The sequence below is a fragment of the Bombyx mandarina genome, chromosome 22, assembly GCF_030267445.1.
Source record: "Bombyx mandarina strain Sakado chromosome 22, ASM3026744v2".
In the NCBI taxonomy this organism is placed as follows: Eukaryota; Metazoa; Arthropoda; class Insecta; order Lepidoptera; family Bombycidae; genus Bombyx; species Bombyx mandarina.
The window spans coordinates 765355-1024164 of record NC_143228.1 but is presented as its reverse complement, the minus strand read 5'-3'; the positions used below and the strand labels follow the sequence as shown (position 1 = coordinate 1024164).

Genomic DNA, 258810 nt, shown 5'->3' with positions numbered 1-258810 from the left:
AACATTACACACACTACATACCATGTATTTGACGCGCACACAGATGCATACTATTTATTGTCAAACTTTTGTTCTTGACGTCTGTTGTCAAATTGAGATTAAATATTGTTTGTCTTTGTTAATATTTTTTATAGTGTAGTCTTGGCGAAATTTGTGATTATAGAAGTATAAAATACAATCATAATAGTGTACAAACTTACAATTCCAATTAATTATAGTCGAATTTCGACTACTGCGGGATTTCTAGTTAATTTTAAAATAGATTAAGGGTTTCAAGTGTTGTTTTCTTTATTCACAGAAAATACAATTAAGTCTTTTATTGTTTATTCATTCTGAAGTGTTCCATATCATTATATGCAGTAGATGATGACTTGTGTCTTTAAAGTGGTTAGTTGCGCTCAATTAAGAAAAATAGTATTATTATTCGCCAATACATGTCGGGAAGAGTTGATTATTGAAAACACGAATAAAAAAAACATTTTCTGAAAATAAATCGTAGCTAGATCGATTTATCGCCCCCGAAATCTCCTGTATACTAAATTTTATGAAAATCGTTAGAGCCGTTTCCGAGATTCTGATTATGTATATGACGGCGTTAACGATATTTATGTTATATAGCACGTGCAATAGGAGTGACTCACACAAGCCAGGTGCGCCGGCCGTGTCGTTCGACTCATAAACAACAGGTGCAACAGAAGTGACTCATAAATAAGCCAGCTGCGCCGGCCAGTATAAAAAGGCGGTACGTGCCTCGCAATGAACAGCCCGGGACACCAGTGCGCAGAGGATCCAAATTGGTTGTGCTGTACAATTTGTCGAACCCAAACCGTGAGAGTGTTCAATCTAGTGTAGTTGTTACGGCGCGGAGACGTTCCGGACAACAGTACACAGGACCCGGGAACAGGTAAGTGGATTGACACTTTTTATTCCTAGACATTAGTCTAATACGGGTAGGTGTCGTCCAGCCTGTATAGATGCGTCACCATTTTATTTAATAATAAAATTGGCGGACGTTAGCGCCATCAGAGTCTGGCCTCCTGTGTTTATTCCCAGTCCTTTCCTGCCCCTCGGGGTTAGGCGGGACTGAAGCCAAACCCGATTGGCTAATTATTAGCCCCGCAAGGGAATTGTGGTGTCGGGACCTAGTCGGGACCAATGTGTAGTCGTGGATTACTTGTAAATACATTATAATAGATTATTAAATAAGTTGTTAAAGTAGTGTAAGTCCATAGATCCCCACATAAGAAATTGTTTAGATTAGAGTAACAGTCCACCAACCAATAGGAAACGTTGTTCTTTATACTAAAATTTTTACACAGTGCAGACAAACTTTTTCATAACTACCCCCAATATCATTAATTTTTTCTCTGATTTTTATTTTTCAATTAAAATTTGCCCATAGTTTATCTAACATTATTTGCAGTGCCGGCAGACGGCACCCATATTTGTAAGCCTCCATCCCATTACTTTTTAGTTATAATAGCCTAGTAATAGTTGTATTTGTCCATAGTTTTAGCTACAAAGTGTTTATTAGATTTATTGTAGTTCAGTAACTTAAATCTTTCTTTCCCCTTGGTCCCAACGGCTGTCCTGACTGGACTTAGTGGTTCCGCACCAATATTTTTCATTTTTTTTTAATTTATTTTGTTTACTTAGGTATTTTTAGATTTGTATCATACTGAAATTCTTGTTTTATTAATACAAAGCGGTTAGGTGTCCGAACCCTGTCCGCTGGGCGGTTGGGGGTAGCTGGTACGGGGGCCAGGTTAATTTGCGGACCTGAAACTTTTCTTTTAGACCCCCAAAGTTCAGGGCACCCTGTCCGGTCGCCGCCGGCCTGTCTGCATTGATATTGATGTCACTATCAATATTAATGCTTCTTGCTGAAGGGTGTCACACCTCATAGTTGTCTGTATATATTAGTTTAGATGCTTATTTAGTTCAGTTTAGTATATTTTCTTATTATTCCATTTACCTAGCTCAGTTAATAAAATTTTAGAAGTGAGTTAACCACTTGTAGGTCATTGATGGTGGCGGGCCAGGAGATGGTTGGGTTATCGGTTTAATTAAATAAAACAATTAGATTATTACATTTATTCTAAATTATTAAACATAGATACATTAATTAATTTCTTTTACTTTTTTCTTTATTCTGATTTTATTTTACTTTTGTTTTATTTAGTCGTTGTATTCAGTGGTCTTCAACCGTAGTTGCCGTAGTCAACACTGCATTATCCCCGTCCTATTACTCATTTTTCTTTCTTCTTCTCGCATTGGGGCCGAGAGGGACCTGATGACCACAAAAAAATAATAAGATAGCAACATCATGTCTGGGGGGTCACCTCCCCCCACCATCAGCACACCCGGTCCGTCCCGAAAGGGACATGAGGCAATAGTGGGTTCACCCGCCTATTGCTCCCTACCTGCTCGCCCGGAACAAGGCACCGGAACGGACGACCGGCCCGGTCCTTCGGGCGCGGCCCGGGGGTCACCGAGGATCGGTCCGGGGGAAAGTTTCTTTCCCTTACCGGCAGATTGCTCGGGGTCCCTTCGGCCGCGCAAGAAGGCGAGGTCCGAGTCCGACCGAAGTTCTGCAGAGGGTGTAGATAAACGACCCCGTATTGGACCTTCGTCCAAATCCTTAGTCGAGGACGACGAGGACGACGACAGCGAGGCGACGACTTCCTCTTATGAAACGTCCGAAATAGAGGCAGACACCGACACAGAACACAAGACATCCAACCCCTCGCGTACCTCCTCTTCGAGGGTGGAGTCCTCTCCCCCCTCCAAACCAATTCCCAAGCCGAGGAAGTGTTTAGGGACAGTGGAGAGCCCACCAGCCAAGCAGCTGCGAACGCCTCCTCGGTCTCCTTCTCCTACCATCTCCCCCATTCCAACGGATAGGCCAAGAGGTGCCCCCACCACAGGCTGCATGGTGGGCAACCTAGAATCGACTAGGTACATGGACCTTGAACCCTCCGTCTCCAATTCTAAACCAATCCCTATCCCAAACCCCTCGCCAGTCCCCTCCACCTCATACGCGACTGTAGCAGCCACGCGACCCGTACCCACCCAACAACACCAACAACACACCCACCAGAGTTCCACTGCCCCAAATAGGTCGCGCACTAAAGAGGAGCCCCGCCGTCATCCACCTATTATGGTGGAAGTGCTCCCAAATTGGTCCCGCCATATGGCGGCCATTAGGGAGCGCTTGGGGAGGGCACCCTCCGTGCGCCCTTACGGAACAGGGTTCAGATTTCTGCCAGCGTCGGCAGAGGAATATAGAGTGGTCCAGGCCTACCTTGCCGGGGCCTCCTCAGCGGACAGTGCCATCAAATGGTATTGCTACGCGTTGGAGGAGGACATCCCGACAAGGGTGGCTATTCGCGGACTACCTGCCGACACCGACGCGGCAGAAATCACAAATTCCTTGAAGGAGCTGGGGTTTCCGGCTCGCTATGCCCGATGCATACGGGCTAAGAGAGGGAGGCCGGGGTGCGTATTTTACGTTACCCTCGACCACCTCTCTAAGGAAGGCCTCGCCCGCTTGTACGCAGTTGAAGAACTGCTGTACCTGCCGGGGGTGTCAGTTGAGGGATGGTGGCCAAGCCGTGGGCCGGCGCAGTGTCACCGCTGCCAGGCCTTCGGTCACGCCTCCACCAATTGCCACCGAGCGGTCCGCTGTGTGCGTTGTGCGGGTGAGCACATCGTGGCGGACTGCCCGAGGCCGAGGGAGGGGCCCTTCACCTGCGCCAACTGCGGAAAGGACCACGCAGCCGTTGACAAACGGTGCGTGGCCTACCGCAGGAGGGCGAGGATGTTGGGTGTTACCGTCCCCCCTCCCGTACCACCGGTGCCGCGCGCCCGGAGGCCTCCAGCTCCTGCAGTACCAACACCATCTCAAGCAACTTCGACTCAAGTTCCGGCCGCTAGAGTCGTATCAAGTAAGGGCAAGGGCAAAGGGAAATCGTCCCAAGCCCCAATTCTCGCCCCAACTCCCACCTTACACTCACGGCAGCCCAACCTAGTGGAGTCGAATCCAGCAGCCTCCACACTGATGGCACCGGCTAACGCTGCCCGACCGGCCGTTAGACCTCAACCGGCACCAAGAATTCTATTAAAAAAAAATAAAAAAAAGAAAAAAAGAAAGAGAAAGCCAAAGAGAGAAAGTGAGCGCAAAGACTAGCCACCAATATCCCACCCACCCCAGTAGAGAGAATGACTCCAACTCCAATTTCTGTGCCAATGGAGGTCACAGAAGCAACGCCCCCCCCTACAACCAATACAACACGAACACCAATCGCAATCCACGCTCAGCCCCAAGAAAATTCGGTCGACGTGGGTATGACTCAGCCCCCACTACCACCCCGCCCGCAGAGGGAGCGGCGCCGGGGCCGACAGGACACGCAGCCTGCCGGCTTCGCTGCCTGGCTCCTCTCCCTGTGGGAGAAACTGTCCGAGGTGATCTCCGGAGTGATCCGAGAGATCGCCTCGGGAGCCAGTCCCTTCGGGGCCTTGCTCGCGGGGTTCTACCGGATGATTGCGCAGCTCAATGGCTAGCCAGGAGCTGCGCATCATCTACTGGAACCCCGACGGGATAGGGTCCCGGAGGTCGGAGCTCATCCGACTCGCCCAGGAGTATGACCCGCAGGTTATCCTCCTGGGCGAGACCAAGCTCAAACCTCGACAAGATTTTAGGATGCCCAACTACTTCGTGTACCGACGGGACGAACTGACCTCCAACGGGCGCCCGTTCAGGGGCACTGCGGCGCTCGTCAGGAGGGACGTGGTGCACGAGGAGCTTGAGCTACTGACCTTCGCCTCTACCAGAACGGTCGGGGTGAGGGTCCACGTACCGGGGGTCGAATTGCGGATTTATGCCGCGTATCGACCCCCGGGTCCTGATTTTGTCGAGGACGATATTAGACGGGCCTTGAACCATGATCGCCATCCGGCCTTGGTGGTCGGGGACCTCAATGCGAAACATGTCGCTTGGGGCTCCCGAATCATCACGAGGCCCGGAAGGCGATTGTACGAGGATGCCGAAAGGGGGGACTACTGCGTGGTCGGCCCCAACGAACCCACACACGTTCCAACGTTGGCCCGGTACCAACCGGACGTTTTGGACGTGTGTGTTCACAAGGGGCTACGGTGCCCTCTAGCGATAGAGGCACTGTACGACCTGAGTACCCCTCACCTACCGATCTTGGTGGGTTTGGGGCTCACTCGGGTCGCGACATCCCCTCTCAGGCCTAGGGTCGACTGGCAGTCCTTTACGGGACTGCTGGCCGACCAATCCTTGTTTCAAGACCCGTCTACCCCTGATGAGGTCGACACGGCGGCTTCCCGTCTCGTCGACACCATCAGGGGAGCACTCGACCAAGCGACGACTCTGGTACCCAGCGGGGGGCCCAGAGCGGAACTCCCGGTGCACCTCAAGACGTTAATTCGTCGGAAGAGGGCACTGAGGAGGCTCTGGGCGACATCTAGGTGTCCCAGGATTAAGCGCGAGCTTAACCGACTTGAGGGTGAGCTGGCGACTAAGATGCGGACTTACCGGGGTGATTCCTGGGAGGGGGGACTGTTGGACGCGTCCGACGACCGTACCATGGCCCCCCTTCACCGCATCTGTCGCCGGCTCACCAACAAGCCTTCCCCCACTTGTCCCTTGGAGGACGAGGGGGGAAGACGGTGTTTTACACCGTTGGCTCGTGCTGAAGTCCTGGCCAACTCGCTGGAGCGGCAGTTCACTCCGAATGACTCTGCACCCTCGATGGCTGCATTCCATCGCGAGGTGTCAGAGGGCGTAATCCAATTCCTCAAACCGGAATCGCCGGGAGTCGAGCTGGGAGATGACGACTTAGTCACTCCCAGCGAGGTGCGCCTCCTCATCAAGTTGATGAAGAGGCGCAAAGCCCCCGGCGAGGACGGTATTCCTCCCCTCGCCCTGCAAAACCTCCCTCCCTCAATCGTGTCAGCAATGACACGATTGTCTAATTCCATTCTCCGGGTAGGACACTTCCCTGGAACTTGGAAATTGGGCAAGATTATCGTCTTGCCCAAACCCGGCAAGGACAGGAGAAAGCCCTCCAGTTACCGACCGATTACCTTGCTCTCGCACGTGGGCAAGTTGTTCGAGCGGCTGCTCCTGAGGAGAATATCGCCGTATATTCTCCTCAGGCCGGAGCAATTCGGCTTTAGAAGCGGCCACTCGACGACTCTGCAACTGACCCGTGTCCTGCATCACTTGGCGGACCGGCGAAACTCGGGCCAATACACGGTCGCGGTCCTTCTCGATATCGAGAAGGCCTTCGACCGTGTGTGGCACGAGGGGCTGGTCCACAAGCTGCGGGACGCGGGCCTACCGCACGCTCACGTGCGACTGCTCGGGTCGTACCTGGAGGGCAGAACCTTCTTTGTCGCGGTCGAGGGCGCACGGTCTTCCGTGCGTCCCATTACGGCCGGAGTTCCCCAGGGTAGTGTCCTATCTTCTATCCTATACGCCCTCTATACCAATGACATCCCCACCCTGGAGGGTCACCTTCGGGCGTGGGAGGAGGACGTGAAGTTGGCCTTGTTCGCTGACGACTCGGCCTACTTCTCGTCCTCTCCGTTCCCCTCTGTAGCCATTATGAGGATGCAGAGGCTGTTAGATTTACTGCCCCAGTGGCTGGACCGTTGGAGAGTCGCGGTCAATGTGGGAAAGACCGCGGCCTTACTCTACGGTCCGGTCCGTATCAGAGTCGTCCCAAAGAAACTCAGCCTCCGAGGTGTGAATGTCGAGTTCAGGACCACGGTCCGGTATCTCGGATGCGACATCGACCGCTCTTTGAGCATGGTCGCGCACGTCAACCGAGTCATCGGTCAGGCTCGCGCGGCCATGTTCTTGTTGCGGCCGGTGTTTGCGTCCGGGCTTCCGACCAGGACCAGACTCGCCATTTACAAGACATACGTCCGTTCCCGCCTCACATACGCTGCTGAGGCCTGGTATCACCTGTTGTCGCCGTCCCAGCGATCTAGGTTGCAGGCCCAGCAGAGTCTTTCCCTCCGCATTATCGTCGGGGCCGGGCAGTACGTCAGAAATGACGTTATTGCCCGGGACCTAGGTGTGGAGTCGCTCGTGGAGTTTGTGACTAGGCTCGCCCGTAATATGTACGAGCAAGCCGAAAACGGGCCCCATGAGCATCTCCACAGCATAGCCCCGCTGCACGCCAGACCACCGGATGGTACGGCGTTGCCGCGGGAGCTATTGGTACCCCCGACGATCGTTCGGAGATAAAGCTCCTCGCCGGCTGTGAGGCCGGGGAGGACCTATGAGCGCCCCTCTCGGAGCTGAGTTTCATCAGCCTCTAGCCCCACGTCTCTTGCCCGTTTGGCGGGTCCCCCGTATGGGGACCGCGGCTGCACCCCGTAGGTGCAGCCTCATTTCCATGAGGGGCTTTGACCCCCCCCCCCACCCCCTTTTGGGATGGGGTGTTCTTACCCGCTACAATCCTCCCCCCATCAATATTGTATAACGATGGGGAGAGGGGGAGAGGACTGTAGCGTGGAGTGCGGATTCGCTCTCTCCCCCATATTAGGTTAGCTAGGTTATGTTAGGTTAAGTTAGATTAGGATTAGTTTAGGTGTGACGGCGCGCGCTGTCCCGGCACTCCACGGAGTGTAGGAACGGCGCGCTGCCGTCACTTAGATGTAAGTTAGATTAAGTTAGGTTTACTTTAGGCTAAGTTAGGATAAGATTTACATATATAAAAAAAAAAAAACAAATAAAAAAAATAAAAAAAAGGAGGAGTGAGGCAGCCGCCCCAGAAGAAAGAAGATGAAGAAGGAAGAAAGAAGAGATGAAGAAGATGAAGAGAAGAGAAGAGTGATGAAGAAAGAAGCCGACCCCACACATATCATCACGCCTGCCTGATAGCCCATCCAGCAGCGCATCACCCCTGTCTCATTAGGCAGGGAGTCACATGTCCGGGCAGAGGGGTTTCCCCGAGGCCCGCTCCGTGCCCCTGCAAAGGGATACGACGACCCTCCGTCCGCAATGAACATTCGTTGGACTACGTTTGCCCGGTGCACTTACTATATCCTTGTTACGTTGTGTGATTCAGTGACTGTTGTACGTACTGGTTAAAGTTGGACAAGTGTTAAAGTGAATTGTTAAGATAACATATTGTTGATTAAATCAGGAATCAAAAAGTGACTTCGTTTTACTTGGTGTTCAACAAGATAATGTCTACCCTCAAGCTTATATATATATATATAGTAGAATGGCTCGTTTAAAGGTATAATATACATCTATGGAGGTTCTTAGATGTAATAACAGTTTACTTATATTCAGATTACAAAAAAACGCAATTCCATTTTAAATATAACAGTTTAAACTTTATCTGGTGTTTTTTTTCAAACAATCTGCATTTATTCTAATGCTAGTATTAGCATTTAGCTAGTCCTCCATTATGCACGCTAAATGTTAAGCCGCGTGTTGAATACGCGATGTACATCTCCTGAGGTCACCCCCCCTTCGCACGAACGCTCATCTAAGATATTTGACGGCTTAGATACGTCGCAGCGAGCTTATAAGCTGTCTCTGAGCTATACCGGCTTGAATTCGCTGTGAATTACTGGTGGTAGGACCTCTTGGGAGTCCGCACGGGTAGGTATAACCACCCTACCTATTTCTGCCGTGAAGCAGTAATGCGTTTCGGTTTGAAGGGTGGGCCATCCGTTGTAACTATATTGAGACCATGTTAGAACTCATATCTCAAGCTAGGTGGCGGTGTTTACGTTGTAGATGTCTATGGGCTTCGGTAACCACTTAACACAAGGTGGGCTGTGCACTCGTTCACCGATCTATGCAATAAAAAATAAAAAGAAACGCAATGCATTTTAGAGGAATAAAAAAAACACAGTTATTTTCATCCGTCTTTAGAATACATCTTAAAAGCATTTTTTCTCGGTCATAGCCAGTTCGTTCCTACTGACAGTGATAATAAATTTGTCAAACCGCTAAAGCTCGAAGTTTCGTTGTAGATGCTCAATTCGATCAAATCAAATCAAATCAAATCAAAAAAAATTTATTCAACATAAATGAAAGTACATACTTGTTGAACGTCAAAAGAACTACTAAAGATCCTATGACTTTACGATTGTGAGGAACACGTCCATCATTGGGCTTCGTAACTAATGCGGTAAAATACGGATATCATAAACTTCGATTTCCCCAACAAATACCCGCCCACACTACTTCGACTCGGCTACATTAATAACTGAGAAAATATTCGAGGGATCGTAAAGATATCGTAAAAACCAAACAATTGACTGTATCAAACGTGAAACAACTGTGGGATAGTCTTCATCATCATAAAACTGTACTGATTACATTTGCTTACTTAACAATACGATCGGTAAATGTTGTGTCGCAAGATACGATTTATTGCGATGCTCTGTTATAAGCTTAATTTACTGGGAATTTTGCTGAATTGTGAAGTCGAATGGCCTGTCAAAGTCTTGATGGAGCTTAGTAAAAAGTGTAACAGAGTATAATTTAAGTGTACTCAAAACCTTATTTCTTGTTAGAAATAGTTTAAGCTAATTAAATATAAGTTTGTTTCTTCTATCCCTTTCCTATAAAACAAATGTTGTGCGCGTCTGAACGATGACGTCATTGTGTAATGGTCTCTCTGCCCAAACAAGTGTGTTTAATGTTGTTTTTTGTGTTTTTTGATGATAAAAATTATGATCAGCAGACGGATTGTTATAACTCATATGATGTCAAAGGATACAAATAATTGGAGCAATTGTTTGAGATGATCCCATCATCTTGTTTTTACCATCGCACCGCCCGCCGCCGGAGTAGAGTTCATCCATATTGTCTGGAGCCACTGCGTTCAACCTCAGTTTGGAATGAACTTCCCTCCACGGTGTTTCCCAAGCATTAGTCCTTCTTCAAACGAGGCTTGTGAATAGCTAAGTACTATTACGATATACGGTATACGGTAGGCAGCGGCTTGGCTCTGCCCCTGGCACAGTGCTGACGTCCATGGGCGATGGTAACCACTCACCATAAGATGGACCGTATGCTTGTCTGCCTCTAAGGACAATAAAAAAAAAATAGGTGATTTCTTAAATTAACTAATTCAAAGCTGTTTCAATAACAGTGCAATAGTTATTTCAATGACAAAATTGAAATTGTGGTTCAATTGTATCCCAGCATTTCACGTATTTTAGGTAAATAGTATAAGACTGCCAAAGCTATTCTCATTTTGTAATAAATCTATAAGATTGATTACCGTGAGCCCAATATATCACAAAACATCAGGTCTAATGGAAGAGCATTGAATTCGCACGTTGAAAAATGTTTTAAGCTAGATTTACAAATGGCGCCGCGCTTTTAACGGCACACTTTTGTATTTTCATATCACGTGAATGTTAAATAAAAATGTATATCTCTTATTGGCATTAGATTTGATTATTCTTTTTAATAATAATAATAATGTTTTTATTGCAAGTAACCATGACTCATATAAATTGTTAATAAGACCTATGTTAGTAGTTATATTTACATCACAATGAATTACTGTCGTAACATCCCATGGGAGATGGCACCACAGCGACCCATGTATTCGCAGTTCAGCCTGCTTGCGATCATGCTCAGGATACTGTTGGAGCTGGCCCTGCTTACCAGAGATGCACACCTCTTACGCATGGTAGCGTAAAAACAATCTATGTGCGCGTCTGTAAACATCCCAGCTACAAAAACGGGGCAGCACCACCAGCACCCTAAACGCGTTATTATATTGAAATTTATTATTAATGTGTGTCCTGATAAAAAAACTGATAACTTCAGATGATTTTTAGAGTTCGCTTCTAAACTCCAAATCTCGTGGGAAGTTATCACCTATGTTACTACGCGTAACATCAAAACGGTTCAGTTCATTAACTTTTCTCTGCTTTCTTTGTTTTCGAAACATATTTTATTGGATTGATCAAAAATAATTGACGAAATGTTTTCGTGTGGTCGAATTCCTACTTTAAGCCTATGGTTTTAATGGTGTATTGGAAAGCTCACGTGATCAGACCTGAAAGCACAGATTTTCAAATTACCTTTAGGTTAAGGTAGTTTTCATGTTAATTCTGAGTTTTTGTTTTATTATTATTATTATTTGATTTTTTGTTTTTATTATTATTATTATTGCTTTTGTTTTAGTCCGAGATTGTAGTTATTATTTTTCTTTAATTCTAGTATAAATGAAATGTTAATGCAGTGTAATGAGTGTAATATCGATGCAAAATCTGAAGTAAATGAAATAAATAAATAAAATAGCAGGAGCTCTGTAAAATTGCTCCATCTTGAACATGCGTCGGTAGGTCACAAGTTCAAGACTGAGGGCGCATCAGTATTGTTTTTATTCTTATGAATACGTATGCAGGTAATGTGAAGTACGAGTATGTTCAAGGGCGCTCACGTTTTTTGTTTTGCTATAATTGTTTCATGGAAACTCCTTAAGAGATTTACTTTGCGACGAAAAAAATGGTTAGCTTTGGATGTAATTATTAATATTACATAATACGCTTCCTTTACAAATAAACTCGTCAAAGTTGAAGGTTAAAGCTCTATTTTATGAACTAATTGATGGATCTTTTCATACAATCAAAAGCGTAAATATAATGTTTTTGTGCTTCGTAACATTACCTTCGGAAAGGCATTTCATTGAGAATAATGCGGTATCATTTTGTATTGATGTAGATGGACAAACGAATTAACGGCCCACCGGATGTTAAGTGATTGCCGAAACCCGATGTAATGTCTACAGTACAATGAGAATGCTCCATTTAGAAGCTCACATCGAGATAGAATTGTATTGTGTTTAAATATGTTCTTGTTTTAGGAGCTCTACGCGTAGTTGTTATGTGGCAGAGATCGAACAGGAACACCCACGCAGGCTGACAATCTCAGTAATTAAGAAGCTTTGATTTCATTTTTATTATACGATATAACTACATATATATTTTAAGCTATTGCATAGCTTTTATCGCAGGCTTTGAGCGCGGCGATCGAATCAAGAAATTCCGTAACTAAAATAAAACCTAACACTCCCCACTCCGCCTACCATGTAGCACGCGTTCAACACATTCACACGTTGCGCTTGTGTAGTGTTTGTGAATAAGCGCGCGGCGTGACGTCGCACTGCATGCGCATCATGAAAAGTCTGCCCATCTCTCTCTCGCGCGGTCTAGGTTATGAGTGTGAGGAGACAGTTAATGTTTTACTTTTGTTAATGTTTACAAATATAGCGTGGGCTTATTTTATTATTGCTTTAATATGAAATTATTATTGTCTAATTATAATTGCATACGTTGATAAAAAATGCTATGCAATAGCTTTACCGCGGCAGTCCCAGAGTGCCACACGACTTTTTTTGTTAATGATGCAATTTGTCGCAAAGGCCGTTCGTAAACATAAGGTACGCATAGTAGGAAAATTTCAAAATTAGAATTCAGAATTAGAATTAGAAATATTTTAGAACAAAAAAAACTTTTTCACAACGAAGGCACTGGCGGTCTTCTAGTTGTAACATGCTGTGAGCCCACGCGGGTTCTTATCACACTTATTTCTGCCAAGAATAAGTAACCAGATATTTCACTAGTCAATTAGTTGAATGGCGTCTTTAACAAAAATTACCACATTCTTATCATGCTTGTTTAGTAGCAATAGCCTTTATCTATTTTCAAGCCATAGTCCGTAATTCTGAAACCCAAACTGTCCTAGCTATGCATGTTTCTCCTAGTAAGCAACCGTGCGATCTTGGTTGACGAAAAGCAAAGCGATTATAGCGCTTTCATCGGTTTGTGATAGCGTCCATTAAATATAATTAAACTACTTTTCCCGCTTAATCTCTCGTTTGATTTATTATTTTGTGATCCTAGACTACTAAGATGCTATTCGTCGACGTTAGTATTTCGACTTACATCTAATTTAACCCTTTAATTGTATACAAAAGTATTGTTTAATTTATTTCATTTCTTCATAAGATTACCTTCTTAAGGTCTGGCAGTTTCTTTGGATCTTCATCTTCACGATAAGAGGACCCCAGGATAAACGCCAATGGTAGGTATGTCTTAATGAGTTGGGGTATTAAGTATTTTATGTCAATGTCCTCGTGTATGATGTCGGATTGGGTTGGCTCGGGACGCGTTTTACATCATCATCATCATCATCAGCTTTTATATGCACACTGCTGGACATAGGCTTCCCCAATGTCTTCGACTTTCACGGTGAAGGGATAGCATCGTGTGATAAAAATCTAACCCGCAAAATTATAATTTGCGTAATTACTGGTGGTAGGACCTCTTGTGAGTTCGCACGGGTAGGTAGCCACCCTGCCTATTTCTGCCGTGAAACAGTAATGCGTTTCGGTTTGAATTATACTGAGACCTTAGAACTCATATCTCAAGGTGGGTGGCGGCATTTACGTTGTAGATGTTTATGAGCTCCAGTAACCACTTAACACCAGGTGGGCTGTGAGTTCGTCCACCCATCTAAGCAACAAAAAAAAAACAGTTTGCTTAAAGAGTTCATTCATGCCACTTACCATCCGGTTTTTAAACGCTCCATAGTACCTACTAAGAAGTGTGATCAGTGGCGGATTAAAGATCCAGAGGGCCCTTGGCAATCACTTTATCGGCGCCCCTATACCGGCCATAATGACCACCATAATACTATAGATTTTAACTAGTTGTTTTTGCAATTACGATGTCGTTGTCTCATCAAACCTTAGACTTTAGTAGACCAAGACCCTCGTACTTACGCGTTGAAATATGACGTTATAACTGTGAAGAAATCAAGAGGGACGACAGAAGATTTAGATTATAGATCAGCATTTAATTCTTAATCGTCGATATGTTATTTTCTTTATTTATTTGAAAACTAGACGATGACCGGTATTTTTTTTTGTTGATAAATATTTAATTAACGAATTACATATTGATAAAATGATCAAATATTCCAAGATCGCTTAGGCATTGTTAAGTGAACACGTGAGTTAAAATGACACAAATAATATAAATAAACAATTCATTTTCTTGGTCTAACCTTAAACCAAACACTGATGGCCAGCGCCCAGTCTTCAGATCTAATAAAGTCAAAAGCGTTCCCTTATAGCCACGCTCGCCTTCATCGAGTTCTATGATCCGGTACTACACCAGGTGGGCTGTGAACTCGTCCAGCCATCTAAGCAATAAAAAAAAGATAAGCTGTGAGTTTTCCAATCTCAGCTGCTAAGAGAAAATGTTTTTCAATTTCCTTAAAACAATTGTACTCCATGATAAAATCCATTGTAAACACTTCTGTTTAAGATTTTAACCGTATTCATATTTTCTGATATCTGAGATCAATCAAACGAGTGTGTGGGTGTTGGATGTGCTAGTGAGTGATGCGATTGCGCTAAAGACCAGGTGGGGAGTGATTCGTCTTTGGAAATTTAAGATACGGTTAAATATAAAAATAATAGTAAATGAAGCTTTTGGGCTTAACTGTACAAGGATTAGGAATTTTTCATTCGTTAAGTTTTTCAGTAGCTTAAGCGAGCCGGAAAATAAGTTCACTTTAAAAGCTTCCCCTCCATCGGATAACAATGCCCACACAAAATTCCAACTGTTGTTATCTATGGGAATTTCTCAACAAAATATAATCAAATAAAGTAGGTAGTAGAAGAATAGAAGAAGAGAATATTAATGGATCATGAGTTGTTTTGTCGACTAATAATAAATTAATCAAATAAAAAAAAAAAAGCCTCTATTTCTTTATCCTTAATTTCCTTTTCAAATATGATATTTTTTTGTTAATGTTTAGTTAGTTATTAATGTTTTGCTTATTGTCTAAATGTTAATAAGAGTTAGTTTTTGTTATTGAATGGATGTCGTCTATAATTAATGTTGAATGTGAGTCTGCATAAAAAATAAGCGTGCCTGGTCTAATAGATAAGACACCTGGTCTAATATTATTAAGTGAAGGGTTTATGCTAATATTCAAATTTTAAGCATTTTTAATAATTTCTTCAGAATATTACCAGTGCTTGAATTAAAGTATCTCGAATCTGCCCGAATTTGTACCATATTCCTTCTCGTTACTGTCGCGAAGCATTTGTTTCGGTTTGTGGGGGGCGCAGTTGTTATACGACACAAAAGGAAGTCAAACGTTCAAAATAATTTTAACTTCTACAGTATTGAGAACGAACGAGTCCATTCTAAGGGAGCTAAGCATCCAAAAATAAATAATAGTTTAAAAAAACTAAAAAACACGCTTTATATAAAATTCAACTAAAAAATAGAAAATAAATTTTAATAAATTTAAATTGACTGAAAAATATTTATAACTAATAACACCACGCTTTTTTTAACAATAAAATATATTTCATTTTACACTATTTTCGACTTAAATTTATTTTTCATTTTTTTGTTGAATTTAAATTTTTTCAATTTGTTTTTTAATATTGAATTGTCATCGGTCGTTGATAAATCTACAAAGTTTTAATGAAATATGGCCGTTTAAAGTGGGTCAAAATCGCGTCTAAAAGAGTCAGTTACAAACATACAAACTTGCGTACAAGTGAAGCTAATATAAAGCGTGTAAAAAAGGCTCTCTTCCATCTTCCGGGAACGTGTTATGAGTTTCTTCGGACACATCATGCGGTCTCCCAGACATGAATTCTGAGAAGCTCATAATTGCGGGTCGCATAGAGGGCAAGCGCGCCGCGGGCAGAACATTAGCCGGACGGTCAGATCTAGTAAGAGAAGCACTTAGTGGTAGTCTATACCATACGGTCCATGCCACCCATGACCGAACACAGTGGAGGAGCGTCACATGCGGTCGCGATCCTCAGCAGTGAGGGAACCATATAGAAGAAGACAGTAAGTATTTGAGGACTGGCATTGTAGCACCATTCAGAGCATACCAAACGTCTAACCCATTAGGCCACGGACGTTCGTGTGATTCCGCTGGGCAACATTCACAACGCTATGAATGGCAACTAAAAATAAAACACAGTAGGCATGAATGAAACATTCCTCGCGTGTTCTCAACACAGAGTAAACAAAATAGAATCGACAGTGTATTTAATGTTTTGTGTATATTGTATTTCTAAACACGTGTCAAGTGCAAAGTTCTCGTGACCGGATGGTCAGCTAATAATAGGGACCGCTGTATTTTCAGTCTGGTCTAGTACTAGTTGGATGTTCATGAGTGATTACAACGTGAATGAGGTCATCCACTTTAAGTGAGCAAATTTGACATCATATTCGCATAACAAAAAAGAGGAGAGGAAAACTTAGAGGAAAGTGGCACCTGTGACAGAGAAGTTGAGAAGTGCGCGTTTGGGATGGTATGGACATGTGATGAGACGAAATGAAAATGAGGTTGGCAAGAGAGTGTTAACTATGTGGAAGGATATAGATGAAAAGGTAGACCTAAGAAGAAATGAGTGGATTGCGTGAAAGAAGATATGTGTAAGAGGGGAGAGAGCGATGAAATGATATATGGTAGAGGAGTATGGAAGGAGAAAAGATGTTGGGCCGACTCCAGGTGACTGGGAGAAGGGCAGGAGAATGATGATGATGATTGCCATAAAAAAGACAAAATTTAGTCAATAAAAGGAAATTGCAACGATACTTCCTACTAAAACACCACTCATTGCTATAAAAAGTTGTACACGTCCAGAAAACGTCTTGTCGCATAGTGTATGGGACTGCGCGGGAGCTTTTTACTGGTGTTAGGACCTCTTGTGACGTGGATAGGTACCATCACCCTGCCTATTGGAAGGATGGGGCAGCTGTTGTATGGTAAAAACTTTTTTTATTGCTTAGATGGGTGGACGAGCTCACAGCCCACCTGGTGTAGTACCGGATCATAGAACTCGATGAAGGCGAGCGTGGCTATAAGGGAACGCTTTTGACTTTATTAGATCTGAAGACTGGGCGCTGGCCATCACCTAACCCCTCTTGTAGCGAGTCTGATATGTCTTGAACGCCATGGTGATGATTTTCTCGTAGACCAAATGCGCGTTTCCTTCGAAAACTATCAACAACATTTATATAATTGTAATATGATATTTATTTTTTTAATTTTTCTTTATTGCATAGTTGGGTGGACGAGCTCACGGCTCACCTGATGTTAAATGGTTACCGGAGCCCATAGACATTTGCAACGTGAATGTTGAGATATCTATCTTGCGATACGAGTTCTAAGGTCTCAGTTGATGTAGATCTCAGTAGATGTCTATGGGCTCCAGTAACCACTTAACACCAGGTGGGCTGTGAGCTCGTCCACCCATCTCAGCAATAAACAAAAACACATTTTTTTAAGTTTTCCGTATATGGATTAATTTGTATAGCGGGCTATGCAGCCATTTCAATCGAAAGAATTGATTGCTTTGGAGCAGAATTATAGTGACATCTATTCGTGCGCGCTCACAACATACCCTGCTACCAGTCATTTGCTCCTTCGAGGTGAGTTTACAGTGCCGTTGGACACAGACATTGATATGTTTCCGTAAATGTACTTCATTTATTCTTCAGGGAAGAATTTTTTAGAAATGAAAAAGAGACCACAGAATGCGTTTCTATGCGTGTGTAATAAAACGACTTAGAATGAATAGGCAAAAAACGTCTCCATAAAATGATCATTTCAGTATTTTCATATTCAGCGGATTCATTCATACGAATTTGAGTTTACTTATGCACTGAAACAGGGCTCAATGTCGCTTGAAACAAATTTCAATACGTTCGGAGTTTCATGCCGCGAGCAACATAGAAGTAATAAGTCATATAACACACTGACATAGCAACCAAAAATAGCTTTACATAAAACGAACTCAATAATATTTTTGGCATATGTTAAAGTTGTAGGAAATAAAATATTTCTTTTAGTCAACTCATAAATTCAATTAAATTTGATGCGTCTAACCAAATTGAAATGGTTGAAATTGACATAAGTACTTCATACATTTATTACATTTATTTATTAACAAGCGTCTCTAATACATAATAAAGCGTCATACATTTATTTACAAGCGTCTCTAATTCGTAAGAAACAAAACATCGTAAATCAGTTTCTGATAAAAGAGAAAATATTTTATTGTCAGTAGGAAGTGAAAAAGTTTTGGAAAATTCGATAAAAACATGTGTATCTTTACTCAGATAGGTTTTAATTATATTTGTGTTGTTTGCACATTCACATTACTACGGTTTAGTTCATTTCGTATTAGTTCGATATGATTCTTGGTTGTCAATAATTGTAAATAGACATGCTTTAACAAAAATGGACTTTAAATAGAAAAAAAAAGATATTCCGAAACAAATCAATATTTTTTTTTTATGGCTTATATGGGTGGACGAGCTCACAGTCCACCTGGTGTTAAGTCGTTACTGGAGCCCATAAACATCTACAACGTAAATGCGCCACCCACCTTGAGATACAAGTTCTAAGGTCTCAGTATAGTTACAACGGCTGCCCCACCCTTCAAACCGAAACGCATTACTGCTTCACGGCAGAAATAGGCAGGGCGGTGGTACCTATCCGCGCGGACTCACAAGTGGTCCTACCACCAGTAATTACGCAAATTATAATTTTGCGGGTTTGATTTTTACTACACGATGTTATTCCTTCACCATGCAAGTCAATTGTGAACATTTGTTGAGTACGTATTTCATTAGAAAAATTGGTACCCGCCTGCGGGATTCGAACACCGGTGCATCGCTTCAACACGAATGCACCAGACGTCTTATCCTTTAGACCACGACGACTTCTATACACTAAAACAATAATCATCGAAATCGGTTGGCGTGATATTGTGTTATTGAGTTATTTATCTATTTGTCGCGCATGTACTTAATACAAATTTAAGACTTATATTTCTCATGGATACCATTATCAGAACTGGACTAATGGGACCACACGGGAAGCGTCAGCTTTCTAATAAAAAAAGAATCATCAAAATCGATCCACCCAGTCAAAAGCTATGAGGTAACAAACATAAAAAAATATAGAGTCGAATTGAGGACCTCCTCCTTTTTTGAAGTTGGTTAAAAATAGAAGCCGCTATGTCTGATTAAAGCACTTATACGATTAATATCGAAATTATTTATGTTTATGTAATGAACTGCTAAATATTAGATAAGCTACGCATTACTCTACAAGGGCGTACACAAATCAATTGGTTATACATACATACTACTTTCATTCTACTTCTTTACCTTGTTATTCTTCTGTCCCTAGAAAAAAAGTGTAGGTACACACTTTTTTTCTGTTTTTAAGACTAATCTAAACAATAGGTTTACCTATGAAGTTGATATTTTAAAATATTGCTATATCGTCATTTAAAATATTATATATCATAAGACTGGCAATAAATCCTATATCCAAATGAATATTGTGTAATATATATGGAAATTTATTTTCAAATTCAGTCATTGGTTTATTGATTAGTGTTTTGTTTTTATTACATTTTTGTGTTCTTTTCATTAATGTGGAAACGATAATAATTCCGTCGCGCTAATAATGCCGCATAAACGGCTCGTTAACGATAATGACGTGTACGGAGTGTATACTGCACACGAACGCGCGAATCTTTGTTTGTTTAAACTCTTTCGTCATCGAAATGAATGATGAATAAAATGAAAAATGAATTATTTTTATAATCGAAAGCGGTTATCTTGTTGGTTAGAGCATAGCCAATGCCCCAAACGAAAACTTAGCCCTAAAAATATCATGGTCACTGTTTGGTGGTCTAGTGCCGGAATAAGTCGTCGTGGCCTAAAGGATACGATGTCCGGTGCATTCGTGTTGAGCGATGCACGGATGTTCGAATCTCAGGCGGGTACCGATTTTTCTAATGAAATACGTACTCAACACATGATCACGATTGACTTCCACGGTGAAGGAATAACATCGTGTAATAAAAATCAAACACGCAAAACTATAATTTGCGTAATTACTGGTGGTAGGACCTCTTGTGAGTCCGCACGGGTAGCTACCACCACGCTGCCTATTCACTTTACACTAGATGGAACGTTAGCTCGTTCATCTGTCTACGGAGCAAAAAATCTTAAGAATACACATTTGAAAATTCCGGAACAAATTATAGGGTCAAAAGCCGATAGCATGTAAATGCAATTCAGGCAACTGAACCCTTGGCTTAGTGCGTGGTGCCACATTAAGGTTGTTCCGCATTTAACGGTTCTAAGATTTTTCAAAAATAAACATACATGAGTCACCTATCTAGGCCAAATTATTCAGCTGGGCAGGGCCAACTTTGAGAAGGAAGCTGATAGGCGCATACAGTTGGGCTGGGCTGCGTATGGAAAACTCCGTCACATCTTGAACTCAGCAATCCCGCAATGCTTAAAGACAAAAGTTTTCAACGCTTGTGTGCTGCCGGTCATGACATATGGCGCTGAAACATGGACATTAACCGTAGGTTTGGTCCGTAAGCTCAAAGTCGCTCAGCGTGCTATGGAAAGATGTATGCTCGGAGTTTCTTTGATGGATCGAGTCAGAAATGATGAAATTCGTCAAAGAACCAAAGTAACCGACATAGTCCTAAAGGTTAGCAAGCTGAAGTGGCAATGGGCCGGACATACGTGTCGCAGAACCGATGGCCGATGGAGCAGACGTGTTCTGGACTGGAGACCGCGTACCGGTAAACGCAGCGTTGGGCGTCCCCCTGCCTGTTGGACCGATGACTTGCGGCGATATGCTGGGAGAGATTGGATGCGGAAGGCGGAGGATCGTTCATTGTGGCGGACTATGGGAGAGGCCTACATCCAGCAATGGAGAGATACAGGTTGATGATGATGATGATGATGAGTTACCGTGGTCTAAAGGATAAGATGCCTGATGTACTCGTATCTAGCCATGCGACTGTGCCGCCGTTGAAATTCTGAGGGATGTAGGTACACATTTTTCTCTTGAAATATGTATGTAAGTAGCTCGTATTCCCAAATGACTTCCTCAATGATGGAATGTCATAGCGCTAAATTTTTATACCTATTCCTACTCCATTTTAATATCGCAAAATATTGTACAATGTAGTGGCGCCAAAATGAGAAAACTCAATGAGCAATCATATAAAAATGACAGATTCCAAATTCAAATGTAATATTTTGTTTATTTTTAATTGTAACAGTATTTATGGCCAGATTAAGTATTATAAATTCGATTTTAGTCAGTCAAAACAGAAAGGGAAAACGGTTACTTAAACGAAAAATTGGGTAAAGGTTCGATTAAAGTTTTGTAAGCGATTAAGCTCCGTATCCGAAGCTTCCGTTCGAAATAATTTATTCGAATCCTTTTATAACCAAAAGTCAAACTAATTTTAAGAGTGGAATGGCGAACGTGAATAGCTATTATTAAATGCTGACCCCGGATCTTCATGAATAAAGTTTGTTACGATTCCTTCATCTCACCAGGAACAGAGTTCAACTTTACAACCTCAATACCGCTGCGTTCAATCACAAAATGATAATTTGCGTAATTACTGGTGGTAGGACCTCTTGTGAGTCCGCACGGGTAGGTACCACCACCCTGCCTATTTCTGCCGTGAAGCAGTAATGCGTTTCGGCTTGAAGGGTGGGGCAGCCGTTGTAACTATACTGAGACTTTAGAACTTATATCACAAGGTGGGTGGCGCATTTACGTTGTAGATGTATATGGGCTCCAGTAACCACTTAACACCAGGTGGGCTGTGAGCTTGTCCACCCATCTAAGCAACGAAAAAAATAGAGTGTGCTTAAAGAGTTCATTCATGCCACTTACCATCCGGTTTTTAAACGCTCCATAGTACCTACTAAGAAGTGTGACCAGTGGCGGATTAAAGATCCAGAGGGCCCTTGGCAATCACTTTATCGGCGCCCCTATACCGGCCATAATGACCACCATAATACTATAGATTTTAACTAGTTGTTTTTGCAATTACGATGACGTTGTGTCATCAAGCCCTAGACTTTAGTAGACCAAGACCCTTGTAGTTACGCTAATGCGGGAATGAAATATGACGTTATAACTGTGAAGAAATCAAGAGGGATGACATAATATTTAGATTATAGATCAGCATTTAGTTCTTAATCGTCGATATGTTATTTTCTTTATTTATTTGAAAACTAGACGATGACCGGTATTTTTTTTGTTGATAAATATTTAAATACGAATTACATATTGATAAAATGATGAAATATTCCAAGACCGCTTAGGCATTGTTAAGTGAACACCTGAGTTAAAATGACACAAATAATATAAATAAACAATTCATTTTCTTGGTCTAACCTTAAACCAAACACTCATTGGCTTCGGGTGGCTTAACAATGCCATCTGCTGAAATAGCTTTAGTGTTATTGTGTGTTTAAAGCAGTTCTCAATTATTATAAATAGTATTATTATTCGCTAATAGATGTCGGGAAGAGTCATAGAGTCGATTATCGATAAATTTGATTATTGAAAACACGAATAAAACGACATTTTCTGAAAATAAATCGTAGCTAGATCGATTTATGGCCCCCGAAATCCCCTGTATACTAAATTTTATAAAAATCGTTGGAGCGGTTTCCGCGAGACAGATTATATATATATATATATATATATATACAAGAATTGCTCGTTTAAAGGTATAAGATTCTGAGCTCGCGCGCCCCTTGTAACTACACGCCCCTAGGTATGTGCCTAGTTTGCCTTACGGATAATCCGCCTCTGAGTATGACATGTTTACCTTAGAATGAGGTTTGAAAGAGAAACTGAAGTGGTAAACACCGGCTCAGCTATTCCCGTGGCCTTCGATTTGAGAATCCGAACAGACATTACGCAATACACTTGAGACTTGACCCTGGTGTCTCAAGATGAACAGCGGCATTAACAGTGTCCATAGGCTCTAGCAACTCTAAGCGATATACCGCAGTGAAAACACATGCTTCTTTTAATGATCGACTAATAATACTTTGACAAATACTGTAGTTGTAATGCAGCGTAAAAAAATCTTATTTACATGCACGCTACTTAAATCGAGTTGGATCTGTAAAATCAAACCCAAAATTAATAGTTATTATTAAATCGTTGGAGCGGTTTCCGAGATACAGATTATATATATATATATATATATATACAAGAATTGCTCGTTTAAAGGTATAAGATTCTGAGCTCGCGCGCCCCTTGTAACTACACGCCCCTAGGTATGTGCCTAGTTTGCCTTACGGATAATCCGGCGTCCTCCAACCAGGTGGACTGACGACTTAGTGCGCACGGCGGGAAGTCGTTGGATGCGGAAGGCGGAGGACCGCATTATGTGGAAGGCATTAGGGAAGGCCTATGTCCAGCAGTGGGCAGATAAAGGCTGATGATGATGATGATGATTATAATTTTTTTTTATTGCTTAGATCGGTGGACGAGCTCACAGCCCACCTGGTGTTAAGTGGTTACAGGAGCCCATAGACATCTACAACGTATATGCGCCACCCACCTTGAGATATAAGTTTTAAGGTATAGTTACAAAGGCTGCCCCACCCTTCAAACCGAAACGCATTACTGCTTCACGACAGAAATAGACAGGGTGGTGATACCTACCCGTGCGGACTCACAAGAAGTCCTACCACCAGTATTAAGACACAAAACGCCCACAGTGCGACTTTAGAAGTTCAAATTGTAATAAACAATACAATAAACATCAGATTATTCACGTAAATACAAAACTATGTAGTTACGATTACTTGTTTTTAACTAATAGTAGATATATTTGGTAGATAGGAAAAGGTTGCAGATGTTTAGGTTACAAATCCTTCTCTAATAATGCTCTGTTCGATTTAAGACGATACGTACCTATAAGCGACCGGCCACCTCTAACTTCTGCTGTATGCTACATTTTCATAAGTTTTCAAATTCTGCCTCTAATTTGTTTTTTTTTTTTATGATTGAAAGTTTACTGGTGGCCCGAAGGCCTTTCCAGTTTCACCAGAACAGGTGGGCGAGCAAAGGCTCAGCCAAGAGGGGTGGGATTTGCTAACAACTGCCCGAGCGCCTCCGAAGGAGACCTAACAACTCAAGAGCAACTGTTTCGCGAATGAATCTACTACCGGATCGGAATCGCGACCCGCTGAGAAGATCCGGTGAGAAACTCAGCGGGCTGATGCATGGGTTAGGTTGCACGTCGACCTCTTTGTCGAGTTCGACGAGTACGGTTACCGGGGTCCCTAAGCCTGCCCCTAGTATTAGAGCTGAAGGCATCTAATGCAAAGGTTATTAGATCTGATGGATCCGTAAGGACGTGTCTAGGGCGTCGACGGTGACTGGCTCCTGCATGATCAGGATTCGGGGAGTAGTCAGCGGCGACAACGATAAGGCGATTATCATGACGCATAGCCTTATCGAAGTATCGTTCCGACGCTGATTTCATGTATTTCCGAATTGATTCGAGGCCCAGGTCGTCGTGTAGGTCAACGTTCCTCACGAACCACGGAGCCCCGACAGCTAACCTGCAAAAGCGGGATTGTAGGGATTGGAGGGTGTCTATGTGTGTGCGGGCCGCGTGAGCGAACACTACACTCGCGTAAGTCATGACGGGCCTTATGCAAGTTTTGTAAAGTGTCACCTTGTTCCGAAGGGACATTTTACTCCGCTTACAGATCATGGGGTAGAGTCTACCGAGAATAAACGCGGCACGGTCACGGACTGATTTTATATGCGGGCGGAATGTCATCGATGCATCCAGGGTAACGCCCAGGTACTTGACCTTCCTGGCCCAGGGTATGGGTTGTCTAAAGAGAGTAATCGGGGGTGTGAGATCCCTCCTCCTAATCCGGGAGGAAATCCGTGTGGAGCTTCCCCTCTGAAATAGCACCGCAGTACTTTTCGCTGGGTTGATGTCTATGCGCCATTTTCGGAACCACTGTCCTAGGGCTAGGGCTGCGCTCTGAAGCTTCTTCGCGATTAGGGACTTATTTCTACTAGAATAGTAAACAGTCGTGTCGTCGGCGAATAAAGCTAAATGGGCCGGCGGCGACCGGGGAATATCGTTGACGAATAAGCTAAATAGGAGGGGTGAGAGGACAGAGCCTTGCGGGACTCCAGCTGTGAGAGGTCGTGGGGAGGAGCGGGTTCCCTCGACTCGATATCGAAAAGAGCGGTTCGACAAGAAGTCCAGTATGATGAGCACGAGACTATCCGGCACGCCCATGTTGAATAGTTTGAAAATCAAACCGTTGTGCCAGACTTTGTCGAACGCTTTTGCGACGTCGAAGAAGAGAGCTCCCGTGTATAACGGTTTTGGTCGATTAAGCCCCACAAGAATGTGCTCCGTGAGGCGGTGCACCTGTTGAACGCATGAGTGATTTGTACGGAATCCGAATTGTTCATCGATGAGAATGCCCTTGGATGAGACGAAGTCTCTGAGGCGTTTGTAGAGCAGACGCTCATACAGTTTGCCTAGAGACATGAGGAGGCTAATCGGGCGGTAGCTCGTCGGATGTTTTTTTGGTTTACCGGGTTTATGTATGCCGATAACGTCCGCTTCTTTCCACACCGCGGGAAAGATACAGTTCGCCATAGCGGCATTGAAAATAGATGCCAACATCACGATGAGTTGGACGGGTAGAAGTTTAATAACGCGGTTAGATATACCGTCGGAACCGGGAGCCTTGCGAGGACGTAGGTCTTTGATCAAGTCTTTAACTTCCATCGGGGTGACGGGTGGTAACGCATCCGAGGGTGGCAAGGAGGCTCTGCGTTCTACCTCACTGTCTACTAATTCTACATGAACAGGGTCCACGGATTGAGTGCTGGGCGTGCACTGGGTTTGCAATGTATCGGCCAGCAGCTCTGCTTTTTCATCATCATCGAACGCTGCGAGTCAGCCTGAGGGGCCTACGAGGGGGGGCATAGTTACTACCGTATCCGATTTGAGAGTACGAGCTAAGCGGTAGTAAGACCTTTGGGAGGGTGCGAGTCTTTCTAAGAAATCAGACCATCTGGCATCTCGGACTTCGGCGATGCGAGACTTTACGTCGCGTTGTAGGGCACGCATTCGAATACGATTATCCACGGTAGGATACCTATCGTAGGCGCGTATCGAGGCGTTCTTAGCTCTAAGGAGTTCCCTAATATCGTCGGGCAATTTGAAGCGGTGAAGGAAGTCCTCCGCTACAACTTGCTTCGATGACCTATCTAATGTCGAGGTGATGTGTGACGTTAAGATGTCTATGGCTTCAGCGGTATCCTGAGGAGACGGGGTAGAGTCCGGGCTAAACGGGAGCGATGGTGGATCAGATTCAGCCAAGCTGATGCCCAGCGTGTGCCAATCCACTACAGTCCTCGTGACGGGAACGGAATCGGGAGCGCTCTAATTTGTGTGAAGGGATCTGGTATATTGTAAACCTGATGATAGGGTGACAGTAAATATTTATGGGTGTGTAATACTACATTTTAGCGCGAAACGGTAATTCATTCCGGCTTGAAGATCCCCAGCCGTAATTTTCTTTCATAAGAAGCCCGTGACAATAATATGTTTGTGATATCGCTAAGTTCTGATCACCACTTAACACATACTGAACTTTCTAGGTATATTTTGTGTCTTCTACAAACAATTTTTAGAGCGTGCTTTATATTTTTTCCTTTGGTTTGTCTACGTTTTACATTTAGTCAGTACGTTGTCGTGGCTTGTTCGGGTAAGACGTGTGCTCCGGATTTAGAAAGTTTCACGTTCGTAATCCGACCGACGTTTCAATGAGTGTGTTGTGCCGTGGACGTTGTGAATGATATATAAAAATTAAATAATAATAGATAATCCTTTTTGCAATACATTCAAAATAAATTGAGAGTTTTTGTGTAAGACATTTAGTGACAATTTATTTATTTATTTTGACTTTAGTGTTTTTGATATTAAAACCTTTTAGCAATGTAACGACAGGGGTATAGTTGTATTTACGCAGGTGATATAACATAATATTATATGAGACATGGCCTTAAAATGTAAGACAAAAAATTATAACAGTATTAAAATCATTGAGATCATTCATATATTTTGATCTTGATTCGCACTGGCCGCGCTAAATATATATAAAGATATTATTACAAAAACGTTCACATGCGAATAAAAACGAATATTTTACAAAGAATGTGAAATTTTAATTCAGGCCTCGATTTTACTGCTTTCCATACGATGAGCGCAGTGCAAAATATATCCCTGAGTGTTTGATGGCTGAATTTGATGCGGTTTTAAATTTAAACTCTAGTTTAATGGGTTCTTGGCCGGGTATCACGACTATCTGGGCGACCTTTGAAGATCATCGGCTCATTTTCCGGTTTCGGTAGAAATGTTTGATATATACACCGTGATAGAAAAAATATTTATGAAATTTACAAAACCTAATATATTTCTGCTTCAGTTCATAGAATGTAAAATCATATGATTGGTAGTTAATACAATTCACTATTATAGTATGTTATTTTGTAGGTATTCTTAAATGATAAAACGAAAAAAAAACCTTTTTTAATATCACATGCGTTTTTGATAAAAATCCGTCATTGGGATTAATATTCGAATCGTGACGAATATCTCTGCCCGTTTATTAAAAAATAGCGTGAATATTTTTTGCTTAGTTGGGCAGACCAGTGCACGGCCTATTTGGTGTTAAGTGGTTACCGCAGTCTATAGTCAGCACAGCTGTCGCTAAGTAACGATGTTGCAGTACAATTTATTCGGTACAATGGCTTTCCTACCCTCTCTAAAAGAGGTGGCGTTTGGGCGTTAAAAGTTGAGTAGGAAATTATATGACGGATAACAGTAAATCAGTAGGAATAGTATTTTGAGAATGTCGCTGCTGTATCTTCGGATTGGTAATCAAACGGTTTAAATTTTAACGGTAGGCAGGGGCTTGGTTCTGCCCTTGGCATTGCTGAAGTAACCACTCACCATCAGGTAGGCCGTAAGCTCGTTTGACTACAAGGGCAATAAAAAAAAACTACGAATAAATACAGATCAGGATGGTAGTGAATTTCCACAAGGCTTAAACTCGTTTATCTGCTAATTTTTAATAGTTAATTCTAAACGGCAATAATAATTAAACACACAATAAGATACCTGTATACTTGACTACTGTTTAGAGTAATAGAGTGTAGAGAGAAGTGTACCTTCTTATATAAAATATAAACTTAATTTTTTTTTATTGCCCTTGTAGGCAGACGAGCATACGGCCCACCTGATGGTGAGTGGTTACCGTCGCTCATGGACTTCAGCAATGCCAGGGGCAGAGCCAAGCCGCTGCCTAGTTTGAATACAACGGAGAATCATAATAAAATGATGTGATATCTCTAACAGGGGTGTAATTTTATATATATATATATATATATATATATATATATATATATATATATATGTATATATATATATGTATATATATGTATATTTATCATACAAATATCTTCCCTTGGCGGGATTCGAACCCGCGACCCCCTTGTGTAGTGACCATGTCACTTACCACTACACCAGGCGGCCGTTAACAATTAAAATATAGCAAGCGAGACACTCTCTCAAATTATAATGAACTAGTGGTCCGCCCCGGCTTCGTTTGGGAAGTAGCGCACGCGATGTAAAGAATTTTAGGTAATTTTTTTACACGTTGGGTTACATTATTGGAGTTTCAGTAAGGATACCAATTTTTTTTTAAATATAATAAATATAGCCTATGTCACCCGGGGATAGCGTAGCTTTCCAATAGAGAAATAATTTTTTAAATCGGTTCAGTTGTTTCGGAGCCAATTCAATACAAACTAACAAACCTTTCCTCTTTATAATATTAAGTATAGATTAACTGAATCTCCCATCCTAATTATTATGCCTGTTTTGTTATTTTAATTAAACTCGAAAGTATATCTATCCACACGTAAGCATTAAGCATTCTGTGACATAAAATAAACTGTGATTAATCAAAAAGAAAACGATAAGATTAAAATTTGGCTGGGTGTAAACGTAACATTTTTTGATACACGTTAAATTTGATTGGTTAAAAAGTTTGATTGATTTAACATATTTTAATGATCCAATGCTTTATCGTATAAACCGATCTGCAGAGAAAAGAGATTATTTAGGTAGGCGGTTTTTCAATCACGAATAATACAAGTATTTGCAATTTAGATAAGAATACTTATGCACATAGATGGAGCTCTTGTGTTGTGTTATCTTACATAGAATACTTTCATAACTGTATGGTGTAGAATATGAACACACAATCGATACATTAATATATACCATGTGTATATGATATGTCTATATTTATAAAATGTTTTTTTTTTAATTATTGTTTACGCATTATATTGTTAAGGAAAGGGTGGCATTCATTGGATAAGATCTATTCTCTGGTAATCATTTAAAACAAAGAGAGCCGCGATCTGACCTCTCTGATCCACAAGAGCTTCAGTTTATTGGCATGAGCAACCGGGTGAACCTAGAGTTTATTAATTGGTTAGTAACAAAGTATTCCTCATATAAATTTTATCTATTTTAATGTTAAAATTATGTATGGGGGGCATAAAAATTTTAGAAATGTTACAGTTGGGCATGGCACAAAAAAGTTTTGGAAACACTGATATAGAGCATATATTTCCGGTTTATCTGTTTAATTATATTTTATCAATTCAAGCAATCGTGTCGATACATAACAAACATGTTTTATTTAACATATTCCAGATATATTTGTTACCTCATTGGCTTTGTGGTATCGAGGATGTGCAGTTGCGAAGATCGGTGGTTCAAAAACGAACAGAAAATACATTTAAGGTTGCAAAGATACTGTGACTCGTGTTTTCTAGGGTTCTTTTCTCTTATTGCTCGCCTTGGTTCGTTTATAAGTCATTCTGGGTACACGTATTTTTTTTTTTTTTTTTAATTGCTTAGATGGTTGGACGAGCTCACAGCCCACCTGGTATTAAGTGGTTACTGGAGCCCATACACATCTATAACGTAAATACGCCACCCACCTTGAGATATAAGTTCTAAGGTCTCAGTATAGTTACAACGGCTGCCCCACCCTTCAAACCGAAACGCATTACTGCTTCACGGCAGTAATAGGCGGGGTGGTGATACCTACCCGTGCGGACTCACAAGAGGTCCTACCACCAGTCTGGTTAGGCTTATATTTCTGTAGACTGATGCTCACGGCTGACTTAATTGTAAAGTGGTTAAGATATTGTGACAACGTAAATGCCACCACCCGTCTTGAGGCTCGCCAAGGTGACCTAAATATCGTTTGAAACTAAATTACACGGATAAGACATTTCTAGGGTGGGTTCTATATTTATTATTTTATTTTTTATTTATTTATACTTATTGTACACAAAAAGAAAATACAATAAAAACAGATTTAAAGAATGTCTAAATACTATGTACAAAGGCGAGCTTAACTCATTCATGAGTTTTCTTCCAGCATATATATATCTTCTATATTTAGTATTTTTGCAAGGAAAAAAGTATTACGTTTTTATCGTTTCAGAATTTCGGTTTTTGTGACGGCGAGAAAGCCTATCTCGTTTACGAAAGTTGTTAGGGAGTCTCCGTTGATAGCTTCTATATTTGTATTGAACATTTGCTTAGGATGTTTTTGGCATTTTTTTTACTATTTCGCATATTATTTGTCATTCTTTTTATAATCGTTCCGGTGGTTAGTAGCCCCGTCTGCTGAGCCTCTGGGATCGAGATTCGATTTCCGGTTGGTTTCTTTGTTGAAGAGATACGGTACTCATTGATGTCCGACCTTTCGTGATTACGTGATGGTTTCCGTTAGTGCGAACGAATGAGTGTTTTTTTCAAATACCTCGACGAGATCTCACCAATTTTTTTTCATTGTTTGGATAAGCAGACGACTTCACGGGTCATTCAGTCATAGACATTACAACACGAATGTCAGCTTCCTTATTCAGATATGACATTTAAGTTACATTTTATTAGTTCTGGATTTTCCTTGAAGCCGAAGTACTAAGCTGCTCTGTGGCAGAAACACTTCACTCTACTACCAGTATACAGGCTGTAAAGAGACTGTTATCGAAGACAGAAGAGAGACTATTGGACAGAAGAGAGACAACCCGATGTTGAGGTTCTTGGGGTAAGCCCCGGATCTGGTTGTATTGATGACCGCGGTGTCTCCTCTATTTACTGATGGTAGGACCTCTTGTGAGTTCGCACGGGTAGGTACCACCACCTATTTCTGCCGTGAAGCAGTAATGCGTTTCGGTTTGAAGGGTGGCGCAACCGTTGTAACTATACTGAGACCTTAAAACTTATATCTCAAGGTGGGTGGCGCATTTGCATTGTAGATGTCCATGGGCTCCAGTAACTACTTAACAACCAGGTGGGCTGTGAGCTCGTCAACCCATCTAAGAAATAAAAAAATAAAAAATAAAACTTCTCCTAGGTTCTGTCTTGGTTTCCCCCGGTGAAGGTCATAGGACGACCTGAGGGGGTCGAGACCGCGCTGCGCGCTACCAGCACTCTAGTGCGCCGCCAAGGAGTATCCAGGTGATAAAAGAGCAACCGGTTGGCGGTGTATCGCGTCCAGACCCGACAGGCTGGTTCTAGTCCAGCAGGGTATTACGGGACACCAGCGGCACCGTCTGGGTGGCCTGACGGGCTGCCATACCGAGACGGCCGACGTTTCAGAGCCTTCGATTCGCCTCGAAGACTCCGTCGACCGGGCGTCTTTGGGGTGAGCTGCGCCGTCTGGTTATAGTGTTGACCGCGGTAACCCCCTTACCTCATCCGGGTTCTGACCTCAGAGGGGATCGGATGCTTGGGCGAAGAGTGCAGGGGAGTCGCTTAGTGAGCAGGGTTCTGAAAACATCCTTGGGCCCGCGGTCTCGCAGTCGCGGACCAGTCTCACATACCCCACGCGCCCTCTAGGCACGGGGACCTCGTAGGTGGTTTGGCCCTTGGCCCGAAAAAAAAAAGGTTCTGTCTTGGCCGAGATCGGACGTTTGGGAGAGAGTGCAGGAGAGTTGTGCAGTGGATTGCTTTTAACATCTTGGCAGCCCTGCATATCAGGGACCCCTGCTCGACGCGGGGACTATGAGTTGAGTAATTTATCGGCCGGTCAAGTCGTCAATGCAGTGCCACTGGTGTTCCGGAGTACTTCACGGGACGAGAACCAGCCTTCCGAGTCGGAGAGCAATACATCGCCAAGTGGTGACTCATTGTTGTTGATATCAGCACGGCGGCGCGCGGCCTCAACACTTCCCGTGAGAGAGATAGAGCATAAAGATGTCAAATTTGTAAAACAAAACTGATCCATACAAGACGGCAGGCCTTATTAAGGTCTTATATATCTTCCCTTTTAGGGGAACTATGACTATTGTCGCACAATACATTCCTGCTCGAGTAACCGAACGGAGCGGAGCTCTCTGTTGTTACTGTTGTACCTACACATGGATTTTTTTGCAAAAGTGACATCCTCCATCTCCACTAATCTTCCTACTCCATTCATATACTTTCTGCGGATTTGACTTTTATTACACGATGCTTTTACCAAATTGTCGCAGTTATTTGTGATACCGTATTTCATTTAAGAAAAAATACCTACCAGCGCAATTTGAGCACAGTCGCATCGCTTGGCACGAGTGCACTGGTCGTCTAATCATTTAGGCCACGACTTCTATTCTTTATCTACGTTTCAGACGCCTAGCTGCCTTTGCTTTTTTGATGCCGATACATTCACTGCCGATTTTGCCGATACATTCAGTGTAGAGTTGAACTTCTGAATCTGTACACTGCAAAGAAAGAGAAACGCAGCAACTTGGCTCTGCCCCTGGCATTGCTGAAGTCCATGGGCGACGGCAACCACCCACCATCAGGTCGGCCGTATGCTCGTCTGCCTAGAAGGGTAATACAAAAAAAAATAAAAAATAAAAATATTGTTCGGTGCTAAGTATTAGTTGAATAAAAAAAACGTACATCCAAAGTTCAGAGCGGCTCACGTTTATTTGGCGTCGAGTCGCTAATACCGAGAGCTCCCGGCCCTTCGTCGTAAAGCGTTCGATCTAATTACGACAAAGCCGCCGTCTAATTAGGAAACACTCTCGGAAGAAGAAAAGTCTTTCGCTTTTCTACGAAACGGAAAATCGTAATTTCCTCCGTTAATGTTACTAGAAATGTATCGAACTTCAAACGGACTTGTTGAATGCAGTAATAAAATAAATAAATAAATTAAAAAAGGGTGCGTGTACTTATGTACGCGCGTAAGAAGTTATTTTTTATTTTTATTTAATTTATTACTTTTTTTTTTAAATAATAAATAATTAATAATAAATATTTAACGTTAATAATTTAATAATATTTAGTATGAATTATATTCAATGATGATTTTGTCATTTATATTACTAAAAAATTAATGTTAATAACACTTTATTTTACGAGTGTACATGCGCGAAAGTTCACCTGCGGCTATATTCAAACTCACCAAGTTACGTCGGTCGTATTGTAATGAGCGATTTAGTGGGCAGCTTCATTCTGTTAATTTTGTGTCACGGTGCGCGCCCCTCTTAAAATTTCACTCTCATAAATTTTTCATAACGTGCCTAAAAAAGTATAACTTCAAAAAGCCCTTAATTCCATGCAATTACATTTTTTTAAGTATAATTATTTTATATGTATGGACCCCTCTCAGGTAAAGGCCTCCTCCAAAGATTTCCATTTTGTTTTGTCTCTGGCGACATAAATTCAGCAACTTTTCTAATGTCGTCCTCCTAACGCGTGTACGGTCTACCGACGCGCCGCTTACCCTGTGGACCGTGAATGCAGTACCGTCATTTAACACACACCGTAGTAACGGGTAAATAAAATAAAACACTATTTCGGAAACTAAGTTCTTTTTAAACTTAACTTCTCTCCTCCTCGCGTCATTTCCTCACGGCTGAGGGTCGTGAGCATCATATTTTGACAGGATTCTACTTCTCGCAATGTCCCTCCAGCGCCTCCGATCATTGGCCACATGAAGAACTTCGTGGAATGGGATCCCTAGTGTGGTGTGGATTTGACCGAACTACCTAGTCGGACTGCGCCCGTGCGGTCTCTTTGCCTCGATCTACCCTATCACGAATAGTCTCTCTAGGCTATCAGGCGTTTTCGAGCAATATGACCGAAGTACACAAGTGCGCGGCGAAGGCAGAGTGTAGACAGTCTTGTCCTTATCTTAACTTCTAATTGGGAACAAGTCACATACGATCATCGGGTTCCAAATTAGGATGTACCAGAGACTGACATTCGCTTTCGTCTCGTGTCCGTCGAATGGAATATTTTTTATGATTTGGAACTGACATTAGAAACTCAAACTTTTGAAAATAACGTACAGCTTATTAGAATAAAATGACAATAGAATTAAATTAAATTGCAAAAAAAAAAATTATCATTACTTATGACATTTTGACTGACTCGATGGTCCAGTAGTCAGGTGGTTGAGTATTGCGCCGAGGGTCGTGGGTTCGATAATCACATCAGGCGAACATTCCTGTGATGAAAAGGTTTGTTTGCTCTTTATCTGGGTGTTTATTATCTATATATGTACATATTATTTAAACGTATATAAGTATTTACATACGAATTAATAACGTGGTAAAATGAAAGGCGTCGATGAAGGTTTTGGTAGATAGTAGTAGCATTCACTCACAATGTGCGATGTGCGAATCTTTTCCAACAATTAGACGCATTCCATGGATAGTTAGGTCGTAGAGTGGCCAAGGCTTTCAAACACAATGTAAAAGGTTTGAACAGAGTACGTATTCCGCAAGGTCAATGTAATTAATTTTAATCATGTCAAACCATGACACCTGGTTTCACGCGCATTATATTCGGAGTTAATTATCATTCAGAAGACACATTAGGAATAGCTCATAGGTTTTTAATACCAAATTTTTTTTTATCGAAATCGGATTAGAATTTTTGTGTGCGCTCGAAAGAATAACCAAAGAACAATGTAAATAAACAGGGGAAGATAACAAACAAACATCACAGCGTAACTTGTTTGTAAGCAATTTCAGATTACAAATATACTTGTTATTCTTATGTTAGTTAGTAATTCTTTTGTGAATGAATACCAAATGTAAATCAAAACCAATATCAACCTATGATCTTGTTATATAAGCTGTAATGAAACAATTTAAAAAAATCGGTTTAGGTATTTGATAAATAGGAATCTTTGATAAATAGCCCCGCTCAACTGTTTTTAGCGTGTTTGTAAGCTCTGAATAGAATCTGATTACAATAGGACTGCCAACGTTTTTAAGGCCAGTAATAGTAGTTTCACGATAGCACATATAAAATGTAAATTGTAAAATGAAGAATCGTGCCGTTCAAAAATAGACAGAATTGTGTTTTTCTTTATTGCCCGAGCAGGCAGACTGGCACACGGCCCACCTGATGGTAAGTAGTTACCATCGCTCATGCACGTCAGCAATGCCGCTGCCTAATACTCTCTAAGAGCTGCTTAATACTCTCCATAAGCCTCGTTTGAAGAAGGACATGTCATAAAAATGTAATAGGGTTTGATATGTGATTTAATTGAAGTATAGTCACACGTTGATAACATCACAAATCAATATTTTAAATATGATTGTTGTTTTTTATTAAATGAAAATAATTCTCTTGTTACAGTTGAACAATTTTCTATTTTGCTGATGGTAATGCATAGCATAAGCCTACGCGGGTAGGCGCCATTTATTCTATTGCTATTATCGGGCTCTGACCTCGGGTGGAGTTCGGACGTCGGGTGTAAGAGTGCAGGGGAGTCGTTTAGTGAGGAGGGTCCTAAATTTCGTTTCTTGTCCCGCGGTCCGCTGCCATCTGTGGACCGTCTTGTCCCAAATACCCCGCGCGCCCTCTAGGCGTGGGGACATCGAAGGAGGTTTGAACCCCAAAAAAAATCGGTTGTCTGTAAAGTCGGTTTACTGACGATAGTTGAACGTGACAACGTCATAAGAAAATACTGATGGAATGGTTTCATTTTTCAATTATCGCAATTATCGTTACTATAAACAATTGACACCACATTCACTTTTCACTGAACTTCATACTTGACGAAAACATGTAAATGTATTATTGTATAGCAGCTCGTTCACTTAAGTAGGAGAGAGACAGATGTCGAACGCTGTCGAACGCGGAGGCCGATTGTGCCTCTTTGTCGCTCGTTACGCGCTCTCGCTTGCACTTCAAGCCTTAAATGGAACGCCTCAGAGTGAGGTAACCCCGTATGAGTCATGTTTTTTCGTGCGTGCAGCCGGCTCCATCGAATTATAAGACGTTGTCACGTCAAAATAGCTTTTGCGAGGCTACGTGGATGGTGGCATTTGGGCCAATAACTATTTAGACACAACAGTCCATGTTATAGTTACTTTAATCATTTTGGCAAATAAAAAATGAATAAACAATCACTAATTAAGCACCACGTGGTAATCGATACAGACTCCAGTGACCATTTAACATCAGCTCGTTTGCCCATTTAGAATTATAAGAAGTAACAAATTGAAAGTTAGCAGATGACAAGTGACTCAGCGTCACTATCAATAGAAATAAACCATAGCTAGTCTGCCGAGTTAGAGCGCCAGTCATCATTCTTCAAATTACGCACGTTTGACTTCTAATAAAATTTAAAACGTCGTTTTGTAGACAAGTCTGAAGTCGTCGTGACCTAAAGGATAAGACGTCCGGTGCATTCATATGTTGCAATGCAACAGTGTTCGATTCCCGCAGGTGGGTACCAATTTTTCTAATGAAATACGTACTCAACCAATGTTCACGATTGACTTCCACGGTGACGGAATAACATCGTGTAATAAAATCAAACCCGCAAAATTATAATTTGCATAATTACTGGTGGTAGGACCTCTTGGGAGTCCGCACGGGTACGTACCACCACCCCGCCTATTTCCGTCGTGAAGCAGTAATGCGTTTCGGTTCGAAGGGTAGGGTAGCCGTTGTAACTAAACTGAGACCTTAGAACTTATATCTCGAGGTGGGTGGCGCACTTACGTTGTAGATGTCTATGGGCTTCAGTAACCACTTAACAGCAGGTGGGCTGTGAGCTCGTCCATCCATGTAAGCAATAAAAAAAAAAAAAAACGGCTCTGTTCCGAACCTGCCAGCTTTGATGGGGAAGGCGAATCTGAAAATGCTACGTAATGAGTACGGGCACAGTTAATCGGTTACGTAATTGTTTTTTTAATTGGCCCAAGCACGCTGACGTGCTGACGACGAGAGGGATTTGTCTGATCGAACCTTCTCGTGCCGAGCCTCGTTTAGCTTCGGATTAACATGGCTGCGATCTGTCTTATGTTCATTCATTAGATCACAGAGATGAGACATCTTTAATATGGTCATTTTATCGCCAAAAGTGGGCACCTCAACACAAAACAGTGGTAGGCGATGAATATCGCCCATGGAACGTGACAATACCAGAAGCAGTGTTAATTTAGTGCCTGACGAGAAAAACTCTATTTATAATTGATCGATCCCTATATCGACTTTCCTTGCTTCCTGCTAACTTTAATAAAGAAAGTTTTAGTCTTCATTTGTAATTTAATAGCTCTTTTATTATTTAAGCCATGGCATTAATAAGGCATAAAGATTCTGCTACCAATCTGTATGGCACCAACGCACTACCGCCCACTATTAATCTAAGTAAATCCAAACTATGTAAGAAAATATGATGATAAATACTGTAACAACTCATACCGATAACGAGGATTGGATCATCATAATAATGATAATCGATCGGCCTATTAGATGTGTCAGATATTCTGGTCGTCCACTTCTGCAAACTATCACATTATAATCTCGAATTTATTGCGGTTTTTAACAACTTCCTCACAGAACAAATAGATGACGTACTGATTTTCGCAGCCGACAAAACCACGAATAAACAATGTAAAGTAGGCGAAAATAATATTCTTTGATGTATGCATGTGCGTTGTACAGGTACACCATAGTATTTAAGACGGCCAATTAACAGCTGATCCCCGGTACGGTCTGAATAAAAAAATGATGGATCTTCAAAAGTCTTTTTACGATCGGATTAACGCAATTCTGGTGCACATCAAAGCATATTTATTGAGCGTAAAAACAGTTGCTGTAAATATACTACAATTATCTCATGAATAACGACTCTGTTAAGTAAGTTAGCTTCTTCGAAATACGTTTGAGAAACGTTTTTGAAAAATTTGTGAAGTGATGTGAGTTTGTCTTTATTTTTTTTCATATATGAACCGACTACCTAAAAGCTTATCTTGAGAAGTGTGAGGTAGAAACCGCAATGGCACTGAATGAATGGTTTCCTTGCCGTTGATAAAATTTACGCATAAATGCTTTGTGCTAGAGCTTGTGGTTGCAATGTGGTGCTTAAGAACGTAATCCGCGTAGGAAAAACATGATTTAGTGCCAGAAAGAATTTAAGGAAGGGCGAGAGCTACGTAAATGGACATACATATATGTATAGGCTACATTTCTAGTGTTACAAATCCGTTCAAATGACATACCACCGATATGTGTACAAATTAAAGGTTAGATCATATTCAATGGTTTTAAGCTATTGCATAGTTTTTATCGCGGGCTTTGAGCGTGACGACCGAATCAAGAAATTCCGTAACGAAAATATAACCTAACACCCCCATTCTGCAAACCATGTAGCTCGCGTTCAACACATTCACACTTGCGCTTGGGTAGTGTTTGTGAATAAGCGCGCGGCGTGACGTCGCACTGCTTGCGCATTATGCAAGGTCTGCCCATCTCTCTCTCGCGCGGTCTAGCATATGAGTGTGAGGGAGACAGTTAATGTTTTGCTTTTGTTAATGTTTATAATATAGCGTAGTCTTTTTTTATTATTGTTTTAATATTAAATTATTATTGTCTAATTATAATAGCATAAGTTGATAAAAAATACTATGCAATAGCTTTACCGCGGCAGTGCCACACGTTTTTTTTTTTATTGCATTGTTTAATCTAGTTTCAAAATCCATTGAAGGGCTTTTACAATCGTTGCTTTTTAATATATTATACTGACTTTATAGTTCGATGTCAGTCACGAGCATTTGTGACCAAACGTTTCCAGTTAAGGACTGCGACAGGATCCGGGTTTATTTGCAGTTTGAATTTATTGCCATTTCCACTTTATATGACTTTTGCATTGTAGTATGGCGGTAACAACTACACTTATGTTTTTGTAAATGAATTTATTGTAGAGAGAAGTTTTAATTAAAAACGATTCCGCACTATCATTATGAGTCCGTTGAGTAGTAACTTAACATCACTTTTTTATTGCCCCTGTATATAAGCATATGGCCCACCTGATGGTAAGTGATTACCGTCGCTCATGGACGTCGGCAATACCAGGGACAGAGCCGAACCTACCGTTTAATTCTTTAATTCGTTTTTTTTACAACGTAAATACCGCCATCCACCTCGATATATGAGTTCTAAGGTCTCAGTATAGTTACAACGGCTGCCCTGCCCTTCAGATCGAAACGCATTACTGCTTCACGGCAGAAATAGACGGGGTGGTGGTACCTACCCGTGCGGACTCACAAGAGGTCCTACCACCAGTAATTACGCAAATTATAATTTTACGGATTCGATTTTTATTACACGATGTTATTCCTTCACTGTGGAAGTCAATCGTGAACATTTGTTAAGTACGTATTTCATTAGAAAATTGGTACCGCCTGCGGGATTCGAATACCGTTGTATCGCAAGATAAGATGCACAGGACGTCTTATCCTTTAGGCCATGGCGACGACTCGTTTAATTGTTTTTCGTATTATTCTAGTTTGTCAATATTTTAAAGGATATTCAAGATTTTACGTTACAAATATATCATTGTAATCAATAAATCAATCTTCACAGCATATTTTATGGTATGATTCTTAAGTAACCCCTTTTTGAGAGAGCATCTCGTTATGTAGAAATAAAATGAACTCGATATCCGTAGATGCGTGTCGTGAACTCACGCAGATCGATGGCACAGTTTTGCTCAATTGTGCTCGTATTAAATGGTGGTAAACGAGCACAGCAGAGAGAAGTTTACTGGTGATAGGACCACTTCGGGACGTGAGTCCGCGCGGTTAGGTACCACCGCCCTACCTATTTCTGCCGTGAAGCAGTAATGCGTTTCGGTTTGAAGGTGGGGCAGCCGTTGTAACTTTACTGAGACCTTAGAACTTGCATCTCAAGGTGGGTGGCACGTTTGCGTTGTAAATGTCTGTGGGCTCCAGTAACCACTTAACACCAGGTGGCCTGTGAGCACGTCCATACATCTAAGCAAAAAAAAAAAAAAAGAAGCTATGAAGCCATTTCTATAGACAGTGTTTAAGTGACTCGATGCGTCTTATTGCCAGTATTCCGTCGAGCATGACCGATATAGAGACTCAACAACATAATAACTGAAACCAATGGTCCATCGTAAAGTTTGATTATGCAAATCTACAGTTTAGCGTTTAGATGCTGATTTTTCATACATTCTTTTACGACTGATCGTTAAATATTGTAGTTTACTCTTTTATTTAAAAAATATATAATAGTTTGAAAAAAACTAACAAAATACGCTTTATAGAAATCCAACTAAAAATAGAAAATAAATTTGAAATAAAAATAGTGTAAGAAAAAATGATTTTATTGTAATGAAGCTAATAAAAGCGTATTAAAATAGATTTATAATATATGACTGTGCCATGGATGGTTGAGCAGTAGCACGTTCCTGAATTGGATATTCGTGGGGGAAATTGTTCCCTAAGAAATATCGTTGAGTGTAGGTCTATCGCAGTGGGTGCTGTGCAATGGTAGCAACACTGGTGGAGCCAAGTCAAGGATATGACGGGATTTAAGTCCTTAAGCAGTGGTTTTGAATAGTGGGGAAGCCGTTACCTTCCATTATCGAGGTTTCGGTGTCAGAACACTCATATTGTGTGTTCTATGGGCTGCAATAGCTGCTTAATACCGGATGAGATAATAACCATGAAAACATCAATAAATACAATCAGATAGTAGAAACCGGTGTGTCGTATATTAAAAAAAAGTAATAAAATCAGAAATAGTATTGTGGCGATAGCCATCATATAATACAAGATATTTGACAAACACTTGAATCTCATTTCCGACATTTTGTTTATAACAAGATTCGCGCGCCGATTTAAGTTCAACATAAAATCTAAATTTTAGCTTAATTTGTATCGTCCAGTGCCTAGCGTCGTTTATTTCTTTTTGTTTATATTTTAATATTGTACACATACAATATAAACATTATAAATATTATTGAAATAGTGCGTTTGACTTTTATCAACTACGATATATATTTTTTATTGCCCTTGTAGACAGACGAGCATACGGCCCACCTGATGGTGAGTGGTTACCGTCGCCCATGGACTTCAGCAATGCCAGCGACAGAGCCAAGCCGCTGCCTACCGCAAAATAATTCCCGCTAATACGGAGAGCAAATAGCAAATCACAGCTTAACGAAGAGTAATACAATTTAATTAGAATTATTTTATTTTGTCAATCTATCTGTTTGTCGATAAATCTTACCAATCAAAAATTCTAGTTCAACTTAAGTACATCGAATGCTATTAATTAACGAAGTTAATTGTGATTGTTACAAATACTTTGTCAATGTGTACATTGAATATTATCACTAATAGTGATACCAATTAAGATATTCGGTATAGGATTAACAAAAAGCTCAATGGAAATCCCTTGAACTGTGTAAGGCGTCACGTTCTTTGGGAGCTTACAAGCTTCGATCCGAACAGTTTCGTTTATACATACTAACACGAAGCTATTTTCATTCCTTTTTCAATTGCGTTGTTTTATCCATGTAATGAAATAGCAGTTGTTGTGGTTGTCGTAGATGACTCGTGATACGTTGCCAGGAGTGCCCGTAAATTGCTTTGTTACAGTTGCTAATGTTACTTTCGATACTAACCGTTTCTTACTCTACTAATTTTACTTACAATCACCAATCGACTGCAGCTACTGACGCGTAAATAATATTTAGGTTTATCGTTACACGTTTTTCTTTGTTTTATAATTGACATATTATGAAAAATAGCTGACTATCCCAAAACGTTCATTTGATATTAATATTTATAGATCATCAATAACTACTGAATAAACAAAGTTCGATGATGAATTCGATTACCTAGGAGCAAATAGGAACAACAATTATGTACTATTTAAACGCAAAAAAACTGAAAATTTGAAGAAAAAATTAATGCCAATCAAAAAGTCGCCAGTAGCTAATAAAAAAAGGAAAATCCGTTTTCAAATAGAAAGAAAGAGGCACTAAAAAGCCTTTTTAAACCCGTTCTATTATGGCAAAGCTTTGATAAAGTTTATCAAGTTGACAATAGACTAAACAAAATAAAAATGGCCGATAAACACCAGGGAAAATGATGTTTAACTGTTTTGTTTGCCTATTAGATACACATAAGCTATGAGTCTATTAGCCAGCACGACTATTTCTTAATGTTAATAGTTGGACTATATATCAGTCAATAAGTAACTTTCAAGCAATGTTTTTTTTTTTATTGCTTAGATGGTTGGACGAGCTCACAGCCCACCTGGTGTTAAGTGGTTACTGGAGCCATTGGCATCTACAACGTAAATGTGCCACACATATAGTTACAACGGCTGCCCCGCCCTTCAAACCGAAACGCATTCCTGCTTCACGGCAGAAATAGGCAGGGCGGTGGTACCTACCCGCGCGGACTCACAAGAGGTCCTACCACCAGTAAAATGTTTTCAAATCAGTGTTATATCAAACATTTCTCTGTACGTTTCTCTTAAGACAAGTTTGTGTACGCCAGGAAAAAGTAAAGCAAAAAATAAAATGAACATAGCGTTCCGGACTGTTTGAAATTACTTTGATAAACACCTCCCAGCGATCGCATTAATGTATCGTTTCTGGTACTTTCCAATATCCTCTTCAACGATTCTTTGGGCAATAAATTTTTCAAACTGACGTTTGTTAAGATGGCATATCCGTACTCATAAATATTCTTGTCGGAAAATAGTTGAGGGCTATTAGCTATAAATTTCGTATGTGTTGTTATTATAGCCAATTCCGAGATTCGTTGAATTAGAATTCACTGAGTTTAAATAGCTGCTTTTGTTCCTTTGTTCCTGCTTAACTTTTTTTCTTTTTGCTTTTGTTCTTTTTTTTTAAAAGAAATAATAAAATTAAATTTAACAAAATCATTAAATGAAATTTACAATTTTACTTACAGTGCTTTTCAAATAAAAGACATTAAAGAACAAACAAAGAGTTTGAAACCAAACAAAATAAAGCGGATGAAAAAGTTATTTAAATTTAAATTAAAATGTAATAAAAAAATAGTCTCACTACAACTTACCGATCTTATAAAAACAATAATATTCACGAATAAAAACCCTTAAGTGCAGTGAGAATGTTCTAAAATCAAATAAAAATGGATCGAAGTGAAATTTCGTTTGAAAATATGACTTTCCTTGAGTGGAATGGCTCAATGGGAGATGAACTAAACATGCCCCATTTGGACTTAGAGGTGTTCTATAGACCCGACATAGTGATCATCGCGCTGTACGTCGGTGTGCTGACCGCATCCCTATCTGCCAACACGCTGCTAATATTCGTCGTCATCAAGTTCCAATACATGCGAAAGTGAGTGATTTGCGCTTTGTTTTTAAGTGTTTTATTTCACTGATTATGCTAACGTGTTGATACATAGCTAACAGATCAGCTATGCCCTTCGTATTGCTGACGTGTGAATGATCTGCTTTCGAGGCCAGTAAAGATAAATATTGTATTTAATTATGTGGGTAAATGTAGAGCCGTCTTTGTTGGTTGAACTAGTGATTCATAGATATTACACGTTCACCAAGCGTTATTATCATTTCAGCCTTGATAGCGATCTCTGGTATTGTTCATTTTGAAATGTGTTTTAGTCGTCTTAACGTTTAAACAGCCCGATTTCTATTTGGACATAAGAAAACTATGCAAATATTTCTTGTTAACAAAAATTTATTTGTGAGAATCCAAAGAATCCGTTTTTTAACTGAAGAAATTTAGCCGGAAAAGGTCGCCTAATGGTGTACAGGTGAGTGAAGTCATAGTTCGCTTAGAGTAAGTAGAGTACCTTCTGAAAGTGAGCATTAATGCATTAAGATAAAGTGTCAATTTCAATGACATCGTAAGTTTGATTTTTGGTTTATAAGCTTAAAGGGTTTACAAAAACTACTGCAATTCCACATAGTTTTTTTAGCTTATGTGGTTGGACGAGCTCACGGCCCACCTGGTGCTAAGTGGTAACCAGAGCCCATATACATCTACAACGTAAATGCCACCATCAACCTCGAGACATGAGTTATAAGGTCTCAGTTTTAACAGTAAAACGGCTGCCCCACCCTTCAAACCGAAACGCATTACTGCTTCACGGCAGAAATAGGCAGAGTGGTGGTACCTACCCGCGCGGACTCACAAGATGTTCTACTACCAGTTTATGAATGTGACTGACATTTTTTTTTGTTTAGTTGGATGACCGTTTTATTGGTTACCGAAGGCCATAGATATCACTCACGTAAACGCTTCAGGTCATTGACTCAATCGTATTTTTTGTATACGATAATTGAAAACATTCTATTTTTAGTTTTGTTTGCATTAATTACACCCTTGGTTCCACATATTAAATCTTTTAAATCAAAGCGGTATTGTTCGAAACAATTGAACTTCAAAATCAGACGAGTTATGGCGGCGCGCATTCTCTTCTGTAACGGATAGCCGCTGATTGAAATGTTTTCCCTTTCAATACAAATCAATAGTCCGTTTCAAATCAATAGCGCGAGCTGATCTATCGTCAATCGTTAACGTTTCCTATGGAGGCTGATGTATATGAACGTCCCCTTTTATCTTAACAGCTATAATATTTTACAAAGTTCGTTGGTTTGTTTATTACCGTGTGTTCGTTATCTCGAAGAATTTAACAGCATTAGGTACGTAGCTGCCTAAATTTTATTTCGTATTGGATTCTGCAAGTTAAATTAGATGTATTCACAACAGGTAGTCTTGAGTGTTCGATTGAAAAACTTTTTAAATTATATGTTCTTAAATGCAGATAGAGCAGGCGATTTCACGGCATACAGATAGGGCCCATTAGTATCTATAGACTAAAAATACTATGATTATTTAAGTCTATAGATTTTACTGGTGGTAGGACCTCTTGTGAGTCCGCACGGGTAGGTACCACCACCCTGCCTTTTTCTGCCGTGAAGCAGTAGTGCGTTTCGGTTTGAAGGGTGGGGCAGCCGCTGTAACTATACTGAGATCTTAGAACTTATATCCCAAGGTGGGTGGCGCATTTTCGTTGTAAATGTCTATGGGCTCCAGTAACCACTTAACACCAGGTGGGCTGTGAGCTCGTTCAACCATCTAAGCAATAAAAAAAAAACCATTATTAATTACGTAAATGATTCCTTTAGTCATTTTTTAATCCGATATTGTTCCTTTAAGCTGTGAGTCGTTCGTAAGCTCTTAAAATGATGTAGAGTCCGTCGTTAAAAGCATTTTAATTCTTTTATTGTTTTCGTGAGAAATAGAGAGACACCTAAATATAATAGTTTATTCATTCAGCCTTCAGGAGCACTAGCGTCGGGACCCATAACTCGCGGCCAGAATACTAACAATACGAAATGTTACTGCCGCGAAAGTCATACGAAATTGACAGAATAAAATTGTACCTACAATTACTTTATATATTTTTTACCATAGCTAAATAGGTCAGTTTACCTGATGTGATTTTTTTTTATTGCTTAGATGGGTGAACTAGCTCACAGCCCACTTGGTGTTAAGTGGTTACTGGAGCCCATAGACATCTACAATGTAAATGCGCCACCCACCTTGAGATATAAGTTCTAAGGTCTCAGTATAGTTACAACGGCTACCCCACCCTTCAAACCGAAACGCATTACTGCTTCACGGCAGAAATAGGCAGGGTGGTGGTACCTACCCGTGCGGACTCACAAGAGGTCCTACCACCAGTGAAAAATTGTCAAAATAAATAGTGTAAATAGTCACTGGAGTCGATAGATAGCGAGCCTTCATTGAAACGTATTGCAAAACGTTCTTACTGTAATGTCACATTGAGGACGTTTTTACTTTTTGAAACTACTTTTCTGGATTTTCTAAAAAATATAGACTTCGCTTATGTGTCTTCGTAATGTCTCAAGGTGGGTGGTGGGTCGTGTTTGTCTATGGGCTCCAGTAGTCGTGTAACATGACGCGAGGCATGAGGTCGCTCTCTCAAGCAGTGCAAAAAAAAAAGAATAATGAAATAACAGCTTTTCAAAGCATAAAGCTTCGCCAGGACTAAGATTCTGCATTGGTCTTAAAACCAATTTTTCTGCCTTTCAACTTCTATGTTCAATTCAATTTCATACCCTGAAACCTAGAGATAAGATTGTATTAAGGCATATACAAATTGTATTAAGGCAATCCTAAGAATATCATCATTGAATATAGCTTAAAGGAGACATTCAACAGATTAATTTACATGATGGTAATAACACAACGTGAATATATACTAATCTTCTTATATCAGATTAACATGAAGCACATTATCCGAGTATTATATGTCTGATTATGATATAATTGGGAAATATAGATCTCGGCTTAGCGAAGGCAGCGCCGGCGATGTGAAGTGATCAAAGTGATTAGCGGTTTTCATCTTCCGAACGTCGACGCGAATTGGGAATTTAATTCGTTGTGCCTTCATCCTACCTATCTTAGCCGCTTGGTGCCTTGATTTAGGAATATATCTTTTGGAAAATATCTTTTGGAAGGTTTGGAAATGAGCAGAGCCACCACGTGGCCACTATCAGATTGAACCAAGAAGTGGGATGGAGTTGTGTAATACAATCTTAGGAAAATCCCAATGAACAGCTGCTCTTAAACGTCCCTCTATCTGATGAAACTGTGAGATGACAGCGATAGGCAGTGTTACCAGTGATATGGTTCTGCCATTCGTATACCGATGCCGGGAGATTGTCACTTTCCATCAAATCCCGAGTGCTATGACATGTCCTTTTTCAAACGAGGATAGTGGAGAGTACTTAACGGTAGGCAGCGGCATGGCATTGATGAAGTCCATGGGCGATGGCAACCACTCACCATCAGGTGGACCGTGTGCTCGTCCGCCTATAAGGGCAATAAAAAAATGGAATGCAAATTCACGGGGAAAAAGAAAATTAAAGCTCCATACCACTGTCCGTCTCCTTCGGTTCATGGTGCGTGAATGTTTTTACAATATTTGTACATGACAAAGAAATGACGGCACGTTGAAATAAAAAAAAAGAGAACGATTGAACTTTTGAATTATGATTTATTAGTCGTTTAGAATCACTGAAACTGCACCACTGCAGAAAAATAAAAATTACTTATTCGTAGTATTAGTTAATATCCACTATTTTACTGGGAAGTTATTTCATAATGTTATCTAACACATACGGTCAAATGTTATCTCATATAATTCCATTTCATTTCATAATCAATGATCAATCATGATTTCTTTTTTCATCATGGCTGCAGTTTATGTTCCTTTTTTTTTTTTTTTTTTATGGTTGAAAGTTTACTGGTGGCCCGAAGGCCTTTCCAGTTTCACCAGGACAGGTGGGCGAGCAAAGGCTCAGCCAAGAAGGGTGGGATTTGCTAACAACTGCCCGAGCGCTTCCGAAGGAGACCTAACAACTCAAGAGCAATTGTTTCGCGAATGAATCTACTACCGGATCGGAATCGCGACCCGCTGAGAAGATCCGGCGAGAAACTCAGCGGGCTGATGCATGGGTTAGGTTGCACGTCAACCTCTTTGTCGAGTTCGACGAGTACGGTTACCGGGGTCCCTAAGCCTGCCCCTAGTATTAGAGCTGAAGGCATCTAATGCAAAGGTTATTGGATCTGATGGATCCGTAAGGACGTGTCTAGGGCGTCGACGGTGACTGGCTCCTGCATGATCAGGATTCGGGGAGTAGTCAGCGGCGGCAACGATAAGGCGATTATCATGACGCATAGCCTTATCGAAGTATCGTTCCGACGCTGACTTCATAGTTTATGTTCCTTATAGTTGGGGTAACTATATGGGTATGGGTAACATTCCCTTTGCCTCGAAAATGGACGAATCAATAAGGCGTTTTTTATGAGAAAAAGAAATATCCTGAGGGTAATTTATTTCGTAATTACATATTCGCAAACCACCAATTACAATCTAAGTTATAACGTAATGAAACAAGTTAAGCCTGTTAGACAATGTAAATTGAAATCGCTCAGGTTTACGGCGCAATACAATAACAAATGCTAAAATCAATCAAAGCTCTTTCACACAAATCTTACTAACCTCAGACAAAATGATGCTTGACATTTAGATCAATAGTTATTTAATTAAAAACTCATCTATCTCAGTTCGTTTACAAAAAAAAACACTTTTAAAAAATTCGAGAGTCATCGGTTATCAATTAATAATCGTTAGTTTTTAACTTCAACTTAAAGTTCGAAGTTTTTAATCTGGAAAGGACGAAAAGTCAAAAGCCCTTGGTGTTGAATAGTCGATATTTTTATAGTATAGACACAACGATCGAGCTCAGACTTTCTTATCAAGCGTTTGCCGGAGCTCGTAGACATAACAATGCAGATGCCGCTACCTAGCTTGAGACATGAAGTCACTGAGTCACAAATGTTTAGTTTTTTTTTTTTTGCTTAGATGGGTGGACGAGCTCACAGCCCACATGGTGTTAAGTGGTTACTGGAGCCCATAGACATTTACGACGTAAATGCGCCACCCACCTTGAGATATAAGTTCTAAGGTTTCAAGTATAGTTACAACAGCTGCCCCACCCTTCAAGCCGAAACGCATTACTGCTTCACGGCAGAAATAGGCAGGGTGGTGGTACCTACCCGCGTGGATTCACAAGAGGTCCTACCACCAGTAACGGTTGTCCCATACTTTGAAATTATTCGGCAGAAATAGGCAGGGGATTCTTAGAAGCGCGGGCTCTACGCTCTACCACCTCTAAAGTAATTAATTAATTACTATGTTTTTATTTAAATTCGTATCATAGTATCGTACAATATACACATGTATTAAAGCCCATTCGAGGAGGACACGGAAGCTTTAATGAATCCGGGGCCCCTACTTTCAGAAGAGGAAGAGGTAGACTTAAGAAAAAAATGATGCTATGCGTGAAAGAGGGAAGTGAGCGAAGACACCGTATATGATAGAGGAGTATGGAAGGAGAAAACATGTTGCGCCGACCTCAGGTAACTGGGAGAAGGGCAGGAGAATGATGATGATGAATGACTCTCAGAAGGTTACTATATATCCACCCAAACTTGCATGTAAGCCATTTCGCTAAGTAATCTATGATCTCTAGGATTTTTCGTTCGATTGACTTACAGCTTTGCATAGTTGTTGTAAGAACTTCAGCTATTGATTTTGTTACGATACAGGACATTCAATTCACATTCACGCTCACGGTCAACCTGATGTTAAGTGGTTACCAGAGCCCATAGACATCTACAACGTAAATGCCACTGCCCACCCTGAGATACGAGTTCTAAGGTCTCAGTTTTTACAGTACCACGACTGCCCCACCCTTCAAACCGAAACGTATTACTGCTTCACGGCAGAAATAAGCAGGGTGGTGGTACCTACTCGTGTGGACTTAAAAGACGACACCAGATCTCACCTTTTTATTCACGAAAACCAAAGAAAATACTTTAGTGTTACTAAGTAATATTATTAACGCAAAATTCTATTATCTTAAATTGTGATACGTATCACCAGTAATACCAGTATACTTATATATATTCTAATACCGCCAGTAGTTTATTACATACGTTATAAACGCGTTTCATCAAAAACATTATTCACTGTATTTTCTCTGAGCCGTTGAAAATCCCCTCAAAGGGCTGTTGTTTTTATCGGCGTTCTATCGCACTCACTAACATCAAAAGTTGCTCTCTATCTGTCCCTATATTCACTCACAAACACTTACAACGTCCTTATCGTTCAGTTGAGGTCCTAATACGTTGGGAATAACTGATCTGCGCGCTCTGAAAATATAAATGTACAGAAAATATTTTACGTTATTTACGAAATAAGTACACGGAATACGCTTTATTCGAAATTGAGCTATGAAAGTACAATGGCACCGAGGTTCTCAAACTATTTTCAATAAAACAGATTGGTTCTCGTGATATATTATCAAGAACCCTTTGAATAATGAAAGTCTAAATAACTATATTCGAACATCTAAATATATTCGAAGTGCATAGTACATTATGTTTCTGATTGGACTTAAGAAATTTGAAGATAGTCCAAGATAGTTTTCGGATATTTCTAGTTAAGAATTGCCTTATTAAATAAGATGCAAGGAAAAGGAATATAAAACATTTGAGATTCCCAGAAATTTAGGCCATGATATTACGTTATATAGGTTATTTGTTTCCAGCTATTGTCGAGTGATTATCACACACGACATGAGGTCGAACCTTAAAGTATTATACAGCAGCCTTCCCACTGGCAGTACTAGAGGGGATGGCGCTACCTACCAATGAAGGGTACACGACCTAATCTCAGTGATTACGCATTTTTTAATTTGCCTAATCTCAGTCTTCTAAAACGACGTTTTTCCTTCATCATGTAAGTTGTACACGTCTGTTTGCGATAAAAAATATTGTTAGCGAAGTTTCGCGAAAAAAGACAAGTTGTAATGGCAAAGAAAAGTTTTGGAACTACGAAGCATCTAATCTCGGAAGACCGCTCGCTCGTTCTATCTAAATTATGTAATTGTTTCTTTTGTTCTTGTTCATGACGGTCTAAAACCAGCCACACAATTTATTTTTCAAATCAATGTTTTCATATAATTTAAATAGTATTTATTAGGTAGCATAAGCTGTTTTTGAACGAAGTTCCTTCTGGGACGATGCGGAGGGTTACCCTAATCGGGAAAAAAAGGTCCGTAACGTAAGATTTTTATTAGTAATGCACACAGTGTACGACTTAACTTTCTAATAACGTACAAAAACTAATATATTTTTTATCATTCATTGATCACGATCTCAGAGCGTTCGTTTGCGCAATACACTAAACTCTTATCTAACATCTTGAGTGGTTACTGTTGCTTATGGACGTCTGCAGTGACAAGGGTATAAAAATCTGATACTTACCTCTGAGTAATCTTCACAGGCCTCGTTTGAAGAAAAACATTTGTTAGCGCTCAGGAAAAACTGAGAAGGGAGGTTTATACTAATGTCAGATAGTATGTGTTAATACAGACCTCTAGAAGCACAGTTTGAGTAAATGCATTGGCTCTATGTAGCATGGGTGAACTCTGCTTCGGTGGAATTGTTTTTTTTTTTTATGTATGGTATGGTTGGGAGTTTCTTATTGGGGCTTAACAGAGGTACATTTTTGTGAGAAAGGTGTAAAAACGAATGCAGATGTGTATCAAAATACAGTCCTGACGAAACTTGTGGAACCTGTTTCTCATACCATGTTCAATAACAGATACTGGGTATTCCAACAAGATTCGGCGCCAGCTCATAGAGCGAAGAGCACACAAGACTGGCTGGCGGCGCGTGAAATCGACTTCATCCAGCACGAAGACTGGCCCTCCTCCAGTCCAGATTTGAATCCGTTAGATTACAAGATATGGCAACACTTGGAGGAAAAGGCGTGCTCAAAGCCTCATCCCAATTTGGAGTCACTCAAGACATCCTTGATTAAGGCAGCCGCCGATATTGACATGGACCTCGTTCGTGCTGCGATAGACGACTGGTCGCGCAGATTGAAGGCCTGTATTCAAAATCACGGAGGTCATTTTGAATAAACTTTAGTGTCATAAGAATCTATGTTTTGTTAAGTTCATTTTGGTATATGAATGGTTACATAATGAATTAACTTGTTTCAATTATATTACATTAAACATGTGACAGAATTTATGACCTGACTAGGTATATCTTATATAGAAATCTTACATATAAAATTCTTGTGTCTCAATGTTAGTTACCATACTCCTCTGAAACGGTTAGACCGATTTTTATGAAATTTTATATGCCTATTCAGTAAATCTGAGAATCGGCTACTATCTATTTTTCATACCCCTAAGTGATAAGGGTTGTCCACCCCTAACATAATTTTGTTTTATTTTTTGAATAATTTTTTTTGTTGTTATAATGTGGCATTATGTGGTTGAATGAGGTTTCGTTATTTTTATATTACCTTATCGTTCACAGCGCTACATGCCTCTTTCACTCATTTACCATATCCTTACACGCTTATAATAAGTTAGTTTTTTTTTCTACACTAGAAATCTTATATATGGCAAAACAACGTTTGCCGGGTCAGCTAGTGTTCATATAATAAAGTGTTCGTCCAAATAAGTTTATTTTTCAATAAGCCTTCACCCAAAGTACTCTTTGTTTTGTCCTAAGAATGTCTTTGACAAAGTCCATTGTTATGATATGATGTAAACGTCCGCTGAACTGTCCTTGCCCTCGTCTACTTATAATTCATAGTTCAATATCATAATCGTTTGTGAGTTGATTATAGTTTTGTAGTTGATATCTCTACAGTCCGTCGACGGATTTCGGATAAATTAATATTTTAATATAATAAATATTATATTAATTAACATTATGTTTGTTAATGAATTTGTTTATTTGTATCAAATTATTTATATCATTTACTGGTGGTAGGACGTCTTGTGAGTCCGCACGGGTAGGTACAGCCACCTTGCTTATTTCTGCCGTGAAGCAGTAATGCGTTTCGGTTTGAAGTGTGGGGCAGCTGTTGTAACTATACTGAGACCTTAGAACTTATATCTCGAGGTGGATGGTGCGTTTACGTCATAGATGTCCATGGGCTCCAGTAACCACTTAGCACCAGGTGGGCTGTGAGCTCGTCCAACCATATAATCAATAAAAAAAATCATTGCCTCAAGCCAGAATTGAGTTGCTTCAAACAGCTTTCAAAGCGGGCTACAAAATCTACGTACCATCTACCGTATCTGAAATTTATTAGGTAGAGTCAACAAATATTAGAATTCAATCGATAATCTTAATTTTATTAGTCAACGAATTAAGTGTACAGAGCCCAGGTAAGTGTCGAATGTTCGTATTCGTGTTTGTGTGTCCGTCCACTTTGAACATTAATAGCTGAAATTTAAATGATAGATTTTAATTAAACGCTTTGTTGATTGTCTTGTATTACATAAAGTAATCATCGTGCGTATTGTTCAAGTCAAGTTCCGCCCTTCTTGAGTTTTACGATCTCCAATTTTTTTAGAATTTTTCCTTCTGACAAAGGGAAAGTTTTCCAGACTTTTTACGGCTTTATAGGCGAATAAATCTCGTTAATTTTGGACAGAAAATTGCTAAGATATATATTTCTATAAATGCAGCTTTTATAGCGAATTTCACATAAAGTTCACATAAAGTTCACTCCTAAATAGTGAAATGTTAAAGCCCTTTGTATGACAATATGTATATTATTATACTACACGTATAAAATATTATTTATTACCATGTATCAATGTAAAAAAATTATGAATGAAAGTTTAAGCAGCCTGTAGTCGTCGTGGCCTAAAGAATAAGGCGTCCGGTGCATTCGTGTCAAGCAATGCATCGACGTTCGAATCCCGCAGGCAAGTACCAGTTTTTCTAATGAAATACGAACTTAACAAATGTCCTCGATTGCCTTTCAAGGTGAAGGAATAACATCCCGTAATAAAAGTCAAACCCGCAAAATTATAATTTCCATAATCACTGCGCACAGGGTATCTTGTGAGTCCGCGCGGGTAGATACCACCACCCTGCCTATTTCTGCCGTGAAGCAGTAATGCGTTTCGGTTTGAAGGGTGGGGCAGTCGTTGTACTGTAAAAACGGAGACCTTAGAACTCGTGTCTCAAAGTGGGTGGCGGTATTTACGTGGTAGCTGTCTATAAACCCCGGTGACCATATATCGGATTGTCGATAATCCCATTCTCATGGATCGCTTGGAACCTCTGGGTCTGCGGAGCGACTTCGGTTCCCTCTGTATTTTGTACCGTATGTTCCATGGGGAGTGCTCTGAGGAATTGTTTGAGATGATCCTTTATCTCCTTTTTATCATCGCACCTCCCGCCATCGGAGCGGAGTTCATCCATATTATGTGGAACCGCTGCGTTCATCGACAGTGCGTTTCCAAAGGTCTTTTTTGCCACGCACCATCCGGCTATGGAATGAGCTCCCCTCCACGGTGTTTCCCGAGCGATATGACATGTCCTTCTTCAAAAGAGGCTTGTGGAGAGTATTATTTTTTTTTTTTTTATTTATTTATTGCTTAGCTGTGTGGAAGAGCTCACAGCCCACCTGATGTTAAGTGGTTACTGGAGCCCATAGACATCTACAACGTAAATGCGCCACACACCTTGAGATATAGTTCTAAGGTCTCAGTATAGTCACAACGGCTGCCCCACCCTTCAAACCGAAACGCATTACTGCTTCACGGCAGAAATAGGCGGGGCGGTGGTACCTACCCGTGCGGACTCACAAGAGGTCCTACCACCAGTAATTACGCAAATTATAATTTTGCGGGTTTCATTTTTATTACACGATGTTATTCCTTCACCGTGGAAGTCAATCGTGAACATGTGTTGAGTATTAAGCGGTAGGCAGCGGCTTGGCTCTGCCCTTGGCATTGCTGAAGTCCATGGGCGATGGTAACCATTCACCATCAGGTGGGCCGTTTGTTTGTCTGCCTACAAGGGCAATAAAAAAAAAACATCAGATGGGCTCGTCCACCCATCTAAGCAATAAAAAATGCTTTTGGTATAGATCGAAATGCATCCTTTACCTGCTCTATTTTCAACAACAATCGCATTTAAGCTTGTACACTTCAGCCGCTCATTGAAACTGACACGTGCAAATTTTTGTCAACTTATTTCGTGAACTATATATTCACTATAATATATCAATTCAAAATTTACAAAATTTTGTTACACATAAAGAATATTTTGCATAAAAAAAACTAAATTTTTTATTTGCTTTCCTCTAAGCACTAAAATTTAATCTGACCTTAAAATAATACGAGAGCCTCTGAATTGTCTTTCTACAGTGATTCCACTGTGCAGCTGTGGTTAGTCTCATTTACATAGTGATCTGTGAACAAATTTTCATCGGACAGATTCCCAGTGAAGTTTCACGGCTCAGCTTAGACGATTATGTCAAATGCTCAAATCGAAAATCGTATTTTATGTGGCGTGAAAAGCTTCATGAAAAGGAAATTGTATGTTGTTGTTTATTTTCATTGTTGCTTCTGTTGAGAGGCTAATTTTAAGATGGTCCTGGAAACTATTTCACACCAGGTGGGTGATGAGCTTCGTTTTCTAAGAGACGTAAATAATAATTTACGTCTCGAGTCTACGAGGCAAGATAATTTCACTTAGTTACTGCAAGGCCAATTTAAACTGGTGTATATGAAAATTTAAACTAAATCCAACGAAGCGTTTAAAAGAACCGGGATGGATCGTAAAGAGTCCAGACGGGTCACCGGATTCTTACGTAAGAGGACGGAGAGGTTCGACTTAAGCCTGGTAAAGCTATTTACGTAATGCAGTAGCCGATGTGAGCTCGGATACATTTATAATTTTGTAAAACTCGACTTGAAACTTTCAAAGGAAAAAGGGTACACCTTTAATTAGAAGAATGTTGAAGTGATACACTGAATGATCTTATTACTATTACAGCTTACAGCCTACTGACTTTAGATGGTGACTATTGCCCACGGACATCAGCCTACTGACCTTAGATGGTGACTATTGCCCTCAGACATCAGCAAAGCCGCGAGTCAACTCCGTTTGAAGAGAGACATGTCATACAATCACGGAATATCGAGGCCAATCTCATGCCAGGGCCCGTCGGCTAGGAATGTAGGCGTTTACTGGTTCAATTACTGACGGTAGGGCCTCTTGAGTCCGCGCGGGCGGGTACTACCACCCTGCCTATTTCTGCCGTCAAGCAGTAATGCGTTTCGGTTTGAAGGGTGGGACAGCCATTGTTGAAACCTTAGACCTTAATCAAGGTGGGTGCATTTACGTTGTAGATATCTATGGGCTCCAATAACCACTTAACACCAGGTGGGCTGTGAGCTTGTCCACGCACCAATGCAATAAAAAATAAAAAAACGATTCTACGCAATTATTCTTATCGCTTGGTGCTTAGCTATTGGAGTTTATAGATTCTTGCGGCCTCTCCTGAAAGATGTGGTCCTTTAATTGAGGAATGTTTACCTTTTGGGGCACGCCGGAAGTAAAGAGCAGAGGTGTCAGTGCACGTAGGTTGAGTTCGTATTGATTTACAGTTATTTTGTTTAGTATTCGTGCCCGTCAGTCGGTACAAGCACGAACTATTTTAATTTGCTGATGGTGGTTTTACGATGTTTTTATAACCGAAGCTGCTTTCAAACATTTCGGTTCGATATTTAATTCGATTGGAAGATTTTGTTTTGCTTTTTTAGATTGTAAACAGTTCATCTTTCTTTTTCGATTTAATCTCGTGTTTTTTTATTGTCATTTCATCTTGTATCTAGTAATATCTAAAATTCAGATGTAGCCCCACGAAATCTGTAAAGTATTTGAAAAGTCAGAAATGGTATAATTATAATAAGAAAACGTCAAATTAAACCGTAAAAGTAATTTTAAAACAAATCGCACACATTTTTATATTAGTAAAATAGTGTTAATTATGATCTGGTTCAATTTTTTTTACAGTCTAATCGGAAGACTCAACCTCAACACAAATAACATTGTGCGTCCTGATTGTTTGTTTATCTCTAATAGAGCTTTTAGAATTTAGAGCTAATAATAAAATTACAATTAAACATAAAATAACCAAAGGATAAATACTATAGCGGTGATCAGACAATAAGACGAATCTGTCGCTAATTTGATGAGTTGGCAATAAACATAGGTATTCAGTTTTTATACAATATTGTACTATCAACGAATAGTGTTATAACAACAATAATTACAGCGATAAATATAATAATTTTTTTTTAAACTTAATAATTATATTTCATGGACTGAGTTTTTATTTGAATAATAATTTTAAGTAGAAGTGGTCGGCATATTATGTCGAGTGCGAAATGATGATATGACGCTAGTAATTGTTTAAATTCTTTAATTCAGTTTCGACTTCGGCAGTTGCCTGTTATAAATCTTTAATATAATCAACGGTAAGCTAATCGGTCGTTACGCGAGCTTGTCTGTCTATAAAAAAAAGCTCGAATAAGACAGAGTTTATAATAAAGTCGGCATCTAAAAGTTATCGCTCGAATACCTGCGCATCTACGGGCCTATCAAATTATATTTTACAGTCTTACGATCGTTTTATGTAATACCCGTGTTAGTAGAAGCTTTATTGCACACGTCAAAGATTTCATTTAGCGTTCTGAATGTATCGTAACTTCTATTACGAGCTAGATATGTGTCGGTCGTTCAATTTTAGAGATTCAGATCGATACTGACCTGTTGACAAAATGATCCGGTTCGTACGACCCGTTCAGTCGAATGTTTGGTTTACCGTTTATCACATCGATTTGTGACGTAATTAATATTAATATAAAGTTTAGTATTGAATAACAGTTTAAAGGAACTGTTATAGTTCTATTGTTTACGTGAGATCAAAACAATTGAAATGCGTTATGGGTCATTATGCGACAACGAACGACTAACCGAGTTCGCGAACGACACACATCTATTACGAGCGAATCATTTGAGATGTCTCAATCTACGCTGGCGTTTCGTCTTCATTGCCGATTCCCAAATCGACAATGCACTTAAAGATGTGTATGTTACGTCATAAGTAAATCCATAATTTAATACGATTTTAGACCCATGTATATTACGTCTAGACCTATATAAGCATATTATTATTTGCGTTTAGACGTAATCAAATGTACTCAAATTAAGTTTTCTTCAATGAAATTTAATTAGTTAGTAGATTTTATGAGGTAGTGTCCATTAGACGTGTTCCTGGTGTATATATAGTCAATCGAATATCTATATATTAATACGTGAAGCAAAAACTTTGTACCCCTTTTAACGAAAATTGCACCGTCGGAGAAGCATGAAATTGATAGACAATATCTCTCAATACTAACTGATCCATACTGATATGTGCAGAATGCTAGTATTATTTTTAAAGTAGGCATTCATAATACATTAAATAAATAAAAAAACTATGTACATCTTACCATATGGCATATATTTGACACACATACATATATGTATGTACTCTTTGTTTACTGTTAAACTTTAAAGCTAAACTGTAAAGTTTGTTAAAGTTTGTGGTCAAATTAAGAATAAACCAATATTGTTTGTCTTTAATATTATTTGTCTATAGTGTAGTCTTGGCAAAATCTGTGATTATAGAAGTATAATTCTTGTTATATATAGAATTAGAATTAGATTATAGAATTATAATAAGTTCTTTGAAAATAGAACTATAATAATGTTCAAACTTATAATTTCAATTAATTATATTCGAATTTTGACTACTGCGGGACCACTAGTTACAATAATGAACTCTAAAACCTACATAATAATATTTCAATATTTGTAGCACATTGTACCGAAGTGTGAGTGCTTTTTGATTGATCATTGATGCGGAACCACTTTCGAACTACCCCTAACTACCTCTGGTCTCCTCGGGGAGCCTTGCCTATGAAAGTTTCGTTATTACTGTGGTCAGTACAGCTATTATTACTTGGATAATAATCATTAATATTGGTTAAATGCCTTGTTTATTAGTTTTGGTTAGAATATATTTGTCATTATTGTATAATTTACAACAATTATATCATTAATTTGTTTATTGTGTGTTGGATATTATTTATGGTATGGTGACATATTCCACCAGCTAAATCGAGACAGTGCACTGGGTTATTCTTAATTTTATTAACCGAATTTTGATTACACTAGATGGATGTGTGAGCTTGTGTCACGCGTAGGCAGCGGCTAGGCTCTGTCTCTGGCATTGCTGAAGTCAATGGGCGACGGTATCCGCTCACCATCAGGTGGGCCATGTGCTCATCCCACTACAAGGCTAATAAAAAAAAAAAAGTGATTACTTGGAGCCCATTGACAGCATGATCTGAAGGCACCATGAGACATGGCGTATTTAATTGTTTACGACCTCAAATTTCAAGTTTCGCGTGCTACTGCTATACACACAGCATGGTGATATCGTCCCAAGTGGATTTGGAATATGTTTTACAGCTTTCTAAGTTTTGCTGGTTAAATTTTAATACCCAATACTATCAATTCATCATTGGTATTCCTTCGTGAAGCTGTGTTAGACACGCATTTACTTAAAAACATGTCATCTGTCGCCATATTTAAACCACATTAGGAGCGCATTATAGCATATATGTGTGTGTGTGTGTGTACACTGGAAGTTTTGCTTATTAAGCCCCAGATGATTCTTGACTCAAGTAACATTACACTAATACAATATAAACTTACTTTAATAACCAAAAACAGAGTACTTCAAAGTTCTTGTAAGCTTTTAAATTGAATTTCTAATGCTTGTTTTCATTAAGTTGCGTTCGGCTCAAGTTTAAAGTATGAGAGATATAATTTTGTTAATTAATAGCTTTAATAATGAATGTTCTTGTGATGGGTTTTTGATATAAATTTATTTGACATTTACGAGTCAAGAATAAATAGGCTTAAGCCCGAAAACCATCCACATCACCAAAAAAAAATAAGCCCCGTGGTCTATGGTTAGTAGTGATCGGAGTCAATAAACTATAACTAGTTCTACAGTTTTTACTGGTGATAGGACGTCTTGTAAGTCCGCACGGGTAGGTACCATCACCTTGCCAATTTGAGCCGTGAAGCAGTAATGCGTTTCGGTTTGAAGGGTGGGGCAGCCGTTTTACTGTTAAAACTGAGACCTTATAACTCTTATCTCAAGGCGGTTGGCCGCACGTTGTAAAGATGTCTATGGGCTCCGGTAATCACTTAACACCAGGTGGGCTGTGAGCTCCCCCCCATATGCGCATCCCTACCTATGTTATAATAAAAAAGTAGTTTTCAGTTTGACGAACGGTTGGTAGACCAATACCTGATATTTTTGATACCATTAAAATACTAAATATCAAAGCGCCTTGACCTACTGCGTTATGCGCCGTGTTCGTATGGTATGATGCGATATTCCCGTTTCAAATCCTACAGCCTCTCAAGAATCAAGAACAATGTTCTTAGTTGTAGCGCAGTCAAACTAACAGTCTACTAGGAGTTAAGTGACCTCGGACAGCAACGGTTACCAAAACTCGAATACCACCACCGACCATGATATTTTGATTCGAAGTTCGTATTAGCCAGGCGAGGGAGCGGGTTTGCATAATACTGACTTCTGAGCTATGCAAGAGGAAATATTAAAAACTTCTGACTTTGAAACTTTTTAATCTCCAATAAAGATTCACTTTGAAAAACATCAAACCTTGCGGCAGCTCATCTATTATACTTCAATTACGGTTGTTTTCACGGCACGGAATCTTCGAGTTGTTGAATAAAGCATGAGGGAATGTCCTGGAATATCTCAGTCGACGTGTGTAAACGAGTTTTCCGGTTACATGCAGACGTCAAGTTTCACCTACAAGTTTACACGTAATATGAATTTTCACGAGCAGTTCCTTGTGTTTTCCGAACTTAGTTGAGTTTGTTCGGATTAGAATTTATTTTCGGCTCGTGGCTTTAGATTAGTTACATTGATATTTGTACCACTGAATCTGTGTTATATTCGCGGTCGGAGTCAGTATGTTGGTTAAAGATAGGCATATTCGTACATATTATGTGAATGTTTTTGGTACTCGCATCACATAAGATATCTTAGTTTTTTGAAACGAAGTTCCTTATGGGACGATGCGGAGGGGTACACTAACCGGAAAAAAATGTCCGTAACGTAAGATTTTTTCTATTTAATTTGTTATCAACAGATGTCGCTGTAGGTAAATTCAACAATTCCTGAATCGCGGTGATGAGATGTTACACAGTTCATAGACATTCTCGTATTTCTCACGACTCTACCTAATGCTTTGTAGTCGAAGCAAATTGTTCCTCCGTAATAAGGTAACTCTCTACAAAACTTGCATACGTCCCATCATGACGTATGCAAGCGTAGTGTTCGCTCACGCAGCCCGCACCCACTTGAATTCCCTTCAGGTTATTCAATCCCGATTCTGCAGGATAGCCGTCGGAGCACCATGGTTCCTGAGGAACGTGGATCTCCACGATGACCTGGAGCTCGATTCCGTTAGTAAGTATCTACAGTCAGCATCGCTGCGCCACTTTGAGAAGGCGGCACGACATGACCTTTATTGCTCAGATGGGTGGACAAACTCACAGCTCACCTGGTGTTAAGTGGTTACTGGAGCCCATAGACATCCACAACGTAAATGCGCCACCCACCTTGAGATATAAGCTCTACGGTTTCAAGTAAGTTACAACGGCTGCCCCACCCTTCAAAACCGAAACGCATTACTGCTTCACGGCAGAAATAGGCAGGGTGGTGGTACTCACCCGCGCGGACTCACAAGAGGTCCTACCACCAGTACTGTAGTGACTGAAGGAGATGCAATAACAAAACTACATAGCGTAGTGATGGTTTCGTGTGGACATTCCTGTAATCAAGACCGGTCTCAGAATTTGTCATCCTTGAGTAAAATCGTAAAATAAATCGTATTTATAAATAATTAATCCAAAGCACCCTACATGCATTATCCGGTACGAAAATTCTGCGCTTAAATAAAAAGCGAACATTTCCTCTTAATTTACGAAAAAAGGTTGACTCGCCTTACGACCCAAGAAGCAATTTTATGCTTCGCACATTTTTAATTAACGCGTGATTACTGCCGAAGATTGTTCAATAGATTTTCTAAGATAAAACTTTCTTATTTTGTTGATTTCCATAAAATAGTTTTTTTTTTACCAGCTCAATGCTATTTTTTAGATTAATTCTGAAATTTCCAAAGCTAAATTCTAAAGCAGATTGCTAACTGTGAGCACTCGTGAACACATTCAAACTACTTTTACGATTCAATCTCAGGTTGACTATTTTAGTTTATTATTTTATTTATTTATTTATAACTTATATACTTGACAGTATAAACTTATGCTACTTAATTCCATAGGCATTCTCTGACAGTCCATTTTAGGGGAGTGCAGAGATGAGCCTTGGTTATGTTATGTTATTATGTTATTATTATTGTGATAATTATTAGGTACATAAACATATTTATATGTATAAATATGTATATATATTTATAATATACATAATATTTTCAACTTATTTAATATTTAATTTACACAAATCTGCCTTTTTGATAATATTTTTGACAAAATTCGTAACTCGCGTAAGAAGATAGATTATTAATTATAACTAAAGTAACGGTTTGATAATTTTTTTATTGCTACATGAGTGAACAAGTTCATAGCCCTCCTGGTGTTAAGTGGTTACCGGAGCCCATAGACATCTACAAGGTAAATGCCGCCACCCACCTTGAGGTATGAGTTCTAAGGTATCAGTATAGTTACAACGGCTACCTCAACCTTCAAAACAAAACGCATTACTGCTTCACGGCAGAAATAGGCAGGGTGGTGGTACCTACCCGTGCGGACTCACAAGAGATCCTACCACCAGATCTCACGTTTTTATTCATGAAAACCAAAGAAAATACTTTAGTGTTACTAAATAATATTTCCAACAAAAAATCTTATTATCTTAAATTATGATTCGTGCATTGACTTAAATATAAATGACAATACTTTAAAATTGGTTAAATTAAAATCGAGTTTCTAGTCAATGAAAACTCGGTCCCATTAATTAGCGTGAATCGCATGTAATATGTACTTAGATGTTTGTTATTAAAAGCCTTTGTCTTTGTGTTAATAAACTTATAAATGAGCTTTTTTGTTATTTCGTTCTTTAATACTATTAAATTCGTACAAAGAACCACAAAAAATATGTTAATTGAAGGAGTTCGGGGCCTTTGCTGGTAAATTGGGTTTTAATTGCCTTTGAAAAAAAAAAGTTTGTGTTTTCTCAAAACTCGAAACTTTTGTATTTTAATTTCATGTTAAAAATTATTTTGAATACAAATTTATTCTTATACGAGCTGACTCGGCAGACTTCGTAGTGCCTCAATCAATAAATAAAAAACCTAAACTTTTGTATAAAATAAGCTTAAAACAAACAAACGGGATCCGTCCGACGGGGGACACATCAAAGGAAAAACAAAATTGTTATTTTTATTTAATTCCGAACTTTTTCATATTTATCTACCTTTTAAACCTTCTATGGACTACCACAAATAATTCAAGACCAAAATTAGCCAAATCGGTCCAGCCGTTCTCGAGTTTTAGCGAGACTAACGAACAGCAATTCATTTTTATATATACGTCGGCGCGTGATTTTATAAACCATTAGTTCATGACTAATAAAGGTGGGACGACAAACAACACGTGCAAGCATTCATCGAAAACAACACGTGCAGGATAAGAGTCGTAAACAACATCGTCCCACCACGATACCTTGCTATGAAAACGCTCCGTTGTTGTCTCTCGAGCTCAGAAGCGAGCGAGTCGCCGTATCAGACGGAGCGCTCCTGCGTAATATGCGCTCTGAGTTAACATTTCTGGTTTTACTGACTTACGAAGACCACCCGCTTACCATGTCGCTACCCGAAAGTGGAAATACTCCAACATATAACTAGTCAGGTCATAAGTATTGTCACACAGTAAAAACTTTTCTTTTAGAATGCTGGTCACGAAAAAGTTTATTGAATTCGAATTTCGAATTGTTCATGAAAATAAAAATGTATACTTTTAGAATTTTACTCATTTTTAAATATGGAGTGGACGCTTAAAGAAGACCGTGTTACAGTTATTGCGTTGCATCGTTGCGGTTACGCGCCAATTCAAGTTTTTAACATACTGAAAAATTTAAATATAACCAAAAGATTCGTTTAAGATTCGTTTCAAACGATATAATGAAGACTCTAATGTAGATGACAGGTCAAGAAGTGGTCGCCCTCGGTCTGTTAGGACTCCAGCAGTGATAAAAGCTGTGAAGGCGCGAATTCAAAGAAATCCCAAACGTAAGCAGAAACTGTTGGCCCTTCAGATGGGGTTAAGCAGAACCACGGTGAAAAGGGTGTTAAATGAAGACTTAGGGCTTCGGGCATATCGAAGAAAAACAGGACATCGTTTGAAGGCTCGTCTAATGGACCTGAGACTGAAGAGATGCCGCGCTTTGTTGAAGCGGTACGCGGGAAAAAAAAATCGGGAAATTCTTTTTTCGGATAAAAATTTTTTTACCGTAGAAGAGAACTACAACAAACAAAATGATAAGGTGTACGCACACAGTAGTGAAGAAGCGAGCAACCGTATTCCGCGTGTCCAACGAGGTCATTTTCCATCCTCGCTCATGGTATGGTTGGGAGTTTCTTATTGGGGTTTAACAGAGGTACATTTTTGTGAGAAAGGTGTAAAAACGAATGCAGTTGTGTATCAAAATACAGTCCTGACGAACCTTGTGGAACCTGTTTCTCATACCATGTTCAATAACAGGCACTGGGTATTCCAACAAGATTCGGCGCCAGCTCATAGAGCGAAGAGCACACAAGACTGGCTGGCGGCGCGTGAAATCGACTTCATCCGGCACGAAGACTGGCCCTCTTCCAGTCCAGATTTGAATCCGTTAGATTACAAGATATGGCAACACTTGGAGGAAAAGGCGTGCTCAAAGCCTCATCCCAATTTGGAGTCACTCAAGACATCTTTGATTAAGGCAGCCGCTGATATTGACATGGACCTCGTTCGTGCTGCGATAGACGACTGGCCGCGCAGATTGAAGGCCTGTATTCAAAATCACGGAGGTCATTTTGAATAAACTTTAGTGTCATAAGAATCTATGTTTTGTTTAGTTCATTTTGGTATATGAATGGTTACATAATGAATAAACTTGTTTCAATTATTTTACATTAAACATGTGACAGAATTTATGACCTGACTAGGTATATATACATAAATTATCTAACTGATGATATTTGTTTGGGGGCGTTGTGTAGAGGCTTTGGAGGCGATTTGTAATTTCATCTAGGGAGACTCTTAGCAAGCGAATGAGCTCGCGCTATAGCGGTTTTTAAGTAGTTGAAAAAATGGGGGTGCTAAAAAATAAATTTGTTCTCGTAGTGGGTAGTAGACAAAATAAGCTTGGGAGCCCTTGTCCTAGACCGTAATACTACTTCTCTTAAATTTAGACATAAGCCTCAATTATGTCTTATAGTAGCTGACCCGTCATTCGAATTTGTATTTGATCGGTTTGTAGCATAAATAGGTAGGGCGACCTAGCCATGCGGACTTGCAATACATTCTACCCTATTTTGTATAGGCTATGATGAAGACGGAAAATATCAGAAATAAGTAATCGTCCTCCGGATATAAATGTGTGTCATCAAAAACTATCTTAATAGTTGTCTGAATGTATGGATACGAACGAACAAAGAAGTGATGAAGGAATCAGGATTTGGAGCTGAAATTAAGGTTAAATAGCATTGTAACTTCATTACCTTGTCGGAATGAGGAGAGCTGTAGTTAGGTTATATTTTTTAAGCTATTGCATACATTTTATCGCGAACTTTGAGCGCGGCGACTGAATCTCTCGCGCGGTCTAGCTTATGAGTGTGAAGGGGACAGTTAATGTTTTGCTTTTATTAATGTTTAATATAGCATGGTCTTGTTTTATTATTGTTTTAATATTAAATTATCATTCTCTAATTATAATTGCATAGCATTTTTTATCAACTTATGCAAAGTTGATAAAAAATGCTATGCAATAGCTTTACCGTGGCAGTTTTCGAGTGCCACACGTTTTTTTATTCTGGTTCAATAAGTCAATAAAATTTGGTATCAATGTCATTTTTGTCGTAACGTACTCGTAATATGGATTTCATTTTGAGAAATCCCAAAGCCTAGATAACCTAAGTTAATAAAAAGTGCAACACTAATTCATAGAAGGCAGATACGTTTTCTTGAATATTTTTTTAAGGCAAAATATGCTTGCTTTGCTCGGTATATAATTATTATTGGGAGAGCGTATGATTTTACCATGAAACAATGTATGTTCCTTTTTGAAGATCTGAAAGCTAATACTCTCCATCTCAAATTTCTAGGTAGGCATAAGTCTATCTAGAGCTAAAGTTAATTTCATAACAAAAAGACAGAAAACATTACTTTCTTTTCTGGCTGTCTGGTGTAGTGGTAAGTGACATGGTCACTACACAAGGGGGTCGCGGGTTCGAATCCCGCCAAGGGAAGATATTTGTATGATAAATATAAATGTCTTTCCAGGGTTATGGGTGTATATTAAATATATGTCGTAGGCGGCGCCAGGGATGGCTAAGCGGTAGTTTCCGTCATCACTCGTATTTGGTTGAACTCAGTTTATAAAAAGTCAATAAAACCTTTTGAATAATAATTATTGAAACTCAACACACACAACTTTCACAATGACAGGATAAACCGACAGTTTCGTTGCACATACCGACAGACTGACTGCCAGAGACTCACTGACTGAGACGGACGGAATCACTGTCTGACACGAATGCCACGACTCTGTCCACGTACCGCCATTTTATAACTTTGGCGTTACGGAGTCTACCCTTCATTTTGTGATATTTATCAAAACAACATTTCATCATTTAAAATAATAATCAAAACCACCGTCTTAATATTACTAAAAGTCGTCAACCACGACACGGCCATTCTGTCACTTTGACGTTTGTGTATCGTTGATATTCCGAACTATTGACCCGGATGCGACACGGCCATCCTGTGTTACACACGTCCTCGTGTGTTAATCTGAAACAAAAGCCAATACCGCACAGTATCATTCACGCTCGGCCATATCTGATCACTCTACTAAAATAAAAGTAGTGATTTACTACTGCTGCAAGTTCTCCCCGTACAATTCATGTACACAGTAACTAAGTCATCCCTGTGACTACAAGTGTTCAATGATAGTCATCCCTGTGACTACAAGTGTTCAATGATAGTCATCCCTGTGACTACAAGTGTTCAATGATAGTCATCCCTGTGACTACAAGTGTTCAATGATAGTCATCCCTGTGACTACAAGTGTTCAATGATAGTCATCCCTGTGACTACAAGTGTTCAATGATAGTCATCCCTGTGACTACAAGTGTTCAATGATAGTCATCCCTGTGACTACAAGTGTTCAATGATAGTCATCCCTGTGACTACAAGTGTTCAATGATAGTCATCCCTGTGACTACAAGTGTTCAATGATAGTCATCCCTGTGACTACAAGTGTTCAATGATAGTCATCCCTGTGACTACAAGTGTTCAATGATAGTCATCCCTGTGACTACAAGTGTTTAATGATAGTCATCCCTGTGACTACAAGTGTTCAATGATAGTCATCCCTGTGACTACAAGTGTTCAATGATAGTCATCCCTGAGACTCTAATCAACAGTCCTTTTATGAGAACCATCGCATATAGATTTCTCGACAAGAGAACATTCGGCACCAAAATCCAAATAAAAATAATACGACTCACCAGATTGTTCTCATTTACCAAAAATACTCGATATTACACAGCTACCGGCATGTCGCTCCGCTCGGCCGGTGAATAGTTGACCCATCGAGCGCCGACAGACGGAGCTTGCGTCCCATATCTCGTATTGGCTGCAGCAATCACGTGTTGATTGCGACACGGTCTTCCTGACTGTACACGTCCTCGTGTGATGGTTAACCTACAATCAAAAACATCTACGAGAACACTTGTTCCGCTCGATCACTCCTGACTACACTTTAAGACTTATCGGAAAATTTAAAGTCATTAAAGCTTTAAACTGTTTTAATACCATTTTAACCAAATAAAACAATAGGGTATACAAAGTTCACTATTCAGCAGCCAGAGCACGTACCACAGTCGTTCATCAAACTTCAAATTTACTCTGTACAAATCAGGCATAGCTTACAGGAACTCAGATCAAAGAAAACTTCCGAGTAAAAATATCTAACGCCACGGCTCTCCAGCCGACCAGCAATCGCAATTGCCCTCATGATGCGCATCCACAGCGTGGATCGCCCGTGTGCATCACCCGCTGACTACACACGATGGTCTTTACAGACCCCGACCTCCGCCAGAGCCAAACGCGCACCGCGCACCCACGGACTACTTGAGTTGCCTCAAGAGACACCGATTTCTACCGGGCTACGACTACGTAATAGCTACTGGTACGGTCGAACACAATACGGCCGATAGACTATCCTTACTCGAGTTTTCACCACAATTTAAGCTTGCTCTTCATCATCATTTACATCAACCTCGACTGGTATGTGACCTGCTGGCATTTTTCTTAGCCTATCGTGTGGGTATTTGTAAGTACGTCTTGAATTTAAAGCTTTCAATGTGTAACGGTCACCATCCAATACTTCAACTACTTTAAACGGCCCTTTAAACGTCGGATCTAATTTTGTTTGATTACGCTCTTCGTTTTAATGTGTGGACGAGCTCACACCCCACCTTGTGTTAAGTGGTTACTGGAACCCATAGACATCCACAACGTAAACGCACCACACACCTTGAGATAGAAGTTCTAAGGTCTCAGTATAGTTACAACCGCTGCCCCACCCTTCAAACCGAAATACACCACTGCTTCACGGCAGAAATAGGCAGGGTGATGGTACCCGTGCGGTCGATGGCACTATTCGGAGCACCCGTCTGGTGTCACGTCCTTACCCACGAGAACGTCACCGCGCTGTGACGCCGGCAGCGCGCGATCGCAATCAGAGTTATTCAAGAATACCTCACAGTCTCCTACGAGGCGGCGCGCCCTAGCGCAAGTGTAGCCGGAGCGCGGGGGCTCCAATCTCGGCAGTCCGTGCTGGAGGCGTGGTTTCGTCGTTTGGCGGACCCGTCGGCCGGCCTCCGTACCGTCGAGGCGATTTGCCTGGTTCTCGCGGACTGGATAGGCCGCGACCGCGGAAGACTCACCTCCGGCTACCTGTGCAGACTCACAAGACATTTTACCACCACGCAAACTTTTTACCACAGCAAATCTTACCAGCCACCACGAAAACTACAATTTTGCGGGTTCCACCTCTCCTACACGATGTTACTCCCATACTGCGGAAGCCAACCGCAAACACTTGTCAAGCACGCACAAGCACGCACTTCACCAGAAAAACTTGCATCCGCCAGCGGGACACGAACACCGCCGCATCGCCAGACACGAACGCACCGGACGTCTTATCTTACAGGTCACGACGACTTCAAATGTGTCAATTTTCTTCCCCACGGAAACTTGCTTGCTTTCTTGTTTGCTTGCTTGCTGGAGCCCGAAGTCATCGAACGTGTAGTGTTATTGGTATTGAATCTAGTAGATTCTAAAGTTTCAGCGACAATTCACCGTCTCATGTCTTGGTTTACTGCACTAGTGCCATGTAACTCTAGCAGTAGTCATTGGCTTAAAAACTATTCGTGTCGGAACTACCCACTCGTCATGACAGATCCATTATTGCGATCGAAGTTTCACTTGAGACTTGCACTTGCCTTAATTTCTTGCAATAGCTTGTTACGTGACGTATTTCCGCTAGTAAATGCCATGTGATAAATCGAGAGTCAACTGGGCAACATGAGCCAGAACGTAAGATGTGACGATTTCTTCGTGGCTCAGATCTTCCATCGAGGTAATAGAGCGTTATTACACGACTTACGTATGCTGCATTCACGCTCTTGTGGCGTACCACTACTAGTATTCTGATCTGCATCATGTTTTTTTTTTGCTGTACTTCGAACATGTTCAAACACGTCACGTCAGTCCTGATCCCACTTCTGATGTCGTAGGCGGCGCCAGGGATGGCTAAGCGGTAGTTTCCGTCATCACTCGTATTTGGTTGAACTCAGTTTATAAAAAGTCAATAAAACCTTTTGAATAATAATTATTGAAACTCAACACACACAACTTTCACAATGACAGGATAAACCGACAGTTTCGTTGCACATACCGACAGACTGACTGCCAGAGACTCACTGACTGAGACGGACGGAATCACTGTCTGACACGAATGCCACGACTCTGTCCACGTACCGCCATTTTATAACTTTGGCGTTACGGAGTCTACCCTTCATTTTGTGATATTTATCAAAACAACATTTCATCATTTAAAATAATAATCAAAACCACCGTCTTAATATTACTAAAAGTCGTCAACCACGACACGGCCATTCTGTCACTTTGACGTTTGTGTATCGTTGATATTCCGAACTATTGACCCGGATGCGACATATATGTATGTGTATAATAAAAATATTATATTTATTTCCGTTATCTGGTACTTGTAACACAAGTTCTTTACGAACTTAGCACGGGACCAGTTAACGTGGCGTGATTGTTAGTAAATATTTATATTTAATTTTATTTTAACTATTATGAAAAAGAAGCCCATATTTCAATGAATGCATACACAATGTGCCAATTTCCCTAGTTTCTCAGTCAGTTAAACATGTATTTCCATGATGATGACCAATTGTTGTAAGCACTTTACTACGTCTACAAAAGAACCTTTCTTGATATCGTTCAAGCAGAGGGAAGATCTTCAATCAAGTGCGGTGGGTGTCATTCCCCAATCGACTGACGGGCCGAATATTCAGAATTTGTGGGTAATTAATAAAATCGGTCACCAAATTTGCAAGGTGTTTGTTTATTGGTGCCACAATAATCTGTCCTAATAATATTCTACACTTTTATATTTGAATGGAATACTGATTGCTTTAAGATAAATGAAACTTCCAACCTCGTGGTGGGGGGTGACAATAGCGTTTTGGTTTCCAAAAGCTTTAAAAATCGGCCTAATACAAGGAGAGCTGAGGGCTCGTTTAATTGCACGTTTATTTATGGTATACGCCAATAAAAATATCAAGTGACCTTTGATACCAAAATAATACACAATTCAAACTGTTATACGAATTCAAATTATTCAACCGAGTGACCCGAGTGGTATCGATAATTGTGATAAAATTTCAATATAAATGCTAATTTCTGTATTGAATATTCGAGGTCTTTGAGTCCTCAGTGGCTTGTTTATGATGTAAATATTTAGACGTCTAGGTTTGATAGTGGTTGAGATTTATTTGAAAGTGTGGCGACTATGAGTGCCAAATGATCCATACTAATGTGACTGAAATGCTTTTGACTTAAATTCACAAAGACGATGAGTCTGTTGATTTTCGAATAGGGTTGTTATATTTTGGCTTAGGAGAGAGAGAGAGAGAGAGAATACACTTTATTGCACACCAACACAATTTACATTCAAAAACAAAAACAGTCAAAAAGCACATATGTACAATAGGCGGTCTTATCGCTAAAAGCGATCTCTTCCAGACAACCGTTTAATTTACAGAAATTCTGTAAAATAAGGCTTAAGGTTGGTACCATAACTTTTAAAACGTTTTCCTTTTTCTCTAATGACGGGATATAATACCTTAGTATGATAAGTAGTCTTTGTCGCTCACAGAGTTCGGTTAGAAAAACTTCATTTACTTAGGAAAGAGCGAGAAGGATTCATTGAAGAGCCGAAAGGTGCGTTGCTAAAAATCAAATGATTGAAACAATTTAAAACAAATCGTAAACGAAGAAGACGGAGATATATGAGATGATTCATTAAGGAGCTCCTTAGTGGAACAGCTATTTATAACGTAACAGTCTTTGTCACGAGATTCCTCAATGAAATACTCTTGTTTAATGGTACTTAACACAAAATAATAAAGTTCATATCCATTCGAAGCACGTGTTTCCATACAATCCATACATGTTTCGTCTCTATATATAGTTCCACAGGGATAGTAACTATTTCCAACTTCGTAAAAGTCAGTTAGAATTATTATGTGTTACTCTTGTATCCTAAAGGCTTAATTAGGTTTTAACGAAATAAGTAATATATTTACTTTTTAACAATCTTGACAAGCTTCGTTCCCCCAGTGGAAAATTTGGTGTTGAGAATATGAATGTACCACATATTTTATATATATATATTAAATATGGATGTGGCTCTTCTCATCAACTGAGATAAATATTTAAGTGAAAAAAAAAAACATTACGTGATAAATATGGGACCAAGCAAAAGAATAGAATAAATCCATGCTATATTCTTTGAAATCTATTACATATTTATGTATACTAGAGGTCCCACAGCAGTCGAAATTCGACTATAATTAATTGGAATTGTAGATTTGTACACTATTATGATTGTATTTATATACTTCTTATATACTTCTATAATCACAAATTTCGCCAAGACTACACTATAAAAAATATTAACAAAGACAAACCATATTCTATTCTCAATTTGACAACAGACGTCAAGAACAAAAGTTTGACAATAAATAGTATGCATGCGTGTGTGCGTCAAATACATGGTATGTAGTGTGTGTAATGTTTTCTTTATTGATTTAATGTATATTTTATGCATTATTTAAAAAAAAATTAGCATTGTGCACTTCTTCTCTATATTCTCTATAAGTGTGGATAATTTCAGCCTCCTCCGTCAGCGCAATTTTCTTAAAAAGGGATACAAAGTTTTTGCTTCACGTATTAATATCATTATTATGCAATAGTTACAATAATTCTTAGTATTCTTTAATAACTCGGTTTTTTTTTAAATTGCTTACACAAAAAATTTTAACTAGGCTATAGATAATGTTGTATCCCCATATCTGGGGCTAATGCTGCATGACATGATTCAGTTTACCATAAAATTCATTGTCTTTGAAACTAAAGTCTAAAAAATCAATTGCGCAGAATAATAATAAATTCCTTTGTAATTTGACCTAAATAAACATACACAAATATTGCATCTACAATAAAATATTGTAAAAAGTTTCATTACAATAAATATACTACGTCGTACGTTCGATTTGTGGAATATTAATTTGTTGAAAATATACGCTGTCTCTTCTCATGCATGGCCGGCATTTTCGTAAAAAACTTTTCTGGAAACAATGTAAAAAGTTGAAACCTAATCAGACAAACGATGTCCGAATATAAGGCAAATACTTTACTTATATTACATATTATAATTGTATATAAAGCAGAAGAGAAATTTGTAATGTGTGGTTTTGTTTCTTATTACAAAGGGTAAAATTTTCCTCAAAACAAATACCAAACCAAACGCTTACCTTCCTGAGGATTGTTTATGGTAATAAATGTACCTGTATTCTCATAGTCGTTTGACCGGCGAACCTTCATAATTTTCGGCTTAATTTGTTAGTTTAGCGAATTCCGCTGTGATAAATGCAGAATAAAAATTTGATTTGTATTGTCAAAAAAAAATTTCTGTGTTTTTATTAATTTTTCACGAATTTATAAGGAGTTAGTTGGAAACATCGACGGAACGGTAAGCGGAACAGTAAGAACCGACAATAAGAAATGATGAATTATCATCTCAGTCCAATTGATCTCCAGTGCGGCCGGTCCGAAATGATTCATGTAATATATTTTTTGTCCCTGCCTAATCGCTATTAGCCTAAGGGGCTATTTTAGCTACTCACGCACTTGTAAATGAGCCCGCGGGCTCACCCTGAGAGAATTTACCAACACTGGCCCTAGCAAGAGCAGTGCTTCGCAGAATCTACCACTCGAAATCGGACACGCGTCCACTGAGAGCATTCGGCAACAAATATATTCTGTCTGTAGGTTTGTGTATATTGCTTAGCTAGCTCGCAGGTATAGCTCTTCTACGTTGTAATCGACGAGTCCGACGAGGACGGTGACCGATACTTATTTTTTCAAAAGTCTAAAAATGAAAAGTCTTTGGTTTTTTCTGTTAATTTTACTTAGTAATAGTGCAGTCAGTTTGAATTGGTTAATCGGTGTAGCTTATGGACGATGACAATAACAGGGTTACAGCTCAGTTCTAAGTATCTCTCTGAAACAAGTATGTTTAAGGTTTAAGCTTCATAATTGAGACTTTAAGTTCTCTTGCATAGCTCAAAAAGAAATACTTTATACACAATAATTTAATACAAAATATGTTCGATTTGCTTTAAATTATTTTACCAAATAGTGTGCGATCGAGTTCGCAAAAAAAGGAAATTTGCGGGTAGGAGAAAAAAACATAGCGGACCGATATGCATTGGTTGAGGATATTTTTTTTTTTGGTTAGGAGGAAATTGCCAGACTTCCGCCCTCTACTGGGAATGGAGGGTGGGGTATGTCAGAGTCGAACTGACTAAAACCTCCTGTCGCTCAACAATCCACGTCCGAACCTCGTATAAGACAGAACTCATGGAAAGGCAAAGGGGGGAAAGTGAAGTGTTTAGTGCGGAGCACATCTCTCCCATCACCCTCCCCCTCGGGACGTCGGACCGGCGGCCGTCGGCGCCACGACCACCAGCCCTCTCGATAATATTTTTTCCTTAATGTGACCACGATTCCATTTGCGTGTGTGAGAGAGATGGCAAGATCTTTTCACTACGCACCCCTTTCCCTTATGATGAAACTATTCATTTCTACGTGTATTTTATAAATACAATACGGTTTTCACAACAAAAAACTGTTCTATTTACAAATTGCAATAAGATCAAATATTGAAAAATGTATAAAAACAATAAAATAAACTCAAGGTGAAATCCTGAAAGTGTTTTTAATGTTCTTCATTAATCAATTACAATAATAATATGTAATTTGAATGTTTATTTGAATTGAATTTCGGCATGGTGAGTTGGTATGCGGATCCAAATGTGAGTTACTATTTGTTAACGATACTGTGGGCTATTCTTGTCGTCTCTGTTGCAGTTTCAGTGCTGGCCATTGGTTAATGACCGTTTACTCGTTTTTTATTTGAGTTTCATCGCTATTTTGGGATCGTGAGAAAGTGGTTAATGCTCATTTTGTTGTTTTAGAACCGAACTAGTACCATTGAGATAGAGAGAGAGAGAAATAGAGAGAGAGAGTATACTTTATTGTACAGCAAAACACAAAAAAATAGTCAACAACAGTTGTAGTTGTAGAATATACGGTTTTATCGCTAAAACCTATCGCTTCCAGACAACCGTTTTATTTACATAAATTCTGAAAAGATAAAGATACAGCCGGTATGTTGCAGTGCACTATTAACAATACATTATTAGAGAAAATACATATTATTATATACAATAAATATATATATACCGTTTACATACTGTATGTAATTTAATCAGTATATGATATATATACCTAATATACTCACATACTAACTAACATAGACATAATAAACAGTATTAAAATAATAATTCAAATACAAACAAAAAACATTAAGCAGATAACTAATTTTCCTTCATCATTCTTCATCATTTAAAGCAGTTCAAAGTTGGAGCACTTCTCACTGCAACCGGCAGAATATTCCACATTCGAACTGCCTGGATGTTGAATGAATTTATCAGAGAATGATGATGAATGCGCAGGAATTTTCAGTCTCAGACTCTCGGATGACCTTCATTAAAATTGTGCGTATCAACTAGGAACTCTTGTTGTTCAATTTTTAAATATTTTTTTTTAAATAGCGTTATAGATTGCTTTTTACCATTTGCTAGATCAAGTGGCCAAGCGAGGTCTTTAGTGAGTTATTAAGCCGAAAGTGATTTCTAATTCAGTTGAAATTGTAATACCGTCGTAATATCCCGTTCTGTGAAATTGTTCGATAGCTCGAATGATGTTCCGACTTTGTAGATTAATATTCTAGAACATGAAACGTAGGAAACGTGCTTATTTTTCATACAACTTCTCCTTCAAATACGTACCATCCGGCTATTGCCACGTACCATCCGGCTATTGCCACATACCATCCGGCTACTGCCACGTACCATCCGGCTATTGTCACGTACCATCCGGCTATGGAATGAGCTCCCCTCCACGGTGTTTCCCGAGCGCTATGACATGTCCTTCTTCAAACGAGGCTCGTGGAGAGTATTAAGCGGTAGGCAGCGGCTTGGCTCTGCCCCTGGCATTACTGAAGTCCATGGGCGACGGTAATCACTCACCATCAGGTGGGCCGTATGCTTGTCTGCCTACAAGGGCAATAAAAAAAAATAAAAAAAGATGGATTGTGTTTTGAGTCTTTAGTGGTACGTAGCGGCTAAGCTATGCCAGTAATTACGAACAAATTACCAGACCTACAGTAGGTAGAACGAGCATACGGCCCATCTGCTGATGAGTACTCACCATCGCTCATGGCTGTTAGTAATGAGATATATAGAGGTACAGACCAGCTGTCGCTTACCTTTGAACATCATGCCGTAGTGCTCAGGAAGTACGGTGCAAGGAAATTCATGCCAAAGTTGGCGGGCAGTGCGATGTTAAAAAAGATGTGTGGTGTGGTGGGACACCGGATAGGAACGAAGATCCTTATTATAAAAATATTAGTTCTAAGTTCTATTCGAGGTATAAAGAAAATAAAACTGGAAGTTTCGCAACAACCCACCGTCATTCGATAACGTGCTAAAGTATTGTAGTACACTTCATTCACGCTTGTTTGCATAAAAGTTAGTGTATTGATTATTGATAATTAATTAATGATAAAAAAGATGTTATTTTTTGTACGTTATTACAAAGTTAAGTCATACACTGTGTGCATTACTAATTTGTACGTTATTACAAAGTTAAGTCGTACACTGTGTGCTTTACTAATAAAAATCTTACGTTACGGACTTTTTTTCCCGGCTAGGGTACCCACCCCTCCGCATCGTCCCATAAGGAACTTCGTTCCAAAAGGAGATGACGGATCGTCTCAAACAACTCCTGAGAGTACTCACCACAGAGGGTACGGCTTTAATACACGAAGCGAAACGAAGTTCCCTTTTAGATCTCGACGTTCGACAAACGATTGGATTTAAATTATTTGAGTAAATGAAATACGAAGTGAACGAATGATTTTAACTGAAAGACATAGTAAAGCCACCCACAATGTGGACCGTCGATCTGCTAAAGGTCTCGGGAATGCACGAAAAATATTAAAAAGAAGCCCAAGGACTTATATCTCAAGGTGGTGGTAGGACCTCTTGAGAGTCCGCACGGGTAGGTACGGTGGTACCCCTGCCTATTTCTGCCGTGAAACAGTAATGCGTTTCGGTTTGAAGGGTGGGGCAGCCGTTGTAACTATACTTGAGACCTTGGAACTTATATCTCAAAGTAAGTGGCGCATTTACGTTGTAGATATCTATCGGCTCCAGTAACCACTTAACACCAAGTGGGCTGTGAGCACGTCCACTCATATAACCAATAAAAAAACGTGGCGCATTTATTTACATGGTGACATTTACAGAAAATCTCAGCGGCACAAAGTTAACCTAAATTATACGAATACGCACATTCCACACGAGTGGACTTGTAGCTGAAGCTATCCGCAATTTCGTATTCCGTAAGCAATAAGGAAATGTCGCGGTAGAGAAACTCAATGAAATATTTCCCCTTCGGATTTACTTACCCTTTTAATGTTTCGATGTCGCGGACTGCCCCGACTGAATCAATGATCCGATCATAAATAGGCAATTTCAGAAGCCGAATATCGTTCGAATTTCGGTAACGGATGCCAATTTTCAGAAATGTTAATGATGAAAATTCAGTTTCGGGATTAGTGAAGGAAAATTGGAGTAATTTCCTTGTGTAATGCTCAATGTTTCTCGACGAGCTTTTGGATTCAGGGTTTAGATAGTTAGCTCTAGACCGTTAGATTGTTACATGTACACACTAAACTACTATTTGTCATCTGTCCTGCGTTAATAGCTCTAAGCCAGTTCATTCGAAGTGCCCTCAACAACTGTAATCATGTTGCGTTGTGAATTTTGAACACAAACGGACCCGTGAATTCATAGAAACATCAAAGCTATTAATTTTCCAAGGGACATCACAATTATGTTACAACTGTGTAGACGTAGATTGAAAGATAATTTGTTTTCACACCGTGGTACATGTTTCAAATAATTACCTAACCATTACACATAGCTTAACAACACATGACAAAATCTGACCAAATCCTAAGAAGGAAAGGAAAAGGTTCTTTGAACCTAGTACAAACTTCAGCTCTTTTAAAGGCTAACAAAATAAATCATAAGGTTAATTACAATTCGTACTATACCTTTAAGAGAGAAATAAATAAGTATTATTAATTATTTTTGGCAGAAAAATATGCTTTCTCAACCCTAAATTATACTGCATAGTCAAGGTCCAAAATTGCGAAACTAAATAAGTGTGCATGAAGTTCAATGGCACTAAAACAATTGCCTATTAAGAAAACAACAGTGTGATGTTTTAGTAATTATACTTCAAGCTACATGTACCAACAAAATGCACTTAGATATTCAAACAACCAACAATTAGTGCCAACTGAAGCCAACTGTGAAAAGCTCGCTCTGACTTTAGCTTTCAAAACGAGCTTTCGTATCGAGCTTAATGTAATTGCTTGTTATTCTGAACATGGAACATTTAATTCCAATGGAAAGTCGTTGGTTTTTTCTGCTAATTTTACTTAGTAATAGTGCAGTCAGTTTGAATTGGATAATCGGTGCAGCTTATGGACGATGACAATAACAAGATTACAGCTCAGTTCTAAGTATCTCCCTGAAACAAGTAAGTTTAAAGTTTTGAACTTCATAATTAAGACTTTAAGTTCTTTTGCATGCAAAAATGGAGCCTATTCAATACAAACATACAAACAAATCTTTCCTCTTTATAATATTAGTATAGATAAGCCAACATCTTTATTTACATTGGCTTTGGCGAAAACTGAAAATATTCTCAAACTCAGAATGTAGAAAATATGAATAGTTTTATCTCTCCTGAAATTTTACATATTTTGAAGATTTAAGCTTTCACAGTCAAGCTTTATTAGTTGGAAGAGTACTTCGAAATAGATAAAAGTTATCAAGCTTCAACTTTCGTAATATGCACTGAAGTTCATTTGCAATTATGCATGCACATAACTTGATTTTACGATTCTACTGCTATTCCATGAAACGTTTTCTCGTGCATACTATTTCGGATATTTCCCGAGGTAGCTGTTAGCTCAATCTATTTCTCAATGAAAATTTTCAAGCTCAACCGATAAGAGTATATTATAATATATGCATATAATATATGTGTGTATTGGGAGATGAAGGAGGATGAGGCGTGTGCTTTGGTTGTTTGTTGAGTGTTGTCCTCCATGAACCTCATCGGAGCGGTCAATAAAACACTACTTAATATCACATGTTTATTCACGTCAGCGACCGCGGTGGATCGCTGCACGTTAACCACTGACTGACTAACGTATGTTGTTCATTACTATAAATGCATAGTAAGCTAAGCGGGGTAGGGTATCATTCCCCTACATATGCATATTGTAATTTTATGTTGTCCTTTTTTGAAAATAGTTTATTTCTATAGTTTTTTTTTCGGTAAATCAGAGGCTTTAGAGATCCCTTAAGTGGGCAGTAGTCGAACTCGTTGCTACCTGGTACACTTATTACGTTTAGCGATAATACAGTAAGTTTATTGGGCCCTTTGAAGACTAGTATGGCTCATACCCCTAGTCCCACTTTTGGATAGAAGATGAGCACACAGTATAGTTATACTGTTTATGTTTATGTTTTTACTCGGGGTAGGAGCTCTGGTGAGTCCACGCGAGTAGATACTACTACCCCGCCTATTTCTGCTGTGAAGCAGTAACACGTTTCGGTTTGAAGAGTGGGGCAGCCGTTGTAACTATACTTGAGACCTCAGAACTTATATCTCAAGCTGGGTGACGCATTTACGTTGTAGATGTCTATGGGCTCCAGTGACCACTTAACACCAGGTGGGCTGTGAGCTCGTCCACCCATCTACGCAAAAAAAAAAGTGGCCTGTGGTAATCGTCGCTTATTGATATTAACAGTGCCAGAGCGACAGCCGAGCAGTTGTTTGACATCTGTCAGTATCTTCAAATCATTTCATTGAGAGAAGCTTGATGAATGTGTCCTGTCCTTTATAGGGTAGGTGACGATTATGATCAAGTCGATTGCTCTTCTGCCAAGGGTATTTAAAGCCCTAAACCGTCCTTAAGCCCTTTTCAAACAAAAAAAAAGTTTCCCAAAATTACTTTTTCGTTGTAAAAACTTTAACCTCGTATCTGTTAGTAAGCTACTGCTATCAGCGAGCGGAGAAGTTTTTATAGTGAACATATTATCTCTCTGCCGTCATCAATCTTTCGTCGAAAACTATGAATCTGATAAGTTTAAATTGATAGTGTTGCGAAAAATATTTTAGCTTCTAATATTGAAGATTTTAGGTGAAGACTTAGTTATTGTGAAATGTTTGCCTTATTTGATAAAATATTTTTTATCAATTTTTGAAGTGAAACTTCTTTATCGATATAGGGAGGAAAAAAACGTATGTAACGTTTTTCGGTTACGCGCCATCTTAATTTCTTCGCTATGTTTATTTTATTTCTATTTAGTTTCAAATTCAACAATTCCTGAATCGCGGTGACGAGATGTTACACAGTTGATAGACGTTCTCGTATTTCTCTTGCTAAATCATGCCTACCTGGCGTCGGAATACCGTGATCATGCAGGCGGTTCCCCCGGGGTGCGGTTGCGGAGTGGTTGACCCTTGCGATTATTTTTATATTTTATAAGTTTCACTTCTACTGTGTGTGACTTGCACACACACACATTTTTTATAATAATTCTAAGGATTCAGACTAGTCCAGAGACCACAAGGCCATAGTCAGGAGGGTATACGAATATTACAATCGCGTGGTTTTTTTTCCAAGTGTCCTATCATTATGGTGCCTGCCCTCTAAAGTTGCGTTCTGTACTCAACTAAACTGGTACTTCGCTGGATATTATTCTTTTTAGATATGCGCGGTATCAATGTGAATTCAATACTATTTTGTAAGCGAAATCTTTTGTAAGGTTCTGTTAAATCTTCGAGTGGTAAAAGTTTAGATCTTTCCTAGTTTCCGTACCGTGTTTTTCATAGGGACAGGGATTTCATAGGGGGACTGATTTGTTTGAAATGAACCCTTTGTCATCTTAACCACACCTCTTTTACTTGCATTTTACATCCATATCACTGAAATCACTGCACCTAACCAGAACGCATGTCCAGAGATTTTCTGTGACATACCCTACAACTCTGAATTGAATTTCTCGTGGTTACTGAGTGCTATCAAATTAAAATTTTAAACTGAGATCGTGAAGGGTCTAAGCAGCGTGGCTGGAACTTTGGTATAGCTAATGTACATGTAAGACAATGGCTACAAACCATTAAGACAACCCACTTGATGGCCTGTTGACCATGGGTGACTGTTTTTAAGCAGTCATGCGTGGAGTGATAAAAAACTTTTTTTTTTTATTGCTTAGAGGGATGGACGAGCTCACAGCCCACCTGGTGTTAAGTGGTTACTGGAGCCCATAGACATCTACAACGTAAATGCGCCACCCACCTTGAGATATAAGTTCTAAGGTCTCAGTATAGTTACAACGGCTACCCCACCCTTCGAACCGAAACGCATTACTGCTTCACGGCGGAAATAGGTGGGGTGGTGGTACCTACCCGTGCGGACTCACAATAGGTCCTACCACCAGTGATAAACTACGTACTTTCCGTATCGTTATTCGACCATACACTGACACCTTCTTAAAAATAAAATGGGTATTTTGATAGCACAACGCAGCATCCATAAACTACCTTGACCACAGGAGGTGTCACGTAAACTTTAACTGTTCCTAGACTGAAATCACCTAATTCTCCCGTTAAAGCACTGCAAATCGTAAAACGTAACAACATACATCGTCGGTGAGCACCCATTAACCTCCAAGGACAGATGCTGACACGGAGACCTTGTAATCCAAAGGGATTTACATCCTCAAGCTCTAATCTGAGCTTTACGTCGCCCTACACGTGTCTCTAATGAAATTAAGAAAAGCCTTTGAAGCATGGTGCGCCCCTGTCTAATTTTGAATTTATTATGATATTGCGATGCTTGTGGCTTCGTGCTATTTTGTGAGTTGTAAAAATATAAAATCGCAGGTTTGACTTCGGTTGGAATCAGTGAGTGATGATTGTACTGTGCCATTCTTCTTATTGTTCAGTTTCTTCATCTATGATATATAATTGCGAGGATTTTGATGAAATGTCATACAGGGATAGTTTATAACCTCGATTAGAACAGAAGGTAATTTACAGTATAGCTCCAGTAATTATGTCAGTATTATTATTTTTAAAGACCATTTGCATAATTTTGTAAAACGTATATATAATTTCCTGTTATGTAAATTATTTAATTTTATTATTATGCAAACTTTTTAATTTATAAAGCGGTAAGTACACTTATTTTCCACCTGAGAGTTTTTGTAATTTTTTTTATTGCCTTTGTAAGCAAACGAGCATACGGCCCACCTGATGGTAAGTGGTTACCGTCGCTCATGGACGTCAGCAATGCCAGGGGAAGAGCCAAGCCGCTGCCTACCAGTGTTGTGAAAGAGATCGCCGTTAGCGAGAAGACTGCTCATAATACAGTTTGTGTCTCGGTGATATATATTAGTGCACGAGTGCACGATAAAGAATCTAATGTAAGTACGATGGGGATTTTTTTTTTTTCGTGCAAGCTGCTCTGCACGCGTTTTACGCAAGAGCATCCGGGTGATGGAAGGCCGGCCATCCTCGATCCACGCTGGTTCTGACCCAGCGGGGTATTCCGTAGGATAGCTCACTCTAACCGGCGCCATCTAGGCGGGCTCCGGATAGCCTGCCGACCGAGAGGGCTGGTGGTCGTGGCGCCGACGACCGCCAGTCCGGCGTCCCGAGGGGGAGGGTGATGGGAGAGATCATACATATATCAACTCTCTATCAATTTGTTTCACGATTTCTTTATTCCAAAGCGAGTGCTACCGAGAGGTACGTCTAGTCAGCTGTATAGGTAAATAAATTAATTAATTAAAAAAAATCTTTAGCATTTCTTGAATTCAAGTCCCTATGTTCGAGTTTTCTTCGCAATGAAAACATCCGGATGCTTAAGGAAGTAATAAAGGAATACGTGTCTGACCGGAACGTGTATGGGAATGGCAAAAATAAACGGGCTACGATAATGTTCATTGAGTTCGGCTCCCGTTGTAATTGAGCTACGTTCGTTGTCTTAACAAGGCTAATTATATTTTATTTACGTAATTTTACTGATACTAATAAATGTTGAAAGATATAATAACAGTAATGTACCTAATGAGTACTGTCTTACATGAGAGGAAACAGGTTTTTTTATTTCCCTACCTATGCTGATAGCCTTGAGAGGCTATTTCAGCTTCTTCTTGACGTGTAGGTGAGCTCACGGGGCTCTAGCCGGGAGTGTTACTAGCACTGGTCCTAGCAAGAGCAGTGCTTCGCAGAATCTACCACCAGATCGGAAACACGACTCACTGAGAAAATCCGGCGGGAAACTCGGTGGGCGGTGTCTATGGGTTAATTCACTCGTCGAGCCCTACGTTGCAAGCGACCGGTGCTTGTACCGTTAATGGATCGGAAGGATCCGTAATGACGTGTTTGGGGCGACGTCGACTGTTTACCCTTCGGTCTACAGGATCGGGTAAGTAATTTCCGGCGGCCACGACAAGAGGGTTCTCATGTCGTGCCGCCTTTTCAAAGTGGTGCAATGATGCCGACTGTAGATACTTACCGACTGAAGGAAACAGGCAAGTCCAGTGGGGACTGTATCATCTATTGGAGACCTATGTAAGTGGTGTGATGTTTTAACGATGCAAAATAATCAATGAACTAAATTCTAGATTTATTTCCAAATTCGATTTTATTATTCTACGCGTGCTGTAGATGTAGTCAGTAACCCTGTGATACGAAAATAATTGCTTTTCAGTTTAATCTTAATATAATATTATAGCAAACCGACCTGTACGTCACTCTCGCGGCCGTATGCCCGCTCGCTATGCATAGTGTTTAGTATCTATGGTCGTCTTTTGACATACAAGTGTATAATCTATGTTCCGGGCGCTTCCGTTTTGAGTGCGAGTAGCGTGCGCTCGCGTCTTTTTATTTTTTTTGTTGCTTAGACGCGTGGACGAGCTCACAGCCCACCTGGTCTTAAGTGGTTACTGAAGCCCATAGACATCTACAACGTAAATGTGCCACACACCTTGAGATATAAGTTCTAAGATCTCAGTATAATCACAACGGCTGCCCCACCCTTCAAACCGAAACGCATTACTGCTTCACGGCAGAAATAAGCAGGGTGGTGGTACCTATCCGTGCGCACTCACAAGAGTTGTTGTAATTATCCTTTGTTGTAATTATCCTTTTAAATTGAAAATTGTTTGTGCTTAAGAAAGATTAGAATTCGAAATTCGACACTAGTGACTAACCCATAGTTTTATAGAATAAAAATACCCCTGATATCTACCCCTCACTATAATATGTAATTCTTCTGTCGATTTTTATGTTAGTGAGCCCCTCTTAAACAGCTGGACCGATTTTGATAACATTTATGATGTCAGTTCCAGTAGGTTCGAGAATGATTTAGATTAAATATTTTAATTATATTGTTACAACCTTTTTTTATTTTTTTCCCCTTTGAATTGAACCCTAAAAATTTGCCGTGAACAAATTGCAGAAGGTAAAGAAAATTTAAAATTTTATTTTCTCTTGTTCTAATGCATTTAACTGATAAACGCTGCTTGGAGTTAGTTATAGATAGGAGCAAAAAAGCTTTTACCAGTTGGAAACTTTTGTACAAACAATATTCTAATTTTATTTATCCGAAAAAAAAACCACGAAAAATTTAAATTTAGTTTATTTATTTAATTTATATACTAAAGCCAATTTTTAAATTTGCTTTGAGCAATTTCAGAGCACGTACACGTGTGGGTTCTAGTCATTTCCAAATTACTTCTGAAACTTTACTCGAATTAAGCGTTGAGGATTTTCTAGAGACATTTTTGTACTTTTTTGCTTGACAACGTAAACTAGAAAGTGATTCGAAACATTACAGTAAGAAATAAATTGAACAAGCCTCCAATTAAATAAATAAATAAATATTTACTAACAATCACGCCACGTTAACTGGTCCCGTGATAAGTTCGTAAAGAACTTGTGTTACAGGTACCAGATAACGGAAATAAATGTAAGATTTTTATTATGCACATACATATATTTAATATACATCCATAACCCTGGAAAATATATTTATATTTATCATACAAATATTTTCCCTTGGCGGGATTCGAACCCGCGACCTCCTTGTGTAGTGACCATGTCACTTACCACTACACCAGACGGCCGTACACCTTTGTTTAAAATAATATAATGGCTTATATAGGCTACAAGTGAGTTGATGACTTGGTGGACGTCTATCATCATTAAACAATCAAACTATTCATCTATAACAATAAAACATTCTCTCTTATCGAAAACACTCAAGACATCTTTAACCCTTCAGGCAGAGACAAAAGAATGAAAACAACAATCTTGTTGGTAATACGGGACCTAAACCAACACGCCGTCTCATATATTAGCAGGATCGGACAAAATGCGGCCCATCTAGGGTTGCCCTCGGCACACTTAGGGAAAATGTTTTATTCTCTGTTTAATATAATAACTCGATTGATGGCTTATTTATGTTATTTAGAAGTTCATAGTTTTTCATATTCTATTTTTTGCAGTATATAGGGTAATTAAGTCAGAAACAACTTGGTGCGGCTAAACCGTAATCTATGTGTTTAGAAAGTAAATGCTGCCTCGTAGTGCAGTTTTAAAATTTAAATTTATTTTTGTACAGGAACCTTTCGTAATTGTAGCAGCAATTGCACTTTTTTGTATTTCATGTTTTGCTTTGTTTATTTTTTTTTTGGTGTACAATAAAAATACTCTCTTTTTATCTTTCTCTATCTCTCTCTCTCTCTTCTCCAATCGATCACTCATTGCTGAGCATCGTGATGCGCCCGCCTAAGACCTTTCCTTGTGATCTGTAGCCACTTCTGTGGGTCAATGCACAGTGTAAATGATGAGTACAGTGAATGAATGACAAAATCCACCACCGACCTTGAAACTTGAGGTGGATGTCTCATGTTCAATTCGCTTGATAGCTTTGCGACAGAAATAGAATGGTTGTGTCTACCCGTGCGTGCTTAAAATATAGGGTGTTTTATTATTAGAGAAATCAGAACACATCACTCCCTACTGGTATATAATTTACTTCTGGTCGTTATTTAATTACAAAAGGTATCTTTGAAATATTACATTGTCTGTTTAATGTTTCTATGTTGGTAGTTACCCTAAAAACGATGGGACGTTTAACACAGGGACCATAAATTTGCAGATTCCTCACGTTACAGTTAGATTAATGTATTCCGTTGCATCTAGTTATTTTCTACGTAACCGTGTGTGCTAATTAAGATTTGATAGTAATACTTAATTATCGAATATTCACTGTTTGCTCGTATTTAATTGTCAATGGTGGAAATTTGGTTATGTTTATTACTATATTTAAATTAAAGTATTGTTTGTTTCGAAAAAAAGTATATAAATCAACGGGAATTTATTGTTAGCAGAAAATTTCAAGTGATCTTTTTGATTATAGTGAGTGGTTACTGGTGCCCATAGACTTCAGTAATGCCAGGGGCAGAGCCAAGCCGCTGCCAAGATTGGCAAGGTTGTCTGTGAAATTATTGACTAAATTATCACTATACATTTTAAATAAAAAGCGATCCTTACCCTTGTCACATCCCACGCGCATTACTGCGATAGCAACATAATAAATAGCCGTGAACTAACAATGATTACGTTAGCAAATAGAAAAAAAAACACGCGTGGCACTCGGGGACTGCCGCGGTAAAGCTATTGCATAGCATTTTTTATCAACTTATGCAATTATAATTAGACAATAATAATTTAATATTAAAACAATAATAAAATAAGACCCCGCTATATTTTTAAACATTAACAAAAGCAAAACATTAACTGTCCCCTTCATACTCATAAGCTAGACCGCGCGAGAGAGAGATGGGCAGACTCCTCATGATGCGCATGCAGTGCGACGTCACGCCGCGCGCTTATTCAGAAACACTACACGAACGCAACGTGTGAATGTATTGAATGCGAGCTACATGGTAGGCGGAGTGGGGATGTTAGGTTTTATTTTCGTTACGGAATTTCTTGATTCGGTCGCCGCGCTCAAGGTCCGCGATAAAAGCTATGCAATGGCTTAAAAGAACATCCTAAGTTTTAGAGCTCCGTAAGTGTAGCGGTCAGTTGTCCAAAATAAGATTCTATAGCTTTCAATTCTCGTTTAGTGAGTTTGTTTATTAAAGAAATATAGAAGTGCAAGAGTATGTCTGTTTCAGAACCCATAACGTCGGAGAAAATACTTGTTTGGGGCCGTGAATGTCGCTCGTTTGATTTCGATATATTACATATAACGCGGGCCAGTTTTATCACTACAAGCGAAGGCTTGCAGATTTTTATTGAGTAAAGTAAAACAGTCACAATGTATCTTGCTGAATGACTCCTACTTTATAGCAGTGGATTTAAATTCTGTATAAAAATAAACGCGAATTGAAGTCGTCGTGGCCTAAAAGATAAGATGTCCGGTGCATTCGTATCTAGCGATTCAAATCCCGCAGGCGGGTACTAATTTTTCTAATGAAATACGTACTTAGCAAATGTCCACGATTTTCCTCCACGGTGAAGGAATAACATCGTGTAATAAAAGTCAATCCCGCAAAATTATAATTTGCGTAATTACTAGTGGTAAGACTTATTGTGAGTCCGCACGGGTAGGTACCACCGCCCTGCCTATTTCTGCCGATGCGTTTCGCTTTGAAGGGTGGGGCAGCCGTTGTAACTATACTTGAAACCTTAGAACTTATATTTCAAGGTGGGTGGCGCATTTACGTTGTAGATGTCTATGGGCTCCAGTAACCATTTAGCACCGGGTGGGCTGAAAGTTCGTCCACCCATCTAAGCTTCAAAAAAATTATGGATGTAGTTTCAGTTCTTTTAATGTCCATTTCTATAATAAAATTCTCTACAGTTTTATTTTTGTAGTGTTATGGTACACGATTTGAACATTTACAATTAGCGCGTTGAACGAATGCAATCGTCTCAATCCTGAAAAACCTAATTCATCAAATTTGTATATCCGTATATTTATTAGTTTTATAATTTTCGTCACTACTGATGATAGGGTGAATTGTTACTCTGCATTCCTACCTAAGTACCATCCTGATCATGATAAACATAATTTTAGTTTGGAGTATTTCAACTTAACACCAGGTGGGCTGTGAACTCGTCCACCCATCTAAGCAATAAGTGAATTGAAGGGTAAATAAGCGTATGGGATTCCTACGAATAGTTACAGATACATTCGTAATTATGATAAAATGTTAACAGAAGCAAAGCTAAAATATTATTATCATAATTTATAACCTATATTTCATTAAACTCGATTTCAACACCTTTATGTTATTAGTAAAATAATATCGCAATAAAATAAATTGAAATCATGGCCCGAGAGATATAAACATAATTATAGTGAAAAATACATTTTTGGTTTAATCTCCTTTTAGATGAGTCTCTCGCGACTATGAAAACCGTAAAACATTCGAAACATCAGAAATAATAGAATAACAATAAAAAAAATGGGAGTTTTAAGCCGTAAAATTTGTTTTAATTAAACTGAAAATTAAAAATAACATCAAGATGACAACAGCACATGAGTGAATCAGATATTTGATTGGCAAAAACAAAAGAATTAAATTATAACCTTTATATAAAACTAAATGTAAAAGTGAAGTTTATTTATTTAGTTTTTATTGCTTAGATGGGTGGACGAGCTCACAGCCCACCTGGTGTCAAGTGGTTACTGGAGCCCATGGACATCTACTACGTAAATGCGCCACCCACCTTAAGATATAAGTTCTAAGATCTCGGTATAGTTACAACGGCTGCCCCACCCTTCAAACCGAAACGCATTACTGCTTCACGGCCGAAATAGGCAGGGCGGTGGTACCCACCCGCGCCAGTCCTATAACCAGTAAAAAGTATTTTATTTATACACAATTTTGATGTTCTGCTTGTATTGTTTTCAAGTGTGAGTAAATTTAAAGCAGCGCTCCCGAAACAAATTGATTCTATCAAATTGTACGATCATGATAAGTTTTAGCAAAACTTTGTAACTTGTCTAAATGTTTCAAGAAACGTCTCGTGTTTTAGAAAAGGTTTGTTTAATAAATCTCTTATAATATCTACAGCCTGTGGCGCTAAGTTTACTAAACAATTTACTTTCAATAGGGCTCTTCGAGCTATTAATTCACGAAGCCTGTTTAATCTGTCACCCAGATAATTTATTTAATATATATTTTAAGTAATAAATTTAATATCTTACTCACATATCTTCAAATATAGTTATTTTACAGCGTGCTTAGATTTTGAAGCTAATAATAGCTATATACTTTGTTTGACTAAACATTAACTAAGTGCAGGAATTCATGGGACCCATCTCTTTTTGTTATTTACTTTAATTTTTTTTTCTTTCTTTTTAGTCGAAAATATCGTTTTATGAGCTTATAAGTCGGATTAAAATTTCCTGTAGGCCGGCATTCATTGTTGTATGCTTAAATAACAAAACACATATTGTTGTAGTTTTCAACGTGAGCTAAAACTATTAGTTCTAGAACGTTCGGAAGCGACCAGTTTTTTAAGGTAATTTGGATTTAGTTACCACACACAGTCTATTCTAGATCAGCTTTGCTTCCGAGTCAAGCTCTTAACTTTTCTTTCATTTTAACTTCTGTACACGGACCGATAAACTGACCATTACCCTGGCGTTAATTGTGGAATCTATTAGTGTCAGAACATTAATTTTTTGAGACACGTCCAAGAAAACGGTTGCTCTTCCATTTGAATGGTGTCCATCCGAGCAGATTCCAAATGTAAGAATCTCTTCTCTTCTTAATCGTTCCCTCACTGCTGAGGATTGCGACCACATGTGACTTTCCTCCATAGTGTTCGGTCATGGGTGGCATGGCGGTAATTATGCCTCTTTATCTGGGGGAGTCAATTAATGCAATGTTATTTCTTCATGGTGGAAGATACTCCTGAGCACGTGCTAGTAACGTATTTTTTCTTCTAAGAATTGATGCATGTCGGCCCAAAGGTAATCACAATTATTCAGTACGAGTGCACCAGTCGTCTTACTCATTAGACCACGAACTTTACCATCAACTTTTAAGTAGTTTAACGGTCAAAGTTCCTAACATATTGAGTTGATTAATCCAAGAGATCTCCAACACGAGAAAATAATAAAGAAAACTCATTTCAACTTACATGCTTCTAGATACGTCTGTTCGGTCCCGGGGTAAATTTTAACCCTGGTTTCAATAAGAATCGCATTTTTAAAACGAACGGGCAAAACATTTTTTTTTTATTGCCTTTGTAGGCAGACGAACATACGACCCACCTGATGGTGAGTGGTTACCGTAGCCCATGGACTTCAGCAATGCCAGGGGCAGAGCCAAACCGCTGCCTACCGCTTAATACTCTCCACAAGCCTCGTTTGAAGAAGGACATGTCATAGCGCTAATTCAGCTGGGTTATCTTTTTCTTTAACTTAATCTGATATCATCCAGTCTTCATTGATGTCACGTCACAGCTTAGAAACAAAAGCAGTAGAAATGAGTTAACAAATCTATACGATAAAGATGTTGATGCAATCTACGTTATAATTAAGTAGACAGCGATTGATTAGAAGACGAATAGACTATTAGAATTTTCTGTAACTGTTTTATAGCTAATCAAGTGTTAAACTCATATGTTTATTTAAGTTAAAAGACCTATATCTTTAGGATTAACGAGTATTTGCTTACATAGACCACAAAAAAACCATCTGAAGATTTGAACCATTCTATCTAAATTGCTCCGTTGAAATAATTCCCTTCTGTATAGCCACTGAACTTTTTTTATTAACACAAACATTTTATTCTCAGCTTTGAGCCTTTTGTTCTGTAATTATCAAAAGCTTTGTTTTGTATCAAGTTAAGCCAGTGCTGTGTTTTATTTTTTCGAAGAAAATAATATTATAAGGTAAAATTGCTTTTTTTGTTGTACACATAAATACAATTGAATTGATCATTTTGTTTACGTTTTCTTCTTTTATACTATTTATATATAGTGATAATAAAATTTGCACACGTGTACTGAATTCTCACGCCCGTTTGAAATAATAACTAAGACTCCAAGGTTTTATTGACACTTATTTTATCAATATTAAATTAAAATTAACTTTAATTTAACATCGTTTTCTTTATAGTGAAGCTTTAGCGAAACAAATATATGTAATACACATGGTTTTAAATTGGTTTCTCATGACACTTGCTTTGCTTGTATTATCTAGAAGCCTTCCCTGGCGTTACAACAACATTTTCGGAAAATAACTCAAAGATAATATTATCTTTGTTTCAGCGTAACAAACATTTTCCTTGTGAACCTTTCGGTTGCTGATCTCCTGGTGACCTTGTTCTGCATGCCAGTGCAGATTGCCAAGTCAGTGACCCTGCTGTGGTACTTCGGTGAAGTAATGTGCAAAACCGTCAATTTCCTTCAAGGTACGTACTAATTTTTCATCCACGGCAATCTGATAAACACGAAATGTTTCAAGATGAACACAATCTTGTAATGAAGTCAGTTGGCTATTAGTTTATTCGCATTGATGCATTGAAATATGCTTGTAGCTGCTTAATAGTAGCCGTTGTCTGTTTGCGCAATAAAATATTCTAACCCGAACAGTTTCGAAGTCAATAATTGTATGCAAATACGAGAGGGCGTTCCACATCACCGTATTTACAGATTTGCAAAATAAGAATGCAGGGAAATTCAATAATGCTAACCTGCAATGAATAGACAAAGATAGGATAAAATTAAATTTGCATTTACAAATACTTTTGTGTGTAAAACAAGTGGTAGGGGCAGTGTGAATGCGCCTGGAATTCTACCATCTATTTATTTAAATTATTTACCAAGTATGTGTAGTTAGGGGGAGGGTGATGGAAGAGATGTGCTCCGCACTAAACGCTTCACTTTCCCCCCTTTGCCTCTTCATGAGCTCTGTCTCATGGGAGGTTTGGATGCTGGTTGTTGAGCGACAGGAGGTATTAGTCGGTTCGACTCCGACATGCCCCGCCTTCCATCCCCAGTGAAGGGCGGAAGTCCGGCGATTTCCTGCTGACAAAAAAAAAAGTATGTGTAGTTTTATTTATGAAATGTTTATTTGCCCGTGTGAATGCTGCGACTGCTCCTAAGTCTCAATATTAAATAACGGCTGTTCCTTCAAATTGAAAATTAGGACTTTTTTTTGGGAATATGTGAGCCTTTGCTTAATTACATCAACATACGTATTTTGATCAAAACTGAAAAAGGGACGTAACTGCAGATTGTTATTATCATATCATATCATATTTCTTTGGGTTTAAATTTTTTATTGCCTCTTATTCTAATTCTAAAAAAATCTATTCTAAAAAAGACACCCTGTATTCACAATTGTTCCTGGTATTTATTCCTAGCGACATCTTTACAGCGTTTAACTCGTCATCTAACGGATGTATTTTTTTAAGAACTTGTTTTATCAGGCAAAGTTTCCACTTTTTACTTATTTACGTCTCCAAGAGCCGTAACATCATATCGCCATCTGCAAAGACATGTTTTCCAAATAACTTTGTTTAATTTCAGAAAGATCTGTAACTCGACAGAATTCGGAGTTGTCATTTTCCTTAACAGAAGACGTTCACGGTCTACGGGGAGTCCGTAGACTGTGAACTTGTTTAAAAAAAACCTAAAAATTTATTGTTCACGTAATAAATTCGATTTTATTTAAACTTTTTAAGCAAAAACAAAAGTTTTAAGCAAAAATTGTAGGAACAATGAGAAACTAGAGAAGGCTTTTGGTCTAATTTGCAATAATATTTATTATCTTTTAAGGATCTGGTTATGATGTGATCAAAGATTCGAGATGGGTCCCGTACTATTTTTTCAAAATACCTGTTTTCCAAACCCGTCCTTGCGAACGATAGACCTATGAAAGAACGACATTAAAATTTATCTATCAACTATAGATACATTTTAATGTCGCAATTACATATTAAAAATTTTTAATATATTATTGCGCGTTATTGACACCATTGTCAAACGTCACAGGGGCGAAAAGCTAGGGTGATCGAGCAAAGAGAAACAGCGAGTACACAAAACACGTTTATTGTCTTTTTTTATTGCTTAGATGGGTAGACGCTCTCACAGCCCACCTGGTTTTAAGTGGTTACTGGAGCCCATAGACATCTACGACATAAATGTGTCACCCACCTTGAGATATAAGTTCTAAGATCTCAAGTATAGTTACAACGGCTGCCCCACCCTTCAAGCCGAAACGCGTTACTGCTTTACGGCAGAAATAGGCAGGGCGGTGGTACCTACCCGCGCGGACTCACAAGAGGTCCTACCATCAGTAAAAACAATTTAGCAGTCTTATCTTGGCGTTAGTAAACGAAACGAATGATAGTTCTTAGGATGGAAGCACCGCTCTTCAAGAAGGCTGGTTGGTAAGTGTGATGGCGTCTTCGCGCCTCCATCGGCTAGGTTTTGCTGTAGCACGAAGTTAGCCGAGCTCCAACGACATCACGATAGTGTTGTCACCTCTCGGGAATCTGCGCTTCGTTTTGCTACCAAACTTATTCGCGTTAGCGACATATTTTATGTATACATAATAATATATGTAATTAATTGTACTGACTGAGCGATTGTTACATATTTGAAATTTCAGCTTTTATACTTTTTATGTATTAAGGAACACAGAAAGGTTTTCGCCATAAGGGGGGCAAGATAACACACACAAGGTTGTATGGAAGTTTGTCATGCTAAAAGTAAGAATCATGGAATTTTACATAGATAATTTTGCTTGTGTTCAGAAATATAGGCAATTTTCAAATACATATTTAGCCCCAAGAGAATGAATTAGGGTTTAGGAAACTTTATCAAGAAATCTATGTTCTATATACCGAGTTCCACTGTTGTTCCAAATACACTGGTATTAATTTTGGAACTTAGTATTGTGAATTCAGACGAGTATTATTGACCCTCAATGCTATCTGATTAAGTGTCTTGTCTCTTACATCTGCAGATTAACAACGCATTCTGGTTCAAGGGTTTCTTAAAATTAAAGCAGCAGTTATTACAGCTCAACAAACTTACTTCTTCTTTTGCTCCCTTTATCTCAGGGGCGATTTTTTTTTGTGGTGTCGATAGGCATCAGTAACACTTAGTTTCACAGTTCTTGGCAGGTTAGAGTTAGCAACTTTAATAACATTACTATGGCGGAGGACAGAGAACACATTGTTAGGTAGCTTTTGGTTATGTTACGGAACCCTTATCCAAAAGTTGTTGTCGGAAACTTTGACAATTTCCCTACCGACTGCACCGTTTACGGAGTAACCGTGGTTAGCGTTTTCCTACTTCATGCTTATTAACTTAGATGAAAAGAAAAGCGCGCATCGAACCGGCTTATTTTTAACTAGCTTTTGCCCGTGACTTCGTCCGCGTGGAATATTTACTTTGGTATAACGCAAAATTTTACCCGCGACTTCATTTACGTAGAAGTAAGTATATTTTTGAATAATAGAATGTTAAGAAACTATTTAAAGTACCAAAATCATGCTTTTTTGCCGACTTCAAAAGAGGAGGTTTACGCTCGTATTGGTCTTAGCGTAATGTTATAAATAGCCTATAGCATTCCTCAATAAATGAGCTATCTGACACTGAAAGAATTTTTCAAATCGGACCAGTAGTTCCTGAGATTAGCGCGTTCAAAAAAAACAAACTCTTCAGCTTTATAATATAAAAAAAAAGTAAAAGTATAGATTGGTATAGATAAGTAAAAAATTAATAATGTGCTCTATTCAGCGGCAGTAAACTTTGATCATTTCTGTCTAGGAGTGCCAGAAATACAAATAAACTTATAACTTCAAGGATCCAGATAATCGTTCTAAGAAGCCCGGTGTACTCGTGTCGAATAATGCGACTATGCTGGTATTCAAATCCCGCAGACAGGTACTGATTTTCTAAGGAAATCCAATGACGCTATGATATTGTTTTTTTTAAAACGAGGCTTGTGGGGGTACTTTACGGTAGGCAGCGGCTTGACTCTGCCCGTGGCGTTGTTGACGTCCATGAGTGACGGTAACCACTCACCATCAGCTGGACCTTAAGCTCGTCTGCCTACTAGGGCAATAAAAAAAAGTTTGGCTTACTTATACGTTCACGTAGGGCGTCTTATGAACCAACACAGATCTCATCATGGACTAAATAAAAAAAAAAAAAAAATGGTTGGTTCGAAGTAAGTATCAGTTGAATGAAATATTTGCTGTGAGCTTAAAAAGGGTTATTGTTTGATCATAAGCAGAAAACAATATTAATGCGATGGCCGAAGTTTTATTATAGTGGTTGGAAATTTCGTGAGCGCGCAATGGTTATTGTACACATCTTGAGGTCAACAGCCGTCCTCGCGGCGGCATTCTCTGCTTAATACACTGCGTCGTTAGCCAGATTATGTTAGTGAAGCAAACTCAATAAATTGAAGTGCCGCAACGCATAGCGAGACGAAGGCAATAAGTCATAGCGCACATTGAAGCTGTGTTATTTCTCCTCGTAAACATTCCCATTACGTAACATTAATTCCTGTTTTCTATTAGCATTGTTTTTGCGTGAAGGACGCTTAAGTAGGGATGAAACGATGTCATTTTACGGACAAATGATAAAGCGAAGTCAGGATAAAGTTGTTTGTTGTTTGAGATTTTAAATGTATAGCGAAAAGTGTTCGTTAGGGTATTGTGAGTTTGGGATTTTAGAAAATTCCAATCATTAATTAAAGTAGAAAATTTACACTTGACCATTTGAACGGTCGGTTCGTTCATTTGTCGTCTGGTCCGTGTACGTCTTTTCTCGTATGTCGTATCACTCTTGTCAGAGCGGTCGTGGTCGTCATCCAGCATCATTGCTGTGGGCAGATGTTATGCGCCTCACGAGCAATCGCCACTCCTCCCGGTCTGTGGTGAGCCTGGTACACTTATGCTAACAGCCGCCAACTGCCGACTTGATCTGGTCGGTCCATCGCACGGGCACCCTTCCACGCGGTCTGGTGCCTTCTACTTTGCCCTGAACGACAAGGCGCTCTTTGGAGTCATTTCCTCGTCGGGAGACATGTCCAAAAAATGATAGTATGCGTCCATGCACGAGTGCCAAAAGACACTGCTTAATGCCGAGTTCTCGAAGAATGGAGATATTGGTGCGAAGTTCGGTCCATGAAATACCAAGCATTCGTCTCCAGCACCACATCTCCAAAGCATCAACCTTCTTTCTCTCGACCTGCCACAAAGTCCACGTCTCCGCAGCGTATAAGAATATGGGGAAAACAAGAGTTTGTACGAGCCGGATCTTTGTGGCTCTTGTAACGCTTCTGTTCTTCCATATCTTCTTCAGACTGTCCATTGCATTTCTTGTGATAGCCATAACGTTTTTTTGGAAGGCATTAAAAGTACTGCCTGCGGCCCATCATGTCCACTCTCGTTCCATTTCATTATTTTGTTTCTTTTCAAATTCTTGTCAAGTATCTGTCTTAGTCTATGTCCAATTGTTGTAGGTATTATGTCCTGTTAAAGAGGTTACACGCCCCAACAATATTAATTTATCCTGCGTTCATCCGAGTTCTGGTTATTGTAAACACTTCAGCGGAAATCTATTGGAAGTACCAGATTTTTTAACTAACACAATGAGATGCGCAGACAGGGTTCGCTTTAAGCTCGATTCGTACATATAAACTTTTAATAACATTTGGTTGGGTTTGCGACTTGTGGGCGATTTGGCTGTTCTCCTGGCATTACTGATGTCCATGAGTGACGATAACCTCTAATCATCAGCTGGGCCATAGATTCATCTGCCTCAAAAGCTAAAAAAAGCTACATAACCTAAAGATCCAAAGGACATTAAAAGATCAAAATCGAAAATATATATAGGTTCTCGTCTATTAAAATCTCTAATAATTCAAAATAATCAAACCAAACAGCTACAAACCGAAGGGGCGTGTTAATTTATAAAGTGATTTTCTGTATAAAAAAACGTACTTTCAAAGGTTTCTTTCCTTTGACAAAGCTTTCACTTTTCTAATTTCGTTTGATATTGTATTTTCGTGTGTCGAAAGCTCACCTTTACTGTTATTATATATTTGCAATAACCAAGGGAAATCTTGCAAACGATTACTGGGAAAAGTTATTTTTTAGATTCCCGATAAAAATTGTCCCAATACGTATAGTTCCTCCCTCCATTATGAAAAGATGTGTGGTGTAATAAATAATGGTTTAAAAAAACTAACAAAATACGCTTTTACATGTGCATGGTATAAATAGTTATAAATAATATTTTATGATCAGATTTGAGTAGAAGGATTATTTTGAACATATCCTGAAAAGCACGCCACGCTTATTTAATCATTTTTTCTCTCACTATTTTTAAAAATCAAATTTATTAAAATTTATTTCCTATTTTGTACTTGGATAAGTATGATTTAGCAAGAGAAATACGAGAACGTCTATCAATTGTGTAACTTTTCGTCACCGCGATTCAGGAATTGATGAATTTACGTGCAGCGACATCTGTTGATAAAAAACTAAATAGAAAAAATCATACGTTACGGACGTTTTTTCCCGGTTAGGATGGGTACCCGTCCGCATCGTCCCATAAGGAACTTCGTTCCAATGATAATAATCACTGAAAACAAATCCTATACGGTTATTGGGACTCAAATTAGGATTCCCTGTGTTATGGATACCAAAAACTCAAATTTATACTTATATGCGTTTAAATGTATACATATATAGGTAATAAACACCCATATAAAATGCAAAAAAAACCTATTCATTTTACGAATGTTTACCTGATGTGGGAATCGAACCCATGACCCCTCACCGCAACAGTCAGAGGCGCTAGCTGCTGCGCTATTAAGTCACTCAAAATTATCAAAATAATACCGTAAGGAATTTTATATAACGTTTCAATCCCTCTTAAATATTAAGCTATAAGTACATCACAGTTGGGGTTTTTCCTTTGATGATTCTTCTACATCTAAAGGTTGACCGGAAAAGCTCGCTTTTAGCTATAAAGTTCCCTCTTGTACTTTCGTGTTGTTTGCCATTTATGTGTATAATAATACATTTTCAATCAATCAAAGAGTATGAGGGAATCAGGTACTTAACTGAACCTGTTAGGTATTCACTTCGAGACAAAAGGGACTCCAGCAATCACAATAAAACTTTTTCCATTAAGCTGGGGGGGAAAACTTTGTTTCCGCAAATCAGAATGTATGTCAGATATTAATGATTTAATAAAGAATAATGAATGAAGCGGTTAATTTAATATTCGTGTTAGAAGAGTTTTGAATGCGTATATACAAAATACGTATTTGGGTTTACACTGAATATTATTTATTTATTTCTAACTTTATATACTAGATAGTATAAAGGCGGACTTAATGCTATAGGCATTCTCTGACAGTCTACATTAGGGGAGTGCAGAGATGAACCTAGGTAGGTGCAGTGTTATAGTGATATTACTTAAACATAATAATATGTGTATATATAATATACATCATATTTATAGACACAAATACTCGTACTTAAATAGATACATATACATATAAAAATAAATATATATTAACAAATATTACCAGTTAGATGAGTCAGATAACTCTCTGAGAAACAGTTCTGGAACATTCGTCTTAAACTTAATATTAGTGAGGTAGGAAATATTTTTGACTGTAGAGACACTATTATCGAGTATTAACGAATAACTTAAATAAAATGTATGATTAGATTTGACGTGCCCTGCGGTTTCAATGCCGTTAAATTTTGTAATTGAGATTTAATGAGACACTTTACGAAAAAAATTGTGTTATTCTCGGATTTATAAATTACCGGTCGATTTGTAAACCCTAAATCCTGATGCTAAAATTACGAACCAACAGATACAATGCCGTGTTAATTATAGCGGATATACCCGGCGTTGTACCATACGTTTACCATAGTAATAAATATTCCGAGTATCAATCTTGGTTATATGTTTTTGCACGAAAGAGTTACAAACAACAATCGATCCTTAAAAATTTTCGCTATGAACAGATAGATGTCGACAACTAGTTATTCAATTGGGTTACACTTAAGCATATAAATCATGTTTGGATATAAGAAAAAAAACATCATCAAACATCATGTATTTTGATATAAGAAAAAAACCAATCAAAGAGAAAACAAATCATATCGATGCAATACATACTTTCGTTGATACTGAATAGCGCCATAGTCATTTTTATGACAGAATGAAGTGTGATTTTGCGTCAGTAGAGACTACTATTCCATATATTTCTAACGCGAAGTATCCTATTATCCTACGTTCTATTTTGAAAGGTAAGACAGCCGGATGCTCAAGGAGATTGACAGGTGTTTATGGCCTTCGGTGATCCTTTCACCGACTTCGGTGATTCGGTGAGGCGATAGTTGATCTGTTCGTGTAGAGACAGAGAAGCTAGCAGAAATATAACATTAAAATAGTTAGTCGCGCATCTAATTTGTAATGCGTTATGTCTAAAAATATGGAATAAGCTCCCACGTTTATCCCATTAAAAGAACCCTTGCGATATTTAATTTTTACTTGATATTCCACCATTTCAAAATATAAAGCGTTGTTGGTATTGCTACGCTGGTAAGAGTAACGTCGAAAACGCTCGAGAAGTAGAACGCCATCTATTGTTAGATAGCAGGAACACACACCGAAGCTACTCGACTTGTCCAGAATGTTCTCGAGAAATCTAGGGATGTCGTATCGACTATAAAAGCATTGCAGAGATGGCATGAAGTCAGTTAGTAATTGGATCTACTCGAAGGAAGAAGTGTTTTAAGAATTTTAAAGTGTTCTAAGTGCTAATGCAGTTTTAATTTTTACGTCGGTAAAATTTTCATTTTTCCCTAACCCCACCAGGTCCAGGCGGCTGGCCGATCCTTCGGCTGGTCGTAGGACCGTCGAGGCGATTCGCCCAGTCCTTGTGGATTGGGTGAATCGTGACAGAGGACGCCTCACTTTCCGGCTCACGCAGGTTCTCACTGGGCATGGTTGCTTCGGTGAGTTCCTGCACCGGATCAGAGCCGAGCCGACGGCAGAGTGCCACCATTGTGATTGCGACTTGGACACGGCAGAGCATACGCTCGTCGCCTGCCCCGCATGGGAGGGGTGGCGCCGTGTCCTCGTCGCAAAAATAGGAAACGACTTGTCGTTGCCGAGTGTTGTGGCATCGATGCTCGGCGACGACGAGTCGTGGAAGGCGATGCTCGACTTCTGCGAGTGCACCATCTCGCAGAAGGACGCGGCGGGGCGCGTTAGAGACGCGCAAGCCCGCCGCCGTCGAGCGGGGGCCAGGGAGGCGGATATCGCCCAAGCCCTGGCCCTCTAAGTGTTTCGGGTCCCCCTCATATGTCGGTCTGGGGACCGGCGAGGGGGACCTAAGAAGACGTCGTGCAAGCTGCTCTGCACGCGTTTTACGCAAGAGCATCCGGGTGATGGAAGGCCGGCTATCCTCGACCCACGCTGGTTCTGACCCAGCGGGGTATTCCGTAGGATAGCTCACTCTAACCGGCGCCATCTAGGCGGGCTCCGGATAGCCTGCCGACCGAGAGGGCTGGTGGTCGTGGCGCCGACGACCGCCAGTCCGGCGTCCCGAGGGGGAGGGTGATGGGAGAGATGTGCTCCGCACTAAACACTTCACTTTCCCCCCTTTGCCTTTTCATGAGTTCTGTCTCATGTGAGGTTTGGACGTTGGTTGTTGAGCGACAGGAGGTTTTAGACGGTTCGACTCCGACATGCTCCGCCCGCCGTCCCCAGTGGAGGGCGGAAGTCCGGCGATTTCCTCCTGACCAAAAAAAAAAAAAATCCCGAACCCCACCGCACAACAGTATATTTTCTTATCTGTGAACTTTTTGTTGACATCCAACATAATGATGCTTAGTTCCTGAAGTGGGCGAGTCATTAAAACAATAGTGCTGTTCTCTATAACGCGAACCAAAAAAATACACTAAAGCTATTCTTCAAGTCTACTTACTGACTTACTTGTTTCATTTGGATCGGTCTCTCTCAATCCCGTTAATCTTAACTTGTACAAAGTTTTCTTGTAATTCGAAGACAGTGATCCAGATAAGCGAATTGTAGACAAGTTAGTTTTGGTGTTTAAGTTATTCTTAAGGGCTCAATTTCGAAACCGTAGCTGAATAAGTAAGTATCATACAATTGGTGTACGCGTACTCACTAATATGGTCCATAAGTTTGGGTAAAAATAAACAAAAGTCGGATGCAGTTCAGAACTTTTACGTAAAAAGTGGATTGGGAATGTGCAAAATATAGAAATAAGAAACATCGTATTAGAATATGATTTTACAGGTGCTTTAATTTAAATATTTATAACCTTAACAACGAAAATAACAGATGGATGAAACATAAATAATAATTGAAAAAACGAATGAGATCGTGAAACCACTTTTAATATTATGAGGTTTGATATTTTTCTACCCGATGATATGCAGGCGAAGTAAAATGTCTCTTAGAAATAAGGTGACACTCTACAAAACTTGCATACGCCTCGTCATGACCTATGCAAGAGTAGTGTTCGCTCACGCGGCCCGCACTCACTTAAAATCCTTCCAAATTATTCAATCCCGTTTTTGCAGGATAGCCGTCGGAACCCCGTGGTTCGTCAGGAACGTCGACCTCCATGACGACCTGGACTTAGAGTCCATCAGTAAGTATCTACAGTCGGCGTCGACGCGCCACTTCGATAAAGCGGCACGACATGAGAACCCTCTCATCGTGGCCGCCCGTAACTACATTCCCGATCCTGCGGACAGAATGGAAAGCAGTCGACGTCGCCCAAAACACGTCATCTCGGATCCTCCCGATCCACTAACAGTGCTTCTAGGTACTTCAAGCACCGGTCACCGTTCTCGTCGAACCCGTCGCTTGCGACGAAGGGCTCGACGAGTAAATTAACTCTCAGACACAGCCCACTGAGTTTCTCGCCGGATCTTCTCAGTGGGTCGCGATTCCGATCCGGTGGTAGATTCTGCGAAGCACGACTCTTGCTAGGGTTCATGTTAGCATCGTCGTCAGGTTTGAGCCCCGTGAGCTCACCTACTAGTTACGGTTACGCTGGAATAGCCTCTCTAGGCTACCAGCTTAGGTAGGAAAAAAAAATGGTATTTTGGTAACGCAATATTCGGGTTCATCCAAACAAACCTTCAGAGAAAAAACCTAGCAACTCAAGAACTTCTAATAGCGGCAAGCGAAAGGAAAGTTGCCTTGGCGTTGCTCCAGGAGCCGTATGTGGGCGGGATCCGAAGGATGCGAGACTAACGGGGAGTGAGAATCTTCCAGTGCGCGGATCAAGGAGATGGAACGGTGAAGGCGGCGATAGCCGTCTTCGACCACGAACTAGACGTGACGGAGTGTTCGGAGCTTACCAACAATAACATCACGGTGGTAAAGATTCGTACCCGCGCCTGGGAGATCGCAGTGGTCTCCTTTTACTGTGAACCGGACCAGCCCATAGAGCCATACCTGGAGCACTTGAAACTGATTCGGAAGGACATGGGTCAGTTGAACATATTAGTCGGCGGAGACGCCAACGCAAAGAGCACCTGGTGGGGGGGCTCAACCATTGACGGCAGGGGCGAAGAAGTCTCTGGCAGTTTCGAGGAGATGGGCTTGCAGGTACTCAACGTCGGCAACACTCCGACCTTCGATACCATCAGAGGAGGCAAGCAGTGCACCAGCTTTGTTGACCTCACAGCCTGCTCGGAGGGACTACTTGGTCTAGTTGAGGACTGGAGAGTCGAGAGTGGCATCACGAGCTCGGACCACAACGGTATTGTTTTCGAAATTGACTTGGAAAAGTCTAAAGGCACTAGCATTAGAAGAACAACCAGAGTATTCAATACCAAAAAAGCGAATTGGAGTCAATTTCATGAGATATTGGCCCAATTAAAAGTTATCAGTCATATAAACAGCCTAGAAATTAACAATATCAACCATAAATCAGAACTAGAAACTTTCATTCAAAATTTTAACAATGCCATAATTACAAGCAGTCAGGAAAATATACCGAAAATAAAAAATACAAACCGACTTACCATACCGTGGTGGACAACAGAGCTCGCTGATCTGAAGAAGGAGGTAAACACGAAGAGACGCCGCATACGGAGCGCTGCACCAGTTCGTAGACAGAAAGTCGTCGAGGAGTACCTGCAAGTAAAAGAAAATTATGAGTCTGAGGCGAAAAGGGCACAGGTGCAGAGTTGGAAGGGGTTCTGCGAGAAGCAGGACAGGGAGGGAGTATGGGAGGGCATCTACAGGATCATCGGCAGGACCGCCAAAAGATGCGAGGACGTGCCTCTGATCAAGGATGGATTGCCACTGGGGCCAAACGACTCCGTGCGGATGCTGGCGGAGACCTTCTACCCCAAGGACCTGGAGAAGGGCGAAACCGAGGACCACCGTCGTACCCGTGAAGCAGCTAATTATGCGAACGAGTGGTCGCATGATGAACATCATGACCCACCGTTCACGCTACATGAACTGAAAACGGCGGTGGAAAGCTTCAACCCGAAGAAGGCACCTGGGGCGGACGGTCTCACAGCCGATATCTGCGCCCAAGCCATCTTCCGCGATCCGGGGGTCTTCCTTGCGCTAGCGAATAAATGCCTTGAGCAAGGATACTTCCCTAGGATGTGGAAGGAGGCAACTGTGGTAGTCCTCCGGAAACCCGGAAAGGACACCTACACCACCCCAAAGTCCTACAGACCTATCGGCCTCTTACCAGTCCTAGGCAAAATCCTGGAAAAATTGATGGTGGCTCGTCTAAAGTGGCATCTGATCCCACGGTTAAGTACTCGCCAGTTTGGATTCATGCCACAAAAAAAGCACCGAAGACTCCCTCTACACCATGATACAGCATATCAAGGGAAAACTCAATGAAAAGAAACTGATCACTGTTGTTTCACTTGATATAGAGGGAGCCTTCGACAGCGCATGGTGGCCGGTCATCAGAACCAGACTGGCTGAGGAAAAGTGCCCGGTGAATATTAGACGGATGATGGACAGCTACCTCAACGATAGGAGTGTCCGGGTCAGGTACGCTGGGGCGGAGTGTCGACGAGACACTAATAAGGGGTGTGTGCAAGGATCGATCGGAGGCCCGATCCTGTGGAACCTGGTGCTGGACCCTCTGTTGAAAGGCCTAGAACAGCGAGGCAACTACTGTCAGGCATTCGCCGACGACGTCGTCCTCATCTTCAGCGGGGAGACAGCACTAGAGGTCCAGAGACATGCCAATGCTGCCCTCGAATGTGTTCGGATGTGGGGCATCCGAAATAAGCTGAAATTTGCACCACAAAAAACACGTGCTATGGTTGTAACGAGGAAGCTAAAGTACGATGTCCCACTCCTGAGCATGGGCGGGGTCGCCATTGGCATGTCTGAGGAAATAAAAATACTGGGGCTTACTGTGGATCACAAGCTCACTTTTAACACCCACGTCGCGAATGTTTGTAAGAAGGCCATAAACATCTACAAACAATTGTCTAGAGCGGCAAGAGTGAGCTGGGGCCTACACCCCGAGGTGATCCGCAGTATTTACACGGCGGTGGTGGAGCCGGTGATTTAGTATGCAGCCAGCGCCTGGGCGCCGGCGGCTAGGAAGGTCGGAGTGCAGAAGCACTTGAACTCGGTCCAGCGAGGGTTCGCTCAAAAGCTATGCGGGTCCTACCGCACCGTTTCGCTGCATTCGGCACTTGTGCTGGCGGGGATACTCCCACTCGATCTCCGGATACAGGAAGCAGCCGCACTGTACGAGATGAAGAAGGGGGTGACATCGCTGGCCGGCCGTGAGGTGGAACGGGTGGTGGCGTTCGCAGACACACCGCACCCGGCGAAACATATGACCATGGAGTTCGTGAGCTTGGTGGACCAGTCACATGTGGAAACCCACAACAGCCAAGATGTACGATTCTTCACAGACGGCAGCAGAATCGAGGGCAAAGTCGGAGCGGCACTCTCCCTTTGGGATAGGGAGGCCGAGATCAAGTCCTCGAAACTTAGTCTGCCGTCTTGCTGTACTGTCTACCAGGCGGAACTCCTGGCAATATGCGTAGCCACCAGGCAGATACTGCGGCGCAGGGAGGGAACTTTTGGCATTTACAGTGACTCAAAGGCCGCACTACAGACAGTCACGAACCAAAGTGCCCTCCACGCCTTAGCAGTGGAAGCTAGAGGGAACCTCGACGTGGCTTTATCCCAGGGCAAAGATATATCCTTGTTCTGGATAAGGGCACACGCTGGACTGGAAGGTAATGAGCGCGCCGATCACCTGGCCAAAGAAGCGGCTCTAAAAAGAAAAGCAAAGCCGGACTATGACCTCTGTCCGGTTTCATACGTCAGGCGACAGATCCGTCTGGAGTCGCTGGGTGAGTGGAACCGGAGATATAGAAACGGAGAAACCGCGGGGGTCACAAAAATGTTTTTCCCAGACGCTGGAGATGCATACCAGATCGTGCGCAAAATAAAACCACGGGGGGTGCTAACACAAGTGCTGACAGGGCACGGTGGGTTCTCCGAATACTTGCACCGATTCAAGTGTAAGCGGGACCCATCGTGCATCTGCGAGCCCAGCGCAATTGAGTCTGTCCCTCACATTCTCCTGGAATGCGGTGTTTTTGCGGCTGAGAGGTGGACGTTAGAGCAGGAGTTAAAGATGGGGCTGAGCCTAAACAGCATCAGCCACATCATGCGTAGTAAAAAGGAAAGGGGCATCCTACTGGAGTACGCAACAAAAATAGCAGAACGAACAATAAAACGGAATAAAGAAACCTGACCCATGCTTCCACCTTATTAGGAATAATATGGCCTGGTAAGCATGGGGAACTGTTGTATTAAAAAATTAAGTAACTTAATAAATTTCGTTAGTAAATTTCGTTCGGAAAATTCGTTAATAATGTTAAATTTAAAAATAAAAAATAAAACTAAGTAAACTTAATAAATACTGAAACAAATCTAAATAAACCTAAATAAGCGCTCTGACAATGTAAGGGGAAACACGAGTATTAAAAAAAAAAAAAAAATTCGGGTTCGAAATGAAGGAAACCAGGCAGACGTCTTCGGGTCTTCGCTGATTGACGACAATATCTTTTGTCAAAGATAGCTTTATATTTTAATGTTTAAAAAAAACTTAAAACTAAAAATGATTATTGTTGAGATACGTATCGGTACTAATTTTAGGTCGTCTTGAAGATCTACATTCCTCACATACCACGGTGATAAATCTGTTAATTCAAGCGATGTTTTTTTTATTTTTTATTTCTTAGATGGGTGGACGAGCTCATAGCCCACCTGGTGTTAAGTGGTTACTGGAGCTGGAACGGAGTGGTGGTGCCTACCCTTGCGGACTCACAAGAGGTTCTACCACAAGTAATTCACAGCGCACTTGAGTCCACAGTCGTGACGTCAATATCTCATTTGAAATATACATGGTTTTTACTGGTGGTAGGACCTCTTGTGAGTCCGCAGAAGTAGGTATCACCACCCCGCCTATTTCTGCCGTAAAGCAGTAATGCGTTTCAGTTTGAAGGGTGGGGTAGCCGTTGTAAATATACTGAGACCTTAGAACTTATATCTCAAGGTAGGTGGCGCATTTACGTCGTAGATTTCTATGGGTTCCAGTAACCACTTAACACCAGGTGGGCTCGTCCACTCATCTAAGCAATAAAAAAAAAACATATGTACCTATAATTTTCGATATTTCTATCAAAATTTCCTTGTTTTATTATACAATGGTTTACCTTCGTCTTGAATGCAAGCTACATATACGTATTTCGTTTATAAATTATTTTCCAAGTATATTTTGGATTAAATATATTATGTGCGTCGGATCTTATAGGACTCTATTTGCTAATGATAGTTCAAACTTTTGATATTAAGTTTGCACAAGTGGGATTTCATTTAAGCCCCAAGGCAATTAAACTGAAGGAAAATTTGACAACTGCTATTCCAATTCCACGGTCAGTTTCACATGCCACGTTGGGGCTTCGATACATTTGGAATATGTATAATGACGGACGATGAGATATTTTCATATGAAAACTAAGTGTTTGTCAAGTCTTTTGGAACGAAGTTTCTTATGGGACGATGCGGAGGGGTACCTTAATCGGGAAAAAACGTTCGTAACGTAAGATTTTTATTAGTAATGCACACAGTGTACGACTTAACTTTGTAATCACGTACAAATTAGTAATGCACACAGTGTATGACTTAACTTTGTAATAACGTACAAAAAATAACATATTTTTTTATCATTCATCTCAGAGCGATCTCAGAGCGTTCGTTTGCGCAATACACTAACACTTATGGAAACAACCGTGAATGAAGTGTACCACAATAAATTCGTAAGTTCTCGCAATAAGTCGCAGCTTTATTTTGTGTGAACCTCGAATAGAACTTAAAATTAATATTTTTATAATAAGGAACTTCGTTCCGATCCGGTGTCCCACGACACCACACATCTTTTTACACGCTTTATATTAGCTTCACTTGTATGTATGTTGGTATTATATGTTTGTAACTGACTCCTTTAGACGCGATTTTAATTAGGCGTATGTACGCGGCGGCCTCCCTAGGGCGATATCCCTAGGGCTTGCGGTTCGCTCACAACGGCTGCGAACCGTCCAATCCCAAATACACCACGTGCCCCCTAGGCGCAGAGATCTCGTAGGAGGTTCGGCCACCAGGTCCAAAAAAATGAGTAGCTGTGTACATGAATTAGGCGTTGCCGCAATAAGTATAAAGCAGCAATCATAATCTCGGTAATATTGTATGTACGCGACTTTCATGATTAAGGATACTTATGATTGCATATATTGCCTTTAAGTTTGCGTAACCATTGTACATCCGTACAGACATAGTCGCTCTGTCCACTTCTACAGTGAAACCGTATTTCAGGTAAAAGGTTGGTACCTATAGATATCATTTCAAGGTCATATGTAGGTAGGTGCAGTCTAGCAGTCATCCTTGGAGATCTATGTCAAAAAAAAAACACTCAAATGCCCCAGAATCTGGAAGTGGAGTCTCTATTTTGAGTTTATGCAAGAGTCCGTGTGGACACGACGAGGTATTCTGTATTAAATCAAATAAAATTTTTTTTTTCATTCAACATAAATGAAAGTACATACTTGTTGAACGTCAAAAAGAACTACCGCCAATTCACTAAAACTAGCGTCCGTCCTGAAAAGAACTGGCAAGAAACTTAGCGGGCATGTCTTTTTTCTAATATTAGATTTTTTTTAAATATTGATTTTTACAATGAGCCTTTGCAGCCAGAATACCTTGGCAGCCTTCGAAAAATTTGAATATTTCATTAAAATACCTGCACCGTTTGCGAGTTATTAAAATTTTGAACGAACATTTTCGGTGGCAAGTTTGTCGTTTTCATTACCGAAAATAAAATTCGGAATTGTTTTGAGCTTTTTTTTATGTCGAGAAACAATTTTCGATAAGTTGGAAGGATTTTAATTTGGAATGTTAATGAAAATACTGTGATGTTTCATAAAACTTTCTTGTGAATGAGATTTACTAATTAATTATCTGCGTCATCTGCAGCTCAGTTATAAAAGATATGTTAGATGAAAATAAATATTTTTCTGTTACACATAAAACTACAAATTTGCATTAACTACCTAACTTAATTAGATTTGGTAACCGTTTACAAAAAGTAATTTAGTAATTTTTTTGTGTTAAGTATGTGTGTTAAGCTGTTACCGGAACCCATAGACATTTACAACGTAAATGCCGCCACCCCCTTTAAGCTATGAGTTCTAAGGTATAGATACAATGGCTGCCCCACCCGTCAAACCGAAAGGCCTGCATCCTTACTGCATCATGCCAGAAATAGGCAGGGTAGTAGTACCTAAGCGTGCGGACTCACAAGAGGTCCAACCACCAGTAATTACGCAATTAATTTTGCGGGTTTCATTTTTATTACATGATGTTACGCCTTCACCGTGGAAGTGAGCATTTGTTACAAAACAACTGAGATGTCGATCTCTAGTCTTGGGGTGGGTTTGGTCATTCACGTTTTGATATCTATGGGCTTTGGTATCCACTTTAGGGCAGAAGGGCGTATAAGTACGTTCGTCAATAGTATCAGTGAACTATATAAGCTATACGATAGACAGGTAGGAGAAATCGGCGGTGGATGACCCATTGCACTAATTTATCAAAGCCAGAACGAGGAGGATAGTAAAAATTCGCGGAACGCGCTATATCTGCTAACAATATTATATACTTATAGGTAACTAGCCGTACTCGCCCGTTTCACTGGGCCTTTAAAATTAACAATATTATTTATTGACATTATTATTAGGGAGTCCAACACTCATATAAATATTAGCCTGTCCATTAAGTACATGTATTTTCTACATGGATACTATGTTTCAAGTCAATCGGATGCATGGTTCAGTAGTTATAACGGAACATCCGTAAATCACTGTAGATTTATATATTAGTATAGATAGATCTCTTATCAATAATGAAAACGACAACAGTCAAGAGTGAAACGACATAGAGAAACAGATTAGCCTTCACATATAAAGAAAGGATATACCAGCTTTAGTTAACCATAAAGCTAAATTCGTTACGCCAATACCATTAAATAAGAGGCAGTTTATATTTCGATGTGAGCCGATTTGTTGCCAAGATTTCGTAGAAAATCGAAGTCGTTTGGCACAACATGCGGTGCTGTTAGCGGCCTGGGCGATCGCCACAATATACGGACCTTCTAAAATATTAATACGATCCTGGGATTTTGTTCTCGGAAACAACGCAAAAACATTTCCTGTGAAGTCTGTTTATGATTGTTTCCTATAATACTTTCATTTGAGTTCGAATTTTGTTAATACTGAAATTACGACGGGTATTAAACGACTCTAAGACTACTTTGTATCAATCGAAAAATAATAATAATTGAAATTATAAGTTTAGACATTATTATGGTTCTATTGTCAAACACTATTATAATTCGATAATATTATCACAGTATCGCCAAAACTGCACTATAGGTCAATAATATTATAGACAAACAATATTAATCTATTTTCAAGTCGACCACAGACTTTAAACAATAACAAAAGTTTCCCAATTGACAGTAAACAAAGAGTATATTTTTATGTATGTGTTGTGTCAAATATATATCTTTTAATATCTGGTTTTAATATAACTAGTCAGGTCATAAGTATTGTCACACAGTAAAAACTTTTCTTTTAGAATGCTGGCCACAAAAATGTTTATTGAATTCGAATTTCGAATTGTTCATGAAAATAAAAATGTATACTTTTAGAATTTTACTCATTTTTAAATATGGAGTGGACGCTTAAAGAAGACCGTGTTGCAGTTATTGCGTTGCATCGTTGCGGTTACGCGCCAATTCAAATTTTTAACATACTGAAAAATTTGAATATAACCAAAAGATTCGTTTATCGTACCATCAAACGATACAATGAAGACTCTAGTGTAGATGACAGGTCAAGAAGTGGTCGCCCTCGGTCTGTTAGGACTCCAGCAGTGATAAAAGCTGTGAAGGCGCGAATTCAAAGAAATCCCAAACGTAAGCAGAAACTGTTGGCCCTTCATATGGGGTTAAGCAGAACCACGGTGAAAAGGGTGTTAAAAGAAGACTTAGGGCTTCGGGCATATCGAAGAAAAACAGGACATCGTTTGAATGCTCGTCTAATGGACCTGAGACTGAAGAGATGCCGCGCTTTGTTGAAGCGGTACGCGGGAAAAAAATATCGGAAAATTCTTTTTTCGGATGAAAAAATTTTTACCGTAGAAGAGAGCTACAACAAACAAAATGATAAGGTGTACGCACACAGTAGTGAAGAAGCGAGCAACCGTATTCCGCGAGTCCAACGAGGTCTTTTGCCATCCTCGCTCATGGTATGGTTGGGAGTTTCTTATTGGGGCTTAACAGAGGTACATTTTTGTGAGAAAGGTGTAAAAACGAATGCAGTTGTGTATCAAAATACAGTCCTGACGAACCTTGTGGAACCTGTTTCTCATACCATGTTCAATAACAGGCACTGGGTATTCCAACAAGATTCGGCGCTAGCTCATAGAGCGAAGACCACACAAGACTGGCTGGCGGCGCGTGAATTCGACTTCAACCGGCACGAAGACTGGCCCTCCTCCAGTCCAGATTTGAATCCGTTAGATTACAAGATATGGCAACACTTGGAGGAAAAGGCGTGCTCAAAGCCTCATCCCAATTTGGAGTCACTCAAGACATCCTTGATTAAGGCAGCCGCCGATATTGACATGGACCTCGTTCGTGCTGCGATAGACGACTGGCCGCGCAGATTGAAGGCCTGTATTCAAAATCACGGAGGTTATTTTGAATAAACTTTAGTGTCATAAGAATCTATGTTTTGTTAAATTCATTTTGGTATATGAATGGTAACATAATGAATAAACTTGTTTCAATTATTTTACATTAAGCATGTGACAGAATTTATGACCTGACTAGGTATCTATGTATTAATACGTGAAGCAAAAACTTTGTACCCCTTTTTACGAAAATTGCGCGGACAGAGGAGTATGAAATTTCTCACATTTATAGAGAATATAGAGAAATAGTGCACAATGCTCATATTTTTTTTTAAATAATGCATAAAAACGAATAAGGAAAACATTACACACACTACATACCGTGTATTTGACGCACACACGCATGCATACTATTTATTGTCAAACTTTTGTTCTTGGCGTCTGTTGTCAAATTGAGAATAGATTAAATATTGTTTGTCTTTGTTAATATTTTTTATAGTGTAGTCTTGGCGAAATTTGTGATTATAGAAGTATAAAATACAATCATAATAATGTATAAACTTACAATTCCAATTAATTATAGTCGAATTTCGACTACTGCAGGACCTCTAGTATAGATAAATTTTCAAACGACTTATCAAACGAATTTCACTTTACGTCGCTTACTACCCAAAATAATAATATGTTGTTGAGACATTTGTGTCTGGGAGATGGGAATATGTTATTGACGCACATTCATTTGTACATATTTTTATGTGATTGATTACTTCTAAACATTAACACCAGCTTAAAGAATTCAACACCAATTATAGAACTGGATTTGCGCACCGATTTAAGATAACAAAAAAATCGTAATTTGAGTATAATTAGTATGGTCTAGGGCCTTTTTTTTTTTTTGGTCAGTAGGAAATCGCCGGACTTCCGCCCTCCACTGGGGACGGCGGGCGGAGCATGTCGGAGTCGAACCGACTAAAACCTCCTGTCGCTCAACAACCAACGTCCAAACCTCACATGAGACAGAACTCATGAAAAGGCAAAGGGGGGAAAGTGAAGTGTTTAGTGCGGAGCACATCTCTCCCATCACCCTCCCCCTCGGGACGCCGGACTGGCGGTCGTCGGCGCCACGACCACCAGCCCTCTCGGTCGGCAGGCTATCCGGAGCCCGCCTAGATGGCGCCGGTTAGAGTGAGCTATCCTACGGAATACCCCGCTGGGTCAGAACCAGCGTGGGTCGAGGATAGCCGGCCTTCCATCACCCGGATGCTCTTGCGTAAAACGCGTGCAGAGCAGCTTGCACGACGTCTTCTTAGGTCCCCCTCGCCGGTCCCCAAACCGACATATGAGGGGGACCCGAAACACTTAGAGGGCCAGGGCTTGGGCGAAATCCGCCTCCCTGGCCCCCGCTCGACGGCGGCGGGCTTGCGCATCTCTAACGCGCCCCGCCGCCTCCTTCTGCGAGATGGTGCACTCGCAGAAGTCGAGCATCGCTTTCCACGACTCGTCGTCGCCGAGCATCGATGCCACAACACTCGGCAACGACAAGTCGTTTCCTATTTTTGCGACGAGGACACGGCGCCACCCCTCCCATGCGGGGCAGGCGACGAGCGTATGCTCTGCCGTGTCCAAGTCGCAATCACAATGGTAGCACTCTGCCGTCGGCTCGGCTCTGATCCGGTGCACGAACTCACCGAAGCAACCATGCCCAGTGAGGACCTGCGTGAGCCGGAAAGTGAGGCCTCTGTCACGATTCACCCAATCCACAAGGACTGGGCGAATCGCCTCGACAGTCCTACGACCAGCCGAAGGATCGGCCAGCCGCCTGGACCATGATTCCAGCACGGACCGCCAAGATTGGGCCCTCCGCGCTCTGACCACACTGGGGCTGGGACGCGCCACGCCCCGGGCACGAAGGTCAGCCCGCCACTGATAGTCAGCGGCGAGCGCCTCCGCTTCCAGAACCCAAGGCGGCGTCCCAGCCAGTACACACGCCGCCTCGAAGGAGATGGTGCGATTACCACGAATGACCCTGACCGCGATGGGGCGTTGCGGCTGTTGCAGCAGCTTCACCACCCCCACGGCCAGGGACTGGCCCCACACGGGCGCCCCGTATAGGGATGGTCTAGGGCCTAGCGCTGTTTTTTCCTTTTTGTTAATATTATTACGCGCTGGGGTTTTGGATAAATACATTTTTCATCAAAGTACAACTAAAAACTGTATTCAACACTTAGAACACTTAAAACACTCCCAAACACTTTAAAATTCTTAATTCGCTTCTTCCGCTTCGCTTCAGGTGATCCGTTCGCTGTTTCGTTTCGAGTAGTTCCGATTACTGACTGACTGCGTGCCATCTCTGTAACGCTTTCACAGTCGATACGACATCCTTAGAATTATCGAGAATATTCCACACAAGTCGAGTATTGTGTTTCCGTTATCTGACAATAGATGGCGTTGTACTTCTCGAGCGTTCTATACGTTACTAGATCCTTCGATATTCGTTTGAGTATTCGGCAACACACCAGTGTAACAATATTGTACAAATACATCTAAAACATTATAAGTATTTTTGAAATAGTGTTCGACTTATTTATTCTGATTGAAAGTTTCCCGCTATTATGGAGACGGAGAGCAAATAACTAAGCACATATTTATATTACTTTTTGCCATTGTAGGGAGATGAGCATATTGTAAGTGGTCATCCTCATTCATGGAAGGCAATCACATCAAAGCCGCTGTTCCCTTTTTAAGTGAGACACTTGTTTTCATTGTGCGTAACTGGGGTAAATACACAAATATCTTATTACTGTCTGACCTGAATATAAACTCTGGTTCATTGACTAGTTATGATATCATCAAATATAACGATAATTGTTTTCGGCTTTGTTGTTTTGTCCTTTATCCGGCGACGCTAAATCTTTGCATAGTAGTTTTTAGTACTACAGGAAATATTTTTGTACTGGTTATTTCTGGCTTATAGTAGTTTTGACTGGGTTCCGTATAATATTTCGCAACAACAACACGGAACTAACAGTCATAAAATATCAAGTTCACACATATTTTGTCCTCGCTAGTTTTTTTTTTTTTTAATTTATTGCTTAGATGGTTGGACGAGCTCACAGCCTACCTGGTGTTACGTGGTTACTGGAGCCGATAGACATCTAAAACGTAAATGCGCCACCCACCTCGAGATGTAAGTTCTAAGATCTTAGTATAGTTACAACGGCCACCCTACCCTTCAGAGCGAAACACATTACTGCTTCACGGCAGAAATAGGTAAGGCGGTGGTACCTACCCGCGCGGACTCCCAAGACGACCCACCACCAGTAATTCTCTAATGAGTTTTTATTTATTTCTTTACAGGAGTGGCAGTAGCTTCTAGCGTCTTCACCATAACAGCCATGTCAGTAGATCGGTACTTGGCGATCACTCAGTCCCTTCGGCAACCTTGGATGCCGTCGCGACGTGGCGCGTGCGGACTTCTTGTTTGTCTCTGGCTGATTGCTCTGGCCATCTTCGCGCCACTGCTTGCTGTGGCGGCAGTTGAACGGGAACGGGTGCCATCTTTGTCCAGAACAAAAAATGGATCGGTATGTATTTTGCCCATAAGAAATATTAGTAGTTTTTTTTATTTATTTATTTATATTGATCCACAAAACAAATGCCAACTATAGAAATTATAAGTTTAAATATAATTAGTAGTTAAAAAAACAGCAAAAAAAATCGCTTAAATAACAAACCGAGCCAACAATTATTTATTTTTACAATCCTGTTTATACTGGTCATACAATAAAAAAAAGGATTGTGAAACCACGGTAAAATTGAAATTTTTTTTCACATTATAAACATTTAACTAAAAAAAATTGGAATAATATTCCATTAAGGGTATAAAAATCATTAATCTTAATTTAATATTCATACGAAATAAGTTAAAATTTAAGCACTTAAAATTGAAATAAATCGAACTATTATATAGGTGCCGGTATATTGGCCTTGGCTGCTCTGACGAGCGCCTTTCACTTTATCCCTACTCCGCGGCTGACCGTCACGCGACATGCAACACACATACGAAAAAGTTTGAGACGATGTAATAAAAGTTTCACTTTACATACCAAGCTAATGAAGGCATGTTAAAAACTTTCTGCCCCAAAAATACATATGGCGATTTCGATCCGGTAATACATGCGTTCACAAAACAGCTGCTCCTGAGCTATTAGGTCTCCTTCGGAGGCTCTTGGGTGACAGCTCGCAAATCTCACCCATCCTGACTGAATCTGTGGTTGCCCCCTTATCCTCGTGACACTGGAAAGGCTGCCAGGCCCCCTGTGGATGTACCTTCATAAAAAAAATCTGGTAACCCTACATTCAAGCAAATTCGAAAATTTAAAGTGATAAGTTATTTTTCTAACGAAAATCCACCGCTGAAAAATGTCGAAAGTTAACATAGTAATATTATAGTCGTCGACTAAAAGATAATACGTCCAGTGCATTCGTGTCTAGCGATACACCGGTGTTCGAATCCCGCAAGCGGGTACCAATTTTTCTAATGGAACACGTACATAGAAAATATTCACTGTTGACTTCCACGGTGAAGGAATAGCATCGTGTAAAAAAAATCAAACCCTAAAATTATAATTTGCGTAACTACTGGTGGTAGTTCCTCTTGTGAGTCCGCATGGGTAGGTACCACCGCCCTGCCTATTTCTGCCGTGAAGCAGTAATGCCTTTCGGTTTGAAGGGTGGGGCAGCCGTTATAATTATACTGAGACTTTAGAACTCATATCTCAAGGTGGGTGGCGGCACTTACGTTGTAGATGTCTATGGCCCCCAGTAACCACTTAACACCAGGTGGGCTGTGAGATCGCCCACCCATTTAAGGAAAAATAAGAAAATTTCAAATTTACACTGTGTACTTAAACCTGATTTAGGAATTCGTGGGAATAATTTACAAATAATCAACAAAATGAGAAATGTGTATGTAGAGTCGTGTACTACATCAATATGTGTGTATGTGAATGTTATGGTACATGATGAAGTATTTCAATCTACGCTCTAATCTTGAAAGAACTACAACAATAAAGTATATGCTACCTTTCTGCCGCTATTATTGGAACATATGCAGGGTATAATTTAACTAAAATATTGTAAAAAACCTTTCGTATATCTAACGTAGCAAGACTCATTAAAATATGAAAGCCAAATAAGTATCACTTGATTTCATATAATCTTAATTTAAATCAAATAGAACTTAGTTTTTAGTTCTGTCTAAGATAATTTAACTTCGATACCGCTAGTTAACTTTAAGCTTTGTAGAGTTATCGTTGACGCTTCAAGTAGAGCTTTTGTAAAAATACCGCAAAACACAAGATTGTTGTATTTCAAACGTTTAGCGGTAACCCAGAAAAACGTGATAGGAATTTCTAGATACAAGATTTTGATGATGAGAGCTAAAACGAAATTGATAAAGATACTACTTGGACTGCGTTTGCTTGCGTTACTACAGCGTTGAGCTTAGATATTTTTAAGGTAAGAAGTCTCATTTGGATTGGCTGATATATTTGTAACAAAAAACACTAAAAAACTGTATTGATGCACAAATTCCCGGATACAAAGCATATTTCACCAGCAAAAAATGTACTAAAAGAACTATAATAAAGTGAATATAAAGATAATCTATTTTCGCAGATATTTTCCAAATAAAAGATTACTGTTTCGCGTCCACGTTAACTTCAGATATCAGTGGTGTTATCTCAGAGTACTCTCCAACCTTTTTTTTATGACGCAGAATTATCGACTAGATTTTCGAGTTATACAATTTCCTTTGTAAATTTATTGAACGGTTTATTACTACTGACAGACTGAATTTACCAAACAGTTTCTAGTGAATTTCTGTATTGCGTTGTTCGTCGTAAGCTATTGAAAATTATCCGTAGTGAATTTTCAATAACTTGTTTATGTTGTTCTTTTCTTATTCCATAATCAAGCTAGAGTGTTTTATTGTTCTTGCACAAAATTGTTTTACAAGGTAAACGTTAATCAATATTCTTGTTCGTGTCACGCCACTGCTTTGTGGCGTTTCACATTTCATCGACAATAAATTTACTAATATTTTTACGTAGAAAACATGAACTATTAAAAAAAAACCGTTAAATACGTGTACAAAAAGAATTAGCTAGAAAGAAATAACTGCCCAAGGCTCCCCGCGCACTAGGTAGCCTGGCTGCGGCAACCGAAATATTTGAAAAGCCAGTTATAGAAGCCAATTGACGCCCATTTATGAGCTTTACGTCGAGCGATTTGAACTTTATCTCGTAAATAACGCAAATCAAAGAAAAGACACTGGATTCATTCTCTTTTTCTAAAACGGCACTCAAAAGGCTTATTCTATAACAATTTTAAAAATGTTCATACATACACATACTGTTTTTTTAATTCGAGATTGTACAAGCATGCTGTGTCTTATAACTAAATTTGGCAAAATGAATATGGATTTGCCTGCTACAGCAAGTGCGCGGAGACGGACATCAGCCACATACATTCGCCAACACTCGCTCTGGCTGCCGTGCAACAGGCGAGTTGTATTGGCTGTCGCAGCCAAGAGTTCCTCCCATACAACGCCATATATTCGTCTGTATACACTAATCAACCGACTGAGTCTTTCGTCCGGTCATCTCAGTAGGTCGCGTATCCGATCCGGTGGTAGATCTAGCAAAGCGCTGCTCTTGCTCGGGCTATTGAGAACAATTCTCTCAGGTTGAGCCCGTGAGCTCAACTACCCGTCCGTCGTATTTATTTTGGTAGCCATTAGGCTTAAATACACTCATGTCTCAAGGTCACGTCGCTATAAACATAAATCGAGTAACAATTAAAGTACAAATGGCCCATGAAAGTGTCACGTCGTCTTGTGCAATAAAAAAATTGCTCATATACATGTCACTATGCTACTCAGACCAGGAAACATATTACAGACAAAATTTTGAAAAACAACTAAAATACACATTAAAATTTATAGCGGTAAGTTTAAAACCAATATAAATTGATATTTTGTGTTATAAATTAAGTTATTACACCGAAATTATCATAAAATCATGGATATAGCAACGGAAAATCATTTTCACTACGGACGTCAGTCGAATATCGTGTTTTTGGGTAATAATAATTTTTATTATGGTATATACGAGTGTAATTTTCCACCTGGTCACGATGATACTCCTGTATCTGAGTAGTACTGGTTATTCACTCACTCCAATTGTGGAAGATCGCGTTTTGGAAAAGCCTGGAGGTGACGTGTTGCAAATTAACGAATTCACGAAAAAATCCGTGTTAAGGGAATTTCCAAGACTAGATGGAAACGTGATCAAAACCAATGTACCAGCAGACGCTAAGCTGGACTTCAACGGTCTCGCCGCGAAATACGGGCACCCGTGCGAGGAACATTACGTCGAGTCAGAGGACGGTTACGTCACCAAGCTATTTCATTTACCGGGAGACAGGAAACGACCGGTACTCATGATGCACGGCCTCTTCGATTCTGCCGATACTTTTATCATCAGAGGCAACAGGTCAATGGCCATATCCCTCGCGAACGCTGGCTACGACGTGTGGCTGGGAAACATGAGAGGAAACAAACATTCCCGGAGACACGTTACTCTGAATCCCGACAAAGATCCTGAATTTTGGAACTTCAGCTACCACGAAATGGCGTTGTACGATCTACCTGCGACTATCGACTACATCCTGGGTCACACCGGCCAGACACGGATCTATGGTATCGGTCATTCTCAGGGCAACAATATTTTCATCGCGATGACGGCAATGTTGCCACAATATAACAAAAAGATCAGGGTTTTTATTTCGTTAGCACCGGCAGTCCACATTGAAAATATTAAATTGCCGACGAAAATACTAGTTCTGCTGTCTCCTCTTATAAACTACCTATTCGAAGGGATCGGCAATGAAGAAATTTTTCCCGATGGGGCAATTCTTCAGAGGCTACTGCAAAAAGTCTGTCCCTTAGGGTTGCCAGGATATGTTTTATGCGTTCAGTTGATTCTATTTCAACTAGCCGGTTACAATACGGCAGAACTGGAGCAAGAATTCTTCCCGATTGTACTCGGTCATAGCCCCAGTGGAACTTCAAGGAAAAACCTTATTCATTTGGCGCAGTCGGGGAAATACAAGCGTTTTGCCTATTACGATGCCGGCGCCGAAGAAAATATCCGATTATATGGAAGAAAGGAACCTCCTTTGTACGATCTCAGCGTGGTCACCATGAAAGTGGCTATTTTTGCTGGAAACAACGACAAATTGGTCGTTCTCAAGGATACTGCAAGACTGCGAGACGAGTTGACAAATGTTGTCGAGTACAGGGTATTGGAACCGAGAAAATGGAATCACTTGGACTTCGTATGGGGGAGGAATGCCAACAAGTTTTTGTTTCCATATATTTTTAAATTGCTGCAGAAATATTAGAAACCTGAAATCGTTATTAAATTTTTATCAACAGTCATGGTTTGTAATGCAATCGCGAATATTATAAATAGCTTGAATCGTCACGATAATAAATTTATGATTCCATTAATTATTTGTTGTGTTATATAAAAATTCGTGATGACATGTTTTGGACATTAAAAATAGAACAAGTAGATTTGGCAGATTCCAAAGTCTTAAAACATGTCATATTTTTTTCCTGCTCAATAGAAGCAGGTATTTTCTTAGCTAAATTTATAGCTAGGAAATTGTGTATAAAATACTGTAGCGATGTTGCTACTTGTCTGTATTTGTATAAGTAAATTTGTATAAGTTAATTTAAACATGTAATTTTTTGATGTCCTTAAATATCTAAATTTTATTATATTATTTATGTCTATTAATTTAAATGCATATTTATTGGATGTCTAGATGCAGTTATTATTATTAAAAGCATTATAAATTGCATTATTAATATTAAATCTAATTTTGTTTTCTGCCGGTAAGTCCTGCAAGTAAGGAAAGGTGAACATCATGTTTTTTTTAAATATTTAACATAATATCTTGTTCAAAAATTCCATCACTATTAATGTATAAATTGGCTTGTATATTTACGATAAACAAAGTAGTGTTGCAGTTTTTCCTCGTATAAGTTAATGATTCGATAACGTGCTACAAAATGACCGCCTTTTATCGACATTTACAAAGTTCAAAGCACTGTAACAACATGTCTTATCTCAAGTACTTTGAGTATCCGCTCTCGATCCCTATGTATTTAGAAGTTAATAGAGAGGAACGGAATGATAGGAAGAAACTTTGGTTGACGAAAAGATAAGATTATTAACATTTTGATTCCGATAATTTTCGAAATATGAATTAGGTATTTTCGTTCAATCACGATTCATTCGAGTTGGAGAAAGTTGTTATTTGAAGTTAAGAGACATGCATTTGACCACAAGAGCGTTTGTTAAAAAATTGTATTGTCATTGCTTAGATGGGTGGACGAGCTCACGGCCCACCTGGTGTTAGGTGGTTACTGGAGCCTATAGACATCTACAACGTAAATGCGCCACCCACCTTGAGATATAAGTTCTAAGGTCTCAAGTATAATCACAACTGCCCTGCCCTTCAAACCGAAACGCATTACTGCTTCACGGCAGAAATAGGCAGGGTTGTGGTACCTACCCACGCGGACTCTCAAGAGGTCCTACCACCAGTAAAAATGTCATATTCAAGTACAAAGCTTAGCTTAGTCAGTTAACATATTCCCGGTCAAAGAAAATGTTTCTTAAGGAATGTGTATTTCCGGCGCTCATAAACAGAAGAAAATCGTAATTTTGGGCTGTTGCGTATCGCAAATCTTTAAGCCTCTCAAAGCTGTACGTGAGCTTTTCAACGTCCCGGATCATGCAGGCTTACAATACATTGTACCGCAGTGACTATACTTTATAAATTTGAGATTTGCTTTACTTTTAATACACGATGTTATTTCGGAATGAGGAAAATGTTTGATGTTTGTCCCGGCCAGCTCGGGGCTCAATACGTGAGGTAAATTTTTTTCCCGCCACTCGTGGATCAGTAGTTCCAAGAGAAAGTCGATTATGGTGAACAACAATGTTTTTTGTTTCATATTACTTCATCCAACTCAAATTCGATTTTCATTCTTTCTTAAAATCTATATTAATATTATAAAGCTGAAGAGTTTGTTTGTTTGAACGCGCTAATCTCAGGAACTACTGGTCCGATTTGAAAAATTCATTCAGTGTTAGATAGCCCATTTATCGAGGAAGGTTATAGGTTACATAACATCACGCTAAGACCAATACAATAAATAATGTTTCAAAATCGGGGTTTTTTCCCTATTGAGAGCTTCCGCTGCGTGCGCTGCAGAAATGGTTAAAGTTTCGCTAAAATAATGTATGACAGAATTGTTCCCCCCTTTTATTTAGATTTTTTAAAAGATCTAAAAAAAGTCCGAATGTCTATATGTTAAGGTTGGCTCTCTATAACGTTTTTTATGCTGACCAAATTTGTTCGAAAATAAAGAATTATTTGTGAACTATTCCACGTGGACGAAGTCGCGAGCAAAACCTAGTAGGTTATAGCATCGTTATTGTTGAGCTTTAAAGTTGCCGTCGATCAACCGATAAAGTTATCTTATAAAATGAATAAATAAAACATATAATTAATAAACATTCAGTATTTGAAACTAGCAACAAACTCTCAAATACCATTTGATTTAATCATGACAGAAAAACTTTAGTATTTTAAAGTATTTAAGTAAATACCTCAAATTTAAATGATCAAAAGATTTATTCGGTAAGTTATTTCGACGCGACTCCAAACTTTTATTAAAAAAGCGTTCGAAAGTGGATTTCGTTATTCAATCGTGCACTTTAAAGTTTAAAATATATTCTGTTTAAATTATATTCTATTTTAAGATTATTTTTTTATATTTACGTCGACTGTTTTTGCACTGGTTTGGTGGATACGTTCAGCGATTACCTAGTGGTAAGCTGTTACTTAAATCGTAAGACTTTTTTTTTTTCAATTTTCTTTATAGGCAGACAGGCGTACGATGTATCTGGTGGTGAATGGTCAACATCACTTGTGGCCGTTAGCAATGCGATACTACAACTTGATACGATCGGGATTCAGCCGGCAGGCATCGATTTGCTTTGCAAACACTTTGAAGTCGTGATGGCTATGTGTTCCGGTAATCACTAAATTCTAAGTGGGCCGTGATCTCGTTCAACCGTATGGGCATATCCTGATTCACCTTTTTATTGCATAGATGGGTGGACAAGCTCATAGCTCACCTGGTCCTAAGTGGTTACCGGAGCCCATAGACATCTGCAACGTAAATGCCGCCACCCACCTTGAGATATGAGTTCTAAGGCCTCAATATAGTTACAGCTGCCCCACCCTTCAAACCGAAACGCATTACTGCTTCACGGCAGACAAAGGCAAGGCTACCTGTGTGAACTCACAAGAGGTGCTACCACCAGTAAGAAACAAGAGGTCCTATTACCAGTAAATACCAAAATGTACCAATAAAAAGTACCAAAAAACCTACCACCTCACTCACCCCAATCCAATGCGTAGGCAGAAATCAACCGAAAGCTCCCGATCCTAAAGTTCAATAAGCATTGAGTTAATACGTTTCCATGAATGATTTTCTCAATGATCAGATCGCTTACGTCGTACAACAAACTGCAGTCAACAAACCTAAAAGTGGAATTTTGATACCTTGAAAAGGAGTAATGAATGCTGGTTGCGCTATGCGGTTGGTGGACCAAAATTGTAACGGTCATCTATTACAAAGATGAGTGTGGACTGTATTTGCGTTGTTTAACTATTACACTTTCTCGGGCCGTGGCGGAAAGAAACAAAGGAACACAACCCGAGGGAAATTGCGAAGGAAAACGCCGTACCTGGAGACGATGGAGTCGTCCGAATCACGGCTGCTAGAAGTGCTTGAAGCCAGTTGGTGTATCTTCTATCTTGCACGACACTGTGATGCACTGACACTGATGTTGTATAAGAATAAAGTCTTAGGCCATCTCAATAATTAAATCACAAAATAACTGATTTCTGTAATGCGGAGCGCGCGCTAGGTATCCGCCATATTTTTCTTCTTTTTCTTTTGTGCCCGCGTCGCTCGTACTAGCGAATCCAAGGCGCGGGGCATGGGTGAGGAAAGGGAAGGGAAAAGTGTCATAGCTGCCATATCTATATATTAATACGTGAAGCAAAAACTTTGTATCCCTTTTTACGAAAATTGCGCGGACGGAGGAGTATGAAATTTTTCTCACATATAGAGACTATAGAGATGAAGTGCACGATGCTAATATTTTTTTTAAATAATGCATAAAAGGTACATTAAATCAATAAAGAAAACATTACACACACTACATACCATGTATCTGACGCACACACGCATGCATACATTTATTGTCAAACTTTTGTTCTTGACGTCTGTTGTCAAATTGAGAATAGATTAAATATTGTTATCTTTGTTAATATTTTTTATAGTGTAGTCTTGGCGAAATTTGTGATTATAGAAGATTATAAAATACAATCATAATAGTGTACAAACTTACAATTCCAATTAATTATAGTCGAATTTCGACTACTGCGGGACCTCTAGTTATTATAAAAACATCTATTTACAAATCTATGTTATGACGCTGGCGCAATCAAATATTATTTTTTATCATTAAATATCACAATGAGATTCACGCACGGCTGACTCACTATTAATAACTATTCGCAATCTATTTACAACGTTAATCAGCCGGGTAACTTTTGCCTATCATCCAACTACTTTAAATAAGTAAAAATAAAAGTAAATAAAAAACATAGATTTGCAAGAGCTACCTTCGTTCGATTGAATTGAAAGCTCTAAAAAGTTGAATTACACAAAACCCTTGTCAGTAAAGTTTTAGCATCAATTGTATTTAGTTAAGCTTCGCGTAAAGTTCGAACGTGATTCTGAAAGCTAATTTAAGAAGCAGCATGTTAGAATTTATTATGGATTTTTCCAGTCAGCAACATTGAACGAAAAATACACGTAGGTAAATATTGAATACACACATTTTCATTTATTAAGATCTTATGACCGGCTTACTGATGATCTTATGATCCGCTGGATGCAGGCAGCGCAAGACCGGTCTTTGTGGCGAGGCTTGGGGGAGGCATATGTCCAGCACTGGACGTCTGTGGGCTAATAAGAAGACCGACCCACTAGTTGTTAAGAGGTACAAATGAAAACTTATAAATTTTAACTGCATAAATGATATTCTAGTTTATAAACTAAAATACATGATTTCTTCACGATAGGAATGATCAGGACAGTGTGATTCATGCGTTGCAAGATATCCCAATATGCATAGACAAAAATGTCATCAATGACATTCAGTTAAGATTAGTCTCCTTTTTTCCATCCAACTGAACATAGGTCATCTAATGGTAAATGGTTACCATCACTCCTGGACGTACGCAATGACAGAGGAAAAGTCGAGCCGAGAAGATGGATATTTCACAGCTGCCAAGGAAAATCCTTAGGATTAATAGTTCCAAAGTCCGGTGATACGAGGAAAAAAAAAGTGAGAAACCCACTGTGATTGCACGCAATAGTTGTATGGCCTGTGCTGCAGTGGCGGGCAATGCTATACTAAAGCAAATATCACAAGATCATCCCAAAATAATTCCTCAAAACACTTCCATGTCCCATAAGACACAGAACGCAGTGAGAAGCGAACTCCCTCCGTAGACTTAGAGGTTTTCAACGATCCGTCAGTACGAAATTGTGGTTAATCCGCAAGGCTCTTTTTACACGCTTTATATTAGCTTCACTTGTATGTATGTTTCTATGTTTGTAACTGACTCCTTTAGACGCGATTTTGACCCACTTTAAACGGCCAGATTTCATTAAAACTTTTGTAGATTTATCGAGGACCGATGACAATACACTAATTTGATAAGATTATTCCATAATTCAATTTGGAAAATAAAATATTTGCCAATTTATATAATTTTTATCTATATTCGATAAAGCAGAAATTGATGTTAAAGTACTTAATAGTTTTAAAATACGCTTTTACAGAAAATTTAACTAAAAAATGAAAAATGAATAATATGTAGTTTAAAAGAACTAAAAAACACGCTTTATATACAATTCAACTAAAAAATAGAAAATAAATTTTAATAAGCTTAAATCGAAAAAAGTGTAAAATATATTCGTAAAAAAACCGTGGGGTGGGGCTATTTGTATGCAGTTAATTGGAAGTAGCTGTTGTTTGGGAGCTCCAGTCCAAAGGTGGGATCAGTACTCCACGCGATACCGTACATGTGCTTTGTAAAGCCTAAGTCTTTGTGCTATCGCATCGCAGCGTATCGCATCGAGAAAGCTAATGTAAATATAGTAGATCGGATCGGTTGGCTTGTTAGCTTGTTAGCTCAGTAACTGCTTTGTCTGCTGACTCAAAGCTTTGCCAAATTTCCGTATGTGTGCCGAATCCAAACGTAATTACCAGTACTTGTACTTTGTACACTAGTTCTGATTTTGAAGTTAACTCTTCCTTTATTAGCAGCATTGCTAACTCGCTAATCCTTGACGTGATTTTCATTTATCCTCCAGTTATGTTAAGATATTTTAGGACATCGGCTTGTTCCTGACTCTGCCAATGTAAAAGTCGTTAGCTGTTGTGCCAATAAAAATGTCTTGAATTATTTTCTCACATATAGCTGAGGAGGCAAGATTGAGATTGTTCTCTACTTTAAGTATAAATTGAGAGTCGTCTGCCGAATCGAGATGGCTTCATAAGTACTCAAATGTACTCAGACCTCATATAATATACCTCTAACGCCATCACCTAGTCAAGCTTAATTTCATATCCTCGTGGGAGCATCAAATCTGCTTCCTTCGGCACCACATTACGGTCATGACAGCTCTGCCAAGAGTGTAACGATTAAGAAGAAGAAGTCGAATCCTAATTTTATAAATGTGAACATTTGGATATTTGTTACTCAATTACAATTAAAAAATCTCAACGCTATTGGATAAAGCTTCTCACAAAAATGATCTACAACACTGATAGACGTTGGATACTTTATATCATAGTAAATGATAAGAAACTGGTATATCTATACTAATATATAAATCTATAGTGGTTTTTACGGATGTTCCGTTATAACTATTGAACCATGCATCCGATCGACTTGAAACTTGGTATCCATGTAGAAAATACATGTACTTAATGGATAGGTTATTATTTATATGAGTGTTGGACTCCCTACACCAGTTGCGGGGGCGTTTATGATGAGAATCTTTGTGGGGGTGAGAAATAATAATGTTAATTTTAAATGCTCAGCGAAGCGGACGGGTAAAGCTAGTTTATTTACTATAAAATTCTTCAGTGTGTGGTTTCTGATAATTTGTTCTTTAAGTACTAACAAATCAACTGATATTTTATGAAAGTGGCATAAGGCTCTTTGTCTCATGATAATTCAGTGGTGTATTCTTTCTGAATTATTAAATTTTTTAAGTAAAAAGTAGCTGTTGAATAATATGTCCATACGATTTCTGTAGCAAACATTTAATGCTAAAAATAATTTAATTGTAAGCACAAACGATGCTTAAGACCAAGCTTACATTGATCCGTTTACATCTGTGCCTCGCAAAGTGCCGTCGCGTGTTTCATTTCCGATTCGCAGGAAACAATTTCATTCGGAATCACGAAGATATTCGTGTTCCTCAAAACACATAAAGGAAATAATTTGAATTAGACTAATTTAGAAGCCAATTCCGGCAGATGTGCAAATTTTTCGGTAACAGTCTCCTAGCCATGCTTTGCCTTCTTAACATTATGTATGATTACGAAAATAAGTAAAAATAATTGTAGATCGGCAGAACCGAGTCTTTTTCAGTATTTGTTGTAATGCAAAATTGTCTGAACGTTTGGAAAAGTGATTTTTGGAGTGATTTTTTTTGTGGAATATGGATGATGTATTGTGGGACATGGGACATGGGAAATTGGACAAGGGATATGGGATATGGGATATGGGATATGAGATATTGGATATGGGATATGAAGACTTCGGCATAGAGGAGAACGTTGCAAGAAGAAGGGTATGATTAGATGGTACCGAAGCCCATAGATAAGATCTCGAAATTGAAATCTTATCTTTTGTCAGAATAAGTGCTGTACTACTACTCTTCGAACTAAGCCTTTCCAAGAGTTCGCTAAAAACATTTCTATTGTTTGGTATTCAATATTGTACATTCAACGATTGCAACCTTGGGTTTTCTTTAGGATCTTAGGCTTCAGAAACACATAGAAGACAAGAACAAGTATACAACAACGAAACTGACTCTGATCGAAAATTGAACCCGGACCTCGTGGTCCCGTGGTCTCAGTTACACCACTGTTTTTTTTATTTTTATTTTTATTGAATAGTACGGTGGAAGAGCTCACGGCCCACCTGATGGGCCCACCGATGAGCCCATAGACATCTACAACGTAAATGCCGCCATCCACCTTGAGATATGAGTTCTAAGGTCTCAGTATAGTTACAGCGGCTGCCCCACCGTTCAAACCAAAACGCATTACTTCACGGCAGAAATAGGGGCGGTGGTACCTACCCGCGCGGACTCACAAGAGGCCCTACCACCAGTTAACGAAGTGACACCAAGAAAATCGTATAAAAGCATTTTTTGTTTTTGAGTTTATATTCTTCTATTGCGGTGATTTCATCTAGAAATATAAATAATATACTTCTAATATAATCTCGCAGAAATCTAATATAAAGGCGTGTGCAACAAGTAATATGTGAATCTATTATGAGCTGCGATATAGACAGCCCGCTGGGAAATACGAGTTTGTCGCGCTTTGTAACCATCGCCGTCACGGCGCTCTAGGGACTAGGCAATAATGGCGCCCAGGGCCGTATTCGACTCAAAAACTAAACTTTTTATTTTTTTATTGCTTAGATGGGTGGACGAGCTCACAGCCCCCCTGGTGTTAAGTGGTTACTGGAGCCCATAGACATCCACAACTTAAATGCGCCACCCACCTTGAGATATAAGTTTTAAGGTCTCAAGTATAGTTACAACGGCTGCCCCACCCTTCAAACCGAAACGCATTTCTGCTTCACAGCAGAAATAGGCGGGGTGGTGGTACCCACCTGCGCGGACTCACAAGAGGTCCTACCAGCAGTAATAAGGTTTCGCAACAACCCAAGGTCATTCGGTAACGTGCAAACTTATTGTGGTACACTTCATTGACGGTCGTTTGCATGAGAGTTAGTGTATTGCGCAAACGAATGCTCTGAGATCGTGGTCAATGAATGATAAAAAAATATGTTATCTTTTGTACGTTATTAGAGAGTTAAGTAGTACACTGTGTGCGTTACTAATAAAAATCTTACAATACGGATGTTTTTTCCCGGTTTCCCGGTTCCCCTCCGCACCGTCCCATAAGGAACTTCGTTCCAAAATAACAATATCGGTAATTAATTAACCCGTGAATATTTTCACCGCGAGCCGAGTACGTCCCTGTAGCGGTATCGTCAATGTCGTGAAGTCATGCCAGTTATAAAATTAGTAATATCTAAGTTTACGTTCTCTTTCATTTGTGACTTTTATTTTGTGCTTCATTTGGAATAACGCCTTGCTTATAGAGAACATGAGGCTTGTTTAATGCGTGAAGCGTATACGTTCATAAAACATAAACATTATTGCTGCGCGATCTCCTAGATTTTACTTCCATTTTGCACTTTTAATACTCGTAGTAGCAACTTCAGTATCGTTTGATTATTCGACGACCAAGGTTTTTTTTTTTAAGCTATTGCATAGCTTCTATCGCGGGCCTTGAACGCCGCGACTGAATCAAGAAATTCCGTAACGAAAATAACCTGACATCCCCACTACGCCTACTATGTAACTCGCGTTCAACGCATTCACACGTTGCACTGGTGTAGTGTTTGTGAATAAGCGCGCGGCGTGACGTCGCACTGCATGAGCATCATGAAAAGTCTACCCATCTCTCTCTCGCGCGGTATAGCTTATGAGTGTGAAGGGGACAGTTAATGTTTTGCTTTTGTTAATGTTTATAAATATAGCGTTGTCTTATTTTATTGTTGTTTTAATATTAAATTATTATTGTCGATTTATAATTGCATAAGTTGATAAAAATGCTATGCAATAGCTTTACCGAGGTAGTCTCCGAGTGCCACACATGTTTTTTTTTTTCTAAATGATTTTATTTTAATCGAATGCAATGGTATTGGTTCTGTTTCTGATGATACTATTATTAATTTTAAGCTATCAAGAGCACTGACAAGCTACGATCCACCCGTGAAGTTTATCTTCAAACTTTTTTAACAAGGGTATGTCGTGGTCTTTGTGAAACACCATGAGCTCCATAACATGCGGCAGAAATGATTGTATGAACACCACGAGTTAAGATAGTAGATATGAACTCTACCTCCTGGTGTTGATGACCATTTACCACAATTACCAGGATCAATGTAATAAAAAGTGATTGTATTATGTTATTATCTATGACTCCCTTTTTTTTTATTGCTTAGATTGGTGGACGAGCTCACAGCCTACCTGGTGTTAAGTGGTTACTGGAGCCCATAGACATCTACAACGTAGACGCACCACCCACCTTGAGATACAAGTTCTAAAGTCTCAGTATAGTTACAACGGCTACCCCACCCTTCAAGCCGAAACGCATTACTGCTTCACGGCAGAAATAGGCAGGGCGGTGGTACCTAACCGCGCGGACTCGCAAGTGGTCCTACCACCAGTAATTACGCAAATTATAATTTTGTGGGTTTGATTTTTATTATTACACGATTTTATTCCTTCACCGTGGAGGTCAATCGTGAACATTTGTTGAGTACGTATTTCATTAGAAAAATTGGCACCTGCCTGCGGGATTCGAACACCGTTGCATCGCTTCAACACGAATGCACCGGACGTCTTATCCTTGAGGCCACGACGACTTCAAAAGCATGTCTACATGGAACATGTCTACACTGTATAGTGACTAAGACATTTGGAAGCCATAATAATAAAGGCACGTGGATTCTTTACTGTCTGCGACATCAATTATCGATAATACGTCCATTTGGCTGATTAACAAACGCGCAGAGTACTTAGCAAATATACACTCCATACTAGACGTGTGCGTACGATATTCGGCCGTTAATGAGTTTTGAATGTGTGTTATTATGGACATTATTACTGGCAGTAACCTTGTACTTTAGTTATTAGGTACTTTTTTTGGACTCGGGACCGAGCCTCTTTCGAGATCTCGGCGCCTAGGAGTCGCAAGTAGTGCGTGAGACTGCCGAAGGTGATAAAGGCTATCTACTTAAGGTCTCCCCTGCACTTCCGCTTAAGCGCCTGAACTCCACTAGGGACAGAACCTGGGAGGGGTGGGATGGAATATCACGGTTAATTGTGAAACCGGACGCATGGCTCATGCTAAAGACGCTCGTCCGGCGGAGTCGTCAAGGCAAATCTACGGCTCTACGTGTCCGCTGCCTGGACAAAGTGGTCCACCAGGCAGCATAGACAGAGCCGCTGGTGTCCTGGAATACTGGACTAGAACTGTGTGTCGGGTCGGAACGTGGTCTAAAGCACGTCCCAAGTACTTTTTTTTTAATTATACCTCTTTTAGAATTTTAACACCATCATCTCATTACTTGAGTAGAATGATATTGGGTGTTTATCTTTAGGCCACGAAGACGTCGCATATGTAGAAAAAAAAAGTTTTAAATTAGAAGCAAGCATCCCTATCGAAGACAGCTTTCCACACAGCACTGGCTGAAGTGCTTCATTGAATTAAATTGTAATCTCAAAGATTGATGTTTATGTCAGGAGTTTGTAAGTATCCATTTAGTCGGTTTACAGATACGGTATGTTCAATATACAATCCGTATTAGTATAATGGCGATGTAACTAATTATCTTTGTGTTTTTGTTGTTAGTTAGATTGTAGTAAAATTTTTGAGTTTCTCCAAGCTCAGTCAGTCTTGTTTGAAAGAGAAAATAAAAAGAATTTGTTCACTACGGCCCTTCGGAGAAGACTGAGTAATTTGAAAACATCCATATTGGATTAATAATTATCATAAAAAAGCAAAATTCAATAAAGGAAATAGTTTATTTTAAGAATAATAATAAAAATGTCCTTCCGAGATGATTATTATTTACAATTTTAATGACTCGGCCGAGAGCTGTCTTTCTAACACCAGTTTTAGACTAGTCGCATGCACGTGATGAAGGAAACAAAAGAGCGGTAGTTAGTAAAATTATTTTGATAACATCAAGTGTCTGTTTGGCGTAAATAATACTCTAATGTTTTTTTTGGTTGATATTGATGCGAAATAGTCATGCGTTCTAATTTGAAGTACAATAATTAAGATTTCGACATGTGTGCTCACCGAGAACTACTAAGCAACGAACACTCGTTTGACCAATTGTTTTTCATTTTTTTTTATAGCTTAGATGGGTGGACGAGCTCACAGCCCACCCGGTGTTAAGTGGTTACTGGAGCACATAGACATCTACAACGTGAATGCGCCACCCACTTTGAGATAAGTTCTAAGGTCTCAGTATAATTCAACGGCTGCCTCACCCCTCAAACCGAAACGCTTTACTGCTTCACGGCAGAAATAGGCAGGGTGGTCGTACCTACCCGTGTGGACTCAGAAGAGGTCCTACCACCAGTAATTTCTTCTTCTTCTTTTTCGTTTCCTCCCTACTGAGGATCGTAACCACATGCGATTTTCCTCCATTGTGCTCGATCATGGGTGGCATCGACCGCTTGGTATAGACTACCACCAACTCGTGAACACATGCGGGTTTTTTTTCCATGCTAAAAGACGTGCATTCAGCGATAGATAACTAGTGAAATAACTACCATCGTAGCCACTTTTCGCACAGAATAAATGGCCGTGGAAATGACCTATTATAACTTAAATAAATATAGGCAAGTGAACCGAATTATTCGAAATATATGTTATATAGGTAGAATCGTGGCTTTACATAATTTATAATATTTTTCAATACATTAAATCATCAACCGTATTTCCTTTTGACAGAATTCAATTTACGTTCCGTCAATATAACATGTGTCTTTACGTTACGGACATTAAATAAATGAAGCAGGAAATTCTATCGTTTGATCCACGAGTCGAGAAAATTTGATCTTTGATTAATTTAATATATGTAATTTTGAAATCGAGGTGGTAATTTGACTTTTTGTACAGAAAAATGTATTGAACGTTACATCGTATGGGCGTCGTGTCGTACAGTATCATATAGCTATGCGTCATGATAATCGCCTTATCGTTGCCGCCGCTGACTACACCCCGAATCCTGATCACGTAGGAGCCAGTCAGGGTCGACGCCCTAGACACGTCCTTACGGATCTATCAGATCCAATAACCTTTGCATTAGAGCTCTAACACTAGGAGCAGGCTTAGGGACTCCAGTAACGGTACTCATCAAACTCGACAAAGAGGTCGACGTGCAACCTAACCCATGCATCAGTCCGCTGAGTTTCTCGCCGGATCTTCTCAGCGGGTCGCGATTCCGAGATTCGCGAAGCAGTTGCTCTTGAGTTGCTAGGTTTCCTTCGGAGGCGCTCGAGCAGCTGTTAGCAAATCCCACCCCTCCTGGCTGAGCATTTGCTGCTCGCCCACCTGTCCCTGGTGAAGTTAGTAATCCTTCAATCACAAAAAAACAACAATAATATTGATAATGTAAGATTGACAAAAACGTTGATCAATATTCGGTACTGGTATTGCATACTGTGCAATATTATTGTCAATTTTTCGAGGTAAAATCTGACTCAGTCGCTCAGTAGCTTGATTCGTATATGTACGTTTTGTAAAATGGACAGAAATAAAAACATAGTTGCATTGACGAGTGCATTACTTTTATCTGTTAAAAAAAGCAATTATATGCTAAGATAAAAGCTTGGATAAGAAAAAAAGCAGAATGAACTCATTTTAATCTAATAAAAGAACTGCGGGATACAGATGAAGATGATCTTATAAATTACATGAGATTGAAAGACAGCAGCTTTCAAAAACTATTATCGTACATTTTGAACAAAAAATTGGTATAACAAGCACGTCCACCTTCCTGTGAATTCAATTCTCGACTAAATATTGTAGGGTCTCCGCACGCGACAATATTTTTTAATTTTTTATTTATTGGTTAGATAGATAGACGTGCTCACAGCGCATCTGGTGTTCAGTGATTACCGGAGCCCATAGACATTTACAACGTAAATGCGCCACCCACCATATTGGCCTTCCCCCGATATTGCCGCAAGAAAATCAAAATTTCTAGAAATCCACAATCATATTAAAGAATACCGAAATACAGGTCGCACACATACAACAATATTGATAATATTCTTGTCTGTGTGCGGCTAGCCTAAGGCTGCACAGGTTGGAGTAACTATTCATATATCAACCGCAAATCAGTTACGTGTTCTAGTTTGAAGATTAGGCTTGATGATAATCCTGTGTAAGAATCACATTTGTTTGACAGATCATTTATCCTGGTAGACTTCGGTAAAAGCTTGCTGACACGTAAGCGACACCCCTTTGATCTTTTAGCAGCGCCTTCGCAGTGCTAATGCGGGGGCGTCGAGGGCCGTATGCTTCTAAGCGTACATGGGCAATAAAAAAGCCTATTGATCTTTTCTATCGAAATGCGAAAATTTACTTTTGATATGCCTCTAAAAGAGATCACGCTAAATTGGATTCCTATTCGCAGTTACGTTTTGCTGCCTCCAAGAAACGCTATACGTACAAGGTTTATCTATAGTTTGGTTCAATTATACATTGCGTAGATGTTGACACGAGTTCAGGTGGTATAAAGTGGTGACCGGAGCCTATAGACATAATCACAACGAGAATACCGCAATCACCAACGTAAACTTTTGTTTCCAGTAAGATGAAGCTGTACTAGTTGGCTCTATTACACAAAAACTTAAACGAAAACCACGGTCATTTCAAATTATGTAAATACATCACTGAGAGGTTACCAGCGGTGAGCATTCGTGAACAAGGTATAACTGACATTCAAATATACATACTGTTTCGAAGCAACACTATACTAAAATAACGTTAATAATAATTCAGAGTAGTGAATCAATGTATAAACTATAGATGCGTACAGGTTTCACGATACGAGAACTAAGAATGTGTTTATTGATTCTTATTATTGTATATATACATTTATAAGGTTGGTGGGGTGAGTGCACTAGTGCTAACGGCGTCGCTGTGCAGTTTATACTCGTAGAGGCGCAATTCAAGTTGTGCAATTTTTTGTGTTGTTTTAATTCTTTTTTTTTAAATGGCATATGTAAACAATTTTAAATTGAATATTAAATAGTTATCGGAGCCCATAGAATCACAAGTTAATGATATAATATTGAATGAAATTAATTCAAAATTTATTTATTCATTACTTTTCATTCATTCATTTTGATTAGGCGGATTAGATTTTGTATGATTTGCCAAAATGAAAATACTCGCTAAAGAAAACTCCACGTATGATCCCCAAGGCTAGTTAAATAAAATAAAAACATCCTAACTATAATAGGAAAGATTTTTGGCGCCTACCTAACACCTGGAATCGTCTTATCGGCTGGAGTCATGGTCCAGACGGCTGGCTGACCCTTCGGCTAGTCGTAGGACCGTCGAAGCGATTCCCCCGGTCCTTGTGGATTGGGTGAATCGTGACAGAGGACGCCTCACTTTCCGGCTCACGCAGGTGCTCACTGGGCATGGTTGTTTCGGTGAGTTCCTGCACCGGTTCACAGCCGAGCCGACGGCAGAGCATATGCTCGTCGCCTGCCCCGCATGGGAGGGGTGGCGCCGTGTCCTCGTCGCAAAAATAGGAACAGACTTGTCGTTGCCGAGTGTTGTGGCATCGATGCTCGGCGACGACGAGTCGTGGAAGGCGATGCTCGACTTCTGCGAGTGCACCATCTCGCAGAAGGAGGCGGCGTGAGAGACGCACAATCCCGCCGCCGTCGAGCAGGGGCCAGAGAGGCGGATTTCGCCCAAGCCTTGGCCCTCTAAGTATTTCGGGTCCCCCTCACATGTCGGTCTGGGGACCGGCGAGGGGGGCCTAAGAAGACGACGTGCAAGCTGCTCTGCACGCGTTTTACGCAAGAGCATCCGGGTGATGGAAGGCCGGCTATCCTCGACCCACGCTGGTTCTGGTCCAGCGGGGTATTCCGTAGGATAGCTCACTCTACCCGGCGCCATCTAGGCGGGCTTCGGATAGCCTGCCGACCGAGAGGGCTGGTGGTCGTGGCGCCGACAACCGCCGGTCCAGCGTCCCGAGGGGGAGGGTGATGGGAGAGATGTGCTCCGCACTAAACGCTTCACTTTCCTCCCTTTGCCTTTTCATGAGTTCTGTCTCGTGCGAGGTTTGGACGTTGGTTGTTGAGCGACAGGAGGTTTTAGTCAGTTCGACTCTGACATACCCCGCCCGCCATCCCCAGAGAAGGGCGGAAGTCCGGCGATTTCCTACTGACAAAAAAAAATAATCGTGAAGATGAAAACTCAAGTCAAACAAAATGTCAAATCTCAAGATACTGTTAGTTTGTCCTGTGTGCCTCTTAGGCTACCAACAAATACGTACGGAAAAAAAATCGAAATGTCTCCGAATAAAATCTTAGTCGTCCGCGATCACGTGCAACGAACGATTGAAAGTATTCGAAACGACGGTAATAATGCGATGACAATAAAAACGCGAAATTAAGCGGTAATAGTAGTTTTAGTAATGAATGCGACTCGCGAAAATAAATAAATAAATAGTAAGGTTAGATCGATTTTTTTTTATATTGCTTAGATGGTTGGACGAGCCCACATCCCACTTGGTGTTAAGTGGTTACTGGAACCCATAGACAACAACGTAAATCCGTTTTTACAGTACCACGGCTGCCCCATCCTTCAAACCGAAACTCATTAATGCTTCACGGCAGAAATAGGCAGGGCGGTGGTACCTACCCCCGCGGACTCACAAGAGGTCCTACCACCAGTATTTACGCAAATTATAATATTTGCGAGTTTGATTTTTGTTACACGATGTTATTCCTTCACGGTGGAAGTCAATCGTGAACATTTGTTGAGTACGTATTTCATTAGAAAAATTGGTAACCGCCTGCGTTTCCAACACCGGTTCATCGCTCAAAACGAATGCACTGGACGTCTTATCCTTTAGGCCACGGTGACTAGACGATCTAGGGCTTCTAGGGGTTAGATCTAGAGAGACCCAGTAATTAATGCAATGCACTTTTAAAACTCACACCAAAACTTATGACCCGTCGAAACTGTTTATGACAGAGACTAAAACCATTGTAGGTTGAGTGAGTTTTTTTTAACTTAAAAAAAGAGCGCTTATGAACTTTTTATTATCCTTGATACATGAGAAATCTTTTGAGGTCCATTCGAAATAGCTCACTAAAGAAAATGTCGATCATAAAACATTTCCAGACTTTTTTAGCGGCTCCGCGACCCACCGAACTACTTGCTTCAATAAAGCCGAGCTATATTTTAATGGGATTATTTTCAGGGTTATAAGTTCGACTAGAACCCCAGATAGTGCAGAGTGATGGGTTCTGTAGTAGAAAGGAGCGTTTACGATTGAAGATCAAAGCTATATAAGTAAACTTGTAATCATTTTCTTACCTAGCTCTACGTCAAAAATATTATTGAATTCCATGGAAAGTTTTCGTTATTTAGTTTAGCATTATTTAGCATAAGTCAGACAATGGCAAAGAGAGCCATGACCCAGTGCGATAAAATCTGAAAAGACCGTAACATTACCCAGAAAACGAAGATAAAACCGGTGATCACTCTGGTCTTTTCCATTTTTCTGTACGGAGCGGAAACCTGGAAAAAATACACGAAAGTAGCATGGGTCATTTATCTTTATATTGAGCTCATCAGAACACATCGAGGGGTGAAAAGCTATTTGGCTTAAGCGACATTTTTGCAGCTTTACAGGAGATCTATTTAAAGATTAAAATTTGGAAAAAATATTGGACAAATTCTATTATACCACATTTTGATACTTTTATAGGCTCTTCATATAAATTTACATAATAATATATACATAAATAAATAATGTTAAATAGCGTTAAGAGAAATGTCGGTAATACCAAAATATAGCCTTTACTGGTGGTAGGACCTCTTGTGAGGTCGCGCGGATAGGTACCACCGCCCTGCCTATTTCTGCCGTGAAGCAGTGATGCGTTTCGGTTTGAAGGGTAGGGCAGCCGTTGTAACTATACTGAGATCTTAGAACTTATATCTCAAGGTAGGTGGCGCATTTACGTTGTAGATGTCTATGGGCTCCAGTAACCACTTAACACCAGATGGGCTGTGAGCTCGTCCATCCGTCTAAGCAATAAATAAAAAAAATAGCCTGTTTCTTACCAATGAGTATGTAAATGTATACAGAGTAACGGGTTTTTAAAATGTGACCTTAACTTGTGCATTTGACATCTTAAGGTTAGAAGCGAATTCGTTCTGTCTATACTACAAACTAAAACAAAACTCTGGGTCAATCGTCTCTTTTGAGAACCTAAAATTTCTTATTAGTAGGGTTAAGATTCGCCGAAAACTGTAAAAGGACATTTAAATAAATTATAAACTAAGTAACTTGTAACGTAAATTTTGTGATACAGAAAATTCGCATTTCGATAACGTGATTTTGGCAAATGAAACTAAGCTTTAATTTGTCAGACAGAAGAAGACTTTTTGTCTGCAGGAAACATGTATTAGACCTGTTTGGTTCTATGAGATATCTAACCATTAATCCAAAAAGTTGTTTTTAGTTCAGACGTTGAAGCAAATTATAAGACATCTAGTTTTAAAATAGTATTTAGTGTCACTTTTTTGTAATATTTTCAAATAATTGTCTAGGTGATATTTCTGAGTGAAATAGTATAAATATCGACTCAATTAACATTCTTTATTTATGTATATTATATATTATTACGCAGTTTCATATAAACAACCTATTGAAGTATGGTATATAAGTCAATTGTCAAAATATGTTTTTTTACATAAAAAAATTGTCTCCGGATTATACAGTGTGAACCAACTTTGAGATTTTTTTATTTGTCGACCTTAAATTAGGGACTATGACACTTGTTATACAAGGCTTGCTTGACTCAAGGCCTATCTGGTAACCACTCACCATCAGGTTGGCCGTATGCTCGTCTGCCTTTTTTTTATTGCTTAGATGGTTGGACGAGCTCACAGCCCACCTGGTGTTAAGTGGTTACTGGAGCCCATAGACATCTACAACGTAAATGCGCCATCCACCTCGAGATATAAGTTCTAAGGTCTCAGTATAGTTACAACGGCTACCCCACTCCTCGAACCGAAACGCATTACTGCTTCACGGCAGAAATAGGCAGGGGTACCACCGTACCTACCCGTGCGGACTCTCAAGAGGTCCTACCACCACCTTGAGATATAAGTCCTTGGGCTTCTTTTTAATATTTTTCGTGCATTCCCGAGACCTTTAGCAGATCGACGGTCCACATTGTGGGTGGCTTTACTATGTCTCCTTCTCCCAGTCACCTGGGGTCGGCGCAACATGTTTTCTCCTTCCATACTCTTCTATCATATACCATTTCTTCGCTCACTCCCCTCTTACCCATATTGTCTTTCACGCAATCCATCCATTTCTTCTTAGCTCTACCTCTTCCTCTATATCCTTCCACATTCATAGTTAACACTCTCTTAACAACCTCATTTTCATTTCGTCACATTTTCACAATTTTCACTAAGATTATTAAAATTATTATAAAATTCAAATAACGCTATTCGTTCTCCGATGAAAACCTCAGTTTTCTTCTGTGATATCCACGAATAAGACTGGTGCTATCTGAATTGACAACAGAGAGCCGTAATAACAATAATAAAAAAAAAAATATTGTAAAGAGTGTGAGGTGCGCAATTTCAATAGTTTAAATATCTTATTGACTGATGTGAGTAGATGTCTTATCACTTTGATAATATCATTATCTTAAAAAGCAACCCACGCTCTTTTTATTATACCTACAATAAATTTATTTTCTATTTTTTAGTTGGTTTTCTATAAAAGTGTGTTATTTCGTTATAATTTTTTAAAATATCATTTATTTTTCATTTTCTAGTTAAAGGAGCATTATGTAAATATTAATTAATGTACATTCGCGCAAATATAACAGAAAGTAAATAGCGGTTCTAACTGTTTAAAATATTGAATTGGCATCGGTCTTTGACAAGTATGCGAAATTTTTAGTTAATCCGAAGTTTTGAAGGGTTTTATTTATTTATTTTTTATTGCTTAGATGGGTGGAGGAGCTCACAGCCCACCTGGTGTTAAGTGGTATCTGGAGCTCATAGACATATACAATGTAAATGCGCCACCCACCTTGAGATATAAGTTCTAAGGTCTCAGTATAGTTACAACGGCTGCTCCACCCTTCAAACCGAAACGCATTGCTGCTTCACGGCAGAAATAGGCGGGGCGGTGGTACCTACCCGTGCGGACTCACAATAGGTCCTACCACCAGTAAAATCATGTTCAAAGTTTCCGTTATATAGGTAGTAACATACATATTTTATTGCTTAAATGAGTGGACGAGCTCACAGTCCACCTGGTGTTAAGTGATACATAGTGACATACATATGAAGCTAATAGAAACGTATTAACAATGCATAAAATACTATTATCGAAAAAGACGATTTACCAATCCATGTTAGTCTGTATCTAAATTTCACTTGTGACAGTACTATGTACAAACTTTAGGTGGATTTACCTTTTCTTAAAAAAAATATGCTTACTGTACCTTCGCGCAATATAGTTGGTTTAAGCTTATTATTTAGGGATTAGGGCTAAACAGTCTGTGTCTGGGTTTATAGGTTAAAAAAAGGTCACTAAATCAACTTAAGATATCTTCAGAGAATCACACGATTTGGCTATGAGCAGTCAGCTGTTTGAAAATTTTTATATGATCATCCGCAGTCTTTGGATTAGACCGACGGCCCGAATGTGGTTTGGAACTATACTCTACGACATTTCTTGACATTTTGCTAGCACTATTCTTGATTTTGTGAGATTCTTCTTATGATCTGTTGATACTGTTACGAAGCCCAATAGTGAACCGTACTCACAAACCTCTTGACTGACCATTTATTTTATTTATTTAATATATTTTGTACACACCGCTGTTAGAAGAAACACGATAATAAGGATACAGAGTACGAGGGGGCTACTTTACTTATTTCATGTTGAAATCTCTTCCAGTAGGCCCGCAGAAGGAAAGAAGAATTAGGAACACAAACCTTGTCGTCGTGGCCTCAGAGATAAGACGTCCGGTGCATTCGTGTTGAACGATGCACCGGTGTTCGAATCTCAGGCGGGTACCGATTTTTCTAATGAAATACGTACTCGACAAATGTTCACGATTGACTTCCACGGTGAAGGAATTAACATCGTGTAATAAAAATGAAACCTGCAAAATTATAATTTGCGTAATTACTGGTGGTAGGACCTCTTGTGAGTCCGCGCGGGTAGGTACCACCGCCCTGCTTATTTTCTGCCGTGAAGCAGTAATGCGTTTCGGTTTGAAGGGTGGGGCAGCCGTTGTAACTATACTTGATACCTTAGAACTTATATCTCAAGGTGGGTGGCGCATTTACGTCGTATATGTCTATGGGCTCCAGTAACCACTTAACATCAGGTGGGGTGTGAGCTCGTCCAACCATCTAGCAATAAAAAAATATATATATTATGTTGGCGCACGTCAGGGATGGCTGAGCGGTAGTTTCCGTCATCACTCGTATTTGGTTGAACTCAGTTTATAAAAAGTCAATAAAATCTTTTGAATAATAATTATTGAAACTCAACTCACACAACTTTCACAATGACAGGATAAACCGACAGTTTCGTTGCACATACCGACAGACCGACTGACTGACTGACTGACAGAGACTCACTGACTGAGACGGACGGAATGACTGTCTGACACGGAATGCCACGACTCTGTCCACGTACCGCCATTTTATACTGTGGCGTTACGGAGTCTACCATTCATTTTGTGATATTTATCAAAACAACATTTCATCATTTAAAATAATAATCAAAACCACCGTCTTAATATTACTAAAAGTAGTTATCCACGACAACTAAAAGTCGTTATCCACGACATATACATATTAAAGATAATCGAGTGAAGAACTCGTAGAGGTGTAATTTTAAAGAGAAATTATTCGATATCCCTTGCGAATGAATAGGAGTCGGAAATTGCATTACATTAATTATTTTTGGTTTATTTGAAGGTCATTGTTATTTCATGTTTAAATTCCATAGCCAAAGAACAAAATTCTAGTTTGAAGCCTTTAGCTGTGGCCGTTCTTAATTGGTTTTGTTATTTTTATGTTCAAAGTACTTTTTCGGAGTTCTGATTGTGAAGTTTGAGAAAAAAGAGCGAAAGTTACTTTTTACATTTTCAACGAAACTTTTTTGCTCGGATTTTTTAATAAATTCCGTTAAAGAACTTTGAATGTAGCTGTATAATATATTTCGTTGAAATAAAAGTTATATTCCTCTAAAGTATAATGTTACTAGTTCAGTTATTCCATTAATGTCACTAGCGTAAACTGTTATACCCTTTTTTTTTTGTAACGCTGGGGTATCCATTTACGGATATCCGGTCGAGAAACTACCGTGTTATTGTGTTTATACCTAGATTCTAAAATCGAACCCACTACACATAACTTATCTTTTAAATTATTTATTAACCAGAGTTGATTTCGCGAAGCATATCCCAATTTGTGATTGATGACAATCAGTAACAACTAAGCTATTTCAATCCTTCTACCTTTGTTCAGAATATAAATGTACTAGCGATATTTCTCTACTAAATGTGCTACTTGCGACCAAACTACTATAACTAAAAATAAACCTTTTTCCCGTGACCGTTTGTCGCAAATTGATCTTCCCGGGCTCAAAAGGATAGTAAAGTGGAGCCAATTTAACTAACGACTGCTCGTCACAATACCTACACTGTTCAAAAAAAGGTCCTTTGTATTTCATTCGTGAAATATAAAGACAGGTGAGACCTTACCTGTTTCCTGGTAGCCTAAGGGGCTATTCCAGCTACTCACGGTACGTTTAGTGAGCTCACGAGGTCAACCTGAGAGAGTTTGTTGACACTGGCCCTAATAAGAGAAGTGCTTCGCAGATTCTACTTCTGGATTGGAATCGCGACTCACTTAGAAGATCTCGTGAGAAACGCAGTGGGTTGTGTCTATGGGTTACTTGGACGGTGACCGATACTTGAAGAGCCTGAAAGTACCGAGAGTGAATCCGGGAAATCTCCTCTTCCTCTGTGCGTCGTATTCCTCAGTGCTGAGGGTCGTGACCTTTACGGAGCACTTTTGTTAGGACTGTGTTCCTCCATTCACTCCTGTCCTCCACGCAGTGGATAGTGACATTGATGCTGGATTCCAAAGTCGTCTTAATCTGATCGGACCAGCGCATGGGACTACGCCCCCTAGGCCTCTTTCCTTCCACTTTGCCGGTGATGAGAAGTTTTTCGAGATTGTCACCTTTTTTCCTCGCAACGTGGCCGAAAAACTCTAAAATCCTACGTAAGCAAGTGGTGGAGAGTCTTGAGGAGACGCCTCTTCCAGGATTGATGCGTTTGTCCGATGCGCCGTCCAGGGAATCCGCAGTATTTTCCTCCAGCACCACATCTCAAACGGAAAATCTAACTAAACCGGGAAATCTAACAAAACATATTTCAGACGACGGCGGCTTTGCATTGCCCCGTCGCCTGGGTCAGATAGGTAATTAGTGGCGGCCACGGTGAGAGGGTTATCGTGTCCCGCTCCCTTCTCAAATCAGCATTCTGACGTTTTCTTAAGATACTTACGTATTGGTTCTAAATTTAGGTCGTGGTGAAGATCGACATTCCTCATGTACCACGGCGCTCTGACGACTATTCTCAAGAATCGGGATTGGTTGACCTAGAGATAGTTAATATATGAGTGGTTCGTCGTGAACAAATACTCCAATAGCATAGGTCATGACGTAACGTATGCCAGTTTTGTATAGTTTGGTGGCAGGACCTCTTGTGAGTTCGCGCGTGTAGGTACCACCACCCTACCTATTTCTGCCGTGATGCAGTAATGCGTTTCGGCCTGAAGGGTGGGGCAGCTGTTGTAGCTATACTGAGACCTTAGAACTTATATCTCAAGGTGGGTGGCGCATTTGCGTTGTAAATGTCTATGGCATCCAGTAACCACTTAACAACAAGTGGGCTGTGAGCTCGTTCACCCATCTAAGCAATAAATATAAAAACCTTGTTACGCAGGGTATCGGAATGAAAGCAAGAAAACAAAATGAGGATATTCCTACTTGTAACTAATGTAATAGAGCCGCCTCTGAGTGGCTGGAGTCACATACCGGACCTCTCTCATTAGCATTCTCACAGACCATCACGTAAAACGCTTAACTGAGTGCAAACGTAACTCAGTTCACAATTCGTTCAATATTATTTATAAAACTTATTTGCTCGTCTGGAAAGGTCAAAAGTAGCTCCTAAGATCTAGTTTGTCAAATAAATATCATTTTGTAGATTTAATTTTATCTCAAATATTGCGTTAAGATTAAATTTTGTACATTCTATGTAGATGTCTGGAGTTTATCTTGGATAGGTGTTATAACATTGTAACAGATTTTTAACCTGAAATTTATTTTGTGTAGTTTACCTTCTTTAATGAGTTTACGTCAAAATTTTCTACATTACGTTTGTTGGTCACTTGGATTTTGATACCTACATAAGCTTTTTAGTATCTCACGCTCATTGAGCCCTGAGTTGCAAAAAATGAATGACATCTCACAAATTATTGTTAACAGATGATAAATATTCGTAAGATTACGTTACGCCGGTAAGAGTAACGCCATCTATCGCGGAATAGCCGAAACGAATATCAAAGGAACACGTAACTTCGAGAAAGCTCGGTAAGTACAATGCCATCTATTGTCAGATAGTGGAAACACACATCGAAGCTACTCGACTTGCACAGAATGTTCTCGATAAATCTAAGGATGTCGTCTCGACTATAAAAGCGTTGCAGAGATGGCATGAGGCAACTATCCGATGATATGTAGGCGAAGTAAAATGTCCCTTAGAAATAAGGTGACACTCTACAAAACTTGCATACGCCCCGTCATGACCTATGCAAGTGTAGTGTTCGCTCACGCGGCCCGCATACACTTAAAATCATTCCAAATCATTCAATCCCGTTTTTGCAGGATAGCCGTCGGAGCCCCGTGGTTCGTCAGGAATGTCGACCTCCATGACGACCTGGACTTAGAGTCCATCAGTAAGTATCTGCAGTCGGCGTCCATGCGCCACTTCGATAAAGCGGCACGACACGAGAACCCTCTCATCGTGGCCGCCGGTAACTACATTCCCGATCCTGCGGACAGAATGGAAAGCAGTCGACGTCGCCCAAAACACGTCATCTCGGATCCTCCCGATCCACTAACGGTGCTTTTAGGTAATTCAAGCACCGGTCACCGTTCTCGTCGAACCCGTCGCTTGCGACGAAGGGCTCGACGAGTAAATTAACTCACAGACACAGCCCACTGAGTTTCTCGTCGGATCTTCTCAGTGGGTCGCGTTTCCGATCCGGTGGTAGATTCTGCGAAGCACGGCTCTTGCTAGGGTTCGTGTTAGCAACATCGTCAGGTTTGAGCCCCGTGAGTTCACCTACTAAAGTTAGGGTTACGCTGACATAGCCGCTAGGGCTATCAGCATAGGTAGGAAAAAAAAAAAAAAAAAAACATGAGGCAGTCATTAAGCGGATGTTCTCGAAGCGAAACAGCGCACGGATCACCTGAAGCGAAGCGGAAGAAGTGAATTGAGAATTTTAAAGTGTTCTGTGAGTATTCTAAGCGATGCATACAGTTGTAATTTTGGTAGAATTTTTATTTACCCCGAACTACAGGGCGTAACAGTTACAATACCTGTCTAATAAATTAAGTTCGTTTTGAATTGATTTGAATCGGGCACCATTATAATTAATTTCGCTATGACCATCGCATCTCATTTCATCTGAAAATAATTTTATATTTCTAAATCCAAAAACTAGTTGAAATGAATTCTTATAATTTCATAGCTTGGTCCCTTTTTTGTGGGATAGACCTGAATTATTTAGAACGTTAATACGTAAGACGCAAGAATATCTATATATTAATACGTGAAGCAAAAAGTTTGTATCCCTTTTTACGAAAATTGCGCGGACGGAGGAGTATGAAATTTTCTACATTTATAGAGAATATAGAGAAGAAGTGCACATAGCTAATATTTTTTTAAATAATGAATAAAAGATACATTAAATCAATAAAGAAAATATTACACACACTATCATGTATTTGACACACACACGCATGCATACTATTTATTTATTGTCAAACTTTTGTTCTTGACGTCTGTTGTCAAATTGAGAATAGATTAAATATTGTTTGTCTTTATTAATATTTTTCTATAGTGTAGTCTTGTCGTTGAAAATACAATCATAATAGTGTACAAACTTACAGTTCCAATTAATTATAGTCGAATTTCGACTACTGCGGGACCTCTAGTATTTATAAATATAGAACCTGTCTTTTCGTCTCGTAGCGTTGAATATAATAGGTAAATACCGAAAAGCTTTATAAACGATAATGTTCTTTAAGATTTAGATTCAATCTCGATCCAATTCCAACGACAGTATGATACAAATCGGGGCAAAAGTTTGAAGTGGGCGGGTAATCGAAAACTATAAGGGACTAATAGCAACATAATAAATTCATGACATAACAGATGAAAACAATCGTCTCATATTATATTAAACTTTAGGTACCACAATGAGAGCTTTTGAGCGAAAAATAGAAAATATATGTTTTTGTTGAAATTTATTGAAGTTATACTTCTAGGCGCGTTATGAAAAATTGATGAGAGTGAAATTTTACGATGCGCGTGCACCGTGACACAAAATTAACAGAATGAAGTTGCCCACTAAATCGCTCATTACAATACGACCGACGTAACTTGGTGAGTTTGAATATAGCCGCAGGTGAACTTTCGCGCATGTACACTCGTAAAAAAAGTGTTATTGGCATTCATTTTGTAGTAATATAAGTGACAAAATTATTATAATTCATATTAATAATTTTATTATTAATATGAATTATAATTATTATCATAGTTAATAATTCATACTAAATAGTATTAAATTATTAACGTTAAATATTTATTATTAATTATTTAATATTAAAAAAAAAAAGAAATTTAATAAAAATAAAGTATAACTTCTTACACGCGTACATAAGTACACGCACCCTTTTTATTTAAAATTCAACATTGGGCTACGAATAATGGAAGTCCTCGTGGCCTAAAGGCTTATACTCCGATGTGTTTAGTTAGAGTTTTTTAACGCTCTCGATAGCGTACTAGTTAACTCAGTTGGAACAGCGCCCTTAGCGGCAAACGTAGACAAACGTTCCAACTCCATACAAATTTAAGTTAACTTTTACGCTATCGAGAACGTTAAAAAACTCGCACTAAGCATACTGATGTTGATGTTCAAATCCAGCGGGTAGCAACAATTTGTTCTAATGAAATATGTACTTAACGAATGTTCACGAATGCTTTCTGCGACGAAGGAATCGCTTAGTAATAAAAATAAAATTTAAAAGACTGAGCCCTGAAATCGGAGTTCAGCGAGACCGTGACTTCATATACAATCAAATTAATTTATACAGGCACCTTAATTAATCAATATTCTTTATATGCTGAAGCAATGTGCAGTGACTAGTGAATTCATTTAAAAAAACATTCAGCATTAAAAAGTTTATCTTAATAATTATTCATCATCATCATCATCTTAGGCCCTACAGCCCACGGTGGGCCTTAGCCTGGTCCAGTATGTCTCTCCAGACTGCTCTGTTCAGGGCTTTCTCCTTCCAGTTCTTGACGCCGATATTTTTGAGGTCGCGCTCCACGCCATCCAACCATCGGAGTTTGGGTCTGCCACGACTTCTGCGGCCCTCTGGTTTGCCATAGAGCAATTGTCTCGGCATTCTGGTACTCTCCATTCGAACCACATGTCCTGCCCATCGTAGGCGTCCAATCTTTATAGTTGTTATGATGTTAGGATCTTTGTAAACATCATACAATTCGTGGTTATAGCGCGTCCTCCATATCTCGTTTTCCTGCACAGCACCGAATATCCGTCTTAGAATCTTACGCTCGAACACAAGTAGACGGTTCTCATCCTTTTTGCTGAGTACCCATGTCTCTGAGCCATAAATAAGAATGGGTCTTAGTAGGGTTTTGTATAAAAGAATTTTGATATTTCGTGACAGAATTTTGGAACAGAAATATTTAAGTAGGCCGAAGTAGCATTTATTCGCCGACAGTATTCTCTTAATTATTTCTGCTGTTATATTATTATTATTCGTTATCAGAGAACCAAGATATACAAATTCATTCACAGATCCAAAAGTATTCTGGCCAATATTTTTATGCGCTGTGTCCTCACGTAAGTCCCTCGACACCTTCAGGAATTTAGTTTTGTCTGCGTTAACTTGGAGACCGGCTTCGAGAGACGAGGCCTCGAGAGCAAGGTATGCACTTTCTACTGATAGAGCTAATCTGCCAATGATGTCAATATCATCCGCATATCCCAGTACTTGAGCGGATTTGTAATATATATTGCCCGTCGTCTCTATTGCTGAGTCACGGATACACTTATCGAGTGCAACATTGAAAAGAAGGCAGGAGAGGGAATCGCCCTGCCTTAGTCCATCATGGGTTCTAAAAGGATCCGATAGGTCTGTTTGAATCTTAACAATGCTTTGCGACGCAACCAGTGTCATCCTTGTTAAAGATATAAGCTTCGGTGGTACGCCAATCTCATGCATAGCCTGGTATAGGAAATCACGGCTTATGTTGTCGTAGGCAGCTTTAAAATCAATAAAAAGGTGATACGTGTCAGCATTAAACTCAAGAATTTTTTCAAGTATTTGTCGTAGGGAGAAGATTTGGTCAATGGTTGATCTGCCAGGTCGGAAACTACACTGATATTCTCCTAGTCTAGGCTCCACGAAAGGTTTTAATTTTCCAAAGAGAACGTTCGCAAATATCTTATATGCTGTATTGAAGAGTGAAATGCCTCGATAGTTCTGACAGTCGAGAACATCGCCCTTCTTGTGGAGAGGACAAATAACCGCTGTGTTCCATTCCTCAGGCATAACTTCAGAATTCCATATCTGCAGTACTAGTTTATGGAATTCCTCTTCAAACTGAGACCCAGCGTATTTCAGCAGTTCACCCTGGATGTTGTCCTTCCCTGGAGCTTTATTGTTTTTGAGTTTTTGGCTGGCAGCTCTGGTGTCTTCCAGAGACGGTCAGGACACTTCTAGCCACTGGTGATTAAGTGGAGCTTCGACTTCATCGATATGAGTAGCAACTGATGGTTTGTTTAGTAGCTCTTGGAAGTGTTCTGCCCACCTTTAATGACTTCTGTTCTGTCATTAAGCAGTTGGCCATCTTTATTTCTACAGGCTGAGGTTCTTGGTTTAAATTCCTTCTTTCCGCTATTCACTTGTTTGTAGAAAATCCTGGATTCCTGCTTTGAGTAAGAGAGAGAGAGAGAGAGAGAGAATACACTTTATTGCACACCAACACAATTTACATTTAAAAAAAACAAACAGTCAAAAAGCACATATGTACAATAGACGGTCTTATCGCTAAAAGCGATCTCTTCCAGACAACCGTTTAATTTACAGAAATTCTGTAAAATATAAAAAATATAGCAGGTATGTTGCGGTGTACCATATACAATACATTATTATAGAAAATATATACATATAATAAACAGATATATACCGTTTACATAATATAATATATACCATTATATATATACCAAATATATATATATAATATATACCGAATAGTAACTATTTGCAATTTTCTTAAGTTGTTGTTCTTCAAACATTCGTTTCTTCCTTTTGTGTAGCTGTTTTTCTTTAATCCTAAGGTTCTGTAATCCTCACTACGAAACCGAGTGAGTTTTTGCTGCAATAATTTATGAGTTTTATTCTTCGCATCTGTGACTTTTTGGCATTCATCGTCGAACCACCCATTCCGTTTTCGCTTTTCTTCGTGTCCAAGAACTTTTGTAGCTGCTGTTGTAACTGCAGATTTCAGGCGTTGCCATATTTCATCAGAATCTACATTACTATTTCTATTATCTGTTTTTTTTTTTTTATTGCTAAGATGGGGGACGAGCTCACAGCCCACCTGGTATTAAGTGGATACTGGAGCCCATAGATATCTACAACGTAAATGCGCCACCCACCTTGAGATATAAGTTCTAAGGTCTCAGTATAGTTACAACGGCTACCCCACCCTTCAAACCGAAACGCATTACTGCTTCACGGCATTAATAGGCGGGGCGGTGGTACCTACCCGTGCGGACTCACAAGAGGTCCTACCACCAGTAACAGTATCTTATCCAGTTCTTGGCCCACACACGCAATGTACTCAGAGTTCACCCCTAGCCATCGCTTTAACTTTGAGGTATCAAACTTTCTTGCCCTAACAGTCTTGGTGTACTTGTATTGCGATATTCTTGCCCTCATTTTGCAAACGACTAAATAGTGGTCCGAATCTATGTTGGCACCTCTGTGGCTCCTAACGTTGAGGAGGTTTGAGTAATGTCTACGGTCAATCAAAATATGGTCAATTTGGTTACGGGTAACCCCGTCAGCAGAAAACCAGGTAACTTTGTGTATGTTCTTGTGTGGAAAACATGTGCGTCCAATAGCCATATTCAAAGATGAAGCAAGGTCAATAAGTCGGGTGCCGTTATCATTGGAGGTTTCGTGGAGACTATGTAGTCCAATTGTTGGATGGTATACCTCTTCTCGGCCAATTTTCGCATTTAGATCTCCTATTATTATTTTAACGTCACCTTTGGGCGCTTTAGAGTATACACTTTCCACATCATAGTACCACTTCGCTTTCTCTTCTGGGGCGCTTTCCTCCGTTGGGGCATGTACGTTAATAATTGTGTAGTTTTGAAATTTACCTTTTATTCTAATTGAACACATACGCTCGTTAATTGGCTGGAAGTCAATGATAAGGTGTTGAAGCCGCTTGCCGACGACGAACCCTGTTCCAAACAAGTGATGCTTTGGGTGACAACTGTAGTACGCTGTATAGTCTGCCCTTTTAACTACGCCTTGTCCCACCCATCTAATCTCCTGTAGGGCTGTGACATCGGCTCTGCGTTGTATCAGTTGCTGGCATAAGACCTGGAAGGCCTGGATTAATAATTATTGATATATCGCTTTTTTGTACAATGGCAACAAGGGTTCTAAAATAAAACATTTTGCCACAAATAATTTGAAATAAGATTTAATACGATGAGTGTGAAGGCGTAGGACACATCTAGTTGAATATAAATACATTATGTTCATAAATGAGTTTTCGGGTCGACTAGTGTTAGTTATTTATTCAAATTGCTATTACCTATTCACGCGGTTGGGTCGTAGTTTGGTGTCTTCAGAGACAAGGTCTTAGTGACGTGTCCCCTTTAATGTATTTACTTACTTATTCTTGCGGAATATAAATAAATTATTAAACTGTAAAAGTAGTTGAACTTAATCTCGTATTTATTATTATTATTATTATTTTTTGAAGTGAAACTTCTTTAGGCGCATGAGGGTAAATTTTTTACAGATGTAACGTCACGCAGGTATGCAACGGAAGTGTCGAAAAATTTTAATACAGCGCCATCTATGAGATTTTTTAATACTAACGTGCGTATGAAACCTCTTGTAGTGAATTTCAATTTAGGATTATACGTGACGTTAAAATATCGATTCACAGAGGGCGCTACCTCATACTATAAAAGATGATTTACAATTATTTACTAATGACAAAATTTTACATATACTTAGACATTTAGGATAATTGTGTTTTAATTTTTGAAGGTTTCACTTCTAACACGTGTGAATTGCACACATGTTTCTTTTTTTGTCATTTCAAATCTTTATAAATATATGTGGCAGCGTCATCTGATTATAAATATTGCAAAAGACTTCCATTGTTATAATTCTTCTTTGAAGCTGTTACATAATAATATAATATGTCTAATCTCTAACAGTGTAAGTTTCCCAATGTAACAATGCTCTTGACAATGTGGTGGTCGGTGAAGGCGTGGGCGTTGATCTTATCGTCATATCTACAGCAACATGAGGATTATACTCAATGACTTCATACTGAAATATAAATTAAATAATAGTATATTTTGGTCCTGATAGTTATGATTATCTTTACGTATTTTTAATTAAGACCAGTCCACGCTCAGTAGTGCCGCTTATCGCCGAGGAAACTCGAGATAAATCTCAAAATGGAGAGCCCGTATCTAATTTATTTACTTATCACGTGGATTGTCTTTGTATTTCTCAAACGCAGCTGCCGTAGCTGACACATCCAGACGCTTAGAGATCTTGAGAATTTTTACAAAAAAAAATATCTTTTACAAGAAAATAATTATGTTGGATAAATTTAAAAAAAGGATAATTTTATTAAGTTTTACATTGACCTAGTACATAATTTGTAATACGATCTGGAGTGTTGACGATGGTAACTATTCCGTATTGTAAGATAATTTGGCAAAAAACGTTTGAAATAGCGCTATGACATGTCCTTCTTCAATTGAGGCTTGCGGAGAGTACTTAATGGTAGACAGCCGCTTGGCAATGCCCCTGGCATTGCTGACGTCCATGAGCGACGGTGACCACTTACCTTCATGTGGGCCGTATACTCGTTTGCCTACAAAGGCAATAAAAAAATTGGCGAAGACCGAACTTGAGAGTGATCTTTCACTAGCGGCTGGCTTTTTTTTCTACCAAAGTGTACCGATTGATGCCATAGTTCACGGTAATTTGCTAAAACCGGATCATGGAAAAATCGTAATGTGATGTCTGCCATTCAGTCTGAGGCATTATGTTAAATAAAATAAATAATAAGTTAATAACTGGGAACAGATCACGCACGATCATGCGGCCACAAATTTGGATTCCCAATGTTATGGGTACCAGAGATTGACCTTCATACTTATTTAAGTTTAAAAATATACATTTATAGATAATAAACACCCAGACAAAGATAACAAATCCTTTTCTTTTGCTTAGAGGGGTGGCGAGCTCACAGCCCACCTGGTGTTAAAGGGTTACTGGAGCCTATAGACATCTACAACGTAAATGCGCCACCCACCTTGAGATATTTTGATGACTGAAGATATTTTTACTGGTGGTAGGACCTCTTGTGAGTTCGCGCAGGTAGGTACTACCGCCCTGCCTATTTCTGCCGTGAAGCAGTAATGCGTTTCGGTTTGAAGGGTGGGGCAGCCGTTGTAACTATACTGAGATCTTTAGAACTTATATCTCAAGGTGGGTGGCGCATTTACGTTGTAGATGTCCATGGGCTCCAGTAACCACTTAACACCATGTGGGCTGTGAGCTCGTCCACCCATCTAAGCAATAAAAAAAAAGATATAAGTTCTAAGATCTCAGTATAGTTACAACGGCTGTCCCACCCTTCAAACCGAAACGCATTAATTCTTCACGGCAGAAATAGGCAGGATGGTGGTACCTACCCGCGTGGACTCACAAGCGGTCCTACCACCAGTAATTACGCAAATTATAATTTTGCGAGTTTGATTTTTATTAGACGATGTTATTCCTGCACAGTGGAAGTCAATCGTGAACATTTGTTGAGTACGTAATTCATTAGAAAAATTGGTACCCGCCTGGGATTCGAACACCGGTGCGTCGCTCAACATGAATGCACCGGACGTCTTATCCTTTAAGCCACGACGACTTCGAATCTGTTAATCATACGAATGTTTGCCCGATATGTGAATCGAACCCACGACCATCGACGCAATAGTCAGGGGCTTTATTTACTGCACTACCAAATCAGGGACCGGTTGAAGTATCAACTGTATTATGTTATTATTATAGTAAGTATAAATTTAATCCGAACCTTCGTATCGGAACGTATTTCTGTTCCAAGGCGGTAATGAACAGTTTGGTACCTATCAGCTTTTTGGCTTAAATTAAGACTTATTTTCATAACGTTTATAAGGGCACAAGCTTTTTGATTATGTAAACGTCGTGGTCTAAAACGTGGCGTGGTTGAAACAAAAGTATAAGTAAGCTCGTTCAAGCTTTCACCTTTCGTATACCGCGACTTACACTGAGTCACAAGCTTAAAAATCAATTCATTCACGTGAATCTACAGTTCTATTTTAGCCGCAAAGTTAAGTTTTTGGGAAGACGGCTAAGGTGAATGTTATAGTGTCTATGTATCATTTTAACCACTTAAAGTTAAGAGGGCTATGAGATATAATACAAAATCAGTAGATTCAGGTTACAAATTATAAATTACGCTCACGATTGTTCTTTGTATAATCAATTTGATTGTTGTTACAGCAAATTTTAGTGGAGAGAACTATCGAATTCTGCACCGAGAAATGGCCTGACTCCATCAAGAAGGAATTGTATGGTGCTTTCAGCTTCATTCTGGTCTACGCTGTCCCCGGTGAGTTTCGTGTTAATGTAATGATGTGGGTGTGGTAAACCAGCATATAGTCTATCTGGTATCAAGTTTAAAAAAAAAAATAGACGGAGCTAGCATTATGTTACGCGCGATGGGGTTCGGGATAAATAAAATTTCACCAAAGTACAACTAAAAACTGTAATCAACACTTAGAACACTTAAAACAAACACTATAAAACTCTCAGTTCGCTTGTTCCGCTTCGCTTCAGGTGATCCGTTCGCTGTTTCGCTTCGAGTAGTCCCGATTATTGACTGACTGCGTGCCATCTCTACAACGCTTTTATAGCCGATACCTCATCCCTAGAATTATCGAGAATATTCCACACATCTGTAGTAGTAGTTTCCGCTATCTGTCAATAGATGGCGTTGTACTTCTCGAGCGTTCTAGGTGCTTTTAGGTCCTTCGATATTCGTTCGACTATTCGGCAATAGATGACGTTACTCTTACCGGCGTAACAATAATAATTGAGTGTTGCAAAATAATTAGTCACCGGTGTTCACGAAAACCGTAAAGTATTACAAATATTAGAATGTATTTAAAACGCAAGATTAAACTGTAAAATTAAATAATAATAATAAAGTTAATACGACTGTGACTGTACTTACTATCAATGTACTTTTGTAGCCCACTGTACATAAAAATACGTGTACAAACTTTAAAAAAAAAAACACAATTTTTTCATTACTGTCCGCATTCTGTTCTAATTAAGGGCTCTCTTAGAAATTTAAAAAAACTTAATTTTGATGTGTTTTAATAATATAAAATTAATTTTTTTATAATGGATAACGCACTTTATTTATGAGTTTTGTCGATCTATTTTTGTAACCTCTGTTCAGCAATAGCATCACTCCGTCCCTTACAGTGGGTTTTGTCAAAGATTTCCGGTGGTAGGCCATTTGTAGGCTGCATGAGTACGTAACCTCATCCTGTCTATTCTTGCCGCCAAACAGTCTCTTGACCAGGTTCAAAGATCAGAATAGTTATATATAACTAGGATTTTATCGCCACGTCTCAAGATTGCTCCGGTAACTAAGCGAGCGGATAGCGAGTACGGAAATTCTGCTTAAAAAAATCTACTACTAAACCTCTTTGTATATGCAATATAACTCAGATATCATTTTTTTAAATTAAAATCAAGTATGATTTTTCACTAGATGATGACCGATCTTTGCTCGGTTTGGTTGTGTCTTTAAAGCGGTTAGTTGCCCTCAATTAAGAAAAATAGTATTATTATTCGCCAATAGATGTCGGGAAGAGTTGATTATTGAAAACACGAATAAAACAATATTTTCTGAAAATAAATCGTAGCTAGATCGATTTATCGCCCCCAAAATTCCATGTATACTAAATTTTATGAAAATCGTTGGAGCCGTTTCCGAAATTCAGATTATATACATAATATATTAATACTACCTGACCCGGCAAACGTTGTCTTGCCATATAATATATTTCTAGAGAATTTCTGGTGTAGAAAAAAAATTACTAACTTATTGGAAGTGTATAAGGATGTGGAATATGAGTGAAAAAGGCCTGGAGCGCTGTGAACGATGAGGGAATGTTGTTTAAAAATAACAAAACACCAAACATTAATTATTTTAATTTATTAAAAGTAATAATTATATATATAATTAATTCATTACATAATATTAATCTGTTAATGCTGCAGCGTGAACAATATTTTTTGTTAGCCCGTCTTTAGCTAATACAAACAAACTTGATGGTTTACCCACTCGAGAGCATACAACGTATAATTATTGTCCGTGTGAAAAACATGGTGTGCTCAAATCTAAGCCACAAACAGACATTGTTTGGCCTTGGGATTTATTCATAGACATTGCAAATGCCAATCTAATCGGAAATTGAATACGCTTAAATTGAATTGGCACATCTGTGGGTATAATAGGTATTCGTGCTATCAATATATTTTCACCTCGAAACTTGCCATTTAAAATGGTGCCTTCGATAACTTTTTTCATTAATTTTTTAATGACTAATCGCGTACCGTTGCATAGCCGTGGTGGGTTCAAATTACGAAGCAAAATAATTGGAGATCCAACCTTCAATTGTAAGGTATGTGGTGGCATGCCTGGCAAATTCAGTGAGTTCAAAAACTCTGTTGGAAAATTTTCAGCTTCAGTGTCATCGCAAACTGTATCAATAGATTTATATGATACCAAGTCCCCTGGCAATAACTGTGATATCTTCAGATTTAAAATGTCAACGTCCACATTTTTTGCAGCTAACATTGCTCTTTCTGCAAGCCACTCGAGATTTATGTAATTCATGTGTACATCGGGAAATATTTGTTCAATAAGAGCATCTTGCGAATCAATGATAGTGCAGAAATCATTCGCTAATTTTATGTATCCAGTTTCAGCTATAGTGACTTTTCCATCGCCGATATCTAAGAGTTGTTTTGAGAATGTTTCAGCAGATGGATCTTGAAGCATTTGAACGCGCATATTTATTTTCAGCTGTACTATTTCAACATTACGCCACAATGTCGATGATTTTAAGCAGGCGTTGATTTCATCAGCGTATGTTGAACGTGGAATGACGGGAAGTGTTTGTCTGAAGTCACCTGAAAGGACTAACAGAGTGCCACCAAATAGTTTGTCGTTGTTTTTAATATATTTCAATGTCGTGTTCAACGCCTCAAGCGAATAATTGTGTGCCATGGTACATTCATATTTTCCACTCTAAACACCGCCACGTCACTGCCTTTATGGACATAATTGCAAATGTATTTGATGCTCTTCACAGAACTGCAGAACTCAACATCAATATGAGCATTGTATGTTTTATTCAGCAGGGGCGAATATGGCACGACCCAACGATTGTCAATATCAATGTCTGTGTTGCTGATGTTTTTAATAAATGATTGTTCGCCATTATCTAGATTCCTTCTACGATATATTGGATATCCGTCGACATTTGTGATTGTATCGTTAGTGAAATCTTTAGGGAAATTTTTTGTACATTTTCCATCTGACATGCAAGGCGATGAACTAAAAAAGTTTAACTACTACGCTTGAAGCATAAACACTAATAATAGCCGAAAACTGTAGAGGTAACATCCCTACTCCGTGCTGTTTACAGGGTGTGAAGTGATAATAATTGATGTTATCGAGCGGGATAGAAAATGATAAAATTATGAAAATGACTATTAAAAAGCAAGGGTTGGTGATAAAAAAGTGCAAATTTAGAGTTGTATGTATTTTTGATGCCACATAATAAAAAAATATATATATATATATATATATAAAATAAAAATAAAAAATTGCGGTGAACAACCCTTATAACTTAAAGGCTAGAAAAATAGATAGTAGCCGATTCTCAGGCTTACTGAATATGCATAAAAAATTTCATCAGAATCGGTCAAGTGGCTTCGGAGGAGTATGGGAACGAACATTGTGACACGAGAATTTTATATATTAGATACAAAAATTGCTCGTTTAAAGGTACTAGTGGTCCCGCAGTAATCGATATTCGACTATAATTAATTGGAATTGTAAGTTTGTACACTATTATGATTGTATTTTATACTTCTATAATCACAAATTTCGCCAAGGCTACACTACAAAAAAATATTAATAAAGACACACAATATTTAATCTATTCTCAATTTGACCACAGACGTCAAGAACAAAAGTTTGACAATAAATAGTATGCATGCGTGTGTTCGTCAAATATGTAGTGTGTGTAATGTTTTCTTTATTGATTTAATGTACCTTTTATAAATTATTTTAAAAAAATACTAGCATTGTACACTTCTTCTCTATATTCTCTATAAGTGTGGGAAATTTCATACTTCTCCGTCCGCGCAATTTTCGTAAAAAGGGATACAAAGTTTTTGCTTCACGTATTAATATATAGATAAGATTATACATTTTGATGTAGTCCCAGTTCAATTAAAACACGCAATAGACTGAATATAATCGGTTTTAAGTAACGACCTCTCGCACGAGACATGTCAATGACGTGCAGTATCGACTACCCGGCTGGTGGGGAGGGTGGATATCGGGGACGAATATTTTCCTCGAGCAATTATTTTTAGTAAAACACAAAACGTAATTATCCTTTGTGGATTTAAAAATGCAAATTTAGATTAGTATGTGATATTTATACATTGTATATTGTTTTTATCATTAATTTTTAAGTTAAAACTGATTTTTTTTATTGCCCTACAAGGGCCACCGACCGACCACAGACGAGCATACGGCCCACCTGATGGTGAGTGGTTACCGTCGCCCATGCACTTCAGCAATACCAGACGCAGAGCCAAGCTGCTAGCTACCGTTAAGTGCTCTCCACAAGCCTCGTTTGAAGAAGGACATGTCATAGCGCTCGGGGAATACCGTCGAGGGGAGCTCATTCCAAAGCCGGATGGTACGTAGCAAAAAAGACCCCTGGAAACGCACTGTGGATGAACGCAGTGGCTCCAGATAGTATGGATGAGCTCTACTCCGATGGCGGGCTCTACTCCGAGTGGAGACTTTATATTTATATGTAGACTAGCTGGCCCGGCAAACGTAGTTTTTCCCTATAAATTATTTCTAAGAAGGATAACTAACCTAGATACCGACTGCAACATCCTCTGCCGGGCTGATTTGTAAATCTAAACCATTCTCCAATCCACCTGAAACTACACAGAAAATTTTATTAAAATCGGTTCAGCCGCTTAGGAGGAGTTCAGTGACAAACACACGCACAGAAGAAATATATATATAAAGATTTCCTTTAATAGTATTTTTTTTAGTATTGGGCAGACCAACTTGTTTTGAGTGGGACGTGTGCACATAATACCTATAACAGCCGAATGAAACATTTTTAGCTTGTATATAAAGCTATTATATATTATATAAGCTATGCAATATAGATTCTACTTCGAACCATTATTATGCTTACTGTATACTTTCAAGGTCCCCGGATCTTATGCTGAATGAACTTTTCGAACACGCTTTTGTTGGCTTAATCGGTATCTTTGTAGGAATTTTTAAAACTTGGCTTTCACCAACTTAGGAATTTCCGATTAACTTGAAAATTTGCTAAAATTTTTTAAATCGTCTTTCTAAAGGCCTAGTTTCTTTTGTTTTCAAATAACAAATATTTAAACTATTACCACGTGTTTTGGCAGTGCTATGCTATCTATAAGTAACATAAAAAAATCCTTAAGTCTATAAGTTACATTTAAGTTTGCTTTATACGAAAACATTAAATATTTTATTTAAAAACTTTCACGAAAGCATCTTTGTACCAAAATATTAAATTTCTTTTTTTAATGTACCTAGGATCAATTGTATTTTATTGAATACGAAACAGCTACGAATGGCTACGAAATTTCGTAGACCGTAACAATTGTAGAGAGTGCTACGATTTTTATTCACTACGAGTATTATCGACTCAATTTTAATGTCATGACTTCTGACTTAGATTTTTTAAATTAACAATTTTTTTTATGAGTTCTAAGTGTTTTAATAAGTTTTACAAGTCGTCGTGGCCTAAAGGATAAGACGTCCGGTGCATTCGTATCTAGCGATGCAACGGTGCTCAAATTCCGCAGGCGGGCACCAACTTTGGTAATGAAATATGTACTTAACAAATGTTCACGATTGAGTTCCACAGTGAATAAATAGCATCGTGTAATAAAAATCAAACCTGCAAAATTATAATTTGCGTAATTAGTGGTGGTAGAACCTATTGTTAGTCCGCACGGGTAGGTACCACCACCCAGCCTATTTCTGCCGTAAAGCAGTAAAGCCGTTGTAACTTTACTGAAACCTTAGAACTTATATCTCAAGGTGGGTGGCGCATTTGCGTTGTAGATATCTATGGGCTCCAGTAACCATTTAAGACCAGGTGGGCTGTAAGCTCGACCACTCATCTAAGCAATAAATAAATAAAACTGGTGGCACACAGCCGTGCACGCTCTTTGTTATGGCTAAAGGACGACTATCTATTTTTAAAAAAATAACGAAGTATTATTCGTACAAAGCTACATGTTCAAAGTAATTAATTGAAGGAAAATTAGAAAATTCAATTAGGATTTCACGAAGGCTCCACAAAGTGTCGAAAATTAATACTTCAAGTCAGATCTGTGAACGACTCAAGATTTAATCAAATCTTCGCAGTTTCAACATTGTTGTTTTATTGATTTTGATGTCGATACCGGCTGGATATAATTTTTGGTCAAATTGAACTTTGAAAGTGAGGTAGAGTAGAATAACACTCATTTGCGAAACAAAATCATTTAACCTATCTACGCTATTAATATGAAAGTTGGGTTGCTTGTTACTCAATCACCCAAAAATGGCTAAGCAGATTAAGATGAAGTTTCACGTGAAAATAGTTTTAGTTTATGGATTTACGTATTTATTTAGATATTTTTGAAGTGAAATTTGTTTATCGACGTAGGGAGGAAAAAACGTATGTAACGTTTTTCGGTTACGCGCCATCTTAATTTCTTCCGTTACGCGCCATGTTTATTTTATTTCTATTTAGTTTGATATCAACTGATGTCGCTGCACGTAAATTCAACAATTCCTGAATCGCGGTGATGAGATGTTACACAGTTGATAGACGTTCTTGTATTTCTCTTTCTAAATCATACCTACCTGGTATCGGAACACCGTGATCATGCAGGCGGTTCCCCCGGGGTGCGGCTGCTCCATTGCACTGCGGAGTGGTTGACCCTTGCGATTTATTTCTATATTTTATAAGTTTCACTTCTACCGTGTATGACTTGCACACACACACATTTTTTTATTACGGTAGATGGATCCGAAATCTTCGAATCTGTTTACCATTAAAAAAAAACGAGTTCGTAATTTTTTGATAGTGTATGAACTATGAACCAGAGAGTAATTAACCACTCCTTTTTGGGAAAATGCAACGGTTTTCATGCTTTCTGAGCTATTGATTTAACGCAGGTAAAACTGCAGAGCACGTCTTGTTCTAAATAAATATTTTACTACGTCTAAGTAACGATGTGTACTCAATAATGTGTTGTGCTTCGACAGTGTCTAGCTGCTGCGTGAGTTTTTTTTCTTTTTTGTTTATTGCTTACATGTGTGAACGAGCTCAAAGCCGACCTGTTGTTAAGGGGCTACTAGATTCCATAGACATCTAAAACGTGAATGCCGCCACCCTCCTTAATATATAAGTTCTGAGGTCTCAGTATAGTTACAATGTCTGTCAAACCCTTCAAACCGAAACGCATTACTGCTTCACGGCGGAAAATAGGCAGGGTAGTGGTACCTACCCGTGCGGACTCATATTAGGTCCTACCACCAGTTCGTGATCTTGACCGTCGTGAAGACATGCGTTACGTGTTCCAATGCTTACACCACAAAAGCGAGATTGAACATTTCGCAGAGAGTCCTACAAAGGTATTCCACCTGGAGATTATTGGGTAGAGCCTGCCGAGAAGAGTTACAGCTCGATTGCAGATTGACTTGATGTGATGAAATAGGAAGGTCATGGAGTTATCCTGGGTATTTTTGTGATACTGAAGTTTGAAGAAGTTTCCTAGTCCATAGTGTAAATGAAATAGCGAAAGAGGATGATCAGGATATATGAGATGCTTAAGTTTCAAGTGACATATTTTTTACTGATGAATTAGACCTTCTGATCCAAAAATTATTATGCACCTATAAAGGTAAGAATTGCTAAGTACTACAGTTACTGGCCTTTCAATTTGAAATATGTGCCATTTTCTCTAAAGCGTTTGCTTTGATGCATTCATGGGTGAACAGCCAATTGGATTCAGGGAGGGAGCCGATAAACATCACAGCCTAATTGTCCTCGCCCATTTTGATATTGAGCTCCAAGTTTCAATTGAATAGTATGGCGTTTATGTCACTTTTCAAACCGGAACAAAAATCGTTAGGATGGTGTTACAACTCATGCGTACCACGAATATAATAAAACGTTATAATGAAAAGGTATAATAGTAAATTTCTGTATGCTTTAAAATCATATAAGTGGGTCTCGCACATCGTTTGAACAAATATCCTTTGAAGCAGCCTTTATTTGAGTCAGACAGCGGGAGTCGCACCTTTATTAAAACTAAATTTATTCTCTTCTTTTGTTCGGTGCCCGGTCGTTTGTAGACGTTTCTCTTTATGTATTAGAATTAAGGGTTTTTCAACTAAAGTCAAGTTTAGTTTTCGTAAAGTTTATTCTTATAAACTTTCATGTTTTTTTTTTTATTGCCCTTGTAGGCAGACGAGCATACGGCCCACCTGAGGGTGAGTGGTTACCGTCACCCATGGACTTCAGCAATGCCAGGGGCAGAGCCATACCGCTGCCTACCGCTTAATACTCTCCACAAGCCTTTTTTAAAGAAGGACATGTCATAGCGCTTGGGAAACACCGTTGAGGGAAGCTTATTCCATAGCCGGATGGCACGTGGCAAAAAAGACCTCATGTTTCAAGTTTTTTCATTATTTTATCAATTGCAGGAATATTGGTAGTGCACGGATCGTAAGCTGTGTGTCGCGTGTCGCAGCCGCACGTTGACTCGTAAACGCTGATGTAAAGAGCACTTAACTTTGAACTTCGTCTCAGCTACTTGTTAGATATATTGATTTCTTTATTTTGTTACGTTTGTTTTTACCGACCTTACGTTGCTTGATGATATTTGAGTCGATAGAGGGCGCTTGTGTATACCAATAAACTTATAATATTCTCTAGGGTAGTAGACTACCCTATTTATTCGCGCGCCTTTTTCAAGGCGTAGTCTCCTGCGAGAAATTGGGGGAGGTAGAGGACCTTGGCTCTCCTCGTCGCCTTCTTCCTCTCGGGAGGCGCCAGAGTCCGACATAACCCGATTCGTTACCCCCCTTGACCGAGTATCCGTAAATGGATCCCCCAGCGTTAAAAAAAAGGGGTAGTCTAGAGTAAAACATTTTTTGACGTGACAACGTCTTATAATTCGATGGAGCCGGCTGCACGCACGAAAAAACATGACTCATTGAGGCGTTCCATTTAAGGCTTGAAGTGCAAGCGAGAGCGCGCAACGAGCGACAAAGAGGCACAATCGGCCTCCGCGTTTGGCAGCGTTCGACATCTGCTGTCTCTCTCCTACTTGAGTTAGCGATGCATCCGCGTGGACAGCTGCTATACAATAATACATTTACATGTTTTCGTCATGTATGAAGTTCAGTGAAAAGTGAACGTGGTGTCAATTGTCCATACAAAATATCTATCAAACAAATAAAATTAAAATTTTCTTTTGAAAAAACCATTCCATCAGTATTTTCTTATGACTTTGTCACGTTCAACTATTGTCAGTAAACCGACTTTACAGACAACCGATTTTTCTTTCTAATTTATAGCAATAGTCGTTTATTTTACCGACCCTGTATCTAAATACTTTTATTCAACAGGATGTATCGTGGTGGTCTCTTATTCTCTGATGGGCCGGCGGCTATGCTCCGTGCTGCCTCCTTTCGATCAAACTGAAGGCAGTGCTAACAGTCAACAGGTATTTTTATGAATTAGAAATTGTACCTTTTCTCAACTTTTTTTTAATTATTGCTTAGATGTGTAGACGAGCTCACAGCCCACCTGGTTATTAAGTGGTTACTGGAGCCCGTAGACACCTACAACGTTAATGCGCCACCCACCTTGAAATATAAGTTCTAAGGTCTCAGTATAGTTACAACGGCTGCCCGACCCTTCAAACCGAAATGCATTACTGATTCACGGCAGAAATAGGCGGGGTGGTGGTACCTAGCCGTGCGGACTCACAAGAGGTCCTAACATCAGTAAAAATTTCTATAATATGCCCAAGGCTTTGACAGTTGGAAGCATCTGTAGTGAGGTAATAAACCTTTCCTCTATCTTTTAAATCTTTATATTAAATTATGTAATATTTGTATCGGCTGGGCAGATATTTGCTCGACACTATGCATTTTAAGCATATAATTTATAATCTAGAGCTAAATAAGGGAGCCGTAGACCAGAGTTCATAGGACATGGAAGTCGTTGATAGAACGTGTTAGGTATGTACATATATATTTTCTGTACAAGTGCAAGTTCACACGCTCGATGAAAGATTTTCCCTTAGTAGCTTCCTCGAAGCCCGTTCCTTCACGTCAAGGATGTCACTTTTATCTGAAGCGCTAAAGAAACGCTCCTAAGCGGTAAAATCTTTCAATCAGTTTCTTTATAAAGATAATTGGTAGCATCCTTACCTCATATGCTCCGTCTCTGATACTAATAACACAGAAATTTTAAAGAAGAAAAGAAACCTAGGCACAATTAAGTTAAGTTTGTTGCTTTTTTTAAATAAAAATAAAAATGAATTTTGCCACGTCACAAGTCTCAATGAATTGCTAATAGAATATCTCAGCTTAACGTTTTATTTATTTATTTAGTACAATTTCCACAGTCGACTCGGGAATGTGCGTTCAATTAGCGGCTGAAACAGACCAGGGTAATTACAATAATAACCCGGGTCAGTGTACTCGTTACGAGTACAAAATAGGCACGACGCAGTTAGCGAAAATAATGTTGATGTAAAATGACTCTCGGAGTGCCTATAAATACACGCTGCATAGAAATGTACTGTGTATATTGATATATGCATTAATAACGTAGAAGTCAATGTAATTTAACATTGACTTCTTTGACTTTGAGTTGGCAATGAAAAAAGATTTTGTTTTAAATAAAAATTCACAGTAAAATACACGAAAGACAAACATTTATCAACATACAAGCAATACCAATTTGAATAAGTTTTTCTTTGCTTAGTCGTACATCAAAAGTCTATATCATTGCCTGTGCTGGTTGTTCAATAAAAGGCATAACGATCATCCTGTTTAATTGAACGAACAGATATCGGGCAACAACTTAACGTGTTGAGACGACGTTGACTGTGAGGTCGATCTCAGACTGTGTTATTCTTATGAATTAACAACGCACACAACTTGACCAAACTGTTTTGGTGATACAATAATAACGGCACTGGGCTAAAACAAGAAGAAACTAAAATATTTCCTTCAAATTATTGGCCGGATCACAACATTTTTATAACTCCTCATTCCACCATAAAATCAGGTATAATAATATAGAGAAATTAAAAGTGTTTTTACGAGTCATAAAGGCGTTTACGATCGGAGCGTGGATTCGGGTCGGAATTATTGTTGTATGAATACTTTTATTGCTCTGGTAGGCAGGCGGGCACACCGCCGACCTGATGCAGTCTGGGGACTACACGGGTCGCTATCTACCCAGGTCAACTTACCCAGCCCAGACAAAATTTAAAAAAATTTCAATATCCGACAATATCACATGCATCAGGTGGGCCGTATGCTCGTCTGCCTACAGGGGTAATAAAATAGTACACTGTGCACCAAGGGATAAAATTTTGGAGATTTCCTCCCGCGTGTAAAATTGGCGTGGCAAACACGCTGGAGGAAATGTCCAACTTTTCTCCCGCGATGCACATACAATTTTTTCTCCTATCAGGCCGAAAGTTCGTGGAGTACCGAGCCGGGGTCCAGGGGCGCAGCCCTGGCCGGGGGTAGGGGGGCGCAGCCCCCCTGTACTCTTAAAAAAACAATTTAACTGTTTTTTAATTTTTAAATTAACTACTAATAATCGAATGAGAGCTGTCTGATGAACTCATCTTTGTTGTAACTTCACTATTAAATTTTATTGCCTTTTGTTTATTTCACTTTTACACTAAACACAATATTGCAAATTACCCGAGCACAACAATGGCGGAGAATTTTAGGTGCGTGAGAGCAGACGTAGACACTAACGCGCATGCGCACTTATGCCCAGGGAGAAAAAGTTACACTTTCTTCCCTGTACAGCGGGAGGAAAACCGAACTTTCGGCGTAGGTAGGAGAAAAAATAATAATTAGGTCTCATAATTAAAGTTAGTTCAATCAACGACTTCTTTCCATTTTAAATGTGCTTGCAAAAGTGAACATGACAACATGTATCTCATTTTCAGTTGTATCGCCGTACACTTTGGAACTGACGTTCTGATCGAATTTTCATTTATATATCTACTGCATAACTGTGAACGTGCGTATGACTCACCTGGTGCTAAGTTGTTAGGAGCACGTAGACGACACAACGTCACTCATGCTTAGACGTACGGTCGGAGTCTCTCACCGCTGTGCACTTCGCTGCAGAAATAGTCAATTAGGCACGCTCTACTGGCAGTAAAATCACTCACGGTGAATATGAGTATTTTTTATTTTTTTATTGCCCTTGTAGGCAGACGAGCATACGGCCCACCTGATGGTGGGTGGTTACCGTCGCCCATGGACTTCAGCAATGCCAGGGGCAGAGCCAAGCCGCTGCCTACCGCTAAGTTAAGAGTATCTATCGTTAGTACATAAATGTCAACGTCAGAAGATATTGCAGGCTTGTGGAGGACTCTGAGTTCATCTACTGGTCCAAGGTAAATAATTAACTAGCGGTAACGTTTCAGCGCCTCCGGCTGGTGCGAGAGAGGAAGCGTGTGGCGCTGATCCTCCTGCTACTGGCCGTCCTGTTCGCGCTGTGCTGGCTCCCGTACAACATCCTGCAGCTCCTCGTCGACGTGAACGCCGTGCAGGTGGACTCGGTCTCGCTGGTGCTGCCCTACACTCTGCTGCTGGGTGAGACCCTGCTCGCCCCCACTCGCCCCCATTCGCTCCCACTCGGCCCCCACTCACCCTCCACTCGCCCCCACTCGCTCCCACTCGCCGCCACTCACCCCCACTCGCACCCCACTCGCCCCCACACACAATAGTACAGTGTTATACAAGAATATATTACAGTAACTAGAAATTAATTTGTGATTTTATAAAATAATCCATTAGTACTTATGGCACAAAAATAGTGATTGATTCAATGAACTAGGTTCTCCAAGAACCACGCTAACAACTTTTCGGATTGTTTTCGTCGTGGCCTAAAAGATAAGGCGTCCGGTGCATTCGTGTTGAGCGATGCATCGGTTTTCGAATCCCAGGCGGGTACCAATTTATCTATTGATGTTCACGATTGACTTCCACGGTGAAGGAATAACATCATGTAATAAAAATCAAACCCGCAAAATTATAAATTGCATAATTACTGGTAGTAGGACCTCTTGTGAGTCCGCGCGGTTAGGTACCACCACCCTGCCTATCTCTGCCGTGAAGCAGTAATGCGTTTCGGTTTGAAGGGTGGGACAGCCGTTGTAACTATACTCAGACCTTAGAAATTATATCTCAAGGTGGGTGGCGCATTTACGTCGTAGATGTCTATGGGCTCCAGTAACCACTTAACACCAGGTGGGTTGTGAGCTCGTCCACCCATCTAAGCAATAAAAAAAAATTAAAATACAGTATGTTTTCTTTGTTTCTAGTACCGTTTATTGGTTCATTAAGTTTAAGAAACTCCTTTATTCTGAAAAGCAACTTTCTCACGTTACAATTTCTATCAGCTTCAGTAGCTCCCCTCCGGTCGGACTGTCAGCTTCTTGTCCATTTGTCATATGTGGACATGTCAATAAGTTAAAAATATCTAAAACTAGCCGTACTCGCCCGCTTCGCTGGGAATTAAAAAATAACATTATTATTTATTGTCATTATTATTAGGGAGTCCAATACTTATAAAAATATTAGCCTATCCATTAAGTACATGTATTTTCTACATGGATTCCAAGTTTCAAGTCGATCGGATGCATGGTTCAGTAGTCATAACGGAACATCCGTAAACACCACTGTAGATTTATATATTAGTATAGATGCCATTCTCAATCCCCCACATATTATACAAGCCGCATGTTCCCCCCGCTGACAACACGCACTCGTGGTTAACATAACAAGATACCCGCGTAATATTATTATGCAGATGAGATGAAGACAAGGAGCCATTCATTGAAATGGGTCTGTGTACTGATTAGCTAACAGGACTCCGGGCTTGTTCCGGAATGAAGTTTGATGTATCAATCTCATGGAAAATAGTTGATTGTCCAATTAGGTTTGGTCAGTACGCAGTGCAGATGAAGGCAATCTAAGTGAACACACGGTTTTTATTCATCCAAATTAACGCTACAAAATGAAAAAATATATTGAGTTAAGACCGATTAAGACGTTTAAGATGTTCAGAACCTACATATACCTACATAGGTTTAAGAAAACTATTAAAAAACATCTGTGCAATACAGCTTACTATAAAGTCAATGATTATCTAGAAGATTGCACAAAGTGGGAATGAGTTGCTCGCTCCGGGCATTTCAATATTGTAGTAATTGTTACGTTATAATAATCATTGTATTTTTTTTTATATTTAAAAAAAATCTACTATCAAAAAAAAAGAAAAAAAAAACATGCCCGCTGAGTTTCTTGCCAATTCTTCTCAGGACGGAGGCTAGTTCTTGTGAATTGGCGGTAGTTCTTTTGACGTTCAACAAGTATGTACTTTCATTTATGTTGAATAAAATTTTTTTGATTTGATTTGATTTAATAAACTATATTTACCCAACTAGTATTGTATTATTTTTCTAGAAATAGGTCACAGAACTTATTGACACTTTACATAACTAGAACATGCCTAAAATCTGTAACGTCATGAAATGTATGATGTAACAAACCTACGCTAGTTAAAATACACTAAGTTTCAAATTGATTTTGTGTATTGCCTTGAAACATCAATTTACAAGTGGTACGTTTAAAAATGCATCTTTCAAGATCATGAAATCACAACGTGAAGTACCTACGTAATTCCTGCTGATTACTACATTTTTCTTTAATCTCTATACTTTTTTTTTCTCTACTATATGAATTATCGATTAAAATAGCTCATACGCCGATCGATCCATGGTTGCGTAATAATGGCATCAAGCGAAAGTCGAGGCGTTCTTTTTGACGAAAAACCTTTTTTTTTTTTTTTTTTTTTATTGCCTTTGTAGGCAGACGAGCATACGGCCCACCTGATGGTAAGTGGTCACCGTCGCTCATGGACGTCAGCAATGCCAGGGGCAGAGCCAAGCCGCTGCCTACCATAAATAACTCTCCGCAAGCCTCGTTTGAAGAAGGACATGTCATAGCGCTCGGAAAACACCGTGGAGGGGAGTTCATTCCAAAGCCGGATGGTACGTGGCAAAAAAGATCTTTGGAAACGCACTGTCGATGAACGCAGCGGTTCCAGATAATATGGATGAACTCTGCTCCGATGGCGGGAGGTGCGATGATAAAAAGGAGATGAGGGAATCATCTCGAATAATTCCTCAGAGCATTCCCCATGGACCATGCGGTATAAAACACAGAGAGAACCGAAGTCCCTCCGTAGACCCAGAGGTTCCAAGCGATCCGCGAGAGCAGGACTATCGACCATCCGAACAGCCCGTTTCTGTATGGAGTCAAATGGAAGTAGCTGGTATTTGGGAGCCCCGGCCCAGAGGTGAGAGCAGTACTCCACGCGAGGTCGGACCTGCGCTTTATAAAGCGCAAGTCTCTGTCCAGGCGTGAAATACCGCTTCGCTCTGTTGAGAACTCCCAACATTTTAGAGGCCAATTTGGCTTTACCTTCCAAATGACTCCGAAACTGGACATCGCTCAATCTCGACCTAAGCAATCTAATTGTTTTTTTTTTGTTATTGCTTAGATGGGTGGACGAGCTCACAGCCCACCTGGTGTTGAGCGGTTACTGGAGCCCATAGACATCTACAACGTAAATAATGCGCCACCCAACCCTTCAAACCGAAACGCATTACTGCTTCACGGCAGAAATAGGCGGGGTGGTGGTACCTACCCGCGCGGACTCGCAAGAGATCCTATTATCAGTAATTACGCAAATTATAATTTTGCGGGTTTGATTTTTATTACACGATGTGGAGTAATATTTTCCCTCTGTTAATCGGTTGTACTGAGCACGGAGTCCGTCAGTGCGACCGCTCCGCCTCACTGCACCGCCCGGCACACTCCCAGTTGGAACATCTTTCCAAATAAATAATTTATATTGCAGTCCTTCAGCGAATTAAATTTTGAGTTACTCATTTGACTAATGCATCCTTTGATTCTTAAATCTACTTGATGTCAATTTTGTTTCACTAAATTCATGTATAATAAACTGAATTTTGTGAAATTCGAAACAAATTTACGATAACGGTCGTGAGATAAATTAGTATAGGTGATTTTATTCCTGTCAAAGGCGATGTTTTTTTTTTTACCTATACTGATAGCCGTGAGAGGCTATATCAACTTTATCCTAGCGTATAGGTGAGCTCTCGGGGCTCAAACCGGAGTGTTGCTAACACTGGCCCTAGCAAGAGCCGTGCTTCGCAGAATCTACCACCGGATCGGAAACGCGACCCATTGAGAAGATCCGGTGAGAAACTCAGTGAAACTCAGTCTATGGGTTAATTTACTCGCCGAGCCCTTCGTCGTAAGCGACGGGTTCGGCAAAGATGGTTACCGGGAAGGCAATCAATTATTACTTCAAGACTGAAGAAGCACTTTCCATATTGAAAGCTGAAAATAGGACTCTTGTTTCGAATTTCACTACATCAAGATGAAAATAGTTTTGAAATACTTTGCCTTCTTTATTTTGCAGTTAATTAAATTTAACTACCATGATACCTTTCTCATATTTTTAGCTATATAACGTTTTGTCAATTACTTATGTCGTCGGACATAAAGGCTAATTTCCAACAACGTCTAGGGGTTGAGCAAATAAACTGTTAATATGTTTCTCATTATGCAGGCAATATATTGTTCTTCTTCGAGCCTTTCTTCAAATCTAAGAGCAGCTCTCCTTTTAGTGGGTGCCAAATAATATGTTACGGATAGTCGTCGAGTCCGGGTTATATTTTAGAAGATATGTGGAAGGATTTTTAAATATCTAATATTTTTATTAATTGGGGTCTGCGCACTTTTTATCCCTAACGAGTTTGGAAATCGCTCATCCGAATTTCTCATGGTACGCCCATACCATTACAGGAACATTCCTGTAAGTTTAATAAGAAGGGAATAATCCGGATAAGAATTAGAAATATGCATGATGGTATGTGGTTGCCGTCGTGTATCGATATTGACATTGTCCGGACACGTATTACCACGTTTTACTCAATTTGTCATTCTGTTTATAATTTAGACATTTATAAATCATTTTAGAAAAATAACAAAAGTATATTGACACTATGACACTATGAAATCGTTAAATTTTTAACACATACATTTTTTTTTTTTTTTTCTTTAACATATTGTTGGTTAACTGGTCCCACGTTAACTGGTCCCGTGGTAAGTTCGTAAAGAACTTGTGTTACAGGTACCAGATAACGGATATAAATGTAATATTTTTATTATACACATACATATATTTAATATACATCCATAACCCTGGAAAAGACATATTTATATTTATCATACAAATATCTTCCCTTGGCGGGATTCGAACCCGCGACCCCCTTGTGTAGTGATCATGTCACTTACCACTACACCAGACGGCCGTATATGTAAATATATTAAGGTTATTAAGCTTTTAAATCAAAAGTTTAGATTTAAAGTAATTCGTGATAAAACAAACTGAAAGAAATATGCATATAGTGAGTGCAAAACTCTTAGAAACGGTCATTTGAAAGAAAGTGCACCTTTGTGCAATATCGTGATTTTAATAAAAATTCATAGGGGTAATATTTACAAATTTCAATATTCAGGTGTACTTCTGTTTGGAGATTTATAATACTGTGAAATTCTTTCAGCTTCTAAAATATTGGTATAGAAACTAAAAGCAAAGTAGCCGAACCCTCTTCATGCCACTCACATTGACAATACTTTCAACATCAGAAACATAAAGGCAAATTTGGTTTTTGCAAAAACAATCTTTGTGCGGATTCGTAATATGTAGTTCTTTGACATTTTCTTGAAGCCTGTTTGTAATATTTAGGTCAACCGCTTACAAAAGTATTAGCTTACTAGCGGCCCGCTCCGGCTCCGCTCGGGTCTTTGACAAATATTTCAACGATATTTGCGGCATAACTATAATAGTTAGACATATGTTGTAGCGACACTTTTTGTAAATAATGATGTGTTCTACAAAGTCGTATTACATTATTTTGTTCTATCATCAATAGTTTTCGCAGGGCACGCGATGTAAAGAGTTTTAGGAATTTTTTTATTTACACCTTTGGTTACATTATTGGAGTTTTAGTAAGGAACCCAAATTTTTTTCAAAAAAGATTTATAGCCTATGCCACTCGGGAATAGTGTACCTTCCAAACAGTGAAAGAATTTTTCAAATTGGTTCAGCAGTTTCGGAGCCTATTCAATAGAAACAAATAAACCATTCCTCTTTATAATATTAGTAATAGACAAACAAAGGGTGGCTCAGTTTTGAAATGTCCTAACTGCGCACATCGGAACTGACGCCTCTAATGTCTCCCGATTTGATAATCAGAAACCTATTTACGTTTTCCAGGGCACGCGAATTCGGCAATCAATCCGATAGTGTACTGCCTAATGACGCGCAACTTCAGGCGTTCCCTGCGCAAGCTGATTTGTCACGATCCTGGTAACATAAACTCTAATACTCATTTCCATGTGAGTTCACACACGTTCAGTCGTTTATCACTAACGAGTTACTGGAACTCTCCACTAACACTAATTGTATTAACGTGTTTTGCAGCCAATGTTTCGAAGGCTAGAGAAGGGTAAGGGAATGAGAGCAGTGAGGCTGAAAATTGAACTAGAGCCCTTTGACTTAGAGAGGTATATATAACCTAGTCATCGAGAAGTGGCTGGTTGTCGGCGGCTCAGAACATAATATCTTAGAGATCATGCCTCTTTTAACATTAAAAAAAAGATGTGTGGTGTCGTGGAACACCGGATAGGAACGAAGTTCCTTATTATAAAAATATTAATTTTAAGTTCTATTCGAGGCAAAAAGAAAATAATTATTCGGATATACGTTTTTTATAATGAATTTGTTATTGATAAAAATAAAAAATAAACTACTTTACAAAATTATCAACTTTATTTTATTCACGGTGATTTATAAAAAAGCAAAATAATAATAATATACAAAGAAACAGCTATTTATATGAATAATAATAATAACCGTCATCACGTAGACTATATATTAGACATTGTATTATATAGCCATCACGTTTTATAACTGACGTCTAACAAAATGAAACTCGTTTCAGTGATCTTTAACAAGCACAGAAACTATTTTTTATTGCCCTTGTAGGCAGACGAGTATACGGCCCATCTGATGGTGAGTGGTTACCGTCGTCCATGGACTTCAGCAATGCCAGCGGCAGAGCCAAGCCACTGCCTACCGCTAACTAGAAAGAACTCAATAGAAGCAAATTGAACATTTTGTCCCCGATGCGAACGTTTTCGTATGTTCCCTAAGATCGTCGACTTCTGGTTGCAGATGCAAGGATTACGTCAAAAGTCCAACACGTCTAGCGGCCGCACTTGCACCACGGTCACCTTCCGCAGCCACTCGCAGCCGGGTTCCAGCCGCCCGTCCGGTGCGCGGGGTCCACACGCGGGGGCACCGTGGGGGTCGCACGCGGGGCCTGCGGGGGGATCGTGGGGGGCACACGCGGGGGACGCGCGAGGCGTACGCGCCGTCAAGCCACAGTTTATTTAAAACATCGCATCGTTTATTCTTAAGTTGACAGCGTAGCAAGAATTCATATTTCGACCGGTGTTTATCTATAGCTCCAACGTAATAGAAAATTTTCTATATTTTATAACACCAATAACTCTTGTCTTTAAGTTAATTGAAATCTCGCTTTTTGGAGATGTTGGCATTTTAGATCAAGGGACGTAAAATTCTATAGTCTTAGGAGATTGTCCATTTTATCTGGAAGGTTTCTTGACAATTAACTAAATTATCTGGAATAGTTAAACGTGAAGGCGGCACAATGTATGCTGTGGTATTTATGGGTTCCGGCTACAGCGGAACATCCGCGAGCCTTGAATCTACAAGAACAGTGTCCGTGGCCATCACTACATCAAATTGATCAGTTTAAAGTTTGAACTGGACAAAAGATTAGTACCAAAGTAAAGGAATAAGTGAAAATAAACAATTTATTACTTTTTGAAAGTACAGTTCTTTTTTCTCTGATACGTGCGTTATGTTTTATTCTGGGCGTCTAACTGCGTGTGTATCTACGCATGAACCTGAAAAAAACTAACAAAAAACTCACTTTTACATCTATATTACGGGTTAAATGGTGGAAAAAGAAACAAATAATAAAACAATACATCTAGTTTTTTTAATTGGGATACAAATGTAGGTATGAAATGTTTCTCTTTAAACGAGATTTAGAAATTCTCGAGCGAGTATATATGTATTGGCTATGGGTCCTATTGCGACAAGGCCAGCCCTGGGCGAGAGCACTTGTAGTCCGAAATCGAATATAATTTTATTCAAATTAGCGAAACTTTTATTACATCGTCTCAAACTTTTTCGTCTGTGTGTCGCATGTCGCGGGACGGTCGGCCGCGGAGTCGGGATAAAGTGAAAGACGCTCGTCAGAGCAGCCAAGGCCAATATGGCGGCGCCTATAGTCCGATTTTGAGTGCTTGATTTTATTATTTAACTTATTTCGTCTGCATATTAAATTAAGATTAATGATTATTATACCCTTAATGGAATATTATTCCAAAAATATTTAGTTAAATGTCTATAATGTGAAAAAAAGTTTCACTTCTATCGTGGTTTCACAAAACCACACAATCCTTTTAAATTAAACTTAAAAAATATTGTCTAATCAAGCACGAACTTCTCCTGGGTATCCGCAGACGACTCACCCAACGTGGTCTCTATTGTCGTCAGTGCAAAGGACACCAATCTGGCTGCGGTCAGCACATTGAGACGGATATGTTAGAATAGTCTGTACATGTAGGGTTGAAGTGCTCATGTGTGCTCGCGTGTAAGTCGACAGCTCTACCCATTGGAACAGAATTACCTGGTGCCAAGCCACTTCAAGCCAAGGTGTGAGGTGGGAGTGCCATCACATGGACCCCACCTTCGGCCACCTGGCGGAGTGGTCGCGGGCTCAGGGCCAGTACGAGATTGTATTTTGATAGGAATAGCATGACTAAATCTACATATTTAAGTAAGGAATTGTAATTGGAAAGTAATTTGGTCTAAAATAGTTGTAAATGTATTCAAATTTTAAAATTAATAAGGTGCAGCTTTTTTGGATATATAAAGGGGAATGCCCACTCTCCATAGTGTGCTAGGCCCAAGGTGGACATCAAATATTACTATAAAAATGGACTGATTCAAATTCTTAAATGTATTAGATATCTAAAAAATATATTGAAATTGACGCCACTATTATAAAAAATATAATAAAAATAAAAACTCGTTTTGAAGTTAATTTTCTATATACTTCAAGAACTTTTCTTTTTTTAATGTTTAAGATGTTCCTAATGTATTTTTATCCAATTGTAGTTATTAAGGTATAAAAAACACACATACTTCTTTAAATATCTATATTTTCTTCATCTTCATACACAATTAGTAAATCATCTAAAAATAGCACAGGAGAGCATATACACGGTTTTAAATATCGGTCAGGTTAAAACCACAATTCACACAATGTTTTTCAGTCGGAGTATGATACGTTATTGATAAAAGCAACATAAATCGAAGAAAAATCAAAACACATCAATTTTGAATGCAAGCACAAGCAGCGAGCGAAGTGTCAGTCAGTCAGATTAAAATCAGTGTTGTCAGTATAAAGAAAAATAATTTCATGAAATTCATATATCGATCATTTTTTTAAATAACCTTAATTGATTTATTTCTTAATCTTTTTTTACGAGTACACATTATTTTTTATGTTTTTATTTTAGTTGTACATATTTAAATAACAATACAAGTTAAGTTTTTTTTATTGTATAGATGGGTGGACGATCTCACAGCCACCCTGATGTTAAATGGTTACTGGAGCCCACAAACATATACAACGTAAATGCGCCACCCACCTTGAGATATAAGTTCTAAGGTCTCAGTAACAAGTTAAAGTCCAATGGGTGTCTTTGATGTTATTTTATGTGCTTATAATCGATTAAAATCGATTGATTAATGATAATACTTAAAATGATTTATTTATATGTTTTTATTATATACTTAAAAAGTTTACTTAATACGTAAAAGGTTTTGATGCTGGCAATATTTTTCCCGCAAAAATAAAAATCTTGTTTTTTTCAACAGATTTACTTTTTTTAAACTACTTATTGTAAACTGTAGTGGCGCTTATTTGGAAGACAGTAAATGCATATTTATTTATGACAAAATTAATGCACTAAGTATTTTTTCTCTACTCTATTGTCCGCTTTGGGCCTGAAATGGGCATTCCCCTTTGATGCGTTTTTTATTTTTATTGCTTAAATGTGTGGACGAGCTCACAGCCCACCTGGTTGTTAAGTGGTTACTGGATCCCGTGGACATCTACAACGTAAATGCGCCACCCACCTTGAGATATAAGTTCTAAGGTCTCACTATAGTTACAACGGCTGCGCCACCCTTCAAACCTAAACGCATTACTGCTTCACGGTAGAAATAGACAGGGCGGTGGTACTTACCCGCGCGAACTCACAAGAGGTCCTACCACCTGTAAAAAATTCTATAATATACCCAAGGTTTCGACAATTGGAAGCATCTGTCGCTCTATGCGTCCCTTACCCGGGGGTCGGGGGGTCAGTGGGTCAGGGGGTCAAGCCTAGTTGGACGAGCCGTGAGCACCGACTTAGCCCCCCGTATTGTGTATCACTATCATCAACTGTATCTTTATATATATAATGCCGTTGAAGTATAACTTCTAAATTGTTAAGAACAATCTCTAGAATTTCCCTTTATGTTGTAAATATTGTTATAATTTAATTCTAATTAAACATGTATCAAATTTATTCTAGTCAATAAAGTAATTTATTACTTAGCAATCGGGTCTTTATTTCTTCTGCTGAATTAAACTTTTATGTAATTTCTTTGTTTATTAAAATACATATGGTGTACACATGGTACGCATTAAATTAAAATATGCCAAAGTAGATATAGTTACATTCTTAAAAGAAGACACCACATTAGAAATGTGTAGAACATAAAGTTAAAAATCGCGTATCACTTTTGAGGATGCACTTGAAATACCTAATGATAATTTTGTAGTCTTTTATTTAAAATTACGATCTTCTCTGAACATAAGCTTCTATAATGCTCTTCATGAAGCTAAGGATCGCAGTAGATGGAGGGAAATCGTATGGGAGAAACTGATGCAGCGGGGGAGTCACGAACCTCAGTAATCAGGAAAACGACATGAGGCGGAGGAGGATTTAAAATTAATTCAAACCTACAAATCTTAAATTACTGCATTAAATTAAGCATTACTACTTTCACGGCAGAAATAAGCGGGGTGGTGGTACCTAACCGTGTGGAGCTCCTACCACCAGTAAACTATGTATGAACTATTCAATGATAATCTCGATCCTCAGACAGAAAAGCCGTTCGCAAAAGGTACTATTAGCTTCTTATCCTATCGAACTCACAGTAATGTAACTTCAAAATAATGTTCAAGCTAATTAACAATTATTAATCACAAATTTTCAATTGCGATTCCGATCCGGTAGTAGATTCATTCGCGAAGCAGCTGCCCTTGAGTTGTTAGGTGTCCTTCGGATGCGCTCGGGCAGCTGTTAGCAAATTTCACCCCTCCTGGTTGAGCCTTTGCTTGCTCATCTGCCCTTTTGAAACTGGAGAGGGCTCTGAGCCACAAGTAATCCCTCAAACATAAAAAAACAGTCATTTTCAATATTTCAGTGGCTACAGCAACCCATAGACATCACCACGCTAATGTCTCCACGCACCTTGAGAAAGAAGGTTGTATTTGCAGAAGTATTTTACTGTTCTCATGATATTAAATAATACATTACAAATTTCAATTTCTCTGTGCCAATGAATTTAAATACAATCTGCGAGCGGATGTGAATAATCTTAATTATTATCATTTATCACTTTAAAAAAGTTATAAATAATATCAATTGTATACCTATTTATTTTATGCACAAAATTGTGTATTGATCAATGTTTGTTAAAATACCGGTTAAAATTAATGTTCAAAAGCGCCATCTAACGGTCAACATATTAACTAGATGCATTTCAATAACAATTACAGTCATTTTCTTGGAAACAATTATTAATTAGGTATGTTCACTTCCAGAAAATGTATAACTGCTTTTCTTTTAATTCACAGTATCTAATTGTCATTTTTAGTCACGCATAATTTCAATTTGATTGATTTCATTAAGTCTGTTTGTAGTAGTATCACATTCGTACCAAAAGATGGTGCTAGTGCTTTTAAGCCGTTTGTTACTTTATATTAAATCGTCTAGCTGAAACTTTTTTTTTAAATAAAAATAACCTTTAAACGTAATAGTTAAACGACAATCAAAATTATTAATTCTACTTACTATGTTATAATTAAGTTTACATTTACTTTCTATTATTAGAGTACATATTATTATTATTATATAGTTGACCTTTTCCTTGTTAATGTAAATTTTTAGATGTTAAGAATGTGAATGCTCTCTACAAACAACAATACTGCTAAACTAGCTGCCGAAGTTTTTTGATCCAAATTCTCAACAAAAATAGGATTGTGTTCACATACAAAATGGCAACAAACTATCGAACAAATTGGCACATATATTTTTTTATTACACGAATGTGTGGACGAGCTCACAACCCACCTGGTGTTAAATGGTTACTGGAGTCCATAGTGGTCACTATTTATTCATCTGTGCTCATAGACATCTACAAATTACGCAAATTACGTAATTACGCAAATTATAATTTTGCGGGTTTCATTTTTATTACACGATGTTATTCCTTCACCATGCAAGTCAATCGTGAACATTTGTTGAGTACGTATTTCATTAGAAAAATTGGTACCCGCCTGCGGGATTCGAACACCGGTGCATCGCTTCAACACGAATGCACCGGACGTCTTATCCGTTAGGCCACGACGATATCGCGAAGGCGTTCGACAAAGTTTGGCTCAACGGTTTGATATACAAACTGTACAACATGGGAGTGCCAGACAGACTCGTGCTCATCATACGAAAATTCTTGTCAAACCGTTCGTTTTGATATCGAGTAGAGGGAACTCGCTATCGTCCCCGTCAACTGACTGCCGGAGTCCCGCAAGGCTCCGCGCTCTCCCCGTTATTATTTAGTTTGGATATCAATGATAATTACCCCGGTCTCCGGAGACCCATCTAGCGCTCTTCGCCGATGACACGGCTATCTACTACTCGTGTAGGAAGAAGTCGCTTTTGCATCGGCGACTCCAGATCGCAGTAACCACCATGGGACAGTGGTTCCGGAAGTGGCGCATTGACATCAACCCCACGAAAAGCACAGCGATGCTCTTCAATAGGGGTCGCCCTCCGAATACCACTTCGAGCATCCAACTCCCTAATAGGCGCATTAACACTTCCGCCGTTAGCCCCATCCCTCTCTTTGGCCAGCCCATACCGTGGGCCTCGAAGGTCAAATACCTAGGCGTCACCCTTGACAGAGGGATGACATTCCGTCCCCATCTCAAAACGGTACGCGACCGTGCTGCCTTCATATTAGGACGTCTCTACCCTATGCTTTGCAAGCGAAGCAAATTGTCCCCTAGAAATAAGGTGACACTCTACTAAACTTTCATACGCCCCGTCATGACGTATGCAAGCGTAGTGTTTCACTCACGCGGCCCGCACCAACTTGAAGCCCCTTCAGGTTATTCAATCCCGATTCTGCAGGATAGCCGTCGGAGCACCATAGTTCCTGAGGAATGTTGATCTCCATGATGATCTGGAGCTCGATTCTGTCAGTAAGTATCTACAGTCGGCATCATTGCGCCATTTCGAGAAGGCAGCACGACATGAGAACCCTCTTGTCGTGGCCGCTGGAAACTACATACCCGATCCTGTAGACCGAATGGTAAACAGTCGACGTCACCCAAAGCACATCATTACGGATCCTCCCGATCCATTAACGGTGCTTTTAGGCACCACAAGCACCGGTCACCATCCTCGTCGAACCCGTCGCTCGCGACGAAGGGCTTGACGAGTGAATTAACCCATGGACACAGCCTAGTGACTTTCTCGCCGGATCTTCTCAGTGGGTCGCGTTTCCGATCCGGTGGTAGATTCTGCGAAGCACTGCTCTTGCTAGGGTCAGTGTTAGCAACACTCCGGTTTGAGCCCCGTGAGCTCACCTACACACGTTAGTGTGAAGCTGAAATAGCCTCTCAAGGCATAGGTAGGAAAAAAAAAGAGGCAATGGAAAAACGAAACAACGGAAAAGAATATTAGATTTCACAGCGAGAATATAAAAACATAGATCTGTAATATGTTATGTTCGTATAAAATACAAAATACTTATTCCAAACGGTACACATAGCAGATATCGTCATAACGTGTCTGTGTCTGAGGGTGCCCCTTGGGTATGCCGATGTTACATGAGGCCCAGTCGCGTCACTCCCCAAAAGGTGGTCTATGGGTCGAGAGACACGGGGCCGAGTCGTACCACTTCTAGACACCGGTAGACAACCGGTGAACAGGAGACTCTGTGAGGAGGATCTCAGGGCGCCACCACTTACCGCTCTGGGAGACTTACACCAATAAAAGGAACCAATTATAAATAATAAAATTGTGTTTATTGAACACAGATATAAAACATTAAATGAGTTAATTTACAACAGTTCTTAGTGAGAGGTTAAGTTACAAAGTTGAAGGTGTGTCGCGTCGGTAGATACACCGAACACTCGAGAAAGTTTTAATATAATACAAATGAAACAATACGCTTCACCGGGATCACTTCCCAGCAACCGGGGTAACTGTCTGCGAGCGGGGCTGGAAATGTGGTCGTGTTCTATGTCTATTGAAGTCAAGCAGCCTTCCTTGGACCGACTTGCTAGAGCTCCCCGCTTCTGGCAGTGTCCATATAGAAAGGTGCTATGGGATCCCGAAGGTGAACAGAAGGTCGCGCTCCGCACCCTAACTGTAGTACATATTTTGTACCAGTTACAAGGACCTACGTGTTAAGACATAATTATGTTTTAAATTTGATTTCATTAAGGTTTGTGGACACAGTGTGGAGAATAATTCATAAACACCTACCCTGGTTTATCACACGACACCAAGGATTAATGTAACAAATTTTGGCAAATCGAAGAATATAATCACCTCGCAGCTCAAGAGATGTTACACGAAAGAGACTTGGACAAAGTGAACTTGTCCTTTTATATTATTAATGTGTTGTTTCTCGAAGATTCTGCATGCCAGTGATGTGCAAAGTTGTTGTCGAACAACATACAAAATCGCACAGTCACGACATGCAGTGTCGAGTATGCAAAGTTTAAAATTGGATTCTCCACACTGCGCCACGTACAAACGCTAGATGCCGTTAATTAAAAAAATAATGAAATTAAATTTTCTGGCGTTACAACTTATGAATAAAATAATTACTTTATCTTTAACGAAACGCTTATTAGAACACTCGAGGGAAATAAATATTGATTTGTTTCTTTCGGTCATAACGAAATTGAGAAATTCACGTTCCAAATTAAACATTTGAAGAGACACAATATCTAGATGTTTGATCAGCTATCCTTGTTTTACAACCACCAAGGAGTGAGATGGAATTAAATACGTCAATTTGCATTCCTATTTATTAAGTATTCGCTTTACAGCTTGGAACGTAGCGTATTTATTTACAACATCCTCTTGTTCTTATATAGTAAGTACATCTACCTTAGACATCTTATTGCTGATGGTGGCAAATAAGCTATTTGTTATTGTGAACTATGTCTATTTTTGCACAAATCTGACGCAGTATGTGCATCTAAGCTTCTAACTCTGAGTTTTTGTATTTATTTTTCTCTAATTGTGTCTTCTTCTTTTTCTTACTCGTATACTCCTGGCGGAGTGATCGTGGTTATGTATCGTCTTATTGCTTGGTTCATCTCTCTCTATTTGTGGCGGTGCGTGTATATTTAATAAGGGAACGCTTCTTAGATGATTTAATAAAGTCTATCCATCTTTAACGTGTCTTAACTGTGACTGTATTAAAATTTATAATCATATTCACTTAGAGTCCTAGACATAATCTGTTTGTGATTAGGGATTTTGGCTATATACGGCGCGTGCGATTCGTAATCTGAGAATCTATTTAAACAGGAAAACAATGTTTGTCCTGTACGCGTTTTAAAGCCATTAATCCAGCTGTGATAATATATTATATTACTTGGGACTGTTGTCATTGATATTCCAGGAAGGGTTCAAATCAACACATACAAAGTTTATATGATTTTCGATGGATATCCATCGGGTTTCATTCGTTTTTAATTAAACATATTTGGTATTCGGTCTCTAATTGCATTTTTGCTGTGTATGAACGACGATATGAGAGAGAGAGGAGTGAGTGTTGAGATGACGGCTGATAGAAGAGAATGGAAGAGAAAAGTTAGCTGTGCCGACCCCACCTAGTGGGATAAGGTGGAGAAAAAGAAGATGGTGTCTGATTGCATTTGATCGTGTCATAAATTAGCAGCATTTTCTACATATGCAATATCCCAATTTTGGGGTAGGTTAATGTAGTAATTTTAATTACAGAAACATCTAGATTACGCATACTTTTCTTGAAATATATATATATATATAATTACACAAAGATTTTAATCGTTATACGTGAGTGCTAGGAAAATTCCGACTTTATGTTAATGAGAGCCTGCGTGAAAATTTCTCAAAGCGTTTTCAGAGGTTGTTAACAAATTAAATCTTGTTTATTGCTTGATGAATTAATTTGAATATAATTGAAGATATTTACTTAAGAATTGAGATATGAAAAACAAAGTATTTTAATTGGACAGGCTCACGTCCCCCCTGGTGACAAATAGTTACCTTCGCCTATAGACATCAACAATCTACACGTCGCCATCCCAAGATACCGTACCACCAATTCTTAAAAGTTTACAAACATTAAAATATATACTGTCTGTCATGTACTACTTTTTATATACATAGTACTCTTTGTCTTGTCTCCTCTCTTGTCTACTCTTAGTGCTCTTTGTCTGGCTTTTATTATCTATACCTAGTCCAGCTATAAGGTCTGTTACAAATGAAAACGCAATTTTTTTTAAATGAAGTAAATTAATGTAATATTATTAAAATGTATATCTTTATTAAGGTCTCAATAAAAAAAAATCTATTCGAAATGGCCACCTTTGTTTTTTTTTCCTACCCTTTTTCCTATCTATGCTGATAGCTTTGAGAGGCTATTTCAGCTTCACCCTAACGTGTGAAGGTGAGCCCACGGGGTTCAAACCGGAGTGTTCCTAACACTGACCCTAGCAAGAGCACTGCCGCCCAGAATCTACCACCGGATCGGAAACACGACCCACTAAGAAGATCCGGCGAGAAACTCAGTGGGTTGTATCTATGGGTTAATTCGCTCGTCGAGCCCTTCGTTGCAAGCGACGGGTTCGACGAGGACGGTGACCGGTGCTTGTGGTGCCTAAAAGCACCGTTAATGGATCAGGAGGATACGTAATGACGTGTTAACCTTTGGCTTTTATACAGGCCTTTAATATGTTTGGCCACGAATCTATAGATTCACGCACTGTTTCCAAGGGAAATTTCGCCACTGCTTGCTGCAAACATTTTTTAAGAGATTTAATGTCGCCATTTAGAGCAGGCGATGTGCTCTAAAACTGCCCATGGTTTGAAGTCTAAAGGTTTGAGATATGGGCTAGATGAGGGCCAGTCTTCAGCTTTTATAAAGTCCAGAACGTTGGTTTCAAGTCAGGCTTGGGTAGTTCGTGCCTTATGACCAGGCGCAGAGAACTGCTGGAAAGTACACGGTACATTTTAAAAAAATGTATTGTTGGGAAGTTTCACAACATGATGCAAGACTGTATCTTGATACACTTTGTCTGAAGTTTTCACTCTTTTTTCACAAAAATGTAGTTTTGTGACTCCTTAATAAGACACGCCCCGCCAAACCGTCACTGACGGAGGATGATGACTACGTTGTACCTTTCCCACTACTTGATCAGCTTCTTAAGAACTGTGAGCATACAATTTATCATTTTGCTTATTGTAGTGTTCTTCAATCGTGAATTTTTTTTCATCGGTATAGAGGATATTTCTGTGCCTTTCACGTGCGTATCGCGACAGAAGGCGTTTTGATCGATCCACTCTCTTTTATTGTAAAGATTGATTCAGGGCATGTCCTGTATATCGTCGATAAGCACCAAGCTTCAGGTCTTATTTTATAATACGCGGCAGAGTCCTAGCGGGAATCTTCATTCCTCGCCATAAGATTTTTTGTTTCCTCATGGCGCTTCGACGAATTCTGGCTATAAGAGCATTAACGGCCTTTATAGTTTTAACAGCACGCGGCCGCCCCGATCCTTTCTGGTCTTCGACAGATGAAGTGTTGTTGTATCTGTTGATAGTACGATATACGAACATACGGCTGATACCAAGCTTTTGATGTGTCTGGAATATTACCATCGATTTTGTGCAAGGGGATCGCTGCAATCCTGTTTTCTTTAACACTTCATTCCATAATCTTGTAATTTGATAATGAACACGAAAAAATATGTGAAATGGCGCAAAATCGAAAAAGGTTTTTAAAATAATAGACCAATCCAAATTCAAAATAATTTAAAAATGGAAAAAGAAAAGTTTTTATGTAACAGTATCTGTGACCAAACTAGTTATATGTATACACATATACATAAACGTATATAACCGTGTATGTCATTCTCTGGTACATGAGTAACGGCACATGAAATTCTAATTTACGGTCGAATTTATATTTAAAAAAACAGTTGTCGCACCCTTATATGGCCAACGCTGGCCAAATCTTAAATAAAAAGGTAGTACGAGCAAGATTGCGAGCGGAGAGCTTGTTTTTAGTAAATACAACGGCAAATTGGATAGTCTAAAGTCCATATTTTCATCAAGATTCAATCACCAATTGATTTCATAATTACAGTCGACTCTGTGAAGCATTCCTAGATCAAAGAGAACAACATAATGAAAATACGCCCATTGGAATTCAACATCCCCCGCTACCTCCCTGAAACCATAGTCAGTGGCTCCACTAACAATTTCTAAGACAATAGAAAGGACCTCTCAAAAGCGTACCCCAAGCTCTGATGTGGTCCCGACGTTCCACCACCCACCACCGGATGCCATTAAATATTATTATTATCATCAATTTTTTACGGAACTTAATAAAGGAAGTCTTTTTTTTTGCTCTTAAAACGTAAACTAAAGCTCATTTTCTTTCGAAATCTGTCAAGTTTAATTTTACAACTCCCTGACCGTACGTAATAAGTCCTCATCAAATTAATCAATTCTGGCAGCGATAAAACACGGATGCCTCGCTCGCCTGTCGAATTCAACAGAAAAAAAAAAACGTGTTCATTTTTCAATTTATCATTTTCCGAGCAACGACACGTCGTCACGTCAAACTTTGGCGTGCCGTGAAAATCGTCGGTCATTGCCTGGAATTAGTTACGAAATTATTCACTTTTCAAATGTTTAACGTCTATAATCATAACTTTTACATATTTATTACAGTGTTAGAAATATTGTCAGAATCAGTGGTGCGGTAGTTAGCGCCGGGGATTGGTGCGCCGAGGGTCGTGGGTTCTGTTCCCGCATCGGGCAAACATTCGTTTAGCATTCAGAAGAAAAACCATTTAAAAAAGTTACAATTTAATCACTACAAAATTTCTAATTCTCAAACTCTAATTCAATATAGACACTGTATTAAATCACCAAACAACTAGATTAAAGAATAAACACTTTGGTATTCTCTTGGCTTTAAACACACATTTAAAGAGACTTGAAAACAATGACTCATGCAAATCATGTCCACGACTACCTTCCCCCTCACGGACCGACAAATGAATGAATGTTTCGTTTTTTTTCCTAATCAAGCTGATGGTCTAGCGAGACCATATCAGCGTCACCGTGTGAGTAGGTGGGCTCAAACCTGACGTTGTTGCTAACACGAACCCTAGCAAGAGTCGTGCTTCGCAGAATCTACCACCGGATCGGAAACGCGACCCACTGAGAAGATCCGGCGAGAAACTCAGTGGGCTAATGTTTCGGGCGAAGGCGTTGCTATTTCTAGACGCTGTACCCCTCTACATTATTTTTAAGATCGTGTTTCCTAAATATATAATAATACTATATAATATCAGTCTTTGGTTTTTATAATGCAGGGAACCCTAATTTGGTACCACAGGACCGTGAGTGACTTGTTCCCGGTATTTGTTTATTACTTATAATGTCATATTATTCAAATAAATATCATTGTTATTTGTTATTTTAAAACGTTTTTTTATTGCTTAGGCTGACCGAACCCACTTTTCACCAAGTATTAGCGGTTTCCGGAGTCAATAGATATTGCTATGTAATGCCGTGGCGCACCTTGAGACAACAGGACTATGTGTCATTTGGATTCCACCTTTTAAACTGGAATGTATTGTTGCTTGACTGATGAAATAGAAAAGGTGGCTTCACCTAACCCTGTTGGTTCGCAAGACTACCAGTGATATAATATTTTTATAACACGATGATATTTGTAAATAAAGTATTTGTTTTTAAATGTTATTTTTATTCCATTTTCGTGGAAGCCATTATATAGGTAGATAAATTAGCACCACTTTACATCAGCATTTTTTAACACTGCCATAATCGTATAGATAGAAACAAGTCGTACATACATCGGGCGTCTTTTCATTTGAGCCACGTAGACCTCAAATGACTTACCTACAACACAACAGTAAATAAACAGTGCTCATATTTAGTAACCAGTTAGAATTGTTATTTTGACGCTGATAAATCACAGCAACGTCACGAATGTGTTGTGTGCGAAATCATATTTTTCTTTTTTCTTAGGATGAAATCGCCGGGCTTCCGCCCTCCCTGGGGATGGAGGGCGGGGCATGTCGGAGTCGAACTGTCTAAAACCTCCTGCCACTCAACAACCCACGTCCGAACCTCGCATAAGACATCTACAACGTAAATGCGCCACTTGCCTTGAGATATGAGTTCTAAGGTCTCAGTACAGCGAAAACGCTGCAATGGCTGCCCCACCCTTCAAACCGAAACACATTACTGCTTCACGGCAGAAATAGGCGGGGAGGTGGTACCTACCCGTGCGGACTCAAAAGAGGTGCTACCACCAGTAATTACGCAAATTATAATTTTGCAGGTTTGGTTTTTATTACACGATGTTGTTCCTTTGCCGTGGAAGTCAATCGTAAACATTTGCTAAGTACGTATTTCACTAGAAAAATTGGTACCCGCCTTCGGAATTTGAATACTGTTGCATCGCTCGATACGAATGCACCGGACGTTTTATCCTTTCGGCGACGACGACGACTTGCTGGCTGACAATAACATTCAGGAATCATCATGCTGGCAATAATATTCAGGTCGTTATGTCCATGGGCTCCGATTACCATCAGGTCCGCCGAAAACCTAAATACATTTTAAAATGTCATTTTTTGGCCCAAGTTCATTTCTTTTACACTCTCTCTCTCTCTTTCCACCTATAGTTGAGCATTGCTGAACATAGGGCACTCCAATGGATCTCCAGTGCTGCCAGTCCGTTACCACTTCTATCCAATGTGACTCAGCGATTTTCTTTAACACGCCATCTGTCAAACGACAAAAAAATACTATTAACTAACAGTTTACAGATCCAAGAACGTATATATGTACATATAGAACAAAGTTATTTCATAACACATGTACAATACTGTCCAGTAAGGCAGGGCTGTAATCAGATCTCATTTAAAGTGGGATTTGAGTCTATTGAAGTCTGCTCAGCGAATAATTTTTTACTAAGACGCTTCCTTAGTCAACATTTACCATAGCATTGAATGTAATGAAGGCTATTTGTGAATCGACTAAAAAGCAGGAATATATTAATAGCAAGTTGTTTTCATAAAGATCAATATCTCTCTTCTTCAACCGGTGTCCATCCAATGCTGAGTGTAGGTCTCTTCGAATGCATCCCATTCTCTTCGGTCTCTTGCCTTTCTCATCCAGTCTCTACCAAGCACATTGACCAGGTCATCGGTCCACCTCGTTGGCTATCTGCCCACGTTACGACGTCCAGTACGAGGTCTCCACTCCAGTACTTTTGGTGCCCCACCGATTGTCACCGATTGTCCGTGTGACAGCATAAGAATAAAGAGTTAATAAAATATAGCAATTTGAGAAAATGTTGAAAATACAAAAATATATTTTGCAAAAATCATTACACTGAAATCAAAACGTCAAATAGCTGATATGTCACCAAACAGAGCACGAGAAGCTGATATAATAAAGTCAATAAGCGCCGTGATAGCACGTTCATAAATGGCTTGTGTATAATTAAATACTAATCGAAAGTTAGCTCAAATGTCATATACCAAACAATACTCAGTTTCTTTAAAAAAAACCTCACGATCCAGTACTAGGTTTGAATCTGCTATCAAATACTCAACGGAATAGACGACATTTCCAAAAGCATCGAAAACTGATTTTATATGTATACCTCAGTACGCCCACATTGAAAAACTATTATTTTTGTTCCCTACGTAATCCTCGGAAAATAGTGTGTGGGTTCTACTGAGTCACTATCACATTAACGCTGTTAGGTATATAAATAGACTGTCATGGTTCTTTCTATAACATTAGGTACATAGAAAGAGTGGTTAACTAAATAGCTTATGTTAGAATGCAGTGACGTAACTAATTATTTACTCTAATGCAAATAATGGAATTGCCCCTCTTTATCTATTTCGAAAATGGACGATAAGTCTGATTAAAAAAAAAAGAAATTTCAGAGCGCTCGTCTTCCCGCACTCACACATATTTGAATATGACAAAAAAAGCTTTTGAAGTTCACGAAACACTGAGTAGATACAATTTAATAACAGTGAAAAGATAAGCTTAACAAATGGAGTGCTCCTAAAAATAATTTATAAATCGCGTGCGCGGTAATTTAGGACACTTCTTTTTCAGATTGCTTTAAGTACAAATAAATTAAATAGTCTTCGAGATAAATCGTCGCAACTCAGCCCACTGAGTTTCTCGCCGGATCTTCTCAGTGGGTCGCGTTTCCGATCCGGTGGTAGATTCTGCGAAGCACTGCTCTTGCTAGGGCCAGTGTTAGCAATACTCCTGTTTGAGCCCCGTGAGCTCACCTACATGTTAGGGCGAAGTTGAAATAGCCTCTCAAGGCTATCAGGTAGGCTATCATAGGTAGGAAAATAAAAAGTCACAACATACGAAACAACGAGCACGAAGAAGAATTTAAATATTAGTTAAAGATATTAAAACAGCTCCCTTGTTGCTTGCCACTTCGACACGGAATACTGTAAAAATAAATATACCTTTTTTTGCTTCTAAAAAGGAATGTAAGGATTTATTGAACCTCTTTGAATACTAAGTAATGCATAATTCAATACCAACGCCGGCCTTGTGGGGAAATACACGTCTTTATTAAATTCTTTTCTAGAAAGGTCAGTTCCTTTGTAACGGTCTTAGGTGGTGAGGCTAAGTGGCCAAATGGAAAAATCGGAAGTCGTACAATTTTGTCATGACTCTCTATCGGCTTGTCTCAGCAATTTTAAGTAGCAATTTACCTATATATTGCAAATAGGACGTATTCTGAGCACGTACGCCTACGTATCATCGTTTCGTCCATTTATTATGTTTTCCGTAATTTAAAGTTTGCGATAGCGGCTATACAATCAAATAACACTTGGGTCCCACGTTTCAAGCTATTCAGATTGTCATTTCTATGGGTTAAAAAAAACACGTGTGGCACTCGGAGACTGCCGCGGTAAAGCAGGTATTGCATAGCATTTTTTATCAACTTATGCAATTATAAATCGACAATAATAATTTAATATTAAAACAACAATAAAATAAGGCCACGCTATATTTATAAACATTAACAAAAGCAAAACATTAACTGTGCCCTTCAGACTCATAACCTAGACCGCGCGAGGGAGAGATGGGCAGACTTTTCATGATGTGTATGCGGCAGTGCGACGTCACGCCGCGCGCTTATTCACAAATACTACACAAGCGCAACGTGTGAATGTGTTGAACGCGAGCTACATAGTAGGCGTAGTGGGGGTGTCAGGTTAGTTTCGTTACGGAGTTTCTTGATTCAGTCGCCGCGCTCAAAGCCCGCGATAAAATCTATGCAATAGCTTAACAATTTAAGTTCACACCTACAAGATTATAATATAAATACTCGAGAGTCACACATGACTACATATTTGGCTCATATTTACAATTACTTAGTAAGTAAGGTAAATAAATGGAGACTAATTTTTTTGTGTGGAAATACAAGATACCCCTTCGGAAATTTGTGAAATGAAAGCTTTTTTTATTTTCTTCGATGCTGATCGTAAAATATTTTCCTGATTAAATTCCAAGTCAGACCAACTGGTTCAATGTAATTTGAACTTTGATCCCAATCAGAGCTTATGCTGTGATGTGTATGTACTCCGACCACTTAGAATAAGCGTATAATTACGATTTTGCTGATGTTTATTAATGACAGATATGGTTGACCATCAAGGGCAACTTTGTTAGCATTCGAAGAAAATTTAAAAGAAAAGCACTGAATTTTCATGTCATTCAACTAATATTATAAACGCGAAAGTTTCTAAAAATGTCTGGATGTATATTATTAATATGTTTATTACTATTTCGCGCAAAAACTACTAGAGGAATTTTGATGAAATTTTACAACAATGTAGCTTACACATCAGATTAACACAGGATATAATTTAAAAAGGTATCGTGCGAATTATCCAAAATATAATGAGAAGTGTCAAGTAAGTAGGAAAATTTCTGCCATCTGGGTGTTATTCTGATGTGCGGTGAAAAAACCGTTAAAATTAGATGTTTTTATTGTTGGAAGTGCTTATCCTAAATAGTCCTACAGAAAAGTTTGCGACATCTATCTATTATGTAAGATGCAATAAAAAATGATAAGTTGTTTGTAACGCACATTTGGCAGTAACAAATTAATCCTCTAACGAAATATATAAATACTTTTACCGCATCTCTGTTAATTGAAGTAGATAGACTTTATTGAAATTATACTTCTTTAGGCGCGTTATGAAAAATTGATGAGAGTGAAATTTTACGATGCGCGCGCACCGTGACACAAAATTAACAGAAATGAAGTTGCCCACTAAATCGTTCATTACAATACGACCGACGTAACTTGGCGAGTCTGAATATAGCCGCAAGTGAACTTTCGCGCATGTACACTCGTAAAAAAAATATGCTACCAACAAAACAGAAATGGAACTTCTGTTAGTGGCGCATGTTGGCACGCACGCCGCCTCTGTTCACTGTGTATTTATATTTATAATATTTATCCACATGCTTTGAGTTTCTACATTTAAAACACGTGTTTTCATTTTGTTTTCATTATACAAGTGCGAATTTTATATGTGCGTCTAAATTATAATCAATACTAATTAATATTAGAAAATATTTGTGAAAAAACTGTGCTCATCAACCTTCCTAAGTGCTCCAAGTTTTTTACAGGTGTTAGGAACTCTTGTGAGTCCGCGCGGGTAGGTACTACCGCCCTGCCTATTTCAGCCGTGAAGCAGTGGTGCGTTTCGGTTTGAAGGGTGGGGCAGCCGTTGTAACTATACTGAGATCTTAGAACTTATATCTCAAGGTGGGTGGCGCATTTGTGTTGTGGATGTCCATGGGCTCCAGTAACCACTTAACACCAGGTGGGCTGTGAGCTCGTCCACCCATCTAAGCAATAAAAAAAAATACAATTGAGGTTAACTATCCGTATGTATTATTTAGTAATATAAATGACAAAATTATTATTTAATATAATTCATACTAAATATTATTAAATTATTAACGTTAAATATTTATTATTAATTATTAAAAAAAAAAGAAATAAATTTAATAAAAATAAAGTATAACTTCTTAGGCGCGTACATAAGTACACGCACCCTTTTTATCTTTCCAATACATCATTAGCACAAATATAAATTGAAACTATAAACATCCAAGTGCGCGATATTAATAAAAATTAAGATAGAAAATTCAATAAAATCAATTACAGTTCCCAAAGCAAAGTGAGGGCGGGTCGCTAGTATCAAATAATGCAAACACCTAAAACTCATATTAACAATTCTTTCAGCAAAATTATACCTTTTAAAACTAGAAAGAATTACAAATTCGAGAACAATGCAAACTAAGAATGTTTTATGAGTCATTCACTGAAGTCTTCATTTGTCTGTTTGTTAAATTATTTGTAAATAACAAGTATGAACCCTTTTGCTGTCCTACTTCGGGAGTTCTTATCTGTATTTCGGGAAAAGTATTGTGTATGTTAAATGAGGGTAAAATGCTCCTTCATCTGGACTGTAAACTTCTGTATAATCTTAATGTTCAGCAAAATGAGCAGAATAATTCTCGGCTTTATATTTTTATCGGTCATGGAGAAGTCAATTGTGGATAATTGTAATACGTATTTCATTAGAAAAATTGGTACCTGTCTGTGGGATTCCAACACCGTTGCATCGCTCGAGACGAATGAATCGGCCGTCTTATTCTTTAAACCACGATGGTGGTGTTAGGTATCCCAAGCACTGGCTGCCGTTCTTGTCGAACCCTTGGAATGCAATGAAAGGTTCGTCAGAAAAACGAACACACAGACACAACCCACTGAGTTTCTCGCCTGATATTCTCAGTGGGTCGCAATTCCGATCCGGTGGTAGATTCAGCGAAGCACTAAGTCGCCAGGCTGAGCCCCGTGAGGTCGCCTACACATTTTTTCAAGCTAGCATGGTCATCGAGGTTACCAGCAATAGGTAAGCAAAAAAATGTTCAAGCGACCCAGTTTGAACGGCTATATGTTTTCATTTATTGTAGAAAATATTGTGTCAAATTTTACAAAAGCCTAGTGTTTTATTCGTCAATGTACCTAAGTTAGCATTTACAATGAGTGAGCGTGTTTAACTCAGACGTTAAATTATTACCGGAGGCATAGAAATTACGTTAAATGGATTTTCATAATTCATTAGATCACCGTATAATCTTACATTACATACATGTTATGTTTTATATATTATGTGTTTCGTGTCGTTGTGATCATGTCGTGTGGGTGTGATCACATTGTAACAAAGCATGGCTTTGTTGATCGTTTAAAATCATTTCTTTTGGATTCACAAAAACTAATTTAATTTATAGTATTTATAGTAACTAGTTTAATCCTTGCTTGTGAAAACTTCCTTTTATTAAAGTTTTTTTTTTTTTTTTATGTACAAGTGTAAATGTTGTGCTGCTTGCCAGTATTAGTAATAGTATTATCGTGCTTTATTTTATTTTATTTGTTGTTTCGTTGTGGGCTGCCTACGGGGTGTTGTTACTGTGTGCTTATTATGTTTTGTATTCGGGTTCACAATTTAATTAGATTTTTCTTTTTTTTTTTTTTCTTTTCTTAATTTTTTATAATTTACTAGTTTTACTAATTTATACCATATTCTAAGTATGTACACACGTAATTAGCCTTCATTCCCGCAAAGAACCAAAGGGAAACGGGGCTGACTGAAAATCAGCGCTGTTCGATTTATCATCCTTGAACAGAAATAGCTGAGCCACCTCCTTTTGCCTTTTTCTCTTTTTTTTTCTTTTCTTTTTTTTGTATTTCATTTTATTTTCTGTGATGTGAAAGGCAATAAATGATTTTTATTATTATTATTTATTATTATTATATATAGTGTTGGAGGGGGCATACTTGACACGTCTCACGATGTCCCGATATCTCTCCCTGCGCCATCTTACTGCACTCATTTAGATTAGATATGGGTACATGCTCAATATCCAAACCAGGCTCTCTATAATCTGCCTCAAGAGGATATTTCAATTCTTTGGTCAAATTGCTAGAAAGAGCATTGACAATCTTGAAAAATTGATGGTAGCTGCCAAGATTGCAGGCAAAAGATCTCGTCGCCGCAAACCAAGCAACCATGCGCTGGACCAACCAAATCCGCATCACTCTGGATACCAGAGTCTACGATGCCATACACACGTCGAGAACAGAGGAAGATGGCGTAACGTCATCCAGAGCAGGATAATGTGAGGAGATGCTCACGATCCTCAGACACGAGGAATGCGACTTAGGGAGGACGAGGAGGGTCCATGATAAATAATTAAAAACAAACTAGTTTCATGTGAAATTTGGAGTAAAAACTGCCATAAAAACTTAAACATGAAATACTACAAGAAGCTTTTAGCTAAAGCCTCAAGGGGATATGGTTAGTAATAAATATGTTGTTGTATACATGTGCATTTGTATACATTTGAATCGCGGCCTGTGTTCGTGATTCATCTGCCGACCAAGTGTGTTTCCTGGAAGCTTTTATTTGTTTTGTTTTAGTTATTTTTGTATTCGTGGAACATTTGCCGACAAAGTGTTTTCCTGCAAGTATTTATTTGTTTTGTTTCTTTTTGTAATTTCTGTTTTGTTGTGCTTTTTCTTTGTCCTGTAGTAATCGCGCCGCATTGCCACCTGTGTTCAATAGAACCGCTCAGGTCCGGGAAGTTGGGGCCTCGCCGCAAGGCGAGTGTTTTCAAGACCCGGGGCCGCCCCACCTGGGTACTCAGCGATCATGGACGCTGTATTCGCGGAATTCCTCCGACTTCGCCACCCACAGCTCGCCTCAGAGTTTCTGGCCTTCAAGGCTAATCACACTGTGAGCCCTCTCGAGGACTCCGCCGCGCTCGCTGCTCCTGCGTCGCCTGTACCTGCGTGCAAAGCTTCTGCATTGAGCACCGCAGCCTCTGTCGTGCCTGCCGCTCCCGTGTCGCCTATACTGGCGAGTAAAGCTGCTGCGTCGTCCGCCGTGACCATCGTTTCAGCTGAGCGATCATCCGCGGCCTCCGTCGCGCCCTCTAAAACACCTACACTTGCTCGTAGGTCGCCTGCACCCGCCTCCTCGTGCTCCGACTCTGACTCGGACATGGAGGTCGACGTCGCCCCCGCCTCATCGACGGATGGATTCACCCTGGTACAGAAGGGTAAGAAGCGTGCCGCGGAGTCTCGAGCTCCCGCGGCCGCTAAAATTAGCAAAGCCGTGAACGCGTCGCGCCCCCGCCCTCAGACTCCCGTTGCGCCCCCAGCCCGTACCACTCCGTCGCCGCGTCCGGTGGCACAAATTAAAACCCAGACCCCTCCCCCGGTTATCCTTCAGGATAAGGCAGCTTGGGATCGAGTTTGCCTGGCCCTTAAGGCCAAAAATATAAATTTCACGAATGCCCGTAACCTCGCGAACGGCATTCAAATTAAGGTTCAAACACCCGAGGACCATAGGGCCCTCTCTTCTTACCTCCGTAAGGAACGTATAAGTTTCCATACTTATACGCTCCAGGAGGAGCGCGAACTCCGTGTTGTAATACGCGGAATCCCTAAAGAGTTAGATGTAGAGCTCGTCAAGGCTGATCTGTTAGAACAGGGCTTTCCAGTGAGTTCTGTGCACCGTATGCACACCGGTCGCGGTAGGGAGCCATATAATATGGTTCTAGTCACCCTCCAGCCTACCCCCGAGGGTAAGAAAATCTTCAACACACAGACCGTCTGTAGGCTCTCCGGTATCGCCGTCGAAGCCCCCCATAAAAAAGGCACTCCTAGCCAGTGCCATAACTGTCAATTGTACGGGCACTTTTCCCGTAACTGTCACGCGCGCCCCCGATGTGTTAAGTGTTTGGGCGATCACGCCACGGCCCTCTGCGCTCGCGACCAAAAAACCGCGACGGAACCGCCTAGCTGCGTCCTGTGTCGAACACAGGGTCACCCCGCGAATTACCGTGGTTGCCCCCGAGCCCCTAAAATAAATCGCCGCGTCGCCCGCCAAAACCGCCTCCGAGCTTCCGGCCCAGACATCAAAGCCTCGGCACCCTCTGTGTCGCAGGCTAAGCCAGCGTTCGTTCCGGCGCCAGTGCCCAGTGTCTCGGCCTGGGCGAAACCGCTGCCGTACATGAACACGGCTACAACTCCCTCCTCCGCGATTCGTCCCGCCCCCGCGACTCGTCCCGCCCCCGCGACTCGTCCCTCTCCCGCGACTTGCCCTCCGACCGCGTCCGACAATCTCGCTTTAGCGATCGACTTCTTTCAGTCGATCAACTTTGAGCGCGTTAACGCTTTGGGCGACGCCATTCGCGCTGCCTCCACCGCACAACACTTTATCGCCGTTGTGCAAGAATACGCCGACGTAGACGCGTCATTAAATACGTACGTCCTCCCCTCACTCCGCCGGTAATCAATGGCGTATATAAGTAGAGTAAAGCCCCTATCCGTAACGATAGGATTTTTTAACGCTTACGGTCTCGCAAATCAACGTGATCAGGTTTCTGACTTTTTGCGTGACCATCAAATTGATATCTTTTTAGTGCAGGAGACCCTACTTAAGCCCGCGCGCCGTGACCCTAAAATCGCGAACTATAAAATGGTCAGGAACGACAGGCTCTCTGCTCGTGGTGGTGGTACCGTCATTTACTATAGAAGAGCCCTGCATTGCGTCCCGCTCGATCCTCACACGCTCGCTAATATCGAAGCATCAGTGTGCCGAATCTCACTGACGGGACACGCGCCGATCGTTATCGCGTCCGTTTATCTTCCACCGGATAAGATCGTTCTAAGCAGTGATATCGAGGCGCTGCTCGGCATGGGGAGCTCTGTCATTCTGGCGGGCGACCTAAATTGTAAACACATCAGGTGGAACTCACACACCACAACCCCGAATGGCAGGCGGCTTGACGCGTTAGTCGATGATCTCGCCTTCGATATCATCGCTCCGCTAACCCCGACTCACTACCCGCTAAATATCGCACATCGCCCGGATATACTCGACATAGCGTTATTAAAAAACGTAACTCTGCGCTTATATTCGATCGAAGTCGTTTCAGAGTTAGATTCAGACCACCGTCCCGTCGTTATGAAGCTCGGTCGCGCTCCCGATTCCGTTCCTGTCGCGAGGACTGTGGTGGATTGGCACACACTGGGCATTAGCCTGGCTGAATCTGATCCACCATCGCTCCCGTTTAGCTCGGACTCTACCCCGTCTCCTCAGGATACCGCTGAAGCCATAGACATCTTAACGTCACACATCACCTCGACATTAGATAGGTCATCGAAACAAGTTGTAGCGGAGGATTTCCTTTACCGCCCGGGTTGCCCGACGATATTAGGGAGCTCCTTAGAGCTAAGAACGCCTCGATACGCGCCTACGACAGGTATCCTACCGCGGAAAATCGTATTCGAATGCGTGCCTTACAACGCGACGTAAAGTCTCGCATCGCCGAAGTCCGAGATGCCAGATGGTCTGATTTCTTAGAAGGACTCGCGCCCTCTCAAAGGTCTTACTACCGCTTAGCTCGTACTCTCAAATCGGATACGGTAGTAACTATGCCCCCCCTCGTAGGCCCCTCAGGCCGAATCGCGGCGTTCGATGATGACGAAAAAGCAGAGCTGCTGGCCGATACATTGCAAACCCAGTGCACGCCCAGCACTCAATCCGTGGACCCTGTTCATGTAGAATTAGTAGACAGTGAGGTAGAACGCAGAGTCTCCTTGCCACCCTCGGATGCGTTACCACCCGTCACCCCGATGGAAGTTAAAGACTTGATCAAAGACCTACGTCCTCGCAAGGCTCCCGGTTCCGACGGTATATCCAACCGCGTTATTAAACTTCTACCCAATCCAATTCATCGTGATGTTGGCATCTATTTTCAATGCCGCTATGGCGAACTGTATCTTTCCCGCGGTGTGGAAAGAAGCGGACGTTATCGGCATACATAAACCCAGTAAACCAAAAAATCATCCGACGAGCTACCGCCCGATTAGCCTCCTCATGTCTCTAGGCAAACTGTATGAGCGTCTGCTCTACAAACGCCTTAGAGACTTCGTCTCATCCAAGGGCATTCTCATCGATGAACAATTCGGATTCCGTACAAATCACTCATGCGTTCAACAGGTGCACCGCCTCACGGAGCACATTCTTGTGGGGCTTAATCGACCAAAACCGTTATACACGGGAGCTCTCTTCTTCGACGTCGCAAAAGCGTTCGACAAAGTCTGGCACAATGGTTTGATTTTCAAACTATTCAACATGGGCGTGCCGGATAGTCTCGTGCTCATCATACGGGACTTCTTGTCGAACCGCTCTTTTCGATATCGAGTCGAGGGAACCCGCTCCTCCCCACGATCTCTCACAGCTGGAGTCCCGCAAGGCTCTGTCCTCTCACCCCTCCTATTTAGCTTATTCGTTAACGATATTCCCCGGTTGCCGCCGACCCATTTAGCTTTATTCGCCGACGATACGACTGTTTACTATTCCAGTAGAAACAAGTCCCTAATCGCGAAGAAGCTTCAGAGCGCAGCCCTAGCCCTAGGACAGTGGTTCCGAAAATGGCGCATAGACATCAACCCAGCGAAAAGTACTGCGGTGCTATTTCAGAGGGGAAGCTCCACACGGATTTCCTCCCGGATTAGGAGGAGGAATCTCACACCCCCGATTACTCTCTTTAGACAACCCATACCCTGGGCCAGGAAGGTCAAGTACCTGGGCGTTACCCTGGATGCATCGATGACATTCCGCCCGCATATAAAATCAGTCCGTGACCGTGCCGCGTTTATTCTCGGTAGACTCTACCCCATGATCTGTAAGCGGAGTAAAATGTCCCTTCGGAACAAGGTGACACTTTACAAAACTTGCATTAGGCCCGTCATGACTTACGCGAGTGTGGTGTTCGCTCACGCGGCCCGCACACACATAGACACCCTCCAATCTTTACAATCCCGCTTTTGCAGGTTAGCCGTCGGAGCTCCGTGGTTCGTGAGGAACGTTGACCTACACGACGACCTGGGCCTCGAATCTATCCAGAAATACATGAAGTCAGCGTCGGAACGGTACTTCGATAAGGCTATGCGTCATGATAATCGCCTTATCGTTGCCGCCGCTGACTACTCCCCTAATCCTAATCACGCAGGAGCCAGTCACCGTCGACGCCCTAGACACGTCCTTACGGATCCATCAGATCCAATAACCTTTGCATTAGACGCCTTCAGCTCTAACACTAGGAGCAGGCTTAGGGACCTCGGTAACCGTACTCGTCGAACTCGACAAAGAGTTCGCCGTGCAACCTAACCCATGAATCAGCTCGCTGAGTTTCTCGCCGGATCTTCTCAGCGGGTCGCGATTCCGATCCGGTAGTAGATTAATTCGCGAAGCAGCTACTCTTGAGCTGTTAGGTCTCCTTCGGAGGCGCTCGGGTAGCTGTTAGCAAATCCCACCTCTCCTGGCTAAGCCTTTGCTCGCCCACGTGTCCTGGTGAAACTGGAAAGGCCTCCGGGCCACCAGTAATCTTTCAATCATAAAAAAAATAATACATTTGAATACAAGTTCCTGTTTAGGTCTCCATTTCCTTTTCTTTGTCGTATCACTCTATTCCGAGCGGTCGTGGTCGTTAATCAGTATCATTGCTGTGGGCAGATGTTATGCGCTTTACGAACAATCGTCACTTCTCCCGGTTTGTGGTGAGCCTCGTACACTTATGCAAACAACCGCCTACTACCGACTTGCTTTGGTCGGCCCATCGCATGGGCAACCTTCCACGCGGTCTGATGCCTTCTACTTGGGCCTGACCAACAAGGCGCTCTATGGAGTCATTTCCTCTGGGAGATATGTCCAAAAAATGATAGTATGCGCCCATGCGCGAGCGCCGAAAGACGCTGATTTATGCCGAGTTTTTGAAGAATGGAGATATTAGTGCGAAGTTCGGTCCATGAAATACCAAGCATTCGTCTCCGGCACCACATGAAGGTCTCCATTATAGGACTATAAATTTTCGATAGGAGAGAAAATGTTGGGATGTGTGAGATCTAATATAGCGAGCACGATACTCGGTTTCATGTTTACACGTACATAATTCGACTCAGATGTAATGAACTTGCTATTCAAAAAGCAATAACCTTTACAGCAACGACACGTACGAACATGTCGTTGTTTACATGGAAACTAGAACAAACAAACCCAAAGGAATAAGAGATTTTAGAATAAAACCGTCGAGTATTTTACTGTCTCTTTAATCGCAGATTTCATTTTTGGACTTACAAGAAGCACTTCCAATACGTTTATTGTATGTATAAGCTTGAGGGTAGATATTATCTTGTTGAACACCAAGTAAAACGACGTCACCTTTGGTTTCTGATTTAATCAACAATATGTTAACTTAACAATTCACTTTAACACTTGTCCAACTTTAACCAGTACGTACAACAGTCACTGAATCACACAACGTAACAAGGATATAGTAAGTGCACCGGGCAAACGCAGTCCAACGAATGTCCATTGCGAGGCACGTACCGCCTTTTTATACTGGCCGGCGCAGCTGGCTTATTTATGAGTCAGTTCTGTTGCACCTGTTGTTTATGAGTCGAATGACACGGCCGGCGCATCTGGCTTGTGTGAGTCACTCCTATTGCACGTGCTAAACAGAAATATCGTTAACGCCGTCATATGTATAGCGATTTTTGAAGTTCATAGACACCACAATTGTTGATCCTCACAGTGATACACGGGTTCAAATTACATTCTCTCTTCTTAGTTAATTATCTCACATGGTGATGGGGTCAGCTTTCCTTCTACTCCTCCACTTCGCTCCGTTTTCGATATCTTCGTCAGTAATATTGCATTCCCCCTTGCCCTTTAACACTACATCTTTTCACTTTGTGTTGGGTCTTCCTCTAAGCCTCCGATTGGAGAGATCGAGCAGTAGTGCCTGTAGTATAAACAAGGTTTGCTGAAAGTAATTTGAATACCAGAAAACTAAGCCGACTACAGGACGGGGAAGGTAATCACAAAATGCGTCTTATCTTCATATTGTGGTCTTCTGTCCCTGGGGCACTGTTCTGGATTGCTGGAATTTAAAGACACACGGACACAACGCACAAGTTTGAATAGCAAAGTTATTGCGAAAACAGTATTTTTGAATTTAATAGTTTTTTTTAAGGTAGCGCGCGCGGTGCTAAGCGTCGACTCAGTTCGTCTTTTTCGCCCGCTAGGGGGCGCGTTATGAATCATCACAAAGCCGAGAGATGGCATGGATCAGGAAAAGGGATTTTTAGTCGGTTCCCTAACAGTGCCCAATTTCCGATGTAGTCAGGCGGCCTCCTTTTTACATGACCATACCATCTCAGCCTGCTCTTCTGCATTTGGTTGCGGTGGCAGACACACTGAGGCTTCCACGCACGTACTCATTGAGGGTTTTATAGAGCCTGGTTACGCCGTACATCTGTTACACTAGAAAAGTAATAACATTGTGTTGACTAGCACATTCAAACGGTAGTCGTAACAGATTTATGATAAAATTTGATTAGTAATACGTGATATTGTGGCACAATCGTGAACCTTCTTCGTGGAAATAATGTATTCTTTATTCATAATTGTTTCGTTCTTTTCAGGGTGGTCGCCATCGTTGTGACGTACCTAGATGTTCGGATAATTTTACTCTGACTTCTCGCCGTATCTCTCTCGTCGTCATCATACGGAATTTGAAATAGAAACCAACGCTGAACCATAGCATGGTCGCACAACTACACCTGGCGTTTACCAGTCTTAAAACATGGTCGTCATAATTAGGCTACAGCGCGTTATTAGCTGAAATCATTTTGTCTATTGTATTATAATATAATAAACTGCGAATCATTATGGAAAATACATACCTATTAAGTGTTATAGTCTGAAAACTCACAGACAAACTCAGTGGGAGTTTCTCACTGGGTCTTCCCAGCGGGTCGGGTTTCCAATTTGGTGGTAGATTCCGCGAAGCACTGCTCTTGCTTGGGCTAGAGTTGCAACATCCTCTGGTTAGATCCCCGTGAGCTCACCTACTCGTTCTGTGAATCTAGTATAACCCCTCGAGGTTACTAAAATAGGTAAGGAAAAAAGTTTAAAAATTTACAAATTTAGTATATACATAATTTTATTTTATTTCTTTGTGAAATAAATACAATTCGTATAATTACAGACTCAACAGAAGTTTTTAATTGAAAAACTTTTGATTGATGATATCTTTCAATAAATATAATTCTTCAATAAAATTCATCAATAAGTTATTGTTCAAATTCATTTGTATCAATAGACTTCGCGTTAGGATTGGATCTCTCGGTGACTAGAGTTGGCGTTCGAAGCCTGCGGGATTTCATTTGAATTCTTATTCACCGAAAAAATATAATTTAATCTAATGGTAATAATGAATCGTTTTTTTAACGTTTTAATTACATATTATGCTCTTCTGCCTGCGATGACTATCACTACATAGTATAAAACAAAGTCGCTTTCTCTGTCCCTATATCTATCTGTCCCTATATATGCTTAAATCTTTAAAACTACGCAACGGATTTTGATGCGGTTTTTTTAATAGTGATAGTGATTGAAGAGGAAGGTTTATATGTATAATAACATCCATTAAATAGTGGAGAAATCAATAATAAATTACAGTTTCCGAAGCGAAGCAAGGGCGGGTCGCTAGTTGTGAATAAAAATTAAATGGGACATATTATTATGGCCTACCTCATAGTGAGTGGTTACTGTTGATCATGGATGCGAGCGACGCCAGAGGCGCAGGCAAGCTCCTACCTACCGCTAAGTACTCTCCACAAGCCTCCAAACACTAATAAATACCTAAAAAAATAAGTATACTAGAATTTTTTGCACCGGCTTTTATCGGGATTACTGTTCTTTAATGAATACGTACTCGGATAAAAAAACATGGTTAAATAAAAAAAAGAGGGGTTAAATTAAATACTGTTCTTTTTTCTCCTCACAGATAAAAACTTTTTTTTATAATAGTATTTGCTACTAATTATTATTTGGGACATAGTTGTCTCCTTGTGACCAAGGAGCTAGTAAATCCCCTGCTAGCTTCAATAATTTTCCAATCGTAAAGGTTCGCGAATTAACGCCACATCTAGATTTCCCGATTTCAAATGTACAGGTTGCGTATTTAAATTATGACTTCAAAGAAAATATTTAGGCCACTTGATGACTGTGACGACGAGGTTCTGAATTTCTGTATTTAATTACTTCTTAAATTTCAGCTACCTACATAGTCTAAGACAATGAAAATAAACAAAGCCTTAAAAACAACAGTAATAAGAAAGGTAGCTTCCTTCTGCCAACACTCAACTCTGCATGGCATGTATTACTTGTACAGTAGCAAGAGTCGCTTGGTTGTGGCTATTTGGGGAATAATCATTGTATCCAATTTGGTATTATGCTGTTTCCTCAGCCATATGATATGGGAAAAATTCGCTATGGATCCTACGCTAACTGTGGTGAGTCACGTTGCGTAATACAAGTTCAAATATAGTTTAAAATTAAATGTGTTCATGGTTTATGGAACGTTATCGAATTTATATCTATAAAAATATTCTGTGATCATTCAGGCATAGTCCTATTCTCGTTTCTTTTTCTGGCTCAACTTTCTTAATTGCATTTTTAGATTAATAACATCCCAGTTATTCTTAGAGGGGCTAAAGCGGTAAAATTGCGCTAAAAATGCGGGTAACGCAGAATCAGTATAACATTTTGGTTAAATTATACAGTCCTGCATTAAAGGTGATGTTCTCGGTTAGTAGACTGAATATTAATTCGCAACTCAACTTAACAAAAGTTAAGTGTGATCTAGTAACAGCCGGCCCATTGCAGACCCATTTTGTTTTTACCGCAACCGGTAAATTAAACGCTATCGGACCACGAAACTAGCTTTTGGGATTTCTTTTGGGAATTAGATTAGAAGTTCACTATGCATCGTTCTAGGCAGCGGCTTGGCTCTGCCTCTGGCATTGCTGAAGTCCATGGGCGACGGTAACCACTCACTATCAGGTGGGCCGTATGCTCGTCTGCCTAAAACGGCAATAAATAAAAACATCAAATATTTTATTTAAAAAGTTTCACGAAGGCATCTTTATACCAAAATATTAAATTTCTTTTTTTAATGTACCTAGGATCAATTGAATTTTATTGAATACGAAATAGCTACGCAGGGCTACGAAATTTCGTAGACCGTAACAATTGTAGAGAGTGCTACGATTTTTATTCACTACGAGTATTATCGACTTAATTTTAATGGCATGACTTCTAACTTAGATTTTTTAAATTTTTTGTATGAGTTCTAAATGTTTTAGTAAGTTTTACAGGTCGTCGTGGCCTAAAGGATAATACGTCCGGTGCATTCGTATCTAGCGATGCAACGGTGTTCAAATTCCGCAGGCGGGTACTAATTTCTCTAATGAAATACGTACTTATCAAATGTCCACGATTGACTTCAACGGTGAAGGAATAACATCGTGTAACAAAAATCAAACCCGCAAAATTATAATTACTGGTGGTAGGATCTTTTGTGAGTCGGCACGGGTAGGTACCACCACTCTGCCTATTTCTACCGTAAAGCAATGATGCGTTTCGGTTTGAAGGGTGGGGTAGCCGTTGTAACTATACTGAGAACTTAGAACTTATATCTCAAGGTGGGTGGCGCATTTACGTTGTAGATGTCTATGGACTCCAGTAACCACTAAACACCAGGTGGGCCGTGAGCTCGTCCACCGATCTAAGCAATAAAAAAAAGCATGCATTCAATACTCACGTTTTCCAATTAGAGGGTGGAACACAGACGGCGAAACAATTACAAATCCGACATCATGTCTTTTGATCTTGACATCTTGTCTTGTGTTACCCGTCTATGCAATAAAAAAAGTAAATTCTTCGCAAGTTTACAAAATGTGAAATCAATTCAGAAATAGCCAAAGATTGAACAGTGAAAGTATTTTAATCACATCGACGTCTCGCAAAAATCCTACGTACAGAGCATTAAAATTGAAAAAGTCTCTAATTTCAAATACTTCATTTGACAGAAAACTTACTGAAGCAAGACATGAGAAATGATAAGAAAAAAAAATTAGATTGTTGTTGAACTCTGCAGCAATCGTAATCTAAAAGCCGGATCGAATACTCAAATCCTTTGATCTACGCAATTTCTCGGATTTCAGGCTATTTTTTCAAAGGAATTCAAGTTAGACAGGATAAGATGTTTATCCGATGTAACGCTTGGAATACGAAAAGTCGGCGACAATTTTAGTAATCATACGATTGCTTTCCTGTATTGAACTAATGGTCTTATTTTAAAAATTATCGTGAATGGCTAGCAAGACGTTAGAATCATGTGTTCGTCGCACCAGCATATTAAAAATACAGTTATTAATTCATAAACATACCGCAAAAAACATAACAAACAGACATAGTGAATTTTATGCAAAAATGCTCACTATCTCTTCTTTAATATTCTCTATCGGGACACTATGTTATTCTGCTAATGTTGATAGGTTCGATATTACAACCATAGACATTACAGAGCCATAGATATTCCAAATTGTGTTTGCCATAACCCACCTTGGGACCAAAGATCGAAGCCTATGATCAGTAAATTGGACAGCTCTTATAAGCTCAGCAATATAACCGGAAAGCTCTACTAATCAGGAATAAATACCGTATGTATTGTAGGTTGTATGTGCATGACTCACTTTTGTCTATTAAAGATAAGAAATAGGTATTAGGAATGTTGAAGGTTGAGCACGGAGATGAAATTCCAGGAGAAGGAAAAAAATGTAAAGCAAATTCAGCGAATCGCAAACTAGGTAGCAATTTCGATGTGCCTTTATTTTTCCTTCTCTACATAGAAACTGGAATAACTTTGTTATTTTTAACGAGAACGAGAGAATTACCTAATTTTTAATCAAGCATAACAGTAGGTTTTCTAGAAGATAGCTGGTGCTTATTTCGGTTCATGGTTCATAACTTCTTTAGTTACAATTATTCGTCTAATTACTTTAGCCCGAGCTTTAATTGAATAAATCAAATAAATCACTTGTTTCAGGTGGAAACAACTCACTACTCGACATCGAATATTCCATTTCCAGCATTAACTATATGCGACACACAGATCGTGTACGGTCCTGCAACAAACAACATAACTAATTTGTTGTACGTATTCCTGGCATCGTTTTAGTCAATAAATAGTTTCGGAAAGTAACGTGAATGAAAATTTATTTTATCGATGCAGATGGGCAGTCGTCTTTCGTCAGTCGTCAGTGAGCTTTCGTCAAAGCGACTGTTGAGTAAATGCTACTATAAGTTAATGTAGGGTTGGGTATTATCAGCCGCCGTCGAGCCGGGGTTCGGAGGAGGGCGTTTGTCCAGCTCCAGCCCCTATGAGGAGGCAGTCTCCTCCCGGTGATGGTCACGGGGCGACCTAAGGGGGTTGAGGCTGCGCCGCACGCTACCGTCACTCTAGCGCGCTGGCACCAGGAGGACGGGACGGCGCGTCGGCGGCTGCGGACTGCGATGCGGTCCGCATTTTCGTCGTCGCTGTCGTCGCCGAACATACTGTTGAAGAGCAACCCGGTTGGCGGTGTATCGCGTTCCGACCCGGCAGGCTGGTTCTGGCCCAGCGGGGTATCCCGGAACACCAGCGGCACCGCCCGGGCGGCCTGGTAGGGCCGCCGTACCGCGGAGACCGACGTCGTTGGTCGTCGACTATCGCCTCGACGACCCGTCGGTCGGGCGTCCTCGGGGTGGCGCCGCGTGTCTGGTTGTAGTGTTGACCGCGGGAACCCCCCTACTCTGAACGGGTTCTGACCCCGGACGGAGATCGGACGTCGGGTGTAAGAGTGCAGGGGAGTCGTTTAGTGGGTGGGCCCTAAAATCCTTGGGCCCGCGATCTGCTCTCAACACCTGCAGATCGTTGAGTCTCACATACCCCGCGCGCCCCCTAGGCGCGGGGACCTCGTAGGAGGTTCGGCCCCCGGCCCGAAAAAAAAAAAAAAAAAAAACAAAAAAAAAAAAAAACAAAAAAAAAAGGTTGGGTATTATGATTGAAGACAACTAGTAAATCTAATAATAGTTTTTGAAGGTAAAAGTAGTCAGATGAGCTTCCTGCTCACCTGATCGCGGTTACTGGATCCTATGGTTACCAGACAACGGGTGTGACGCGCCTACACTTAAAAGTGTCCGTGTTGATATACCAGTAAAATATAATGTAACTAGAACCACTGGATACTCCCAGTCGCAAAAACCAAGAACAGCTTCAGGTAATTGATTATTCATTGCTAAAAAGCCCACTTACTCGTATATCTTCAAGGATCCTGCGAGGTTACAATGACACTGAAGTCGAGGAGTTCTATGGAAGCTTTTCAAAAGTAAAACTGATAGATTACACCCCTGAGCCATTTGTAAGGAAGATACACTCGCTGCTTGATGACCTTGGGTACTCTTGGGAGATAATGCTTTCTCAGGTATGTCGATTTGTCTAATATATGGTGTAGATAGAGTACCATTCACTGAGCGAACCATAAACAAATCAAATACAAGGTCTTAGATGCTGCTACAAAAGAGGTGCTAATTTTTTAAAGGACAGTCCATTTGGTCCAGATCATGCTGAGCCTTGCAAATCTTTTTTTTTTTTTTTATTGCTTAGATGGTTGGACGAGCTCACAGCCCACCTGGTGTTAAGTGGTTACTGGAGCCCATAGACATCTACAACGTAAATGCGCCACCCACCTTAAGATATAAGTTGTAAGGTCTCAGTATAGTTACAACGGCTGCCCCACCCTTCAAACCGAAACGCATTACTGCTTCACGGCAGAAATAGGCAGGGCGGTGGTACCTACCCGCGCGGACTCACAACAGGTCCTACCACCAGTAATTACGCAAATTATAATTTTGCGGGTTTCACTTTTATTGCACGATGTTATTTATTCCTTCACCGTGGAAGTCAATCGTGAACATTTGTTGAGTACGTATTTCAATAGAAAAATTGGTACCCGCCTGCGAGATTCGAACAGCGGTGCATCGGTTCAACACGAACGCACCGGACGTCTTATCTTTTAGGCCACGACGACTTCAAAATCTGCTATTGAGCATTTACTTTCCACATGGACCCCAAAATTCCACAAAGAACAAATACCCACTACCGTTGAGACAACGCTTGTCCTCATTATATCAACTAAAATATATTCTGTTGAAGCTAAAACCCCAAGTCAAACGGATTGTGAGCCCTCAATAGTTAGTTTTGTGAGTAGCAAATTAAATAAAAATGTTTTTATAATTCAGATACCTTAATAATAGATACCCTAGTCACCTATGACCGCACACTGTAAAGTATTTTTTAATGGTATCTCAATGGGTTTTCATAACAGAATGGAATTGATCATAATAAAATGAAAATAATAAATCTCATATTAAATCGTAACAGCAATTAGTTATAAGTTACACGAAATAGCTCTTCAATATAACCTATTATAAAATTGTTTTCGCTTGTTAAAAATAGTTGTGTACAGATAAAAGTATTTCGTCCGAAACTGGAATGAGCTCACAGCCAATTAGTAGCATAAACTCGATCGATGAACCTCTAAAATATTTGTGTACAGCTCAGGAAGCCTTGTGAAGAATTGATTAATGACTGCACCTGGAGATCAAAGCTTCACAACTGCTCGACAATGTTCAGATCTGTCTTCACTATCGTGGGATATTGTTGTCAATTTGACATTCCATACTTCAGGTATTTTTTCCTGTTATTAATTAAGGTACAATTTCAAATATTTTATTGGAAATTTGTTAGGCAAGCGAATTCATAGCCCATCTTCTATTAAGTGGTTATCATACCAAAGGCAAAAACGTGATAACTTCGTGATAACGTATATGAGAACAGTCTGATATTCAAACGCGCTTCGCGGCAGAAATAGGCAACCCATGCAGTCTTACGGTACGCCATATTGTCAGTGAATGTAAAATACTTATACCGGTCACTCACATTCGCATGAATACGCAAACCCGCAAGTGTAGGACGACATTTGCAAATGATTATGCAAAGCTTTCGCTGCATTCGTGGTTTTCCAAGCTGTGTCGGTTTTTTAACAGACATCAAAGCGCGCAAACCGCGATCCTTCGCGTAGTCTTGAACACATTCGTCTGACCAGTTGCGCCCAGGATTGCGAAGGCAACGGACGTTTCGATATTTTCATAGATCGTGACGTCTACTTTGTAGCGTATCCTCATCAAAAGAAATCCCATAAAAACAGCATGGCTGTTAATGATGTCTGGGAAAGAATTCAAAACTCTTTTTCTCTTCAATGTTCTATTGACGACTTAAAAAGGAGGAGAAATTCGTGAGACATTCGTAAACAAGTGTAGGAGGAAGCGCAAACGGGTTCGCAAATTGAGTACCAAATCCATTTGCACAGCCGCTAGGTTTGCGAATGAATGTTTGACGGCCCTTCACATGCGCGCAAACATTCGTACAATGTACGAATATTTTCGCGCATAAGAAGTGGCCGGCATAAGAAAATGATGCAATCCTTTCTCCGGTCAAATACATAATAGTTTTGCGACACCCCTTTTAGATATTTTGAACTATATTATGCCTTTAAGGGCACAGAATACGTCCTTTATCAAACGAGAATGCAAACTCTTAAGCGATTACCTTTTCGTATTTTAATAATATCGATTACATTTAACGCTCACATTTTGTTAAATGTAAATGTATCGCCAATATAACTAAATAAGTTGTACCATAGCTTAATCAGGCGAAGTGTTCCGGTTTTGCAAGATGTTTCGTAGAAATATCATAGTGGGTTTCATTATCCTCCATTCCAACTTTACGCTTGAGGTGTCAGTAATCGAGTAGGGATGGACAGACTATTTTGTAGCTCATCATGAGATTTTCCTTGAGTTTTAAGATATAGAGATACACATTCAAAATAAGGGCAAATTGTGGTTCTTTTTAATACTGTTATGCGGGGTCTCCCGATTAGGTTTTTAAAAAAAATAATTTTGAAGAAGAGATTTCACTTTTATTGGTTCAATCACACGAACAACTGAATTTTAGTAATTGGCAGAAAGAGATATTATCTAAGACCGCTCCCGATGGATGATTAAGTACGACTGACTGAGTCTCGGTCGGTAACTATTACTAAGTGACTTCTTACTATGCTTACTCAGCATCAGTGGTTATTAAAAAGGATGTAACATCATTTTAACTAGCATGGGGAGTCTGTAACAGCCCCCCGATTTAGAGTAAACTACACGATTAAATAAGTGAGTTTACGTTATGTTACCCTTAGGATCCAATTCTAAGGGATGGTGGTGGTGTAGCTTTACCCTCTTCTAGTTTAGGGTCTGATTTTTTTATATTTTTTCTAAATCTAATGACGTTTCTACTTATGCCAACTTTACAGAAAATATAGATTATGAAAATTAAAACTATGAATAAGGTAAACATAATAAAACTAAGATAATAATTTTGATACAATACTATATGTGGCTTCTCTATGATTTCATCGAGGCCTTTTAATATTTCAAGATTATCATAGGCGATTACATCCAAGTCTACATTATTTAAATTTACAATAGGTAATTTAGGTATAATATTATTGTAAGCAATAGAATTAAATCGAGAATCATTTAAGATATTGAACTTAGGAATAATAGGCTTAAGATACATTTTATAATCATTTCGTGACACTAGACGTGTATCCTTACAATAAGCTATGCAACTTGCAGGTAAATATAATATTCCATTACCACTTATATCTATTTCTTTTGACACAGAATTATTAAAGTTACATTCTATATTTATTTTACTCTTTTGAGACATTAAGTACAACCACTTATCGTTACGTAATGGCTGCCATACATTTAAATAACCACGTATAAATTTAGTTTCACATATTTCAGGAACAGTAGTAAGTATCTTAGTGATTAATTCAGTTTCGCAGGATGGTGTTGCAGAAGAAGAATATGTTACATAAGTCTTGCACAAATAATGATCCTTATCGATGATTTTGCATGAATTTATTTCGTCTAACTTACAGTATGTTAGTTTATCTTTACTAATGCCGATATACTTGGAGCTCGGTAGAATGGTAGCGTAAGAGTTTGGTGCTTTAATATTGTGGGGGACTGGGAATGGCAAATTATGGTATAAGCTAAGGTCAGTTGTTCTTACGAGTGGAAGACTGATAACAAAAACTATGCTTTCTTTATTAAAATAACTAGATATTTCTGAAATGTTAAGTATAATATGAATATTGTTAAAACTAAGTTGTACTGGTAGTCTTTGAGAATTTGGCAATAGCCTATAGTTATTTGCTAATTCAATGTAGAGTTTTCTAGGACTTAGAATTGTTGGATACAGTAGATTAGATTTACTAAACATAATAGAGTTGATAATATCTTCAACTTTGAAGGATAACATTAAGAGATTACTTTCTATTATCGAAGTTAATTCGAGTATGCGAGACCTTACAGTTAGTTCTGTAGAGATATGATTAGTAATATTTTTAATTTCTCTTGCAAGGTAAGTAATGGCATTACTTAAGTGTCTTTCATTCTCTACTATGTTACGCAGGGTGCTGTTCATTGATTTTATAGTAGAAGTTGTTATTAATATATTTTCCTTTAGATATTGGGATATTTTCTTTTGATCTGTTTGTACTTCTCTAATAGCGTTATCGTAACGAGCTGCGTCTTCTTCGTTCATTGTTCCAAACAGTTTCTTTGATAAAGTTCCCACAAAACCAAATAGTGCTGAACGTTTATTTTGAACGGTTTGACGAGAGATGATATGTGATACGGATTCGTAATCATGAATTAGATCACTACAGCGAGTAAACAAAGCTTGAAATATATTTTGACATTCTATAACGTCGATAATTATACTTTTCTTACACAATAGCATTGAACTATTTAAGAACAATTGAAGATTATTAATATGCGTATTTAGAAATGATATGTCATATGGAATAATTATATCTAAATAGTTATCGGTAAGACTTAAGGAACCTATGTGATCGAAGTAAACACCAGGATTGTTTTTGAGAGGCTGGATAAATTCTTGTCCCATAATTCCTGACGTGATAAGACTGTAATAAAGAATATTTCTAAAGTAAATCTAAGTACGCTAATAACGAATTTCAAACTAACTATACCTATACTATTATATAAGATTTAGAATATAAAACTATGAAATAGGACTTACATACTAATAAGTTAGTTATCGCTAGATCTAGAAGCTAATTTCACTTCATCATAATGATGAGTAACGTGACGTCTATTGATTAATAAAGTCAATGTATTACGTCCATTGATTTTAATCACTTTATATGGTCCTTTCCATATAGGTGTGAGAGCTTTGCGAAGACGTAGGTGATTCTTCAAATATACATAGTCACCAATTTGGTATTTCACTAAGCGAGAATGAGTGTCATAATATAATTTGGACCTTTCTTTGGAATTTTGAATGTTTTCAAGAGCTTTATCCCTCGAAAGCTTCATTCGGTGACTTAGTGCTCTGATATATTCTGGGTACGTGTATTCTGTTTTTAATTCGTAAACAGAATCGGGTATATAAGGCTTGTGCCCGAAAAGAAGTTCGTAGGGAGTGAAATTAGTAGTGCAATGTACTGAGCTGTTGTATGCCAACATTGCCGTATATACATACCTGTGCCAATCGGAATGGTTACTGTTTACGTAGGACTTGAGATATTCCTTAAGTGTGGAGTGACTCCGTTCCAGTGCCCCTTGTGTTTGGGGATGGTATGGCGATGACCAAATTTGTTTAATTTTAAGGAACTCGCAAGTTTTCCGAAATAGCTCAGCGGTAAAGTTAGTTCCCTGATCTGTCAAAATAGACTTTGGTATCCCAAAGATGGATATAAAGTGCACCAAGCACTCACAAGTTTCTTCAGCTGTTGCGTTAGATACCGGATATGCAAATGAAAATTTAGTAAGGTCGTCTTGTAGGGTTACTATAAATTTAAGTTTAGTTAATCCTGCTTCCGGCAAGGGACCTACAAGATCTAAGCTAAGTCGTTCAAAAGGCTTAGTTGATGTAGTGGTTATCTGCATCGGGGATTTATTTGACTGTCTGAGAGCCTTGTTAGTCTGGCATTGTATACAACTTTTTATATAATCTTCAACGTCGCGACGCATTCGCTTCCAAAAGTATCTTTCTCGTATTCTATTTAACATTCGTGCTGTACCAAGATGTCCGGCTATAGGGATGTCGTGGTTCTCACGAAGTATTTTAGAGATTTCTGAGGGTGTAGGGTAAATTATATTATTATGATATACGTGAATAGTAATTTGTGTGTCGTTGAAAATGTAACACAGCATGTTATATAATTTGGTCCATATGTGTTTTTCGAAGGGGTTTCGGAAATCAGTGATGGCAATGCTGCTATTAGGTTCCTTTAAGTTTTGTACCAATTCGGATTTTAAGTATTGTAGGCTTTCAAAGATATTTTCATATGAACAGTCGTCGAAATGGTATACTTTTGTGAATAAGAAATAGATTTTTCTTCCTTTAAGGTCGTGGGAAAGAGTTTTGTATAAAGTTCTTTCCTGATTTAGTAAAGATTTGTCGTTTTCTAGTTCGCCTAATATGTCTTCGACGAATGGATTTGACTCATCGAGGTCTATCGAAGTAGGTATGACGATGTTTTTACAGTTACTTTTGAGGATGTTGTCGTTGTGTTCTATTATGATAGTGTTACTCTGGAATTTTGAATTAGATGTTATTTTTAGGAATTGACTATAATTTTGTCTTAGAGAACAAGGTGGGGCCGATGTAGGAAGAGATGGGATAGGCGAGGTAGGAGGATTTGGAATGATAGAGTCAGTGGGTCCGGCGGGATTCTGAGCAGGTTCGACGTCATTAAATGTTTCCTCTCCGCGAGGAGGACTGGGGGTTTGAAGCAAGGAATCGTTTCCTTCTAGCAGGTCTACGTAGGAGGTTCGGCCCTCTACCCGAAAAAAAAAAAAAAAAAAAAAAAAAAGGTCTACGGAAGGTAATTCATCGGGATCTAAAAAGGGAATATGTACATCGAGGTCTTCTAGGGTAATTGGACTAAATCCGGTAGACAAATTTGGATTCGAGGTCGAAGGAATAGGCTCATCAACTGGTTGGATTGGGTTTACGGGAAATCGAGATAGAGCATCGGCGTTACTGTTAATTTTACTCTTTTTGTATTCGATTTTATAATCAAACTCTTCGAGTTTGAGTCTCCATCTAACCAAACGCGATCCTGGGTCTTTGCAGTTAAATAGCCATTTCAATGGTTTGTGGTCTGTTACTATAGTGAATTTGTGACCATAAAGGTATGGACGAAAGGTTTTTGTACCAAATATAATGGCTAGGCATTCTTTTTCCGTCGTAGAGTAATTTGTTTCAGCTTTATTTAGAGTCCTAGACGCGTAGGCTATTGGACGATCTTTCCCGATATCGCCCTGAGATAAGATTGCGGAAATGGCGTAATTGGAAGCGTCACAGGTGAGTATAAAAGGTTCAGAAAAGTCAGGGTAAATAAGGATAGGAGCAGATATAAGTTTATTTTTTAGTTCATCGAAAGCTTGTTGTTGTTCATTAGACCAGGAGAATTGAATATCTTTTTTGAGTAGAGAAGTTAAGGATTTAGCGATTTTAGAAAAATCTGGAATGAACCGGCGATAGTATGACACTAATCCTAAAAACGACTTAACGTCTTTGGGACATTTTGGTGTAGGGAATTTAGTAACCGCTTCTACCTTTTCCGGATTTGGGCTCACTCCTTTATCACTAATAATATGTCCGAGATAACCAACCTCTTTGCGAAGAAACTCGCACTTGTCGGGCTGAAGTTTTAGGTTGTGTTGGCGAAGTCTTTCAAGGATTTTAGATAGTTTGTCGCAGTGAGAGTTCAAGTCATATGAGTAAACAACTATGTCATCAAGATAAACGTAACAGTGAATACCTTGGAGACCGGCGAGTGCAGTATTCATTAAGCGTTGAAATGTTGCTGGTGCGTTTTTGAGTCCAAAAGGCATGCGATTGAATTGGAAATGCCCTTGTGGTACCGTAAATGCAGTTTTAGGAGCGTCTTTTTCGTTAATAGATATTTGGTGAAATCCTGAGCAGAGGTCTAAAGTGGAAAAGTATTGGCATTTGCCTAATTGGTCTAATATTTCGTTGATTTGTGGTATGGGGTAGCTCTCCCCAATAGTTATATCGTTTAATTTCCTATAGTCTATTACAATTCTCCATTTCTTTTGACCGGAGGAGTCCATTTTTTTTTTGGGACAATCCATATAGGAAACGACCACGGTGAAGTAGAAGGTTTTATAATATCTTGAGATAGCATTTTAGAAATTTGCGTTTCCACTTCTTTTTTGTGAATTTGTGGAAATCTGTAAGATTTTACATTAATAGGATCGGAGGACGTTGTATTAATTTCATGCTGTAACAAGTTCGTGGTGGACAGTTTGTCATCTGGTAATTGGAATACGTCGGAATAACGAGCACATATATCGAATAATTCTGTCTTTTCTTCGTCGTTCAGATGGTCTACTCTTAATAAATTTAGAACTTGATCCCTTCTAGCAATTGAGGATTTAGAAACATCAGAACTAAAGCTAGGGTTGTCATAATATGTATTTGTGAAATTTACGTCGAAGGGTTGTACATTTACTTTGATATCGGAATTAATGAACTTAGTTTCTTCTGATATGTTTAAAACAGATATGTTAACTCTGTTGTTATTTTTAACTGTAACTACACAGTTCGAGACTAGAAGTGAGTCAGAAATATGTTGATCTATTATAAGTCCTTCACGACAATTGGGGTTATCAACAGTGCATTCTATAATTGTTTCGGATCGAGGTGCAATTTTATAAATTGGATGATTGTATTTTAATTTAACTGTAAAGTGTCTTATACGTAATGTGTCTGAATTATAGTTTATAACGGCGTCTAGATCATTAAGGAGGTCTGTGCCAATTATACCATCGTAATCAAGATCGATTTCTTTAACCACATGAAATTTATATGATATTTCCGACTCATGGTCTTTGAACAGTGGAATTATAAAGTGACCCATGGTCGGTACTGTTGCGTTACTTGTATTTATGCCTTTAAGGTAGATGATTTCATTTTGGAGAGTGGGCAATGTTTTAATTGATTTTGCTTTTATAAGACTAACACAGGAGCCAGTATCGATTAAGAAAGCAAGGTCATGATTATTAAGTCTAGTTGCAATTTTTATGTGTGGTAAATAGCGTTTTGATTGATTGGACTTTATTTCGTAAATTTTTGACTCTGAACAACTAGGATATATAGGAGATACGGTAGGAACAACAGGAGTAGTAGTCGTGGCTTGAGTTGATGGAGCAACAGGGGTAAATGAAACATTTGATTCAGCGGATTTGATAGGTTTAGAAGATTTAGTAAATTTAGTCGATTTAGTAGGTTTGGTAGGTTTAGTATATTTAGTAGGTTTGGTTGATTCAGTGGATTTGGTGGATTCGGTGGATTCAGTGGATTCAGTGGATTCAGTGGATTCAGTGGATTCAGTGGATTTAGTAGATTTAGTAGATTTAGTAGAATTAGTAGATTTAGTAGATTCGGTGGATTTAGTAGAAACAGCGGAAACAGTGAATGTGTTGGTGTCCTTTGTATAAGGGTGGATCGGGTTTAGGCTTTTGGGGCTCACGAGACACCGCCGTGGGCCCGTTACTCGTTTAAATGTTCATCTGTGGGTGTTGTTTGATTGGGGTTAACATAACCGGCATTGTTGTCGTTTACAAAATGAACGCGATTCGGATATCGAGGGGTTCCCTGTGAATAATTAGGATTCGGAGTATATTGCATTCGTCTATCGTTGTTGAATTGTCGCTTGCGGCAGTTTTCTATGGTATGGCCTACATTTTTGCAGTATCTGCAGACAGCGGTGTTTGTTCTGAAATTGGACTGAGGTTGAAACTGAGGCCTCGGAAAAGGTTGACTATTGGTTGGTCTACGCTCCGCATGTGTGCTAGTAGACGGGCCAAACTGTCTTTTAACTGTCATCCCTATAAATTTTTCTTCTGCCGTCGCAAAATTAATCGCTTCATTTAGAGTGGTAGGGTCCCTACATCTGACTACTGTAGCTAATGGGGGTTGTAATCCTATTATGAAAACGTTCAGAGCTAGGTCTTGCATAGCAGCCAGCCGTCCGGCTAACTCGTCCTTTTTCTTTGTCGGTATTGAAATATTTATCTCCGTTAATACTTTAGCGAGACAAGATTCAACCCTTAATGAATATTGGCTTACGGATTCGTTTCGGCCTTGTTTGCATTCTTGAAGGTCTGATAATAAGTATGCATAATGTTTAACGTCTCCAAATTGAGTTTTTAAGAATTCTTCTAACTGTGACCATTTAGTAAATTCTTTGACGGCACATGCCGTTTCCGCTTTGCCCTCTAGGCGGCTGAGTATATATTTTAGGAGAAGCTCTGCTTGAGAAGCGGATGCTAGATTTATGGCGTTGCGACAATTATTTAAGAACGGTGTTAGTTTATCTCGTGAACCATCGAAAGTACCGATGAATTTGATAAGGACGTTAAGAGCAATTTCCGACATTGTAACAGATTCTTCTTCTTTAACCTCTCTCTGTTTCGTCATTCAATATATGATTTATGTATATGTTATTCAAATATTTATTTATATTTATGTGACTTAAAATGATTAAAACAAATAAACAGGAAGGAAAAAAAAAAGAGAAAAAATAGTTATAATAATATTCTAAATAAAATTTGAAATAGCACGATGTATAACTTATAGTGGTGAGATTATTACAAGGTTAAAACTTATGGCTATTAAAATTATCTAAAAGGTTCACAATGACTCGCTTGCGGGCGGTCCTTATCGCTTCTAAGAAACTGCAGATTGCATTGAATGTTAGACGCGTGGTTTGAATATTTGTAATACGATATTTTTTATTTTAAATTGCAGGATAGTTAATTATTAATGAATTTATAAAACGAATTAGTGATTATACAATTAAGTCGGTGAATTATCAAGTTCCTTATCTTAGGACTTACAGTACGAGGAGCATCTCGAAGTTGGAGCACGAAGAACTGGGAGATGGGATGATGATGATTTGGTTCTTGAGTAGGACTTCCTTCACGCGATGAGTTTGAATATGTGATAAAATTTGCGCCTTACTTTTCTTCTCACAGGAAACAGCGGAATTTGATATGTAGTTTTCTCACAGGAAACAGTGGAATTTGATGTGTAGTTTTCTCACAGGAAACAGTGGAATTTCAAGAGTCGTTTTTCACAGGAGACAGTGGAATTTGAGTGTCTTGACAATTTTCTCTTCTATTCTTTTCAGGATACAGTGATTATTTTCTTCTTTTTCTTGTTTCAAGGCTCACCTTCTAGGTACGGCTGCTTTCCAGAATCGCTGTGATGACTTTAGGTACGGAGACGAACCGAGGACCAGGTTTTTTGATCCCTTTCACGCTGCCACCAATGTTATGCGGGGTCTCCCGATTAGGTTTTTAAAAAAAATAATTTTGAAGAAGAGATTTCACTTTTATTGGTTCAATCACACGAACAACTGAATTTTAGTAATTGGCAGAAAGAGATATTATCTAAGACCGCTCCCGATGGATGATTAAGTACGACTGACTGAGTCTCGGTCGGTAACTATTACTAAGTGACTTCTTACTATGCTTACTCAGCATCAGTGGTTATTAAAAAGGATGTAACATCATTTTAACTAGCATGGGGAGTCTGTAACAATACGCTTTTATTAGCTTCAGACGTATGTATGGTAGTATGTAACGGAATCTTTGAACATGATTTTGACCCTCTTCAAAACGTCGGATTAACTCGAAATTTCGTGTACTTATTAAGGAACGATGACAATTTAATATTTAAAACAAAAATTGAAAAAATTTAAATTTAACAAAAAAATGAAAAATAAATAATAGTTTAAAAAACTAATAAAATACGCTTTTATAGAAAATCCAACTAAAAAATAGAAAATAAATCTCAATAAATTTGAATTAAAAGTAAGAAAGGAAGAAAAAAATATTTTATTGTAAAAAAAGCGTGGGGTGCTTTTCAGGATATTATCAAAATAACTCTTCTACTCATATCTGTTCATAAAATATTTATAACTACTGATACCATGCACCCCACGTTTTTTTTTACAATAAAATCATTTTTTCTTACACTATTTTTAATTTCCAATTTATATAGATTTATTTTCTATGTTTTAGTTAGATTTTCTATAAAAGCGTATTTTGTTAGTTTTTTTAAACTATTATTTATTTTTTAGGATTTTTTCGTAATATTTGTGTATTGAAAGTTTTTTTAGGTTAAGGCATTCAAGCAAGTTCTAATAAATTACCATATTTCGTGAATTCTAAGCAGTGGGCTCAGGCATAAGTCATAGGTCGACTATGTAAAGGCTTATACTCACCCAGATAATTTAGGCAGATTTAATAACGATGAAACACAAAAAAAAGATGTTACATTGAAATAAAATGTTGCTACTAACTAAGTGCGATGAGACCTTTACGCATACTGGTCTAAATTAGTTGCTTTGGGTAAGGAGCTGATTTGTTTTAAATCCATCTATGTGGTTTCATCGTAACTTCTATTCTATGGGGCGTAGTGATCTGTGGCTTTAATGTAAAATTACTAGAGGCACAGTTTATTGCTACACAATATCGAACAGAAACGCAGGAGAAGGACTTTTAAATATTTTTCTAGTAGATATCCTTTACTTGTGCCAAACAATAGAATATCTTACAAAATGAGCTATGGTGAGTTTCACATTTAGTGTCATAGCAATTAATCATTTCTCATGCGCCTTGCGAAGCTGTGATAACAAGGTGTTGTCAGGTAAAATGTGTTTGATGTAACCACACAAGGACAACTAAGCTGACATAAATACAAATTAGAAAGGCTAATTAAGCTTAAGCTACTGTTATAATACTGTTAATTTTTAATCTAATTATAGTGACGTGCAACCGCAAAAGTTATATCCTTTAAAGACAATAAAGAACCTAAACAGATTCAGATAGGTGAAGATTTTTTTCAATAGCTATTAGTATCGGAAATTAGGTAGTTTAATAATGAATGAAGTATGAATTGAAGTAAAATAATAAGTTAGTATTTATTATTCTCCTGATGGAAGCCTCTATGGTGGCGGCGTGGGCGCCCATGCGTCCACACCCGGTCGAGGTCGAGGGCGAGGCAGGGTGGTTCCGGGACACGATGTGTCGCATTTGTGATGCGTCGATGCCCCGGATTGGCCCTCGACTTCATGATCGCCAGGCGTACTGGTGGTCGCCCGAAATTGCGCAACTCCGCGTGGAGTGCGTTCGGGCGAGGCGCGAGTGCGCCAGGCATCGCCGCCGCCGCCTGCCGCGACGCAACGATCCGGTTGCATTCGCGGTGGAAGAGGTCCGGCTGCACGGCGCATTTCGCGTCGCGCAGAGGGCATTGCAGCTGGCCATCAGAAGAGCCAAGAACCAACACATGGAGGGTCTCTTGGAGACGCTGGATGAGGATCCGTGGGGGCGGCCCTATCATATGGTGCGCAATAAAATGCGGCCATGGGCCTCCCCGATCACGGAGCGTCTCCAGCCTCAGCAGCTGCAGCAGTCTTGGCGCTGTTCCCGCAGGAGCGGGAGGGATTTATCGCTCCCGCTATGGACGCGCCGCCGGAATACGACGGTGAAGTCCCTGCTGAGGTGCCCCATATAACGGGGGCGGAGCTCCGTGTGGCCGTACGCAAAATGTGCGCGAAGGACACTGCACCCGGCCCGGACGGCGTCCATGTTCGGGTTTGGGGCTTGGCTCTTGGTGCCCTGGGGGACCGACTCTTGAGGCTTTACAACTCCTGCCTCGAGTCGGGACGGTTTCCTTCATCGTGGAGGACGGGCAGACTCGTGCTGTTGAGAAAGGAGGGGCGCCCTGCGGATACCGCCGCCGGGTACCGTCCCATCGTGTTGCTGGATGAGGTGGGCAAGCTGCTGGAACGTATTCTGGCGGCCCGCATCATCCAGCATCTGGCCGGGGTGGGACCCGATCTGTCGGCGGAACAGTATGGCTTCCGAGAGGGCCGCTCAACCGTAGACGCGATCCTTCGCGTGCGGGCCCTCTCGGAGTAGGCCGTCTCCAGGGGCGGGGTGGCCCTGGCGGTATCACTCGATATCGCCAATGCGTTCAACACCCTGCCCTGGTCCGTGATAGGGGGGGCGCTGGAAAGACACGGAGTGCCCCCCTACCTTCGCCGGCTGGTGGGTTCCTACTTAGAGGACAGATCGGTCACGTGTACCGGACATGATGGGATCGTGCACCGATTCCCGGTCGTGTGCGGTGTTCCACAGGGGTCGGTGCTCGGCCCTCTTTTGTGGAATATCGGGTATGACTGGGTGCTAAGAGGTGCCCTCCTCCCGGGCCTGAGTGTAATCTGCTACGCAGACGACACGTTGGTCGTGGCCCGGGGGGGGGGAGTTTTGCTGAATCTGCCTGTCTTGCTACCGTTGGGGTGGCGCATGTCGTCGGCAAAATCAGGAGATTGGGCCTCGACGTGGCACTCAGTAAATCAGAGGCCATGTGGTTCCACAGGCCCGGAGAGTGCCACCTATCGATGCTCATATCGTGGTTGGAGGCGTCCGTATTGGGGTCGGGGTGCAGTTGAAGTACCTCGGCCTCATTCTAGACAGTCGTTGGACCTTCCGTGCTCACTTTCAGCACCTGGTCCCTCGTTTGTTGGGGGTGGCCGGCGCGTTAAGCCGGCTTCTGCCCAACGTCGGGGGGCCTGACCAGGTGACGCGCCGTCTCTATACAGGGGTGGTGCGTCCCTGGCCGTGGGGGTAGCAAAGTTGCTGCAACGGCCGCAACGCACCATCGCGGTCAGGGTCATCCGCGGCTATCGCACCATCTTCTTCGAGGCGGCGTGTGTACTGGCTGGGATGCCGCCTTGGGTTCTGGAAGCGGAGGCGCTCGCCGCTGACTATCAGTGGCGGGCTGACCTTCGTGCCCGGGGCGTGGCGCGCCCCAGCTCCAGTGTGGTCAGAGCGCGGAGGGCCCAATCTCGGCGGTCCGTGCTGGAATCATGATCCAGGCGGCTGGCCGATCCTTCGGCTGGTCGTAGGACCGTCGAGGCGATTCGCCCAGTCCTTGTGGACTGGGTGAATCGTGACAGAGGACGCCTCACTTTCCGGCTCACGCAGGTGCTCACTGGGCATGGTTGCTTCGGTGAGTTCCTGCACCGGATCGGAGCCGAGCCGACGGCAGAGTGCCACCATTGTGGTTGCGACTTGGACACGGCAGAGCACACGCTCGTTGCCTGCCCCGCATGGGAGGGGTGGCGCCGTGTCCTCGTCGCAAAAATAGGAAACGACTTGTCGTTGCCGAGTGTTGTGGCATCGATGCTCGGCGACGACGAGTCGTGGAAGGCGATGCTCGACTTCTGCGAGTGCACCATCTCGCAGAAAGAGGCGGCGGGGCGCGTGAGAGACGCGCAAGCCCGCCGCCGTCGAGCGGGGGCCAGGGAGGCGGATATCGCCCAAGCCCTGGCCCTCTAAGTGTTTCGGGTCCCCTTTACACGTCAGTCTAGGGACCGGCAAAGGGGGCCTAAGAAGACGACGTGCAAGCTGCTCTGGACGCGTTTTACGCAAGAGCATCCGGGTGATGGAAGGCCGGCTATCCTCGACCCACGCTGGTTTTGACCCAGCGGGATATTCCGTAGGGTAACCCATTCTAACCGGCGCCATCTAGGCGGGCTTCGGATAGCCTGCCGACCGAGAGGGCTGGTGGTCGTGGCGCCGACGACCACCAGTCCGGCGTCCCGAGGGGGAGGGTGATGGGAGAGATGTGCTCCGCACTAAACGCTTCACTTTCCCCCCTTTGCCTTTTCATGGGTTCTGTCTCATGCGAGGTTTGGACGTTGGTTGTTGAGCGACAGGAGGTTTTAGTCAGTTCGACTCTGACATGCTCCGCCCTTCATCCCCAGGGGAGGGCGGAAGTCCGGCGATTTCCTCCAAAAAAAAAAAAGTATTTATTATTAATTTTTTTGCAACCAGTTTGTCTTTTCAGGCTATCATTTGACATATTATTATATTACATAGACCTACCCTATTTCTTTCATATATTTTTCTATAGCGAGCCAATCTTTACATCTCTTTGTTTGACGATATCTTTGTGTTGTCCCGTTTTTGGAGTCTCATTTCATAGTGTCTTTCGTGAATTTTTTACGTTTGCCCTCATAATATATTCGGCTACTTCAATTTTTTTAATATAATTTTTTTGCTTCGTTATTCTTGAAATGGTCCACAATTTAACGGTAAGCAGCGGCTTGGCTCTGCCCCTGGCATTGCTGAAGTCCATGGGCGACGGTAACCACTCACCATTAGTTAAGCCGCATGCTCGTCTGCCTACAAGGGCAATAAAAAAAAAGCAATTTTCATAGTCCTCATATTTAGCATACTTTGCCCTGTATTATCTTGGAATTCTACAAGTTTTCGGTCGCTTGTGCTCATAGCAGGGGAAGTTTGACGTTTTTTTTTTTTTTTTTTTTTTTTTTATGTTTGAAAGTTTACTGGTGGCCCGAAGGCCTTTCCAGTTTCACCAGGACAGGTGGGCGAGCAAAGGCTCAGCCAAGAGGGGTGGGATTTGCTAACAACTGCCCGAGCGCCTCCGAAGGAGACCTAACAACTCAAGAGCAATTGTTTCGCGAATGAATCTACTACCGGATCGGAATCGCGACCCGCTGAGAAGATCCGGCGAGAAACTCAGCGGGCTGATGCATGGGTTAGGTTGCACGTCGACCTCTTTGTCGAGTTCGACGAGTACGGTTACCGGGGTCCCTAAGCCTGCCCCTAGTATTAGAGCTGAAGGCATCTAATGCAAAGGTTATTGGATCTGATGGATCCGTAAGGACGTGTCTAGGGCGTCGACGGTGACTGGCTCCTGCATGATCAGGATTCGGAGAGTAGTCAGCGGCGGCAACGATAAGGCGATTATCATGACGCATAGCCTTATCGAAGTATCGTTCCGACGCTGACTTCATGTATTTCCGAATTGATTCGAGGCCCAGGTCGTCGTGTAGGTCAACGTTCCTCACGAACCACGGAGCGCCGACAGCTAACCTGCAAAAGCGGGATTGTAGGGATTGGAGGGTGTCTATGTGTGTGCGGGCCGCGTGAGCGAACACCACACTCGCGTAAGTCATGACGGGCCTTATGCAAGTTTTGTAAAGTGTCACCTTGTTCCGAAGGGACATTTTACTCCGCTTACAGATCATGGGGTAGAGTCTACCGAGAATAAACGCGGCACGGTCACGGACTGATTTTATATGCGGGCGGAATGTCATCGATGCATCCAGGGTAACGCCCAGGTACTTGACCTTCCTGGCCCAGGGTATGGGTTGTCTAAAGAGAGTAATCGGGGGTGTGAGATTCCTCCTCCTAATCCGGGAGGAAATCCGTGTGGAGCTTCCCCTCTGAAATAGCACCGCAGTACTTTTCGCTGGGTTGATGTCTATGCGCCATTTTCGGAACCACTGTCCTAGGGCTAGGGCTGCGCTCTGAAGCTTCTTCGCGATTAGGGACTTATTTCTACTAGAATAGTAAACAGTCGTGTCGTCGGCGAATAAAGCTAAATGGGTCGGCGGCGACCGGGGAATATCGTTGACGAATAAGCTAAATAGGAGGGGTGAGAGGACAGAGCCTTGCGGGACTCCAGCTGTGAGAGGTCGTGGGGAGGAGCGGGTTCCCTCGACTCGATATCGAAAAGAGCGGTTCGACAAGAAGTCCCGTATGATGAGCACGAGACTATCCGGCACGCCCATGTTGAATAGTTTGAAAATTAAACCATTGTGCCAGACTTTGTCGAACGCTTTTGCGACGTCGAAGAAGAGAGCTCCCGTGTATAACGGTTTTGGTCGATTAAGCCCCACAAGAATGTGCTCCGTGAGGCGGTGCACCTGTTGAACGCATGAGTGATTTGTACGGAATCCGAATTGTTCATCGATGAGAATGCCCTTGGATGAGACGAAATCTCTGAGGCGCTTGTAGAGCAGACGCTCATACAGTTTGCCTAGAGACATGAGGAGGCTAATCGGGCGGTAAGTTTGACGTTCGTAGGTAAGGTATGGGAGAATATACGTGCTGTGTAATTTACTATTAAATCACATAGTCATGGTTTCATTACGAGGCCACCAAAGAACACTACTCTAACTAAAAATGTTGAAATTGTCGTTTTTCACGCAAATCGCTTCACTATGTTAAAAGTATTACAATTAATCATTATTGATGGGGTTCGAAGCAAGAGTAAATCAGCTAGTTACACAAAAAAAACCATAAATATATCTGCAATAATAAAGATTTTATAAATTTTTTTCGTTTAAACGCTCTTCCTGTATATCTACGAATTTGGAGTTAGCGTAGTGTTCATTGGAGGCATCGATTTGTAAAGTTTTCATAAATAGGCCCATATAAATAGGCCGTTTACAAATGTTGTTCCTTTTCCTATTAGCTTTTTTGAGTATTGGTTTTTTTGTAGATATGTTTTATCCCAGATATACGTTCTCTTCATCCACATGCCACATAACTTTTTGAAAACTTTAATACATAGTTATTTTCCAGAGCGCACGCAGGCAAATCCACCAATTATGTATCCGGTGTCGAAATCACGGAAGCTCTAAATGTCATGGTAGACGTGCAAAAGGATTCATTGGCCAGTGGTTACCTTTCGGTAAGATAATGTTTTTATTGTAAAACTTGGGTCAGCTTCACTAAACATAATATCCATTTATATTATCCGATATTTTGGTATTATGTCATTTATCATTGAAATCGTTCGTGAGCATGTATTATGTATTTCATTAGAAAATTGGTACCTGTTTGCGAAACTTGAACACCGATATAGTGACGACGTTGATACGATTACGCCGGTTGTCTTATTCTTTAGGTCAACGCTTCGTAAGATAATCAAATTTTGGCTAAACCAGCCAACACAAATATGAATTCTCCTACGAATAGTTTTTTTTTATTGCTTAGATGGATGGATGAGCTAACAGCCCACTTGCTGTTAAGTGGTTACTGGAGCACATAGACATCTACGACGTAAATGCGCCAACCACCTTGAGATGTAAGTTCTAAGGTCTAGTTACAACGGCTGCCCCACCCTTCAAACCGAAACGCATTACTGCTTCACGGCAGAAATGGACAGGGTGGTGGTACCTACCCGCGCGGATTCACAAGAGGTCCTACCGCCAGTTCACCACGCTGTGTTTAACAATAGTATGAATCGTTCCTAATTCATTAAAGGATGGATTCATGGAAGGCAAAGCCAAGTTGGCGTCCAAAATGCTGGGGGTCCTCAACAGAGCGAAGCGGTACTTCACGCCTGGACAAAGACTTTTGCTTTATAAAGCACAAGTCCGGCCTCGCTTGGAGTGCTGCTCCCATCTCTGGGCCGGAGCTTTTTTTTTTTTTATGATTGAAACTTTACTGGTGGCCCGAAGGCCTTTCCAGTTTCACCAGGACAGGTGGGCGAGCAAAGGCTCAGCCAAGAGGGGTGGGATTTGCTAACAACTGCCCGAGCGCCTCCGAAGGAGACCTAACAACTCAAGAGCAATTGTTTCGCGAATGAATCTACTACCGGATCGGAATCGCGACCCGCTGAGAAGATCCGGCGAGAAACTCAGCGGGCTGATGCATGGGTTAGGTTGCACGTCGACCTCTTTGTCGAGTTCGACGAGTACGGTTACCGGGGTCCCTAAGACTGCCCCTAGTATTAGAGCTGAAGGCATCTAATGCAAAGGTTATTGGATCTGATGGATCCGTAAGGACGTGTCTAGGGCGTCGACGGTGACTGGCTCCTGCATGATCAGGATTCGGGGAGTAGTCAGCGGCGGCAACGATAAGGCGATTATCATGACGCATAGCCTTATCGAAGTATCGTTCCGACGCTGACTTCATGTATTTCCGAATTGATTCGAGGCCCAGGTCGTCGTGTAGGTCAACGTTCCTCACGAACCACGGAGCCCCGACAGCTAACCTGCAAAAGCGGGATTGTAGGGATTGGAGGGTGTCTATGTGTGTGCGGGCTGCGTGAGCGAACACCACACTCGCGTAAGTCATGACGGGCCTTATGCAAGTTTTGTAAAGTGTCACCTTGTTCCGAAGGGACATTTTACTCCGCTTACAGATCATGGGGTAGAGTCTACCGAGAATAAACGCGGCACGGTCACGGACTGATTTTATATGCGGGCGGAATGTCATCGATGCATCCAGGGTAACGCCCAGGTACTTGACCTTCCTGGCCCAGGGTATGGGTTGTCTAAAGAGAGTAATCGGGGGTGTGAGATTCCTCCTCCTAATCCGGGAGGAAATCCGTGTGGAGCTTCCCCTCTGAAATAGCACCGCAGTACTTTTCGCTGGGTTGATGTCTATGCGCCATTTTCGGAACCACTGTCCTAGGGCTAGGGCTGCGCTCTGAAGCTTCTTCGCGATTAGGGACTTATTTCTACTAGAATAGTAAACAGTCGTGTCGTCGGCGAATAAAGCTAAATGGGTCGGCGGCGACCGGGGAATATCGTTGACGAATAAGCTAAATAGGAGGGGTGAGAGGACAGAGCCTTGCGGGACTCCAGCTGTGAGAGGTCGTGGGGAGGAGCGGGTTCCCTCGACTCGATATCGAAAAGAGCGGTTCGACAAGAAGTCCCGTATGATGAGCACGAGACTATCCGGCACACCCATGTTGAATAGTTTGAAAATCAAACCATTGTGCCAGACTTTGTCGAACGCTTTTGCGACGTCGAAGAAGAGAGCTCCCGTGTATAACGGTTTTGGTCGATTAAGCCCCACAAGAATGTGCTCCGTGAGGCGGTGCACCTGTTGAACGCATGAGTGATTTGTACGGAATCCGAATTGTTCATCGATGAGAATGCCCTTGGATGAGACGAAGTCTCTGAGGCGTTTGTAGAGCAGACGCTCATACAGTTTGCCTAGAGACATGAGGAGGCTAATCGGGCGGTAGCTCGTCGGATGATTTTTTGGTTTACCGGGTTTATGTATGCCGATAACGTCCGCTTCTTTCCACACCGCGGGAAAGATACAGTTCGCCATAGCGGCATTGAAAATAGATGCCAACATCACGATGAGTTGGACGGGTAGAAGTTTAATAACGCGGTTAGATATACCGTCGGAACCGGGAGCCTTGCGAGGACGTAGGTCTTTGATCAAGTCTTTAACTTCTATCGGGGTGACGGGTGGTAACGCATCCGATGGTGGCAAGCAGGCTCTGCGTTCTACCTCACTGTCTACTAATTCTACATGAACAGGGTCCACGGATTGAGTGCTGGGCGTGCACTGGGTTTGCAATGTATCGGCCAGCAGCTCTGCTTTTTCGTCATCATCGAACGCCGCGAGTCGGCCTGAGGGGCCTACGAGGGGGGCATAGTTACTACCGTATCCGATTTGAGAGTACGAGCTAAGCGGTAGTAAGACCTTTGGGAGGGCGCGAGTCCTTGTAAGAAATCAGACCATCTGGCATCTCGGACTTCGGCGATGCGAGACTTTACGTCGCGTTGTAGGGCACGCATTCGAATACGATTTTCCGCGGTAGGATACCTGTCGTAGGCGCGTATCGAGGCGTTCTTAGCTCTAAGGAGTTCCCTAATATCGTCGGACAATTTGAAGCGGTGAAGGAAGTCCTCCGCTACAACTTGTTTCGATGACCTATCTAATGTCGAGGTGATGTGTGACGTTAAGATGTCTATGGCTTCAGCGGTATCCTGAGGAGACGGGATAGAGTCCGGGTTAAACGGGAGCGATGGTGGATCAGATTCAGCCAGGCTGATGCCCAGCGTGTGCCAATCCACCACAGTCCTCGTGACGGGAACGGAATCGGGAGCGCGACCGAGCTTCATAACGACGGGACGGTGGTCTGAATCTAACTCTGAAACTACTTCGATCGAGTGTAAGCGCAGAGCTACGTTTTTTAATAACGCTATGTCGAGTATATCCGGGCGATGCGCGATGTTTAGCGGGTAGTGAGTCGGGGTTAGCGGAGCGACGATATCGAAAGCGAGATCATCGACTAACGCGTCAAGCCGCCTGCCATTCGGGGTTGTGGTGTGTGAGTTCCACCTGATGTGTTTACAATTTAGGTCGCCCGCAGAATGACAGAGCTCCCCATACCGAGCAGCGCCTCGATATCACTGCTTAGAACGATCTTATCCGGTGGAAGATAAACGGACGCGATAACGATCGGCGCGTGTCCCGTCAGTGAGATTCGGCACACAGATGCTTCGATATTAGCGAGCGCGGGAGGATCGAGCGGGACGCAATGCAGGGCTCTTCTATAGTAAATGACGGTACCACCACCACGGGCAGAGAGCCTGTCGTTCCTGACCATGTTATAGTTCGCGATTTTAGGGTCACGGCGCGCGGGCTTAAGTAGGGTCTCCTGCACTAAAAAGATATCAATTTGATGGTCACGCAAAAAGTCAGAAACCTGATCACGTTGATTTGCGAGACCGTAAGCGTTAAAAAATCCTATCGTTACGGATAGGGGCTTTATTCTACTTATATACGCCATTGATTACCGGCGGAGTGAGGGGAGGACGTACGTATTTAATGACGCGTATACGTCGGCGTATTCTTGCACAACGGCGATAAAGTGTTGTGCAGTGGAGGCAGCGCGAATGGCGTCGCCCAAAGCGTTAACGCGCTCAAAGTTGATCGACTGAAAGAAGTCGATCGCTAAAGCGAGATTTTCGGACGCGGTCGGAGGGCAAGTCGCGGGAGAGGGACGAGTCGCGGGGGCGGGACGAATCGCGGAGGAGGGAGTTGTAGCCGTGTTCGTGTACGGCAGCGGTTTTGCCCAGGCCGAGACACTGGGCACCGCCGCCGGAACGAACGCTGGCTTAGCCTGCGACGCAGAGGGTGCCGAGGCTTTGATGTCTGGGCCGGAAGCTCGGAGGCGGTTTTGGCGGGCGACGCGGCGATTTATTTTAGGGGCTCGGGGGCAACCACGGTAATTCGCGGGGTGACCCTGTGTTCGACACAGGACGCAGCTAGGCGGTTCCGTCGCGGTTTTTTGGTCGCGAGCGCAGAGGGCCGTGGCGTGATCGCCCAAACACTTAACACATCGGGGGCACGCGTGACAGTTACGGGAAGAGTGCCCGTACAATTGACAGTTATGGCACTGGCTAGGAGTGCCTTTTTTATGGGGGGCTTCGATGGCGATACCGGAGAGCCTACAGACGGTCTGTGTGTTGAAGATTTTCTTACCCTCGGGGGTAGGCTGGAGGGTGACTAGAACCATATTATATGGCTCCCTACCGCGACCGGTGTGCATACGGTGCACAGAATTCACTGGAAAGCCCTGTTCTAACAGATCGGCCTTGACGAGCTCTACATCTAACTCTTTAGGGATTCCGCGTATTACAACACGGAGTTCGCGCTCCTCCTGGAGCGTATAAGTATGGAAACTTATACGTTCCTTACGGAGGTAAGAAGAGAGGGCCCTATGGTCGTCAGGTGTTTGAACCTTAATTTGAATGCCGTTCGCGAGGTTACGGGCATTCGTGAAATTTATATTTTTGGCCTTAAGGGCCAGGCAAACTCGATCCCAAGCTGCCTTCTCCTGAAGGATAACCGGGGGAGGGGTGTGGGTTTTAATTTGTGCCACCGGACGCGGCGACGGAGTGGCACGGGCTGGGGGCGCAACGGGAGTCTGAGGGCGGGGGCGCGACGCGTTCACGGCTTTGCTAATTTTAGCGGCCGCGGGAGCTCGAGACTCCGCGGCACGCTTCTTACCCTTCTGTACCAGGGTGAATCCATCCGTCGATGAGGCGGGGGCGAGGTCGACCTCCATCCGAGTCAGAGTCGGAGCACGAGGAGGCGGGTGCAGGCGACCTACGAGCAAGTGTAGGTGTTTTAGAGGGCGCAACGGAGGCCGCGGATGATCGCTCAGCTGAAACGATGGTCACGGCGGACGACGCAGCAGCTTTTCTCGCCAGTATAGGCGACACGGGAGCGGCAGGCACGACAGAGGCTGCGGTGCTCAATGCAGAAGCTCTGCACGCAGGTACAGGCGACGCAGGAGCAGCGAGCGCGGCGGAGTCCTCGAGAGGGCTCGCAGTGTGATTGGCCTTGAAGGCCAGAAACTCTGAGGCGAGCTGTGGGTGGCGAAGTCGGAGGAATTCCGCGAATACAGCGTCCATGATCGCTGAGTACCCAGGTGGGGCGGCCCCGGGTCTTGAAACACTCGCCTTGCGGCGAGGCCCCAACTTCTCGGACCTGAGCGGTTCTATTGAACAAATAAATACTTGCAGGAAAACACTTTGTCGGCAAATGTTCCACGAACACAAAAATAACTAAAACAAAACAAATAAAAGCTTCCAGGAAACACACTTGGTCGGCAGATGTATCACGAACACAGGCCGCGCGAACAATGGCCGGGCTAACAAAAGCCGGGCGAACAAAGACCGGGCGATCGAGTGGACGATGAGCACGTCCGCACGTGACGGGTGCCTCTATCGGAATGGGCCGGAGCTCCCAAATACCAGCTTCTTCCATTTGACTCCATACAGAGGAGGGCCGTTCGGATTGTCGATAATCCCATTCTCACGGATCGTTTGGAACCTCTGGGTCTGCGGAGGGACTTCGGTTCCCTCTGTATTCTGTACCGTATGTTCCATGGGGAGTGCTCTGAGGAATTATTCGAGATGATACAGACATCTCGTTTTTACCATCGCACCGCCCGCCACCGGAGTAGAGTTCATCCATACTACCTGGAGCCACTACGTTCATCCACAGTGCGTTTCCAGAGATCTTTTTTGCCACGTACCATCCGGCTATGGAATGTGCTCTCCTCCACGGTGTTTCCCGAGCGCTATGACATGTCCTTCTTTAAACGAGGCTTGTGGAGAGTATTAAATGGTAGGCAGCGGCTTGGCTCTGCCCCTGGCATGCTGACGTCCATGAGCGACGGTAACCACTCACCATCAGGTGGGCCGTATGCTCGTCTGCCTATGCGGCAATAAAAAAATATTAAAAAAATATATATATATATATATATATATATTTCGCCATTCTAGCATATTGGCGTATATAAAAATATTCATAAAAAAACTAGACAATTTACTATAACAATGTTTCGAATGGAAACAACCAAGAACATCGTCCAATCTAGCTTGTTTCATCTCTGCATATAACTAAATGATGTCTTTAAAATTATATGCGAAATTTATACTCGACGAGATTCCCTAACATCAAAACTAACAAAACAATAATGTAAAATATCTAAATACGTGATCTGCTTACTAATAACTAAGGCGGGACTTTGCCATTGAGGTGCGTGGACGACAAAACCAGCCTTATTCAAATTAAATATATAAAATCGATTTGAAGAATTTAAATTCCTCAATTATTCGTGACACGTTTCTGTTGAATAGATAGATCGTTCGACGACCCAGTTAGTACTTAGTAGTCATCGGAGACCATAGATGTTACAAGTAAATGGCGCCGCTCATTTCTAAGCTCGAAGTGGATATCTCAGCGATATTTTATTAACAATCCTGACCCTTCGTTCGGTCTACAAGACGCCCTATGAGCAATACCGACAAAGTTATCGCCAATTTTTTTTAAGGTGACTATGTGTGTATACTTAGGGCTCCGCCACCTCCAGATCTACTGACCTCGTGATCGATTTAAAAATTACGAAACCATGGATTAAAGTGCAACCTCAAAGTTCTTGATATTTGATTGCAGATTTACCATAAGAAAGGATTCTTCGGCCTTTGTAATTCTTGTTTAAAATCCTATTGACTAATAATAATAATAAGCCTTTATTGCTGTTTTACTTACTAATTACTTAATACATTACTTAATAATAAATTAAATCTAAGTGCAACTTATAATCAAATATTCCGTTCGGTGTTCGCTGTGGTTTTAAAAACAGCTTGTCTCTCGACAAAGGCCTCCTCTAAAGATTGCCAATATTCTCGATTTTTGGCCATTCGACTCCAATGCGGGCCGGCTACACTCTTTATTTCATCTTCCCATCGTTTTGGCTGTCTTCCTTTTTTTCTACAGCCATCCCGTGGGTACCACTCTGTAATTATTTTGGTCCATTTCTCGAATTTCTCTCTTAAGATATGTCCTATCCATCTCCACTTCAGCGTTCTACTTATTTGGATTGCGTTTTTAAATTTAGTAAATCTTTTTATTTCCGACAATCGTACTTTGTCTCTTCTCTTGACACCAGTGACACTTCTTTCTATGTTGTTCTGACATACCTGTATTTTATTTATTAATTTTCCGGTTAACGCCCATGTCTGGCAACCGTACGTCAAACAGGGTAGGATGCACAAGTTAAAGATTTTTCTTTTATCTTTTATGGACATCTCTTTGTCCTTCATTACTTCACTAAGGGACCAATACCTCTTCCATGTGTTGGCAATTCTTCTATCAATTTCCTTTTGCATGTTGTCAGTGGCAGAGATCAACTGTCCTAAGTAGACATACTCGTCAACGTATTCTATGTTTTTAGAGTTTAATTTTACGTTGTATGCCTTTGAAGAATTTGTCATAAGCTTCGTTTTTGTGGGATTTATTGAGAGCCCAGCTTTAGGACTTTGATCTGATAGTTGCTGTAGCATTTCCTCTAATCTTTTCGGGCACTCTCAAAATAGAATCAGGTCGTCAGCAAAGCGAAGGTGGTTTAAATTTTCCCCATTTATATTGAGTCCATTATTTGCATTCCATTCGAGATCCCTGAATATCATCTCCAGAACTGCTGAAAATAGCTTAGGTGATATGGGATCCTTGTCTAACGCCTCGTTCAATTGGGAATTCCTCACCTGTTCTTTCGAATTTAATTTGTGCGGTACTCCGGGAGTATACCTTTTTGAGAATATTTATATATTTTTCTTCTATTCCCTGACCGTGTAGTGCTCTCCGTATATATTCATGTTCTAAGGAATCGAAAGCTTTGTTGAAATCTACGAATCCTAGATAATCGATTTTATTGTATTCCTGATATTTTTGTAAAATTTGTCTTAGAACATGAATGTGGTCTATTGTCGAGAATTTGGTTCTGAATCCAGCTTGCTCCTTTGACTGATTTTCATCTAGTTTTACCGTTACACGAGCTAATATTATTTTTGAAAAAATTTGATATATATTCGACATTAAGCTAATTGGTCGATAGTTCCCGATTTCGCTTTTATCCCCTTTTTTGTGCAGTAGTATTATCGTCGATCTTGTCCAGTCATCTGGGATGTCTTCGGTCTCCAAAATTTCATTAAATATATTTGTTAATATAGGCGCGATAGTCGGTAAAATAAATTTGAGAAGTTCATTGACTAATAGCCATGTATTAGTTACACTAGATGATGACTAGTTTTTTTGATAACTTTTTTTTTTATCCTACCTATGCTGATAGCCTCGAGAGGCTATTTCAGCTTCACCCTAACGTTTGTAGGTGAGCTCGCGGGGCTCAACCGGAGAGTTGCTAACACTGACCGTAGCAAGACCTTCGCAGAATCTACCACCGGATCGGAAACGCGACCCACTGAGAAGATCCGGCGAGAAACTCAGTGGGCTGTGTCTATGGGTTAGTTCGCTCGTCGAGCCCTTCGTCGCAAGCGACGGGTTCGACCAGGACGGTGACCGGTGCTTGTGGTGCCTAAAAGCACCGTTAATGGATCAGGAGGATCCGTAATGACGTGCTTTGGGCGACGTCGACGGTTTACCATTCGGTCTACTGGGTCGGGTATGTAATTTCCAGCGGCTACGATGAGAGGGTTCTCATGTCGTGCCGCCTTCTCAAAATGGCGCAGCGATGCCGACTGCAGATACTTACTAACTGAATCTCCAGGTCATCGTGGAGATCCACGTTCCTAAGGAACCAAGGCGCTCCGACGGCTATCCTGCAAAATCGGGATTGAATAATCTGAAGGGATTTCAAGTACGTGCGGGCTGCGTGAGCGAACACTACGCTTGCATACGTCATGACGGGGCGTATACAAGTGTTGTAGAGAGTTACCTTATTGCGGAGGGACAGTTTGCTTCGACCGCAAAGCATTGGATAGAGTCGTCCTAGAATAAACGCGGCGCGGTCGCGTCCCGTTTTTATATGGGGACGGAATGTCATCCCTCTGTCGAGGGTGACGCCTAGATATTTGACGAGGCCCAGGTGAGGCCCACGGTATGGGCTGGCCAAAGAGAGTGATGGGGCTAACAGCGGAGGTGTTTGCGCGCCTACTACGGAGTGGGATGCTCGAAGTGATGTTCGGAGGGCGACCCCTTTTGAAGAGCACCGCTGTGCTTTTCGTGGGGTTGATGTCAATTTGCCACTTCCGAAACCACTGTCCCATGGTGGCTACTGCGATCTGGAGTTGCCGATGAAGCAGCGACATCTTCCTACACGAGTAGTAGATAGCCGTGTCATCGGCGAAGAGCGCTAGATGGGTCTCGGGAGACCGGGGTATATCATTGATATACAAACTAAATAATAACGGGAGACTAATCGGACGGTAACTAGAAGTTTCGTTTCTCGGTTTGCCCGGCTTATGTATACTGATAACGTCCGCTTCTTTCCACACCGCAACAAAGATGCAAATTGTAAATTAAAATTGTAATTTAAAATTGTAGCCAACATTGCTATCAGTTGGACTGGCAAGAGTTTTAGCGCGCGGTTGCCGATGCCATCGGATCCGGGTGCCTTCCTAGGTTGGAGGTTGTGGATCGCGTCTCTAACTTCGTCAGTGGTAATGGGGGGTAACGCGTCCGAGGGCGGCAGGGAAGCTCTGCGCTCGACCTCCCTGTCGACTAACTCGGTGTGTTCGGGGTCCGCGTGTTGAGTGCTGGTGGTGCACTGCTCTTGCAGTGCATCGGCCAGCAGCTCAGCCTTGTCATCGTCATCGAATGCCGGTGGTTGGCCTGAAGGGCGTACAAGGGGAGGCATAGTAGCGGTAGTTTCGGATTTGAGAGTCCTAGCTAGTCGCCAGTATGCTTGGTGGGAGGGCGCGAGTTGTTCTAAATAACTATGCCAATTATCGTTACGCGCGTCGCTTAAGCGGGAGTGGACTTCGCGTTGTAGACGACGCATCCGAATCCGGTTTGAATGCGTGGGAAGACGATCGTAGGCCCGGATTGCCGCGTTCCTAACTCTTAAGAGATTCCTAAGATCGGGGGACAGTCTGATGCGGTGGAAGCTGTCCTCCACATCGACTTCTTTTGAAGGTCTAATTATCGCGGAAGAGATGTGATCGGTAATGATGTTTATGGATTCGACGGTGTCCTCGGGGGATAGATTCGAATCCGGGCCGTAAGGGAAGATTGGCGGAGCGGCTTCGGCTAGGCACGTGCCCAGCTTATTCCAATTCACCATGGTCCTCGTAACAGTGACTGGGTTGTGAGGGCGACCGAGCTGCATAACAACAGGTCGGTGGTCTGAGTCGAGCTCTGACAGTGCTTCGATGAAACGCAGGCGCAGAGTTACGTTCCTAAGCAATGACAGGTCTATAGTGCTCGGACGGAGCGCGATGTTATACGGATAACATGTTGGAGTTGGGGGACCGACTACTTCAAAGGTGAGGTCGTCTATAAACGCGTCGAGACGCCTACCGTTAACATTTGTACGATGGCAGTTCCACCTAGTGTGGTGGCAATTTAAATCGCCTGCCAGGATGACAGAGTCTCCCATGCCGAACAGTGACTCGATGTCACTGCTCAGAAGGGGCTTGTCCGGGGGGAGATAAACGGATGCGATGACGATCGGCTGGTGTCCCGTCAGCGAGATACGGCACACTGACGCCTCGATATGTGAGAGCGAGGGAGTATCGAGAGAGACAACGTGCAGGGCCCGCCTATAGTAAATGGCAGTCCCGCCTTTGGAGGCGGTGAGTCTGTCATTCCTAACCATGACGTAATTCGCGACTTTCGGGTCACGACGCGAGGGCTTCAGACAGGTTTCCTGCACTAAAAGAATATCTACAAGATTATCGCGGAGGAATTCAAAAATTTGATCGCGTTGCCGCGCGAGTCCGCTAGCATTGTAGAATGCTAACGTAAGGGAATACGGTTTTTCTCTACCTTTTTGCGCCATTGGTTACCGGTAAAGATTTACAAAGTGCGGGACACGGACTCGTATACGTCCATGTGGTCGAACGCGGCCGCGAGCCGCTGTTCGGGGGTTACCGACCTACGGATAGCGTCTGCGAACGATCGCAGACGGTCGAAGTTCACCGCAGTGACGAAGTCGCGCACGAGCGCGAAGTCGTTGACGGCAGAGGGTGGCGGGGGACGGAACGCGGGCGCGGGGCGTGTCGCGAGCGGGGGCGGGGGTGTGGTTTGCGTTCCCGCCTTCGTATACGGCAGCGGTTTTTTCCACGCCGAGACCGTGGGAACTGCATCCGGCACGATGGCGGGTTTCGGCACTGAAGGCGCCGAAGTCTTTGGGCCGACGGTTCGGGGGGCTGGGTGGGTCGGACGTTTACGCGGAGCCCTAGGACATCCACGGTAGTTCGCGAGGTGCCCTTGCTTAAGGCATAGGACACAACTTGGAGGTTCGGTCGCGGTTTCCCTAACTCGCGAGCAATCTAATGTGGCGTGATCGCCGAGGCACTTTACGCAGCGGAGGCGCGCGTGGCAATTACGAGTCGAGTGGCCGTAAAGCTGGCATCTGTAGCACTGCCCGGGAGTGTCACGTTTATGGGGGCTTCGATTGAGATCCCGGATACACTAACTATCGGGAGGGCCTGAGCGGTCAGATCCTCCTTTATGTAGTCGATGTCGAGTTCTTTAGGGACTCCGCGTATTACTACGCGGAGCTCGCGGTCCTCCTGAAGAGCATAGGTGTGAAAACCTATGTTCTCCTTTCGGAGGTATGAAGAGAGGGCCCTATGGTCGCCCGGCGTTGCGACCTTTATCTGAATCCCATGCGCGAAGTTACGCGCATGGGTATAATTGCCCTATAGCTTAGATATTCAGCCCTAATTGTCGGGTACCTTTCCCGGAGGAACCCGACAAAATCACTGTCACAAACACTTGCACTTTCTTCCATATTTCTTCTTGCTTCTTGCCCGGGGAGGGCGGCCCCGGGACTTTTGATGAACTCGAAGAAAGGCGAGGCCCCGGATAGGATTTGTAACCTCCCTGTGCTGCAGGACAGCAAGGAGCAGGGGGGGGGGAATGCCTATGCCGTGAAAACGGCAATCGGCGGGGAAAAGGAAAGGAACCCGCTCGGGCTGTATAATGCTACAGCGGGCGGAACCACGAGCGGGGGTCTAGTCTTGAAAAAGACTGTTGTTTTGGGAAGGGTTAGGAAATCGCTAGCCTGTGATAGTGCCACAGGAAGCCTGATCGTAGCGATTGGTTGCCTTGAAAAAGACAGTTGGTATGAGGTGGGTATTCACGGTTACAACACTATCATGCACAAATGTGTATTCCGATGCGTAGGTCGCAAGCGACCAACGGATTGGAAGACACAACCGAGTCGTAAACGAGAATGTATTTACGGCCACTAAACTGTCGAGCACAGCTGTGAGTTCAGAGACGCAGCTCGCAAGCGGGCCACGGATCGGAAAGCACGTCCGCGCACGACCGAGTCGTGAGCGAGAATGTTTTGATAACGGCATTTTGTTGTGTCTTTAAAGCGGTTAGTTGCCCTCAATTAAGAAAAATAGTGTTATTATTCGCCAATAGATGTCGGGAAGAGTTGATTATTGAAAACACGAATAAAACAACATTTTCTGAAAATAAATCGTAGCTAGATCGATTTATCGCCCCCGAAATCCCCTGTATACTAAATTTTATGAAAATCGTTGGAGCCGTTACCGAGATTCAGATTATATACATATATATTAATATACAAGAATTGCTCGTTTAAAGGTATAAGATTAGATCAAAAGCACCTTAGGGAATATATAAGTATATTTTAATATTTCCTTTTCCTTAATACTATTTTTACGGTTTTAATTTCACTTTATTGTCATTATATTAACAATGACGATTGATGACCACTATTCCGTGATCACGTAAAGGCAGTTTTGCTATGTCTACGACTCAGGGAAACCGAAGAAAATATACTTCCTCTTCCATTGATATTTTTCCTTCTTTTATTTATTTATTGCTTAGATGTATGACTCACAGCCCTCTTGTTGTTGAGTGTTTACCGGGATTTATTTAGTGTTTGCGTGACGAGTGGTAAGTTATTGAGTTTTTTATTAACTGTAAGTATAAAAGTTACCTATTTACCATATTTTTGTTGTGCTAAATACGCTTTTTATACTTCTTTCTTAATATACACCTGTAGCCTTCCTTCCACCACTGAAGTGGTGGTCATAAATCCATATCTCAAGCTTCTCAAAAAACAGATAGTTCCGTAACTTTTGGTTGCTACTTTAAAAAATCTACAGGGCGCTTTCCGTTGATCTAGAATTATCAAAATAAGACAAGAATGTGGGCTTAGAGTTTTGATTAGGAATAACTAAGTAAATATTTTATTTTATAAATCTCGTGAAGAAAATTGACTTCCTTTATTGTTTTTCCCGCGCTTGCGCTGTTTGAAAAGCAGTTCGAATTAATGTAGAATGTCAATAAAACGGCGGTAACAGAGATGAAGAAATCTGCAGTTATTAAATTAATATCTATGTAGAATTTTGAACGAATTTACTATAAAATAGACTGTATAGGTCGTTTTCTTTTTTTTACGAGCAACATATTGAAGTCTTATTTAAAATATATATCAATAAGTTTTTTTATTTATTCCTTAGATGGGTGGACGATCTCACAGCCCACCCGGTGTTAAATGGTTACCAGAGCCCATCGACATCTACAACGCAAATGCGCCCCTCACCTTGAGATATGAGTTCTAAGGTCTCAGTATAGTTACAACGGCTGTCCCACCCTTCAAACCGAAATGCATTACTGCTTCACGGTAGAAATAGGTAAGGCGGCGGTACCGTCGGCACTCACTCGTGCGGATTCGCAAGGGGTCCTAGAATCAGTAATTAAGTAAATTATAATTTTGCGGGTTTTATTTTTATTACACGATCTTATTCCTTCACCGTGGAAGTCAATCGTGAACAATAAAATCAATCAATTTTACAATAAAAAAAAAATTCTTACACTATTTTTAATTAAAATTTATTAAAATTTATTTTATATTATATTTAGTTGGATTTTTTATAAAAGCGTATTTTGTTAGTTTTTTTAAACTATTATTTATTTTCATTCTTTGGTTGAATTTAATTTTTTTTTTTTGACAAAGATTCCTTTATATACTAACATACGTCTGTAAGTAATAAAAGCGTATTAAAAATACATAACCAAATGAAAAAACAAGAACTCTCGTAATTTAAAAATGGCTTAGGCTGTCCTGATTAGTAGAAGACCGTAATAAATTATACACTATATCGCTTTATCATTAGATTTCATTTTTCCAGTTATATGTTTATGATCACCAAGATGAGATCACGTTGCTGGATAGTCCGATCACGTTGACACCAGGTGCCTATTTCGACGTCAACGTGTATCTGTGGGCTATTGATTCTTCACCCTTTGTTGCTGCGCTGCCCATGAGCGTTAGGAAGTGCATTGCTGCAAGTGTGAGTAATGTTTGGAACTGATTCTATTTTTAAACGGATTCTTATCACGATTTTTAAGTTTGATAAGGGTTAGGGTACACTAAATGTGATTATATCCGAAAACTAAAATCATGCTGAGAACGTGTTAAATAAGTAATAGTATTCTTGATGCTAATTATGTTTGTTTGATATTATAGGGTACAAGTTTCAAGAATATTTTTTGTAATTTACGTGAGATGTGTTCATTAATACGCACGGTTGGTACTTCGTTGGTATTAAGATGTGTTTAAGTTGTGAAGGAGTGAGGACTGCATTTAAATAATTAGTCGCATATCAGCTTATTCAATTTAGAAGAGCCATGTGGGAGATTGTTTTAATATTGTGTATGTAAAAGATGTTCAAACAATTCGCGGGCAGATTGAATAAAAACACGTTTCTTTCTACAATAGGCCTCATCGGAAGGCTCTTTTATGATTATTAGGATTACTTGGAAGGATTACTTGTGGCCCGGAGGTATTTACAGTTTGACCATAACAGTTGGATAAGACTCAGCAAAGAGGGGTCAGATTAACTAACTGCTGCTCCAGCATCTCCAAAGGAGACCTAACAACCCAAAGGCAGCTGCTTCGCGAAGAAATCTAATACTGGATCGGAGTCGCGAACTGCTGAGAAGATTCGGCGAAAAACTCAGCGAGCTGATGCATTTGTTAGGTTGCATGTCGAACTCTTTGCCGAGCTCTACGAGTACGGTTACCGGGGTCCCTGAGCCTGCGTACGGATTGTTCAATGTCACTCAAAGAGCAATGACTCAAAGGATTACAAGTAGCAGTGGACAGGGCGCATAGCTCGTAGATAAGATGGCTGCTGGGGCCGTAAAGTTCTTGAGTGGTGACCGCGTACTGGAAAGCACAGCGTGGGTAAACCTCCCGCGAGGTGAACCGACGACCTGCTGAAAGTCGTGTGAATCCGCTGGACGTAGGTTGCACGGGACCGGTTACTATGGTGAACCTTGGGGGAGGCCTATGTCCAGCAATCGACATTAGTGGGCTGAAACAAAAGTTTCAAATATGATTTTCTCTGATTGAATGGCCTACTTCTGTGTATTAATTATCTATCTATTATAATTTGTGAAAATTGTAAAATTGTGAAAATTGGTACCAATGAACTTTTTGTCGAGATATTGAAGCGATTTTGTTTTATTACTTAAATAGATAGAAATTATTCTTTAATATGTATATATAGAGATTAATAAATCGATAATATTATTTTTTATAACAATATGTCAATTATTGGGTGTAGCATGTGAATTAGAGTTTGGTGCACTAACTCAATCTGTAGTCAAATAGAAACGTCAAAAAGATATTTTACTGAAGGGACACAATACGAGGCGAAACAATTTATTAAGTCAAGGTACTCGTATTATATGATACAGTATATTGTACTATTTGAATAAAAAACAAAAGACTTTTTTTTTGAGAGCGCTCGATTTTCCTCCTCCTCATCAAATTGTCGTACTTGCGCCTTTTAATAAAATAGATTCTTAAGGGGTAGACCCCAATGAAAATCAGATCTGCTAACAGAGAATAAAAAGGTACTTAACTGTGACAGTATCCTTGTCCATTTCTCTGTTTATTTCCTAATTCTCAATCTGAATCTTTTCTATATATTAATACGTGAAGCAAAAACTTTGTATCCCTTTTTACGAAAATTGCGCTTACGGAGGAGTATGAAATTTTCCACACTTATAGAGAATATAGAGAAGGAGCGCACAATGCTAATATTTTTTAAAAAGAATGCATAAAAGATACATTAAATCAATAAAGAAAGCATTACACACACTACATACCGTGTATTTGACGCACACACGCATGCATACTATTTATTGTTAAACTTTTGTTCTTGACGTCTGTTGTCAAATTGAGAATAGATTAAATATTGTTTGTCTTTGTTGTCATTTGTGATTATAGAAGTATAAAATACAATCATAATAGTGTACAAACTTACAATTCCAATTAATTATAGTCGAATTTCGACTACTTCAGTAGTAGTTCATGATTCTGTTATTTGTATAGGTACAAAATAGATTGGTGATAATTAAGACAAATGGCGTGAATTCATTTGTCCGTGAGAGTTGGCAGAGCTAATAGGAGTTTGACAGCAGGAAACCGCTCCTAATGAGTTTTAATCATAGCCTTATTTATTTTAAACATAATTAACAACAATGAAACAATTATTGGTGTTGGCTTATAGCTTTTCATGAACAAGGAAAGTGTAAGGCAGAAAATTGGAGTAGTAAATATGTAGTAGTATTCAGTCTGTTTAGTATAGACAAAATAATATATTATAATAAACAAGTAGACATAAATTCAAGTTTAGGAACAATCGCAACCAATCGATGGCATAAAACAAAACTACATAACACACAAGGCCACATTATTCCCGTTTACTATCAGATACTGAAGCGAAAGTATCTGCCAAACGCGTTAACCTTTTAACCCTTTCTAACGACCTCAGACACATGATACGCTCAAGCTTAATGAGACCAACGCTAACTGGTTTCTTGGAAAATAAAATGTACAGTTGTGTTTCTGTTGTCATGAGTCATTGAATGGTATTTTGTTTTTGGTATATTAAGAACGTTATGTCATAGCCAAATTTTACATATTGCTTATTGATGACAGCAGAACAGTTGAGACATTGAGTCTCACTAACAATCTTCACGGGAATATATTAACACACGCATTTGGGTATTTCTTCGATGCTTTGATCAACATACAGAAATCTAAAATGGAAACAAATAAGAGCCCCTTAAATACAATTTGTGTTTTGAAATTGGTCATGAAGAAATCACGTGATCAGCATTGTAATTACTGTTTCAATACAAGTGATAGTCCGAACCGATGTCTTTAATCTATTAACAATGTCGTCCATACTCTCCGATAATCACCTGACTCATTATCTTTTAGCTCGTCTCATTTATACTATAGTAGAATTATTTTGTCCGTGCAGTTTGGGTCATAAAAAATCGGTGAAGCGAGTATTTCGCTCTCTCGTCTACTCACGAGCCTTATGGACGGGCATAGTGATGCGCATTATTGTTGTCGATAAGCGTTATCGATAGTGTATTTAGTTTTCTCATTTTGTGGGTTAGTGATAAAAATGAAAGAAAAAATCACTAATCGAACACTTACACCACATATCGCCGCAGCAAGTTAACGAAAACGGCAGAAATTAACACATTGTAACCTTTCGGGATTTATTATTAAAATTTTTAACACATTGTTGATAGCAACACGTGCAATATTATTTTGACTAAATTCTGCCGTTTTGATACAAAACAAAGGAGTAGCTATTGTGTCACTAAAGAAATTCAGAGAACGAATGCATAAAAACAGATTTCTCTTCGACATAATCTACTATAATTTGCAGGTAAGTACAAATGACTCATAACATAACAATGTCTCACCACCCTTCGTATACCACCCCGCCGCCTTGTACCTGCCTTGATGACTATTTGTTTTTATCGACAATGGCGTTGCGCCCGCGCAACATGCTCACCGCCCTTTTTTTTTTTTTTTTTCACAGGAGAAAATCGCCGGATCCCCACCCGCGCCGCAGGTGGGGTATGTGGGAGTTGAACCCACTAAAAACTCCTGCCGCTCACAACCGGCGCCCTACCTCGGACCGGGCCGGAGCCCAGTCGGGGCTATTGAAACGGCGGGACAGGGTTGACGCAGAGCACATTACATCCATCCCACCGTCCCACGGACGCCGGACCGGTGGCCGCCAGCGACACGACCACCGGTTCCCTCGTTCAGCGGGTCGAGAGCCCGCTTTGATGGCGCCGCGTTACACCTTCCCCCAGAGCGGTCGGGGGAACGCGGTCTACCATCACCCGGCTTCCTATTGCGGGTGAGCGTGCCAAGCACGCCACCCCACGTCTGGGTCTCTCCCCGCACAAAACGGGTGGGACCCCTAGCTCTTAGGGGGCCAGGTCACGGATACGACCCCGGTCCCGACCCCCTGCTCGGCGGCGGCGGGTTTCTGCGTAGTGAGGAGAGCTTTCCCTCACTCGCCCCGCCGCCTCCTTCTGCGAGATGGTGCACTCGCAGAAGTCGAGCATAGCCTTCCATGACTCATCGCTGCCAAGCATCGACGCCACGACGCCAGGCAGCGACAAGTCAGGTCCTATCTTTCCGACCAGGACACGGCGCTGCACCTCCCACGCGGGGCAGACAGCGAGCGTATGCTCCGCCGTGTCCAGGTCGTGTCCACAATGGTGACACCTCGTCGTCGGCTCAGCCTCTATCCGGCGCAGGTACTTCCCGAAGCATCCGTGCCCGGTCAGCACCTGCACCAGACGAAAGGTGAGACGTCCTTCGCCACGATTCACCCAGTCATCAAAGACCGGGTAAACCGCCTCGACGGTCCGTAGCCCCCACGTGGGGTTGGCCAATCGCCTCGACCACGACTCGAGCACGGACCGCCGAGAATGGGCCTTCCGCGCCCGCAGCTCACTTTCGGGGAGACGCGCCACGCCCCGAGCACGAAGCTCGCTGCGCCACCGATAGTCGGCAGCGAGCGACTCCGCCTCCAGCTCCCATGGCGGCGTCCCCGCCAAAACACACGCCGCCTCGAAGGAGACGGTGCGATATCCGCGGATGACCCTGATGGCAACGGTGCGCTGCGGCCGGCGCAGGAACCGAGCCATAGTGGCCCGGTTGCGCGGCTCAGCCCACACAGGTGCACCGTACAGGGCCATCGATCGCACCACCCCCGCGTAGAGGCGGCGCACAACCTGATCCGGTCCCCCAATATTCGGGAGCAGCCGGCTCAAAGAACCGGCCGTCCTCATCAATCGGGGGAGTGCTCACCGCCCTAGCTGTTTTATGTAAGCCCTAGTATGTTTTATGACCCAAACTGCACGGACAAAATAATTCTACTATATTAAAAAGGATTACTGTTAGCGAATTCAATTTAAAGAAAAAGCACTATTACAGGATCAAAGAGTCAGTGCTGCCTTCTACCAGGGTTGCATGAGTCATCTCATCTTAAGACGTGTCGTGAATCACTGTCGCTGTTTACCTTTTCAATTTAAAGGTTGGTATGTTGGATAATAACTATACCGGCTAGTAATCAGAAGACAAACAAGTCTACAAGAATATGTAGCTTTATTGGTCGCCACCCTCCACAATACTCACTTTTATTTTATTATTATTATTATTTTTATTGCCCTTGTAGGCAGACGAGCATAAGGCCCACCTGATGGTGAGTGGTTACCGTCGCCCATGGACTTCAGCAATGCCAGGGGCAGAGCCAAGCCGCTGCCTACCGCTTAATACTCTCCACAAGCCTCGTTTGAAGAAGGACATGTCATAGCGCTCGGAAAACACCGTGGAGGGGAGCTCATTCCATAGCCGGATGGTACGTGGCAAAAAAGATCTCTGGAAACGCACTGCGGATGACCGCAGTGGCTCCAAGTAGTATGGATGAACTCTACTCCGGTGGCGGACGGTGCGATGGTAAAAACGAGATGCCGGTATCATCTCGAACAATTCCTCAGAGCACTCCCCATGGAACATACGGTAAAAAAAAACCGAGGGAACCGAAGTCCCTCCGCAGACCCAGAGGTTCCAAATGATCCGTGAGAATGGGATTATCGACAATCCGAACGGCCCTCCTCTGTATGGAGTCAAATGGAAGAAGCTGGTATTTGGGAGCCCCGGCCCAGAGATGGGAGCAGTACTCCACGCGAGGCCGGACTTGTGCTTTATAAAGTAAAAGCCTTTTATAAAGCCTATTATTATTAACATAGAAATAGAAACACAAGCATAATTTGCATCTGTGCTTGACCTAGGTGATAAAACCTGTATCTCAAGCAGCAAGGCTCCTCGTACAAAGAATACAACAGCTTTACTTCAAATACACAAAAATAGACAAAAATTAAACTGATATTCATGGATTACATAAAAGTGACAATATGTGAGCTTAACAATATAACAGTTAACAATAAAATACATTTTCTAAAAGTGTAAAATAGCGAAACTAATATTTTTCATCATATTTAATTTTTTTTCAGCCAAAACTTTGGGTGTGGAAGATTTCCCTTCGTGCACGTGGGAGAGACTTTTGTGCATTTACCAAATGATAGGTAAACTTAATGTTCAAGCTTCCAAATAAAATTTTTACCTATAATCTGGTGACTGTTCTACACAGTTTCAGCATCCAATAGGAGTTTATTTGATTTATTGTGAACAAGTGTCTTTATCAGGCCATATTGTGGACTCGCACATGTAAATACTACCATCTTACCTATTTCTGATGCGAAACTTTCATGCGTTACAGTTTTTTTTTTTTTTTTAGAAAGAACTGAAGTTGACATCCGAGGCATCATTGCGGACAGCGAATGCTACCAGAGATGTGACTACGTGCAGTACGAAACCGAAGTGGAATTCATCAAGAATCATCGCTTAAACACGTATGCTTCAGACAATACTTTACGACTTGAAAAGCACAAAATTTACATCTTAAATTTTTTTTTTATTGCCCTTGTAGACAGACGAGCATACGGCCCACCTGATGGGGAGTGGTTACCGTCGCCCATGCACTTCAGCAATGCCAGCGGCAGAGCCAAGCTACTGCCTACTTGTGGATACAATCCGGCTTTGAAATGAACTCCCCTCCACGGTCTTTTCCGAGCACTATGACATGTCCTTCTTCAAATGAGGCTTGCGGATAGTACTTAATGGTAGGCAGCGGCTTGGCTCTGCCCCCAGCATTGCTGACGTCCATGAGCGATGGTGACCACTTACCATCAGGTGGGCGGTGTGCTCGTCTGCCTGCAAAGGCAATAAAAAAAAAGACGTGCGGTGCCGTGAGACACCGGATAGGAACAAAGTTCCTTATTATAAAATATTAATTTTAAGTTCTATTCGAACGCACAAACGAACTGAGACTGAGATCGTGGTCAATGAATGATAAAAAAATATAATATTTTTTGTACGTTATTACAAAGTTAAGTCGTACACTGTGAGCGTTATTAATAAAAATCTTACGTTACGGACGTTTTTTTCCGGTTAGTACCCTTTCGCATCGTCCCATAAGGAACTTCGTTCCAAAGAACAGTCAAAACAGCATTAAAATGACATAAAAAATTATAAGAAATAGTACTTTCTTATCCGCATAAATCTAGGAAACACGCATGAGATGATAAGGTCAAATTGCTTTTAATCACAATGGAATTTGTATGTTGTGATAGCGTCTTAAATGGGACTAGTAGCAGAGTGGCAGTACATTTTGCTGACACAACCTGCATGAAGTACAGGAGGGAAGTTCTTTACACCTGGGATCAGATGTTGGGTAAGACTTAGGAAATTTACTTTGCGTAAAACAAAAAATATGGTTGACAATATAAATATATAATATGTATTTAAATGTCCCCCTATAATCCCGTTCTCACGGATCGTTTGGAACCTCTGGGTCTGCGGAGGGACTTCGCTTCTCTCTGCATTTTGTACCGCATGTTCCATGGGGAGTGCTCTGAGGAATTATTTGAAATGATTCTATCACCTCGTTTTTACTGTCGCACCGCCCGCCACCGGAGTATAGTTCATCCATACTACCTGGAGCCACTGCGTTCATCCACAGTGCGTTTCCAGAGATCTTTTTGCCACGTACCATCCGGCTATGGAATGAGCTCCTCTCCACGGTGGTTCCCGAGCGCTATGACTTGTCCTTCTTCAAACGAGGCTTGTGGAGAGTACTCAACGGTAGGCAGCGGCTTGGCTCTGCCCCTGGTATTGCTGAAGTCCATGGGCGACGGTAATCACTCACCATGAAGAATACAAGGGCAATAAAAAATATATCTTGTAGTGTCTTTTTTGCGTTTTGCTTGTTATTTTGTCCCCTTCAAGTCACTCATCCTCTTATGGCAAGGGACCAATCGTTCTCGATAGAAGGAGCAGCTCCTCTGAAAATAGTAGGCAGCGACTTGGCTGTGCCCCTGGCATTGCTGATATCCATGAGCAACGGTAACCACTTACCATCAGGTGGGCCGTATGGTCGTCGATCTATAACAAAAAAATAATCAATAACAAAAAAAGTCGGCAATAACAAAAAAAGAAACCTTTATGTGGCCAGATTGACGTAAAACATATTGCGTACGTTGGATTCCAAAGTACTATGTATTTGTTTTTATCAGTATTATTGTGTTCTCAAGCTACCCTTGTAGGATTTGATGTCACTGTTTTACGGTCTCCATAAAATTACTTTACTGGTGGTAGCGTGTCTTGTCAGTCCGCATGGGTAGGTATCCCCGCCCTGCCTATTTCTGACGTGAAGCAGAAATGCGTTTCGGCTTGAAAAGCGGGGCAGCCGTTGTACTGTTAAAAGTGAGAGCTTAGAACTTATGTCTCAAGGTGGGTGGCGGAACTTACGTTGTAGATGTCTATGGGCTCCGATAACCAGTTAACACCAGATTGGCCGTGAGGTTGTCCACCCATATAAGCAATAAAAACCTGCTTGCAGCCGGACTGACTGATGATTTGACCACAAAGTCTGCTATCAATTTGCACCGATATTTAAAATATTTGTACCGACATCAAAACATCTTGTTTCAAAGTCACTTCTATTTTTACAGCAAACCTAGGCGGCATTTTTGGTCTTTGCTTAGGAGGATCCATTATCAGTCTCATTGAGATTGTGTGGTTCCTGCTAGATTTGCTGCAGGCATCCGTCAAAAGCTTGAGAAAAAAAACTGTGACGACACCAAACACCAATAACTATCATTTACGGAAGAAAGTGATTATTCGGAATAAATTGACTGCGTTTGAGCCGAGGCTTAAATTTCTCAACTAGGCATTGAGATTTTAGATCTCTTTAGATTTCAATAGCGGTAAGATTTTTTGATAAGTAGCAACTGTAACAGGTAAGGGGAGTTGAAAGCCGGTCTGTCTAGAACGGTAATATATAGATAGGCATACTATTCGGCCGATTGAATGTTTCGAGTTAATATTCGTCTTAAGCTAAATTCAAATTATTATAACAAAATGTACTATTTTGCTTTTTGAAAATGTTTTAACCACAGTAAAAGTTGTAACTGAAATTTAAATTGTTTTATTTTGGGTCCACTTAGCTTTAATAAATTTTAAAATTATAACTTTATTTATTTACTTATTGTTGACAGAAGATCTTTTAGCAAACTGTTTTCGAGATCACGAATCGATATTCAATATACGTCAAACATACAGTGATAATCTCGTACAAAGAGTATACTTTAAAAACCTAAGAAGACAACAAGTTAGAGCGTTAGTACTTCTACTACTATTGTCAGTCCTTAATAATATTTTCCTTGATGAACACAATTAGGTAATGCTATATTTTTAAAAATATACTATCAACTATTACTAAATGAAGCAAATCGCTTGAGGAAAAGAAAAAAAAGGGGTATTTTTTGGACTGTTATATATTACTTTACACTGTGTAGCAACCTGAAAAACTAATTGTTTTTATAAAATAAATGTACTATATCTATATCATATTATGCTTCACATTTTAACTGCGTTTTGAAGATCAAAACATTTTATTTCATTAATGCTCCAGTGATCGAGTAGCTTGGATGTTCATTTAGTTTGTTGCCGACAAATGGTAATGACATAATTACATAATATTCATAACTTGCGTTACCTTTATGAGCTTATTTATTATTAATAAATTACATTATACCAGATATATATTTTTAGTGACGTATTTGACCGGATGATGAAACGGCTGTCACTGTAGGCTGGTGGTAAGACCTCTTGTGAGTCCGCGTGAGTGGGTACCACCACCCTGTCTATTTCTGCCGTGAAGCAGTGATGCGTTTCGGTTGGAAGGGTGGGCCAGCCGCTTTAACTATACTGAGTGAGATCTTAGAACTTATCTATCAATGTGGGTGGCGCATTTACGTTGTAGATGTCTATGGGCTGCAATAACCACTTAACACAAGGTGGGCTGTGAGCTCGTCCACGAATCTAAGCAAAAAAAAAACTTTAAGCCGAAAAGTGTAAAGCTTCTCAGCCGGGGTAGGCGGGATGGCGGTACCCAGACGTACAGGTCTTTCTTGCCCCTACAGGCCCTACCAGAGCTTTTTAAATTCAGCCAAACATTATCTTCACTCGAAACTTCAATAAAGCCTTACTCTTTAATTCAGACAAGGAAAGTTGTGATTTTCCTTCGTTTATTCCGGAAAAGTTTTGAGATGACGACGTTATTCGGTTAACATAAATTTAAAATTCTAATTTCTCTTGAGTATTTCATAAAACATTAACGAATATTTTTTTTTTATTATCGATGCTACCAGTTACAATTGGGGTTGACAAAACGATAACATTATTTGTTTTATAGAACGTGACATTTAGTTCCATTAATAGCGGTGTAGGATTAGTTAGTTTTACTTGTTTATTGACTCCCATATTTAGTGTTAATGTTTAGCTAGTATATGTATATATCACCATCATTAAAAAAGTCACAAATAGATTTTTCCACGCATTTAATTATTGAGTATTTCATAAAAAAAAATTGAGCTCATTCGGATTTCTCTTCACTACTGAGCTAGTGAGACTCTCATATTGCAATGCTCATTAAATCCAGCAGTCGTTTGATAGTAGAAAGGCTGTGAGTTCATTTCCTATCTAGGCTAATAGCAAACATATAACAGAGAAGTATACGCATACTTACTACGAAAAAAAGGAGAACTAAGTACCAAAGCACATTTGGAGCTATAATAACAATAGTAGAGACAAAGTAATGGTTACGTAGGTATTCTTAGAATTTTCCCTTTGTTATCTACCCACATTAGAGAAGCTATTGTAAGGTTTGTTGTAAAATAATTAAAACAAAATTTATCGTGTTAAAATTAAGACAATTTGCGGATTGCCAAATAGCAACACTGTTGCTAAGATCAACTGTAGTAGTGCGGACGTGACATAAAAAAGGATTGTGTGGTTTTATGAAACCACGGTAAAAGTGAAACTTTTTTTCACATCATAGACATTTAACTCTGACAAAAATAAAAACAATATAAGCGTGGAGCACTGGCACAAATGAGTAATAGTCTATACACTACACGGTCAGCTGCTGCGAACTATAGGCGCCGCCATATTGGCCTTGGCTGCTCTGACGAGCGCCTTTCACTTTATCCCTGCTCCGCGGCCGACCGTCACGCGACATGCAACACACAGACGAAAATGTTTAAGACGATGTAATAAAAGTTTCACTTGAATAAAAAAGGCGGTAGTCTAAAAAAATCGACAAAAAAAGCGGCGTATCCTGTTGCGAGCACATATCTAAAGATTGTACAAGTGGAGTTACAAATAAAGTAAATTTGTTGTAATTAATATTGAAATAACCACTTTTTACACTGTTATTATACATAAAAATAAGAAAATAAATTAATTAAATACTAAATTAATAATATTAAAATAATATTAATATTAATAAATAATAAGAATAATAATTTAATAACTAAAATATATTATTAGAAGGAGTCCTTTTAGGCAAGGTTCCGAAGATACTGGCAGCGTTCCCCCTTTGAATAGCTAGACTAATTCTTTGTCCAAGGTAGCTGCCAGCTCTTCGGTCTCCTGTGGTGTCGACTAACCTTTTTGCTATTTCCTTAAAAAATACTTATAGCGCTAGGACCCCACGGACCAACTCGACACCGAATGGGATAAAAACATATTCCGAGCCGAGACCCCTGTATTTGCATGCTTTGGCTTTTTCAGCCGCTTCACAAGCCGCACCAGCTCTATTGTTGGATCCATGTAGATGGGAAGGGGCCAGCGTGTCTGAACAGGTTGCATCCCATACCAGCACCCGGCCCATCTTCCGTGGAATCAAACTCATACCGTCCGGTCTCTTGCCGTCGTCTCTTGCAATACCAGTCGGCTCAAGTAGACTTGGCATATTGACAGTGGCAAGGGACCGGCGTATGATATCATTAAGTGCGGCATGTCGCGAGAAGCAGCCTGCACTTTTTTAGCATGACAGTCCGTGATGTCCCAGCTTGTCGACATCACTGCCACAGGGACATTTATGAGGAACACAGACCGGAACCCCGAGCCGTAGACAGGTTGCGATTCGGAGCGTGTCAGGTTCAAGACGGTAGGCAGCGGCTTGGCTCTGCCCCTGGCATTGCTGAAGTCCATGGGCGACGGTAACCACTCACCATCAGGTGGGCCGTATGCTCGTCTGCCTACAAGGGCAATAAAAAAAAAAAAAAACCTGTATTTGACGAAGGGTACGCGTGAAGCCAGTAGCCGGCCTCGTGCACACCCACAGCCAAAAGCCTAGCACGCGCCGAACCTGTACTACAGCTCAAGTAATACAGAATTAAGTTAACTATTGCAATCTGTCTATTTATCTCCTGGGTTTGGAAGCTAAGTCAACACTATAAGGCCGATTAAATGCCATGAGCTGAAATCGAAAAAATATTTTGAACTCCCACGTCACATCACTTACATACACTGGCTTTTGATGTCGTCACGAAAGATTTTTATTAATTTCAAAACAAGTAGAATAAAGTGGACTCTTAGAGGCTTTTATTTAGTTTCAAATGATTGTATTTCTTCATTTTTCTATAATAATTTAGCAAATTATTCTAATCCCAACCTAGCGCTATGGTAGTAGTTACAAATCACTCAAATATGCAATAAAAATCTTTTGAGATTTTTAAATTTTTTATTTATTTATTAGATTCACACAATTGGATAACATCTACACACATTAACATTTAATTTAAATAGAAAGGATGAATACACTTCTCAATTTATCATTTTGACCGGCTTGCATAAGGTCGGTTGGTTTAGAAGTCGGAGGATGACTTTAATTTAAAATAAATAAATAACAATATACGAGTATATAGATATAAAAATTAAGAAAACACAATAAAACTGCAAATAAAAACTAACAAAGAACATTCAACAAACAAAATAAATAAAAAAGCAAATTTAAAGTTAAATACAAATAAAATTGTTAAATTTATAATAGATATATCGCATTCCTATTACGGTGCTAACATTTTCTTCACCGATCTGGCCCTTTCAAACAGAACTTGATCTAATTGTTCCACGTAATGGTTGTTACTTGCACGAGTTTGATTCACGAGAGATTTTTTTCGATGTTTGTATTTCTTTGTAAGAAATACGAAAGAAAGGCTTGTCCAATTAAACGGAAAAAAGCAATAGGAAATGATCCAGTATCCTTAGATAATTATATTGACGTAGTAAAACTAATTGGTTTTGAAAAAAAATTGGATAATAAGGTTGAAAAATCAAATAGAATAGGCAAAAGCAAGTTAAGAAGGGTTTAAAAAATAGGTCTTTTGAAATGTCTTTGAAATAACAAGCTTCCTTTTAATTTTTTTTATGGCCATTTTAAATATAGGACATGTTTTAATTCTTTATTTATTGTGTTGGAAGGAATTTAACCCACCTGATGTTAAGTAGTCACCGTCACTCGTGGACGTAGAGGCACAGCTAAGCAGCTAGGTACACAATAATGACCCACGTGGTAGCCATTACTTGTACGAGAGTAACCATTGACAAGAGATTTTGGCGTTTTCTTTTTTACTGACGTACTTGATACTGAGTTGTTACCGGGTCCATATACAGTAATATTTACAAATGTAATAGATATTTAATATTAATTATCAATGGGCAGGTTCTTGGACAGGATGGAGCGCATTAGCAAAGACCTCGGACTCTCAATAAACGAATCTAAAACAAAGGTCATGATCGTTGATCGCACAGGCAGACTGGAGTTCAGCGGTACACTTAATTTAGAAGTAACGGACAACTTTGTTTACCTGGGCTCCAACATCAGCAACAATGGTTCTTGTGAACCGGAAATTCGCAGACTGATTGGGATGGCAAAAGGTGCCATGTCTCAGCTGGACAAAATATGGAAGGACAAAAATATCTCTATGAACATCAAGAGAAACCTAGTCCGCACACTAGTGTTTTCAATATTCATATACGGAGCAGAGACATGGATTATAAAGAAAGCTGACCGCAATCGGATTGATGCCTTCGAAATGTGGTGCTGGAGGAGGATGTTGGGTATTCCCTGGACCGCACGCCGCACCAATGTATCCATCCTAGCTCAACTCAAAATCCGGACTAGACACTCCACCATTTGCCTGCGAAGGATTCTTGAATACTTTGGCCACATTGCAAGGAACGACAGTCACAACTTGGAGAAATTGGTGGTCACTGGAAAGGTCGAGGGCAAGCGACCAAGAGGCAGGAGCTCGACCCGTTGAACGGATCAGATTCGTGCAGCCCTTGATACAACAGTGCACGATGCTCTGCACTCAGCTGCAGATAGGAACAGATGGCGGTGCATTATAAAAAACAAACTGTTTCAAGGCCATAACCACGACCCTCAGTAATGAGGAAACCGACGCAAGGAGGAGAGGCTAAATTAATACCGCCAACTACCTTAAGGTATAAGGTTGAATTTTCAAATACATAGGATAATTATTTGATATGTAACTAAAATGCAGGTTTTGTTCGTTTAAGGATAAATAAATAAATATAATAAACAACACCGCAACTAAGAATAGTTTTACTAGTTCACTGACGCTATACGAAACCTTTGGATTTGATTTTTGAAATTTCGTCTGATTTTAAACATTTGTGAGGTTTTACAATTACAAAACGGTAGGTAAGTCGTAGTTACACGTTTAGATCTAACAAAAAACAATTGATTTATAAGATCTATGAACATCTAATCATACTTATTGATTTTTAAATAAGACTTCAATAAGTTTTTCTCTGTAAAAACAAAGAAACTACCTTTAAAGTCGATTTTATAGTAAACTAACGACCCGCCCTCGCTTCGCTTCGGAAACTGTAATTTATTATTGATTTCTTCACTATTTAATGGATGTTATTATACATATACACCTTCTTCTTCAATCACTCTATCTATTAAAAAAAACCGCATCAAAATCCGTTGCGTAGTTTTAAAGATTTAAGCATACATAGGGATATAGGGACAGAAAAAGCGACTTTGTTTTATACTATGTAGTGACTAGCGACCCGTCCTCACTTCGCTTCGGGGGCTATAATTTATTATTGATCTTATTGAATATTTTTTATACAAATCTGGTCCTGACAGTAAGAAACACAATAAAAAAAGAACGTAACAAACAAAAATAATCTTTCCCATTATTATATTAATGGTTCACTATTTTGGCGATAATGGCTTACAACTAAAATATAGATATATGCTGTCACGGCCTTTTAGTGCGACTATTTGAGATAAACATTTCCATTTTACATTATATACGTGTAAAGCGGTTTTTGCGGCGCACGCAAAAATAGCTCGCAGATGGCCAAAAATTCATATTACTCTCAATTTTCACTCTTATACGATCAACCCCTATTTTCTCACCCCGTTTTTTTTTTTCTATGCACAGACCCGCAATAAGGTTGCAAGATGGCAATCAAACATTATAATTGTAGTACGATAAATTCTTATTCAGAGTTTATAATTTCAAGTTCCTTTAATTATAATTTTTTTTTAATTCAAATCGATCTTCCGCTATCGCCGGTCGACTATTGATCAACTATCAATCGATCAGTTATCCCCGCCAGGTGTCACCACACATCCAGCAAACATCACGTAGTAGGGATGAGGACGAAGCCGCGGCCGGTCTCCTGTCTTACTCACTATACATTTTTCACCCATGTTTTTTTGGTTTTATTTGTGTATCAATCGTAGCAGTGACTGTTATACCTATTATTTTAATTTTTCTGTGCATCTCTCATGTTAATACCTGTTAATTACCATACTCTTCTGAAACAGTTTGAACGATTTTTATGAAATTTTATACGTATGTTCAGTAGGTCTGAGAATCGGCTACTATCTATTTTTCATACCCCTAAGTGATAAGGTTTGTCCACCCCTAACATTTATTTTTTATTTTTTGAACAATTTTTTTTTGTTATAGTGAGGCACTATGTGGTTGAATGAGGTTTTGTTATTTATTTTTTTCTACACTAGAAATTCCCTAGAAATCTTATATATGGCAAAACAACGTTTGCCGGGTCAGCTAGTAATTTTATAAGAATTGATTCATCATTCTACATAGAATTTTATTTAATAACTTCAGATTTCTTCATCTCTGTTACCGCTGTTTTATTGATATTCAAAATTAATTCGAACTGCTTTTTAAAGAGCGCAAGCGCGGAAAAGTAATAAAGGAAGTCCATTTTCTTCACAGATTTATAAAATAAAAAATTTAGTTAATTATTCCTAATCAAAACTGAAAGCTCACACTCTTGTCTAATTTGATAATTCTAGATCAACGAAAAGCGCCCTGTATGTTTTTTTTTAAGTAGAATAATGCTGTATTTTTATCAAAAGATACGGAACCATCATTCATTGAGAAGCTTGAGATATAGATTTATGACTTCCTTCCACCACTTTACTATCTGACACTAATTTCAATTTGAATATGTAGTATATCCTAATTGTATAACAATTCAATTTTTTTGAGAAGTTGCTACAGGTGAATTTTGAGAAACAAGTATAAAAAGCTTATTTAGCACCACAAAAATATGGTAAATAGGTAACTTTTTACTTTCAATTAATCAAAAACTCAATAAATTACCACTCGTCACGCAAACACTAAATTACTGAAATCTCTTGGTTCAAATTGAAAAGGTCTAAAAGTAAGTAATTTAATTAACAAAGTTTGGATAGAAAGTATGATTCATTTATTTGGAGTAATTCGTGTGGAAGCACAGACAAAGGGTTTATAAGATAAAAAAAGCCCTGATCAAAAAGACTTCAGAAAGAGGATTTGATGAAGTCATGTTTGCCGGTGCCTGGCTTCGGGAGTCCTCACGTAAATATTTATTTATACTTCCTTATTAATTACTGTTAAAATACATAATATGAATTAACAGAAGAGTCTTGTTTTATGGCATTATCTTGCATCTCATACCATAAAGTTATTAAGCCGTCAAAATGAGAATTGGGCATTTTAATTTTTTACCTTTTTTATTTACATTTTTTACCCCCCTCGACCGGGTATCTGTAAACGGATTCCCCATCGTAAAAAAAGGCACTTTAGTTTGTTTTGAGTTTAGTTTTGTAGTCGTTGTGGCCTAAAAGATAAGTCCCTCGGAGTATTCATATTTACCGATGGGGCTGTACCGGTGTTCGAATCTTGCAGGCAGGTACCATTTTTCTGATGAAATACGTACTTAACAAATGTTCACGAAAAACTTCTACTGTGAAGTATTAACATAGTGTAATATGAAAATCAATCAAACCGACAAAAATTCTAATTTGCGTGATGACTAGTGGTAGAGCATCTTGTGAGTCCACATGGGGAGGTACCACCACCCTGCCTATTTCTGCCCTGAAGCAGTAATTTGTTTCGGTTTGAAAAAATGAGCCAGTCGTTGTACTTACTGTAAAAACTGAGACTTAGAACTCGTGTCACAAGGTAGATTGCGGCATTTACATTGCAGATGTCTATGGGCTCCGGTAACCACTTAGCACCAGGTGGGCCGTGAGCTCGTCGACCCGCCTAAGCAAGAACAAAAAATAATAACAAAAATAACATTTATAACAATAATGAATACGAAATTAATTCGTAAAAATAGCTTTAATTAGTTTTTCTAAATAATGATATAATTTTTAAACGACAATATCAGTCTTAATTAATAATACAACTGAAACTTCTAGAGACAACAATGTCACAAAAGCTTCCTCCACGGAAAAAGGCTAACAAACCATGTATGACATTCTTGAAGAATACTCACACAATACACGGAACTAATCATTTGCAGTTTCTCGAAGGAACTCCCTTAAGACTCTGGGTGTCAATAATGTTTGGGACACTGTTAATAACAAT

At 40.2% G+C, this 258810-nt stretch overlaps 4 protein-coding genes across 6 annotated transcripts; 3 read left to right on the top strand and 1 right to left on the bottom strand.

Moving 5' to 3' along the window:
• The first annotated feature begins 26689 nt into the window (after positions 1–26689).
• Positions 26690–177238, top strand: NGR-A35 (neuropeptide receptor A35). 3 transcript variants are annotated; one of them, XM_089736719.1, is made up of 9 exons: positions 26690–26854; positions 43274–43686; positions 91597–91739; positions 114988–115214; positions 154210–154318; positions 163727–163824; positions 166792–166960; positions 172746–172867; positions 173706–177238. In XM_089736719.1, the coding sequence occupies exons 2-9, from the start codon at positions 43475–43477 to the stop codon at positions 173925–173927; spliced, it is 1302 nt and encodes a 433-aa protein (XP_089592845.1). In that variant the 5' UTR covers positions 26690–26854; positions 43274–43474; the 3' UTR covers positions 173928–177238. The 3 variants fall into 3 exon arrangements, with proteins under 3 accessions (XP_089592845.1, XP_089592846.1, XP_028038953.1); XM_089736720.1 differs by having other exon boundaries at positions 172746–172838; positions 173706–173828; XM_028183152.2 differs by lacking the exon at positions 173706–177238 and having other exon boundaries at positions 172746–173028.
• On the top strand, positions 118792–120271 carry LOC114249527 (lysosomal acid lipase/cholesteryl ester hydrolase-like). The gene has a single exon (XM_028183138.2). It carries the CDS (start codon positions 118792–118794, stop codon positions 120094–120096), a length of 1305 nt encoding a protein of 434 aa, XP_028038939.2. The 3' UTR covers positions 120097–120271.
• Positions 177239–194388: 17150 nt separating the features above from the next.
• Positions 194389–249755, top strand: LOC114248470 (pickpocket protein 11). Its single transcript, XM_089737043.1, has 10 exons — positions 194389–194472; positions 206351–206457; positions 207614–207767; positions 208902–209032; positions 225937–226045; positions 240759–240918; positions 246979–247050; positions 247263–247377; positions 248158–248258; positions 249538–249755. The coding sequence occupies exons 1-10, from the start codon at positions 194389–194391 to the stop codon at positions 249753–249755; spliced, it is 1251 nt and encodes a 416-aa protein (XP_089593169.1).
• On the bottom strand, positions 216484–218029 carry LOC149500272 (uncharacterized). Its single transcript, XM_089737039.1, has one exon. The coding sequence runs from the start codon at positions 217943–217945 to the stop codon at positions 217016–217018; it is 930 nt and encodes a 309-aa protein (XP_089593165.1). The 5' UTR covers positions 217946–218029; the 3' UTR covers positions 216484–217015.
• Positions 249756–258810: the final 9055 nt, after the last annotated feature.

What these genes read in the sequence shown, in the direction of transcription:
- LOC149500272 (XM_089737039.1), bottom strand. Translation starts at nt 217,945, where the DNA reads ATGACGAAACAGAGAGAGGTTAAAGAAGAAGAATCTGTTACAATGTCG.
- NGR-A35 (XM_089736719.1), top strand. Translation starts at nt 43,475, where the DNA reads ATGGATCGAAGTGAAATTTCGTTTGAAAATATGACTTTCCTTGAGTGG. An exon ending in AAGTTCCAATACATGCGAAA is followed by an intron (nt 43,687 to 91,596) that starts GTGAGTGATTTG and finishes TCTTTGTTTCAG; the next exon opens with CGTAACAAACATTTTCCTTG. An exon ending in GCCCTACACTCTGCTGCTGG is followed by an intron (nt 166,961 to 172,745) that starts GTGAGACCCTGC and finishes TACGTTTTCCAG; the next exon opens with GGCACGCGAATTCGGCAATC.
- LOC114249527 (XM_028183138.2), top strand. Translation starts at nt 118,792, where the DNA reads ATGGTATATACGAGTGTAATTTTCCACCTGGTCACGATGATACTCCTG.
- LOC114248470 (XM_089737043.1), top strand. Translation starts at nt 194,389, where the DNA reads ATGCGCTGGACCAACCAAATCCGCATCACTCTGGATACCAGAGTCTAC. An exon ending in CGAGAACAGAGGAAGATGGC is followed by an intron (nt 194,473 to 206,350) that starts GTAACGTCATCC and finishes CACTTGTTTCAG; the next exon opens with GTGGAAACAACTCACTACTC. An exon ending in GGGAGATAATGCTTTCTCAG is followed by an intron (nt 207,768 to 208,901) that starts GTATGTCGATTT and finishes ATTTGTGTACAG; the next exon opens with CTCAGGAAGCCTTGTGAAGA.